The sequence below is a fragment of the Mesoplodon mirus genome (assembly GCF_964341445.2).
Source record: "Mesoplodon mirus genome assembly, chromosome: X".
NCBI lineage: Eukaryota > Metazoa > Chordata > Mammalia > Artiodactyla > Ziphiidae > Mesoplodon > Mesoplodon mirus.
Window position 1 is genome coordinate 113,158,623 of NC_138981.1, and position 288,358 is coordinate 113,446,980.

Below are 288,358 nucleotides of genomic sequence, written 5' to 3' on the forward strand. Positions count from 1 at the left end.
TGTCCCTAGGTGTGAAGTGTGTCTCCTGTAGACAGCATATATACAGGTCTTGTTTTTGTATCCATTCAGCCAGTCTGTGTCTTTTGGTGGGAGCATTTAATCCATTTACAGTTAAGGTAGTTATCAATATGTATGTTCCTATTACCATTTTCTTAATTGTTTTGGGTTTGTTATTGTAGGTCTTTTCCTTCTCTTGTGTTTCTTGTCTAGAGAGGTTCCTTAGCAATATGTTGTAAAGCTGGTTTGGTGGTGCTGAATTCTCTTAGGTTTAGCTTGTGCGTAAAGGTTTTAATTTCTCCATTGAATCTGAATGAGATCCTTGCTGGGTAGACTAATCTTGGTTGTAGGTTTTTCCCTTTCATCCCTTTAAATATGTCCTGCCACTCCCTTCTGGCTTGCAAAGTTTCTACTCAAAGATCAGCTGTTAACCTTCTGAAGATTCCATTTAAAGTTATTTGTTGTTTTCTCCCTCACTGCTTTTAATATTTTTCTTTCTATTTAAGTTTTGATAGTTTGATTAATATGTGTCTTGGTGTCTTTCTCCTTGGATTTATCCTGTATGGGTCCCTCTGTGCTTCTTGGACTTGATTGACTCTTTCCTTTCCCATATTCGGGAGTTTTCATCTCTAATCTCTTCAAATATTTTCTCAGACCCTTTCTTTTTCTCTTCTTCTTCTGGGACCCCTATAATTCGAATGTTGGTGCGTTTAATGTTGTTCCAGAAGTCTCTGAGACTGTCCTCAATTCTTTTCCTTTTTTTTTCTTTATTCTGTTCTGCAGTAGTTATTTCCACTATTTTATCTTCCAGGTCACTTATCTGTTCTTCTGCCTCAGTTATTCTGCTATTGATCCCTTCTAGAGAATTTTAAATTTCATTTATTGTTTCGTTCATCATTGTTTGTTTGCTCTTTAGTTCTTCTACGTCCTTGTTAAACGTTTCTTGTATTTTCTCCATTCCATTTCCAAGATTTTGGATCATCTTTACTATCATTACTCTGAATTCTTTTTCAGGTCAACTGCCTGTTTCCTCTTCATTTGTTTGATTGGTGGGTTTTTACCTTGCTCCTTCATCTGTTGTGTGTTTCTCTGTCTTCTCATTTTGCTTAACTTACTGTGTTCGGGGGTCTCCTTTTTGCAGGCTGCAGGTTCATAGTTCCCATTGTTTTTGGTGTCTGCCCCCAGCGGGTAAGGCTGGTTCAGTGGGTTGTGTAGGCTTCCTCGTGGAGGGGACTGGTGCCTGTGTTCTGATGAATGAGGCTGGATCTTGTCTTTCTGGTGGGCAGGACCACATCTGGTGGTGTGTTTTGGGGTGTCTGTGACCTTATTATGATATTAGGCAACCTCTCTGCTAATGGGTGGGGTTGTGTTCCTGTCTTGCTAGTTGTTTGGCATAGGGTGTCCAGCACTGTAGCTTGCTGGTTGTTGAGTGGAGCTGGGTCTTAGCATTGAGATGGAGATTTCTTGGAGATCTTTTGGCATTTGATATTATGTGGAGCCAGGACGTCTCAGGTGGACCAATGTCCTGACCTCAGCTGTCCCACCTCAGAGGCACAGGCCTGACAGCCAGTCAGAGCACCACGACCCTGTCAGCCACACGGCCAGGTACATGGGGACTTTCTTGCCTTTTGGGGAGTCTGAGGACTTCTGCCAGCATTCAGTAGGTGTTCTGTAGGAGTTGTTCCACATGTAGATGTATTTCTGATGTATTTGTGGGGAGAAAGGTGATCTCCTCATCTTACTCCTCCACCATCTTGAAGGTCTCTCCCCTAGGCTCTTTACTGAAAGTATCTCATTTTATTCTTAGAGCAATCCTGCAAGAGGTTAGGTAATACTCCCATTTCATATATGAGGAAATTGACTTTTTCAGGATGGTACAGCTTATCAGTAACTAACTGAGCAGGTATGAGAAACCAGCTCCCAATGACTCCAAAGCTCTTCTGTTTTCTTTATCCACTTGACCATATAGCCTCTAGAGTCCTAGAGTACAGTTGGATCAGACTTGTGCAACTATGACTGGTCAATTTTAGAATATTTTCATCACCTCAGAAGGATATCCTGTACAATTCAACTATCACCCCCATATCACCCATCCTCCCTCCAGTCCTAAAATGCCACTAATCCACCTTCTGTCTCTATAGATTTGCCGATTATGGACATTTCATATAAATGCAATCATATATTATGGGTCCATTTGTTACTGGCTTCTTTCACTTATCATAAGGTTTTAAAGGTTCATCCATGTTGTAGCCTGCATCAGTACTATGTTCTTCTTTATGGTTGAATAATATTTATATGGATATACTACATTTTATTTATCTACAACTTATAGGGATTTGATGCCACATCTACATAAGAAAATTCTAAAGCTGAAAGAGACATCAGTGGTTCATATGCTCTATTAGCTACCTAAATCATGCAAAACTAATTGAGTATGTCCTACTTTTTTCTACAGGCTTCATGCATCCCCAAACTTGCCTAGTCCCATCTCATAACTGTCTTTGCGAAATCATTTTAATTAATCAGATTCTGCTTAGACCTATATGAAGATTAAGGAGGTACACATAATAAGTCTTTGTCAATTGAAGACAGATAACAGAACAACTGAGCAAAGAGTGAGATTTCAGTAAATCTATCAGATGAACTTATTTCATGCCCCTTTTACTAGTTTGATTTTCACTGAATTGACTGGTTGTTTTACCAACATAGAGATAGTTTAACATATTAGGACATGTCTAAAATGACAGCTGGAAAAACTGTTTCAAAAGCAAAAGTAATTCAGACATTCACTTGACATCATTACTGGTTGTCTGAGTACAATTTACAAAAATGTATGGCGTGGCCAGAAAGTTTGTTTAAAACCTGGTAAAATTATTTTGTGGGGAGATATAGCAACTATGTAAAGATAAAACTGTCAAAGTTTTAGTCATCCAACCAGTTAATATCATTTCATGAAAGTAATAGGACTATTTAATTACATGTTTAACTGAATTGACCAGAAATACTGATATAATGTAACCTAGTTTCAATACCTTTCTTCAGGGTCCAATAGGCTAAATAAACAACTTTATCAGCTTTCCCTTGCCTTCTTAGGTTCTAAAATGGAAAGAGAGGGAAGCCCTTATTTAAGCCATTGTACAAATGTACAGTAGAATCTAACACATTGGTACAAACCCTACAAAGTCTTGGCTAGAATGAAACAAAGAACTCATTAGTATTTATCTCTCTGTCTTTTTTTTTTTTTTAGTATTTATCTTGATTAATCACAAAACATAAGCACTTTCGGAAACCACTTTAAGTGCTTTCCACAAGTGTGCCCAAAATAGTGCACAGAGAGAGAGTAGTACTGGGTACAGTCACCATAGCAGCCCATTGCGAGAAGTTTTTCTTCAGGGTGTGAACTGCAATTTTTTGTTACCTACACCTTCTTGGTACTTGTCACACAAGATGAATGCAGTTAATACACAAGGTAGGGTTTATGCAACCACAATCTAGGAATTCTTCCTCAAATCTCATTTTATATGCAAACCCCCTCTTTGAACTAATGTATAATAGACCCTCAAATCCTATGTTAAGGCGATTCCATCTCATGATAAGAATTATCTTTTGTAATGAAAATACTTTTTCATTTTAGAAGTACTATTGCATAAATTATTCCTGTTTATCCTTACAATTTCTTATTTTAAAGCATTTTACATATAATAAACATTAATAAATGTTTTCTCAAACATCATTTTTACAAATATTAAATTTCCATCACATCAATTTTTCATAAAAAAGGATAAATTGAAATTGTTATTCTTTCCTTTCTCCTGTTTCTTTGCCTTCTCTTCCATGGTGTGCTTTAGCAACCCTTCTGGCCATTTTTGGGCCATTTTTGCTCCCAATCCTCATCCACATTTATGAGCTTAGCATTTCTTCTCTCCCTGAGAGTAATGGCCAAGATTGTGATTCCTTTCCTCCTTCTTCCTATCATATCTCATATTCCTTGTGTACCTTACCTAATCTTTTTCATTGTTGTCTTGGCCTACTACCTCCCAAGGACTTCTCACATGCCATATTCATAAGGGTCCCTGAAACAGGGTCTCTTCCTTTCTACTATGTCCCATTTCCCTTCCCCCAAGACTAATTCAGTCTTGATTGAATGTTATCTTTGTTGACCAAAACTTCTCAATCTTTATCCTGATTCCCTTTTGTGAATTTTTTTCATGTCTTTTTCAACTCTATTTTGCAAAATCTCTTCTCCAGAGGGATGTTGGGTATAAGGAGAGGGAAATATCAAGAATGACTCTGAGGTGTTAGGGCTAAAGTTAATGATGTCATACTGAGGTAGGAAATAGGTACTCAAATGTTTTTTGATTGAGTCAACATATTTGCCTGGAGTTCTGGAGAGAGGCCTAAGCTACTGATAAAAAATTGGAAGGGATGAAGAGAGAAGAGGAGTTGGAACTCAGAGTATATTAAAAGATAATTTGGCGGGGGTGTGGGGCATGGTTACCTGAAAGGTGCTCTCTTCCACTGAGAAAAGTGAAAAAGAGAAAAAAATATTTTCTGATACAGAAATTTTGTAGCCATGGGGATAGAAAATGTGGGAACCTCTGCTATAAAGAAGGAGTTTTGAGGGTAAGGGGTTTGAGGAGACTGAGAAAAGTTTGAAATAGATTTTGAGGGAAAGGGGGAAAGGAGTTGATTAGGCTAGGCCCACAGAGGTTCTCAAACTTCAGCGTGCATCACAACCTATTGGAGGACTTGTTAAAACACCGAATACGGGGCTCCAGCCCCAGAGTTTCAGATTCAGCAGGTCTGGGGCCCATGAATTCACATTTCTAGCAAGTTTCTAGGTAATGCTAATGTTGCTGGTCAAGGAGGCCACATGTTGAGACCCATTGGCTGAGGGATATAGCGAGCAGTTGCCAGAAAATGTAAAAGAGCTCAGCTGAGTTTGAACACCAGTCCATAGGTTTTTGAAATTTTTCTCAATTAGCTTTTAGCAGCCCAGGTGTGGAGAATCAGAGAAGGCAGCTAGTTGGATTGCTGGATGTGTGTTGAGCTGCAAATATGAAATGCGAGCAAATGAAATGAAACGCAAATGAAAAGCAGATTAAATGAAATGCCAGCACCTAGTTGGTACTCAATAAATGGTAGCTGCATTATAAAAAAAGATGAGATAGCAAGTGTTGGCAAGGATGTGGAGAAAGGGAACCCTTGTGCACTGTTGGTGGGGATGTAAATCAGTACAGCCACTATGGAAAACAGTGTGGAGGTTCCTCAACAAATTAAAAACAGAACTACCATATGATCATGCAATCCCACTTCTGGGTATATATCCAAAAGAAATGAAACCAGGATGTCGAAGAGATATCTGCACTCCCATGTTTATTGCAGCATTATTCACAATAGCCAAGACATGGAAACAACCTGAGTGAACATCAATGGATGAATGGATAAAGATGTGATATTATATAATATGAAATATATGATATATAAAATATAATATGATATATATGAATATTATTCAGCCATGAGGAAGAAGGAAATCGTGCCATTTGTGACAAGATGGAAGGATCTTGAGAGCATTATGCTAAGTGAAATAAGTCAGACAGACAAAGACGAATACTGTGTGATCTCACTTACATGTGAGAATCTTCAAAAAGCTGAACTCATAGAAAAAGAGAGTAGAATGGTGGATACCAGGGGCTGGGGGGGTGGAGGAAATGGGGAGATGTTGGTCAAACTGTACTAACTTCCGGTTATAAGATGAATAAGTTCTGGGGATCTAATGCACAGCATTGTGGTTATAGTTAACAATACTGTACTATATACCTGAAAGTTGCTAAGAGAGTAGAGCTTAAATGTTCTCCCCACAAAAAAGGAAAGGTAATTATGTGACATGATGGAGGTGTCAGCTAACACTATGGTGGTAATCATATTGCAATATATATGTGTATCAAATCAACACATTGTACACTTTAACCTTACACAATGCTACATGTCAATTATATCTCAGTAAAGCTGGAAAATTAGATAGATAGATAGATAATTAGCTGTTTCTCTATGCCTATACAATGCCTTTGCTGGACTCTGCTGCCCCTCTGGGACTGGCTTCAAGTGACAGCCTGTTCTTGCCTTTTTTTTTTTTTTTTTACTGAAAGCATACCAGGCAAGCCCTCAACTGTCATTGCAGACAGATGACTTCCCAAATATTGCCATATAAGTCACTGTATTTCAGTTTACCCCACCAACGCATAAAAGTTTCCATATTAAACTAAGCGGGTAACTGTTGCCTTCTGAATGCTCCCCAGTTCCTTATCTGTACCTCTAATGCTAAATAAAGTTTGTTGCCTTGTGGCTTCACTATGTACCTATTTTGTCCTATGTCCTCAAATGCAGGAATTATGTCTTGCCTGTAAACACTGAAGTCCTGTGGTATAGGGGATCTTTGCTGCTTCTAGTCCCACTATTGAGTCAGCTCTCCCTAGATTCACACCAATGGCAGAGGCTATGCCTCAAACCAGACCATATTTGGTCCGCCAATGAAAACACACCACAGAGAGAGTGCTTGTCAGACCACGTGTTTAACTGTTGCCATGTTGTATGCACAGATGCACCTCATGTCTTTCTACATGTCATATGAGGATACGTAACCTTCTCAAATATTGAGAATATGTTATATTCTATATGTTAGCCTGAACCCAGACCACGACAACACCTGCTCCCCAAATCACATTATACAGTGGATATGAGGGACATGCTAATCTTCTCTGCGGTGTCCCAATTTTAATATAGATCCTGCTGGGCTGAGCACAAACTACATGTAAAGCACGGGGGCTGGCTGCTTCCTTTAAATCTGAACACAAAACCACTCCTCCACCCCCTAACAATCCCACTTATAACTCATGTTCAACTCATAAAACCCCTCAAATTTCATGACTAAAGTGAATCTCTTATAAGCAAAATCTTAGCAGTTCAAGGCCCCTCAAACTTCCCTATGTACAGTGTCTATATACTATGTCTCTATGTGTGAGACGGTGTGCTTAAAATAACTGAAGACCTAAGAGCATCTTTGAGGGGCTGCTTTAATGACTTCCAGTTATTAACATGGAAGAAGATGTCCAGGATAACATGGGAATTTTAAAATTTTTTGTGGAGAACAAAGAGGAGCATTCAGTTAATTTCTAAATAGCATGCATATAGTCTTGTGGACACTGTATAGGGGCAGCTGTCACTGAGGTCACACCTGCCACTTAGTGCCTGCAGGGACTGCCCTCTAAATAACCCTGGGTAGGTGGTTATGCCTCTAATTACACCCTGTGAACCAAAGTCCCAGAAATCACACTATGAAAAGCCCCTCCTCAAATTACATCATTCACAAATGCAACAGAAACCATTACAATTTTGTTCTAAGTTAGCCCAATAAGGCCACTTTAACTGAGACAGTTTGAAATTGAGGTCATCTTCTCAGGAATTTGTTAAGAAGTTGCTAAGCGGGATCAGTTTCCCAGAGCTGAAGTGAATTTTGCTGTTGTAACTTGAGTTGAGGCACATAGGACAGCTGGTGGTCTACCAAAAGGAAGGAAAAACATACTCAACAGAATAAAAGCAGCTGTGAGGTTCCCAAACATGGAGTCTACCACATCTGGCACTGGCTGGACTTCCACATTATCTGGAAGTTTTCCAGGCTGCTCTCTTCTGATTTCATGGTCACTGGTGCTGAGCCTCCTGGAAATGGTTTCTCTGATCTTTAGAACCAGTAATTCCCATTCATATACAGGGTAGTTGATTACAGCTGTAAACAGCTTCTTCAAGATATACACACATAGGCACAGTCTCTAGAGATACTCTTACAAAAAGATTGCCAACACTTCCCCGTTGGAGACATCTGTCTCCACTTTGTAGACAAGACAGGTTACTTGGGCTAGGTTGGAGAAGAAGGTAAGCAAATCCATAGCTGCCAGAATGCCTCGGCCACAGCAAAGGTTCTACAATTCTTTGGGAGGCTTGTCAGGTGAAAGGCCAGAATAGATAAATTAAACATGAATTTGTGAATGCTCTTGAAGGGGAGAGGTGGTTAGGAGAGTAGCTACCATTTTGAAAACATGGGATCAGCAAAGTAAATCACCAAAATAGTTACACGGCACTATGTATTTGTATACATCAAATACAAAGAGAGAGAGAGAGATTACACATATATATATGTATATATACACATATATATGTATATACACACAAGTATATATGTATATATATATATATATATATATATAGGCTCTGCCCACGTGGCCAGTTTCATGGAGGAATGTCCCCTCTAACACCCCCAACCCCATATGACCAATATTATCTCCTATATGTTAGCCTGTAGTAGATGGTTCCAGAGAATTCCTGTAACTGCACTTGTAGTGTAGTGCTGTTATAAGGCCAATCCTAGATAAACAATGTAACTCTGAAGAGCAGTGACTGACAGTCATCTTCTCTTGATGGAGGAAGAAAAACATGTTGATGCTAGGTCATGCTTTCCCCTCAGTGTGGACATGAACTTTATGTAATCTGCACAAAATAAGATACTGTTCAGATGAAGATTACTGGGCTCATTTAGGAGTCCCCAGTGTAATCACATTGAAAGAAGGGCTACCATCTTCAGGTCTCTTCTTATTCCTGCACAATCCCTCTATATTTCAAAACTCTTTACAACACCACACAGCACTAACCCACCAGGGACCTATGGTCTTATAATCTGATTCAAAGATTTGGGAGCTAAAGCTAAAGTTGTCTCCAGTTTGATACCCCTTTGACACACCTTCCTGGCCTGCCAGACACAGGCCCATGAACTACGTAAAGTCCACAAATATCCCACCCAGGCTGCTTGGTGGGCTTCTTGTAAACTGCTCTGCACTTTGATCCTTCTCTATTGGGGCAAAAGGAGGGGAAAGGTAAAGTCTATCTAAACTTTTAGGATTGATACAAGTCCCTGTGCTCCATATTGTTTCTCTTGCTGGATGTGGAATATATTTTCTTTTAATCTTCCTCCACAAATATATTTTTGCTAGACCTCCAGTGCATAGAACTGAATTAATTATGATTTTCAGTTCATGATACTTCATCACTAATTCATGAATTTATTTTCATTTATTTATCTATTTATGTATCTACTTATAATTGAACACCAGTAAAACTACCATCCAAACCGGAACTAGAACATTAACAGTAATTTACCTGTGTTCTTCTCTCTTATCCAATCCCTCTATCTGCCTCACCAAAGGTAACCACTCAGGGCCACCACGAGTCCAACCACTAGAGCTTTTATGCAAATTAGAGAAAGATGCCCTTTCCCTAAGCACATTTTTTAGTTAAAATATCATTTATTTATCAAAAATAAAAACATCACTATGTTCAGCACAAATTATATAAATAAAATTATTTCAAATTATTGTATAAAAATTAGAAAATTAGAAGTGATTTGAAGTTTTAGTTATTAGAAAATCAAATTCTTTATAATATAAAAATTTCTCTAAAAACAGCTATATGGGGCTTCCCTGGTGGCGCAGTGGTTGAGAGTCCACCTGCCGATGCAGGGGATGCGGGTTCGTGCCCCGGTCCGGGAGGATCCCACAAGCCGCAGAGCGGCTGGGCCTGTGAGCCATGGCTGCTGAGCCTGCGTGTCCGGAGCCTGTGCTCTGCAACGGGAGAGGCCACAACAGTGAGAGGCCCATGTACCGCGCAAAAAAAAAAAAAAAAAAAAAAAAGCTACATGTCTTGCTTTCGTGAAACTGAATATCATATGAGAATTTGAAAGCTTATTTACTCCAATATCTTGTTTTCAATAGAAGTAGCCAATAGATTTTATAATCTTTCTAATATATTGTATTCCTTAAGTAATTTTAAATAAATTTTAATTTTGAGGTGCTACATTCTTCACTCACTGATGACCAATACTGGAAAATTAAATATATCCAGAGAGCCACAAAAATATTTAAAAGTGTATAGGCCAATCATACTAGGTATTAAAATACAATATAAGAGAGTTAGTTCCTTACACAATGGTCTTCAAGCAACATCACATCCCTTACAATATTGATTGGTCAATTTCAACTATAAATTTTTTACATAATTTCAATAGTTCACAGTCTTCATAATTCATCAAATCACTAGTCATCTGGAACATTGAAAAGGCCATAGTATTAGTATATTATTGTACATACTCATTTTAAAGATGCCATTTTGTATCCAATTTAGAAAAGCATAAATTGATTTTGACATTTACTTTTGGATTATAAATGGGCTGATTCTGGAATTTTTGGCCAGAATGAGGCTTCTTCCTTCTTTTTCTGGTATTTCTTTCATTGGAGAAGTTGGCGTCAGTGTCAAGAGACTCTGTAATTTGTTTGGCATCAAGAATGTAATTTCATAAAACTACCCTGTTGTTTTCTTCAAATAATTTCTTACTTCATTTAATGCTTTCAAGGGAAAAATTCACATAAATTTTATTCCTTTTATCATTTTCATATAACACTAATTTTACTTAAAACACCACATCAAATTATTACCAAGAGCATAAACTTAAGAGTAGATGTTATTTGAAATTATACTCTGGACTTAAATTCTAGAATCTATATCTTGTTTACAAGTTTTAGTTTAGATGTAGAGGTTATTTTAGTTATTAGGTCAAAAAGGTCTTCCAATTATCAAACTTGACTCTCAATTGTAACTTTCAGTAGAAAAACATGTTATTTAAATAAAACATGTTGCTTCCAACTATAGAAAAACTGTTTTCTACAGATACTGATTTTGTTAGAACAAGAGCAATTACCACAATGTGTGGATAATAATTATAATAAATATACAAATGACCTGTCTTTGGAATCAACAATTTTGTAACAAAAGTAAGAAAAAAATTCAAAATAATAAGGTGTTTATTATGCAAGTGACATTTCTTTTATTTATTTATTAATTTTTTTGGATGACTTGAATACTTTTTTTTTTCTACAGCAGGTTCTTATTAGTCATCAATTTTATACACATCAGTGTATACATGTCAATCCCAAACGCCCAGTTCATCACACCACCACCCCCATGCCCCGCCACTTTCCCCACTTGGTGTCCATACGTTAGTTCTCTACATCTGTGTCTCAATTTCTGCCCTGCAAACCAGTTCATCTGTACCATTTTTCTAGGTTCCACATATATGCCTTAATATACAATATTTGTTTTTCTCTTTCTGACTTACTTCACTCTGTATGACAGTCTCTAGATCCATCCAGGTCTCAAAAATTACCCAATTTTTTTCCTTTTTATGGCTGAGTAATATTCCATTGTATATATGTACCACATCTTCTTTTTTTTTTTTAATTTTTATTTATTTATTTATTTATTTATTTTTTATTAGTTTCTGCTTTATAACAAAGTGAATCAGTCATACATATACATCTGTTCCCACATCCCTTCCCTCATGCATCTCCCTCCCTCCCACCCTCCCCATCCCACCCCTCCAGGCGGTCACAAAGCACCGAGCTGATCTCCCTGTGCTCTGCGGCTGCTTCCCACTATCTATCTACCCTACGTTTGGTAGTGTACATATGTCCATGCCTCTCTTTCGCTTTGTCACAGCTTACCCTTCCCCCTCCCCATATCCTCAAGTCCATTCTCAAGTAGGTCTGTGTCTTTATTCCCGTTTTACCCCTAGGTTCTTCATGACATTTTTTTTTTAATTCCGTATATATGTGTTAGCATACGGTATTTGTCTTTCTCTTTCTGACTTACTTCACTCTGTATGACAGACTCTAGGTCTATCCACCTCATTACAAATAGCTCAGTTTCATTTCTTTTCATGGCTGAGTAGTATTCCATTGTATAATATATATGTACCACATCTTCTTTATCCATTCATCTGTCAATGGGCATTTAGGTTCTTCCATGACCTGGCTATTGTAAATAGTGCTGCAATGAACATTGGGGTGCATGTGTCTTTTTGAATTATGGTTTTCTCAGGGTATATGCCCAGTAGTGGGATTGCTGAATCACATGCCAATTCTATTTGTAGTTTTTTAAGGAACCTCCATACTGTTCTCCATAGTGGCTGTACCAATTTACATTCCCACCAACAGTGCAAGAGGGTTACCTTTTCTGCACACCCTCTCTAGCATTTGTTGTTTGTAGATTTTCTGATGATGCCCATTCTAACTGGTGTGAGGTGATACCTCATTGTAGTTTTGATTTGCATTTCTCTAATAATTAGTGATGTTGAGCAGCTTTTCGTGTGCTTCTTGGCCACCTGTATGTCTTCTTTGGAGAAATGTCTATTTAGGTCTTCTGCCCATTTTTTGATTGGGTTGTTTGTTTTTTTAATATTGAGCTGCATGAGCTGTTTATATATTTTGGAGATTAATCCTTTCTCCGTTGATTCCTTTGCAAATATTCTCTCCCATTCTGAGGGTTGTATTTTCGTCTTGTTTATGGTTTCATTTGCTGTGAAAAACCTTTGAAGTTTCATTAGGTCCCATTTGTTTATTTTTGTTTTTATCTCCATTACTCTAGGAGGTGGATCAAAAAAGATCTGGCTGTGATTTATGTCAAAGAGTGTTCTTCCTATGTTTTCGTCTAGGAGTTTTATAGTGCCCGGTCTTACATTTAGGTCTCTAATACATTTCATGTTTATTTTTGTGTATGGTGTTAGGGAGTGTTCTAATTTCATTCTTTTACATGTAGCTGTCCAGTTTTCCCAGCACCACTAATTGAAGAGACTGTCTCTTCTCCATTGTATATCCTTGCCTCCTTTGTCATAGATTAGTTGACCATAGGTGCATGGGTTTACCTCTGGGGTTTCTATCTTGTTCCATTGATCTATGTTTCTGTTATTGTACCAGTACCATATTGTCTTGATTACTGTAGCTTTATAGTATAGCCGGAAGTCAGGGAGTCTGATTCCTCCAGCTCCGTTTTTTCCCCTCAAGACTGCTTTGGCTATTCAGTGCTTTTGTGTCTCCATACAAATTTTAAGATTTTTTGTTCTAGTTCCATAAAAAATGCCATTGGTAATTTGATAGGGATTGCAGTGAATCTGTAGATTGCTTTGGGTAGTACAGTCATTTTCACAATATTGATTCTTCCAATCCAAGAACATGGTATATCTCTCCATCTGTTGGTATCATCTTTAATTTCTTTCATCAGTGTCTTATAGTTTTCTGCATACAGGTCTTTTGTCTCCTTAGGTAGGTTTATTCCTAGGTATTTTAGTCTTTTTGTTGCAGTGCTATATGGGAGTGTTTCCTTAATTTCTCTTTCAGATTTTTCATCATTAGTGTATAGGAATGCAAGAGATTTCTGTGCATTAATTTTGTATCCTGCTACTTTACCAAATTCATTGATTAGCTCTAGTAGTTTTCTAGTGGCATCTTTAGGATTCTCTATGTTTAGTGTCATGTCATCTGCAAACAGTGACAGTTTTACTTCTTCTTTTCCAATTTGTATTCCTTTTATTTCTTTTTCTTCTCTGATTGCTGTGGCTAGGACTTCCAAAGCTATGTTGAATAATAGTGGCAAGATTGGATATCCTTGTCTTGTTCCTGATCTTAGAGGAAATGCTTTCAGTTTTTCACCATTGAGAATGATGTTTGCTGTGGGTTTGTTGTATATGGCCTGTATTACGTTGAGGTAGGTTCCCGCTATGCCCACTTTCTGGAGAGTTTTTATCATAAATTGGTGTTGAATTTTGTCAAAAGTTTTTTCTGCATCTATTGAGATGATCATATGGTTTTTATTCTTCAATTTGTTAATAGTGTGTATCCCATTGATTGATTTGCATATATTGAAGAATCCTTGCATCCCTGGGATAAATCCCAGTTGGTCATGGTGTATGATCCTTTTAATTTTTTGTTGGATCTGTTTGCTAGTATTTTTTTTGAGGATTTTCGCATCTATATTCATGAGTGATATTTGTCTGTAATTTTCTTTTTTTGTAGGATCTTTGTCTGGTTCTGGTATCAGGGTGATGGTGGCCTCGTAGAATGAGTTTGGGAGTGTTCCTTCCTCCACAATTTTTTGTAAGAGTTTGAGAAGAATGGGTGTTAGCTCTTCTCTAAATGTTTGATAGAATTCGTCTGTGAAGCCATCTGGTCCTGGACTTTTGTTTGTTGGAAGATTTTTAATCACAGTTTCAATTTCAGTGCTAGTGATTGGTCTGTTCACATTTTCTATTTCTCCCTGGTTCAGTCTCAGCAGGTTGTGCATTTCTAAGAATTTGTCCATTTCTTCCTGGTTGTCAATTTTATTGGCATACAGTTGCTTGTAGTAGTCTCTTAGGATGCTTTGTATTTATGCGGTGTCAATTGTAACTTCTCCTTGTTCATTACTAATTTTATTGATTTGAGTCCTCTCCCTCTTTTTCTTGATGAGTCTGGCTAATGGTTTATCAATTTTGTTTATCTTCTCAAAGAAACAGCTTTTAGTATTATTGATCTTTCCTATTGTTTTCTTTGTTTCTATTTCATTTATTTCTGCTCTGATATTTATGATTTCTTTCCATCTGCTAACTTTGGGTTTTGTTTGTTCTTCTTTCTCTAGTTCCTTTAGGTGTAAGGTTAGATTGTTTATTTGAGATTATTGTTGTTTCTTGAGGTAGGCTTGTACAGCTATACACTTCCCTCTTATAACTGCTTTTGCTGCATCCCATAGATTTTGGATCATCGTGTTTTCATTGTCATTTGTCTCTAGGTATTTTTTGATTTCCTCTTTGATTTCTTCAGTGGTCTCTTGGTTATTTAGTAACGTATTGTTTAGCCTCCATGTGTTTGTGTTTTTTATGTTTTTGCCGTGTAATTGATTTCTAATCTCATAGCATTGTGGTCAGAAAAGATGCTTGATATGATTTCAATATTCTTAAATTTACTGAGGCTTGATTTGTGACCCAAGATGTGATCTATCCTGGAGAATGTTCCATGCGCACTTGATAAGAAAGTGTAATCTGCTGTTTTTGGATGGAATGTCCTATAAATATCAATTAAATCTCTCTGGTCTATTGTGTCATTTAAAGCTTCTGTTTCCTTATTTATTTTCATTTTGGATGATCTGTCCATTGGTGTAAGTGAGGTGTTAAAGTCCCCCACTATTACTGTATTACTCTCAATTTCCTCTTTTATAGCTGCTAGCAGTTGCCTTATGTATTTAGGTGCTCCTATGTTGTGTGCATATATATTTATAATTGTTATATCTTCTTCTTGGATTGATCCCATGATCATTATGTAGTGTCCTTCCTTTTCTCTTGTAACATTCTTTATTTTAAAGTCTATTTTATCTGATATGAATATTAGTACTCCAGCTTTCTTTTGATTTCCATTTGCATGGATTATCTTTTTCCATCCCCTCACTTTCAGTCTGAATGTGTCCCTAGGTCTGAAGTGGGTCTCTCGTAGACAGCATTTATATGGGTCTTATTTTTGTATCCATTCAGCAAGCCTGTGTCCTTTGGTTGGAGCATTTAATCCATTCATTTTTAGGGTAATTATCCATATGTATGTTCCTATTACCATTTTCTTAATTGTTTTGGGTTTGTTTTTGTAGGTCCTTTTCTCCTCTTGTGTCTCCCACTTAGAGAAGTTCCTTTAGCATTTGTTTTAGAGCTGGGTTGGTTGTGCTGAATTCTCTTAGCTTTTGCTTGTCTGTAAAGCTTTTGATTTCTCCATTGAATCGGCATGAGATCCTTGCCAGGTAGAGTAATCTTGGTTGTAGGTTCTTCCCTTTCATCACATTTAGTATATCATGCCACTCCCTTCTGGCTTGTAGAGTTTCTGCTAAGAAATCAGCTGTTAACCTTATGGGAGTTCACTTGTATATTATTTGTTGTTTTTCCCTTGCTGCTTTTAATAATTGTTCTTTGTCTTTAATTTTTGCCAATTTGATTACTATGTGTCTTGGTGTGTTTCTCCTTGGGTTTATCCTATATGGGACTCTCTGCGCTTCCTGGTCTTGGGTGGCTATTTCCTTTCCTATGTTAGGGAAGTTTTCGACTATAATCTCTTCAAATATTTTCTCTGGTCCTTTCTCTCTCTCTTCTCCTTCTGGGACCCCTATAATGCAAATGTTGTTGCATTTAATATTGTCCCAGAGGTCTCTTAGGCTGTCTTCATTTCTTTTCATTCTTTTTTCTTTATTCTGTTCTGCAGCAGTGAATTCCACCATTCTGTCTTCCAGGTCACTTATCCATTCTTTTGCCTCAGTTATTCTACTATTGATTCCTTCTAGTGTAGTTTTCATTTCAGTTATTGTATTGTTCACCTCTGTTTGTTTGTTCTTTAATTTTTCTAGGTCTTTGTTAAACATTTCTTGCATCTTCTCGATCTTTGCCTCCATTCTTTTTCTGAGGTTGTGGATCATCTTCACTATCATTATTCTGAATTCTTTTTCTGGAAGGTTGCCTATCTCCACTTCATTTAGTTGTTTTTCTGGGGTTTTATCTTGTTCCTTCATCTGGTACATAGCCCTCTGCCTTTTCATCTTGTCTATCTTTCTGTGAATGTGGTTTTTGTTCCACAGGCTGTAGGATTGTTGTTTTTCTCACTTCTGCTGTCTGCCCTCTGGCCACAAGTGACTTTTCTTTAATGTGATCTTCTTATGCAGGACAGAAAGGTAAAAACCTACTTCTGATTAATAGTTCTGAATGCTTTATCCTACATTTTATGTTTATCATTGCTTGGGGTGAGTTGATCAAGAGGCACGAATGCAACAAAATTAGGTGACATGGGCATATGGGCTACCTATTCACATACTTGATTCATAATTTCTGGACCCGCTTGAGCCCAGTCCAAATGTATTACTTTATTGTACAGAAGACTAAATGCCTAGTTGCTATGACTACTCAGACTCATGACATGTTGGATCTGATAACATGTTGAGTCTAGATAATTAGATGCTCAAGTCATAATGCACATCTAGTTTGCAAAGTCTATTGGTATCTTGTTCCCAGTCTCAATTAGGGTCCAGTAGCATATCAGAAATTATTTTTGAACAGAGCATTTCTAGGCTATGGATTGAATGGTGTTGCTCCAGGGCTCTAGAGGCCTGTACTGTTGCTCTCCTACTGAGGCCAAATTAAGTGATGTCCTTCTCTCTTGTTGGTAGGAGGTACAAGATGGAATAATTTGTACTTAAGAAAAATATCCCAGTAGTTCCTAGACAATCCTATAACTTCACCAATATGACTGAACCACAAAACTTTATGGGGTTTATCTCCCATCTTTTGGCATCCAAGTGTCTTAGTCAGTTGTCTAGGGGTATTGCCACTCCAGCTCAGCAAGTCCAATTAATAAGATGTGGATAAGAAGAGCTTCTCAGGAATTTCGAGATACTCAAGGTTCCTACAGACTATATTATGTCAATGAGCATGAGTTAACATAGTGCTGAGGCAAGAGAATGTTTGAAACTGCTATCTTTACCATGTAAATGTAAATTGCTTTCAGTCCTCCCTGCTGATGTACATCAAGATGAAAGCATTCTTACAGATCAATAGCTGTATACTAGAAACTAGCACTGTATACTAGTGCTAGAAACTAGGTTGATATGCTTTCATAAAGATATTATTACATCAAGCACCGCAACTGCAATCAGGTCTTTCATTTAGTTAACTTTATAGCAATCACTGCCATCAGCCATGAACCATCTGGTTTTACAGAGACCATGTGAGAACATTGAGAGAAGGAACCATATCTTTTATTTATTTTTATTTTTTTTAATTTTTAACATCTTTATTGGAGTATAATTGCTTTACAATGGCGTGTTGGTTTCTGCTTTATAACAAAGTGAATCAGCTATACATATACATATATCCCCATATCTCTTCCCTCTTGTCTCTCCCTCCCTCCCACCCTCCCTATCTCACCCCTCTAGGTGGTCACAAAGCACCGAGCTTATCTCCCTGTGCTCTGTGGCTGCTTCCCACTAGCTATCTGTTTTACGTTTGGTAGTGTATATATGTCCATGCCACTCTCTCACTTTGTCCCAGTTTACCCTTCCCCCTCCCTGAATCCTCAAGTCCATTCTCTGGTAGGTCTGCATCTTTATTCCCGTCTTGCCCCTAGGTTCTTCATGAGCTTTTTTTTTTTTTAGATTCCATATATATGTGTTAGCATATGGTATTTGTTTTTCTCTTTCTGACTTCACTCTGTATGACAGTCTCTAGGTCCATCCACCTCACTACAAATAACTCAGTTTCATTCCTTTTATGGCTGAGTAATATTCCATTGTATATATGTGTCACATATTCTTTATCCATTCATCTGTTGATGGACACTTATGTTGCTTCCATGTCGTGGCTATTGTAAATAGAGCAGCAATGAACATTTTGGTACATGACTCTTTTTGAATTATGGTTTTCTCAGGGTATATGCCCTGGTAGTGAGATTGAATCTCAGTGAGATTGAATCTCTGATGGTGACACCAATTTCTGCAGTGCCTCTAGGAATAGAATAGATTTCTGATTTAAATTTCTGGCAGGGGAAGTTTGAGGGTTTCTCACTTGGTTCTTCCTACTATAATGATCCTTAATCCACAGGTCAGAGAAACAATGGGAGGGGTCTTCTAGCATCTAAGAATGTGTATCCCAATTATATACTCAGAGACCAGAGAGAGAGTCATAGTGTAAGTGTATGGACCCATTGGGCCAAAACTCCCTTTCTTAGTTGGATTCTGAGAGCATCCACACTAATCAGATGAACATGATGATAGTTTAGGTCCTCTGTGATCAATGTCAGCTCAAACCCTATATATAACAGTTCTAGAGTCTGAATATCCCCTTTTGCCCAGTGTAAAAGTATGCTGTAAAGTGGCTGAAGGCCTCTTTGGGGAAACATCAAAGGAACATTCACTGTTTATATCTGAAGGTACCCAGCATCATCTTGAATCAATAGGTATATGAACTGACTTAAATGCGGAAACTGTGTGAGGGAGTACGAGCTTCCATTGTGGCATCTGACACCAACGTTGTGGTTACAAACTTTCCATTTTTAAAAATTACAGTCAAATTGAGCAACAGCCTAGTTGGCTCCCCATTTAGGAACACTATGATCTATTTCGATTGCTATAGATTTCTGTATATTCTATATTATTATTTCACTACCTATTATATTAATAATGATTGGTGGCTAAGAGTTATGATCTGGCCTCTGTAATTCCAGAATCTCATTGTCCACATTAATACTGTAGAGCCCATTTCCATGGTAGAATCTCAGACTATCAACTCCAGTCTACAGACAGCAACCATCACTGAGCTCAGAGATACTAGTGTCTCCATCACTAGTGCATCCTCTATTAAAGAAGTGGCCTCTGGCCCTCCTAGGTACAAAGTCAGTTAGTAAATTTTCAAGTCTTACATTGTAAATCCATTCCAACCCCCTGAACATTCCAGGAAAGTTTAGGTATTTCTACTTTGTTACCATAGGCCACTGACATGACCAGGCTTCATAGAGGTATTCACGTAAATATTAGGACCAGCTCCAGATAGCTTTGCCAAAGCATTAAATTTGAATTCGCAAATAAAGTACACTAAAGGAATGTGGCAACTGCCTGCCACTTGTGATATGTGATTCTCTTTCCCTATAAAGGACACTGTTAGGACAATTGCTAGACTTTGTTTTTTGTTTTTGTTTTAATTTTATATTGGAGTATAGTTGATTAACAATGTTGTGTTAGTTTCAGGTGTACAGCAAAGTGACTTTGAATAAGGTTAATATATTAGCTAAAATATTGCATTAATGTTAATTTCTTCATTTTGATAATTTTACTGAAGTTGTATGACAATGTTTTTCATTTTAGGAAATATACATTGAAGTATTTAGGGTTAAAGGGCAAATGATCCTTAACTTACTCTTGAATAGTTCAGAAATAAATAGCATGTATGTATGCATGATGGGGAGAGGAGAGAGATAGGAAGGAAGGAAGAGGAAAAGGAAGGGAGGAAGGAAATGTGGAGCAGGGATAAAGCAAATGTGGGAAAATATTAACATTGGGGAATATGAAGTTTCTTTGTATCATTTTTCAACTTTCTTAAATCTGAAATTATGTCAAAATAAAGGATTTTAAATGTTCCAGTCCATAGGTTAATTCCCCATACAATGAATTCTTTCCCAGACTTACATTCTGCCGCTTACTGATCTTAACCCTTCAATTCACATGTAATACCCTGGTTCCTGCTAGTACATATTCATTAGGTCTTATAATCCTTTTATATTTAGGCTATTTCTTCCTGGACCGGGGATTGCATCAGGTTGAACCACATAAAATCATCCTGACTTGAAGGATAGACTTATTATTATTATTATTATTTTCTTGTGGTACGCGGGCCTCTCACTGTTGTGGCCTCTCCCGTTGCAGAGCACAGGCTCCAGATGTGCAGGCTCAGCGGCTATGGCTCACGGGCCCAGCCGCTCCGTGGCATGTGGGATCTTCCCGGACCGGGGCACGAACGAGTGTCCCCTGCATCAGCAGGTGGACTCTCAACCACTGCGCCACCAGGGAAGCCCCAGGATAGACTTTTAAGGTCCTCCAAATTGAGATCTACACATCAGTGAGGGATTTAAGGAAGCATGTGAACTAAATACAGTACTTGGAGAACTTAGAGATTTCCCTACACTTGCCTACAAGGAGCCCCCTGTTTCAAAGTCATTAGGAATTTCACCCCTGTATTTCTGCACCAGACAGCAACACTATGACATAGGATACTGTTCTATACCAAGAGGAACTAGAAGATCTACAGAATGACCTTGAGTGGGACTGGGGATCATTCTAAGTACTGCTTACCAAGGTAAGCCATCAAGTAGAGACACAAGCTGATTTTCTGTCCCACCCACTTCATCTGACCCTGCAGGAAACTCAAGTACCAGTCCCAGGCCCATTATAAGTCAAGAGGGTTATAATACCTACCACCTTCCACTTCCAGCCCCACATTTTTTAACATATAGTCCTCAATTCCATATATCCACCCTTACCTGAGCTCACTCATATCCCACACATTTACATTTCATCTGAATAATCAGAAACAATAAACCAGAATTTTCACGGTACAATGTTTGTTTCTCACCATCTTTTAGATCAACTGTACAAAAATCCTATAAATAATATGAGTGGGGTGTGGAATATCATGAGTATTCCTCCTATACATGCTCTGAGGCACACTGCAATCTTTCTTCAGTATATCCCATGTACTAAAAATAAGTAAATAAATGGACCTTAATCCACAAAGTGAACATATTTGGAGTATCCTCCCCTTTAATAAAAAGTCAAGTTTGGAGGGGTGTACAGGTACAAACGCATTAGGGTGGGAGGTACAGCAGGGATCTTTAGTATTCAGTATTATCTTTCTGTGTATTATCTGGCATCATTGACATGTTGACCATCCTATCTGGTCCTTTGCCATTTGTCATATGAGACCTGTCATATGAGAACTGACTGCCTGTCTGTCCAAAAAACCCTCTAGATCTAGCAACTGTCACTGTTGCTTCTTTTTCCTCTCTAATATCTGAGAATTATTTTGTTGTTCCAATGATCAACAATGGGAAACTATGGTGCTATCTGAAGCTCAGGACTTTTTAAACACACTATGCTTCCCCAAGTTCTGTGCTATCCCCATGTTCAGGGAAGTCATTCCCATGCACAAAGAACTCACACAGTGTCAAAGGTCTCTTCTGCCAAGATACACTATATGGTCATTTCTTCTCTGCATTCTTGCCAACTCCTCAGCACTCTACCTGGGAAAGTGGGTACATGCTTTCTGTATTAGTTTTCTAGGGCTGCAGTAACAAAGTAACAAAAACTGGCTGGGCAAAACAGCAGAAATTTATTCTCTCATAGTTATGGCGGCTAGAAGTCGAAAATCAAGGTGCCAGCAGTACCACGCTCCCTCCAAAGCCTCTAGGGAAGAATCCTTTCTTACCTCTTCTATCTACTGGTTGTTGCCAGAAATCCTTGGCATTCCTTGGCTTAGAAATGTACTATGTCAATCCTGCCTCCATTTTCACATGGCCTTCTCCCGTGTGCAGCTGTTACTCTGTGTCAGTATTTCCCTCTTCTTATAATGACACCTGCCATATTGGATTTAGAGCCCACTCTAATCCAGTATGACCTCATGCTAACTTGATTACATCTGCAAAGACCCTATTTTAAAATAAGGTCACATTCACAGTTTCTGGGTGGACATGAATTTGGGGGGAGATGCTTTTCAACCTAGTATATTCTGCCCTCTGGTCCCCACAAAATTCATGTCCCTCATATGTACAAAATACATTCATCCCCTTCCAACATCCCCCAAAGTCTTAACCCACTCTGGCATTAACTCTAAATTTAAAATCTCATCTAAATGTCATCAACTTATAAAAATTTCAACTCTCATCACCTAAATCGGGTATGGGTGAGACTCTGGGTATGGTCCGTTCTGTGACAAAATCCCTCTCTGTCCACAGACCTGTGAAACTAGAAAAGAAGTTATCCACTTTCAAAATACAATGGTCGGACACCCACAGGACAGAGAATATTTCAGAATATTCCCATTCTAAAAGGGAGAAAATAGAAGGCATAAAGGGATTACTGATCTAAAGCAAGCTCACAACATAGTAAGTTTCAAGGCTTGAGAGTAATTCTCTGTGACTCAATGCTCTCTCATCTGGGCCCTCTGGGGGTTGTGGCCTTGTCCTCTCTGGCCTTGGCATCCGTGCTCTGCTTCAAAGTCATGTTTCCTTAATTTGTCAGTCCAGGCTAGTATATGGTAATCATAACCACCTCATAGGGTTGTTATGAAAATTAAATGGAATATTGTATTTACTTAGTATAATGCCTATCATATAGGCATTACCCAATACATGGTAACTATTATTTTATTGTACTAATTTATCTCATCCCTTACCCACCCAAAAAAATAAGTAAGGAGATGTGGCTGTCTTTTGGATGCCAGCAGCAACTGTGGCATTGCAATATCTCTAGATGCTCTTCAAACTCTTCTACCACCCTGGCTCACTGTAATCTACTTTGCCCTTACTGAATGGAGACAGATAACCTCCAATGCAACACAGTGAGCCATCCTTTTGTGCAAGGGAAGCCCTGGGAAACATATCTGGGCCTTAGTGCATGTTTATTATGGCAGCCATTTTTTGTTGAAATAGATGTAGGCAGGAATTGCTCACACAACAAAAGGCAATATTAAAATCTTGAAGGAACCATCTTGTCTCATGATTATGATTGTGGTACTCGATTTTTGAGGATCAGCTCTGAAATAAGGATTTTGACTTGGTTCATCCTTTTGGGTATTTAGAGTTCCATGCTAACCCAGATAGAAATTTCCTTGTTTTAATGCTCATCTCAGAATTACATCCACAAACAGAAGACCAAATGACATACTGCTAGAGAGTGGACTAGCACTGAACATCTACTCAATCCTCACTTTTAGCAAAGCCAGACCTGTTTTGGATATCTATCAAACAGGACAGCAGAAAAGTTCTTCTACCAGGTATTCTCTTTATACTTTGCCTGATATTTTGGGCACTCAGAAGGACATACTGACTGTGTAGCCCATAGGCAATGTTTCTGGAAGAAAGCCTAGGTAAATCTCTGGAGTCAGCTTCTTTAAGACACCATGAAGTCATGAATTGAAATGATGTATTTATCCAAGGCTACAAATGATAGCTTAGCCAAAGAAAGAACCCAAGTCATGATTAAGAGGGAAGCTATAGTGGACACTGATATAGCCCCACGATATTCATTCCCCAGTCTTCCAGAAATACGACCTCATCTTCTGCTTGATGATATACTTTGCCCAACTTTCAACCCATTTGATTTGGTTGGAAATGACCTCCACTCTCAGTTCCAGGAGTAGACTTTATTTGGTCAAAGCAAATCAGCATATCCCTGGCCATAGTGATTATCTCATGGATTGGCATGTGACTAAATCTGAACCTATGAGAAGTCATGAGACCTTTACTGATGTTTCTGAGAGGTAGAAGTACTTTCCTTTTCATTGACTTTGGCTTTATGAGAATATGAAACTTGGGGCTGCTTCAGCCATCTTGTTACCAAGAAAGGAGGCAACCTGGAAAAGCCAGCAGGGAGAAAAAGCAATGCCAAGATATTCACAGAAATTGGCCCTAACATTATCACTTGAGCCTCTGTAACAAGCTACAATTGAAGCCATTATTACCCCTAGACTTCATTAGCATGAACCAATAAGTCCCATCCTTTCTTGTTTAAGCCATCTATGTTTGTAGCCAAACAAATCTTGATACAGAAGACAAAAATCAAAGCTAGAAAAATAGTATGAAGTGGCAAGTCTCAGAGTTGAGTAAAACTATAAATGGGAAAGAGCACCCTCAAAAATCAGAGCACAAACCAGGGGCTCCATTAATAGGTCAAGCGTCTGGAAATACAAAATGGAACCTGGTTGCTGTAGGGGGTTGGATGGTGTCCCCCAAAAATATATGTCCATCTCAACCTCAGAATGTGACTTATTTGGAATAAGGGTCTTCGTAGATGTTATGAAAGTAAGGATTTTGACATGAGATCATCCTGGATTAGGGTGGGCCCTAAATCTAATGATAAGTATTATAATAGACAGAAAAGAAGGAGATACAGAGGGAGACACAGGGGAGAAGACCATGTGGATATGGAGGCAGAGATTGGGGTTATGCAGCCACGAGCTAAGGAATGCCTGGAACCACCAGAAGCTCAAAAAGGCAAAGAAGGATTCTCCCATAGAGTCTCTGGAGGGAATGTGGCTTTGCTGTCACTTTGACTTCGGACTTCTAGCCAAACCAGAACTGTGAGAGAGTAAATTTGTGTTTTTCTAAGCCACCAATTTTGTGGTAATTTGTTACAGCATCTCATAATGCAGATGCTATGGAAGACAGATGCAAGATATAAAATGTGTTATGAGGAGAATATCCGTCACTGCTGGAAAAATGCCAAGACTGTGTGAATGAGGCATATTGGAGATAAAAACTAGATTGACCTCTAAGAGGAGTAGGGAAGGCATACAATGATCTCTTGGGTCACCCCATCCTGTTTCTGATCATTTAAAATATGAGACTGCTAAAAGTCTTGGTAAGCTTAGTCACAATTTTGAAAGGGCCATAGTGGTGATATTGTGCCATAGGCTCATGGGTATAGGTCTTCTCTGCCAGGAGTACAGCTGTGTATGATCATCCTTATCATTATACAGTACTTTCCAGATAAGATCATATCTTCCACCAGGTTTGTTTACCAGTTATATAGGATTTGATTGAATCAGGCTCTTGGGTAGAGGTGGCTGGAGTCAGAGTCTTGTTGGGACAAGAACAACCCCCATCACAATGTTAGATTCATTTTATTTTATGGGTAGAAAGCCATAGTAGATCAAGGTTGTGAAACTAGGCAAAGGTAAAGGAACTTGAAGACTTTCTATTTCAAAGGCTCATATAGTCTTTCCCTCTTTTCAGTAAGTTGTTTACTATGCTCTCAAAACAGAGAATTATGGAATGAATTGTTAGTAACTTGTAAATTTTGGAGAGAGGAACTACAGTTTCTCCATTCTGAGTTCTGTCTAATGCAAAAAATATATAGAATATGGTACATTGATAGTCAAAAGGGGATCAGAGAGTATCAGCTTTATTAGTGAACAGGGCAAGTGCTCAATAACCTCCAAAACATATGATTTTCTCGCTAAAGCTAGATTAGAGAATGTAGCTGTATCTTGAGATCAAAACAGCATCTTTCTATTACCTTGCTGAAACTAGATTAGACCTGTCTTTGCAGAGAGTTGTATCGATATGGTAGATCCTGGCTTACAAAGTCATTTCTAAGGACCACAGGTCTGCTTTACACATATAGTTACCAGCAAGAGAACAAACAAAAGTGTGTGTGTGTGTGTGTGTGTGTGTGTGAGAGAGAGAGAGAGAGAGAGAGAGAGAGAGAGAGAGAGAGATGCTGACCAAGTTTCCATATAGAGGGTGGCATGTTATAGGCCCTGCATACATGGGAGCAGGTAACTGCTTACACATTTACCAATCCATGAGTAAGGCAGCTAATTCTGTTTTGGAATTATTAATTAATTCTGTTTGAATTATTGATTAATTAATTCTGTTTTGGAATTATTGTTACTTTACCCATTTGTTGAGTGTGGCTCAACAGATGTCAAGCAATCACCAATCATACTAGTTATTCTTCCTTCATTAGGCAGAACCAAGTAATGAATGGACAGAATAAATGCGGCAGAATCTCCTTCCTCTAAACTATCTTTGAAAGGTAGAAGAGTTGATAGAAGTTCTGTCTTCCATGGCCTGGGGAATGGGGAGGAAGTGTTTTTTTACAGTACCATTGAATGGATTCCAGGAAGTGATAAACATTTCTGATTTACATGGGAGTTTCTCACTGTAGATCCCCTGGGACATTTTGTCATAAGACATCTTGGCTGGGCCTTGGCCAAGGAATTTCACTGGAACATACTAAATCGTTATTTTATCTTTATTAGAATGGGTTTATCATCACCACTTAAAAGCAATATCATAAAGACCTTAAATATTAAATGTTCAAAGATCCATGCTCCATGAAGTTTATCCATGAAGATTAATAGTAATAAGTAGAATGATCAGATATTGTGTAGAGACCACAGTTAAGTGGTCCTTTATCAGAAGTGTAGCACTCCATTTTTCTTTAGAGGGGAAGAGAAGTGCTTGATGAACTGGGGTCAATAAACTGGCAGAAAGCTTTGATGCCTGAAAATACTATATAAATTTGGCAGGAAAACAGACAAAGGGCATCAAATCAGTCACTAAGCTCCATTCACAATGCAGGAAACTTTTTCTTCATCATGTCCAAAATTACTTCCAAATTCTAGGTACAGAGGGTCACATAAGGCAAGACTTGGCAGAAATGTAATAATTGCCAAAATGTGTGCCGTATGCAACTCTTAAGGTAGAACGGGTGTTCCTTCTTGCCAAACAGATATATTCACCTTCCACGTCTTTCATGATCATATAGATATCATACAGATTGACACTAGAAGTGGTCTGGCCCCCACCATAGGAGTGCCTTGGTGATCTTTGCCAAGAACAAAAATTTAATGAAATATTCCTGGACTACCACTGACTCAACACAGCCACTTTCTGAGGTTGCTATCCATGTCAGCTGATCTCTTAACTTCTAGACCACTTCTAGGGAGTCTGGGTCTTTGGGCACCTTTTAAACACATTCAATCTTATCTAAATAAGGAAGGGTGACAGGTGCAAGATGACTTTCCAGAGAAGTTTCTATGTATAAAAATAGTATTTGGGGTGCAGGACTTTTGGAATGAGTCCAGCTTACCCTCTCCCCAGCCAAACAACAATTTAAGTGATGAAAATTATTTAAAAAATAATTCAAAGTCACTGGAAAATTTCCTAAGGGCTACAGAAAATGGAAAAACACTCATTCAAGAATATCTACTAAATCTCAGCAGAACAGTAAGTCTGTGACCTTTGAGCCACAATTCACTCTATTACTCTCTCTCCTCCACCAGCTCATGTTATGGAAGTCTACCCTGGGCATGTGCAGCCAAGAAGTTAGGGGTTCCTTCTCCCCCAGTTTCTAGTTTGGGGATACAGTTTCACCCAGAATGGTGAGGTTGCTGTTGTTTCTCATACCCTCTAGCAACATGTTACAGAAACTCTATTCCAGCCAGGCATGGCATATAGGATGGGTCTCTCTTTAGCTACACATCGTTCACTCATAGGGTGTAAGCTCTACTCTAGGTGTAGGAGGCCAATAATACTGCCCCCAACCACCTGTGCCACAGCTGTCTCATAATGTAGAGATTTCATGCAGGGAGGGGTAAGCTAAGAAGACTAGAAGCTACCACCTTCCTCCAGTGCCCATCTTATAGAGGGGGAGGGTCACCCTGGGTTTGAAATCAAAGTATGTTCTCTAGCCATAATGGAATTAAATTAGAACTCAATAGCAATAAATTATGGGAAATTCACAAATATGTGGAAATTAAACAACATATTAGTAAATAACCAACAGGTCAAAGAAGAATCATGAGAATTTGAAAAGTACTTTCAGAGGAATGAAAATTAAGACACAACATACCAAAATCTTCTCTAACACCATACACAAGAATAAACTCAAAGTGGATTAAAAACCTAAATATAATACCGGATACTATAAAACTCTTAGAGGAAAACATAGGCAGACCATTCTCTGACATAAATCGCAGCAAGATCTTTTTTGATCCACCTCCTAGAGTAATGAAAATAAAAACAAAATAAACAGATGGGACCTAATTAAACTTAAAAGCTTTTGCACAGCAAAGGAAACCATAAACAAAATGAAAAGACAACCCACAGAATGGGAGAAAATATTTGCAAACGAAGCAACTGACAAGGGATTAACCTCCAAAATATGAAAACAGCTAATGCAGCTCAATATCAAAAAAAAAACAAACAACCCAGTCCAAAAATGGGTGGAAGACTTAAATAGACATTTCTCCAAAGAAGACATACAGATGGCCAAGAGGCACATGAAAAGATGCTCAACACCACTAATTATTAGAGAAATGCAAATCAAAACTACAATGAGGTATCACCTCACACTGGTCAGAATGGCCATCATCAAAAAATCTACAAACAATAAATGCTGGAGAGGGTGTGCAGAAAAGGGAACCCTCTTGCACTGTTGGTGGGAATGTAAATTGGTACAGCCACTATGGAGAACAGTATGGAGGTTCCTTAAAAAACTAAAATAGAGCTACCATATGATCCAGCAATCCCACTCCTGGGCATATATCCAGAGAAAAATCATAATTTGAAAAGATACATGTACCCCAATGTTCATTGCAACATTATTTACAATAGCCAGGACATGGAAGCAACCTAAATGTCCATCAACAGAGGAATGGATAAAGAAGATGTGGTACATATATACAATGAACTATTACTCAGCCATTAAAAGAATGAAATAATGGCATTTGCAGTGACATGGATGTACCTAGAGATTGTCATACTGAATGAAGTAAATCAGACAGAGAAAGATAAATATCATACTGTATTGCTTATATGTAGAATCTAAAAAAATGGTACAAACGAACCTATTTACAAACCAGAAATACAGTCACAGATGTAGAAAACAAACTTATGGTTATCAAAGGGGATAAATTGGGAGATTGGGATTGACATATACACACTACTATATATAGAGAATAGATAACTAATAAGAACCTGCTGTACAGCACAGGGAACTCTACTCAATACTCTGTAATGACCTACATGGGAATAGAATCTAAAAAAGAGTGGATATATGTATATGTACAACTGATTCACTTTGCTGTACAGCAGAAACTAACACAACATTGTAAATCAACTATACTCCAATAAAAATTAGTTTTAAAAGACATAGAACAACAACAAAATCTATGGAATGAAGCTAATGCGGTGGTGAGAGGAAAATGTGTAACTTTAAATGCCTGTATTGTAAAAGAAGAAAGGTCTCAAATCAATAATGAAACTTCCAACTTAGAAAACTAGAAAAAGAAGAGTAAACTAAATCCAAAGAAATCAGAAGAATGAATCAATAAACATTAGAGCAGACATAAATGAAATAGAGAGCAGAAAAAAATAGAGAAAATCAACAAAACCAAAAGTTTGATTTAAAAAAAAAATCAACAAAATTGGGACTTCTGTGGTGGCACAGTGGTTAAGAATCCGCCTGCCAGTGCAGGGGACACAGGTTCGATCCCTGGTCCAAGAAGATCCCACATGCTGCGGAGCAACTAAGCCCGTGCACCACAACTACTGAGCCTGTGCTCTAGAGCTGGCGAGCCATAACTACTGAAGCCCACGTGCCTAGAGCCCGTGCTCTGCAACAAGAGAAGCCACTGCAATGAGAAGCCCACACAGCACAACAAAGAGTAGCCCCCGCTTGCCACAACTAGAGAAAGCCCACGAGCAGCAACGAAGACCCAACACAGCCCCCCCAAATTAAAAATACAAAAAATTAATATTAACAAACTAGGACATTTCCTCAACCTAAAAAGGGCATCTACAAAAACCCCACATCTATCAGCATACTTAAAGACTGAAAGAATGAAAGCTTTCCCTGTAAGGTCAGGAGCAAGACCAAAAAATGTCTGGTCTCACTACTGTTCGACATTATATTGGAGATTCTAGCCAGGGAAATTAGGCAAGAAAAAGAGAAAAAATGGCATACAGAATGGAAAGGAAGAAGTAAAACTATCTTTACTTTCGGATGGTATGATCTTGTATGTGTGATTCTGCAATCAAACTTCAGAATAACAGATCCCGTGGTATCTGTAGATTTCCAGAGGCCTCCAATAATCTTCATTTCATGATCCCATGAGGTTTTGCCTTTACATTTCTAAGATGGCTTTCACTACCAGTAGCTTCTTCTCTTGTGCTTAAAAGCCAACAATGGAATAACCAGACAAAGAATTCATATCATGGCCAAACTCATAATATAAAGGTCAGAGCTGAGGAAGTGGTGCTGAAATTAGATGATGAAACTGTTGGGAAAGATAGGCTACAAGGTCAGAAACCGGGAAGATCAGGAATAAATTGGCAAGCAGAGACTGTGAGGCAGGTTAGGGCATGTAGTTCAGGATAGAGTGAAAAAGGTGTAGCTATCAGAGGCCTGGTTTTACATGAAGCCAATTGGCATGGTGGGGGGAAAGGCCTGATGACTTACAGGAGAAAGGCCTGAGCCTTGACCATGTGACCTTTTGCCTGTAGAGATCTAACCTTTCATGAACGTTTACCCAATGTTCTACCAGTCTCTCCTCCTCCTGGCCTAAGAGAATTGCTCCCTTCTACTTAATTCCTTCATGACAATCTGTCCTGGCAAAAGTAGGTATGGAAGTTGGGCATAAATATAGTTCAGGCAGTGCTGGGCTCTCACTGATGCCTAGAGAAGCTCCAGTATCTGAGAAACTGGAGGGGTTAAGCCTGAAGAATGACGTGAAGATTTCTGTTCTCCTACATAGTCCCCCCCTACTTAAAGATTAATGTTTCTATGGATACCACACAAAACCCTACTAAACAATTTGAATATCGGGATGAATAGTATAGGCCCTGGCTCTGAAGGGCCTCATGGTCTAGTGGGAGAGGGAAATTATTCAAAGCAGTTAATGAATCACAAGCTTTGTTAGCCCAGCCAACCTGAATCACATATTGGCTTTCATCAGTATATAACTGAAAGGCATTTCTGAGTTTCAAGCAAAGTAGTAGTCCTCACCTATCTTGGAAAGTGAGAGACCAGAGAAATAAAATTCTCCTCTCCCATTACCAAGGGATTACATTTCATCCACAAATCTGTTTATTCCTCAGCAAAAGTGAGATAATACCCTTACCTCAACCATTACTTCACAGGGTTGTCTTGAAAATTCAATAAGATTATGTATGTAAAGCCTTCCCTACCCACCCCTGCCAACATAAATCCATTTGACTATTCTTGTGCCCCATGCAATGGGACTTCCATTGTAAACAGGGCAAAAAGACATTCCCTAAACATTGAAGAATGTTGAACAAATCTCATGTCTAAGATCCTATGGTTGGGGGACTTCCCTGGTGGTCCAGTGGTTAAGACTCTGCGTTCCCAATGCAGGGGGCCCAGGTTTGATCCCTGGTCAAGGAACTATATCCCACATACCACAACTAAGAGTTTGCATGCTGCAATTAAAAAAGATTTCTCATGCTGCAACTAAGACCTGGTGCAGCTGAATTAAAAAAAAAAGATCCTATGGTTGGGAGGGAAGATAATACTTGTTTAATACACAGTGCTTCCTTTCTACTAGACGAACTCTATGAAACAAACTACAAATTTTAAAAATCCAACTAATAATCGAAGCCAAAGGTTACACCTAATGAACTGAATGCCCTTTAAACAGCAAAGACTAAGTTTGTTTGATGCTCCTATCCTCACTGTAAGATTCTTCCTGTTTTTGGCCTTAAAAATAATAGTGGATGGCATATATTCACTGACAGGCCTACCAAGATCAGGGCTTTAAGAGTGGTATGTCCCCAGTACAGGCAGTAAAGGAGTGACTTTTCTGTAGAGAACTTAAAGAAAACTGACTGAAACTTGATATGCCTTTTATCACCATGACCTACAAATCCTAAATAAAATCAGTGATAAAATACTCCTCCACTCCAAGGTAGTCTCCTCCTATCCCCTCACTCTTGATTCACCACTGTACTCACTATATTCCAGGAACTTCACAAGCATTACCTCATTAATCCTCACAGCAACACTGTGAAGTAATTATCTTCATTTTACAAAGGAGGAACACTGAAGCACAGAAAGGGTAACTCATGCAAGGTCAAAAAGATAGTGAATGGTGTAGGCTTGCTTCAATGTAAAGAAGAGCTTTACAAAAATAGAGCTGAATAATTGGTACTAGAATTTGAGCCAATGTTTATGTGAGTTCATATTCCATATTTTAACTACTACAAAATACTAACATTGTAGAAAAAATGTCTGTCTAAGACTTTGAACAGCTTTCTCTGGCATAGGGACTAGAATTGTCTGGAAAGAATTGTCTGTCAAGAATGTGACAGAAAGAGCACTGGACTTAGAGGCAACCAGGTCAAGACTGGATCCTGACTCTACCACCAACTAGCTGTGTGATCCTGGGCAATTCATTTAACCTCAGTGAGCCTCACTTTCCACACTGGAAACTTGTACCTGCTCCACAGTGAGGATTAAATGACTTGGCATATACGAAAGTGCCTGGCACGTAACAGGCATTCAACAAATGCTAGTTTCCTTCCTTAGCATTAAGGCCAAAGAAAATTACCTAGGGGTATACCCAGAGTCCAAATTTATAATTGGTTGTACTCCTCTGTAAAAAAAAAAGCCCCATTCCTTTTACCTCAATTTCTATCCCACTTGCACCAACCCAGTGGAGTTAACCCTGCCATTCTACATCAGAGTCAGAAACTTCACCTTGAGGAAGTAGATGGTTGTATTAGCATGTCTTGAGCTACAAGTCACAGAAAAGCCAACATAAACCAATTTAAATAATAAAAGAAAATTTTATCTCACTTGACTGGAAATCCAAACACGGTATGGACTCTGGGCATGGTACAATCAGGTCCCCAGTTCTATTTCTCTCTAATTTTCTCAACTCAACCTTCCTCTGTGTGTGTCCACTTTGAGCACAGGCTGGCTTCCTTCACAGTCACAAGGTGACTGCCTAAAGCTACCGGGGAAATACATTTCCTTGTTCATGTTCAATGACAGAGAGAAAAATCTTTCTCCTGATCATAAAATAAAGAGTACTTCCCTTCAAACTGATGGAATCAAAGCCACAACCCTACTCCTGTATCAATAATAGTTGCTAGGTGTATGTCATGCATTTATTAGCTTAACTTTTATTTCTGAGCCAATCACTTGGAAGGAGGTTTGCATTACCTTTATTGACTGAAATAATCAAGACCCATTCCTAGAGCTAAGGACAAGATCACCTTCCCCTGGGTCACTTGGGTTAGTGTGATTGGGGAGTGGATGATGGACATCTGAATAAAATCAGGGGTCTGTTATAAAATCTGAAAAGGGAGAGTGGGTGCTAGGTAGCCATCCAAATATGTCCACTACAATGATGCTATCATATAGATGCAGGTGTTTCTCTCTTCCTCACCCACTACACAGACTCTTCAAAGTCACATACCAAAAGCATCAATACCTAGTTTTCCAAAGAAAATCTAAATATAAGATCAAAAACAATGAATTACAATATTAACCCCAAAGTAGCAGGCTATCTGGAAAAAAAATGGTAGGCTTATTCTTATTCTGTGAATATCTGAATGGGTGCCTAGGCTGAGATGAAAATTCCAAGGAATCCTGATTCAATATAAGTAAGAACTAGGGCTGACTATAAGTGAAATGGCCTGTTTCACAAGTTAGTGAGCTCCATGTTATCAGAAGTATCTAAGAACCTGCTGAATGGCCGCTAGGTGTGGCTACTGTAGAGGATATTTCTTTACCAGGTACGGGGCTAGAAGAAATGACTGCAAAGATTACTTCTAACTCTTTTATGTTATAATTCTATGATGGATCTGTGATTTAGCTCAAAATAAATGTCAAACACCTCTCAGCAAACTAATGAAGGCATATTGTGAGAGACAAGGCCTGTCAATGAGATAGATTAGATTCAGATTTGATGGACAACCAGTCAATGAGATAGACACATCTGTACAATGGATATGGACAGTGAAGATACTATTGATGAATCCCTATCAGTGTCCAACTCAACGAACTAGACAGTTTGTCTTTGGGGAAGGGGAATTTAGAGGATGACTCCTTACCTCACCCTGTTTGTCCTTCGATTTGCTTCTAAATAGAAAGCAAATGAGTATGCCAATCACAAAATTCTCCTGAAGCTTGAGGCACTATGTACTCAAATGATTTTCCTTTCTTTGACATACTATGTGTACATCTTAGATCTTCATCTGCAGGGTTGAATCTACATTGTCAAGTAAATGGGTATGAGTTGCCATCTTAATTTAGCAAAGTAGGGGTTATTTTCTACCATATTTCTTTCTAAACCTATTGCTCAAATAACTTTAGTGATCTTAGTTCCCACTGTTCATTCCACTCATTTGAAGCAGAAGTCTCAGATTAAGGCTAAATTGCACTTATCCTAGGATGGAAGTCTATCTGGAAACATTGGGAGAATGGTTTGAAGTACCTGCTGGGTTCTACCTGTATGGGAGACAAAAGAAAGAACTGACCTTAAGGGTTTAAATCTACCATTGTACTATGTGTTCTACCTATGTACATTCACTTCTCTCTCTTTTCTTGCCTTATTAAGCATTTTTAAATGATTTCTCTTTACCTTCTATCAGTTTGTTAGTTATTATTATTCTTAATGCTACTCAATGCTAGAGTAGTGGTACTCAAAGTATGGTCTACAGTTCTTGAGACTCTTTCAGGGGTCCACAGGGTCAAGACTCTTTTCAAAATAATTCTAAAAAGTCATTTTTCTTTTTCACTGTGTTGACGTTTGCACCGATGGTACAAAACAATAGTGGGCAAAACTACCAATCAGGGCAGTAGCACCAAACTGTACTAGTTAGTCATTGTATTATTCACCACCATGCCCTTGAAGGGGGAAAAAGTTTTCACTTAAGAATGTCCTTGATGAAGCAGTTAATTTTTTAAAATATCAACCCTTGCATGCACATTTTTCTTAATATTCCATGTGACAAAATGGGGAGTGTACATAAAGTATTTCTGATGTATGTTAAAGCAAAATCGTTGACTCGAGAAAAAGAATTTTGCATTTGTTTGAGTTGTAAGTCAAACTAGCCTTGTTTTTCTTTCCTTCCAGTTTTATTGAAATATAATTGACATACAGCACCGTATAAGTTTAAGGTGTGTGGCATAATGATTTGACTTACGTACATCATCAAATGATGACCACAATGAGTTTAGTGAACATCCATCATCTCATATATATACAAAATTAAAGAAATTTTAATACCATTTTCTTTTAATGAGAACTCAGGATTTACTGTCTTAACAACTTTCATATATAACATACGGCAGTGTTAATTATATTTATCATGTTGTACTTTACATCCCTAGTACTCATTTATTTTATTACTGGAAGTTTGTAACTTTTGACTGCCTTTATCCAATTCCCACTTCCTCCACCGCCTGCCATTGGTAACCACAAATCGATCTATTTCTCTATGAGCTTATTTGTTTTTGAAGTATAATTGACCTACAACACTATGTTAGTTCCCATTATACAACACAGTGATTTGATATTTCTGTATATTTCATAATGGACACCACGATAAGTCTAGTTACCATCTGTCACCATACAAATATATGACATAGCTATTGATTATATCCCCCACACTGTACATTTCATACCCATGACTCATTTATTTTGCACCTGGAAGTTTGTACCTCTTAATCTCCCTCACCTATGTCTGTCCCTTCCCTTCTAGCAACCACCTGTTTGTTCTCTGAATCTATAACTCTGTTTCTGTTTTGTTAAGTTTGTTCATTTGGTTTTTAGATTTCCACATATACGTGAAATCACATGGTATTTGTCTTTCTCTGTCTGACTTATTTCACATAGCACAATATCCTCTAGGCTCATCCATGTTGTCACAAATGGCAAGATATCATTATTTTTTTAAAGCTGAGTAATATTCCATTGTATATATATATCACATCTTCTTTATCCATTCATCAATTGATGGGGACTTAGGTTGCTTCCATATCTTTGCTATGGTAAACAATTCTGCAATGAACATAAGGGTGCATATATTTTTTCTAATTAGTGTTTTTGTTTCCTTCAGATAAATACCCAGAAATAGAATTGCTGGATCATATGATAGTTCTATCAATATTTTTAATTTTTTGAGGAATCTCCATACTGTTTCCTATAGTGGCTGCACTAATTTACATTCCCATCAAGAGTGCATGAGGGTTCCTTTTCCTCCACATCCTCACCAACACTGGTTGTTTGTTGTCTTTTTGATAATAGCCATTCTGACAAGTGTGAGGTAATAATTCATTGTGGTTTTGATTTGAATTTCCCTGATGACTAGTGATTTTGAGCATCTTTTCATGTGCCTGTTAGCCATGTATATGTCTTCTTTGGAAAAATGTCTATTCAGATCCTGTGCCCATTTTTTAAATGGGTTGTTTGTTTTCTTGATGTTGAATTATATGAGTTCTATGTATATTTTGGATGTTAACCCCTTATCAGATATATCATTTGCATATATCTCCTCTCAGTCAGTAGGTGGATTTTTCATTTTGTTGATAGTTTCCTTTGCTGTGCAAAACTTTTTAGTTTGATGTAGTCCGATTTATTTATTTCTGTTTTTTCCCTTGCCTGAGGAGATATATACAAAAACTACCGCTAAGATTGATGTCAAAGTGCCTACTGCCTATGTTTTCATCTAGGAGTTTTATGGTTTCAGGTCTTACATTTAAGTCTTTAACCCATTTTAAGTCTATTTTTGATATGGTGTTACAAAGTGGCCAGTTTCATTCCTTTGCATGTAGCTGTCCAGTTTTCCCAACACCATTTATTGAAGAGACTGCCTTTTCCCCACTGTATATTCTTGGCTCCTTTGTCTTAAATTAATTGATATAAGGGTGGGTTTATTCTGGGCTCTCTATTGTGTTCCATTGATCTATTTATCTGTTTTTGTGCCACTACCACACAGTTTTGATTACTGTAGCTTTGTACTATAGTTTAAAATGAGGGAGCATGATACCTCCAGCTTTGTTCTTCTTTCTTCAGTTTGCTGTGTCTACTTGGGCTCTTCTGCAGTTCCATACAAATGTTAGGATTATTTGTCTCAGTTCTGTGAAAAGTGTCATTGGTATTTTGACAGGGGTTGCATTAAGTCTGTGGATTGCTTTGGATAGTATGAACATTTTAAAAATATTAGTTCTTCCAACCCATGAACGTAGTATATCTTTCCATTTCTCTGCATCACCTTCAATTTCTTTCATCAATTTCTTATAGTTTTCAGAGTACAAGTAGTTCACTTCCTAGGTTAAATTTATTTCTAGGTATTTTATTCTTTTTGATGCAATTATAAATGGAATTTTTAAAATGTCTGTTTTTGATAGTTTGTTATTAGTGTATAGAAACACAACAGATTTCTGTATATTTATTTTGTATCCTGCAACTTTACTGCATTCATTTATTAGTTCTAACAGTTTTTTGGTGGAGTCTTTAGAGTTTTCTATATATAGTATCATATCATTTGCCAAGAGTGACAGTTTTAATTCTTCCTTTCCAATTTGGATGCCTTTTATCTCTTTTTATTTTCTGCTTGCTGTGGCTAGGACTTCCAATACCATGTTGAATAAAAGTGGCAAGAGTGGGCATCCTTGTCTTCTTCCTAATCTTAAAGGTAAAATTTTAATCTTTTCACTCTTGAGTATTATGTTAGCTGTGGGTTTTTCATATATGGCCTTAGTTATGTTGAGGTACATTCCCTCTATACCCACTTTGTTGAGAGTTTTTATCATAAATGGATGTTGAATGTTGTCAAGTGCTTTTTCTGCATCTATTGAGATGATCATATTATTTTTATCCTTTATTTTGTTAATGTGGTGTGTCACATCAATTGATTTGCAGATATTAAGCCATCTTTGCATCCCTGGAATAAATCCCATTTGATCATGGCATATGATCCTTTTAATGAATTGTTGAATTCAGTTTGCTAATATTTTTGGAGAATTTTTGCATCTATGTTCATCAGAGTTATTGGCCTGTACTTTTCTCTTTTTGTAGTGCCTTTATCTGGTTTTGCTCTCAGGGTAATGTTGGCCACAGAGAATGAGTTTGGGAGTGTTCCTTTCTCTTCAAATTTCTGTAGTAATTTGATGAGGATAGGTATTAACTTTTCTTTAGATGTTTGGTAGAATTCACCTGTGAGGTCAAGTGATCCTGGACTTTGTTCGCTGAGAGTTCGTTTATTACTGATTCAATTTCACTACTAGAGATTGGTCTATTCAAATTTTCTATTTTTTCTTGATTCAGTCTTGGAAGATTGTATGTGTCTTGAAATTTATCCAGTTATTCTAGGTTGTCCAATTGTTGGTGTATAATTGTTTGTATTATTCTCTTATGATCCTTTGTATGTCTGAGGTGTCAGTTGTAACCTCTCCTCTTTCATTTCTGGTTTCATTTATTTGGGCCCTCTTTTTTTCCTTGATGAGTCTGACCAAAGGTTTATCAATTTTGTTTACCTTTTCAAAGAACCAGTTCTTAGTTTAAATAATACTTTCTATTTTTTAGTCTTTAGTTCCACTCTAGTCTTTATTATTCCTTTCCTTCTATTAACATTGAATTTTGTTTGTTCTTCTTTTTCTAGTTCCTTTAGGTATAAGGTCAGATTCATTATTTGAGATTTTTCTTGTTTCCTGAGGGAGGCCTGTATCACTATAAATTTTCCTCTTAGAAGTGATTTTGCTGCATCCCATAGATTTTGAACAGTTGTCTTTCCATTTTTATTTGTCTCAAGGTATTCTTTTTATTTTTTCTTTGATGTCTTCGTTGACATATTGCTTTCTTAGTAGCATATTGTTTAGCCTCCATGTATTTTTGTTTTTTCCAGTTTTCTTATAGTTGATTTCCAGTTTCATATCTTTGAGGTCAGAAAAGATACCTGATGTGATTTCAATCTTGTTAAATTTATTGAGACTTGTTTTGTAGCCTAACATGTGATCTATATTAGAGAATGTTCCATGTGCACTTGAAAAGAATCTGTATTCTGATACTTTGAGGTGGAATGTTCTACACATATCTATTAAGTCTATCTGATCTAATGTATCTGTTTAGGCTGATGTTTCCTTATTGATTTTCTGTCTGGATGATATATCCATTGATGTAAGTGGGGGTGTTAAAGTCCACTACTGTTATTGCATTATTATCAATATCTCCCTCTATGTCTGTTAACATTTGCTTTATGTATTTAGGTACTCCTATGTTGGGTGAATATTTAAAAGTGTTATATCCTCTTTTTGAATTGATGCTTTTATGTAATGCCCTTCTTTGTCTCTTGTTACTGTCTTGTTTTCAAGTCTATTTTGTCTGATATACGTATTGCTAATCCAGCTTTCTTTTTCTTTCCATTTTCATGGAATATCTTTTTCCATTCCCTCACTTTTAGTCTGTGTCTTTAGATCTGAAGTGAATATCTAGTAGGCAATATGTATATATATCTTGTTTTATTTTTATCCATTCAGCTTTTGATTCAAGCGTTTAGTCCATTTACATTTAAAGTAATTATTGATAGATATGTACTTATTGCCATTTGTTAATTGTTTTCTGGTTGTTTTTGTAGTTCTTCTCTGTTTCTCTTTTTCTTCTCTTATTCTCTTCCCTTGCAATTTGATGATTTTCTTTAGTGTTCTATTTGAATCATTTTCTCTTAATTTTTTTGGTATTTGTTATAGGTTTTTGGTTTGTGGTTACCATGAGGTTCATATATAACAGCTTATGTACATGGCAGTTCACTTTAAGTTGATGGTCACTTAAGTTTGAGCACATTCTAAAAGCACTACATCTAAACTCTTCCTCCCCCATTTTATGTTTCTGACACCATATTTTACATCTTTTTATTTAGTATATTGCATAATTAATAATTTTGTATATAGATGAATTTACAACTTTTGTCTCCTCCTTCATAGTAGCTCTACAGTGGTTGATTCACTATCTTTACAATTTGTTTGTCTTTACCAGTGAGTTTTTTTCTTTCATAATTTTCTTGTTTCTAGGTATAGACTTTTCTTTTCCATTTAAAGAAGTCCCTTTAACATTTCTCATAATGCTGGTTTAGTGGTGATGAACTCTTTTAGCTTTTGCTTGTCTAGGAAACTCTTCATCTCTCTTTCAGTTCTGTAGGAGAATCTTGCCAGTTAGTGTATTCTTGGTTGTAAGTTTTTTCCCTTCAGTAGTTTGAATATATCATGCCAGTCCCTTCTGGTCTGTAAAGCTTCTGCTGAAAAATCAGCTGATAATCTTATGGAAGTTCCCTCATATTTAACTAGTTGTTTTTCTCTTGTTGCTGTTAAGATTCTCTCTTTGTCTTTAAATTTTGACATTTTAATTATAATGTGTCTTGGTGTGGATCTCTTTGGGTTCCTTTCATTTGGGACTCTCTGTGTTTCCTGGACTTGGATTTCTGTTTCCTTCTCCAGGATAGAGAAGTTTACAGCCATTATTTCTTCAAATAGGTTTTGTGTTCCTTTCTCTGTCTCTTCTCCTTCTGGGTACCCTATAATGTGAATGTTAGTACACATGATGTTGTTGCATAGGTCCCTTAAGCTATCCTCCTTTTTTAAATTCTTTTTTTTTCTTTTTGCTGTTTTAATTTAGTGATTTCCATTACCCAGTGATCTGTTTTTCTGCACCCTCTAATCTGCTATTTATTCCCTCTATTGTATTTTTCATTTCAGTTACTGTATTCTTCAGTTCTATTGGTTCTTTTTTATATTTTCTATCTATCTTTTATAAGTTCTCACTGAGTTTATCCATTAATTTTCCAAGATCAGTGAGTATCTTTAGGTCTATTACTTTGAACTCCTTTTCTGGTAAGTTGCATATCTCAATTTTGTTTAGTTCTTTTTCTGAGGTTTTGTCTTTTGTTTGGAAGGTATTGATTTGTCTCCTCATTTTGCCTAACTCTCTGTGGTTATTTCTATGTATTAGGTATATCAGCTATGTCTCCCTAACTCGAAAGAGTGGCCTTATGTAGAAAGTGTCCTGTGGAGCCCAACCTTCCCTGGTCACCAGAGCCAGGGTCTCCAGGAGTATCCCGTGTTGCCTGCATGTGTTCTACTGTGTAGCCAGGCTGTAATTGCTCTGGGCATGCTGGAATGCAAGCTTGGCCCTCCAGGCTGGCTGGCTGTGAGGCCTGGCTGTGACTGCTGCAGGTGCACTGGGGGGTGGGGCTGGACCCTAGCCTGGCTTGCTGTGTGGGTTGGCTACAATTGCTGTAGATGCCCTAGTGGGCAGGGCTGGTCCACAGCATGGTTATCTATGAGGCCTGGCCACAACTGGTGTGGGCATGCTGGTGGGCGGGACTGGTCTCCCAGAGTGAGAGCCACTTTGGAGTGGTGCCAGTGCTAGCTGGGGTCATCCACTGGCTGGGGCAGGCGGGAGCTGCTTTGGAAGAGCCAGTTGGGGTGGGCAGTTTGGGCAGGACTGGTATTCAGGGGAATGCTGGGGCTGGGCACCCAGTGTTAGCTAGATTGATGGAGAGTGACAGAAATGGTCCCCACCATCATCTGGTCAGCTAGAAGGAAGAAGAGTAAAAAAAAAAATGGTGACTGCCAGCACTACCATCCCCAGAGAAAGTTCCACCAGATCCCTGCCCCTCTGGCATATGCCCTAAAGTTAGTCACTTAATCATCTTCTCATATGATCCAGGTGCTTTTTAAGCTGCTGCCTCTGTGCTGGAACTCAGAGCGAGCCCTCAAGAGCTCAGTGTCCCACAGCCCTCTGACTCTCTAGATATAAGCCTCACATATTTTCAAAGCCAGATGTTACAGGGGCTCACCTTCCCAGTGCAGGTCCCCAGGGCTGGGGAGCCTGATGTAGGTGTTGGATCCCTCATTCTTTGGAGGACATCTGCAGCTGTGATATCCCTCCTACTTGTTGGTCACCTCACCAGGGCTGTGGGTTCCGAATAGTCTCCATCTCTTCCCCTCCTAGCCATCTTGATGTGACCTTTTCTTTATATCCTAAGTTGTAGAAATCTGTTCTGCTAGTATTCAGGTCACTCTCAGAGATAGTTGTTCTATATGTAGTTGTATTTTTGGTGTGTCTGTGGAAGGAGGTGAGCTCAGGATCTTCCTACTCTGCCATCTTTATCCAGACCTAGAAGAAGATTTGCTAAATTTCAAATGCAAAGTATCTTCCCCAATCACAATGGAGAAAAACTAGAAATCAATAGAAGAAGGAATACTGAAAAATTCACAAATATGTGAAAATAAAACCACATACTCTTAAACAATCAGTCAAAGAATAAATCACAAGGAAAATTAGAAAATATCTTGAGACAACTGAAAACAAAAATGCAACATACCAGGGCTTCCCTGGTGGCGCAGTGGTTGAGAGTCTGCCTGCCGATGCAGGGGACACGGGTTCGTGCCCTGGTCTGGGAAGATCCCACATGCCGCAGAGCGGCTAGACCTGTGAGCCATGGCCGCTGAGCCTGCGCATCCAGAGCCTGTGCTTCGCAACGGGAGAGGCCACAACAGTGAGAGGCCTGCGTACCGCTCAAAAAAAAAAAAAAAAAAAAAAAGCAACATACCAAAACTTATGAGATGCAGTAAAAGCAGTATTCAGAGGGCAACTTATAATTGTGAATGCCTACATTATAAAAGGAGAAAGATCTGAAATCAATAATCTAATTTTACAACTTAAAAAGCTAGATGAAGAAGATCAAACTAAACCCAAAGCAAACAGAAGGAAGTAAATAATAAACATTAGAGCAAATATAAACAAAATTGAGAATAGAAAAGCAACAGAATCAACATAACCCAGTGGTGGATCTTTGAATATATCCACAGAATTGAGAAACTTTTAGCTACTTTGATGAAGAAAAAGAGAAAAACACAAATAACTAAAGTTTCGAATTAAAGAAGGAACATTACAACCAACCTAACAGAACAAAAAAGGATTATAATAGAATATTATGAACAGCTGCATGTCAACAAATTAGATAACTTAGATGAAGCAGATAAATTCCTAGAAAGATACAAACTACCAAAACTGCTTTTAAAAGAAATTAAAAATCTGAGTATCTCTATAACAAGTGAATAGATTGAACTAATAATATAAAAACTACCCACCAAAAAAGTGTAGGACCAGAAGTGTTCTTTGGTGAATTTTACCAAACATTTAAAGAATTAACACCCATTCTTCTCAAATTATTCCAAAAAAAAATAAAAGAGGAGGAAACACTTCCTAACTCATTCTTATAAGGCCAGCATTTACCCCGATACTAAAGTCAGACATCATAAGAAAACAGTATATCAATATCCTTTACAAATATATATATATATATATATATATATATATATATATATATACAAAAATCCTCAACAAAACACCAGAAACTGAATCCAGTAGCATACTAAAAGAATTATACACCATGACCAAGTAGGATTTAACCAGGAATGCATAGGTAGTTCAACATAATAAATTCAGTCATTGTAATACACTATATTAATAGAATAAGGGGGAAAGCACACATGATTATCTCAATAGATGCAGAAAATTTATTGTCAACCTCCAACACTCTTTTCATGGTAAAAACTCTCCACAGACTAGGAATAGGAGGAAAATTCTCCTACATGGAAAAGGGCAAGTATGAAAAACTCACAGCTAACATCACTCTATGGTAAAAGACTGAAAGCTTTCCCTGTAAGATCAGGAACTAGACAAGTATGATCAATTTTGCCACCTCCATTCACGTTGTACTGGAAGTTCCACAGAGCAGTTAGGCACAAAAAAGAAATAAACGGTATCCAAAGTGGACAGAATGAAATAAATCTATCTCTATACACAGGAGATATGATCTTACAAAAAGAAATTCCTAAATAATCTACAAATACAAATTGAGCTATTAAGCAAAGTAGCAGGGTGCAAATAAACACACAAATATTGGTTGCATATAATGTAGAGTATATGCTAGCCATAAACAATCTGAAAGGGAAGTTAAGAAAATAATTCTATTTATAATAGCATCAAAATAATAAAATACTTAGAAATAAATTTAACCAAGGAGGTGCAAGATTTATACACTGAAAACCACAAGACAGTGCTGAAAGAAATTAACGAAGACCCACATAAATGGAAATATGTGCCATGTTCATTGACTGGAAGACTTAATACTGTTAAGATGGAAATAATACCCCAAATCAATCTGCAGGTTCAATGCAATCCTTATCAATATTCCAAAGCCTTTGTTGCAGAAATGGAAAAGTCAATCCTAAAATTAATATGGAATTGCAAGGGACCCAGAATAGTCAAAACAATCTTGGAAAAGAGCAAAGTTAGAGATTCATACTACCCTGTTTCAAAAATTACTACTACTACTTATTTCCCTTACTTAAAAAAACTTTCTACTGCTACTTACTATAAAGCTACAGTAATCAAAAGTGTATGGTATTGACATAAAGGTAGACATATAAATCAATGGAATATAATTGAGAATCCAAATAAACCCATATATCCATGGTCAACTGGTTTTTAGCAAGGATTTCAAAAGCATTCAATGGAGGAAACAACAAAATGGTGTTGTGACAGGTGGATATCCACATTCAAAAGAATGAAATCTGACCCTTATCTCAAACCATATACAAAAACTAACTCAAAATGGATTAAAGACTTAAATATAGGAGGTAAAAGTATAAAACTCTTAGAAGAAAACATAATGGTAAATATTTGGTTTTGGCAACGGTTTTTAAAATATGACACCAAAAGCACAAGCAACAAAAGCAAAATCAAAGCAGATATTAACAAATTAAATATTTTGTTCATCAAAGGAAACTATCAAGAGAGTAAAAGGCAACCCATGAAATGGGAGAAAATATTTTCATATGATATACCTGATAAAGGTAGTAGTACTTAGAATATTTGAAGAATACTTAAAACTCAACAACAAAAAGACAAACAACCCAATTTAAAAATGAGCAAAATACTTGAATAGACATTTCTCCAAATAAGATACACAAATGGCCAACAAGCACATGAAAATATGCTCAATGTTGTTAGTCATTAGGGAAAAGCAAATCAAAAACTCCATGAGAAATCACTTTGTGCACACTAGGATGGCCGTGTATATACTCAAAATAATTGAAAACAAGTTTTCAAACAAAAACTTATACATGAATGTTCATAGAAGCACTATTCATAATAGTCAAAAAGTAGAAACAACCCAAATTTCTAACAGTGGATGAATGGATAAACAAATGTGGTATATCAATACAATGGAATATTATTCAGCCACAGAAAGGAAGTACTGATACCTGCTACCATATGGATGGACCTTGAAAACGCTGTGCTAAGTGAATGAAGCTTAACACACAAGACAACATATTGTATAATTCCATTTATATGAAATATCCAGAATTGCTAAGTCCATAGAAGTAGAAATCAGATTAATGGTTGCCAGGGGCTGGTGGGAGGGGCAATGGAAAGTAACTGCTTGATGGGTTTCCATTTGGGGTAATAAAAAGGTCTGGGACTAGATAATGGTAATGTCTATGCAACATTCTGAATGTACTTAATGTCACTGACTTGCATGTATTAAAATGGTAAATTTTATGTTACATGTATTTTACTACAATAAAAAGTTAAACAATATTATTTCCACAAAATACACTTATAAGAAATTGAAAAGATAAGGTACAGGCCATAGAAAATATTTGCAAATCGCATATCCAACAAAGCATATTCAGTACCCAGAATATATAAAAAACTCTCTACACTTAATAGTTCAAAATCAAAGAGCCCAACTGAAAAAATGGCGAAGGACTTGAGCAGACACTTTACCAAAGAAGATACAGGATGGCAAATAAGCATATGAAGATATGTCCAACATCATTAACCATAAGAGAAATGCAAGTTTAAAAAAATGAGATACTACTATGCACCTATTAGAATGGCTCAAATGAAAATTACTAATACTAAATGCTGGCAAGGATGCTAATGTTTTAGGGGATGATGAAATTGTTCTATGTCTTGATTGCTGTGATAGCTATATGAATTACCTGTGTTAAAACTCACAGAGCTGTACACCAAAAAAAGTCAATTTTACTGCATGAGAAGTCAAAAATGAATTTAATTAAATTCAAAAAACAAAAAGGAAAAAGAAAGCCTGTGCCTGTAATATTCCATTTCTAGAAATCAGTTTCACTCAAGAAATCAATGAGGACCTGACACAGTCTAAAATATATGCTTCAGCCTTAAACTCAACTAAAAGAAAAGTGGAAGACAAAAGAAGATGGACTGATTTAAGCTAAAGGACAAGAGAAATGTCTTTTTAAAAGGCTGAGATCCTCAAGTCCATTCTCAAGTAGGTCTGTGTCTTCATTCCTGTTTTACCCCTAGGTTCTTCATGACTTTTTTTTTCTTAAATTCCATATATATGTGTTAGCATACAGTATTTGTCTTTCTCTTTCTGACTTACTTCACTCTGTATGACAGACTCTAGGTCTATCCACCTCATTACAAATAGCTCAGTTGCTGTGACAAAGCGAAAGAGAGGCAAGGACATATATACAGTACCAAACGTAAGGCAGATAGATAGTGGGAAGCAGCCGCATAGCACAGGGAGATCAGCTGGGTGCTTTGTGACCGCCTGGAGGGGTGGGATAGGGAGGGTGGGAGGGAGGGAGATGCAAGAGGGAAGGGATGTGGGAACAGATGTATATGTATGACTGATTCACTTTGTTATAAAGCAGAAACTAATAAAAAAAAAGAAAGAAAAAATAAATAAAAGGCTGAGATCTTAGAAGATAGGCTAGATATATATGTGTAGGAAAAATGAGACATTTATAAAGGGAAAAGGATATGCACCCAGGTCTAACTAGTGAGTCCATGTTGAGAAGATACAAATCTTTGTTCTTCAAAGTCATGCTGGCTCTATTTTATCATCTTTACCTGGAAAGGTGAACTGGTTCTGAAGGACTGAGCTAGCTTAAAGAGAAAGCTGGAGGATGACACCTGCAGGGTTGGTATGCAAACACCCTAGTTAAGCCTCAAAGTTTCCTCAAAAATAATTCCTGATCCAGGAAGCCCCATGGCAGCAGAGTCTCTTCTACTAGTGTCTGCAAGCTCTGTGTGCTCAGGCACATCCTTCAATGCAAGATACTCCATAGTATATGGGGTCCTTATGCTCCTTTGCATATAAGTTATATTCTCAATAAATTCTATCATAGCCACAATGTGTGTTGCTAGAACCATAGCAAGTTGCAACTAGAGACTTGCATGACAACCATTAAAGAATTGTGAGACACCACTGAAGAGAAAGGCAGTTGTAGGAAGTGATTTGAGAAAATTTGGACTGAATTGAGGAAAAGACAAGGAGAGTCAGCATCAAATATCTCAGGAATTACTGTGTAAGTTTCAGGATGACAGGGGTTTTGCAGATAAGAAGAAGTAACTCTCTGTATCCTAAAGAAATACACTAGTGAAATTTATGGATTGTGGCTCTAAGGAGAGGCAAAGCAAAGATGAACCATATTAAAGGGGATCCAGCCAAGGGCAGTAATAGAGTTTGGTTCTGACGGGAAAATATCTCCTGAGTGGGACTACGCAATTTAAGGAGATAAAAGTGGACAATATTTCTCTGCACAGTGGATGGTTTTGGAAGAACCATAATTTATGTTCCATATATCTTACTAAGAGAGACCCCACAAGGGAGAACCTAGAAGAGTATGTTAAAAAAATTTCTAAGTCAGAAAGCAAAGAGAAAGTAAAAGAAAGGATCCAGCACACAGAGAAGAAAGGGAGGAAAAACTTAAGGAGTAAATTCAGTTGTTAGAAACTTAGCCGAACCTTTCAGAAAAGACCAGAGAGGGAGATGCAACACTTGAAGCATACTCCACTACTGCAGAGAAACATTCAAAGCCTGGAACCTTCAAAATCTTAGGTAAAAAATAGTACCATAGTTAACATCATCATGGGAAATTTCTCCCATTTGAGTTTTCATTTATCCTCTCCTGGCTTTTATGTTACTGTCAGTCATCCATTTCACTTCTACATATGTTATCCATCCAATTTTACATTGTTATTATTTCATTTAAACCACCAAATATCTTTTAAAGAGTTTAAATAATAAGAAAACAAAAATTCCTGAGTATTTACCCATTAGTTACCTTTTTGGTGCTCTTCATTCCTTTGTACAGGCCCATATTTCCATCTGGTATCATTTCCCCTTCTGCCTGAAGGAAAATTTTTAACATTTCTTATAGTGTCAGTTCTGGGCTGATTTTGATTGATGGATTTTTTCCCTCATTGTGGGTTGAATTTTCTTGCTTCTTTGCACACCTGGTAATATTTGATTGGATGCCAGACATTGTGAATTTTACCTTGTTGGGTGCTGTATATTTTTGTATTCCTATAAATATTTTTGAACCTTGTTCTGGGACACAGTTAAGTTACTGGGGAACAGTTTCATCCTTTTGGGTCTTGCTTTTATGATTTGTTGGGCAGGTTCAGATCAGTGTTTAGTCTAGAGCTAATTTTTCCCCACTGTTGAGGCAAGACCCTTCTAATTACTCTACTCAATGACCTGTGAATTATGAAGTTTTCCAGTCTAACTAGTTGGAAACAGGCACTATCCTGGGCCTGTGTGAGGACCAAGCACTGTTACTTCTAATCCTTTCAAGTGGTTCTCTCCTTGACCTTGGTTATTTTTCAAATATGAATGTGCTGATTGGAACACTACTGAGTACGTGGGAGAGACCCTCTGAAGATCTCCATCATGTTTCTCTCTCACTCTGTCTCTCCAGCTCTGCCATCTCCAGTACTCTGCCCCACCACCTTGGTCTCCCAGGACTCTAAGCTCCATTTCCTCAACTCAGCAAGCCTGCCAGGCTCTGGCTGTGTTCCTCCTCCTGGCACCATGTGGAATCTCTCTCAAGGCGGTGAGTTAGGGCTATCATATGGCTAACCTTACTGTTTCCCATATCTCAAAGATCTCTGTCCCTTGTTGCCTGATACTCAGTGTGATGAAAACCATTGTTTCACATATTTTGTGTGGTCTTTTAGTTGTTTCAAGCAGGAGGGTAAATCTGAATCCCTTTACTCCATTTGGTCAGAATTTGAATTTCCAAGGTTTTAAGCCTTGAGTTCACTCATAAACCATATATTTATTAAGTATCTACTATGTGCCATATTACTAAGGATAGAGCACTGCAGAAACAGACAAAAATCCCTGCCATCATACCTCAAGTAACTTATAATCTGGGAGGAGGAGACAGAGAATGATAATAAACAAGACAAATGAGTAAAATATATAGTGAGTCAGATTGTAATCAGTGCTCAGCAGAAGCAAATAATGGGGGGAAAGTGGTTGTACTTTGGATAGGGTGGTCAGGGAAAGCCTCACTGAGTGAGTGATACTTGAGCAAAGATCTGAAGGAGATGAGAAAGCAAGCCATGAAGATATCTGGGAGAAGAGTGGCCCAGGCAGAAGGAACAGTAAGTGCAAAGGCCCTGAGGTAAGGCCTTGGGAGTTTGAGGAACAGCAATGTGTCCTGTGTTGCTGGAGAGGAGTGAGCAGAGGGAGGAGCAGGGAACCAGATCATGCAGGCCTTGAAGTGGAGAGATGGCTTTGTCTTTCTTTGTCATTAACTCTGAGGGTGATTGAAAGCCATTAGAATGTTTGAGCAGAGGAGTGAATGACATCACTTAAGTTTTAACAGGATCACTTTGGCTACTATGTGGAAATAAACTCTGGGGGCAAGATGAAGGGCAAGAGAGAAGGCATAAAGGGCAGCTAATAGGCTATGGCAATAATGCAGGAAAGGAATGGTGGTGCTTTCCACTAGGGTAGTAGCAGTAGAGGTGGTAAGAAGAGATTGGATTATGGATATCTTTTGAAGTTAGAGCCAATAAGGTTTGCTGATGAAGCTTTTTTGTTTCTAAGATTGTAAGAGAAAGACAGGACTCAAGGATGACTTCAAGGTATAAAGGGCCTGAACAGCTATAAGAATGGAGTTGCTATTATTGAGACAGAGAAGATTAGGAAAAGGAGTTTTAGGGGAGTAGATCAGGAATTCTGACATGTAAGGTCAGAGTTGTCAATTATACATCCAAGTGGAGAGATCTAGTAAGTGGTTGGATATATGAGTGTGGAGTTCCATAGCGAGGTCCTGGTTGAAGATATAAATGTAAGAGTTATCAGCATGAGCATAGTGCTTATAAAAGAGAAGAGGTCCCAAGATTGAGCCCTGTGATACTCCAGTGTTTATGGGTCAGGAAGATAAGGTGAAAATAGCAAAGGTGTTTGAGACAACAGCCAGAGAAGTAGAATGTGGTGTCTTGTAAACCAAATGAAGAGAAAGTTCAAGGAGGAGAAAGTAATAAATTATGTCAAATGCTGCTGATAAGACAAATAAGATGAGAACCGAGAATCAATCATTGGATTTGGCAATGAGGAGGTCATCAATGGCTTTGATAAGTGCAGTTTCAATTGAGGAATACAGGCGAAAGAATAATTAGAATGGATTCATGAGAGAACAGGAGGAGAGGAATTGGAGACACAGAATATAGATAAACTCTTCCAAGGAGCTTTGCTGTAATGAGGAGAGAGAGAGAGGAAGTACTTAGAGGAAGGAAATGGAGAAAGGATTTTAAGGGGGTTGGTTTTGTTATGGTTTTAGGATAGGAGAGCTGTGTGAGTATGGGAAAACTCCAGTAAAGACAGAAAAAATGATGATGTAGGAGCACGAAAAACTGTTGGAGTAATATCCTTAAATCAAGGACAAGGCATTGGTTCTGGTTTACAAAGAGAGAGTCTTTCTAGGAGCAGGGGCAGTGCATCTATAGTAACAGGAAAGAAGGCAAGAGTATAATGGGCACAAATGCCAGTAGGTGGCTAAATATAATTATACGAGCTTACAAAAAATTCTCAGATGAGTGCTTCTATTTCCTCAGTGAAATAGCAAGCAAGACCATCAGCTGAGAGTGAGGGTGAGAAAGGAGATGTTGGAGTTTGTGGAAAGAGGACAAGGTATGAAAAAGTTGTCTAGCAGAGAGAGTGGGAGAGTGAATGGACTAGGGAAATGTATTATAATTGGCAGCAGCAATTAAGGGCCCCCTTAAGGTTCATTGCCCTGAATATAAAGTGAGATAACTCCCCAGGGTTGTGGGTTTTTCTCCAGCCATGTTCATCCAGGTTGCAGGCTACATATAATTAATGTATGGTTCTTAACCTTTTCTGGAAGCAAAAAAATCCACATTGCCCACCATTAATCTTAGTAGGATACCCCCAGTAAGAAGTGGTACTGGGAAAGTGGTTCATGAAGCAGAGAACCTCAAAAAGCCACTGATCTCCTTTCCCAAAGGGGAGAGTTCTATCCCTGGCTGGCCATATATTTAGTGGTTGACAACAAAAAGCTAGAGAAACTTGGGAGGACACAATCTCCCCCAGTTCAGGACTCCATGTGAAGAGATTTATTAATCACTCCTGGCCTTTTTCCTCACTTCTTACTCATTGCTCCCCATCGGAGAAGTGACATAATTAATTGGTAAGCATGGATGAATAACCTGGGCATCTTTGCCTTGGCATTCTCCTCTCTTCTCTTTTGGGATCTGCCTGCCTGCACAGGAGGGTGCTTTCTGGTATGCTTGCTCCACTTTCCCATAGGAAAGTGAGGGGTAGTTTCAATTAAAGGCAAGGAAGGTTGCATTGGTGAGGTCCTCAAACCTAAGCTAGGTTCTCCCATCAGCATATGAGTAGTAAAACTGACTATTTTGATTGACATTTGCCTGACCCTTGGCACTCTCTCTCTCTCTCTCCATTGGTTCTAACCTCAGAGAGAAAGTGCACAGATACGTATTGGTTCCCCCAAACCCAACAGAGATGTTTACATTGTTCAAAGTAAAACTGATTATTTAATGCAATGGGCAGTAGAACCATATATCGCAAAAGTATACAACTATATGATAAAGTAGAAAATTACAAATCTGCCTGAAACACAGTGGGTGCTCATTAAATATGTTGAATGGATTTCGTGGATTTTGTAGATTACAGAGGTAGGGATAGCAGTCCAACTAGACCAAGAACCACTACAAGCCTCAATCTAGCTATGAACAAAAAATCTGGGGGTAAATTTTTACTTCATTGCTAAAAATTTCATTGCAAATAAAGGTTATAAGCATTTTCCCACAACTCCACTTTATAAAACAGGCTGGAGTCTAATAGTAAATTAGCTATACCCTCACAAAGGGTCCTCATAATAATAGTGATGCTGATTTGACACTAATGATAGTCCTAATATGACCTAACATTTACTGAGTGTTTGCTTTATGCCATACAGTTTTTGGTGATTCGTATGCATTATGTCATTTAATTCCCACAACAACTATGTGAGGCAGGTACTATTATCATATCTATTTTAGAGGTGAAGGAACCCAGGCAAAGTTAATTAACTTGACTAAGATCAGACAGCTCATAAGATGGTAGAACAGTAACTCAAACTCAGGAAGTCTGATTCCAGAACTGCCTTCATAACCATTAAATTATACTAGCCAGACATTCACGATGGTGGAAGAGTAAGAAGTGGAGATCATCTTCCTCCCCACAAACGCAGCAGAAATACCTCTACATGTGGAACAACTCCTACAGAACACCAACTGAATGCTGGCAGAAGAACTCAGACTTCCCAAAAGGCAAGGAGCTCCCCATGTAAATGGTCGTGTGGATGACAGGGTCTTGGTGCTCTGGCTGGGTGTCAGGCCTGTGCCTCTGAGGTGGGAGAACCGAGTTCAGGACACTGGTCCACCAGAGACCTCCTGGCTCCACATAATATCAAATGCCGAAAGCTCTCCAAGAGACCTCCATCTCAACGCTAAGACCCAGCTCCACTCAACAACCAGCAAGCTACAGTAATGGACACCCTATGCCAAACAACTAGCAAGACAGGAACACAACCACACCCATGAGCAGAGAGGCTGCCTAAAATCATAATAAGGTCACAGATAGCCCAAAACACACCACCGGACGTGGTCCTGCCCACCAGAAAGACAAGATCCAGCCTCATCCACCAGAACACAGGCACCAGCCCCACCCACCAGGAAGCCTACAGAACCCACTGAAACAACCTTACCCACTGGGGGCAAGCACCAAAAACAATGGGAACTACAAACGTGCAGCCTGCGAAAAGGAGACCACAAACACAGTAAGTTAAGCAAAATGAGAAGACAGAGAAACACACAACAGATGAAGGAGCAAGGTAAAAACCCACAAAACCAAACAAATGAAGAGGAAATAGGCAGTCTACCTAAAAAAGAATTCAGAGAAATGATAGTAGAGATGATCCAATTCTCGGAAATAAAATGGAGAGAACACAAGAAAAGTTTAACAAGGACCTAGAAGAACTAAAGAGCAAACAAACAATGATGAACAACACAATAGATGAAATAAAAAATTCTCTAGAAGGAATCAATAGCAAATTAACTGAGGCAGAAGAATGGATACGTGACCTGGAAGATAAAATAGTGGAAATAACTACTGCAGAACAGAATAAAGAAAATAAATGAAAAGAATTGAGGACAGTCTCAGAGACCTCTGGAATAACATTAAATTCACCAACATTCAAATAATAGGGGTCCCAGAAGAAGAAGAGAAAAAGAAAGGGTCTGAGAAAATATTTGAAGAGATTAGAGTTGAAAACTTCCCTAATATGGGAAAGGAAAGAGTCAATCAAGTCGAGGAAGCACAGAGAGTCCCATACAGGATAAATCAAAGGAGAAACACGCCAAGACACATATTAATCAAACTATCAAAACTTAAATACAAAGAAAAAATATTAAAAGCAGCAAGGAAAAAACAACAAATAACATAAAAGGGAATCCTCATAAGGTTAACAGCTGATCTTTCAGCAGAAACTCTGCAAGACAGAAGGGAGTGGCAGGACATATTTAAAGTGATGAAAGGGAAAAAACCTACAACCAAGATTACTCTACCCAGCAAGGATCTCATTCAGATTCGATGAGAAATTAAAAGCTTGGTGCACAAGCTAAAGCTAAGAGAATTCAGCACCACCAAACCAGCTTTACAACAAATTCGAAAGGAACTTCTCTAGGCAGGAAACACAAGAGAAGGAAAAGACCTACAATAACAAACCCCAAACAATTAAGGAAATGGTAATAGGAACATACATATCAATAACTACCTTAAATGTAAATGGATTAAATACTCCAACAAAAAGACACAGACTGGCTGAATGGATACAAAAACAAGACCCGTATATATGTTGTCTACAAGAGACCTACTTCAGTCCTAGGGACACATACAGACTGAAAGCGAGGGGATGGAAAAAGATATTGCATGCAAATGGAAACCAAACAAAAGCTGGAGGAGCAATTCTCATGTCAGACAAAATAGACTTTAAAATAAAGACTATTACAAGAGACAAAGAAGGACACTACATAATGATCAAATGATCAATCCAATAAGATTTAACAATTGTAAATATTCATGAGCCCAACATAGGAGCACCACAATACATAAGGCAAATGCTAATGGCCATAAAAGGGGAAATCGACAGGAACACAATCATAGTAGGAGACTATAACACCCCACTTTCACCAATGGACAGATCATCTAAAATGAAAATAAATAAGGAAACACAAGTTTTAAATGATACATTAAACAAGGTGGACTTAATTGATATTTAGAAGACATTCCATCCAAAAACAGCAGAATACATTTTTTCTTCTCAAGTGTTCATGGAACATGCTCCAGGATAGATCATATCGTGGGTCACAAGTCAAGCCTTGGTAAAATTAAGAGAATTGAAATTGTATGAAGCATCTTTTCCGACCACAATGCTATGAGCCTAGATGTCAATTACAGGAAAAAATCTGTTAGAAATACAAACACAGGGAGGGTAAACAATACACTACTTAATAACCAAGAGATACCTGAAGAAATCAAAGAGGAAATCAAAAAACACCTAGAAACAAATGACAATGAAAACATGACGACCCAAAACCTATGGGATGCAGCAAACCAGTTCTAAGAGGGAAGTTTATAGCAATACAACCCTACCTCAAGAAGCAAGGAACATCTTAAATAAACAACCTAACCTAACACCTAAAGAAATTAGAGAAAGAAGAACAAACGAACCCCATGTTAGCAGAAGGAAAGAAATCATAAAGGTCAGATCAGAAATAAATGAAAAAGTAATGAAGGAAATGATAGAAAAGATAAATAAAACTAAAAGCTGGATCTTTGAGAAGATAAACAAAATTGATAAACCATTAGCCAGACTCATCAAGAAAAAAAGGGGAAGACTCAAATCAATAGAATTAGAAATGAAAAAGGAGAAGTAACAACTGACACTGCAGAACTACCAAGGATCATGAGAGATTACTACAAGCAACTCTACGCCAATAAAACGGCCAACCTGGAAGAAATGGACAAATTCTTAGAAAAGCACAGCCTTCCGAGACTGAACCAGGAAGAAATAGAAAATATGCACAGACCAATCAGAAGTAATGAAATTGAAACTGTGATTAAAAATCTTCCAACAAACAAAAGCCCAGGACCAGATGGATTCACAGGGGAATTCTTTCAAACATTTAGAGAAGAGCTAACACTTATCCTTCTCAAACTCTTCCAAAATATAGCAGAGGGAGGAACACCCCCAAACTCATTCTACGAGGCCACCATCACCCTGATACCGAAACCAGACAAAGGTGTCACAAAGAAAGAAAACTACAGACCAATGTCACTGATGAACATAGATGCAAAACTCCTCAACAAAATACTAGCAAACAGAATCAAACAGCACATTAAAAGGATCATACACCACGATCAAGTGGGGTTTATCTCAGGAATGTAAGGATTCTTCACTATATGCAAATCAATCAATGTGATACATCATATTAACAAACTGAAGGAGAAAAACCATATTATCTTCTCAATAGATGCAGAAAAAGCTTTTGACAAAATTCAACACCCATTTATGATAAAAACTCTCCAGAAAGTAGGCATAGATGGAACTTACTTCAACATAATAAAGGCCATATACAACAAACCCACAACCAACAGCATCCTCAATGGTGAAAAACTGAAACCATTTCCACTAAGATCAGGAAGAAGATAAGGTTGCCCAGTCAAACCACTATTTTTCAACGTTGTTTTGGAAGTTTTAGCCACAGCAATCAGAGAAGAAAAAGAAATAAAGGGAATTCAAATCGGAAAAGAAGACGTAAAGCTGTCACTGTTTGCAGATGACATGGTACTATACATAGAGAATCCTAAAGATGCTACCAGAAAACTACTAGAGCTAATCAATGAATTTGGTAAGGTAGCAGGATATAAAATTAATGCACAGAAATCTCTGGCATTCCTATACACTAATGATGAGAAATCTGAAAGAGAAATTAAGGAAACACTCCCATTTATAATTGCAACAAAAAGAATAAAATACCTAGGAATTAACCTACCTAAGGAGAAAAAAGACCTGTATGCAGAAAACTATAAGACACTGATGAAAAAAGTTAAAGATGATACAAACAGACGGAGAGATATACCATGTTCTTGGATTGGAAGAATCAACATTGTGAAAATGACTATACTACCCAAAGCTGTCTACAGATTCAATGCAATCCCTATCAAACTACAACTGGCATTTTTCACAGAACTAGAACAAAAAATTTCACAAATTGTATGGAAACACAAAAGACCCCAAATATCCAAAGCAATCTTGAGAAAGAAAAATGGAGCTGGAGCAACCAGGCTCTCTGACTTCATACTATACTGCAAAGCTACAGTAATCAAGACAGTATGGTAGTGGCACCAAAACAGAAATATAGATCACTGGAACAGGATAGAAAGCCCAAAGACAAACCCATGCACATATGGTCACCTTAACTTTGATAAAGGAGGCAAGTATATACAATACAGAAAAGAGATCCTCTTCAATAAGTGGTGCTGGGAAAACTGGACAGCTACATGTAAAAGAATGAAATTAGAACACTCCCTAACACCATACACAAAAATAAACTGAAAATGGATTAAAGACCTAAATGTAAAGCCAGACAGTAAAAAACTCTTTGAGGAAAACATAGGCAGAACACTCTATGACATGAATCATAGCAAGATCCTTTTTGACCCACCTCCTAGCGAAATGGAAATAAAAACAAAAATAAACAAATGGGACCTAACGAAACTTAAAAGCTTTTGCACAGCAAAGGAAACCATAAACAAGACAAAATGACAACCCTCAGAATGGGAGAAAATATGTGCAAATGAACCCACAAAGGATTAATCTCCAAAATTTACAAGTAGCTCATGCAGCTCAATATTAAAAAACAAACAAACAACCCAATCAAAAAATGGGCAGAAGACCTAAATAGACATTTCTCCAAAGAAGATATACAGATTTCCAACAAACACATGAAAGAATGCTCTACATCGTTAATCATTAGAGAAATGCAACTCAAAACTACAATGAGGTATCACCACACAGCAGTGAGAATCAAAAAATCTACAAAGAATAAATGTTGGAGAGGGTGTGGAAAAAAGGGAACCCTCTTGCAATGTTGGTGGGAATGTCAATTGATACAGCCACTATAAGAACAGTGTGGAGGTTCCTTAAAAAACTAAAAATAGAACTACCATATGACCCAGCAATCCTACTACTACTGGGCATATACCCTGAGAAAACCATAATTCAAAAACAGTCATGTACCACAGTGTTCACTGCAGCACTATTTACAATAGCCAGGTCATGGAAGCAACCTAAATGTCCATCAACAGATGAATGGATAAAGAAGATGTGGCACATATATAGAATGGAATATTACTCAGCCATAAAAAGAAACGAAATTGAGCTATCTGTAGTGAGATGGATGGACCTAGATTCTGTCATACAGAGTGAAGTAAGTCAGAAAGAGAAAAACAAATACCATATTCTAACACATATATATGGAATCTAAAAAAAAATGTTTCGAAGAACCTAGGGGCAGGACGGGAATAAAGACACAGACCTACTAGAGAATGGACTTGAGGACACGGGGCGGGGGAAAGGTAAGCTGGGACGAAGTGAGAGAGTAGCATTGACATATATGCACGACCAAATGTAAAATAGATAGCTAGTGGGAAGCAGCCGCATAGCACAGGGAGATCAGCTTGGTGCTTTGTGACCACCTAGAGGGGTGGGATAGGGAGGGTGGGAGGGAGGGAGACACAAAAGGGAAGAGATATGGGAATATATGTATATGTATAGCTGATTCACTTTGTTATAAAGCAGAAACTAACACACCATTGTAAAGCTATTATACTCCAACAAAGATGTTATAAAAATTTTATAATAAAGGAACATCTGACACTGCCACAACAAAAAATTATACTACCCAATAGTCAGAAATTGAACAGTCAATGTACACTTCCTATTTATAGCAAGAGCACCAAAGCACATACAATGGGGAAGTACTAAAATCCATACAAACAAGCCCTTTTTTTTATGGCATTCATAATCTACTCTAAGTAACAAGGGTATACATTCCATGGGTAATGAGACTATGTAAGTATATTTGCTGACACTCACTCTATATTTCCTAGTTGGATAGGCCCAGAAATCAAAATTCTTGAAATGGATTTAAGGGAGACTCTGACCTCTCACCTTTAGTCAATAGAGTGGATCCCAATCTCCCAAATTTATATACACCAGTGACTGGGAGAGCAAATTTTAACCTTACGGTTTTGATCACCTGAAAGTGGGATATATTACACTGTATCTGAGAAAACATATTTATTGAGACAGGAATTCGGCTAATGCTTCTGGGTCCATGGCCAGATGCTCCCAGAAGACAATTTCCTTGTGATCTAGAGCACACAGTGTCTTCTTCACTTTCCACTGCGAATGGAAGCAGGCATACTCTAAGAAGACATACAGATGGCCAAGAGGCACATGAAAAGGTGCTCAACATCACTAATTATTAGAGAAATGCAAATCAAAACTACAGTGAGGTGTCATCTCACACCAGTTAGAATGAGCATCATCAGAAAATCTACAAATAGTAAATCCTGGAGAGGGTGTGGAGAAACGGGAACCCTCTTGCACTGTTGGTGGGAATGTAAATTGATACAGCCACTATGGAGAACAGCATGGAGGCTCCTTAAAAAACTAAAAATAGAACTACCATATGACCCAGCAATCCCACCAGTGGGCATATACCCAGAGAAAACCATAATTCAAAAAGACACATGCACCCCAATGCTCATTGCAGCACTATTTACAATAGCCAGGTCATGGAAGCAACCTAAATGCCCATCGACAGACGAATGGATAAAGAAGATATGGTACATATATACAATGGAATATTACCCATAAAAAGGAACGAAATTGGGTGATTTGTAGAGACGAGGATGCATCTAGAGACTGTCATACAGAGTGAAGTAAGTCAGAAAGAGAGAAACAAGTATCACATATTAACACATATTTGTGGAATCTAGAAAAATGGTACAGAAGAACTGGTTTGCAAGGCAGGAATAGAGACACAGATGTAGAGAACAAACATATGGACACCAAGGGGGGAAAGGGCGGTGGGATGAATTGGGAGATTGGGACTAACATATATACACTAATATGTATAAAATAGATAACTAATGAGAACCTGCTGTATAGCACAGGGAACTCCACTTCTCTGTATGGTAGAAACTAACACAACATGGTAAAACAACTATACCCCAATAAAAAAAATTTTTTAAATAAGTGTCTAGACATTGCACAGGAAGGTGTCATCCACTGTGCTTGTTCTAAATACTCCATTGATAGTAATTTATGGCCACACAGAGAAGGGACAAAATAAGGAAGTGAGATGAGGAGGAAACTAATAATTGCTGCATTCCAGCACTGTGCTAGGTGTTTTCTTTCATGCTCTTTCATTTAATGAAGTAGGTTTGATTTCCAATTTACAGACAAGGAAACTGAGGCTGGGATGTTAATTGATTTGCTCAGGGTCACACAGCCACTGAGTAGCAGAGATGTGAATGAAATCTGCTTTTATGTTTCAAAGCCTGTATGTTCTCAATATTGTCCCTTTCAAGGAGCTGCAACCTCAATAGGTCCAATTCCTTTATTTTAAAAATGCAGAAATTGAGGCCCAGAGCATGAATTACCTTGCCCAAGGTCACGGGTTTCATTAACTTTCCTGTGGCTATACTCTAAGGAAGCAGAGTGAGGAGAACACCGCTAACCCCAGCAGGGCCCTATGCAGCAGGAAATTTTGCTGTCCTCTTCTGAGGGTGCACATCACCCTCCTTGGCCACTAGGGCAGAGTGGAAACAACAGCAGTGTCTGGACGCCCTTTGGAAATAGTTTTTCACAGCATCATGATGAACACTTTCCATGTGTGACTCATAGGCCAGTCTTATTTTCCCATTTTCTGAGGAGAAAAAGACACTGTGTGGCTTGAACCAAATTTTAACTCGAGAGTCCTATTTAAACTGAATTCCAAGCTGTGGGCAGCTCTGAAAGACCAGGGCAGTGAAGCTCTAAGCTGGCCTTCACTCCCAGCTCGGCAGAGACAGGAATGCATATGGAGGAGTGCCCTTTCTCATCTCTCACCCAACTCCGAGTCAAGCGGTTTATTGCAAATGCTTGGTGTGGGCCTTGCTGGACTATTCCTTGGGGTAGTGGAACTCTCTAGAAATAGATGTAGGATAAAGATTTTGTGAATTTAGGCCATGAGATTTTTAGGCTCCTCGTGGGAACCAGACTAGGTCCCAGTGTTGATTAGTATCCATGGCTCCTTATAGGAAATCCTGGATTTAATAGTTATTTAGGGTCCAAGCAGATACCATGGTCCCTATTACCTTTTTAAAAAAAAAATCTTTTAATTTTTATTTTTTGGCTGTGCTGCGTGGCATGCAGGATCTTAGTTCCCAAACCAGGGATTGAACCCATGCCCCCTGCAGTGGAAGTGCAGGGTCCTAACCACTGGACCACCAGGGAAGTCCCCCCATTACTTTTAATAGGAACTAGACATATGGAATTCACAGTCAGTCAGTGACTTGAAATACATTCATTGAGTGCTCCCTCGGTGTCAGGATCTGTGCTAGTAGGCTGGAGTTATATGACAGTGAACATCATAGATGTACCCCTATTCTCGTGGAACTTCCTGGATACCATGTGCAGTCACCAGTAAGACAACTAAGAAGGCCCCTGCTTGGGAGGATGATGGAGATACGATGACTGAAGTCAATGGAGCCCACGCCAGAGAGAAAACATGCTGTGCAGAGAAACTGAGGTCACATCTTGATTTGCTTGATTCAGGCTGGAATGACTGGGGGAAGCAGCGAGTTAGGGGTAGTTCAGAAAGGCCTTCAAAGAGGAAGTAGCTTCGTAGGCCACTCTGGTAGGCAGGCTCTAAGGAGAGACTTGTGAAGAGATGTTAGCAGAAGCCTTGGAAGGACACAACTGTGGAGTCGAGTTCAGCTGCCTGCCCAGTGAGCAGTCTTAGGCTGAAATTCAAGGGTTATGGCTGGGGCTGGCCTAAGAAGAAAGGATGGCGAGTCCCCTAAATTAGAAGTAAGGAACAGCCCACCATCATGGATGGGAGGGGTGGAGCTAGGTGCGTATAACAGAAAATTTATGGTCTGAACCTAATCAATGTGACCTAAGCTAAACTAAGGGAAATCAGGAGTCATACTTGTCACTTGTTTTAATGCATTTCCTCTGTTATACCGTCCCTCTGGCCCAGAGTAGCAAAGATTGTCCTCCCTGTAGCCTCTTGATGCAGACAGAGGCTTGTACTGGAGAGAAAAAGAAAGAGGCCAAAGTCCAAAGCTATGTATGTGATCGTTCGTGGAGCAACTTCTGTGACCTTAGATGGTGGCAAGAGAACCTTATCAGCAGGGTGCCCTAGGTGTAGGCAATCCAGGTACATCCATATCAGGGAGGCAGGCCTCAGCTGTCAGGTCATTGCAATACTACTGATACTGGGTATTACATTGCTTTACTTGCCCCAAGACTGATTTGAACATAGATTATCACAACTGGAGGGGCCGTTATAAAGTATCTACAACAGTGGTTCTTAACCTAATGCTTCTTTTTAATAAGAAAAAACAAATTAACTCCTGCCATTATGCTGAAGTGGAAAACAGGTGATTCAACCCATCTACACGTGTTTAAAAAATAAAAATAAAAAAATAATGTCCTGTGATATAAAAGAGGGAAAAGGGAAAATGATTTATTATAAAGCAATATTTGTTTCTATACATAAAGGCTTGGGCAGAAATACACAAGAAGACAAGCCTGTCCCCAAAAATTTCCAAAACCCCTTCTAGAAGGCAGTACTAGCCCTGTTGAGAACCTCTGCTCTGCACTGGCCTTAGTTCCCCCATGGACAAAGCAGTTCCCAGAGAAACCAAGGATCACATCATGGGGTCTTTCTTCTGCTGGATCATAGCAGCCTTTCAGTGAGCTCCACTTAGAGTTTCCAATCAGAAATGTTCTGGAACTCCAAGGCTAGTACCAGGGAGCTCATGTTCTTTTTCTTTTTTTTATGAGTTTATTTATTTTATTTGTTTATTTTTGGCTGTGTTGGGTCTTCGTTGCTGCACACGGGCTTTCTCTAGTTGCGGCAAGTGGGGGCTACTCTTGGCTGTGCTGCGCGGGCTTCTCATTGCAGTGGCTTCTCTTATTGCGGAGCACGGGCTCTAGGCTCCCGGGCTTCAGTAGTTGTGGCACACGGGCTCAGTAGGTGTGGCTTGCAGGCTCTAGAGTGCAGGCTCAGTAGTTGTGGCACACGCACTTAGTTGCTCCGCACCATGTGGGATCTTCTGGGACCAGGACTCGAACCTGTGTCCCCTTCACTGGCAGGCGGATTCTTAACCACTGTGCCACCAGGGAAGCCATCATGTTCTTTTTCATAACTCTTGCTACCATATAGCTCAGTGATTAAAAGCATGGGGTTTGAAGTTAAAATCTTTGAACTTGGGCAGCCACTCAGCAGTTATATGACCCTGTGCCAGATGCTTTACCCTCTCTGTTTTCTCATATGTAAATTGGAGATAAGCTAGTACCTACCGCATGGGATTGGTAATAAAGTATGAAAGAGGCCTGATACACAGTAAGCCTTGAGAAGTGGTGTTATTGCTATTAATATCTGTGGTGTACCACTAACTGCACCCAGCACTCTGTTAATGCAACTGTCATCACCCCATTGCTACTCTTGCTCCAACCACTACTGCTACAGGGGTCCCCAATGGGGAGCATATCTTCCTTTCAGTAACACTCTCTTAACCAGCCTAACCTGATCTATTCTCAGATGTGTACGATCTTGTGCGAGGCAAGGTATCCTGACTATTCTGGGTTTTGTTCTTTCCTTTGCTGTGCTATAAGGTCTGAAGAATCAGGCCACAGGGCATGTGAGCATTGCCCTCCAGAGTCCCATTAGTGCATTTCTCAATGCTTCCAAGCTAGTGTCACAGGAAGGAGCCCAGGGACCTCACTTCTTTCCTACTTTCAAGTGAGTTCCCGTCAACCCTCACTGTTGGAACAGCCTTTGTCTCCCCTTCTTTGTTCACATTTTTAATACTGTTGTGCTGAGAGCCTTCACTATTTATCCCAGGAGGCCTACGTGTCCTGTGTCCTTATGTAAATAAGACTCCTGACAGCTTACCCTTCTCATCACAGAGTTCCCAAAATAGGAAATTGGATTTGGTCCCCATTGTGACCCTTATCTCAGTAATTTGGATAAACCCTATGGTTCCTTTCAACAATAATGAACCTCTGATTTGGGGCTTAGCCAGTTTGCAAGGCTGCAAGGCTCACTCTCATCAGTCTGGAGTCTCACAACAGTGTGGATGGGAGGTACAGCTCGATACAGGTAGGGGCCTTGGACCTTGGCAAACAACTGACTTCTACAAACAAGTATGCCCCTCACACAGCTGTTAAGACACCTGAACATACACTCGTTCTCCTCTAACCTTTTCTGCCCCTCATGTGAAAACACATTTTCCCAACAACTAATGTAAACAAGGGATCCCGGGAAGTGTTTGTAAGGAATATGTGTGGGGGAGGAATACTGTGCCTAATCCTTTCCAATTTATGCTGAGGTTAGACACCTGCGTGAATTTTATGTCCATCCATATTATTATAGACCCTAAGGCCCAAGGAGATTAAACAACTTTTTTTCATCATGATTTCTCAAGTTTCCTTTTCACAACTCTGAGAATGTCACACTACTAGTAGCCTTCAGGGTATCTGCCAGCTTCCTGCTGGGGGCTACCCTGTGATGTTTCAATCACAGCAAAGCACAGGGATGGGGAGAAGCATGCACGCAGGTACTCATGCATGAGTGCACGCACACACACGTGTGTGCACACACACACACTTGCACAACCCAGCATAAAGCCATAATTCTCGTGTTGTCATTGCATACTCAGAAACAACTTCTCTAAACCCTTAGAAACTCTTAGACGAAAGAAGAAAAGAATCTTAAGCTCACTATTTTATGTTTGAAATACGCAAATCATCATTATTAGAGCCCCTCAAGCATGCAATATCACAAATATTTGAACTGCGCATTCTTGAATATAACTTCCCTATCAACAGAGATATATGAAACTAAAGAGAAATAAGCTGGGACATACTATGCAAGCACGCATGGACACGTGTACACAAACACACACACACACACCCCAAATCATTATCAGAATTTTGTCCCAATGGAATTCATAGTATGAGGATGTCTAAAAAACAGAGGTTTAAGCTTAACGTCAATTGTACTTGAGCGAGTAGGAGGAGAACAAAACTGTGAGGTCAGCATTCCAGTGGGTTTTGTAAAATCAGGAAATCCACAGAATACTGAAGAAGATAATTGCGGCAGATAGAGAAGCTAGCTCTTTTAAATCCACGTAAGCCATAGAACAGCACATGCCACTATCCACACAGCAGTCTCCATATCCAATCACATCAGTCTTCCATACTGTCTCCGTCACTCCCTGGTTTGTCACCCTCCCTGCGACACTGAATCGTGACCACATGATTTGGTCACAACAGCCTCCCTTCCCAGGTCACACTCTGTGGTCAGCTAATTTAATGGTGCCCTCCTTTCAACTTTCTGTTCATGTTTCAGCGAAGCCCATTCCAACTACATATTTGAATTCCTGGCTATGGGAAGTAACAGCCCAGCATGATAGTAAAGAGCTCAGGCTCTGGAGTCAGATAGGACTGGATTTAAAGCCTACTTACTAGCTGTATGATCTTTGGCAAGTTACATAATTTCTCCCAGGCTCAATTTCCATTTTCTGAAAAATGGAGGTCCATAATAGCACTTAGACCACAGGATCATTGTAAAGATAAATGATATCACCCATGTGAAGTGTCTGGCCCCGTGAAGAGTAGGCATTCAGTAACTAGTAGCCACCACCACCATCACCATCATCATTATCACCATCATCATTGCTTCTCCCAGTGTGATGAAACTGTCCAGATGATCCTTACTGTTTAACTCTGAAACATGTCACTTATAAAATCCATGGAAGTAAAGAAGCTTCTTTCTTTCAACCTCTGATTTCAATTTACTTGCTATCATACGTCCCAAGTTTTCCATAATTGTACTAAGATATTCTAGGATTTTTTTTCTGACAGTTACATGCCTGCCCCATGGCTCCAAAGAGTTGTGGTGAGCAAGGTTCCAGCCCTTGGGATACTGCAATGAAAGGTAAGTACTGTCTCCTACTGGGACCACACGCAATGGGAAATTCCTCAAAAGGAGACTGGAGAACTATTAAGAAAGAATAATTCAATGCTGATGACCAAACTATGGCAAATGCATACTATACCCAGGAGTGCAGTGTGAAAGCTACCACCCTAGACCTCAGGAAGACAAATGCTAACAAATGTTAACCAACTTCTCCCTTCTCCCAGCACCCCCCTTCCACACTGAAGAAGAGTAGCACAGCAGTAGAGTCCTCACATTCCAGGACACTATTGGTCCATTGTCTTAGGAGTTCGAGAGTCTGCCTCTCTCTTGGGACCTCCTCTCCAGGCAGCCTCTTGCTTCCACAAGGTTAAACAGGTATCAGCTCTCTTTTCTTTGTCTCTCTCTCTTTCTCTCTCTCTCTCTCTCTCCCTTTCTCAGCTTGATTCCTTTCATCCTCAATTGTTAGATATTTCTACTCTGGTACCAAGAAAATACATGTCAGTCAATGGGAAGCAGATTAAAAGATTAAGGCAACAGAGTAAAAGAGCCAGAACCAGAGTCGGAGCTTAAACCAAACCTTAGCCCAGTAGCCTTTCATCCCATGGAATAAAAGCCCATTTCAGCTTCTCTTGATATAACAGGTGTTGTTGGAGCTCCACCTATGTCCCTCAGTCCTTTCCATGTGCTTGGGCTGAGTTCCAACTGCCAGTATCTGCATGACTGCTTGAGGACTCTTTTCCCAGAACTGTAGATCTCTATGCTGCCTATATGTGCAGCAATCTAAAAAAATGCCAGTGAATTAACACACCGCAGGAGTGCTAAGATGTGGCTCGTAAGTTGGTGTATAAATACTTCAGTTCCCTTGCCTCTTAGGTGGGATAATTCTGAGGTGTATGTGTTGCACCATTTTCCAGAGGTTCCCTACATGATTAAGTATTAGTCCCCAACTGTGGTAGCTGGCTCAATAGCATACTCTTTTTAAAAAAAAAATTATTGAGGTATAGTTGATTTACAATATTCTGTAATAACCTATATAGGAAAAGAATCTGAAAAAGAATGGATATATGTATATGTATAACTGATTCATTTTGTTGTATACCTGAAACTAACACAACATTGTAAATCAATCACATACTCTTTACTGACTGCCTTTATTTTCTTTACAGCTAACCCATTCCCCTACAGGTGTTACTGCAACTCCTGAACAAACCATTTTCATTCAAATCCCTGTCTCAGGGTCTGATTCCTAGAGAACCTAAGCTAAGATTCCATGATTACCCTTGAGTCAGTTGATAAAGAACCATGAGTGAAGCAGAATCTTTCCCAAAGTGTTTTTGTTATTTTGTCTTGCAATAACCTCTGTAATGAACCTTTGGATCTTAAGTCATACCCTAATGAGTACTTATCAGCCAAATGGGATATAGAGAAAGTAACTATAGATCTGATATAGTATAATGTACTTACCCAATTTCCTCTTGAGAATATCAATCTTCTAAATCTAAGAGATGTGGAAAATCATCATTTTACTATGAAGTAGGAATGTTGGGATCAAGGGTCATTTTCACAAATTGGCAAATAAGGGGATGAGAAAAAGCCACTCTTGATCACTAAAAAACATGAACTTTCTCTGAATAATCCAAGTGAATACAGAAATGCTTGCCAAGATTTGTTTGAAAATGTTTTTTGAAAAAATTAAAGATAAATATTTCTGAAACAAGCTGAATACCTTTAAAAAGAAAGTATAAATGGAACAATATGCTAACAGCTTCAACAATAGATGAATGACAAAATCAACAGCAAAAGTAAAAACTGTCATTTTTGAGTACTTAAGTATAGACAGTTTGCTAAATGTTTTATGTATATTATTTCAGTTAATCCTCACAATAATTCTTGGAAGGTATTATTTTTTAATCCCCATTTTACACATGAGGAAAATGAGGCACAGAAAGGTTGAGTAATGCTTCCGGGGTCACACAGCTAATAAATGGTATAGATAGGATCTGAAATCATGTTTTTCTATTCCAAAGCGTTTGCATTTTCTAATTTACCTCTTTGCTTCTCACTCGTATACATTTCTATCGCTGTCTACTGTGTTTCTCTTCATGTGTGTTTATTACTTTCAATAAAGATCAATTGTAAAATGTAGAACTAAATGTGATTTAATGTTTAAACCTTATAATAATTTATAACAACTTTATATAAATAAATTGAGTCCTGAGACAAAATCCTTAAATCATGTGTCTGATCTGGGATTCATAAGTTAGAGTCGTCATATTCATAATGAGTGGGAAAGCACATCATATGCCCAATCAGGTCTGTACATTCCATACACCTGGCTTTTTGACACTATCAAATCTGGCATGGTTTATACTTTTGATGTGGCCACTGAGTTCCAAATTGTCACATTCCTGATTCAGAACCTAGCAGAGAGACTTGCACATAGTAGGCTTTCAATAAATGGATTGAACTGAGTCCTAAGTTTCCTTACTGGTTTCCAGGCCCAAGGCCCTTGCCTAAGTTTGAAACTATAATCAACCCAATCACCAGGATTTCAGGCCATCGCTTTCTCTCCTCTGAAGTCAGCGATGAGAAGCTTCTTCTTTGACCTCCCCCCACCACCTTCCCAGCCCTGGACAATTTTCCAGGTGTTCTCCTGGGTCCTAAAGCTTGATTTCTAGATCCTCAGGTTCCAATGTTCCTGGGCGCTGACAAAAGATCCTAACTATTCCTCAGAAGTGCTCCCTGCCTTCCTGCCTCTTTGTTCACAGTATTCCCTTGGTCTGGAATATCCCCCTCCCCCAGGTCTTGGCTTCTGCCTGGCTCTTGTCTCAGCTTCATGAACCTTGCCTGAACCAGGTACAGATGTAATTCCAGCCCCAGCCTCCAGTCCCTGCTCTCCAAACCAGCTGGGAGTACTTACTTCAGCCTGCTGGGGTCTCCACCCTTGACCTGGCCCCTCAGATCTGGTGCTGGCCACTGTGAACCTAATAAGGAGGCAGAGTACCCTGACAGGTTGCCACCAGTATGTCTGTTTCCGCTGGAGGCCTGGTTTCCAGCATGTGCCTGCAAATATCTAACTTATTTACTCATCCTGCCTTTTGTTTGAGTTCTTTGAACACAGCAGGTTTCCCCAAACGATTTCAGACAGTACAGAAAGAACCCTGCCCTCATCAGTCCATGAGTGAAATGGCAAGTCAGGCCTGTAAATAGGATTCTGACCTTTTCTAAGGCTCAGCTGCCTGTAGAGACATGCAGCCCTGCAGCATGTCCCCCACAGAGATACAGGGCCCGGACAGGAGGTGGGAAGATGAGTATTGACATGGTTTGTGCATCTCTAGATATATGATTCTATTTGAAAGGGCGACTAGACTCTTGGTGAGAGTCCTGTGGACTCCATCAAGGAGAGCAGTGATATGATGTACTGTAACGAGGGTCCCACTGGCTGTTTAGAAAATGCAGTCACTTGGCCTGAAGCGTGGCAGTCCTCAGCATATATTGTCAACACTTTGCACACTTTCTTTTTGTACTGTTTTCAGAAAACTGAGCGTGCTTTATATACACTTCTGAAATATGAAAAAGCCAAGGGCAGAACTTCCCTGGTGGCGCAGTGGTTAAGAATCTGCCTTCTTGGGCTTCCCTGGTGGCACAGTGGTTGAGAGTCTGCCTGCCGATGCAGGGAACACAGGTTCATGCCCAGGTCCGGGAGGATCCCACATGCCGCGGAGCGGCTGGGCCCGTGAGCCATGGCCACTGGGCCTGCGCGTCCGGAGCCTGTGCTCCGCAACGGGAGAGGCCACAACAGTGAGAGGCCCGTGTACCACAAAAAAAAAAAAAAAGAATCTGCCTGCCAGTGCAGGGGACACGGGTTCGAGCCCTGGTCCCAGAAGATCCCACATGCTGGGAACAACTAAGCCCGTGTGCCAGAGCTACTGAGCTTGCGTGCTAGAGCCCGCGAGCCACAACTACTGAGCCCACATGCCACAACTATTGAAGCCCGCGTGCCTAGAGCCCATGCTCCACAACAAGAGAAGCCACTGCAATGAGAAGCCCACACACCCCAACAAAGAGTAGCCCCACTTGCCCGTGTGCAGCAACGAAGACCCAACGCAGCCAAAAATAAATTAATTAATTTTAAAAAATGCCAAGGGCTTCAGTGTTGCCTGAGGTACATTTTCACTCATGGTTGATAAAAGATAAGTCTGAGGGCTTCCCTGGTGGCGCAGTGGTTGAGAGTCCGCCTGCCGATGCAGGGGACACGGGTTCGTGCCCCGGTCTGGGAAGATCCCACATGCCGCGGAGCGGCTAGGCCCGTGAGCCATGGCCGCTGAGCCTGCGCATCCGGAGCCTGTGCTCTGCAACGGGAGAGGCCACGACAGTGAGAGGCCCGCGTACCGCAAAAAAAAAAAAAAAAAAGATAAGTCTGAGACCCCCTTCTTGCTACACTTGCACCTTCAGCAGGAAATGAAAGCTCCAGGTGGTTGGAATCCTAACTCTCCCTGCTAATAGGCCAGCCCGGCCCAGCATAGGGGCTCCTTCCTATTAGTGTGCCCTTGCAGAAGAACATGTTATCACTTGCCTGGATGCTTGTTGTTTTGTAATTGTCTTACCCTGACCACCATCCTCTCCCCTCCTCACCAACTCTTCAGCCCCCTGCAGTCCTCATCATAGTCCATACTTCCACCAGTCCTATTGAAAATTATTATAGCACATACACAGTGGTTGATACTAGCCTATAAAAATATTTCTACAGGTAAAGATGGATAACCTGTTGATTTTGTTTCCAATATATTGGCATTTTTCCCCAATAGAGTTGAATTCCGTTTGTTAATGCTGCATTACTCTATTGATTGGAAATACTAGGGGGGGACATGTTCCCTGAAGCATCTCTTCACAAGTAAAGGGCAACCTATATTGGATTAGTTTATTTAGTAAGGGGGTCAGCTCTGCTCAGACATCAGTACCTCTGAGACAGCCCCTTCCATTTTAAGTTATGGTGTTAAGAAAGTTCAGATCCCTTTGAATAATGAGAGATGTGTGAAATAAGGTTAGTCACAGGATTTCCTGCCACAAAGCTCACAAACAAACTTTCCTCACTTCCTCTTTTTTAAAGTCCAATTTAGGCTCACTGGTCTAGTTGCTTTTGTTTTAGTGGTTACAATCTCCACCCTGTACCAATGGTTAAAAAGTTTGACAGAATCTCAAGTTCTCTCTCTGTCTGTCTCTTTCTCTCTGTCTCTCTGTCTCTCTGTCTCTCTCTCTCTCTCTCACACACACACACACACACACACACACTAGAGGCATTATACTGAAACAACAGACATTCTATCCATCAGAAACTTAGACTCAGAAAACTTAGTTTCTTCTAGTTCCAGTTTTGGCTTGGTCCTCTCTCTTCCTTATAGGCTTTGTTATTGGTCTTCCAATCCACAGAATTTACCATCCTCCCGTCCCAGCCTACCTTTTACTATGATCCTCTTCCTTTGTCCCCAGATGCTTAGGTTTTCAGCCTCCACAGAGCTCCAAGCCCTGAACTTTTCCTAGTTGTCTGCACATTCTCTCTCTCCCTCTCCCCCTCCCCTCCCCCTCCCCCTCTTCCTATCCCCCTCCCTCTCCTCCATGTAACCTCATCCCACCTAACCTCCTCCTAAGACGAATTTTCCTGTACCATCCTCACATAAGGCCCTAAGCGCAGCTAAACTGTGAGCTTCTTGAAAGGGAGGATTAGGTTTTATACACATGTGTACCCCTAGCATTGTATCAGGCCCTCAACGTTTGTTGAAAGAAGTTTTGGAGACAAAACTAATGAATCAGATAGAGGGTTATCCTCCAAGGTAATAATGTTTCAGTTCAATTAAAAGATCTGTCTCCTCAAGGCCATGGAAGATAGAATCTAATCGTGGGGATTTCAGACCCTCAGGCATGCTTCCCCCACTTTGACATATCTCAGGTTCTTAAGATGCCATGTGTAATGGGGCTGGAGATTTCTTTAATTGGAGTTATAAGTTCCCCATTTTCACCAGACTGTCCAGGTTTTCCAGTAGCATTCGTCTCCCCACCTTGTCCACTGAGGACCAGCACAAGTAATTTATAACTCAGCCTCCCTCCAATATAAAGACATTCCAAGCTCTATACTATGTACCAGTGAAGTTTCTCCCAGGTACAGTTCACGTGGCTCACTTTGCACAGATATAAGCCATGCATGGATTCTAATTCAGGATCCATCTCCTGGCATTCCTTTCTAATCCACAGGCTTTTCCTTAGAGTGATGGGATTCAGGTTGGTTCACTTTAAGTCCACCCACCAGTCCAACGTGGAGCTATTATCTTTGGTTCTCATTCTGGTTTCTGGAGGCCTAACGTTCTGTTTTGTTTGAACCCTTTATGGAACCTATTTGCTTTTGGTAGAACCCAATTCTATGTATGCAGTCTATACCTTCATCACCAACACAACTGGCACATTCTGACTACTCTGCTCTACGAATGTTGCTTCTTTTTACCTCCTACTCCAGCTCACGACACAGGTCTTGCTCTCTCCATGAACCTTCCTATGTGTTTTTCTGCCTTAGGAGACTCTGCCTGGCATTATCCACCACCATGCATCTAGGATCCTCTGCTCTGAATCTTCCATTTTCCTTTCTTAATTCTTCAGCCAATCTCTGTCCCCCGACCTACATTCTCCTATCATAGCTTGTCTGCTCTGTTTTCTTTAAATGCCTCAATTAATAAGTTCATAACATACCAACTAAGGGTCAACTTTACCTCTTCCTCCCATCCGTGATCTAGCTAAGGGATTCCTCTACCACCTAACTAAACAGCTTAAAGGCAAGGACCCTGATTTATGCTTCCACATGTCCCACACAGCAATAAGCACAGGGCTTTACACATAGCAAATACTCAATAAAGGTTTGTTGATTTGGTTTTCTTGAATAACATCTTGCATTTAGAGCTCCACAGTGCACACATGTTTTAAAGAAAATTCTGATTTACTTCAGCTTTACTGGGAAAACACTTAAGGCCCCACATTTTTCAATGAAAACAACTATTTTCAACTCTGTGTAGTGGAGGTTGAGGGCTGTTCAAAATCACTTTTGAGGGAAGGCATGTAGCCTCCCAGTTAGCTAACTTAACTGATAGTGGAGGGAAATATTTCTACAGGTTGTGCCACAGTATTACAGAGGGTGCAAGCCATAACCACTGGCATCACATTCTGTTTGAGATTACGTGGAGACTCGGCAGTGCTAACCTAGGAAAGGGCGCCCAATGGGGAGCACCAAATGTCCACCCTGATTTATTCAAACTTTGATTAAATGAAAAGCAAGTGTGCTTTCTTCTCAATGAAAATAATGGATCTGAGCTACCTTAAAGAAAGTATTCCAACTGTGCCACATCCCAGACAGGTAGAATTCTGCCTCCTAACACTTGGAGGAATTTAGTTTCAGTTTCTGAGTACTTTCCTTGAGTCAGTCTCCTGGGGGATGGTATTTCTCCTTAAATAACACAAAACACCTTCACCTTTAAAAGGACTTGGGTTTATTAAATCTGACTTACAATGAGTACTGTGACAGCTGCCAGATGGCAAATATTCAATTGCTGTTGACCCTTCCTAAGTAATCATCATTTCTAAAGGAAAGAGGTGCCTCCCTAGTTTCAAATCTTCTTCTAAACTGCTATAGACTTTTAGTCAGTGCCGCACAATATCTCAATTATAAAACATCTTATGTTGCTCCCCGGCAAAATGAACTGTGTAATTCTCCTCTTTTCAGTAAGGCTTGGACCTAGGACCTTCCCACGTGTCCCAGAGTTGGACACATGGTAGATAATTAATCATTGCTTATGAGTTTCATGTAAAAAAGATTTTTTTTTTACTCCTTACTATGTTCCAAACACTGTGGAAGGCAAAAAGGCTGGGTATATGTTTCACAGGGCAAGTCTTTGGCCCTCGTCTCAGAGTCTAGTGCGTTGGATGAACATGTTAATCAATAGTTACAACTAAAGTTGTTAAATGCCATAACAGGAGTTTATATGAAGTTGAATAGAAGGACTACGTCAGGGTTAGAATATCTCACTGGAGACATTTGTTATGGGCTGCTCCCACGTAATAAGGTAGACAACAGGAGGAAGAGATTTTTCCAATAGAATGAAAAACACAGAAAAGAGAAAGGTCATGAGAGGTTCAAGGAGGAGAAGAGAGCTAGGTCTAGCCAGAGCACAGGGTGTATAAAAAGAAGAGGAAGAAAGGGATGAGGCAGGGCCAGGCTAAGGAATTAGGATTTCATTCTGAAGGTGTTGAGGAGCCATTGATGGGTTTTAAGCAAGTGAGTGTCATGTTCAGATTTACACTTTTTTTCTCTTTTATTTGTTTTTGCGGTACGCGGGCCTCTCACTGTTGTGTCCCCTCCCGTTGCGGAGCACAGGCTCCGGACATGCAGGCTCAGCGGCCATGGCTCACGGGCCCAGTCACTCCGCGGCATGTGGGATCCTCCCGGACTGGGGCACGAACCCAGGTCCCCTGCATAGGCAGGAGGACTCTCAACCACTGCGCCACCAGGGAAGCCCAGATTCACACTTTTAAATAGCCCACTTTAGCAGCAACATACATGTTGCTGTAAACAGAGCAGAAGATCACAAGCAGACCAGTTAGGAGACTATTGCAATAATCCAGATTAAAAACAATGGTGGCTTGGGCTAGGGCCATGGAGATGGGGATAGGAATTTCAATAGTGGATAGATTTGAGAAGCACTATGGAGGTGAAATGAATAGCAGCTCATGACTAGTAGAAGAAAGGGTTTGAAGGAGAAGTCAGACACAAGGGTTATAGACCAGGAACCCTGGTAGATGGAGATAATATTAATCAAGATTAGGTGGGATGTCAAGAGCCTAGAATTTGGAGTCAATTCTGGAATGTTCATCACTTAACAGCTGTGAGGTTTGGGACAAGTCTTTTCACCCTGGAAACTCAGTGTACTCACAATAGAAGCAAAAATAGCTATGACTTACCTCACATATCTATTGTAGGAGTTAATTAAAGTCATGTTTGAAAATATGCTTTATATGATGGAAGGTACCATATACAAATGTTAATTGTTCTTCCGTTGACTTGAAAACTCACATTTCTTGAATCCAACAAAACTAAATCATGACCTTTTCCCTTAGAACCAGTTACCAACACTGTGTCTCTCATAATGAAAGAAAGTGTTGCTTGTTCAGGACAGGTAGGCAGAAGGGATTATTCAAGTCATAATGACAAGTCAATCACCCACACTCTCCAGCACCCCCCCTTCCTTATGCTGCCAAGCAGGAAATGGCTGTCAGGGGTTATTATGCAGGTGACAGTTAACAGCCATACTTTTAACATTCCATCAAACCTAGTGCTTTGGTCTGCTTTTAGTCACATAGGTAAGGACTCTTTGTTTATGTCCTAAAAAAGCAACAGTTGTAACTTGGTGATTTGAGATTTGTTTATGCCAGCTAATCAGCGGATTTGGAACAAGAAAAATGTCCTCAGGCCCAAGGAGGACACAAACACAAATGTTATTTTCTCTGAACTGTCAATTAACAGTCTACATAAATAATAATAAACATGACCTTTCAGTTGGTCATCAGTGATGTCTTGCCATCAAACTCCTATCTTGGAAAGGAGTTGCACCTTCATTCTCTTCCTCTAAATTGTGTTTGTGAGGGAAACTACATCTTGTTTTCACAGGTTGACCAGACATCTTACACAGTTTCTAGGTGAATAAGTAACGTTGGCTTCTGCTTCCAGCTTTGTTACATCTGCTGACCTTCACTGTTCTGAGTTCTCATGGTACTAATTCAGTTGTCAACTCTACACATTTGATTAGACCTCATCTTTTTAAAGTATAGCTTTCAGGTCTCTGTTGGAACATAGGGACCCTTCTGTCTTCATGTATTTCTTGGGCTTATTTCTTATGTTATTTTAATCAGTTTTATTTCTTTCTAGCATCAAAGACATTTTCTAGAGTTTTTATTTTGAGGTGGCATAAATCCAACTCCACTAAAAGTAGCCTTCCAACTGAGAATATATTATATATATACTGGGAATAAGCAACCTTAAATTTTTATTTATATAGTAATAGCTTACATTTCTTGATCACTTAGTATGTCTCAGAAATTCCACTAAGTGCTTTGCACGAACTATCCCATTTAATTATCAAGACAACCCTGTATGGTAGGTACTATTATTACCTTCAAAGATCAGCAAATCAAGGCTCAGAATGATTAGGAAACTTGCCTAAGACCACAACTATAGTTCTAGAACTTTCTATAGTTCTACAAAGTGGCAGAACTATAATTTGAACCCAAGTCTGTCTGATACCAGAACCTGGTTTCTTAACCATTATTGGATGCTGTTAATATAATACCATTTCATGTATTCTTATTACTGCTGGCCTAAAGCCAAATGGGGATGTAAGAGAAGCTTGTCTTACAGTACTGTTCCACTTCTCTCTTCTAGGACCATTCCTACTTCACCCCTATATGTCCCATCCTGTGCCTTTATAGTGTCCTCGTGATCTAAATCTGTCCTTTGGGAATATGAACCTTTGCCTCTACTATCTTCCCATCAAAATATACCAGTCAGGTGTCTTCCTTAAGACGCCTCTCTTTTAATTAAGTGTTAGTGGAAGGGATCTGATAAATTAATTCACACCTGGGTGCTAATGACTGAGAACAATTTATTACTTCTCTCAGAGATATTTGCATGTTAACAATGGATTCTTACCTTAACCCAGAGTAAATAAGAGGAAACCTGAAAATTTCAGGTCAGGGTCTTCTCAGTGCTACCATATAGGTATTTTGTATGTCATAGGTACATAAGGTTGAGCCTGATGCTCATCACAGCTTCACACCTCTGTGAATGAGAAAGCTAATATGATATGTACAATATTTTGTTATTCATTTAAGAGAGAATGCAGAAATTAATAAGTGGAATTGTTACAGGATTTATGTGAAGCTACATTAATAATTGTTACCTGAGTCATCAGTAGAGATGAAACTAGCATTTAGACAGGAAGTGTATAATTAGGAAACTACTGTTGGAATGAGATATTTATGGAACATTCTTTAAGGGTCTTCAAAGTACTATTTGGGAAAATCATACTGTCTCTTCGTCTAGATGATTATTACTAAAATTTCTTTGTATAACTGCATATACAAAAATCTATATAACCCTGAGGAGTTACCATTATATTTGAGTTTTCAAGTAACAGGGATGGAGTCATGCTGTAGATTTATCCATATTCTGTTACCCATGTTCCATTGGGACCTGCAATTGTGAAATAGCTGGCTGAGGTTAGGGTTACAGACTATGTCCATGAAACTGAATGAGACTAACTTAAACAAATGGGAATTGAACCACCAACTTTGACCTCAGTAATTGCATGCTCTAAACAACTGAGATTTGCCAGCATCCGAATAAGATTTAACAAATTCATTCTCTGGAACTGAAAGTTTGACTTTTCTTTAAGAGTACCTAATCTACTCACTCAGCCAAATAGATCCAGTACATATTTAATTTTTAATATATCCACTGCATACTGGTACCATTCACTAAATACAAAAGTTATACTCTCTCCTCAAATATAGAGGTAAAACAACACTAAAGTCATAGGATTAATTTTCAAAAATTATGTAGTAGTTGTGAAAACACTCTAAAGCACAATACATGGTAGATCAATATTATTGTCCTAATTGGAAGAGTCTATCTTCTAGAAACCCAGACTCATATGTATAAAATAACAATCAGATACACATATGGGAATGAAAATGTTAAGAAGAGGAGTAACAGGATCAGATCTATGTTTTAGAAAGATTACTTTGGTGGAAGTGTGGAGAATGGATTGGCAGGGGATAAGGGGCATGGGAGAGTAGGACCAGGGGAGAAAGAGACACTGGCCACAGGGAGACAAGTTATTAGGATACTATTGCAAATAGCTCAGGCAGGAGGTGATGGATTCAGGAGACATTATGGAGAATAGAATTAATACGTTTTGGCGATCAATCAGTGGGTGGGCTGTTGGGGGGAGGTGAGTATGAAGAAGGGGAAAAAATAGTAATTCTTCACATCTAAGAATTCAGAAATACTAAACGGTACATACTGTAAACCATCACTTTTCTTCCTCATGTACTTTAGATAATAGAGAAATTCAGTTGACTCTTCTGTACCTAGTGATGGGGCAATCAAATTCTTTCCTTTCCATTTGTTTTCTGTTCCTTCTGAGAGCAGTATCAAGGAGTCACAAATCTCTCAAATCTGAGTTCTGTTCCCAGGATGTGGTGTATGGGGCAGGGGTACCTTTCATGGGGACCTGGATAAAAGTCCCAGGGAATGGGTTGGTCCCCATGCGGCACTCATTCATCGATGCCAACAGCAGTCTAGCCAAGTGGGGAATCTGATTACTGGCCAAAGAGGACTGCAAAAAGGTTCAAGTTGGAGAAGTACACCGAGTGCCAGGTCCTAGGGTGAGGTAAGGTGGTAAGAGGAAAAATGAGTCACAAGATCAGACATTAGAGCAGACTGAGGAAGGGGTAGGAATCAATGTTAGATAAGCTGGGGTGAATGGTTCAGGACAGAAGCCATGAATTCTGAAAGAATGAGCAAGGCCTGTTTCCATGTAATGTGGGTAGGTTGGTACAGGCAAATACCTGATAGCTGAAGGCACTGAACAGGCCCAGACACCGTATATGGAATCCCTAGTCCAAAGTATCTCTGTGTCAAGAGCTGAAGAGACTTACATTCTTAGAATTATAGCAGAGGTTCCTATTCGTGTTTCATTTTCCTAAGATTTGCAGTAGAAATATATATTCTCGATAGGTAAGAGCACAAGTTCTTTCACCTCCTTGAAATACACGGGACAGATTTCTAATCCAGAAGTCTAAATCCAAGGCTATCTATCTTTCTCATTCTATTAGGTTACTATTTTCAAAGACAAATCCTCTAATTTATAAATACAGACTGCTTCATTAACTGTCGTTAACAGGTAGCAGAGGCTTTGTTACTGACAGCTGCCAGGCAGTGACTTGGAACACAGCCCCTGGTTTTCAAATTTGCTGTAACATGATACAGAGCACATAGCACGTATTTTACTTCAAGAGACATGTCTAATTTTGTTAAACTTTTTGCTCTGGCTGCCATAACCTGTGCATGCTGCTCTAGGCTCTCCAAGTTCACATTAGCCTTGTGGTTGACAAAGAATAAAACAAGGAAGTAGGAAAAGTGCATAAAGAAAATACAGTGAATCTTTCTCCCATTACCCCCAATACAGTTGTAGTTACAAAAGGGATAAAAAGCTTAGGCAAGAAAAAGCTTGTGAAGGAAATCCAAGCTGGGAAGGGCTCAGTAATCACAGCTGTCTCTGATTCTTTCTCTTCTGAGTTTTGACCTTTATTCTGCTGTAAGACTTCTCCCCATCCTCTAACTGGGGCAGTCATTACCACTACCATCCCTGGTTTCCAGCAGTCCTCTAATCGCCTAAGCTCTCCTGGACCAGTTATGGGCAATTCCCTTTGTTCTACCAGAACCAGGTTGGCATTTTTCAGGTGAATTTTTATTAAGACAGAAAGAGGAGACAAAAGCAAGGAGACTCTGATGCCTAGAACTGGACAGGATCCTTTATTCTGTGACAGTGATTCTCAAAGTGGGCTCCCAAGATCAGGGAACTCATTAGAAATGCAGATTCTCAGGCCCCATCCTCAACTTCTGAATCAGACACTCTGGGAGTAAGGCCTAGCCATCTGTCATTTAATGAGCCCTGTAATTCTAGTACAGGTTCAAGTTTGGGAACCACTGTTCCAAGGAAACTGCAACCTAGTCCTAGGTAGCCTTGACCAGTCTCCTTTTTCTTTCCTTGTGCCAACCATGTTTGGTTCTGTTTGCTGACGGCCTGCTTACTAGTGGCTAACTCTACCTTTGGGCCAGTGGACTTCATGCTCTGGGCTAGCACATGCACCAAGTATTACTACCACTAATGATTCCAGAAGCTTCCAGATGTTTTGCATGTTTCTCATGTGCCTTGCACTGTACTAAGTACATTACACTCAGCGTTTCACCTAGTCCTCACAACAGGTCCATAAGGGAAGCATTATTATCTGCATCTTCCAAATGAGGAAATGTAGACTCAGAGAAGGTGACCTGCCCAAGGGATGACAGGTAAAATGAGGCAGGGCCAGGATTCATACCTAGGTGTCTGTGACTCCAAAGTCCATACATACACCCTTGATTCCATACTGCCTCCGCACAGCTACGTGGCTCCTGCACCAGGCATCACCAGCTTTATCATCGCATATCAACTCACTGTCTTGGCTAGCTGACTTCTCTCCTCCCACACTAGCCCTTTCACATATTATCCCAGGACAAGTTACTTAACCTCACTGAGCTTCAGTTCCCTTGTCTGTAAGACGGAGAAATAATCCTTACCTCACAGGGTGGCTTTGAGGACCAAACAGGTCAATGTGTGTCAGAGTGTTGTCAATTGTAATAGAAAGGAAGGGTATTATTAGCTCCATTCTACAGATGAGGAAACGTAAGGTCACTGTGGTTACCTGATTTAGACAAAAACTGTTGGCTTTCTACCAGATATTTGAGGGTGTCCGGAGGCCTCTGCTCCCAAAATATCTCTGCTTGCAACTATAAGTAAAGAGAGAGCTGCATTTAATAAGTATTCTCTGTGAAGCTGAAAATGTTCTCAAGCCAGGGTAACAAAATGGGCAGAACACAGATTCATTTTGACCAAGAGAGGTGAGAATGGCCTAGCACCAGGGCACTGCCTGGGGAAGCACTGGCTTAACCGCTAGCTGTCGAAATGAGCTTTGGGCAGCCAGAGCACACAGGGTCAGGGTGAGGGGAGTGAGGAGAGCACAGAGCCTCTGCTATGAGAAGTAGAATAGCTCAAGGGGTTGGTCAGCTTCGCCATTTTGCTTATGGCCCAATTATCCATGTTACCATTTAGATCCACATTTAGTCCTATCTCTCTTTTAAACAATTTTTAAAAGAAATTTTTAATTTTTATTATTTCTGTTGTTGGCCACACTGCATGGCTCGCAGGATCTCAGTTCCCCGACCAGGAGTTGAACCTGGGCGACAACAGTGAAAGCCTGGAATCCTAACCACTAGGCCACCAGGGAACTCCCCAAACAATTTTTAATTGTATAATATACTTCAGAACAATGCTATCTTTTCATTTGTCCCTTTCACCTTCCTCTGTTTCTCAGCTTTCCAATTTTTTTTCACTTTTCTTTTCATACTTCCTTCCCACAAATAAGGTTAGTTCTCTGTGAACTACACATTCACTCCTAGACTTTCTTCTCTGTTTCTTTTTCATGGTATGCCCAGCACACACACAGTGTTTCAAAAAGGTAGAGGTCACCAAGCCAAGGGAGAACGTTGGTGTATTCTGTGGAATCTAGCAGTGTTATACCAACAAGACTGAAGAAGCCCTCAGCAACACTGGATGGGTCTGTGCTTGAGTTTCATGAGGACTGATGTGACAGAGAAGGTACTATGTACTATTTTCATGGGAGGGACTTTACACAGGGATATTCTTTTAAGCTATTTTTTTTGTTTTTCCTTGTATGCAATGTATTTTCTCTGAAATGTAATATCTTTAAGATATATGGGCATGAAGTAACCCAAAATAAACACTGACTAGAGGGTGGATATTAAAGCAAAAACCCTCTACCTGCTCTCTGTGTGGCAATTCATTCTTCTGCACGTAATTTTTTGAAAAAGATCCATTTCTGCAGGGCAAAGCTTTGCTTAAAATAGGATTATGTGTACTTATCAATGAAAACATTCAAGTATAGTATAAATTACAACCATCTTGAAATACCCACAGGGAATTCATGTACCATTCCCCTACTTACGTCATAATTAAAAGGAAAAGCCACACTTGGCTAAATTTCTGGCCCATCCAGCCCAGAATTTGTACAGGGGGATTCAGACACACGTTGGCAGTAGGAGAGAGGGTGTGGTTGTCCTCATTTATGACAACCTCAAAGGTTAAGGACATTTCACAAGATTCTCTTCATAAGCTATTTTGGTTTTATCTTCTATAAATATAGTCTAAATCCTTCTTGGAATCTCTTTTCAGCTCAACTTGTACTGTTGCTTTAGGTGGTGACTTCCCTAGGTTTTACTGCCCACTGTGTAAAGTCTCACTTCCTTTTGCTTGTCTTGGATTTGACTCTTTTGAGGTTTAAGGTCTGTGCTGAGCTCTAGCCAGTGAGTAGCTTTGATCACTATTTACTCTGTACATATCCTTTATGATGCTTTTTTAATGAGAATAATAGTGGGACCTACGTTATAAGGTTAATAGGTATTGAATGATTCAGTAAACATCAAGTGCTAAGACCTGTGCCAGGCACAGAGTGAGTACTAAATAAGCACTATTAGTGAACTTTGGCCGTTGCCTCTATCTTCCTCCTTTTGGGTTAAAGAATCCTAACACTGAGTCTGTCTCAGTACAGCTCCTTCTCACTCCTTCATTCTTGCTGCCCTTGCTAGCTACCACCTTGAGGTACATTTTGCCTTTCTTAAATTAAAACCCCCAGAATTAAATATTCTGTTCCAGATGTGGCTGTAGAAGGTTTAATTTTTTTTTCAAAAATAGGATAATGTGTTATTCTGGTTCTAGTCTGTTTTCTATTGACGCACAGCATTTTGTTGACCTTTCCAGCCAAAATGGCACAGTCAGCTGAAATTGTTCTAGAAATATCTACAACTCCTGGGTCTCTTTCCAGAGCCATAAGTAACAGATCTTATTATTCATATTGTATAGTTAGGAATTTTTTTCTATAAATGCTTTACCTTGCTGAAGTAATCTATTGTTTCTTTTTCTTACTCCCCCAATTTTGAGAGATTTTCCTGCAATTTATCCTATGTTGGCTTACCACTTCACTACTGAGAAGAGCTTAGTGCCAGCTACAAACACAGAAATACCACTGTGTACACCTTATTTTACACGACTTATAACATTTAAATAAGCCTGGGACCATGGGAATCTTAATGCTGACACTTCTCCATCCAGAGAAGCACCCACTTTTTCCTATCCTCCATTTCATTCTGTAAGTTAGCCCACCTTCCATGGCAAAATGTTTCCCCAAGTCCCACAGGGACTCATTTAACAACAACAAAAATGTCAACAGTATGGAGGCCTGTCAAAAGATTTTTTAAAAGTCTGTGTAGATCCTATCCCCTGGTTTCTCCTTGTCCATACGTTATTTACTCTCTTGAGTGCCAATAGATTAATCAGACATGATTTTCTCTCACAGAAACCCTGCTGCCTTTCTTCTGAAAGGTGATGTTTGACTGTGACTCTAGATTTATTATTTGTCTATAAAACAATGGCTCAGAGATTTCCAGATGTTGCTTTTTAAGAAATTTTTAAAATATAATCATTAAATGTCAGTGCTGGAAAAAACCTTAGAGATGGACTAATTGTCTTCATTTTACAATGAGGACACTGAGGCCCGAAAAGGCTTCTGCCAAACTCATTTTTCATTTATTAATCTTTTAACAATTTGAATAAAAATCTTATTCTGGTTTGTGTTAAAATGTTTGGGCATATGTTTTCTCTGATGTCTCAAATGGAATGTATTTTTCTTACCATGGAATACACAATAGATATAATTTATAGAAACAAAATATTTTCCAGAACTCTAATATTTTTTAAAGAAGCTTGTTATATTTAATTTTGTCATTTCCTTTAGCTCACAAGTTTGCTTTCGATTTCGTTATTCCTATTAAGAATTCTACCCCCAAAACATACCTTCTTTCTTGTTATGGTTAAAATCACTTTGGAAAGCTTATATTTTGTTTACTATGTGCCAGGCACTGTTCTAAGCACATCACATTGATCCTCATTTAAAGTTCAAAGGTAGAAAATATGAATCCACAAGGTTTGAAGACAAGGAGGTGGATACATTTGGGCTGGAGGAGGTATTGACTGGATGAGGGCATCAAGAAGACTTCTGGGGTGTGGGCAGTGTTCTGTTTCTTGATCTGGGTGACAGATATATGAGTGTGTTAATTTTGTGGAATTTCATTGAGCTGTTCAGCACATGATCTGTGCAACTTTCTGTATGTATGGCATACTTCAATAAAAGTTTAAAGGAAAAATAGCACATATTTAAGGTCTTAAGTAAACTCGATTAGATAGGTATTTTTATTACCCACATTTGACAGATGAGGAGACTGAGGTACAGCGAACTAAACACCTTGCTGAAGATCACAGAGCTAGTACGTAAACAAGACTGGGATTTGAACCTCAGTAGTCTGGCTCCACAGTCCATGTTCTTACTTAGCACACTATATAGCACCTTCCCGAATTGATTTTTTTCAATATTATAATGACTTTGTATTTGACCATAACTGCATCTGATTTTATTATAGTAACTTTTGTATTTTCCCTCATCACACATCACCACCTCGTGCTTCAACACACATGCGTGTGTACACATGTATACACAGGAAAATGCTTTAATGACATAATTTCCCTGCTCTTGCCATTTCTTTTTGTGCCTCTCTGTGTCCCTCAGAGATGTCCATGGTGACTTTCCCCATGAAACTGAAGTATATAAACCCCACCCTGAAACTCTAAGAACATTCTCAACGTAGGGGGGAAAAAAGCACCTCCAAAATCCTCACAACGAATCTCTTAAGAGCATAAATCACACTGTACTCTTCCGTTCTAACCTAAACATTTTAGGGGTTCAAACAAATCACAAAAAGAAGAAAACATTTTACACACTCTGGATTCCAACTGACTCTACCCCTGATTGCTATGTAACCTCTGGGCAAGTCAAAATGCTCTCATAAATAAGCAGAAGATTTTCAAAGATTCATGAGGGTTGCTGACAGTAGTGGAGGCTCAGGGGAAGAGGCAAGGGTACAGAGGAAAGGAACTACCACTATTTGTAAAGTGTCAATTCTGTATCAGATACCACATTACAGCGGTGTATGTTCATTATCTCATTTAAGCCTCATCATCACCACTTGAAAGAGGCATTAATAATCCCCGTTTCCTAGATGAGGAAAATGAGGCTCAGACATCAAGTTCGCACAGCCAGTAAGGTCTGTCTGGCTCCAAAGCCCAGGTTTTTTCCATTAAATTGCATTACCTTGCAAAAAGTCGATGCCCCTTTATCTGTTCTAGAGTAAAAATATCAGAGGAAGAGAGAAGAAAATGGTGTGAGTAAATATATCACATATTTTTCTTTTAAAAAGCTCTTACTCTTTATAAACAACACGAAGCTGCTTTCTGAAGGAAGAGTAAGGTGTTTTGAATAACAGTACTGATCAGTTAATTCCACACATCACACTGAATCACACTTTTTCTTTAGTCTCTCTCCTTGGAGAGCACTGAAGAAAAAATTAGTTCAAAAATGTTATAGGTCTTATTAGTTTTAGAACAAAAATTCTCACTATAAATACTGTGCCCAAATAATAGTAACAATTAGAGTAAATTGAAATAAATTCAAACTTATAAATCTATGATCCTGCCCGTGAGGTATTCATGAGTCATGATATTTTTCAATATTCCTCATATAGATAATAAAGCACTCTACCCTGCATTCCTTATAACCAGTAAAAGCATAGTGGTCAAGAGCATGAATTCTGATGTCACACCCCCTGGGTTCAAATTCTGGTTCCACTCCTTAATAACTGTATGACCTCGGCTTGTAGGGTTGTCAAATTTAGCAAATAAACAAGCAGGACAGCCAGTTGAATTTGAATTTCAGAAAATGATACTTTTTAAGTACATGTCTCATGTAGAATTATTCATCTCTTATTAAAATTAAAATTTAACTGGGCATCCTGTACTTTATCTGCCAGCCCACCTTGGATGAGTTACTCAATCTCTCTGTGCCTTAGTTTCATCAACTGTAAAATGGGAATGACATTATGATAGTAGTACCCAGCTCATGGATTCATGCTGAGGATTACGTGGGTGTATATATAATTTGCAACCATGCCTGACACTATATAAATAATAGTAAGCACTATATAAATAATAGCTTTGATTCCTCAATTTACATTAATATGACTTTGGCTTGAGCTTCTTGCTTTAAAAAGGACAATGAAAGAACTACTTTATACCTAATTTACTATGTGCAGAACCAAAGTAGAAGAGTGATATTGAAGTGTATGGTTATGCATTCTCACATTGATTACCTTTTTTTTTTTCTAGTAGGAAACATATTCAACAACCCAGCATTTTACAATCCAGACACAGTTTCTTTTGTCATTGTTCATACAAGTGACCTTTCCATACAGCAATAACCTTTTTATGCTTTGAGAGTCTGGCAAAAAAAGAAGAAAATAATCTCTTTTTAGTATATGTTTCATGAACTAAATCCATCCTTCACAACATAGTAAGCACTCATTTCTCTATATTTGCATAGCAGGAATCTGTATACTGTCAGATGCAAAAGTTACTTTAAAATTTAAGAGCTGGTATATTTCAGTTTCTTTTTTTTTGCGGTACGTGGGCCTCTCACTGTTGTGGCCTCTCCCGCTGCAGAGCACAGGCTCCGGACGCACAGGCCCAGCAGCCATGGCCCACGGGCCCAGCCGCTCCGCGGCATGTGGGATCCTCCCGGACCGGGGCACGAACCCGCATCCCCTGCATCGGCAGGCGGACTCCCAACCACTGCGCCACCAGGGAAGCCCTATTTCAGTTTCTTGTAACACCTGAGGAAAACCCAAACACATAATAAAATGCACTGTACAAAACATTTAAAATATACTCTATTTGTATCTGCTTTCATGATCTCAGATTGTAAATGTCTACCACTATTTTCACAATTTATATGAAAAACATGATTTATCTATGTTAATTTCAAGTTGGCATTTAGCCACTTGAATGCCTACCTTCACATATGGTAAATTATAGGGATGTGTGAAGTTTCATAAAAGGTCAATAGCACAGAAAGAATGGAAGAACCAGAATGGCATGAATGATTCTGAAAAATTGAAGAAGTATTAACTAAGGTTGCTGTGCACTTTCACAGCAGGCAAACATCATGACTTTGCTAGTAATCTGTGCTTTAGATTGCAATAAATTGTTCCTGTTTTTCTTTCTGTTGTAGAAGACACTGACTTGGCCTCATGAAACCAGGCATGCATGTCATCTCCCACCTCATTTTCTTTTGAGTGTAGGAGGGGAAATATAATACAAACTGTTCTGGCGCACAATAATCTGTTTTACAGTTGCAAGCAAGAACACCATCCCAGAAAACCTGGCAACATAGCATTCAGATCTCTTCACATCATTTCTGTCCTTTGCTCCATTCCTTTCTTTACTGTCATTATCATGCATTCAAAAGGCAATCTACGTATGCAGGGACACAGCAGAAATATGTGGTAATACCATCTTATAGACATGAGATTAACAATCATTACTCTGAAGAAAATAGTATACTTTTTGAGATAGATATGATGTCAGTAGGCACAGGCAGCATTTGACTGGACCAAAACATAGAAAAATTATTCAAGAAGTGATTTTCTAAATAGGAGGTGAATGGGTCCAACTTGATTTCTATTTTTTATGCCCTCTATTGACACCTTGCCATGAGGTTACAAAGCATTTCTCTTTGCAATTCTCAGATGTGTATTTGCAATCTGACCTCTTGTTATTTTTAACTGCCTTCTAGACATCTCCACTTAGATGTCATACAGGCACCTCAAACTCAGTGTATCCAAACTAAACTCCTTATCTTTCCCCAAAACCTGGTCCTCCTTCTGTATGCCCTGGCTCAGTTCCAGGCATCAACGTTTACCCATTTCTCTAAGCTAGATGTCTCTGGCATTTTAAACCTCTCCCTCTGGTCCTGTCCACATCCAATCAACTGAATGCTGTTGATTTCATCTCCAAATTACTTCTGGAATCTATCCCCTCCTCTTCATTCTCACAGCCATTAATTAATTAATTAATTAATTAATTTAAAAAATTTAATTGTATCAATGTTTAATTTATTGATTTGTACATCATAATAATATAATACAGAATATGATAAAAACTATTGTTGATCACATGTGCTTCTCTTTTTCTCCCCATAATTCTTATTTTTATTTTTGAATTTCAGAGTTAATTGCTTAAATTACAAAAGATGACTCTTTTATCAACAACTTTGTCCTTAGTTGGAATTACTTTCATACAATTTTTTAACATCTTTATTGGAGTATAATTGCTTTACGATGGTGTGTTAGTTTCTGCTGTATAACAGAGTGAATCAGCTATACGTATACATATATCCCCATATCCCCTCCCTCTTGCGTCTCCCTCCCTCCCACCCTCCCTATCCCCCCCTCTAAGTGGACACAAAGCACCGAGCTGATCTCCCTGTGCTATGCAGCTGCTTCCCAGTAGCTATCTATTTTACATTTGGTAGTGTATATAGGTCCATGCTACTCTCTCACTTCATCCCAGCTAACCCGTCCCCCTCCCCGTGTCCTCAAGTCCATTCGCTATGTCTGCATGTTTATTCCTGTCCTGCCCCAGGTTCATCAGAACCTTTTTTGTTTGTTTGTTTTCAGACTCCATATACATGTGTTAACATATGGTATTTGTTTTTCTCTTTCTGACTTACTTCACTCTGCATGACAGACTCTAGGTCCATCCACTTCACTACAAGTAACTCAATTTCGGTTCTTTTTATGGCTGAGTAATATTCCATTGTATATATGTGCCTCATCTTCTTTATCCGTTCATCTGTTGATGGACACTTAGGTTGCTTCCATGTCCTGGCTATTGTAAATAGTACTGCAATGAACATTCTGGTACATGGCTCTTTTTGAATTATGGTTTTCTCAGGGTATATGCCCAGTAGTGGGATTGCTGGGTCGTATGGTAGTTCTATTTGTAGTTTTTTAAGGAACCTCCATACTGTTCTCCATAGTGGCTGTATCAATTTACATTCCCACAACAGTGCAAGAGGGTTCCCTTTTCTCCACACCCTCTCCAGCATTTATTGTTTCTAGATTTTTTGATGATGGCCATTCTGACCGGTGTGAGGTGATACCTCATTGTAGCTTTGATTGGCATTTCTCTAATGATTAGTGATGTTGAGCATCCTTTCACATGTTTGTTGGCAATCTGTATATCTTCTTTGTAGAAATGTCTATTTAGGTCTTCTGCCCATTTTTGGATTGGGTTCTTTGTGTTTTTTTTGATATTGAGCTGTAAGAGCTGCTTGTATATTTTGGAGATTAATCCTTTGTCAGTTCCTTCGTTTGCAAATATTTTCTCCCATTCTGAGGGTTGTCTTTTCATCTTGCTTATGGTTTCCTTTGCTGTGCAAAAGCTTTTAAGTTTCATTAGGTCCCATGTGTTTATTTTTGTTTTTATTTCCATTTCTCTAGCAGGTAGGTCAAAAAGGATCTTGCTGTGATTTATGTCATAGAGTGTTCTGCCTATGTTTTCCTCTAAGAGTTTGATAGTGTCTGGCCTTACATTTAGGTCTTTAATCCATTTTGAGTTTATTTTTGTGTATAGTGTTAGGAAGTGTTCCAATTTCATTCTTTTACATGTAGCTGTCCAGTTTTCCCAGCACCACTTATTGAAGAAGCTGTCTTTTCTCCATTGTATACCCTTGCCTCCTTTGTCATAGATTAGTTGACCATAGGTGCATGGGTTTATCTTTGGGCTTTCTATCCTGTTCCAGTGATCTATATTTCTGTTTTTGTGCCAGTACCACACTGTCTTGATTACTGTAGCTTTGTAGTATAGTATGAAGTCCGGGAGCCTGATTCCTCCAGCTCTGTTTTTCTTTCTCAAGATTGCTTTGGCTATTCGGGGTCTTTTGTGTTTCCATACAAATTGTGAAATTTTTTGTTCTAGTTCTGTGAAAAATGCCCTTTGTAGTTTGATAGGGATTGCATTGAATCTGTAGATTGCTTTGGGTAGTAGAGTCATTTTCACAATGTTGATTCTTCCAATCCAAGAACATGGTATATCTCTCCATCTGTTTGTATCATCTTTAATTTCTTTCAGTGTCTTATAGTTTTCTGCATACAGGTCTTTTGTCTCCTTAGGTAGGTTTATTCCTAGGTATTTTATTCTATGGCCATTAATCGAGTTCACTTCTTTTCTTGTACTTTTACAATGGCCTCCTAATAGCATCTTAATAGGTCCCTCTGCTTCCAGTCTCTCCCATATCCAATCTATCTTTTATGTATTAAATAGAGAGTTTTTTAAAAAATTACAAATCTGGAGCAAATTCCTCTCTTCCTTAAAACCACTCAGTACTCCTGGGAGCCTACGGGATCAAGTCCAAAGTCTTTAGCATGGCAGGCAAGCCTCACAGTCTGTCCCCCATTCCTCCCTCCAACTTCATTGCTGGGATGCCTCATGTAACAGGCCTCTGCCTTTTAGACCAAACTACCAGCTTGTCCTCAAAGAAAGCTTGTCATTCCTCTAAGTTAGTGGTTTATAACCAAGAGGACACATCATAATCACCTGGGGAGTGTTTTTTTTTTAAATAAAATACAAATGCCCTTTCTTCATCTGAAACCTTCAAAATCAGAATCTGTCCAAATGGAGCACAGGATCTGTATTTTAACCAGGTCATCAGGTGATGGGAATACACACGCCTCGCTTAGGTATTTGCTCATGCTGTTCCTTCTATCTGGAATCCCCTTTCTTCTCCACTCCCTTTTCCCGATTCTCTACCCATTTTTCAAGGTGTAGCTTAAATATCACCTTCTTTGTGAAGCCTTCCAGGATTTACGCAGGTAAAACGAATTGCTCTCTGGTGCCAGTTGCTGTAACATTTTTAAAAATTGTATTGCTATTATCATTATGTATCACTTTGAGTGCTCCTTGTTTTTTTATTTTTTTTAATTTTATACAATTTTTAAAGGTTACTGAGTGATCCTTGTTTTTTTTTTTTATTGTATTTCTTGCAAGAAAGTAAACCCCTTGCATTTCTTTGTATTCCCAGCACTTAAGCACAGTTCCTGGCACTGTGCTCGAGAAATATGTGAAAAAGCAAAGAAGGGAAGAGAAACGAAAGGAAAAAGGGAAAGGTGGTGTGGCCTAGCCTGGCTCTGGGGCCCAAGTAAAAGTATAAAAAAAACGTTCTGCCTTCGATTTCTCAGCAAAAATCCCCTGTTGCAGTCTATAGTTGGACCCTTCTAGTGGGCCTCACGGGGGAACATACTGAATTTTAACTAATCTTAAAATATCTATTTGGCCCAGAAAAAAAAAATGAGTAGAGAGGGAGCTCTGCTTGTCTACAATGTTGAGTTTCTGCCCCAGAAACTTCTGGTAGTCCCTGATAACAGTCCTGCAAGGGCTGCCTGCTATTCTGCAATTCTGTTCATGTTCTCTTGAGTACAGACGTAACAAAACTATGGGGGCTTTTACCACAGGGTGACAGAACCTCAGCAAGCAAGTTGAAGGGTAATTTTACACAACTGCCTTTCTTAGAGGTACTGGCAACAACTTCCTTTTCCTCAGTGTGAGCTGATGGCATAGCCACTTCCTATTCGGTCTCAACTGCCAGTTTGTTTTTCCTGTTTTTAACTGCCACCTTTGACTAGAACTGTTTCTTGAGAAACCTACAAATTAAAGAACAAGTGGTCAATTCAATGCATGTAAAACAGTTAATTGTGAGGGGAAAAGTATCACCCAAATCGGTTGTCTAGCATCATTTCATGGTAACCCACGAATGGTTCTCCTGTGACTAAAAACTACACTCTGGAGAATACAAAGAAGTTACTTGACTTCATTACAAGAAGCCTAGTCTCCCAAAGAATCTCTCCTAAGAAACTCCCCAGTCTCCTCATGTACCCCTATGGTAACACAAAACTCAATTATAGGATGAATGGTACAACAAGCAGTGGTCTGTCATCATTGAGGAGACTGTGAGTGAGTGCCGGCAGGCTTCTGAGGGCCTTCACCTTGGGTCTAAGCCATCTAAAGACCAACAGTGCAACTGTGTGAGAATTAAGGCAGGCAGCAAAACTAGAACCAGGAAGTTATTTCTTATCGTGCTATCTTTCGACTCCTACCTCTCCATGTGAATGAAATTGCTCGGGCCACATCTACCTCTCAGTTCTGTAACCAATTGGTGAAGGCAAGAAGTAATGAGCTCAATTCTTTTCATACTTAAATGCAAATATTGCAAAGTGAGTAAGCGTATATGTAAAGAAATGTTCTAAGCAGGAAACCGCTTAAGCAGCATCTGCTTCCACCCACCTCCTCCATTGCTCTACTCCCCTCAGTAGCGTCAGGAAGTAAAGCTAGCAAGAAAATTCAGCTGTGCTGAGTCTTAAATACTAGGTTTTTGTTATAAATAATACTATGGCAGAGTACTGTGTGAGTCCCCCAAAGGTGCAAGGTGATTCAGGAGAATTAAGCAATTGCACAGGTTTAATGCTCCTTGACCAAGAATTGATTCAATATGTTTTTCTTTGGGATGCTTTGCTGGAACAATAGCGAGGTTACAACATCTGCAAGAACTATTATTTCGTGCTTTCCAATTTGATACCCACAGAGAGTAAAGTAAAGAGGAGAGTTACGGTATCACATATGCTTTTGTAAAAAAAAGAAAACGAAAAGAAAAGAACCCTTGAATGTTATATTTCCAAATATCAATAGAGTCTAGTAGCTTAAATCAAAATATTCCTATCACTGGATGGTGAGGTTCTAGAATTACCCAGATAATTTCCTTTAGTTTCACATATTCAGATAATTGAAAGAAATTCAGATAATTATATCAACTTCTCTTATACTTCAGACATATATGCACTTCATACATTTTAATGTAGTCATGAGTCTCAAAATGTGACAGTCCAAAATGTGAAACCCTACCTTTAAATTTTATAAAGTGGAGTAAGAGGTCAAATTTATCTCGATGAGGTAACATATTTGAAGGCTCCTAGGTAATGCCTGGTACATTAGAACATGCTTTATGATTAAATTTTTTAACACAAATCATTAAATTTTTCTTAAGGTTATTTCCTGTTCAATAGCATTTTTCATAGTAGAATTCACTCTTTGGGGGAAGATAATCTATGGTCTATACAAAGGTGGCATAAAAATACTGCTTTGTTTCCGGTACCCCCTTGATGTGGCCCGATATCTTGTGGGATTGTTTGTTTCTTTGTTTTAGCCCCAGCCACCACATTGAACTAAAATCTTCAGGGAATAAGGATTCTTAAGTCTGTTACCTGGTTATGGGACTTCCCTGGCTGTCCAGTGGTTAAGATTTCGCCTTCCAATGAAGGGGGTCCAGGTTCGATCCCTGGTTGGGGAGCTAAGATCCCACATGCCTCACGGCCAAAAAACCAAAACATAAAACAGAAGCAATATTGTAACAAATTCAGTAAAGACTTTAAAAATGGTCCACATCCATTGGTTCTGTTTTATGTTTTGTTTTTTTGGCCAAGAGATATGTGGGAGATCAGCTTGGTGCTTTGTGTCCACCTAGAGGGGTGGGATAGGGAGGGTGGGAGGGAGACGCAAGAGGGAGGAGATACGGGGATATATGTATATGTATGGCTGATTCACTTTGTTATAAAGCAGAAACTAACACACCACTGTAAAGCAATTATACTCCAATAAAGACGTTAAAAAAATGGTCCACATCAAAAAAAAACTTAAAAAAAAAGAGTCTGTCACCTGGTTAGTAAACCCTAATGCAAAGAGTATAGAGCATGGTGTTTCAAACCTTGGCACCATGGACATTTGGGGCAGGCTAATTCTTTGTTGTGAGGGCAGCCCTGTGCATTGGAGTATGGTTAGCAGCATCTCTGGCCCCTACCCACTACCAGTAGCACCCTTTCCCACCATTCGTGACAACCAACAATGTCTCCAGGAAGCAAATTTGCTCCTGGTTGAGAACCATGGCCCTAATGCATTACCTCACTATTGCCTACATTAAAGTTTGGCCATTTCTGTCTACCTACACTTTAGCTATGAACCCAGTCTATTCAGTAAATATTTATAAACATGGGAAAAGTTAAATATTTAATATTGAGGGTATGACAAATGTCAGGAAACTGAAGCCACAGATTGTAAATTTAAATTAGTAACTTTTATTGGGTTCAAGGGCACAGTCTAACTTGGAATTCACTGACTTTGCTTAATCTGTATATAATCTTGCTTTATTTATATGGTTATTAAGTATTCATACCCACTCAGGTCACATCAATCAAGCAGGTACCAAATCCGATCTGATACACTATGTCACACTCTATGGGGCTACTCAGAACATAAGATGTGTTGTCTCCCCTCAAGCTGTGGGAACACATTGTAATATATTATTAGACTCTAGGCTGACATTTTGGAGTAAAAATATTCAAGTGCCGTTTTTGGGGGGAATAACAAAAGCATACTTGAATTTCTTGTCATTTTGTTTAAATTAAGAAATAGACACGTGAAAAAGCATCAGCAAACTACAAGGAACTCCATATAAAAACTCAAGCGATCTCTATCAATAATAACAACAACAGTTTATTTAATAGCAGGAAACCTAAAGAAAGGTCAGAAAGTTCACTAAGATCTCAAAAGCAGTGTTTTTAAGGAAATTTCTCAATAGTTCAGGTCTCAAAATTTAGCATTCAGTCTTCCATAGGCTTACATAACTCTGGCCCAGAATCATGTCAGGAAAAGTCACTTCTTAGATATGCTTACCTTATTTATTAAAATTACACAAGCTGCTCTTAGGTGGTTGTGAAATTAAAGTAATGGAAAAGAATTTAGGAGACAAAAGAAAGAGAGATGTAACATATAGTAAAGTGAACAATTTAAAGATTCAGGAAGAGCAGTGCCTAGGAGTTAAACCAGGCCATCAATAAAACACTATACCAACTAGCACTATGCCAACCTCAGTGAAGAGTTCAAAGGAAATCCATCCATCCATTCATTCAACAAATATCTATTGAGGGCTTCCTATGTGCCACACACTGTTCTAGGCTCTGAGGATACAGCAATGAACAAAACCGACAAAAATCTTGCCCTCAGAAAGCTGACATTCTATCTTAATAATTCTTATGTAAGAGAAGCAAATGAAATGCGTGAAATAAGAAGAAAGAACTACAATGTGAGTGCTGCTTCCACCAACATGCAACAGGAGGAGTTTGAAGGATGGCTTCGATCCATGAGGAAGAGTCAGTGGGGGTGGGACTCGAGATGAGCCTTAAATGATGGAGCTTGATTCAGACCCTTGCTACTCAAAGTGTGGTCTAAGAATCAGCACTATCCGCACCACCTGGGAAATTGAGAGCAATGCAGAATCTTGGGCCACTCCAAACTTGCTAAGTCAAAATCTGCACTTTAAAAATATTCCAGGGAATTTCTATGGACATTGAAGTTTAGATGGCACTGCAGGTTTCTGGTCAGGCTGGCATTAAGTGTGAACTGGGCTTGTGGGAAATAGAGACTGGATTGTGGCCTATCATCAGTTTAGAAGTGGCGAGGGCCTAGACTTGAGGATGATATCCTTTACCATCTGAATGGATAAAGAAAATGTGGTGTATATACGTGAATTGGAATATTATTTGGCAATAAAAAAGGAAATCCTGCCATCTGTGACAACATGTTTGGACCTTGAGGGCATTATGCTAAGTGAAATAAGGGAGACAGAGAAAGACAAATACTGTATGATCTCACTTATATGAGGAATCTAAAAAAATACCAAACTTACAGAAACAGAGAGCAGATTGCTGGTTGCCAGGGGAGGGTGATGGGGGAAGTAGGTGCAGGTGGTCAAAGGGTTCAAACTTCCAGTTAGAAGATTATTAAGCTCTGGGGATGTAATGTATGGCATGGTGACTTACAGTTAACAATACTATTTTGTATACTACTTGACAGTTGCTAAGACAGCAGATCTTAAAAGTTAGAAGGACCTGGGTTTGAATTCCCAGCCCTACCACTTCTTAATTATGTGATATTTGGCTCAAATGATTTAACCTCACTGAGCCTTTTTCTGCATTTCTGCAAAATGGAAGAAAAGCAATGTGACCTCAGGGGACCCTTGTAAAGATATAATAAGGTAACATATATAGAGCACTTAGCGGTCCCTGGCACAAAGCAAATGGCACCCATTAACAATAACTATACTGATAACAATAATTTGCTATCTTTTGAGACAGATTCAAGAGGAACAAGAGAAACATTTATTGTCTGCCAGAGCCCCAACACTGTGCTGGGTACAGACCTACAACAACCTGCAAGTTAAAGAACTCCATCCTCATTTTAAACTGGCACTTGGATATTACATATTACAACCCCTTGTGGGTTCTCAAAGGTTCCTTCATAATGAGATGACCATAATTGCTATTATTATTATAGCGCTTGTTATTGTTAGGTTATTCTCAAAAGAGCCTGTCTCCCTGCTGGAGTGAAACTTCAAATGGGGTGGAGGCAGGGAGTTGCTAAAACCACTGCTGTGTATGCTGAGTTCAATAATACGCCCAACTAATGACCCAATCTCATTTCCCATGCCTCTATTTCCTCATTAATTTTTCTGCTGATGTACCATCTGTTTTCCAACTTCCCTCTCTCTTACATTGTAGAACTTGTGATGAAGAGAAGCCCCAGTCTGGTCGCCCCCCAAAACCCCCCAACTGACAGACCAAGAGATAGGTAGGGGTAGCTAGCCTCAGTTCTAAGTCACCTGAAGCCTGTCTGGGGGCGGGGAATCCGGAAAGAGGAGAGTGGGCACGGACCCGCCCAGTGGCGCGGCCCGAAGCTGGGGAAAGAGCAGGGGTCCGCCGACTCGGCGGCTCTCTGCGTCCCCGCCCTCGACCAGATCGGGGAGTCAAGAAGGACTTCCAACACCCGCCAAGTTTCAACTCAAGACCTCTGCGAGGCCGCGTGTGCCCGAGCCCTCGCACGCCTGCCTGCAACGTGGCCGCGTCCGGGACGCCCTCGGACCCCAAGGGTCACCCGAACTCTTCCCTTCTCTCTCCAGGCCGAGCCGTGTTCCAGGCCCCCCTGTCCGCGGGTTCTCCTCTCCGTGGGCCGGGAGAGCCTCCCTCCTCTCGGGCTCCAACCACCCCAGCCGAGCCCCTTCCCGGCGCGGAGCCTTAGCTCTCCTGACACCGCCCGGCTGCGGGGCGGGGGCAGGGCCAGCGGCGGAACCGCCCCCAGCCGCCTCCCCGGCCCGGCGAGCAGGCGGGTGGCTGGGGCGCCTCCACCTCCTCTTCCTAAAGCGGCGAGGAGTAGACGAGCGGCATCACTCGAGCCCAGGTCCCGGCCACCGCCACACACGGCGCCCAGCGTTCAGTAGGGGGAGCAGCAGCTGAGGCGGCTGCCACAGCGGCGGGCGGGCGCCAGAAAGGTAGACTGAGTCTCGGGGAGCCGCGCCGCGCACCGCCCACCTCCCGGCCCCGGGCCGCGCGCGCCACCCGCCCCGTAACCCCACTCGTATGTGTCCTTCCAGGCCCCGGTCGAAAAGCCTGGGAGGGCCGCCGACCTACCCCCGGAGGAGGAGCCAGTCGGAGCCCAAGGCGCCACTGCCGCCGAAGCCACGCCGAGCAGCTTTCGCCTTCATGGCCCACTCACCGGTGGCGGTCCAAGTGCCCGGGATGCAGGTGAGGACGCCCGGGCCTCCCCCGCCGTCCACGTGACTGCCCGGGAGCCGGGGGCGCGCTCCGCGCTGGGCACGGGCGACGAGAGGCGGCCCAGGGCTTCCCCGAAGCCGGGCCGGGCGCTCCGGCCAGGTGACCCGGGAAGAGCGTTCTCAGTGTTTCCCGGCGTGTAAGCTAGGTGGTGCACTGCGCCGGCCGGGCGCGGAGGGACTGGGGGCGCGGCGAGGTGGGGATGCTGGGGGGCGAGGGGGGTGCACAAAATGGCCCGGAGCGAGACACCTGCGCCGGCTGAGCGTGGTGCGGTTGGGGGTTAGAGGTGGGAGCACTTAACTTGGGAGAGATGGAGGTGTCTCGGAATTCGTGGGGTAAGACGCAAGTGGTGCTCCCCCCTCACACACACACACACACACACACACACGACACAAGTTGGGGCGGAGCAAGGCAACGGGGTGTCGGTGGCGGCTTTGAATTGGGCTCTTCCTGTGTGCGTAGAGCAAAGAGCGAGGTGACTTCTTTTCCCCTTTTGGTGCTGCTGCTTCAGGGCCAAGTTGTATCTCGCTCCCCCAACCTGGTCCAGCCCATAGGGTGGCGTGAGAAATGCAGGGTCCTAGGTTAGAGTAGCGGAGGTGATGACTCCCCCGCCCCGCCCCCTGCCTTTCCCACAGGAGGTCTGTTGCAATGCGGTTAAAGGAAGCTTTTTGTCCTGAACAAGGGACTACTTGCCTGGGACCCAACTTTTTACTCGACATCTTCCCAGCTCTCCCATTATATTTTCATTTTATTGAAGAAGAAATAAGCTACGGCCACACACTTTTTATGCTGTTATGTTTTTAAATCGGTGCATTTCAAGCTATCTACTAAATGTTATCCAAGTTTACTAACTTTTAAGCCTTCGCATTTTATTTTTTTTCCTTTGCCAGACAGCCTAAACAACCTATTTATGAATAGGTCAGAGACTAGAAACACTTAAGCCTCATTACCTTCTAAAAATGTGAAAGCAAACTTTTTCTGCGTTCAGAAAAAATGTTTAGAGTAGTAAACAGCTTATGTTTCTAGTAGAAATCAAAGTGCTATGGATTGGGGCCTCAGTTTACTAATTAATTAATGGAATTCATTTTTTAAAAAAAGCAGTTGGTCACATTTGATGCATGGTCACACAAAAAAAGGGATTTTTAAAATACTTTCCCCCAAAAGGACTGTTTGTGTCGGACATATATCTAACCTAGGATGCCTGTGTCTCCTAAGCACCAGGCCTTTTAGCTAAATATAGGGCAAGTCTGGGTTGAGTCCCAGGAAGTCGCTGTGTAGTTAATAAAAAAGAAAGGAAGAAAAAGGGAAATGAGAAATATTAGGGCCTTTTTATAGGTTGATCCATTCAAGCTTTACAAAATGCCTCAAACTTCCTTCTTCTCACGCCACCCCCTCCTTCCCTCCCTCTTTCCCCCAGCCACTGCCCCTCACCCCATTCATTCAGTTCTGCCTTTGATTATATCAAGAGAATTAGTAATTTGCATTACCAACTACAGTTTTGCTTTGTCTGATGTGGAAGAAAGTGCGAAATTTTTCCCACCGTGCTCTCCTTTCCGGTCTGTGAAGAGTAGAACGTTACGGTTGTGTAGTTTGTCTCTGAGGGTCTCGGTACTTCTCTCTCCATTGTGTGCACGCGCTGCCTGCGTGCGTGCGTCAGCAGATTGAGTGCCTCCCGTTCATCAAGTTTGTGATTCTGGGGAACTCTGTGTGCTGAGGAGAAAATGGTTTCTGGTCTTTATTTCATTTGTCTTGACTTTATTTGATTTATATGGTTTCTGGTCCTTATTTGATTTGTCTTTATTTGATTTATATGGTGTAGGAACTGCTTGCTGTTCAGTATTTATTATGGCTCCCTGCTTTGTTTCATTATCTGAGTTCCCTATCTCTTGAATTTTAAAATCTTAATTAAGGTGGTTTAGAATGTGAATCACATATTTTGAATGATAAATTCTGCTTTTCACTTTATGTCTGCCCAAAGTTGTGATTACTTTGTCTACCCTGATTTGGGGAGGGCAATCATCTCAATATTAGAAAAGAGGAGAGGAATATTTATTTGTCATTTTCTCTGTCTGAATGCAATGGTAAATGCTTAACTTCTTATTTCCATTTTCTTTGTATATGTGGTTCTTACGCATTTGGTGCAACACAAAAGTTTTCCACTTTTAAAATTGTGGAGTATCCTAAAAATAAATTTGACGGCATGCAGTGTGACTCTTGAGCCTAGACTACTTTGACTATTCTTTTGTTTAAAAATATTGCAGATGAGATGCAGAAATATATCACGAGCTTGTAGAATTCTCCTCGAGTTTTGTGAAAGGGGCAACTTTTAGACCTTTAGACTAGTAAGAAAACGTGAGTTAGCCTTGTGTTCTTGAAATTCTTATATAGTATTTCCACAAATCTGGGTGAAGTGGTCGACCGGCCTATAACTTTTTAACAGTTTATTTTAGGGAATTATGAAGATTGATGGAAAAAATGATTTTTCCAGAAATAAAAACAAATTTACTTTACCCACAGTGTTTTTCTCCCCCTGAGGAGAGACGTGAAGTTGAGCTACCTGTTCTATCACTTAAGACTTCCAGCATTCCTGACTTTCAAACAAAGAAATTTCTGTTGCCACTAGTTTAAAATAGAAAAGAAACTTGGAGTGACGAAAGAAAACCCAGGATTTGGTCCAGTTCAAACCCTTCCTTGTGAATTAGTTATTCAGACTCATATTTTTAATATTTCTTAATATTGTGGTAATGAACTTTTTTGCCATATTACACCAAATGTGGAGGGTATGAATTTTGGGGGTACTTAATTTGTGCTTACTTCTCTAGTATATAACTAATTTTCCATACCAGGAGCTAAACTCTTGAAAAATATTTAAAGCACAACTTAAAAAAAATAAGCCAATAAACCTGTTTCTTTCCACTCAAATATTTACTCTTTAATGGTTTAAAACATGTTTTTTCTTTGAAGTTCTCAGTTGTAAATCATACTTAAGTTTAAGACATTTCCCCTTAGAACCTGCATTAGTATTTATGAAGACAAGTGTTCTAAATTGGGTGTTAAATCTTTCATAAAGTGTGGGTGGGAGAATAAAGTTAAATGTTGAATTAGAGTACTAAGTATTATTATGTTATGCTTTGTGTTATGCCTTTTGTGAAAGAATTTTTTGAACTTCCTGCTAAAGTATTTAAACATTAGTCTTCATGTATCTTTAAATATGATCAGGGTGGTACAGTTTGTAAATGGTTGTTATTTGAAATGTGAGATGGAAATGAAGTTTAAGGATTAATGAACACTTTATTGGAGACTTTTATCTAAGAGTTGGAAAACATTGCCTTGCATTGGTGAACCTAGTTACTGGGTTCTGGGAAGGATACAGAAGTATACTACATGATGTCTGCCCTTAAAGATCTTAAAATGTTGTTGGGGAGATAAATCTAGCACATGAAATATCAAATAATGCAAAATCTGTGATACTTATTCTATAATAGAAGTTGCTGACTGGAAGAGTTGAAGGCTTGCCCCCAAAGGATTTTTAGGATCCATATTGGGGAGGGCATTTCCAAGCAGGGAAATACCCTGAGCAAGTATGTGCGCACACACAGTCTTTGAGTGTGGGATAAAATCACTTGGACTATGATGAAGAATTCCACTAGAGAAATAATAGGGGGTAAGATTGGAAAACTTGACTGGGTCCAGATTATGGTGGTTCTTGAATGCTAGGGAAGGGTTTTGGCCTTCAGACTAGCCACTCAACATTTCTAAGTAAGGGAGGCTCAACAAACAAAGTTGTATATAGGAAGAGAAATCTTAAGATTGGTTGAATGGATGAACTGGAGGATTGAGAGACTTGAGGCAGTTTGATCTACTGAGACTACTTCAACAAGGTATTCATATCTGTACAGATGCAATGGACCTTGCATTGACTGATTGCCTTCCCTATGCCTAGTACTATGAGGTAGAAAATATAATTACCAGACTTGTAATTAGCTAGTTACAGGAGGAAGAATCGAAGCCTTTGTGATGTTGAATATGGGCAACTGGGACAATTATGGTACATCCAAAAGAAATCAGAAAGTCAGGGAGAAGAGCCAGATCCAGTAGAACATTAATGATTTCTGTTCTAGGCTTGTGAAGTTCGAGGTAACAGTGGGATGACAAAATAAAAATGTAGAGCTGTATGTCTATTATCTTGATTGTGGTGATGTTTTCAAAGGTGTGTACATATGTCCAAACCCATCAAATTGTATACATTAAATATGTACAGTTTTTTTGTATCTCAACATGCCTCAGTAAAGCTGTTTTTAAGAATGTCCAGTGAATACTTGAAGATATAGATCTGGAGCTCTGGTCATTCATCAGACATTTACTGAGCATTTACTATATGCCAGTTTCTTTACTTGAAACTGAAGGGTGGGAGCCACCAAGGAGGGAAAGGTCATAATGCCAGAGAGCATGTGGAAGTGAGGGCCCTCGTGAGGCAGGAAGCATAGGTGGAGGGTTGGCTTGTAAGAAAAGGAAGGGTGACTTAAGGTGCATGGGGGGATGAGAAAATGTGTCAGGATCGGGAAGGAGTTAACAGGGGTGGGGGCACTTCTTTATTTACCTCTCATCATGAAACCTAAATTGGAGAAATAATTCAGTTTCGTGTCAGAATCTAGTATGTAGTCTTCTTACCTTCCTTCCACCTCCTGAAAGGACTGATCAGCTTTGCAGTTTGAGGTGGAAAGAGGTAGAGAGCAATGCTTGCACTAATAGATAAAGCCAAACCATTGTCCTCGTTGGTGGGAAGCATATTCAGAGATGCTGAATATGCTAATGATAGTGGCAGAAGACCAGCTGAAACAGAATAATCAAAGACAACTGTGAGCTGGGAGAGTTGGAGGTAGTTGCAGGGTATGGGGTAAGCAGGCTGGGGGCTGAACGGAGAGTAAACAGGAATTGGGCATAGTAGGACATGTGCCTTAAACACTAATGAGGGTCTAAAAATGGCACATGAGGACAAATGTCCATCATGTACCTCCCTTGCTTGACTTATAGAAAATGAGAGAATATAATTTAGCTGGTACCTAGGAACCATTGAACATTGTGATACTGTGTTTTTTTTTATTCTGCCTTTCATTTATTCAGTGACCTTGAGCAAATCATCTACAAAATGGGGAATAATAAAAGCTGCATTTCCTTTGCCTCAATGAGATGCTCTTAGGATGAATTAACTATCATCTGTGGAGTATATTTTGAACTCCTTCATCAAAGGTGTTATGATGTATGTGGGCAGTTCATCCTACAGAACAATGCTAGGCTAATCACATGAAAACACTGTCATTATCCCCTCTCACTCCTGCTTGACAACCCATGTTTTTCTATTGAAATCCAGTCTCCCCACCCCCCGCCCCAAAACACCCACGCACGTACCACCACCACCAGACCCAAAGTCTTCTCTTTTTTTTTTTTTTTTTTTTTTTTTTGCGGTACACGGGCCTCTCACTGTTGTGGCCTCTCCCGTTGCGGAGCACAGGCTCCGGACACGCAGGCTCAGCGGCCATGGCTCACGAGCCCAGCCGCTCCGCGGCATGTGGGATCCTCCCGGTCCGGTCTTGGTCACGAACCCGTGTCCCCTGCATCGACAGGCAGACTCTCAACCACTGCACCACCAGGGAAGCCCAGACCCAAAGTCTTCTGCTCAGCTTTCCAGACTTTCTGTTATCTGGCTCCTCTCTACAGATCTGTACTTAGTTATTTCTACTCCCCAACAAGCAATCCCTTTTGTTCTACCATGCCAGTTGCAATTCAGCAATCACTGACTGGCCAAATCCTACCTGATTTTCAAGATCTCCATCTTGCTTTCCCCATGAACTTTCTCTGAATGTTCCAGGCTACAGAAATCACTCCCATTTCCAAGCACCTGTTATATCCCTTGTCAGTAGCAGACAGTCCAGTCCTTGATTTATATACTGCCTTAGATTTTCCCTAATTATATATGTTATACTTGTCTCCCGAACTAGGTTGTAAATTTCTTGAAGGCAGGGACCATGTATCTTACTTTTCTTTATACTGTTAGGTATGAATTATATGTAAAAGTGTAGGCTAGTGAGTGCAGTACATATAGATTAGACTTTTCTGACTTTTTTCCATTCTGTTTCTGTAACTATATTGTGTAATGCTTGAATTCTTCTAGCTCATGAAGGCTAATTTATGTATGTACAATGTAGACATTTTATACTTACTAAAATGATTTTAATGTATTACATTTAATAGGTCTAACAAAATATACTTGTAACTAATCAGCTGTCCACACACTGAAGCTCTCATTCTCATCTTGCAAGACCTTTGAGAGAAAAAGGAGCCCTCATTGCTTTCCTAGTAACTAGGCCTGATTTCAGACAAATTTATGGCTTTGGGAGAAATAACCTCTTGTTCCTTCCCTTTGTTTCCCCATCCCAAAAAAATACAAACAAATACATAAAAGAAACTTCTTTATTTCTCTGTCCCAGCTGTCACATTAGAAAGAATCTGATACATTTCACTGATACTAAGGTGTTTTTGATTAATTGCTCACTATGTGACCCCTCCCATGGATGTTCACATGTTACAGGAAGTAATGCCTTTTAAAAAGAAATATAATAGTAGAATTTCAAACTGCTTGGTGATAATTTTTGAATGAATTGTATCTTCTGAAAGAGTGGTGGTTTTACTCATTTGTTGCTAAAAAGCAGAGTTAGGAGAACAAAAACTAACACTATTATTAGGTGTGATGCAACAAACTCCTTTTCATTTCTTGTAGTTAAGACCCAAAGAATTTCTACCACAGGTACATATAAAACAATGTCTCTGGGGCTTCCCTGGTGGTGCAGTGGTTGAGAGTCCGCCTGCCGATGCGGGAGACATGGGTTCGTGCCCCGGTCCGGGAAAATCCCACATGCCGCGGAGCGGCTGGGCCCATGAGCCATGGCTACTGAGCCTGTGCGTCCGGAGCCTGTGCTCCGCAATGGGAGAGGCCGCAACAGTGAGAGGCCTGTGTACCGCAAAAACAAACAAACAAACAAAAAAATGTCTCTGGAGGAATGCCATGAGGTAGCTCGTTTTTAAAAGAACAAAAGTCAATAAAATATGCACAGCTAAAATTTTCACTCCATCTTATGTACATTTCTCATTTGGCCATCTGCCACTTTAGACTAAGGTGTTATATGGTAGGGACCACAGAAAGCAAACATTTCAATAAGATATTAACTAATTCCTCTCAACAATCCTATGAAATAGGAAGAGTTCTCCAATAGGAAAATGACTTCAAATTTATATTTAAAAACAGAAGAGCACATTGCTGGCCAACTCTACCCATCATCCTCTTTGTTGTCCCTCCCCCAAATCCCATATATTTCAAGCAAATCTTCTGAAATGCACATTCAGAGAAACTAGGAAACCTAGTGCAGAGCAGATCCCATCCTTCTCCTCTATTCCTGCTTGTCTCTCCCCATTACCTCTCACCAGCATTACTGGGGATAGAGCTATACTCCCCCTCAGCCTTTTCTGGACTTGTACCAGCATACTTCTGACAGCAGCCCGCTGGCCTTTCTTTTCCTTTGTTTATCATACGATCATGGATTCGAATGATCCATGTCCTAAAATATTGGCATTGGTACAACAGCTTTGGATATTCTAGCAAAATATGAACAAAATTGTGGTTCATACTTCCTGGGGACTAGAGTAAACAAAACTATAGACAGCTTAGGTGTAATAGTTAAAAATATTCTAATTATCTTTTTTAAAATGTCCACTCTCCTCCTTTTTGATCAAGTAACTTCAAGAATGTGCTGCTGAGGAAATCCAAGGCATTGTGTTTTTATCTTTTTCTCATGAAAAATGTTTACAGAAAAAAACTTCTCAACCTTTCTTTAAGATCCTTGTAACAGAGATCGTGTGTTCTTAGTGGTATTTTTTCCCCTCTCTCCCTTTCACCTGTTTTATAAAAAAGTGAGGAAAAGAAATCTGTAAAACCCTATCCATTTAAAATGTAAAGGACTGAAAAAAGTAGGGTTCAAATCAACTATCATTGAATTTATCAATTTGTTTATTACGGAACAATAGAGTGTCTAGCTGAAGACTAACAGTTGCTTTGAATCATAGAAATAGCTTCCCAGTATCAACTTAATGAAGTTTTTACTGGATTTGAAATCCATACCATACTAGATATGTTAGGGAATTTCTAAGCACACTAGTGAATTACTCTACCAGATTTCAATAGTGCCTGGTAACACAATCCTAGGAGTGAATTTTTGGCAGGTGGAGTAAAGACTTCAAGGACATTTAGACGCATCCAGATTTTTCTTTGAAAATGCATTTTTGAGTTGCTCTGTTAGTGCCTTTTTATCCCCCTCCCCCGGCTTTCCATTAAGCCATTGGCTTTGGGACATATCATTTTACAGTATGTTGTATTAAGCTAGGATTTAACTGCTTGCTGCAGTATAGTATAAATAACATAGCAGTGGGTGATGGGGAAGGGATGGGCAACATAGATAATCAAGTGGGGCATAGGTTGTTATTAATGCAAGAAAATTTGGGGCAGCTGAGCCAGTATAAACCATAAAGTCATAATTTCTTCCCAGAGCTAGGTTCATCATTATTGTTGCCCCCTAGAGCTGGGAATGTTTCTGGCCTCCCTGGTCTCAATTTCCTGCTGCCTGCCTTAACTTTAAGTAGAAGCATAAAAGAAACCAATCAGCAAAGCATGCACACATGCTACTAAGTATAGGGATAGAAAATAGAACTTTGACCTCTTGTGGTTAAGGAGACTACAGTCAGTGTGTCTAGCAGCCTCAGGGAAAGAAGCATATTTCAAATGTATGCTTTTTAAGTGCTACCGACCCCATGGGAAGAACAGTGAGCAAGCTCATTAATTAGGGTCCTGTTTGCTTCTCTAGTTCTATTTCAAATCCTTTGTTTGAACTTTGCTCTGAGCCTTCCTATGTGCCTGTCAGTTAATGGTAATAGACTTTCCGAAGTTGGACGCTGGTGATCCAGGTTTAATGTTTTTACACACTTAGTCTTCATGAAACAACTAGGTGTGATTTAAGCTAGAAAAATATTAGCAGCAAAGTTTGGAAGACCCACATTGTGTAGGACATAGTGCTTGATACCTATCTTTGAGATACAAAAAGTATAAAGGAGTCCCTGACCTCAAGAAGTTTATACAGAAACTGAAGAGATTAGACATCTACACATTTAGGCATCTAACAATGCAGAGCAATAGTAATGAATCCCAAATGTGATAGAAACTGACATAGTAGCATTCCAAGGAAGATCAGACTAAGGAAGGGAATTATCATTTATAGAATGCCTTTATGCTAGGCACTTGTGCTTTTGCCACTGCACTACCTTGCTTCTAGGCAGGGCATCCCTGAACAGACCCTTAAAGGAGGTGGGAGACAGGCAGGGGAAAAGGCATAAAGGGACACACACAAGGTTCCTTCCATAACAGAGGTGTGAGGTAGGTGCTTGTTGCCGTGAACTACGTTAGGACCAGATTATGAAAGGCCTTGAATGCCAGACTGAGACAGTTATTTTTAACTCAGTCTGCAGCAAGTTGTTGCTGTTGTTGTTGTGTTGTTTTTTTTGTTAATCAAGAAAGTGAACTGATGAAAGCAATGGTTCGTTGTCTGTTTTTGGAAGATTACATTAGGCTTCCAACCTAACAGGCTGGGTTGGAGAGGGAAAGGCTAGATATAATAAGTGGATGTTGTAATAGCCCAGGCTTTAGCTGTTAAGGGTGTGATCTAGGGCAGTGATGGTCAAGCTTGAGCATGTATCAGAACCACCTGGAGGGTTTGTTAAAACACAGACTGCCAGGCCCCATCTCCAGAGTTTCTTTTTTTCTTTTCCTTTTTTTTAAACATCTTTATTATAGTATAATTGCTTCACAATGTTGTGTCAGTTTCTGCTGTATAACAAAGTGAATCAGCTCTATGTATACATATATCCCCATAGCTCCTCCCTCTTGCATCTCCCTCCCACCCCCCCATCCTACCCCCCTAGGTGGTCACAAAGCACCGAGCAGATCTCCCTGTGTTGTGCAGCTGCTTCCCACTAGCTCTCTATTTTACATTTGGTAGTGTATATATGACCATGCCACTCTCTCACTTTGTCCCATCTAACCCTTCCCCCTCCCCGTGTCCTCAAGTCCATTCTCTACGTCTGCATCTTTATTCCTGTCCTGCCTCTAGGTTCATCAGAACCTTTTTTTTTCTTTTAGATTTTATGTATATGTGTTAGCATACGGTATTTGTTTTTCTCTTTCTGACTTACTTCACTCTGTATGACAGACTCTAGGTCCATCCACCTCACTACAAATAACTCAGTTTTGTTTCTTTTTATGGCTGAGTAATATTCCATTGTATATATGTGCCACATCTTCTTTATCCATTCATCTGTCGATGGACATTTAGGTTGCCTCCAGAGTTTCTGATTCAAGTAGGTCTGCAGTGTCCATGAATTTGCATTTCTAATGAGTTCCCAGCTGCTCCGCTTGTCTGGGGACCACTCTGAGCACCATGTAAGGAAGACTTGACAGACCTTGGTGACTAATTGGATATGGGAAGGGCAAAAACATGATGGGAGAGTAAAGACTCAAAGATATTGTCAAGTTTGGGAGAAAATGGGTTTATTTTTAAAACTTGAATTTGAAGCACTGGCCACACAACCAAGCAGAAGCAATTAGTAACAGGTTTGTTCAGGAGTGAAGATGGAGATGGGAGGTCCTACATGGAGGCAGATAGTAGATGAAATTGTGAGAAATCAAAATAACATGATTTTCAATCATCCAAGAAGCTGAACTCAATTTTATATTAAGTTTTGTAGTTTCCAAAATCTCACTGTCACCCACCACTTCTGAGCTCCTTGATCCAGGTAGGTTTGACAGCTCAGTAAATGCTCTTCAAATGCAAACACTTTTATTAAGAACATGAAATCTGTTTATGCTTATACTTGTGAAAATGCAATTTGGCTGAAGTGAAATAAAATGCCAGTTTCCTAAATGCCAGTAAGTGGCACCATTTACCCCAAAGATAGACATTTTAAAGACTTTTTCCAATTTTGATACATCTCATCAATTTTGTTGTACAGAATCCCTTTCCCTCACTCTGTATTACCCCCCGCAAAAAAAAAAAAACCCGGATGTAATAACTCTGAGCTGCTATTATGTCAAAAATACCCATTCAAAGTTATCATATTCCAAAGCTACCTTGTGTTTACATATGGAAATTCTTGGAGGGGGGAGGAAGTTACTTCTGAATCATTAAGGAAATATCAAACCACTTCCTAAATGGCCTTTCTGACTCCAGCTTCTGCTGTCTAAAATATTCTCTATACCTGTCAGATTAATATATTACCATTTGCCAACGGGTACCATGTAGGAAAGCTCAGAGCTCAGTTTAAACAAAGGATTAGAACTGAAAATAAGAGAAGCAAATGAGCCTACTTAATGAGTTTGCCAACACCAAACAATGTGAGCAAACTTGATTCCCCACTTCATTCACCAGCCTTGGACCTAAGTCACTTTTCAATTTCTAAAATGAACACACAGCTAACAAAACCGAAATTATCCTTCAGAATCGAAGATGTGCCACGAGTGAGGATGTTCAAAAACATGTGTAGAAATGTACCTCTAAACACATTTTAGGTGATGCTTAATTACCATTAAAATAAGTTCCTTGAGTGCCTAGGGGACTTTCTCCCCCTTTAGGGAATACAATTTGTTTGGGTGTAAAATTCTGATATGTTTACCTTATACCTCTCACCTCTTTTGGGGTAGCTGTCTCTTTTCCAGGATACTTAACTACTTTTGTGACCCATTTTTCATTATTTTGGACGGTAAATTAAGTTTTCATTGGGGAAAATTGATGGGGGCTGTGTGTATATGCACATGAAATGTATATTGTACATGAAGTATATTTTGTGTTTGAAAACACTTTTGATCTATTCAAGAAAATGAGGCTCAACATTGGCCAGTAGAGTTTTTAGTCAGCTGTACCAAATTTAGACATAACTATTTTAAAAAGTAGACAAGTGCATTGTCAAAATAAAAATGGGTAAAAGATAGCATGGTCACTAAGTTCAAGAAGCAGAAAATGATGATTTGGTAATGTTTAAGAAGGTCTGCATATAAAAGGAATTCAGTAAAATTGATGTAAAAATTATGTACTCAGTAAAAATTATGGTATCCATGGATTTGCTAAATATTTTTATTATATAGTAATATATAGAGTTCTTTACCACCTTTAAAAAGATTTATAAAAATCTTTAAATATGTATTTATAAAAGGTAAATACATATGCATATATGTACTTGTGACTAAATACATAACAGTGTTATCAGGATTTTACACGTTGCGGTTTTATCATCACTAGTTCCTTTTTCTGTCTTTCATATTTAAACTATTACTATTCTTAAAGAAATTGGACTCACAGCAGTCTATTCCATACAAGAAACAGATCATGGAAAACAACTTTTAATGAAATTCAGTACCAGTGTTAAGCTGTTTTAGTGAATTAGAATTGGATTGAACATTACGTAGGATTATATTTATCAAGATTCTCAATTCTCTGCTTAATTTCTCCCATAGAATAGTCTTACAGAGAATCATTGCATCAAAGGAACTGCTTTTGATAGATACAAATCTGTTTACCTATTAGTAAAATCAGAGGCATGTGAGTAGTATACAAATGACTTCTGGTTAACAGAAACTTGTGATCATTGTCTAAGCTCTTATTTTGAAGCTAAAATTGTTATAGGTACTTTACACTAGATTCTAAGGTGATAGGGAATGGAGGGGGTTAGGGCATTGGATTCTGTTTTAGTGGCAAACAAAATCTCATACAGGAGAGCTGCTTTTTTTTCAACTATTTATCTCTTCATGAAAAATGGTGACTGTCACTGAAAGATCTTTTTTTACTCTGTCACAGGCTTCCCAAAGGGCACATAAAATGAAAACGTGGGATTTGACTAGTTAAATAGTGAATCAGGTTTTAACATAGGTGACACCTCCATCGTCATCTTTTCGGACTGTGATTTCTGGTAATAGCAAGTGAAAAAAAAAACTATTACCGCTGTTGCTATGGCTCTTCTATCTGCTGAGGTTCAGGCATCGTTTTGGAGGCTGCAGTGTAAACCGTGCTTTGGGAAGGTAGAATTTCATAATACCAGAGGATTCCTGCTGCTCATGAGCAGACAGAAAATGTAGGTAAGGGAAAAGGTGTTGGACACTGGAAGAAGAGAAAGACAGTATTTCCTAGGAAGGGAAAAAGTAGTCTTTTGCTTTAAAGATTGAGAATTCTCTCTCTATTTTTTAGAATGGGAAATTTCTCTACTTTCTGCAGAGAGGAGAAAAAGCTAACAGAAAAGGAAATTGGGGAGGTAATAGTAATTCATTTCTTTCTTGTTGCTTATGACTTCTGTGATAAAAGTTACATTTACGTAATCGACTTGTTATGGCAAGAAAATGTAAAGAGTCTTTTGTGGTTGGGAGAAAGCTTGTGAAAGATCAGGGGGAAGAGCTGACCTCATAGGGATGGTGATTTCAGCTGCTTTTCTGTTTAAGATGTGCAATTTTGGTGGCGTGTGTACTGCACCAATAAATTGTTTCTAGACACTTGGAGTCATTTTGGGTGGCCTTTTTTTCCCTCTGTAGGCAAAATGAATACTTTTCATTAACAAGGAAAAGTGCCAGATTATCACTGGATTATATTTGACTAATTTGGACTGTTATTTGGGGATGGGGAAGGGGAGGCTAAAGAGAAGAAATCTTTCTTCCAAATGACTGGAATTAATATTGTTACTTTTCCAGTAGGTTCTGGCCTTAAAATTCTCCCTCAGGGAATGATTAAAACAGTTTTTTGGAGCATTTCAAGGCTGTGTAGCATCTCAGACTTACTTTAAAATAAGTTTGCTTAATCACTTTTTAGCACCACTTGATTTATGTCTTGGCTGGGAGAAGAATTCTAGAGAAGTATGTAGTCCAATTACTTTTTTCTAAGAAGACTTATGGATACCAAATACTACATTATTTTATTGTTGGCTTTTAACTTTCCAATAGTTTAAAAGGTATAAATGTCTTCATACTTGGAAAAAGCCAACAACAACATTGTATTTTGCCCAGGGATTGCAGCCCCCTCCCCACTTTCCAGGATAGAGACAGCTTTCTCCCATTGTCCATCCACGTGCCTGGGTTTTTTGGCAGAGTCAATCTGTATAACCCAAAGCAATTTAATTTGATTACTCTTGTGTGTTATTCTTTAATGACAGTGTGTCGTGCAGTCATAGTGTAAGTATGATCCTGATTGAAAGATAAGGCACAGTTTTAGATGATTTTTTAAAAACCCCTTTAACTCAAAAGATGATCCATATATTGTGAAAGAATATTCTTATTTAATATGGCCGAGTGATTCCAGAGTTTGAGAATTTAATTCTTTTTTCCTAGTAGGAGACTAAATTGTCTTCTCCTAATTACTAGAATGAAGAATGTAGTGTATTCTCTTCCTTTATACTGTGAAATAATGCCTGCACACATCTCCTCAAATGTAAAACTGTGAGCTTTGGGGATTCTGCTCAGGAGTCTGGACTAGGCTATTATTTATAAAAGATAAGAGATCATGTATTCATTCCAAGCAAATTTTGAATTGGATGTAATTAATTTTCTACTGAGGCAATTAATGTGTTTAATTACTTTTCTACTATGTGTAATTAATTTTCTACTAAGAGGTAGGAAGGCTATAATGTTTGGCTTATGTTTTGTACGAAAGGAAGTTTCCTTGAAATTTTGGATTTTCCCCTCTCCCTTGTAAATATTTTTGAATGCCTGTATTTTTAAAAAATAATAATGATCACTTTCCTCCAGTAGTGTTTTTGGAGCTTTGTTAATCTAATGCAGCCTTTCTCAATTGCAATTGTCATTCTGCACCACAAAACAGAGACAATGGTATGAGTTAATGTTTTCTCAATTCTCCCAAGAAGGACACAACTAAAACCATTCTAGATGCACTAGAGAGGAGTTTATTTATTACACACAGTAGATTCCTTAGAGCAGCAGTTGGCAAACTATAGCCAAGGGCCAAATCCAGCCTGCAGTCTGTGTGTAGCCTGAAAGCTAAAAAAACAATTTTTTTTTTACATTTTAAAGAGTTGTTAAAAAATAATATGTGACAGAGACCAGAGACTGTACCTGGCCCACAAAGCCTTTAAGACATTTACTACGTGGCCCTTTACAGAAAAAGTTTGCCAAACCCTGTCTTAGGGCATGGAACCTCATTGAAAATTGCTGATCTAAAAAAAGGAAGCATTTTATAGTATTTTCTCTGGGATTAGGTATACAGTAAGATAATAGGAAAGTTTCTCTTTTTGAGGTAACTGACTTGTATATTGGTCCCATTATTGTAATGCTTAATTCAAGGAAAGACTCCAGATCATAGTTAATAGGGAAATACATTTTTATTTGTTTTCTAGACAAAAATTTTAACGGTTGAGTGATATAGAAAGTTGTTGGTAACAAAAATGAATGATAAATTATGTGTATGTATATACAAATGTATTTTAATATTTTTCTTAGTTTCTATAGCAAGAAAATAAAAGTGATTGAATTTTATAGGACTATGAAGGAGGGCATTGATTGCTTTTATCACTATTTTAAATTAAGGGGCTATATCTGTTAGAGAAGGAAAGTGAATAGAGAGTACTAGGTGTCAGATATAATCACATTTGTTCCTTCCTTGTACTGAATAAGTGTCTTCACCCTACAATTAACATCTCAGGTACCTTGTCAGCAGTAAGGAGAATAGTACTTAATCAAAACTGCATTAAAATTATTAGATCATAGCATGTGAAGTAATCAGGCTCTACCAAATGCCACTTAACTACTTGATTTAGTAGGGCAGGTGCCATCAGCCATAAAACATATATTGGTCAATCACAAAATTATCAAGGGAGAAAAAGACAAGCAGGCATTATTTGTAATTTGCTGCTGATTTCCTTTATCTCTATATTTAGTTAATCATGAAGTTCGAGCAGTGATTTTTTTTTTTTTTTTTTGTCTTTGTGGTACATGGGCCTCTCACTGTTGTGGCCTGTCCCGTTGCGGAGCACAGGCTCCGGACGTGCAGGCTCAGTGGCCATGGCTCACGGGCCCAGCCGCTCCGCGGCATGTGGGATCTTCCCGGACCAGGGCACGAACCCATGTCCCCTGCATCGGCAGGCGGACTCTCAACCACTGCGCCATCAGGGAAGCCCCTAGCAGTGTTTTTTTCTTGGGAAATGTCAGACATCACCCCTTCTTTTATCATGCCATTCTGGCCTCTGTCACTAAATACACTTGGAAAGTTGTGTTGACAACGTTCCAAGGCAATGTGCAGAAATAATGAAACTACCTGAAACACAGACTTTAGTTTTTCACTCATCAGCTAAAAGCTTTCAGTGGCTCCCTACTAACCTGATCAGAAATTCCTAGGATGGATGAGACAAGTGAGGCTTCTGAGATGGTCAGGAAAGGCATCACTGGATGGCTGAGCTGGCTTTAAGACTGGGTGGGAAGAAGGGAAAGAAAGGAAGGGAATGAAATTAGGCAAGACAAGAAAAGACAAATGGACTTCTAAGGTTGTGTTTTTCAAAATCTTCTGTGGGTCCTTTTGGGGAGGGCCATAAAGATTTGTTTGGTGAATGGTACTTTATCTCTGGTTAGGGCTGTAAAATGATAGGGTACCAGTCAGCTCAAGTTGTAGATCACAGATCTTTTTGGGTAGCATACTGTTCAAAGCATTCTAATTACTTTGAATTGCTCATCAAGATTATTTTCACTATGGCAATTCAAAAACTAATTAAGGAACTTGGCCATTTGTCTGCATCCTGAGGTTACTTGTTTGTCATTGCCCCCCCACCTCATCCCCAGCTAGAAATCACTCATTATAAAATCAAAACCGCCAAGTATTTTATAAAGATCACTTCCAGTTCTAAAATCTTATGGTCCTTTAAAGTTTCTAAACAGATTGTATAGCATATTTTTTGGAGGAAAAAATCAGATTTTGTACATGTATTCAAACTTGGTACTAGATGTTGATTATCCTTATTGGAGAATTACAGTTTCGTTAAGTTGATTGCAAAGTGAACAGGACCATATATTTCAACTACTAAAATATATTACCTTAACCGTGGTTTTATGGAGAACATGTAAACAGCCTTATGTTTATAATGGTATTTCTTAAAAATTAAAAAAATCAACTCATATTAGTAGGTATCTCATACTTTCAGTAGCACTTTCCCCTTTATTTGAAAATTTATTTTTCTAATATTGTGCTTTGGTGACATGAATAGATTTCAGCGATGTCAGCACAGATCAATGGGGATTAAAAACTGATGAATCTGTACCTTTAGGGATAGGGATTAGAACATTCACAAATGTTATTGACAGTGGGGTATAGGGTAGGATGGAGATGGGTTTGAGAAACTTCAGTTCAGGAAAAGCTGATGAACTCTGAGCAGAGATTAATTTATAATAAAAAGAAGAAGAGTTCTCTAAGCTGAAATTCTTTGGGAAAATGGAAATATGGCAGTATTTAGGACTTTTTTTTTTTCAAATGAACTGGTACTCCCTGTGCAAAGGAAAGGGAATACTGATGATAAAATCCTCATCAGTGAGGATGTTGAAATCCAGCCCCTATTTTGTTAATGTAACAAATTTGTTGATGCGAGCTAATTTCTCATATATGTTGAGTGTATCGTGGTGCGGGGCACAGAACTACCTTATGTTCACTTGTAGTAGTTCTTCTTAGCTTAGGTTTTCAGGTACAACTGTTACACATATACATCCCACTTTACTTCATTTCTGAGTGCATTCCTATTTATTAATGCACTGCTCCAATTCTTTTAAAGAAGTAGATAGGGCATAAAAAATAATAAACATTATTCTTTTAGCCATGCACCCATACAGACACATAAACACACATTGTGATGATATTTTTCACTTTGGGGAAATGAAAAGTGGGAGATGGATTGTTGAAAAATTAGGGAGCATTCTTTTAGAGCATTCTATAATCTCTCTGCTCCATTCTTAGGGTTTGCCAAGATTAAAATTGTTTGCTATTGACACATCATGCCATCAGTATCATTTTTCTTGGGATCAAAGAATGTTAAAGCCAGCAGGACCCAAGAGATAAATTTCCTTAGTCCTAAGATTCCATTGGGTAACTCCTTGCAAATACTATTTGATTAAATTCGTTCAAAGTATAGATTTGATTAAAGAGGGAAATGTTGGAAGGAAATTATACTGCAACCGCTTTCTCATGAAGAATGAAAAGGTAAGTCTATGTAAAATTCTTTTTCAGTGTTAATTTTCTAAAAGAACTCATGGTGTTAATAATTTAGTGCTGTGCTTACAAGTTTCAAACCTATTGATTTTAATTGGAGTTCCACATCGAGAAGGAAGATAGACAGTGAGCAAATCAATTTTGTTTTAATCCAATGCATTTTAATAAGTGTGTTGAAGATTCACCATAACATTATCCATGATAGTTTGATATTTGCTATAAGGGGCCTCTGCCTTACATTCTATCCAAAGGTGTTTATTTCTGAAAGTGCTAGAATGACATCCTTTAATTTTGCCTCCAGTATGGATAGCATAAAATGAGGCTGTCAGTGTCCATCATGTTAAAGTGCCCTGTGTGGGTTTGATTAAATAATGGCCTGTTTTATCATTTATATATTAGCAGAATCTTTGTCTTCCTCTCATTGTATAGCCTTGTCCTCCTTTCCAAATGAGTATTTTATAATTAGAGCTTGTTATCAATCCCAAGCCATATTTATACAATATCCTGTCTAGTCAGTAATAATCCCTTTAACTTTAACCTTAATGTTTATGGTTAAACCCGATCCTTGATTGAATTGTGCATTTCTATATGTGTTCAGCCCAACTAAATGAAAAGAAATGTTCGGCAGAGTGATACATAGACTGTGGCTCTTTGAGGCCTCTAATCTTTGCATTAATGTATGACATCATGCGAGACTCTAGGACGTACAGTAGTCATGTGGCTCTGTTTAATAGTGATTACAGATGTGCTTCCAGAATCAGATTTCCATATGCCACTGAGGTGCGTCCTTGTGTGTATGGTTCCTACCAACTCTCCTTTGAGTATAGCTCCGTATTAGTTCAAGAATTGCTGTTTTGCAACCCAAAGAGCTCCCCGGTAGAAAGGAAAAAACTCCAAGTTGTCACTTTGGAAAGTTTTTATTATGTCAATCACATGTGAGAGTAGGGATTGACTTAGAATCTCATACCTATTTTAATATCCTTCAGTTTATTGAATGTAATCTTCCTTGTAGTGAAAGTCAGAACTCAAATTGCAAATGGAAGGATAACCTCATGCCAAAGATTTCATCTCAGGAGGGCCCCCAGGTAAGCACCCTAAAAACATTCAAGAGCCACAGTATACGAAGTACTGTACTGGGTGCTGTGAGGGTACCTGGTGCTTAGTGAGATAGAGCCCCAACCTCAATGAGCTTACTCATTAGAAAATAGCAATAGAAAAGTCATGGCAATGAAAGAGAATGCAAAAATAATGAAATGCGTGCTGTAATGGGGGCTCAAGCAAAGGGCTATGGGAGGGCAGAGGGTGAAACAATTGATTTTGTTTGGGCGATCAGGTTCCCCTGGGGAATTCGGAAGGTGGTTTTTTTGTTTGTTTGTTTTAATTAGAGATGCGGATTTCCAGAGGAGACGTAGGGTGTTGTTGACTGCGAAAATGGCATGGCCTAAAGGCTCAAACATAAGAAAGTAGAATTGTGCCCCAATGGAACATTGCATTTGTTTGTACGTCTAAGCTACTACTTACTGAAGCATTGGGTTTGAGATATGGTAAGATATCCCTGAAATTTTCCCTTTGGGCCTTTAGTTTTGTTGGATGTTCTAGTTCTGTATATGGGCAAATATAACTGCATTAGTTTCTGCATGCCACTTTACTTTCTGAATGAATTTACAATTAAAAGAAGAGGAAGACGAATATAACCTTAGGTCCTGTATGAGCTGAACTCCTGGCTCCCCTTGACTTCTTTGGAGCAGTCACTCATGTATAATGGGGCATGGCCATTGTGACGGGCCAGAGGTCAGTCTGGATTGTAGTTCCCTCTGCTACTCTTTATCCATCCATCCTTGGCTTCTGAGCCTGCTTCATTATAGTATCAGAGAGTTGGAACTTGAATGCAGCCTACTCTAATTCTGAATTTCTTACTGGAACAATGGGATAGCATATACTTTTCATTTGAGCCATTGTATACCACTGTAGAGTTGGCCATGTGGCCAATGCCAGTTCATCCCTTACCTTAATGATTGCTTCAAAACTAGAGTTGGCAACTGCTAGTGATAGAAGGAGGGGAACAAAGGGATTTGGCTTCTAATGCTTCACTAATTCACAGGGTCAGAACAGTAAGGGACTTAACAGTTCCCTGAGCCCACCTCTCTCCCTCATTATACAGATGGTGAAGCCGACATTTAATTGCTGATTTCGTGTAATTTCCGGGATAAGCAAAATTATGCCAATTTTGCCTGACCTCTCTGCTGTTTACCTCTGTAATACTTATAAGAAACCAGATCTCCTTTTTTCCTTTGGAATGGCTGTGAGGTCAGAGAGAAATGAGCTAAATGATGCAATGGAATCTGCATCCAGCATTTATTGTGATGGTAGCCTTGACTTTTGGTTATTGAAAGAAGAATGTGATTGTTTGCAGGATGTTTCCTTCCCTTTACCTATGGATATAATTAAAGGTTTAAGGGAACTTCAGCTCCCAGAGAGTTAGTCAAAAAGACAAAATTAGTTATTTCCTTTAATTTAAGAGGTCTTAGATCCAAAGATGATTTACCTGGCTGAACAAAATAATCTGACATTTCTACTTGCAATTAAAATAATAGGAATTTAAAGGTCTGGGAAATGGAGCTAATAAAAGTGCTGCCTGTTATGACTTTGTTTCTTGCTTGAGGATTTCTAAGATGGAGGAACCTATGATTAAATTTCTTCTCAGTCTTTCTGTAGTTCAGTTTTCTTGAGAAAAATGTGGCACGTGGTAAAGTGACAATAGAATCAAAGAAATGTTTCATTCTTCTTTACCGGATTGTACATTGGACTGTCTTGCAAACTTATGTAAAGAATTGCATTCTTCACATCCCAGAATGTGTCCTGCTTACTTCATTGTTCTTCTCTGATCTGAGGTTGGGTAAAAAGAAGAATGTAACTTAGGGGGCAGAGGAAGCTCTTCTCTTATCCTCTCTTGAGTAGGAGGAATTAAGATGAAGGAATATTATCAATTTTTCTTTTGTTCTTAAAGATGAAGTAGACTCAAAATTATTAATCAGGTGAAACTCTTCAAACAGCTATGTCAAAATCTTTTGTAATAATTTCAACAGTTATCCTTTACTAAAATATTTGCATTCTAAATATTTTTGCTAATGAGGTGCATTTAAAAACAGGAATAATAGGGCTTCCCTGGTGGTGCAGTGGTTAAGAATCAGCCTGCCAATGCAGGGAACACGGGTTTGAGCCCCGGTCTGGGAAGATCCCACATGCCATGGAGCAACTAAGCCCGTGCACCACAACTACTGAGCCTGTGCTCTAGAGCCCACGAGCTACAACGACTGAAGCCCGCATGCCTAGAGCCCATGCTCTGCAACCAGAGAAGCCACTGCAGTGAGAAGCCCACGCACCACAACAAAGAGTAGCCCCCCTCGCCTCAACTAGAGAGAAAGCCTGCTCACAGCAACGAAGACCCAACACAGGCAAAAATAAATAAATTTTAAAAACCCCAAAAAAACAGGAGTAATAAAGGGAAGATGAAAAAGTACTTATACATTTAATTTTATTTTTGCCTTATGAACACATTTTTCTTGTTGCTGTGCACAGTATTGCTGAAAGTTTAAATTGTTGACTTTATGCTTTGCTATTAAGACCAGGGCTGCCTTGTTGCTGCCTCATCCATCTTTAAACTGCCTTTTAAGTGGGTGAGTAAAGACAAGGACTCAACTGTGAGTTTAGAAAATGCTGTCTGAAGACCACAAGGAAGCCCAGGGTTGTTTTAACTATATCTCTGACTACATTTCATTTATGTCATTATGTACATAAAATCGAATAATTTGACTTCTACTTTATGTTGCAAAAGCAAGTTATAATTACCTTTGAGAGATGTGGGTATTCAATAAAAATAGTTTAACTAAGAACATTTTCTTTATACAAGTATTTTGAGCTCTCACAAATATGGAAATACAAACTCAGACGACTGACCACCTCAAGAGATTTGACTTTAAGCTCAATTCTTCTTGTTTAAATTGAAACACATACAGACATAATTAATTTTGATCTTAGTTCTTATTCTGTTATATGCAAAATGTAGTGAAGCTAAATATTTTACTTCATAAATATAAATCACAGAGGTCTCTTAAGAATTCCATAAAATTTCATCAGATACTTGTAATATGAACCTGAGGTAAGGTAGAGAAATACTCTGCTAACATCACATTCTTCAAAAATTTAGAAAAAATTATGAGGAGTTTGCTTTATCCTTCTCATTATTAAAGTAATCTGAGTATTCACATGGTCATTTGAACAATTCTATGCCTATATAAAACCTAGCACAGAAGTATTATCTTTATTCTTGGATAATTTCATCAGTTTGAGGGTCTTTTTTTCTGAACAGAACTGAAAACCTTAGTGTTAATGGTTACTGAAGTCTACAATAAATCACTGATAAAGCTGGAATTGAAGCTGTTGGCTTCTGGACATTGGGTCCTATGGGAATCGTGGTATAGAATACCGTTGCTACCTTGCCTCCCACACTTTAGAGGCTACCCCAATCCAGTCTAGTTATTGACATGGAAAAAATGGTCCAAGAATAGTAACCTTGTCAGAAAGTCAAGACTGCATACTGTAAGACTCTAATATGAACTGTTTGGTAATTGTGCATATATACAGGGATCAGTCAATTGCATAGTGGTTCAAAAATTATAAGAAATCATATTCAAAGAATAGGAAAGTCCTATTTTAAGTTTTTTCAAATTCTAAGTTTAAATTTTTTTAAAATTCTTTTTTTTTCAATTTCTTTAAATGTAGGGATATTAGTATGTAGACATTAGATAGTTGTGTGATCTGTTCATGATGGAAAATAATTTTGGTTTTATAGCAAAATGGTATAGTTTAGGTTACAAGCTGTAGTGAAAGAAACTTAGACTTAAGAGTCAGGAGACGTGGGCTCAAGTTTGAGCTTTGCCACTCGTTAATTGCCTTATATCACTGAACAATTTGTATCCTCTCTAGACTACAGTTTTTCTCCCTGTAAAAATACATTTTGGATCAATCTAAATTCCTTTTATCCTGCTAAATTCATTCCTTGCTAAATTCCTGTTCATCTCAGAGATTCTATAATTATTTTAATTCCAGGATTTCTGTTTCTCTTTTTAACCTCTCCCTACATCTACCATCATTTTGACATAAATGGCCTTAAATTTCGCAGCTTCTGTTTGGTGGTATTAACCTAGGACACAGCAGGCAAACAATAAATGCTTGTTGCTGATGGTGGTGATAAGGAGTAGCATTAAATGACCATTTCCTTCCAGCTCTAAAAGCCTATGACTGTTATGGTTCTATCCAGAGAGAAGTCAATTGTGCTTAGATCATATATAGCACTTTAAAAAGACAGATAGTGTCCTGTGGTATTGAACGCAAGTAGTGCTAAGGGGTAGATGGCTGTTGATTTTTAATCTTTCCCTTTTTTCTTCCGGCAATATCTTGATTAGGAAGCACGCAACAGACTTTTGAGGCAGTGTTCATAGGGCAATTGAAAAATCTTAACATACCATAATAAAACTAATTGAATTTGAGGCTTATGGAACCACTAGAGAAAGACTTATATTTCTATGCATTCTATATTGTTAAATGACATGTAATAGTACAGACGTGGGAGTAATCTGGAAAAATATTTCCTCTTTAACTTAGGAGAACTAATCTGAGCAACTTAAAGAGGTAGGTAACTGGGTTTATCTCTAGTTTTTACTACATTGTTAAGCTAATGTTTTTAGTTACTCTCTGTGATTGTCAGGGCATCCTGAGTTCATTGCAGATCCCTTCTGGTTGTTACCACTTGAGAGGCTGGAATGAGTAAGAGATATTCCTTTCTAAGCCTTGATAGCATTAGCACATTCTTTGCTCATAATTTCCTGTGTGCCACTCCTCATTAGTGAGTCACTGATAGGCCTATACACAGATGATTCTTTGTAAAGTGCAAAAAATATTTTATAGTCAAGAGCACTCATAGTATGGATTTTACTAAGGTTGGGAGGCAAGTGCAAAACCTAGTTTGAGGTCAGCCTTGCTTACTTTGGTTCTTGGTTTTTGAAGGTTCTTTCATCTGAACTCAACCCTTCTTGGTAAAAACCTCTGAGAAATCTATCTTCTTTTTCCTGAATCTATTATGTTTTCACTTTCAGTTCCAGACTAGAGGGCTTACATAGCTACCTCAGATTCAAAGAAACTAGATTCTTTATCTTTGGTTCTTTCCTACCTTTGGCTTTCCAGGTCTTCATACTGCTAGAACCCCAAGACTAATTCTAATTTGGCCTACAATTTTCTTGTTCCTTCTAATCACCTATTCCTAATGTCCCCTGATGGGGTTCAGGACACACTAACCCCAAAATATAGCACTTTGGCATGTTGAATATTTTAAGTTGAAGGAGTTTGAGAAAGACCTCCCCCACACTGCTGCCACCTTGAAGCAGGTCAGAAAACCCTCATTTGAGAGGTGCTCTCCCTATGCCCAGAGGAAAGGAGCATCCTTATCCCCAAAGACAAGGTGACGCCAAAAAGAATCAGAACAAACAGGCGTTGCTAAGTTTCCCACAGTTTGCTGTATTTAGCTCATACCCTTTGCCCAGTCACTCTTTCCGCGACGTTCCACTCTTCATCAAACTTAGCATAAAAACACACAGGTTTAACCATTTCTTTCAGTCTTCATTTCCTTATGGAGGTTCCAGTGTCATGTAAAACTTTTATTAAATTATATTATTTTCTTCTGTTCATCTGTCTTAGTTTAAGTTTCAAACCTAGGCAGAGACTCTAAGAGGGCTGAGGAAAAATTTTTTTGCCCCTACACCCCCCCTCCACAGTTTGTACCCATTTTCTAGAAGCTAATAGACCTAAACTTTTACTCTTTGTCAATATTGACTATTAACTCAAAATGGTCATCAAATATATCATAACTTATTATATACCCTATTATTACATAGACTGTATTGGGTAAAAATTATTCAAGAATACATACATAAGGAGTATGGGATATGTTGCATGAGTTTGGGTAAATGTTACATTTACAGTTTTATTCGAGGTGTCCTTAGAACAAGTATAGCAGGACTTAATTTTTAAAATATAGGTATGTATATGTAAATACCAAAACCTCTTGGTTTTATTTTAATCTCCAAGATGTCCACTTTTAGTGTGCAGAGTTAGAAGAGAGCCACATGCTTGCCTGGGAAAAATAAGGATAATGAGTTCCCTATAATGAAGGATTCAAATTTCAGATCTGTCTGCTCAGTGGTTCCTAAATGGTGATTTTAAGACTGGTGCCAAAATGACTAGATAAAAAATAGTTTGGAGTACTTTTTTAGACAAATACTGATTCATAGGCCCTAGTCTCAGAGATTCTGAATCAGTAGTTTTGGAATGAGGCCTACGTATCTGCATTTTAAAAGTTATACTGGTGATTCTAATGTGTAGCCAGGACTGGAGAGTACTTAGAAAGCCTTTAAGAGAGTTCTTCCAGCCCTCTAATTTTGTGATTTCAGTATACAAGAAGCCTTCTTCCATCTGCCCCTGACTTTCCTTTTCTTTTCCTTTTTTAAAATTATAGTTGATTTATAATCTTATAATAGTTTCAGGTGTACAACATAGTGATTCAATATTTTTATAGACTATACTTCATTTAAAGTTATTACAAAATAATGGCTATAATTCCCTGAACTATACAATATATCCTTGTTGCTTATACATAGTAGTTTGTACCTCTTAATCCCCTACCCTTATCTTGCCCCTCCCCAGCCCCTCTCACCACTGGTAACCACTAGTTTGTTCTCTATATCTGTGAGTCTATTTCTGTTTTGTTATATATATTTATTTGTTTTATATTTTAGATTTCACATATAAGTGATAACATACACTGTTCATCTTTCTCTGACTTATTTCACTAAGTCCATCCATTTCCACGTCCATCCACGTTGTTGCAAATGGCAAAACTTCATTCTTTTTGATGGTTGCGTAATATTCCATTGAATACATAAACCACATCTTCTTTATCCATTCATCTATTGATGGACACTTGGGTTGTTTCCATATTTGGGCTATTTTAAATAATGCTTCTCTGAACTTTGGGGTACATATATCTTTTTCAATTAATGTTTTCGTTATCTTCAGATATATACCCAGGAGTGGCATTGCTGGATCATATGGTAGTTCTATTTTTAGTTTTTTGAAGAACCTCCCAACTGTTTGCCATAGTGGTTGTACCAATTTACATTCCCACCAACAGTGTACAAGGGTTCCATTTTCTTAACATCCTCACCAACATTGGTTATTTGTGGTCTTTTTGATGATAGCCATACTGACAGGTGTGAGGTAATATCTCATTGTGGTTTTGATTCGCACTTCCCAGATGGTTAGTGGTGTTGAGCATCTTTTCATGCGCCTGTTGGCCATCTGTATGTCTTTGGAAAAATGTATATTCAGGTCCTTTCCCCATTTTTAAATCAGGTTGTTTGTTTTTTTGATATTGAGTTGATGAGCTGTTTATATATTTTGCATATTAACCCCTTATCAGTTATACCATTTACAAATATTTTCTCCCACTCAGTAGATTGCCTGTTCGTTTTATCAGTGGTTTCCTTTGCTGTGCTAAAGCTTTTAAATTTAATTACATCACATTTGTTTATTTTTGCTTTTATTGCCTTTGCCTGATGAGACAGATCTAAAAAAATACTATGACTTATGTCAAAGAGTGATCTGCTATGTTTGTTTTCTTCTGGAAGTTTTATAGTTTCCAGTCTTACATTTAAGTATTTAATCCCTTTCGAGTTTATTTTTGTATGTAGTGTGAGAAAATTTTTCTAATTTCATTCTTTTACATGTAGCTGTCCAATTTTCCAGCACCACTTATTGAAGAGACTATCTTTTCCCCATTGTATATTTTTGTCTCCTTTGTCAAATTGACCATAAATGTGTGGGTTTATTTCTGGGCCCTCTATTCTGTTCCATTGACTTGTGTGTCTGTTTTTATTCCAGTACCATACTGTTTGTTTCTTTTTTTGCGGAACGCAGGCCTCTCACTGTTGTGGCCTCTCCCACTGCGGAGCACAGGCTCCGGACGCGCAGGCTCAGTGGCCATGGCTCACGGGCCCAGCCGCTCCGTGGCACGTGGGATCCTCCCAGACCGGGGCATGAACCCGTGTCCCCTGCATTGGCAGGCAGACTCTCAACCACTGCGCCACCAGGGAAGCCCCATACTGTTTTGATTACTGTAGATTTGTAGTACAGTCTGAAGTCAGGGAGCATGATACTCCAGCATTGCTCTTTTTTCTCAAGATTGTTTTGGCTATTCAGGGTCTTTCGTGGTTCCATATAAATTTTAGGATTATTTGTTCTAGTTCTATATAAAAAGTCATGGATATTTTGCTAGGGATTGCATTAAATCTATAGATTACTTTGGGTAATATAGACATTTTAACAATAGCAATTCTTCCAGTGCATGACACAGGATATCTTTCCATTTCTTTGTATCATCTTCAGTTTCCTTTATCAATGTTTTATAGTTTTCAGAGTATAGGAGTTTCACCTCCTAGGTTAAATTTATTACTAGGTGTTTTATTCTTTTTGATGCAGTTTTAAGTGGTATTGCTTCTTTAATTTCTTATTTTTTGATAGTTCATTAGTAGTTTATAGAAAGCAACAGATTTCCGTATATAATTTTGTATCCTGTAACTTAACTATGTTATTTATTTATTTTTTTGGTGGAGACTTTAGGGTTTTATACAGAAAGTATCATGTCATCTGCAAATATTGTAGTAACAGTTTTTACTTCTTTCCTTCCAATTTAGATGCCTTTTATTTCTTTTTCTTATCTGATTGCTGCGGCTAGGACTTCCAATACTATGTTAGAAGTGGTGAGAGGGACTTCCCTGGTGGTCCAGTGGTAAAGAATCTGCCTTCCAATGCAGGGGATGTGAGTTCGATCCCTGGCTGGGGAACTAAGATCCCAAATACCACAGGGCAATTAAGCCCGTGTGCCACAACTACTGAGCTGGCGCACCTCAACAAGAGAGCCCGTGTGCCTGCACACTACAGAGTCCACGCGCTCTGGAGGCTACACACCACAGTTACAGAGCCCACACGCCACAAATAGAGAGAGAAAACCTGCACGCCACAACTGGAGAGAAGCCTGTGTGGCACAACAAAGACCCCACACAGCCAAAAAAAAAAAAAAAAAAGCAGTAAATAAAATAAATAAATGTTTTTTAAAAACCATATAGCCATGTGACATTAAAAAAAAAGTGGTGAGAGTGGGCATCCTAGTCTTGTTCCTGATTTTGGAGGAAAGATGTTCGGATTTTTACCATTGAGTATGGTTTTACCTGTGGGTTTGTCATAAATGACCTTTATTATGTTGATATGTGTTCCCTCTGTACCAACTTTGATGAGAGTATTTATCATGAATGGATGTTGAACTTTGTCAAAAGCTTTTTCTGCATCTATTGAGATGATCATTTGATTTTTATCCTTACTATTATTAGTGTGATATATTACAGTGATTGATTTGCAAATATTGAACCAATCATGCATCCCTGGAATAAATCCCACTTGATCATGGTGTATGATCATTTTAAGTGTTGTATTTGGTTTGCTAATATTTTGTTGTGGATTTTTGAATCTATATTCATCAACAATATTGGCCTAAAACATTCTTTTCTTATAGTGTTATTGTATGGTTTTGGTATCATAGTAGTGGTGACCTTGCAGAATGAATTTGGGAGTGTTCCATCCTTTTCAATTTTTTGGAATAGTTTAAGAAGGATAGGTGTTAGCTCTTCTTTATATGTTTAGTAGAATTACCCTGTGAAGCCATCCAATCCTGGATTTTTGTTTGCTGGGAGTTTTTCTTATTACAAATTCAGTTGCACTAGTAGTGTTCAGTCTGTAAATTCTCTGTTTCTTCTTAATTCAGCCGTTGCAGGTTGCATGTTTCTAGAAATTGGTACATTTCTTCTAGATATCCACTTTATTGGCATATAACTGTTGGTAGTACTCTCTTATAATTTGTTGTACCTCTGTGGTATCACTTGTAATTTCTCTTCTTTCATTTTGTATTTTGTTTTATTGGGGTCCTCTTTTCCTCTTAGTAGACGTTTATCAGTTTCGTTTATCTTTTCAAAACAGCAAGACTTGGTTTCATTTATTTTTTTCCATTGTTACTTAGGCTCTATTTTATGTATTTCTTCTATGATCTTTTTTTTTTTTTTTTTTGCTGTACGCGGGCCTCTCACTGTTGTGGCCTCTCCCGTTGCGGAGCACAGGCTCCGGATGCACATGGCCCAGCCACTCCGCGGCATGTGGGATCCTCCCAGACCGGGGCATGAACCCGTGTCCCCTGCATTGGCAGGCGGACTCTCAACCACTGCGCCACCAGGGAGGCCCCTATGATCTTTATTATTTCCTTTTTTCTGCTGATGTTCAGGTTTGTTTGTTCTATTTCTATTCCTTTAGATTGTAGGTTAGGCTGTAGGAGATTTTTTTTTTTCTTGAGGAAGGCCTTTGCCACTATAAACTTGCCTCTTAGAACTGCATTTGCTGCTTCCAATAGATTTCTTTAACATCTTTATTGGAGTATAATTGCTTTACAATGGTGTGTTAGTTTCTGCTTTATAACAAAGTGAATTAGCTATACATATACATATATCCCCATTCTCCTTCCTCCTGCATCTCCCTCCCACCCTCCCTATCCCACCCCACTAGGTGGTCACAAAGAACTGAGCTGACCTCCCTGTGCTATGTGGCTGCTTACCACTATCTATCTATTTTACATTTGGCAGTATATATAAGTACATGCCACCCTCTCACTTCAGCCATGCTTACACTTCCCCCTCCGCGTGTCCTCAAGTCCATTCTCTAGGTCTGCATCTTTATTCCTTTCCTGCCCCTAGGTTCTTCAGAACCATTTTGTTTTTAGATTCCATATATATGTGTTAGCATACAGAATTTGTTTTTCTCTTTCTCACTTACTTCACTCAATATGACACACTCTAAGTCCATCCACCTCACTACAAATAACTAAATTTCATTTCTTTTTATGTCTGAGTAATAATCCATTGTATATATGTGCCACATCTTCTTTATCCATTCATCTGTCAGTGGACACTTAGCTTTCTTCCATGTCCTGGCTAGTGTAAATAGAGCTGCAATGAACATTTTGGGACATGACTTTTTTTTTTTTTTTTTTTTTTTTTGCGGTACGCGGGCTCTCACTGTTGTGGCCTCTTCCGTTGCGGAGCACAGGCTCCGGATGCGCAGGCTCCGGACGCGCAGGCTCAGCGGCCATGGCTCACGGGCATAGCCGCTCCGCGGCACGTGGGATCTTCCCGGACCGAGGCACGAACCCGTGTCCCCTGCATCAGCAAGCGGACTCTCAACCACTGCGCCACCAGGGAAGCCCCATGACTCTTTTTGAATTATGGTTTTCTCAGGGTATATGCCTAGTAGTGGGATTGCTGGGTGTATGGTAGTTCTATTTGTAGTTTTCAAGGAACCTCCATACTGTTCTCCATAGTGGCTGTATCAGTGTACACTCCCACCAACAGTGCAAGAGGATTCCCTTTTCTCCACACCTTCTCCAGCATTTATTGTTTGTAAATTTTTTGATGATGGCCATTCTGACCTGTGTGAGATGATATCTCATCGTAGTTTTGATTTGCATGTCTCTAATGATTAATGATGTTGTGCATTCTTTCATGTGTTTTTTGGCAATCTGTATATCTTCTTTGGAGAAATGTCTATTTAGGTCTTCTGCTGATTTTTGGATTGGGTTGTTTGTTTTTTTGATATTGAGCTGCATGAGTTGCTTGTATGTTTTGGAGATTAATCCTTTGTCAGTTGCTTCTTTGCAAATATTTTCTCCCATTCTGAGGGTAGTCTTTTCATCTTGTTTATGGTTCCTTTGCTGTGCAAAAGCTTTTAAGCTTCATTAACTCCCATTTGTTTATTTTTGTTTTTATTTCCATTTCTCTAGGAGGTGGATCAAAAAGGTCTTGCTGTGACTTATGTCACAGAGTTTTCTGCCTATGTTTTCCTCTAAGAGTTTGATGGTGTACAGCCTTACATATAGGTCTTTAATCCATTTTGAGTTTATATTTGTGTATGGTGTTAGGGAGTGTTCTAATTTCATTCTTTTACTTGTAGCTGTCCAGTTTTCCCAGCACCACTTATTGAAGAGGCTGCCTTTTCTCCATTGTATATTCTTGCCTCCTTTATCAAAGATAAGGTGACCATATGTGCGTGGGTTTATCTCTGGGCTTTCTATCCTGTTCCATTGATCTATATTTCTATTTTTGTGACAGTACCATACTGTCTTGATTACTGTAGCTTTGTAGTATAATCTGAAGTCAGGGAGCCTGATTCCTCCAGCTCCATTTTTCTTTCTCAAGATTGCTTTGGCTATTTGGGGTCTTTTGTGTTTCCATACAAATTGTGAAATTTTTTGGTCTAGTTCTGTGAAAAATGCCAGTGGTAGGTTGACAGGGATTGCATTGAATCTGTAGATTGCTTTGGGTAGTAGTCATTTTCACAATTTTGATTCTTCCAGTCCAAGGACATGGTATATCTCTCCATCTGTGTGTATCATCTAATTTCTTTCATCAGTGTCTTATACTTTTCTGCATACAGGTCTTTTGTCTCCTTAGGTAGGTTTATTCCTAGGTATTTTATTCTTTTTGTTGCAGTGCTATATGGGAGTGTTTCCTTAATTTCTCTTTCAGATTTTTCATCATTAGTGTATAGGAATGCAAGAGATTTCTGTTCATTAATTTTGTATTCTGCTACTTTACCAAATTCATTGATTAGCTCTAGTAGTTTTCTGGTAGCATCTTTAGGATTCTCTATGTATAGTAGCATGTCATCTGCAAGCAGTGACAACTCTACTTCTTCTTTTCCGATTTGGATTCCTTTTATTTCTTTTTCTTCTCTGATTGCTGTGGCTAAAATTCCAAAACTATGTTGAATAATAGTGGTGAGAGTGGGCAACTTTGTCTTATTCCTGATCTTAGTGGAAATGGTTTCAGCTTTTCACCATTCAGGATGATGTTTGCTGTGGGTTTGTCATATATGGCCTTTATTATGTTGAAGAAAGTTCCCTCTATGCCTACTTTCTGGAGGTTTTTTTTTTTTAATCATTAATGGGTGTTGAATTTTGTCAGAAGCTTTCTCTGCATCTATTGAGATGATCATATGGTTTTTCTCCTTCAATTTGTTAATATGGTGTATCACATTGATTGATTTGTGTATATTGAAGAATACTTGCATTCCTGGGATAAACCCCACTTGATCATAGTGTATGATCCTTTTAGTGTGCTGTTGGATTCTGTTTTCTAGTATTTTGTTGAGGATTTTTGCATTTATGTTCATCAGTGATATTGGCCAATAGTTTTCTTTCTTTGTGACATCTTTGTCTGGTTTTGGTATCAGGGTGATGGTGGCCTCCTTGAATGAGTTCGGGAGTGTTCCTCCCTCTGCTGTATTGTGGAAGAGTTTGAGAGGGATGGGTGTTTGCTCTTCTCTAAATGTTTGGCAGAATTCACCTGTGAAGCCATCTGGTCCTGGGATTTTGTTTGTTGGAAAATTTTTTATCACAATGTCAATTTCAGTGCTTGTGACTGGTCTGTTTATATTTTCTGTTTCTTCCTCATTCAGTCTCAGAAGGTTGTGATTTTCTAAGAATTTGTCCATTTCTTCCAGGTTGTCCAATTTATAGGCATATAGTTGCTTCTAGTAATCTCTCTTGATCCTTTGTATTTCTGCAGTGTCAGTTGTTACTTCTCCTTTTTCATTTCTAATTCTGTTGATTGGAGTCTTCTCCCTTTTTTCCTTGATGAGTCTGGCTAATGGTTTATCAATTTTGTTCCTCTTCTCACAGAACCAGTTTTTAGTTTTATTGATCTTTGCTATCATTTCCTTCATTTCTTTTTCATTTATTTCTGATCTGATCTTTATGATTTTTTTCCTTCTGCTACCTTTGGGTTTTTTTTGGTTCTCCTTTTTCTAATTCCTTTAGGTATAAGGTAAGGTTGTTTATTTGAGATGTTTCTTGTTTCTTGAGGTAGGATTGTATTACTATAAACTTCCCTCTTAGAACTGCTTTTGATGCATCCCATAGGTTTTGGATCATTGTGTTTGCATGGTCATTTGTTTCTTGTAGTTTTTGATTTCCTCTTTGATTTCTTCAGTGATATCTTGGTTACTTGGTAGTTTATTGTTTATCCTCCATGTGTGTGTATTTTTTACAGAATTTTTCCTGTGATTGATTGTAGTCTCATAGCATTGTGGTCAGAAAAGATACTTGATACGATTTCAATTTTCCTCAATTTACCAAGGCTTGATTTGTTACCCAAGATATGATCTATCCTGGAGAATGTTCCATGAGCCCTTGAGAAGAAAGTATATTTTGTTGTTTTTGGATGGAACGTCCTATAAATATCAGTTAAGTCCATGTTGTTTAGTGTATCATTTAAAGCTTGTGTTTCCTTATTTATTTTCATTTTGGATGATCTGTCCATTGGTGAATGTGGGGTGTTAACATCCCCTACTACGAGTGTGTTACTGTCAACTTCCCCTTTTATGGCTGTTAGCATTTGCCTTACGTATTGAGGTGCTCCTATGTTGGGTGCATAAATATTTACAATTATTAAAACTTCTTCTTGGACTGATCCCTTCATCATTATGTTGTGTTCTTCTTTGTCTCTTGTAGTAGTCTTTATTTTAAAGTCTATTTTGTCTGATATGAGAATTGCTACTCCAGCTTTCGTTTGATTTCCACTTGCATGGAATATCTTTTTCCATCCCCTCACTTTCAGTCTGTATGTGTCCCTAGGTCTGAAGTGGGTCTCTTGTAGACAGCATATATACGGGTCTTGTTTTTGTATCCATTCAGCCAGTCTATATCTTTTGGTTGGAGCATTTAATCCATTTACATTTAAGGTAATTATTGATATGTATGTTCTTATTACCATTTTCTTAATTGTTTTGGGTTTGTTATTGTAGGTCTTTTCCTTCTCTTGTGTTTCTTGCCTAGAGAAATTCCTTTAGCATTTGTTGTAGAGCTGGTTTGGTGGTGCTGAATTCTCTTAGCTTTTGCTTGTCTGTAAAGCTTTTAATTTCTCTGTTGAATCTGAATGAGATCCTTGCTGGTTAGAGTATTCTTGGTTTTCGGTTTTTCCCTTTTATCACTTTATATATGTCCTATCACTACCTTCTGGCTTGCAGAGTTTCTGCTGAAAGATCAGCTGTTAACCTTTTGGGTATTTCCTTGTATGTTGTTCATTGTTTTTCCCTTGCTGCTTTCAATATTTTTTCCTTGTATTTAATTTTTGATAGTTTGATTAATATGTGTCTTGGTGTTTCTCCTTGGATTTTTCCTGTATGGGACTCTCTGCACTTCCTGGACTTGATTAAGTATTTCCTTTCCCATATTAGGGAAGTTTTCAACTCTAATCTCTTCAAATATTTTCTCAGTCCCTTTCTTCTTCTCTTTTTCTTCTGGGACCCCTATAATTCCAATGTTGGTGTGTTTAATGTTGTCCTAGAGGTCTCTGAGCCTGTCCTCAATTCTTTTCATTCTTTTTTCTTTATTCTGCTCTGCAGCAGTTATTTCCACTGTTTTATCTTCCAGATCACTTAGCCGTTCTTCTGCCTCAGTTATTCTGCTGTTGATTCCTTCTAGAGAATTTTTAATTTTATGTATTGTGTTGTTCATCATTGTTTGTTTGCTCTTTAGTTCTTCTAGGTCCTTGTTAAACGTTTCTTGTATTTTCTCCATTCTATTTCCAAGCATTTGGATCATCTTTAGTATCATTACTCTGAATTCTTTTTCAGGTAGGCTGCCTATTTCCTCTTCATTTGTTTGGTCTGGTGGATTTTTACGTTGCTCCTTCATCTACTGTGTGTTTCTCTGTCTTCTCATTTTGCTTAACTTACTGTGTTTGGGGTGTCCTTTTTGCAGGCTGCAGATTCGTAGTTTCCATTCCTTTTGGTGTCTGCCCCCAGTGGCTAAGGTTGTTTCAGTGGCTTGTGTAGGCTTTGTGGTGGAGGGGACTAGTCTCTATATTCTGGTGGATGAATTTGGATCTTGTCTTTCTGGTGGGCAGGACAGTGTCCAGTGGTGTGTTTTGGGGTGTCTGTGACCTTATTATTATTTTAGGCAGCCTCTCTGCTATTGGGTGGGGTTGTGTTCCTCTCTTGCTAGTTGTTTTGCATAGGGTGTCCAGTACTGTAGCTTGCTGGTTGTTGAGTGGAGCTGGGTCTTAGTGTTGAGATGGAGATCTCTGGGAGAACTTTCACTGTTTGATATTATGTGGAGCCGTGACATCTTGGGTGATCCAGTGTTCTGAAGTTGGCTCTCCCACCTCAGAGGGACAGGCCTGACACCCAGCCAGAGCACGAAGACCCTGTCAGCCACATGGCTCAGAAGAAAAGGGAGAAAAAAAGAAAGAGAAAAAGAAAATAAAGTTTTTAAAATAAAAAATAATTATTTAAAATAAAAATTGTAAAAAGTAATTAGAAAAAGAAAAAAACAACCAAGCAAACATAAAAAACAGACAGACATAACCCTAGAACAAATTGTAAAAGCAAAGCTATACAGACAAAATCACACAAGGAAACATACTCATACTCACAGAAAGAGTAAAAGGAAAAAAACATATGTATATATCATTGCTCCCTACATCCACTGCCTCAAATTTGGGTTGATTTGTTGTCTATTCAGGTATTCCACAGATGCAGGGTACATCAAGTTGAATGTGTAGATTTAATTTGATGCTCCTGAGGCTGCTGGGAGAAATTTCCCTTTCTCTTCTTTGTTTGCACAGCTCCTGGGGTTCAGCTTTGGATTGGCTCCACCTCTGCATGTAGGTCACCTGAGGGCATCTCTTCCCTGCCCAGACAGAACGGGGTTAAAGTAGCAGTTGATTAGGATGCTCTGGCTCACTCAGACTGGGGGAAAGATGGGGTACGGCATGTGGGGCGAGCCTGCGGTGGCAGAGGCCAGCATGATGTTGCAACAACCTGAGGCATGCCATGTGTTCCCCGGGGAAGTTGTCCCTGGATCACGGGACCCTGGCAGTGGCAGGCTGCACAGGCTCCCAGGAGGGGAGGTGTGGATAGTGACCTGTGCTTGCACACAGGCTTCTTGGTGGCTGCAGTAGCAGCCTTAGCATTTCATGCCTATCTCTGGGGTCCGTGCTTATAGCCGCAGCTTGTGTCCCTCTCTGGAGCCTGTTGAGGCAGTGCTCTGAATCCCCTCTCCTCACGCACCCCGAAACAATGGTCTCTTGCCTCTTAGGCAGGTCCAGACTTTTTCCCCAACTCCCTCCCAGCTAGGTGTGGTGCACTAGCCCCCTTCAGGCTGTGTTCATGCAGCCAACCCCAGTCCTCTCCCTGGGATCTGACCTCTGAAGAAGCTGGAGCCTCAGGTCCCAAGCCCCACCCATCTTGGTGGTTGAGCAGACAAAGCCTCTCGGGCTGGTGAGTGCTGGTTGGCACTGATCCTCTGTGCTGGAATCTCTCCACTTTGCCCTCTGCACCCCTGTTGCTGTTTTCTCCTCCTTGGCTTTGGAGCTTCCACCCCGCCACCCCCATCTCTGCCAGTAAGGGGCTTCCTGGTGTGTGGAAACTTTTCCTCCTTCACTGCTCCCTCCCAGAGGTGTAGGTCCTGTCCCTATTGTTTTGTCTCTGTTTTTTTCTTTTTTTCTTTTGACCTCCCCAGGTACGTGGGGAGTTTCTTGCCTTTTGGGAAGTCTGAGGTCTTCTGCCAGCGTTCAGTAGGTGTTTTGTAGGAGTTGTTCCACATGTAGATATATTTGTGATGTATTTGTGGGGAGGAAAGTGATCTCCACGTCTTACTCTTCTGCCATCTTGAAGGTCTCCCCTGCTTCCCATAGATTTTTGAAAGTTGTGTTTCCACTTTCATTTGTCTTGAGGTATTTTATCATTTTCTCTTTGATTTCTTCATTGACCCATTGGTCTTTTAGTAGCATATTGTTTAGTCTCCACTTGTTTGTGTTTTCCCCATTTTTCTTTTGTAATTGATTCCTAGTTTCATACCATTGTGGTTGGAAAAAATGCTTAATCTAATTTCTAGTCTCTTAAATTTGTTGAGAAATTTGTTTTGTGGCCTAGCATGTGATCTATCCTGGAGAACGTTTCATGTGCACTTGAAAAGAATGTGTATTTTGCTCTTTTGGGATGGAATGTCATGTAAGTCAATATCTATTAAGTCCAACTTGTCTGTTGTGTCATTTAAGACCATTGTTACCTTATTGATTTTTTGTCTTGGTTGTCTGTCCATTGATGTAAGTGGGGTATTAAAAGTTCCCTACTATCATTGTATTATTGTCAATTTCTCCTTTTAAGTTTGTTAATATTTGCCTTACATATTTACATTCTCCTGTATTGTGTACATACATGTTAATGAATTTAATATCCTCCTCTTGTATTGATCCATTTATCATTATATAATGCCCTTTTTTTGTCTTTTGTTGTAGCCTTTGGTTTAAAGTCTATTTGTCTGATATGAGTATTGCTACCCCTGCTTTCTTGTCATTTCCATTTGGATGAAATATCTTTCTCTATCCTCTCACTTTCAGTCTGTGTGTCTTTAGCTCTGAAGTGAGTGTCTTGTACAGCATATTTATAGGTCTTGTTATTTTATCCAATTAATCACCCTATGTCTTTTGTTTTGTTTTGTTTTGCTTTTATTGGAGTATAGTTGATTTACAATGTTGTGTTAGTTTCTGCTGTACAGTAAAGTGGATCAGTTATACATAAACATAGATCCACTCTTTTTTAGATTCTTTCCCCATATAGGTCTTTAGAGAGTATTGAGAAGAGTTCCCTGTGCTATACAGTAGGTACCCTATGTCTCCTGATTGGAGCATTTAGTCCATTGACATTTAAAGTAAGTATTGATAGCTATCTACTTATTGCCATTTTATTACTTGTTTTCTGGTTGTTTTTGTACTTCTTTGTTCATTTCTTCTTCTCTTTCTTCTCTTGTGGTTTGTAGATTTTCTTAAATGGTATGTGTGTGTTCCTTTCTTTTTCATTTTTTTTTAATCTATCGTGGTTTTTGATTTGTGCTTACCATCGGTTTCCTATATGTTGACCTATAACTATATCTACTTGTTTTAAACTGGTAGTCATTTAAGTTCAACCACATTTTAAAGATCTACATTTTTTACTCCTCTCCCCAACATTGTGTGTTTTTGATGACATATTTTACATCTTCATGTTTGTCTCTAACTTTTGTATCATTGTACTTGATTTTACAATTGTTGTCTTTTTTTTAATTAATAAACTTTATTTTTTTAGAGCAATTGTAGGTTCACAGCAAAATTGAACAGAAAGTACAGAGCGTTCTCCTATACCCCCATGCCCACACGTGCACAGTACCTCCCCCCGTTATCAACATCCTGCCCCAAAGGGGTACATTTGTTAATTGATGAATCTACAGTGATATATCATTAGTACCCAAAGTCCACAGTTTACATTAGGGTTCACCTTTGGTATTGTACATTCTATGGGTTTTAACAAATGTATGACTTGTATCTACCATTGTAGTATCATGTGGAATAGTTCAGCTGCCCTAAAAGTCCTTTGTGCTCCAGCTATTCATCCCTCCCTCCTACCTAACCTCTGGCAAACACTGATTATGATACTGTCTTCACAGCTTGTCTTTTTGCAGAATGCCATATAGTTGGAATCATATAGTATGTAGCTTTTTCAGATTGGCTTCTTTCACTTAATAATGTGCATTTAAGATTCCTCTATGTGTTTTCATGGCTTGATAGTTCATTTTTTGTTGTTGTTGTTAGTTTCTGCTTTATAACAAAGTGAATCAGTTATACATATACATATGTACCCATATCTCTTCCCTCTTGCATCTTCCTCCCTCCCACCCTCCCTATTCCACCCTTCTAGGTGTTCACAAACCATACTAGTTTACTTAAGTGATTGGTCTACATCCTTTACTATATATTTTCCTTTACTAGTGGGATTTTTCCTTTCCTATAAACTCTTACTTCTTGTAGCCTTTTCTTTTCCATTTAAAGAAAACCCTTTAACACTTCATCTAAGGTCAGTTTACTATTGATGAACTCTTTTAGTTTTTGGTTGTCTGAGTAGTGCTTTATCTCTCCTTCAATTCTGAATGATAGCCTTTCTTGGTAGTGTATCCTAGGTTGTAGATTTTTCCCTTTCAGCACTTTAAATATATCATGCTACTCCCTTATGGCCTGCAAAATTTCTGCAGAAAAATCAGCTGATAGCCTTATGGAGGTTCTGTTGTATGTGACTCTTTATTTTTCTCTTGCTCACTTTAGAATTCTCTCTTTATCTTTAACTTTCACCATTTTAAGTCTGATATGTCTTGGTCTGGCTCTCCTGGGGTTCATCTTGTTTAGGACTCTCTGTGTTTCCTGTACCCAGAAATCTATTTCCTTCTTCAGCTTCAGGAATTTTTCATCCATAATTTCATCAAGTACATTTTCTACCCCTCTCTCTCTCTCTCTCCTCCTTCTGGGACCCCTACAGTACAAATGTTAGTATGCTTGATGTTGTCTCATAAGCCCCTTAAACTATCCTCATTTTCCAAAATGTGTTTTTATTTTTGCTCTTTTGATTGCATGATTTACATTCTTTTATCTTCCAGATCACTTAGGCATTCTTCTGTATCACCTAATCTTCTATTAATTCCCTCTAGTGTATTTTTCATTTCAGTTATTGTATTCTTCAGTTCTGACTGGTTTGTTTTTATACTTTCTAGTTACTAGCTAAAATTCTCACTGTGTTCATCTATTCTTTCCCCAAGTTCAGCTAGTATTCTTATTACTAAAGCTTCGAACTCTTTCTCTGGTAAATTAATTATCTCTGTTTCATTAGGACTTTTTTCAGGGTTTTTTTTCTTGTTCTTTCATTTGAAACATATTCTTCTGTCTTCTCATTTTGTTTAACTTTCTCTGTCTCTATGAAGTTAGGTGAGTTACCTATCTGACGCTTCTGTGGGAGCATCCCTATGCAGTCTACGTGTGCCCAGTGGCTATGGTAGGAGAGCCAGATATGACGTGAGCAAGAGTCACATCTTCCCCCAGGGTGTGATGGCAGCTATCAGCTTGGTAGAAGGTGGTGCTGGAGATGGAAGGGCTAGAGCCAGAGCCAGGGCTTCTTCTATGCTCAGTGGCCATCACTGCCTCACTGGAGGCAGAGTTGGTGCCCAAGGTACTGGAGCAGAAGCCCTGAAGGTCAGGTCCGAGCTGGTTCCTTTCCCTCTAAGTGTGTGCACCACCCCCCTGGCAGTGGCACCTCTGCCCTAGTGGAGAGCAGCACTGGAGCAACAGGTACTAGAGGGGACCTGCGGGACAGGCCAGGGTAAGTGCTGGGACAGTCCCAGCAAGTTAGTCCAAACCCCAGGCAATTTTCAATCTGCTGCTTCCTCATGTGCATGCTGGTAATGACTGCCTTCCCCTTGTTCAGAGGCAGGGTTGGGTCTGAGGCAGCTCCATTCTCTCTAAGTGTGAACACTCTCCTTGGCAGCATCAGCCTTTGTGGCAGTGGAGAGCTGCACCGGAGCAAAAGAGACTGTAGTGGGCACCCGGTGCAGGCTGAGGAGAAGGCTGTGGCAGTTGTGGGAAACCAGCCAGAGCTCCAGGTAGTTTTCAGTCTGTTTCCTCCGCCTTGTTCGCTGGGAGTAAGCAAGTGTATGCATGCTCTTCATGAGTGGAGTGTCGATTTCTTACAGCCCTCTGGTAAGTCCCACTGGTTTTCAAACCAGCTAAGGGGACTCATCTTCCCAGAGTCAGGCCCAACATGTGGCTTGAACCCATCACTACCCACGGAGAATCCTTGAGGCTGTGATATCCCCTGCCTCTTGTGTGTCCCCTACTTGGGCACTTGCCCCAACTAGATGCTTTTCCTCCCTTCCTGCCCAACTCTATGCAACTCTTTCTTTATAGCCTTGGTTGTAGAAGAGCCTTTATGTCAGGATCCAGGTTGTTTTCAGCAGGAGTTGCTTCATATGTAAGATATATTTTGATGTGTTCGTGGAAGGAGGTGAGCTCAGCATCCTCCTACTCTGCCATCTTGATCTCCCTCCCATCCTCCCCTGACTTTCCACAGGAGACAAGTAAGATAATCATCCTACATTTTTCCCCTTTGGACTCCTCAGAGTATTTCCATACTAAACGGTTGTTGTTATCTTTGCTGTTTTAGTGGCGATGATACTGTCTAAGACTTAAATTTGTTACAATGTACCTATAGCTGAAGAGTCCAAATCCAAGCTAAGGACAGGTGATGAAGGTCAAGGAATAATGAGAATGTCCTGAGATGGATCTCTGAGGTTTTCATTTTCACAGATGCATTTTTGTGCAACGTGTATAGTCATCTACCATTAGTTGTAAAGCAATGTGACATTAATTTAGCCATTCATCCTTTTTGCTGCTACAGAACATAGAGCTCCTTCCTGGGCTATGGCTTTAAGAAGGCAATGCAAACACAGATATAGCAGTAAACTAATTTTGCAATAGAGATAGAAAGATTTAGAAATTTTAATATTCTTAAGAGACTATTTGATTTGTGTTGAGAGGGAGCTGACTTGATTTTCTTAGAGGCTCTAAAGAAGAGTGAATGTGAATGATTGGGCAAGCCAGCATCTTTATAAAGGTGGTTTCTAAATTGCATTGCTTGGAGTGTTTACCATTTGTTTACTTGACTTTTGCCCTTGCATGAAAAACCAAAAGGAAGTATGTCTTACTTTGTTTAAGAAGCTGGCGACGTGGTGAATGGGGAGTTAGAACTTAGGTATTATCTATCCCAGATTCAGGGAGTCAGGGAGATGAGGTTATACTAATGAAAACTTGTTTTCAAGGTTCCCTCCACTCCGAAAATTGGGGTTTTGCATGAGAAGTTTTAGTCCCAAAATAAAAGATTGGGAAGTGCAAATGTTGTGTAAATGAGAGATCTTTCTCTTTTTCCAACTTGGTATTCCTTGATTGAAAATCTTAAATTATATTTATTGATGAGTTAGGATTCACTTCAGAGCATGTTTAAAATTCAAAATGTGACTTGATTTTTAAATCTTTGATTTACATACTTTCAGGAACCCATTTATTATAGAAATCAAGAACAGCTGTGTTCTCCCTAGGGTTGATTGTTTCAGTCAAATCCTTTTAAAACACGAATTAAGAAGATTAGGATTTAATCTTTGTTTCTTCCAACAACAACAAAAAATCTCATCATAGAGTTAATATACCTCCTAGTCCAGAATGTGTTATCAGAAAGTATATATTCAATACTATCTACTTTTTTTTTTTGCGGTATGCGGGCCTCTCACTGCCGTGGCCTCTCCCATTGCGGAGCACAGGCTCCGGACGTGCAGGCTCAGCAGCCATGGCTCACGGGCCCAGCCGGTCTGCGGCATGTGGGATCTTCCCGGACCGGGGCACGAACCCGTGGCCCCTGCATCGGCAGGCAGACTCTCAACCACTGCGCCACCAGGGAAGCCCTCTACTTTTTAATCAATGGTATATTTATAACTTTTAGATTATTTTGTAGTTACATCAGAAAAATGGAAAGATTTGCTCTTTTTATTTTTCCAAATTCACTGAATTTAGGAAGTTATAGGGTGGTGAACCTATCACTGAGCTATTTGGTGAGTATTTTGCTGCAAGGTACTAGAAAGACAAGAACCATCACCAAAAGTAGGAAGAGGTAACTTGTGGGTTAGCTATTATACTATGTGATACTAATCACAATGTCTTGGTAAGAAATTAAGCACCAAGTAAATCAATAACGATGGTACGCAAGTTTTGGAGAAGGTATTATAACAAAATGTTAGCATTAAAGAAACATCTGCAACCTACGAAGCCTAAACTATTTTTAAAAGCTCATATGGGCAGCTGAAGATGTATTTGTCCCATGTGAATACTAGAGGTGGATGGGTATAGCAAGTAGCTTGCCATATCAAAGAAACTATGGCATACATGGAAAGTGTCTTTTAGAAATAGAAAAAATCCAATCAAGGAGAATGGGGAAGCTTATAAATTTAGCAGGTCATGTGCGAACTGTCATTTAGGCTGGTTGAAAAAAGAAAAATTGGCGAAATTCTTTAAAATCAGTCATAAGTTTTTAAGTTACTCAAAAGCAGGCAGTTTACTGGGTCTATTTGGTGATGATGGTGCAACAAACTTGACAGAAAAATAATAAACTTTAATGATCTATTTGTCTAATAAAAGAAGATATAAGGGAACATGCTATCTCAATAATTTGTCCCCTGAAATTGATGACCAGGTTAAACTGTAATAAATGAACAGATAATCTATGTCCAATTAACAAATTAAATATAGACAGTTCATCAGAATTATATAGCATCCTTCTATATTTTGAAGGAACTCAAAGTAAGGTTTTAGGTCTGGACTAATAAAGCACTTAAGTATAAATTAGATTGACATGTATACACTGCTATATTTAAAATAAAACGCCTTCCCATGAAAAAAAATAAATAAAAATAATAAATAACATGCCATTTTTGTGAGGTTTGGAAATCTTTTTTTCTACTTGATCAGTAGTATATATTCAGCAATATGAGTTTAAGTAAGGTTAAAGGTTATCTTGTGGGAGTAAAATTTGAATTCACAATTGTACACTGTTAGATAAAGGATATTTCTGAATCAGGAAAGGGCAGTGAATTTATAAATCTAAGTCATGCCTATACATCTGTTAACCTAAAGCCTTATGCTTGATTCAGATTTTGTTGTAGCAAAATATTGATTTATTCTGGATTCCTACTGTGAGATGTGTTGTGAAAGTTCAACATATTACCATTTCCTTATGAGTACTTGCAATCATGATAAAAGCATAGAATCTTACTTCAGCCATTGATGAGAACATTACATACAGATAGGATCCCAAGTAAAGAAGAAAAAAAGGACTTGTAGATTCTTGGGTCTTTTGTTCTCTGTGTTGTTTATATGGTGGTTTAGAAGTATAGATACAGTGATTAGGATGTCCAAGTTGGAGAGAGAGGAGAGTTAAAAGGTAATATTTTGCTGGTGGAATGTAACAATTTTAACAACTCACCTACCTATAGCTTAGATTAGGTATTCTCTCATTATCACTACCATTACATTAATGTGCAAATTGTGTATATTCAGCTGCTTTATTCTAAAAAGAGTCTGGCCCTTTGGTGTGCACCAGAGACAACATTTGCTCTAGGAGATTGTGGTAGCAGGATCAGCTAAGCCCACTTAGTGTGGGTGATCCAATAGAATATGGACTAGTTGGCCATTTGGGATACAGTTGTTCTAACAAAGCACATGCGGAGAGTCAAGGGAGTTTGTATGCTTTTTTTTTTTTAAATGTGGTATTGTCTTATGTGATTTATTTTCCTTCATTTAAAAACCTGATGCAAAATGTTTGTGTTCTTTCCTTTCTTTCTCTCCCCGCCCCCCCTTAGAATAATATAGCCGATCCAGAAGAACTGTTCACAAAATTAGAACGCATTGGAAAAGGCTCCTTTGGAGAAGTTTTCAAAGGTATTGATAACCGTACCCAGCAAGTGGTTGCTATTAAAATCATAGACCTCGAGGAAGCCGAAGATGAAATTGAAGACATTCAGCAAGAAATAACTGTTTTGAGTCAGTGTGACAGCTCATATGTAACAAAATACTATGGATCATATTTAAAGGTAATGTGTATGCTGGATTATTTAAGTCATAAGGTATCTTAATTATAAGTATTTCTTTTTTTTAATTGTGTTTTTTGAAAGGCAATGTCTTAAATTAGGATTTGACAGCCTTTGGCCTCCAGACAGAACTCAGCTCCATTTGTAGTGCCAAAATAGACTGTTTTTAGATTTAGCAGCTGTATCCTGAATGCATCCCAGTACTCAGCTGCAACATTTTTCCACACCTGAACTTTTGGGTTGATGGAGGAACAGAAAGGCACCTGAGCCTTGAGACATATCCTTTGCCTGGAAAGAGCTTTCCTGGGCTTTTACACATTATTCTCAATGGTCCAGTCTGTCTCAACCTCAGAATTGATGGCATATGTAAGCATGTCACTATTCCATTGAGTTATGGTGGTTATTTACACATCTCCCTCTCCCTCTAGGTTGTAAGCTTCTTGACAGCAGGGAGTTTAGTTCAACCTGTCTTGGTTTTCACATCACTTAGCACAGAGCATGGCACATCTTAAGTACATGATAAATATTTGTTGAAATGGAGTTAAATAGATTAATATCTGTTCCCCCCCACCAAACAAAAAGTTGGATTTTTAGTTTCCAGGATTATGGAATTAGCAGACACCTGAAGTTCCAGCAGATGGAGTTATTACTGCATCACAGAAAACTCTTTGGTGACTAAAACCCAGAGTTCTTGGGTTCCATATTTATAGAGTCAGGATTTGTGTCTGTTGAAATATAAAACAATAAATAATTAGAAAAATCTAGCTTAGAGTTTAAATTACCTTAAAATTAAAAAAATGTATCCCCATATTGATATTTTTCAAAGGAGGGCAGTATTAGTTAGATCTTTGATTTTTAGGGCTTACAAAGGGGAAGGTATTTTGTTTGTTTGTTTGTCCATCTATCTATAGGCCAAAAGGGTGTGTTTATAACCCATCAGGCTGTTGGCCTGCACAAAAATTGATGCTGTCTTTTTATGTTCTGCTGATCAAATATACCCTAGGATAAACTATATTAGTTAATACTGGTATAGAAATTCATAGATTTTCATGGCTTTTTACAGAGCCTAACCTTTTTTTTTTCTTCGGTCGCGCTGCGCAACTTGCGGGATTGAACCCAGGCCCCCTGCAGGAGAAGCTCAGAGTCCTAACCACTGAACTTCCAGGGACTTCCCCACAGAGCCTAATTTATTCTAATAGTACGTGAATTAGGTGACTGTGGCATTAATGCATAGTAGAATGAATCACTAAATAGCCAAACAGTCACTCTGTGTCACACACGGTACTAGGTTATGGAGATGTAAAAGTGAACAACTCCTGCCGTTAAAGAGCTCACAGTCTCATATTGCACTAAAATAGTGTAGATTTTGTGATTGAATGTGTACAAGGTACAGATGAAGCATAAAGAAGAAAATGGTCACCTCTACCCTTTTTTTCCATGATGGTATGAAGGAAAGGCTTCCAAGAGGCGGTGATACTGCTGGTAGCTCCTATACAATATACTTTTAAGTGTTAGCCATTACTCTATTTTACTGTACACCTAATTACTTGATTCTTTGTGGTTCACTTTGCTTTTATATTCTTCCCTAAAAAGCTTACTTAGTGGGTCAGATTCCTTTTTAGGAATCCTATGGGGGTGGTCATTCAATCTCAGTGGTTTTAAGTCTCCCTTCTAATTTCCATAGCAGGTGTGGTTGTAGGCAGCCCAGGGAATTTGTTGGTGGTGGTGGTGATGTGTCTGTGTGTTTTGCTTATTCTGGTTTACTCTTTCTGGATTGAATCCTTGTAATTCCAGACCCACTCTAGAGCAGATCTGAACACTTGCTATTTTTAGGCACCTGTATCAGATAAGCTAGTTTTGGTGACTGACTTATATTAAAGAAGCCCTATTTAAAATGCGCTATTGTATATTATATTGAAAATGGGTACTGACATGGTATTGAGTTTATTGTTTGCTTACAACCTTTCTTTATTTATATTCAGTACTCGCATGGAAAATGAATTATAACTCTGTTTTTATTATTTATTACTAAGATTTCACATTTAAAAAAATTTTCCTCATAGTATACGTGTACCAGTCACCCAAAAAATACTTAATCTTTTAATAAATCCAACTGATAGTTTGTTTTCTCCAAATCTTGACTGTTGAATGTTCTCAGGCCAGTTAGTGATACAAAACTGTTATCCAAGATGTCTTCTTACAGAATTAAACTGCATTATTTTTATCTCGTTTACCCGTCATTAATTAAAATACATGATGAGAAAGCCTACTTTGAAGAACATGTTACTTCATGATAAAATTGTAGAAATTCACAGATGGCTGCTGTTGATTACATTTGTATCTAGATTATTTGTACATACACATATTATCTCTATATGGATATACATATATATACACAGAGAAAAAGAAATATGATTTTATAATTCTTTAATACCATTTATTTAAATTACTTTCGTAAATTGACCACTTGTTTATTTTCCATTTATATTAAACCATAGTGTGACTTTACAGGCTTAAATTTTTTTAAACTAAAATCACATCAAATATAACAGGGTTCTGTTTAGTTCAGTCAGTGAAATCAAGGCTACATCCTCTAAGTACCATCGGACAACTCCATCATCAGTCGACTTATGTTCTTGTTGTGGCCCATCCTTCCATTTCAGATGATACGGGAGATTTTGTGAGTCAAGTTAGTTGAGTAAAGTAGGATACAGGTTCTTCTCAGGTCGTCCTAACACAGGACATAACCAAGGCCCTCACTGTTAGCTGGAGGAAAATTTATTGCACTTGAGAGAAAATTATATGCTCTCTGAAACTGTATGTAGTTGTAGTACTTTCCTTGAGACATGCAGAAATGTACTAGGTATTCATTTTGACTGAGCTCACTGTATAACTTCGTTTTTAAAAACAAGAGTAAAAACCAGACAGACACATCAGTATGACCACAATATTTTCCTTTAATTTTACTTCACTGCAGATTTTCTTGACAGACAAAGTTAGTCTTTATGACGAGTGCTAAAATAAGCAAACCCTTCCCTTCTGATCTCATAACATTGGAAGAATCTTTTATAATCTTTAAATATTTTTCTAGTTCGATGTAAATCTTAAAATGAAGCTCACTCAGGCATTGAATAGAATTTGAATCATGCCTTTATTTGCTGCTGAAAATTGCTTTTAGATTTCTGTTTATGTTAAGGAAATATGCCCCCCTCCACATACCACAACAACTGATATTTATTTTTAAAAAAAAGAATTGAATGATTGAAGTAAAATGTTCCAGAATAGAGTCTGTACAGTTTTGTTTCCTTCTCATTATTTTTCCTGAGACTTTTGTGTGTGCTTACTTCCAATGTATGGTGAATGTTTCTGGAATATTTCTGGAATATTCTTTAATTTTTAAAAATCATAGTTTTCTTATAAAACTTGAAGGAAATTGGAGAGGGAAATATTTCCTCCTTGTACAGTGGGGGTTTTTTTCTCAAAATAAGAATAGCTTTAAACTTCCTATAATACACCTCTAAGAAGCCCCATATTAGATTCAATTCAGCAGATATTTATTTTTTGGTCACCTACTCTGTGCACTCCTTTCATTCTGCATATTTGCCCTGGTCGGTCTCATCTACTTCATTCTGACAATTTCTAAGTTCATGTCTCTGGTTTCAGCCTCTCTCCTTAGCCCCAGATAGGTATATCTAACTTGTCTCATATCTCCCACTTATCTGTGGGTAGGTACATCAAGTGCAATAACCCAAAAAGTGGGGAGTAGCATTTAAAGTGGGTCTTGAGTATGATTTTGATAGGGTTTGGGATGTGAGGGTGGAGTATAGACAAGGCATTCTAGACTGGAAGAAAACGATTCCAAGGTGGTAAAGTATCTGGCAAGATGATCTCTACTATTCCTTGCAGTTATATAAGATTTCACATTCTGTTTCTTTTTTTATTGTGGTATAATATATATCACAAAAGTTACCATTTTAACCATTTTAACCATTTTAAATGTACAGTTCTGTGGCATTTCATACACTCATGTGATTTTACAACCATCACTAGCATTCATCTCCAGAACTTTTTCATCTTCCTCAACTGAAACTCTGTACCCATTAAACTATAACTCCCCATTCTCTACTCACCGTAGTCCTTGGTAACCACCATTCTACTTTCTGTCTCTATGAGTTTCCCTACCGTAGACTCCTCATATAAGTGGAATCATACAACATTTGCCCTTTGGTGACTGGCTTATTTTATTTACACATGCTGGTTTATGTGGTCAGTGTTATGATTGGCTATCTGCTTCATAGACCAACCTACTTAATTCAACATGTACTTGATCTATGTTCAATAATTATCTCATAAATATATATAATGAGTAGTTTAGATGTTTTTTTAAACGTTTTTTCTATGAGCAAATGAATTCCAAGTTCCACAGTAGCATTTCTCCCCCCTTTAGCCAAGTGTCTGCTTTAGTGGCAAATTCAAAGGCCCCATGGGGTGATGGAGTTGATACTCCAGACACCAGTGATTTGTTAAAACGAGGCTCCAACTTCTCCTCAGTAAACAGTATAACTCTGAAGTACTTAACTCTTTTTTAAAATTTTTATTGGAGTATAGTTGATTTATAATGTTATGTTAGTTTCAGGTGTACAGCAAAATGAATCAGTTATACATATACATACATCCACTCTTTTTAAGATTCTTTTCCCATATAGGCCATTACAGAGTATTGAGTAGAGTTTCCTGTGCTATACAGTAGGTCCTTATTAGTAATCTATTTTATAGTATAGTCGTGTGTGTATGTCAATCCCAATCTCCCAATTTATCCCTCCTCCCCCCTTACCCCCTGATAACCATAAGTTTGTTTTCTACATTTGTAACTATTTCTTGAAGTACTTACTCTTTAGGTGTTCTGAATTTTGGAACAGAGAGCCATTTCCTAACCCCTAACTGACCACCCACGTTGATGCAGGGCTTTATTTTATTTATTTATTTATTTATTTTTGGCTGTGTTGGGTCTTCGTTACTGCATGTGGGCTTTCTCTAGTTGCGGCGAGCGGGGGCTACTCTTCGTTGCGGTGCGCAGGCTTCTCATTGCGGTGGCTTTTCTTGTTGCGGAGCACGGGCTCTAGGCGCATGGGCTTCAGTAGTTGTGACACGTGGGCTCAGTAGTTGTGGCTCGCGAGCTCTAGAGCACAGGCTCAGTAGTTGTAGCGCGTGGGCTTAGTTGCTCCGCGGCATGTGGAATCTTCCCAGACCAGGGCTCGAACCCGTGTCCCCTGCATTGGCAGGCGGATTATTAACCCCTGCACCACCAGGCAAGTCCCTGATGCAGGGCTTTAAATTGAACTCCTCCAACCCATTGTTAAAACATTTGGATCATTTTATAATTGGAGAAGTGACATTTTTCCTTCAGGGACTTCCTATACTTAAATGTGCCAGATATATGATTATGGTTTAGAGGTTTAGAGTCACTTGGCTCTTTTGGATTTGTAAACCAGTATGTAGATATCAACTTAGCCTTTTAAATTATTTAAGAACAAACCAAACATACATATTTGCATTCTCCAACACAAACATCTCTTACCAGAAATCAAAGATAGAAATTGTAGTCCCCCAAAAGAATACAAACACAGGGTCTAGGTTTTTGGGTTTGGTTTGGTTTGTGATTGGTGTTTTCATTAAGACCTGCTGCAGACAAGGAACGAGTAAGAGCCTGTGTGGGTTAAGCTTGAGTAGGGAGGAACCCCACCAGCTCGCCATTCCTGCCTGTGCCCACTTGGGCCTCGCTTCAGTTCCCCTGCCTGCCTCGCAGTCTTCTGAATGTCTGGACCTATAACCATCCTCCAGCGAGGTTTGTCTGCAGAAGTGACAATCAGAAGGAAGCAGCCAGAAAAGCTATGAGGCAGCTCTGGTTCCCTGCCTGTTTCAGAAGAGTCCTAGTTCCACTGAATAGCTCGCTTGCAAAGAGGAAGCCTTCTTTTCGGATCGGGAATTTGCTTAGTCATAAGTTTAATGACTTTTTAAGCTTTCTATGAATACATTTTGGTAAGTTTCCGTTTTGAATCAGTACCAAAAAAAGGACACACATTGTTTTTAACTTGGAAAACAGGTGCTTTCATTCATGCAGAACTGCAAAACAGATAAACATGTTTTATAAGATCTTTTTATTTTTCTTTGAATGTCAGGTGAATGGGAAGCATTCGGAATTCATGAGGTAGAATGTAGTACTTAGGAAAAAAACGTGACAAAAGATAAACTTCTCAGCCTGTACGGCATTGTGAGAAACACTTTTTTCTTCTGTAGAAAAAAATATGAAGACTCATCAGGTTCACAGTTCTCATGTTCTGAGTCCTAATTTCTATACATGAAAACAAGTTACATGAACCACTCCTGGAACTCTTCTCCTCTCCCGCTGTTATGGGGATTTATTTCCTCTCCTGCCTACTGTATACACCACTCTTTCTCTTCTCAGTTCAAGCTGGCCTGCTGTGACAGGAGAGAGTTGATGTTAAGATGGGCGGGGGACATTGTTCCTTTCTTTCTCTTATACATCCTACATAATGTCAGCATCTTAATTTAACTGAGCCTTCACTCCCCGGACCCTTACCCTACACCACAACCCATTCCCCCCCACTACAGTGTCCCCTAAACACTCATCATCATGTTATTGGAGTCCATTCTCTGCCATAATAAAGCCCCAGTCTCATGGAGACACTTGGAAATTTTGAATGGAACTCCTGAGTACTTCCCAGGGATTTTAGAGTTTGAGGACTACTGGCAACAGCTTGAGAATCTTCATTCCACAGCTGGGACTGTAAAGGTGAGAAATGTGTTCCTGGCATCCCAAACTGAAGCACGACGCTGAATATATTTTCCCCTAGAAACATTGTTATGGTATAAATGGTAGTGTCTCTGGTATCCTTTTTGCTATACTATGGATACCTTTGTGTTAAATTGTCTTTTTGGAGGACACTGCTCCAGGAACCTAGGCATTATCTTTATGGGAAAATGCTTGCTTTCCAAATTCCAAACATCTTACTTAAAAATGGACTTTTGGAACACAATCCATTCACAATTTGGCTATTGGCCAGTTTAGCAAAACCAACCATTCCGCTTCCAGTCAATTCTGTGGTCCTACAATAATTCAGAGAATACCACTTATGAAATGGTACGGAGAGAGAGATGTCTCCCGTATTTCAAACTATAGCTGAAAGAAAAATGATTTAATGATTTATTCCAAATTTTATCTGATGTAGCTGAATGGTGTGTGTGTGTGTGTGTGTGTGTGTGTTCACCTGTTTTGTAATTCAAATACACGTGTTCCCCCTATGAGCTCCATTTCCTCTTGTACAACTTCCAGTGAAGTTAATTCTACATGAGTTAATCATAATGCTTTTTAAGCTACACGCTCCCTTTCTCTTATCCATTTACCTCGGGGGAGAGGGGGGTCAATGTTCTTTCTAGGTTCCATATGTGTACGAAAAATCCCCGTTAATCCTGGTTGGTAAAAGTTGTAAAGTACATTAAAACAAAAGCCAAAAGCTAAAATAAGGCACAATACCCAGTGTCCTCAAACTCTAAAATCACATCGGAAGTACCCAGAAGCCCCATTCAAAATTTCTACAAGTCTCTATTTACCTCCTCATTCTTTAATGTAACTATCTTTCCCTTTCAGTATTGTTATTCAAAATAATTTAAAGCGATGTTTTTTTTCTGGGTTTTATAAAAGTTGCTAACAGTTAAACAATAAGGAACAATAATGTGTTATTTATTTAGCTATATCATATGCTAAATAGGTTTCAGGGAGGGCCAAGACTCAGAACTTGACTTTCATTTGTAATAGTCTATGGAAAAATATATTATGAGTTCCAAACAACTGATTTTAAACCTGTCTTTTAGAACCAGTACATTAGTATGTCAGATTTAACATTTATGCTAGTATGTTACTTGGCTCAGGTTTATAATTATTAAACTATTGCATGGCTTTTACAGGGTTCAAAATTATGGATAATAATGGAATACCTGGGTGGCGGTTCAGCACTGGATCTTGTAAGTATTTTTAAATAATTACACACATATATCCATACTTGCACTTTTTTCTTTTAATTGGAGTAAGCAATGGTTTTTGGACAAGCTAAGCGGTTGTTTAGTTAATATGTTCACTCTGTCTTCAGGACTACTACTCTTATATAGATTCAGCTATATTGCAGGGTTCTTCACATTGCTGGCATTCTTAAAGTATGTAAGAAATGCAAACAGCTTAATAAAATAAAATTCCCCCCAAATTAGGAATGAGTGTGTGACAGTTGCTGTCAGTTTAGAGTTTTACTTTACATGCTTATCCCTGAGAAGACTCAATGTTCTTAGATTTTTAAAAAATATATCATTCAGATAACTGTCTCTAAAATTGGCTCTTGGGTTCTGACCAAGAAGGCCTACAGACCCAGCTCTCTGCAGAGTTCTCTCTGTCCCTCTATAGGTCATTTGGAAATGTGATGGCATCTTTGTCACAATGACTTGGAAGTGCCACAGCCTTTTTAGTGGGCAGGGACCAGGCTGCTAAAATCCTGCAGTATGCGGAAAAAGTTCTAACCAATGAAGATATGTTCATGCATGAAATGTTTTTGAGAAACACTGGTTGTTTTCCCCAAGTGGTGTGATTCTGTCAGTGTTGTTCCCAGCCTTTTAAATCTTTATTAATATGACATTGTATTTAAAATGCAATATGAATGACTAGAGACAAGTTTGTGTAGTAGAATAACCACGGGCTGGCCTGTGGGAGTTTGAGGTTCTAGCGCTGGCTCTATTTATAACTAGATCTGTGACTGTGAACCAGACACATAAATTCCTTGGACTTGGATGTCCTATAAAACAAAGAATTTGCTCTAAGCTCCTCTTCCATGTTTAATATAATATGACTTTTATATAATATGCTTCTGCCTTTGAAATTATAGAGTCTGCTGTTTCTAAAAGTAATTTTAATTCTTATTTTTTAAAGTGGAGATGAGTTTTTCTGACTGAAAGTAATCAAATATTTTTCAAAGACTTTCATCCTGACTGCCAGTGACTCCAAAGTTTCAAATAATCCTGTGAAAAGAAATGACCATAAGCGATTTTCTTCCCTTTAAACAGAACCATACTTAAACCATTCTAAAGAAATGGTAATTAAACTTGATGGAGAGCCTCATCTTCTAGGAATTCATCTCAGTTTAATCAGTTGCTGAGTTAGGTCATCCTTCCTTGTGTCTAATGTAATTCTTATATCCTAAAGCTCGAGTTCATTTTTTTCTTTCTCTCTCCTCTCTAGTGAGAGAACGTAACTGGTGTTTCTTTGGATAATAATCCTTCATGCATATGGAGTCGGGTCTCATTCTCCTCTTGCTGTTAAATGATCTGAGCTCTATTTCTCTTGTCACATGGTTTGATTACACAATAGTTTTTTGATTAGCTCCACCAGAAGCCTCACAATTGCTCCACGAGCCTCCTTCCACTTCTTAAATATTAAGAACCCTTTCCAAATTTATCACAGTTAACTGGCCCCCAAAAGTGCTTACCATGTCACTTCCCTGTTTTGTAGACATTGGCAAAGCTAGTGCACTGCTTTCATCCGGATTTCTGATAGCAATGTGAAGCACTGGACACTGGCCCAGCCCTAACTAATACAATCTGTATCCCCAGTAGTAGTTTGGTCAGTTTTATGAAATCTCTGAATGAAATGATTGTGAGATCATAATCTCATTCTGCCATTCTGATCTCCACGTAAATACAACAAATACCTATTAGCATAAATTCAATGAACTTAAAATATTCTTAAAATCAAGAGACCTAGATCCTAGTCCTGGTTCTGCCATTGACTAGCTGGCTAATACTGGGCAAGCCATTTAACCTGTGCCTCAAATGTTCCATGAAGAAATTAGATGAGTAATCTCTCGAACTCTGTTTTTCTAGCCCTAACACTTAATGATATTGTGATTTAATTATAAACCTCATTTGACTGGACTTTGTAGGCAGAGCCAGTGATGAGAAAATGTGCTATTTCTTCTTCACATATAGTCCTGTACGAATGAATGCTATCATTTGGGGGAATCTAAGAAAGGATCAGGCTTAGAGGAGGGCACTGCTACCAGGGACAAGAGAAATCAGGAGGGATGCTGGGTAGAGAGTGTTCATCCTTAAACTGGTGCCTGACTAATGGAACATGATTATGACCAGTATTGATGTCAACATTATATAGTGTATACCTCAAGATGCCCTCCCATTCTAACAAAAATAATTAGTTGTATGTGAACAGACTTTGAGCATACTATACATTATTTTATTGAATTGATTATACCTTCTTTCCAAATAGAATTGCAGTGACTTACAACAAAAACACATATAATAGTAAGGTTAAGAGAATAAAACATGAGCACCACGGGAAAAAGTTGGAAACAATATGCTAACTGTAAGAGAAAGCATAACAAAACATGGTGCATTAGAGACTGGCTGGAAGTCAAAAGAGTATGGGGAACACCCCCAAGCCCACAAGTAGATAGTCTCTGAAAGGGAAAATGTCCCTCTCTTGAATATCCTCAGTTGACAACAGAGGCAAATCGCACAAGGCCAGTACACTGCCCCGGGGGCAGAAGTGTTAGCTATTAGAGACATGATATGGTCTTCAGTCTTTAGAGAGAAGCTCAGTTGTGAGCTCCAGGGACAGTCGACCAAGATCTTGCCTCATCTCTCCCAAGGTTGCATTGGAAATTTTTTAAAAAGCAATCTGTGTTCCATCTACTTTACCTTCCTTCTCTTTCCAACTCCCTTATTCCTCCTTTTCTGATCATTATCATCACGGCTAAGGAAACATTTTAACCACAAGGTTTGGGACAGTTTTCTGTCTGATAGTGAACAAGAAAAACGCAGCTCTACCACCACCCCATTCCCATTTCCCTGCCACCCAGGCGCCCCTGCCATCCCCCTCCAGTACCCAGTTAAGTGAGATTTTACTTTTACTGAATTTTAAACTGGACCTAAGTATACCAGATAAGCGAATGGGTCTGTAGGACCACTTTTCTGTTTGTTTTTACTTAAATATATTTTTAAAATTCTGTGTTATCCAGGGCACTTTTAGAAATCCTTCAGAATGATAGCTAGTACCTTTTATATGGACCTTGCCCAATTTCCTAAGTGACTGAGGGTATACCTCCTCTGGCCCTGTCAACATTTTATGATCAGTGATACTAAGTACTAATCTTAAGTAGTATGACATTTATCTTTAACTTATTTGGTAGCACCTCAGAATTGCATTGCCAGCAATCAATAAAATAATATGCCATTTTCACCTTTTAGCTGACTTTAACCACGGCTGTTTAAATAGAAACTTTTGGGGTGGAAGTTGATATATTTGAAAGTAAACAGATAATGTTACCTAGGAAAGGCACCTATTGAACTATGAACCTCCCTGGAGTATACTATATGTCCAGAGCATAGTTAATATTAAATGGTGAGACCGAAGTGTGGTTTCTATTTTAAGCTGTTAAATTTCAACATGAAAGTGCCCTTTATTCAGAATAAATATGGCATTCATGAAAGATGAAATACAGAAGGTGCCAAAGAGCTGTGAATCCCTCCCAGTGTGAGGCAGAGTGGGCAATATTTGATTTTCACCACCTCTTCCCTCCTTCCAGCAAACAGAACTCTACCTCAGCTCTGACTTTAGATTCCCACCCTTTCCTGTAATAATATTGTACAGTCCACTGTTTGTGCTTTATGAGGTACCAGAATTTTAAAATAACCATTTATTTTAAGGAGAGATTTTCAGATATTCCATTACAAATTCTCCTGAAACCTAATCATTGCTTTCCTTGTATTGCAGTTAAAACTACTGGCTTTAGTACAGGGAAATGTGTTACATTTATTTGAAAAACCGTATCCCTCCATAATTTGATATTTTTTTACAATGAAAGTCTGAATAGTTTAATTATTATATTCCTAGCTAAAATTTAAATCTGAGTCTCAAAAAAGGGTCTATGCTTTACAATGTTTTTGAAATACACAAATGCTAAGAACTGTGCTACAGCTGACATATATGATCAAATTTGGTTGCTGCAAAAATCTTATGGACCGTCTGATCTAAAAATCAGTTCGGTGTAAATATTTAAGAAGTTTTAAACAGCAAATACCAAAATTTAAGTAGCTGATTTCTTTTTTCCTATCTGAGAAAAAGAACGCTAGTTCTGTCATTATTTAAGCATGTTTCTTAGATCTTTGATGTAAATATTTAAGAACCTTAGTATTTGGAGCTAGTATATAGGTTGTACTATCTTTCAAGATTAAATCTAATCATTAAAAAACCCTTTCTGCCCTTTGACTTAACTTTCCTCACCTTTTAAAATTTTCTCATTTGTTTAAATATTGGTTTAATAAACAGAACTGCTTCATATATCTAAGCGATTCTCTTATTTCAAAGAGAATGTCAAGTTCGAACTTCATTGTTCCAAACTTTTACATGTATATGTATGTATGTGTTTTTCCCCCTAAGCTGAGAGCTGGTCCATTTGATGAGTTCCAGATCGCTACCATGCTAAAGGAAATTTTGAAAGGTCTGGACTACCTGCATTCAGAAAAGAAAATTCACCGAGACATAAAAGGTATACAGAAGTCTAATGTGAACCTGAGAAAAACAGATGCATTCTGAGGAAGCTGAGGGTTTTTTCATCTCTTTTTCCCTCCTAGCTGCCAATGTCTTGCTCTCAGAACAAGGAGACGTGAAACTTGCTGACTTTGGAGTTGCTGGCCAACTGACAGATACACAAATTAAAAGAAATACCTTTGTGGGAACACCATTTTGGATGGCTCCTGAAGTTATCCAGCAGTCAGCTTATGACTCAAAAGTAAAGTGTTACCTGTACAAACTATTTTGCTTTTAATATTGTTTTATATAGAGTACTATCCTATTTAATAAACTGCCTTAATACTCCTTCCTTTTAAAGTATTCCTAAAGCTAGAGTCATGTCAGATGTTGCTGGTAAATCATACGTTCCCTTGATGCTGGTAATATTTGGACCTTCTTCCCTTCAGTGGCCTTTCATCCTACTTGGAATACAATCCAAAGTTCTTACTATCACATATGTGGCTCTCTACAGTCTGGCCCTTGTCTACCTCTGGCTCATCTCCTATCACTCTCCTCTATTTTCTTTTTTTTGATCTCTCTTCACTTCCACTTTTTTTAAATTAATTTTTATTGGCCCTCTATTTTCTGTCTGCTTCAGCCACAGTGGCCTCATTGCTGGTCTGTGAACACAGCAAGTCCCCTCTAACCTCAGGACCTTTGCACTTGCCTCTCCCTCTATCTGGAATAGCCTTTCTCCCAATTAGGTCTCTGCTTAAACATTACCTACACAGAACAGTCTTCCCTGGCTATCCTGTGTAAATTTGCAGCCCTTTTACCTTATTCATTATTCCCTTATCCTGATTTACTATTTTCTTCACAGAACTTAGCACCATCTGACATCCTACTATTTATTTATTTAGTTATCTGTCTCTTCTACTAGAACATAAGCCCCTTGAGAGCAGGGATTTTGTCTGGTTTGGTCACTACCTGAGTCCTCAGTGTCTAGAATACAGTAGCTGGCACAAAGTAGGGGATTTGATCATTTTTTAAAATAAATGAATTATATTAATAAAAATTTATTAACATCACATTTCTTGAGACACTTTCATATTGTATGACCGTTAGACTCCACATGTTGTTTTGTGGCAGTATGTTGGAATGGAATTTCAAGGTAATTTTTCTTTCCTCCTTACCTTAGGCTGACATTTGGTCACTGGGAATTACTGCTATTGAACTGGCCAAAGGAGAGCCACCTAACTCCGATATGCATCCTATGAGAGTTCTGTTTCTTATTCCAAAAAACAATCCTCCAACTCTTGTCGGAGACTTTACTAAATCCTTTAAGGAGTTTATTGATGCTTGCCTGAACAAAGATCCATCATTTGTGAGTATATATGCTATGACTGCTATTTTCTATGATCAGCTCTACATAGAGCCAGTGTGGTTTGTTCAACAGTGAGGAATACATTGCCTGTGAAAACTGTCTAAGATCCATCCAGGAACGTGATTCTTCCCTCTATGTTGCTAATTTTGTTTAGTTGTTGACAAGATCTGTAGTTCCTTCTCTCCTTCCCCTGCATCTTTTTCTCTTTTTTCTGTGGTCCCTAGCTTCTTTATTCTGTTGATCATTTCCTATTTCAGGGGGAAATAAAGTTCATTTTCTAGGATGTCATTATGAAAGTATATGTATAACTATTCACAATGATTTTTATTCAACTGTGTTTTCATGAAAGTTGTTTGCGTTTCACTATTTTTTATTTAATGTTCAGAAATTCCAACATGAAGTTGTATACGTTTCCTGAAGTCTAATGAGCTCCATTCATTTACTTGGCAAAGTTGATTACAGTTGTTTTACTGTTTTTAAAATAAAGCTGCCCGATGACTTCGAGAAACTAGAAATATACAAGAACTGAATTTGATGTGACAATTTTTAAGTTGCTAATGAATATTCTCATATTAATAAAATACTAGGGGGGAAAATATCCCCCACAGCACCTGGTGTTTGTATTTAGATGCAATATGAATTAATGTGTGATGAAGAAGGGGGTCATATGATATGTGCAGATAATAACAAAGTTACAGCCTTGCTAGTTTTCATCCTTTTTTCCAATTTACAGTAAATATAATAAAAGTATTTTAAAGCACTATTTTGAAACGTTTTTAAATTTTTACTTAATTATCAAAGTGCTGCCATGTGTTTCTGCTTTTAAGAAAGCCCTGCTGCCTGTTGCTAGTAGGTAGGCCACCTTTTGCCCATTGGGCTTTAGCAAATTGGTACCAAAGTAGTGAATTTAATTTGGTTGCCTTGAGCCACTTCAAACATAGAATTAGCTATTGTCCTATGGCATTTTAGTTGTCCTCACACCTGCAGACATACTTTTACACCTTTCAGCTTAATAACTGAAGTGATTTCTTGTCACTCCTTGCAATCGAAAGAGCCTAGAAATATTCATGCATCCTTTCTTTTTTGTTCCTTAGCGTCCTACAGCTAAAGAACTTCTGAAACATAAATTCATTGTAAAAAATTCAAAGAAGACTTCTTATCTGACTGAACTGATAGATCGATTTAAGAGATGGAAGGCAGAAGGGCACAGTGATGACGACTCTGATTCTGAGGGCTCTGATTCGTATGTACCAATTATTTAATTTTTATGTAGATAGCCCATTTTAAATTGCATATATTTTAACTGTGATCCAATATGCTTTCTCTAGCATACAATATAAACCTTATTCTAAAGTCTGACTTTAGAAACTGTGAAAATCTTTTAAAATCACAGTCTGTGAAGTACAATGAATTTGGAAACACGTTTTTTTCTTAGAAGCGAATTGCTTTAGTTTTAAATGGTCTCGGTCTAACCCCTAGTGGATACTTGAGTATATTACAAAATTTTGGAACAAGATTCGATTTAAGGTGTTTTACTGGTTTGCCCAAAGTGATAAGGAGCAACGTCTTCTCTCACTTTGATGGCAACCTGCAAAATCCCTCTGGAGAACTAACGTTTCCCACCTCTTGGCCATATACCAAACCGTGATCAGACCGGGACGTTGAAATATTCATTTATATCTCATTTGTACCCCCTAAAAAGTTGCACTGTTTTTTAACTGCAGCATTTATACTAGCATTTTAGCCTCTAAGTCCATAATTTAATTTACTCCTTCGCTAGCTGAATTGACACAAAGGCAACACCAAATTTCTTTAGATACTACTTGCATTTATGAGAAATTGCCCAACTTTTAAAAGGTCTAAAAAATACCAGGATAGTTGTTTTTACTCTGTTCTAATGGTTGTTGGCCTTAGCTGCCCATGAGAGTCACCCATGGAGCCTTTCAAAAATGTAAATCAACTATACTCCAACATATAATAAAAATTTTTAAAAATCACAAGCCACACTACAGGAGATCCTGATCTAGTCAGTGGGAAGGAGTTGGGGCAGGGCTTTATATATAGTAAGAGACCTTCATGTGCGATTCTGGTACACACTTAGAGTTGAGAACCATTGCTACTCTTCAGTAAAAAGTGGTGTCTATCTGAAACTGAGATCAAATGATTTTTTATACATCGGGACAATTCTCCGTTCGGAGTCTGGCTGCATTGATTAGGTATTTTCACCAAGCTGTATCATTTAGGAACTTATAGAAGTATCTTTGGCAATCTCTTTAGGGAATCCACCAGCAGGGAAAATAATACTCATCCTGAATGGAGCTTTACCACCGTGCGAAAGAAGCCTGATCCAAAGAAACTGCAGAATGGGGCAGTATGTATATGGAGATGATCACTTCCTCTTGGTAGACTTTTTCGAACTATATAGTGAGAGTATAATGGCCAAAAATTGTTAGAATTTAATACCCCTAAACGCTCATCTACCTCACTGTGTCCATAGTAGGTTTCATTTGCCATTCGTTTTGAGCTAATTAAGAAAAGGTCATAGAAGTCATTTAAGTGGCCATTGGTATGTTTTAAAATGCATTTTACCTAGAGATATCTAAACCCAGTGGAATCATGTATATCAGTTGCAATCCTCTAAGTTAGAGAACTTTTGGATGATGGATGGGAATTAGTGACGGGAAGAAAGCATGGAAACTTACCCTGTATTGGGTCTTTTGGGAGGAGGATTCCAATGAATGCACATGAATGATTATTTTAATGTCATGTGTATAATCTATAATATTTGTTCAAAGGAGCAAGATCTTGTACAAACCCTGAGCTGTTTGTCTATGATAATCACACCTGCATTTGCTGAAGTAAGTACAGATTCATTAGCTTTGGATATCTATTTTAAGAAGTATAGTGATTTTAAATGTTATAGCTATTGATCTTTCTCAGCTTAAACAGCAGGATGAGAATAATGCTAGCAGGAATCAGGCCATCGAAGAACTGGAGAAAAGTATTGCTGTGGCTGAAGCTGCCTGTCCGGGCATCACAGATAAAATGGTGAAGAAATTAATTGAAAAATTTCAAAAGTAAGCATGAAATGTCATTTTTAAAACACTATTTTGACATTTTCTGTTGGATGTTCATTTATGATGCGATAATATAATTACCTACTTGATTCAGTCATTCCGTTTATTCCTAACAAAGTCAATTCTTAATAGTCATATGCTTGAAAACTGTTTTGTTTGTTGCCCACCTTAAACATTAGCTTTTGGAATTATTATCTTCGGGCATTACAAGGTAGTTTTCCACTGAACGAAATGACCTGTTTTGTTTTTTTTTTTTTTTTTCCTCCCTGTTAGTAGGAGTACAGACAAAAGGTCAGGGGACATATTCTTATTTGGACCCTTGTAAATGCCATTGAGGAATGCTTTCATTCTTGCTACTACTCTTATCACACTGCTGTTCACATTGTTTCAGTGCTGAAGTTCATTAAGTTTAACCCCCATAAGAAAAGTTAAGGATTTTCGGTAGGGAAACTCAAATGAAGACTCTAAAAGGTTCTTATGTTTGATTTCAGTTTCTATACTGCCTGTTGAACTGTTGCTTTCACTTTGTTCACATTCAATAAAGTTCTTACATTTAATTTTTAAATTCCCTTTTAAAACAAGACTTTTGTACGCATATACAAACACAACTACTTAGCTCAAGCAAGTTATAAAAAGCACTACTAATCTTAGCCTTAATCCCATTATATTGCTTCTCAGTGCATCTTTATATTCCTTTGTATTTGTGATGCCGCTGGGATCAAGTTGGAACAAACCATACAGCCTGTAAAACACATAATCTCCTAGATCTTTCTGGCTGATAAAGCCTATTTATACTCATCAGCTAAAGCCCCTCTTAAAATCCCTTAGTTTTTAGTGGAAACCTCCCCTCTTTTCCAATTTGCAAACAAATCAATTGGAAGTTGTAAAATCAGACCCAGAAGGGATTTTTGAACCACTTTATATTTTAACGTTTACATGATGAGACGCAATACAATTTTTGTTTGCTGAATCAATTCTTTCATTGCAGAGTTCATACGGATGTAAAATAGACACATGCATAGTTGTATATCAATTTAAGTTTTTCTTAATTTTATAGGTGTTCAGCAGATGAATCCCCCTAAGAAACTTCTTGTTAGTGGCTTCTATTTCATATGGACCCAGAGAAACCCACCAAAGCTACTTCAAGCTTAACACTGCTTAACTCATGAGCTCCACGTGCCTTTTGGATCTTTGTGGCGTTGAAGATTTGGAAGAAGCTATTCAACTATTTTGTGATGGTGTTTATCATTTTATATTTTAAAGAGATTATTTTGTAAGGAATAACTTTTAATACTATAGTTTTACCTGTATTCTAGTAAATGTTGAGATACAGTTTTGCTTTTAGGTATCATTATTACTTAAGTTACTAGGATGAATACCTTTCATGTTTTGATCTTTAGTTAACTGTACACTTATGAAACATACAGGTCTTTCAAAGTCATCCTAAATATTCAACTTTTGTAATCATCAAGCCTCAAAAAGCTTTTTTTTTTTTTAAACACAAGCATATTCTAAAAATGACTACTGCTGGGGAGGTGGAAACAAGTCACACGTTCTTAAAGCAGAAGGTTTATTTTTGGGGTTTTTTTTTTTTGTTTTTTTTGTTTTTTTGGCTGTGTTGGATCTTCGTTTCTGTGCGAGGGCTTTCTGTAGTTGTGGCAAGCGGGGGCCACTCTTCATCACGGTGCGCGGGCCTCTCACTATCGCGGCCTCTCTTGTTGCGGAGCACAGGCTCCAGACGTGCAGGCTCAGTAGTTGTGGCTCACGGGCCTAGTTGCTCCACGGTATGTGGGATCTTCCCAGACCAGGGCTCGAACCCGTGTCCCCTGTATTAGCAGGCAGATTCTCAACCACTGCGCCACCAGGGAAGCCCAAAGCAGAAGTTTTTAATAAGCTCTTAGAAATGAAACCTGGAAAACTATTGACTCTTCTCCCAAGTGGGTATGATATTCCAGGCAGCTCAATGATGATCACATTTGAGAGCCCTGCGTTTGAAACATTTAGAGGCAACATGTAGCAACAGAGGTACCTCTTGGTGTGCAGTATTTACTTTCTCTTATAGAAGAGACAATTGACCCTTATTTAACATGGTTGGAAAGTTAAAGCAGTACTAATTAGCCAAGGATGGATTTTTGGTAATACCGGAAGAATTAGTCAGGATTCATTTTTAAAATCAACTCAAATCACATACTATATGCTTGGATTTGGGGAGCTTAAAAGAAGCTGATTATCATGTGATTATAAATACCTGAGCAACAGGTATGAATATAATTTACACCAGCATATTTTTGTCATGGTCATAAAATGTCCTATAAACTATTTATACTTTTTTTTTCCTCATAACTATCCAATACATAAACATCATTTGTTCATTTTTGAAAGGGTATTTAAATAAGCATTTTCTAGTTCATATGAAAATAACCATAGTACAGGATGATTTCTGTCCGTACAAAGGTAAGTTAGACTGTACAGTTAATTTTCAGTTATATTTATGGTACTGTTACATGGGTAATACCTTTTTCTTTTAAGCCCAGTATATATATTATGCCTGCCTAAGTTCTGAAGTGGGGCTATATTTCAGTAGTTGTAGAATTATTGATATTAATTAGTTTTGATAGTTAATGTTTTATTGTTTGGATCTGAACAATTTGGTTTTTGCACAAAAGTCATTTTAATAAACGTAAATAATTGCCAAATATTAGAAGAAAGATTTTCTTCAAGTGAAGAATACAGTTTTTAGTCAAAGCGGCCATTACCTCTTCCTTTTTTGTAATAATACAGACACTTGAATAAGTTGTTTTTGTGTCATATGCCAAGAAAATTTTTTCATTGGTGCCTATACTGTAATAATTACTTTTAACACATTGTATTTTGAAGTAATAGTTCAGTTAAAATTTTCACCTGCTATGTAACTGAAACTCAATTACAGTTTATAATTTGTAGAGGTCTGGTAATAATTTTGCAGCTCATATCATGTATCAAATGAATATTTTTGTAAAAATAAAAGCAACAAATTTTTTAATGGATTATTTGAAACTTTACAGCACAGCTGCACCATGGATAGAAAATTGTATTGCTTATTCATTATAGTTATTAGTCCTGTAAACTGTTTCTGGGTAAGCATACTTCAGTATTTTGCGGGTGGGGGGGTAAAAATAAATATTTAAATTTCCTGGTCCTCAATGTTTGTTTTCTTGAGGTGGGGGTATGGTGTGGTATTTTAATTGTTTCAAATCATTTCTTCTGTCCCCTTTCATTTATTGTTGGAACTTTAACAACAGTGTTTCCACTGGAAACTAGAAGGTATTCTTCACATTTTATTAAACATTGATTATAGCTCCAGTGAATATGTCCTGATTTCTGCCTCCTGTCCTGACAGAATTATTAATAGAGTCCTCTTTCACTCAAAAATGTCCTTCCTAGGTTACACAATAAACTTTATGGTCACCCTAGTTATAGTTTTATTAGGAAATTTTATACAGATTTGAATGCTGTATTTCTCTGGGGGAAACAAATTTCACAAAGATTTCTAGAAACTGAGATGAGAAATAGCATATAATCCTAAAAGAATTTGAGTTTTTGCTAGAGAAAAGGTCAGAGATGAACTTAATATAGCTTTGAGTATCTATAGGATTAATATATAGCTGATTGGGTTTCAATATATTCTTATTATTGAATAGCTATTCTAGACTTGTGAGTTACCGGATTCGATTCCAGGAGCAGGAAGGAAAGTGCTAGCATGTTGGAAAGAGGTAGAGTGAGGTATATTCAAAGGGATTTTTGTGGTGTAAGGACTAGGAGAGTTAAAAAACTATTCCATCCATCTTTTCTCCATTCAGTCATATATAAAAATAGCTTGCTTACATAATTGCATCATTTCTTTGAAGTCACTACCTAACATTATCTTGTAAATATGTTTTACTTACCATTAAAATCAATAAAGAAAATAAAGTTCTCAAATAGAATGCTATACCTTCCAAGGGAAATAATAGAGAAATTTTGAATGGGTCAAGAATAGAATTTTGAAAAAAAAAAAAAAGAATAGAATTTTGGTTCATTAACTCAGCCTGGAGTACTATCCTTTTTTTTTTCAGCTACCCCATTTCTACCACTTCTCCATCCCTGACTATACATTTTTACCTGCTTCCCTCCTTTTCCTTGTTCTCTAAATGTCCCTTCCCTTAATTATAGGCCAGAGCCAATCACTTCTGAAATTGACTGAAACAAAATGAAGTTCATACTTACAACTTAATTTTCAAATAAATGGGTTTCCATCACTGTTTATTAAAATGCTATTCATCTCATTTCCTTGCCTACATGCACACAACAAGATATGGCAAAAAAAATGCTTGCAGGAGAGATTACATAAACAGACCAACATGTTAACTTTTATCTTTCACTACATATTACAGCTAGTTAAGAATAGAGAATAAGTCAAACATCATATTATCCCCATCAGGCAGATGTCTGGCTTTAGAAATTGATCAATTCCTGAATTTCCGAGGTTTAGAATTCTGCCAAGTCCTAGATTAATTATAAACTTGTGTTCTGTTGAGAGAATCTATGTTCCTTCTTGTTCCTGAAATATAGGAGAGCCATGCTCCCCCTAACATATGTTATAAAAATTGAAGTCTTTAACATAAAACAGGGCCATTTTTACTGGGTCCCACATGAATAATGAGGACTGAAACCTTTAGTTGTTTAAGAACAAAATGACCAACACACTCACAGTCTACTAAATCGCTAAATGATATCAGAACCCAATTCTGTAGGTCAATCCATACTGTCACTGTTCTTCAGTGTTGAAGAGCCTGACCTTCGTTTATAATGTCTCTTTGGGGAAATGTATAATGGAGATGACAAATACCCACCTCACTCTGCTACGGGGCTGGTGAGGAAAGGGCATGTTCCAGAATGATTCAGAGGGAATAGAAGAGTGAGGCTTGAGGAACGGGGCAGAGCTGGATCTTTCATAAGCTAAGTGCCTAATCCTAGAAGAGTCCCTTAATACCGATGAATAGTAACAAAGAAAGTGGTTTTTGCAGAAGGTTCCTTATGTTTCACCTAAGTTAGTAACATGGAATTGGCCTGGAAATGTTCATAGGGTTCACATTTTAAGCTAAAAAGTAATTACATGGTTTTCACAAAGTCCTATCTTCAGCACTTGATGTATTGAAAGAGACATCTTCATCTTCTTCATCTAGCTGTAGACTACCAGAAGACAAGCGGATTCTGGCCATGGGTGAACTTATTCCTTTGTCATACAAAGAGTAGTAGTCTGGTTTAAGAATCTCTGATTCAGAATCACTGGATTCACTAGCTACACACCCTTCTGCTGCTCCCTGATCCACTAAAACTGTTGGAAACTCCTGCTCTGCAAACACATATGTAAACAGGTCAGCTTTACGACTCAGAGCAGGACAAGGCCCTAAAGGTCTAAATTCTGATCCAAAAGGAAAACGGATAGTTTTCATGTCTGATTGGCTCTGGGACCGTTTAGGGGATGGCTCTTGAATGTTATATGCAAATGCATCTTCTAAATTTGGATCTTCCTCTTCTAGATCTACATTGAGGTTGTCCCTGCCAGTAGTTTGGGCCATAGCTTCTTGGCGTTCTTGAAAGTCTTGCTGAAAGCTCTTCATTCTGAGGTTCCTTGGGCCTCTTTTGGCTGGCTTCATTGCGGTAGGCTGTAGACAGCTGTCTGGCCTTTCCCTTTCCTCTGCCATGATTGGAGACTGTCTGGGCACCTGGGGTGGTCTGTCCACATAAAAGAAGACTTGGGGAAGCATAATATCAACCTGCTGACCAGTACAAGGAATATAGGGCACATCTGTGTAAGTTAGCTGCCTTGCTGGACTCATTTTGCTTGTAAGGCCAGAAGATGTGCTCGTGTGATTGTCAGCAAACTTACAGCTTGTTTGGAAGGAGCTTAGAGGACTCCTTTCCTCAAAGTAGTCAGGATCGGGGTCGGTGGTAAAGACAGGGTCTGTATAAATAAAAGGGAACGAGGAACTGCTCTGGGACTGATGTAATGATGTGGGCTCTGACTCTGGTTTGGAATGCTCCAGCTCGGCTGCAAAGGTCACCTCCACTGCAGAGTTTCTCCTCCTGCTGTCCAGCACAGGCTCAGAGGCGTGCACTCCATTCACATTTCGGTAGTACCCACTGCCATAGGCTAGTCTCAAATCTTCCACCTTGAGAGAAAGAACATGTTGGTGAAAGAAGGAAAAAGCCATTTGGTTGGGGTGGGGACAGGGATCTAAATCAGCCTTGAATTTTGCAAAGGTAGTTTTTCACAAAGTCCTTTCAACCCATGTTCTATGCCAGGGTTGATAAATAGAAACATAAAAGCTAATAACTTGTACCACATCCCAATTTATGTGCTGAAAAATACACGACACTTTCCTTTCTCAACACCATCACACTCCCAGCCTCCGCATTCTCTATCTACTTGAGCCAGCATCGTACTTCAAGCAGTATGGTTGAGTAGCTGTATTCATGAGCTAGGAGTTCTGCCTTTTGGTCCTGGCTCTGCCTTTATTTGCTGTGTGACCTTAGGCAAGTCTCCTAACCTCCCTGTTCCAGCCTCCTCCCTATTTTCTGTAAAATGGTGGGGAGGAGGGCTGTAAATGGCATGAGACGGTCAATCGTTAGATGGTACCTTCCAGAATTATACCTCTGTGATGCCTTTCAGATAAAAATTGCCTCTGACTTGAATGAAGACAGAGTTTATGAGACCTCTAATAAATTTTTTTCAAGGGAGAGCAAAAGAAAAATAACATTGTTCATACTATAAAACTCAAATGAAGCCATCATCTCACAGTTCCAGGAGAATAGCACTTTGTTCTTAAATTAACAAAATTACATAGCAAAAGTACTTTAAAACCTTGACCCAAAGGACTTCCCTGGTGGCACAGGGGTTAAGAATCCGCCTGCCAATGCAGGAGACACGGGTTCAAGCCCTGGTCTGGGGAGATTCCCACATGCCGCAGAGCAGCTAAGCCCGTGTGCCACAACTACTGAGCCTGTGCTCTGGAGCCCATGAGCCACAACTACTGAGCCTGCGTGCCACAACTACTGAAGCCCGCGCTCCTAGAGCCTGTGCTCTGCAACAAGAGGAGCCACCGCCATGAGAAGCCCGTGCACCACAACGAAGAGTAGCCCCCGCTCGCCGCAACTAGAGAAAGCCCGTGCGCAGCAACAAAGACCCAACGCAGCCATAAATAAATAAATTTACTTATTAAAAAAAAACTTAACCCAAGACCTTATAGCTTCCTCTAAGCCTTAAGATTTTCATAGGTGAAAAAGCAGCTTTTAGTTTAAAAAATACAAAGCCATAGAAATTCGTTTGGATCTGCATTTTGCAAGATGTTAGCAATACAGGTTGCAATTTAAAGATGTGCCAGATCTTTCCAGTCTATAAGGCACACACACCAGTTTACCCAATGGTCTTCTATTGGCTGGAGACTGAGTTGACAGACTTCCCCAGGAGGCTAACCTAACTTGACCAGAGTAACCTTTTTACATACTGGGAGATTCTGGCAGAATCAATTCCTGGAAACATTTGAAATGGGGATGCATTACATTTATCTAAAGAAGAAGGAATTTTCCAAAACCTTACTTGTTTTGACACATCAGAGAGGAGGTCTGGTGAGGACCTGTACTGTCGTTCATGGTACTGAGATGGGTAATGTTTCCTGAAATCCCCAAACAGAGAAGGAATTTAAATAGTCTTCATGTGAGTACAGGATCCCTATAAATCTCTAAATTCAACTTAAAAATCAATGTGACAAGTGGGAAGCAGCCAGATAACACAGGGAGAGCAGCTCGGTGCTTTGTGACCACCTAGAGGGGTGGGATAGGGAGGGTGGGAGGGAGGGAGACGCAAAAGGGAAGAGATATGGGGACATATGTATATGTATAGCTGATTCACTTTGTTATAAAGCAGAAACTAACACACCATTGTAAAGAAATTATACTCCAATAAAGATGTTAAAAAAGAAAAAATCAATGTGACAAAGAGAAACAAAACCATGTACCTTTCAAATGGCAAGCTCTTCAACCTCCCCTTTTTCCCATATTCCAAAAGTTGCCTTTGGGTTCTTCCGCTATTATAAAAAACAAGATAAACAATTTTATGTACATTCTTTGTAACCCAGTAGGCTAACTAAAAGCCAAAAGTGTCATTTATTGTTGAAATCGAAAGATTCTGGATGAATGACATATGTCGTGAATCTCTGACCATCACATTAATAATATACCCATTTATCCGAGGATCTGGCAGAGCAACCTCAACTATTCAGAACCCAGAAATTTTTTTAAAGTTTCTGAACAGCGCTCTATAACAGTTACAAATTCTGGCCTTGAAAACTAATATACTTTCCTTTAAAGGCCTTTCCCCCTCCTCCAAACTTACACATAGTTTCTAATGAGGCTATTTGTCTGGTTTCCCAATCCATGACAGGAGAAAAACAGCTAACTAAACAGTAGAAGAAGGTTGCTCCAGTCAGACATACACTAGCAAAGAAAGCCAGCTGATTGCTGGGAGAAACACAAGAGCCAAAAAAGAAATCACTAACATAATAAAATCCAAAAAGTCTGGGCCATTTATCACTGTGGTGCAGGGTCTGACATGCCTCCCCCGCCCTGAGGCTGCCCCTGCACTACAGCTGCCGGCAGAGGATAATAAGTGATGTTTATAATAGGTCATTAAGAAAAGGGAAAAATATCCTCAGTATCATCTGTTTAAAAAGGCAGGGATTTGTAGAATACATTTTGGAAAGAGTCCATAAAAATATGTACATTGTAAAAATCTCACTTTTTACTGGGGCAGGCTTCTACTACTTGAAAAATCCTTCACAGGAAGCATTGGATTTGAATTTTTTATCTTAGCTAAGAGTTTGAAAGCGTCTTCCAAAGAACTCCTAGACTGGTGGGATCAAGTAAAAACAAGTTCTTATTTTGACCTCGCTTCCTTTCCTCCAAGGTGTTAACGTGTAGTAAGGAGCCTCCACTACAATATTGTTCCACCTCTCAAATCCCTTAGCCCCTCCAGTGCTTTCTCATCCTTTTGGTGGTGGTTAGGATGTTGTTGAGCTGTCCTTCCTATGGCTAGCATGTAAGTTGCACGTAAGGAAAACAGTAGGTTCATTGACTACGTTTTCTCAAACAGCATATGCCCCCTTATCCTTGCAGAAATTCTGATCTAACCCCTTAAGTGGGGTGTACACCTGCCCCTACCTCCCTGTTAGGAAATATTGACTTAATGAGTCACACAGAGAATGAGCAGTAAAGGGTATCATCCTTTATGTGATTGAAATCGATTCTTTATTGCTTCTAGAATTCAAGCTGCTCCTACTGCCTTCCATGTTATTGAAAAGAAGTTGTGTGTTTAGTTTGCCTGTGTGCAATATTTAATTACCTGTAGCGGAAACTGGAACCCTTGCTGCAGAGTAGGGTTTTGGGCTTTGATTTGGGCTCTTCAGAAAGTCTGAAGAAAGCATGGTACTCCACACAAGTCTTCCAGAAAGCCTTGCAGGCATCTCGGCTGGCCATGGTGAACTCCAAGGTATCCTTGCACAACACCTGTATAAACCAATTTCCATCAAGCAAAACATCCTTCAAGAATATCAAAGACCTTCACATCCCAACGCCTTCTAAACTATTGGTCCAGGGGCCCATCCAGCTTCTGATTTTCCACTTGGCTCCCTTTCAGCTTCACACCTACTGAAACCAAATGATTGGCAAACTTCCAAGGAACAGACAGGGCCACTGCTCAAAAACAGAACCTTCTCTAAGAAGCAAATCTTGCTCTGCACACCCTCCTCACCTCACACGCTTTTTTACCCCCTCTTCTCTGCCAGGAACATATTTATGAAGTTGTAAACTAGGTTAAAATGAACATCAAAGGACATCCTTTCAAAGTGACAAGAAGTTATAAATGACCAACAGGAAAAAGGGAGGGAGGAGGAGATCTTTCTTACAAATGGTAGGCTTTATAGGATGATTGTATATACATGAGTCTTTCTAACACACCAGCTAGAAACATTCTCCCTCTTTATGCTGCCTTGTTCTATGATGCTCTGTGTTGCTCATTTAGCGTATTCTAATTGGCTGTAGGGGAGCTTAGTCTTCCAGACCTAAAGTGCAAGGTTGCCCCATCTCCTGACTCACTATATACCCCCATTTGCCCATGCACGTGTGCAGTCCACTTTGCTGCTCCCCTTTTCTCATTCCTCTCCAGGTCTCTGGATGCAGCCCTGGGATTCGTCACAAGCTTCACACTGGCTTCAGTCTTCTGAACTGCTCAAATGAACACTTTTATCTAAGGCTAAGGTTCAGAGAATCAAGCCCAAACTACTGAATTATCTGAAGGTCATAAATGTAGTTGATACATATTTTTAATTTCCTTTATAGTCATAAAAAATTCTTTCTAGCCCCTTTGTCCCACCCTGTACAATGCAGTCTTGCCCAATAGTAGCTTCTTTTGCTTAATATATACCCACTCCCCACATCCTGCTTTGGGAAGGAGTAGGTGTTCAATTATTTGGCATGTAGTAGGTGTTCAATTACTTTTGCTTAAGGAAAGAAGATGAAAACACTTTATAAAAGGAAGCAAATAACGTTGAATTAATATGTCCACAGTCTTAGATCTGGGCTCTTTCATTTGACTTACCAAATCCCTGAAAAATGGTTTCTAAGGAGACTTATCTTTCATCCCAGCCACCCCATTTTCCTATTACTTTATTCATTTTGAACTGCCAATAGGATTTCTTAGTGTTTTGCCTTTAGTAAAAATATGACTAAAGCTCTGGTTTATTTATGTAGAAGCAAAAGAGGGAGAATATTATTGGTCAGGGCCAGGCAGCTTTCATCACTCACAATCAAACCATTTGCAGAAACAACCAAGAAATCTCAAGTGAGTAGAAAGTAAAAGAATTTATTCAAAAGCTACTTACCAAGGTGTTGGCATGAAGTTTGATGAGAAAATGTTTTCTCTTAAAACTCAACTTGCGGATTTTAGCCCAGTTGAAAGTATTGATCTTTGTATTTCCCTATGATGAAACACATGACAGATTTCAGGATGAATGTCAGCACAAGCTGGTTTGTAAGACAATGCAAACCTGTTGGAAAATGCACTTCATGAACAGGACTATCCTTGATCTATCTCTTGCACAGACTGATCCAGTTGTACTAGATAGAAGCTATGGCCAAAGAAGGCATTCCAGGTGGGACACAAGCCTGCTCTGAAATGCAAGTAAGAAGGGGCATGCCTGGGAAAAGTTTCTAACCAGGATAGGGGATCACAGTAGAAAAAGATTGCAGGTATCCGGGTATACCCCAGTTTTCGAAAGTTCACTTTAGCCACTTCGCTTTTACTTCGCTTTTACGAAAAACCCACATTATTACAAGTTTTCGCTAACTGAAAGAAATCCAAAGAGTATTTTTGCTTTTACTCCAAAAAAGGAGAAAATAAAAATCAGCATTTGTTTTGCAGTGAGCTGTTATAGAGGCAGCACACACCCTGAGCAGTGAGAATGGCACCTCTTAAGCTCCTTCCCCAGGAACTACACTCTGCTCGGCAGCTCAGCATCAAGCCACCATAGCTTTGAACTGTACATCGGTACTTATCTCGATTTATTTTGTGCACCCATTAGCAAGATGTGTCCTCAGGTAATGCTTCTTCACTTTACACTCTTTCAGCTAGGAAAGGTTTCATAGGAATGCTCTACTTTCAAATAGCAGGGGAAACCTGAACTGCAATAGTTCCTCTAATCTCACCCTCTTCCCATGTTTCCAAATTCAACTGCTTTAAAAAAAAATCCCATTTATTCTGCCACCTCATTTACTCAAACCCCTTCAATAGCTCTGCACCACCTACATCAACTCTAAACTATTTTGGCTTGATTTTCTTGCCCCAACTATATTGGCTATAACTTTGATCCCACTGCTCCCAGAAAACACCTTTCCATCCAACTCTGTACCTTCCCTCCCATAGGTCTCCTCATTCTCCATACCCAGAATGACTAGCGCCTCCTCTAGGATATTCCATAGCATTGCCATAGCCTACACCCATTTCTAACTCCTCTGAACTCCTTTAGCTCTCCTGGACTACTCAAACAGTTTAACTTTCTTGTTTGTTTGTTTGTTTGTTCACATAGTCCAAAACTCAAAGGGGGTACAAAAATAAATATATTGAGAAGTCTCACGCCCACCACTGTCACTCCTACCTCTGTCCCCATCTAACCACTGTCTACAGGTAACCACATTATTTTGTTGGGTATACTACTTCTGCAACTAAAGTAAATGTGATAGATTATCTTTTGATTACTCATTGTCTGATATTGATCGTTATTTCTCTGGTCTTTCAAAACAAATTGTGACTATTGTAATGACAGGAGCCATGTGTCATGCTTAATGTTAGTTTCTTGATTATGTCATCCTTTATCCTTCTCAGGACCTTTGCCTGTGTGCCCTTTCCCTGGAACACCCTCCTTCATCAGCCAACCCTATGCCGTTGGTCTGGATAACTTCCTCAGGTCTTGCTTAAATGTTAAGTCCCTTTCACATGTGTTACCTTAGTATCCTGTGATTCTTCTAGCACAAAGCACATCACATTTGTTTATAATTACTTGTTTAATTGTCTGTCTTCCTCCTATTAGAATTTAAGTTCCTATTAGAATTTAAGTCAGGGTCATACCTGTTTACCTCTACAGCTCTAGTACCTGGCACAGAGTGGATGTACAATAAATATACTGATAGAAGGATGAATGGATTGCTGCCCAACTATAAATATACTCAAACTCATTGAACTGTACCATTAAAACAGATGACTTTTATGTTATGCAAATTATAGCTCAATAAAGTTGTTTTTTTTTAAAGAAAGAATAGTACAATGAAGAACAGATAGAGGGTACTCAATACATAAATACACTTTGACTGGATTTCAGGTAGGACAAAATAGATCATCTATATTGTTCCCAACTGTCCACAGAAGTATTCACAATGAAAGCGATCACAAGTAACATGACGGTCTTGCTCTCATACCCTTCCCATTTTCTGAGGGTTGCAATAGGAAATAGCAAGAATCAGGGTTAGCAAGAATAGATACATGAAAGCAATCTTGAGAAAGAAAAATGGAGCTAGAGGAAGCAGGCTCCTGGACTTCAGACTATACTACAAAGGTACAGTAATCAAGACAGTATGGTACTGGCACAAAAACAGAAATATAGATCAATGGAACAGGATAGAAAGCCTAGAGATAAACCGACACACTTATGGTCACCTTATCTTTGATAAAGGAGGCAAGAATGTACAATGGAGAAAAGACAGTCTCTTCAATAAGTGGTGCTGGGAAAACTGGACAGCCACATGTAAAAGAATGAAATTAGAACACTCCCTAACACCATACACAAAAATAAACTCAACATGGATTAAAGACCTAAATGTAAGGCCAGACACCATCAAACTCTTAGAGGAAAACATGGGCAGAACACTCTATGACATAAGTCACAGCAAGATCCTTTTTGACCCACCTCCTAGAGAAATGGAAATAAAAACAAAAATAAATAAGTGGGACCGAATAAAACTTCAAAGCTTTTGCACAGCAAAGGAAACCATAAACAAGATGAAAAGACAACCCTCAGAATGGGAGAAAATATTTGCAAATGAAGGAACTGACAAAGGATTAATCTCCAAAATTTACAAGCAGCTCATGCAGCTCAATATCAAAAGAACAAACAACCCAATCCAAAAATGGGCAGAAGACATAAATAGACATTCCTCCAAAGAAGATATACAGACTGCCAACAAACACATAAAAGAACACTCAACATCATTAATCATTAGAGAAATGCAAATCAAAACTACAATGAGATATCATCTCACACCAGTCAGAATGGCCATCATCAAGAAATCTAGAAACAATAAATGCTGGAGAGGGTGTGGAGAAAAAGGAACCCTCTTACACTGTTGGTAGGAGTGTAAATTGATACAGCCACTATGGAGAACAGTATGGAAGTTCCTTAAAAAACTAAGAATAGAACTACCATATGACCCAGCAATCCCACTACTGGGCATATACCCTGAGAAAACCAAAATTTAAATAGAGCCATGTACCAAAATGTTCATTGCAGCACTATTTACAATAGCCAGGACATGAAAGCAACCTAAGTGTCCATCTATAGATGAATGGATAAAGAAGATGTGGCACATATATACAATGGAATATTACTCAGCCATTAAAAGAAACAAAATTGAGTTATTTGTAGTGAAGTGGATGGACCTAGAGTCTGTCATACAGAGTGAAGTAAGTCAGAAAGAGAAAAACAAATACCGTATGCTGACACATATATATGGAATCTAAAAAAAAAAAAAAAAGAATGGTTCTGAAGAACCTAGGGGCAGGACAGGAATAAAGACGCAGACGGAGAGAATGGACTTGAGGATACGGGGAGGGGGAAGGGTAAGCTGGGACGAAGTGAGAGAGTGGCATGGACATATATACACTACCAAATGTCAAATAGATAGCTAGTGGGAAGCAGCCGCATAGCACAGGGAGATCACCTCGGTGCTTTGTGACCACCTAGAGGGGTGGGATAGGGAGGGTGGGAGGGAGACTCAAGAGGGAGGAGATATGGGGATATATGTATATGTATAGCTGATTCACTTTGTTATAAAGCAGAAATTAACACACCATCGTAAAGCAATTATACTCCAATAAAGATGTTAAAAAAGATTAATAAAAAAAGAATAGATACATGTATATGTATAACTGAATCACTTTGCTGTATACCTGAAACTAACACAACATTGTTGATGAACTATACTCCAATATAAAGTTAAAAATAAGTTATTACAAGATAATGGCTATATTTCCCTGAGCTGTATAATATATCTTTGTTGCTTATTGAAAAAAAATAATAAAAATAACAAAGAATCAGTGTTTGAGTGGACTGGGTAAAAATTCCCTCCTGGGTGAACAGGTGTGCCTGTGATCTATTGGGTCTTTTGTCCATCGGTGTGGCTCTCATGTTGTAAAGTTTATAACCAAATAAATTAGAAGGTTAAGATTCTTGTTGCCAAGTCTGTACCTGATCTGCTTTGTGACTTATTTCAGTGCTCTAATTCGGTCCTGGGGGTCAGTGGGTCTGAAGCCACCCCTTTCTTTGTCACAGGTGATTCATTCCAAAACCTGTCTAGGTATCTGCCTATCATTCTGAAGCTTCTTGAACCTTAACTTGGATCTAAATTCATTGAATATTCACAGATATAAGAAGTCCAAATAGACTGAAAAACTGTTGAAAAATATGTTCTGGCCACATTGCAAGGAGTGAGAATTAATGGTGATGGAGAGAGCCCTCTCTGGAAAACAGAGTCCTGGGAAAAGGATGAGTCAGTAAACAGCAACCATTGCTTTCAGGGTTGGGCGCTAATTCCCTACTGGCTGGCACTGGGTACCTCCAACAAAACTGCTAACTGAATGAGAACAACCCTTCAGGTTGCTTCTGGTGGATTTGGACAGGCTGAATCACAGCCTAAGCTTTTAGGATGCCAAAAACCTATATTCTTATTTAAGGTCTAAAAGTTCCAAAGAGCCTCTTGACTTCATCTCTTCACCATGCTGGCCTGATCTAATGTGTGAGCTCCTGAGAATCAAAACAGTCGGTTCCAGACTGTAAATGGAAGCAAAGCACATCAAGGGGAGGAGACTTACCCTAAACTATTCCAAGCACTGCCTCCTTTTCTTGCTGGTGGTAAGACTGAGGGGTGGGGTCACCTTGAGAATGGACATTCAAGTTTGAGCCAAAATAACACCCAAAGCTGAAGACTTTAAAGGAAAAGAGCTGTTACCCGTAACACCAGTACGCCCATGTGAGCAACAGCCAGTTGGATCTGCATCCCTTCACCATCACTGGCGGGGTGCGGCCTGATGCCGTACATGTCCAGCTTCCTCGCTATGTCCAGTAGCAGAATGTCAGATTCAGCTGGGCTCCTGCCACTGCAAGGGGAAAGAATTTATGAGCCTAATAAATGCAGCAAGAATGACGCCTAAAAAAAAAAAGAATGACACCTCTACCCTGAGAGCTCGAAGAGGAACTCAGTGTTTTCTTGAGCCTGAAGTTTCTCTGACTTACAGCTTACTTCTAAGAGTCTGTCCTCAGCTTCAGTCTTCCCTGCCAGTAGAACAGGTGGAAGCAGATGCCAGGGAAGGTACTTACATGTGCTTCTGATGGAAGTGCACAATCTTGCTCTCTAAATCATCTTGGTTCGGTAAGTACCGGGTTTGTGCCAAATATTTCCTATCTGTTTCTTCATGAAAGTCTCCCAGTTCTGCTGCATGACAGTAAAGTGACATTTTTTACATTACCATTGATGAGTTAAGCAATGGAGCACCCAGAAGACCCTCTGACTTCCCCCAAACAGCCCTTTCTTTGCAGCCAGGGCAGCCCTAGACCTCCTGAATATATGTGTATTTGTTTCAGGATATGGGTGGTGGGGAAGGAACTAACTGGTTCTTCTTCAAATAAGAAGCAGTGGGTTGCTATGAAGTCACAGACACAGTGCAGGTCTTAAAGGCTCCCGGATCATAGATGAATATTTTGTTATTTTCTTCTCCCACATTCTGTTTATGATCTCTTCTACTTCTGATCAGTCCCTGTTATGAGTTGAACTGTGACCTCCCTCTCAAATTCATATATTGAAGTCCTAACCCCCAGTACCTCAGAATGTGACTGTGTTTAGAGACAAGGCCTATAAAGGAGTGATTATTTTAAAAATGAGACAGTAGAGTGGGCCCTAATCCAATTTGATTGGTGTCCTTATAAGAAGAGGAAATTTGGACACCAGGCACCAGGAATGCAGGTACACAGAGGAAAGACTAGGTGAGGACTCATCAGGAAGGCAGCCATCTGCAAGCCAATGAGGGAGACCTCAGAAGAAACCAAACCTGCTGACACTTCAATCTTGGATATCTAGCCTCCAGAAGTGTGAGAAAACAAATTTCTGTCCTTTAAGTCACCTAGTCTGTTGTATTTTGTTATGGTAGCCCTAGCAAACTAATTCAGCCCTCTAACCTCACTCTGCCTTGATCAGGCATTATTAAGAAAGGTGAATACAAATGCCAACTCCAATGCAAGACAGTCACAGCCATTCATCACTCTGTACATTGGGAATCTAGTAAAACGCTGCTATATGGAATCCCCAGTCGGTGAATAATTCTGGAAATAATTCTCACTTTTCCAAATCACTGGAAGTTTATCCCTGCTCATAATCTATTCTAGATGTATCCAATTTATTGTTATAAACACCTATTATAGCACTGTGCCTACAAAGGCAATTGAGGTATATAGGATTATCTGCCCCTACCGTAAACGGCTTGGAAGTGTTTTGATTTTTGAATTCTTGTGTGTTCTTTATAATTTTTATGCCTTTTCCCTCTCTGTCAGATTAATAGGAATCACTTCCTGGTCATTGACTTCCCCTGAAGAAGTCTCTACTTGGTTCCAAATTGTGACTTCTAATCTACCATAAAATGGGCACCCAAAACAATTTTTACAATTAAAATTCACATTTTAATATGAAAAAAGGGAATTCAGATATCCAAACCTGTTAGCATTTTATGAATTATAAGAGTAAATAGACTCTGCATGGAATCATGTGGTGCTCTCCTATTGAGTAAAATTCATGGACATGGGGGCATCAATTTTGAGTACTAGAAAGTTATTTTCTCTTTTGTCTTGGTTTTCTATTGTGTTTTAGACAGATGGCATGCTCATTTTTAGATAAGTGAAGTGTATTTGTATATTTCAAAACCACATTAGAATGAAAATCTTTATATAACAAGCTTTTTTAATAAGACCAAATCAGTGGCTCTTTTATCTATTTATTTTTTGCCCAAATTGATAAATGTACAAATCTCATTAAAACTTAATCAGGCCCACCCATATGGTTTCACTAGTTAATACTATCAAATATTCAGATAAGGTACAAATACCAATTTTTCACAAACTCTTCCAGAAAATAGAGTAAGGAACACTTACCAACTCGTTCATGAGGCCAGTATTACTTTGATACCAAAATAAGACACAGACATCACAAGAAAACTACAGATTAATATCTCTCATGAATACAGAGGCAAAAATCCTCAACAATATACTAGTCAACTGAATCCAGCAACATATAAAAAAGAATTATACATCATGACCAAGTGGGATTTATCCCAGGAGTGCAAGATCAGTTCAACACGTGAAGGTTAATTAATGTAATATGCTATGTTAATAGAATAAAGGACCAAAAAATACATTATCATATCAATAGATGCAGAAAAAAACATTGGGCAAAATCCAACACCAATTCATGGTAAAAACATTCAACAAACAAAAAATTGAAGGGGGCTTCCCTGGTGGTGCAGTGGTTGAGAGTCTGCCTGCCGATGCAGGGGACATGGGTTCGTGCCCCGGTCCGGGAAGATCCCACATGCCGCGGAGCAGCTGGACCCATGAGCCATGGCCGCTGAGCCTGCGCGTCTGGAGCCTGTGCTCCGCAACGGGAGAGGCCACAACAGGGAGAGGCCCACGTACCGACAGCAAAAAAAAAAAAAAAAAATTTGAAAGGAACTTCTTCAACCTGATAAAGTTGGAAAACCTACAGCTAACATCATAATAATACTAAATGGTGAGAAACTGAGTGCTTTCCCCTAAGACCAGGGACAAGACAGGGATGTCTGCTCTTGCCACTTCTATCCAACATTCTACTGGTGATTCTAGTCAGTGCAATCAGACACCATGGTCCTGTGTGTAGAAAATCCTAAGGCATCCAAAAAAGCTACTAGAAGTAATAGATAGTCAGCAAGGTAGCAAGATAGAAGGTCAATATACAAAGTTATTGGATTTGCATGTACTAGCAATGCATAATCGAATAAGAAAACTAGAAAAACAATTCCATTCACAATAGCATATAAAAAATAAAAGACCGATAAATTTAACAAAAGATATGTAAAACTTGTGTTCTGAAAAGTACAAAACATTGCTGAAATTTTTAAAAGATCTATGTAAATGGAGAGATTTCATATTCATGGATTAGAAGACTCAATATTGTTAAGATGGTAATTCTGCCAAAATTGACCTATAGATTCAATGCAATCCCCACCAAACTTGGGGGTAGAAGTTGACAAAAGATCTTAAAATTAACATGGAAATGCACAGGATGCAAAACAACCAAAACAATTTTGAAAAAGAACAAAGTTGGAGAATATACACCTCTATTTCAAAGCTGAATACAAAGCTAGAGTAAACAAAATAGTGTGATAATAGCGTAAGCACATATAGATCAATGGAACATAGTTGAGAATCTAGAAATAAGCCCTTACATTTATGATAAGTTGGTTTTTGATAAAGATCGCAAGACAATTCAATGCGGGAAATAATTGTCTTTTCAACAAATAGGAGAAAGGGACATCCACACGCAAAAAAAAAAAGAAAAGAAAATGAAGTTGAATTCCTACCTCACAACCATACACCATACAAACATACAAAAAAATTCAAAATGGATCATAGGCCTAAACCTAAGAGGTAAACCTAAAACAGTTGTTCTAGAAGAAAACTTAGGAGAAAAACTTTGGACCTTAGGTTAGGCAAAAAGTTCTTAGATACAACACCAAAAGCATAGTTGACTAAAACATATTGAGAAAGTGGAATTCCATCAAAATTAAAAACTGTCACACTCCAAAAGACAGCATTAAGAAAATTAAAAGTCAGGGGGAAGAAGGGATAAATTGGAAGTATGGGATTAACAGACATATACTACTATATATAAAATAGATAAACAGAAAGGACCTATTGTATAGCACAGGGAACTATATTCAATATATTGTAATAACTTCTAATGGAAAAGAATCTGAAAAAGTATGTATATGTATATCTATGTATCTATCTATATATCTATATGTAGATATATATATCTATATATATGAATCACTTGCTGTACACCTGAACCTAACACAACATTGTAAATCAACTATACTTCAATTTTAAAAAAAGAACACACACACACACACAAACAAAGAAAATGAAAAGTCAAGCCACAGATTGGAAGAAATTTCACAAATTATATATCTCATAAAGGATTTTTAATAAGAATATATAAAACTCTCTTAAAATTCGATAAGACAACCCATTTTAAAATTGGCAAAAATTTGAGTAGGCATTTTACCAAAGAAAACATAGGAATGGTTAATAAACACATGAGAAGGTGTCATTAGTCATTAGGAAAATGCTAATTATAATTGCAATGAGATTCATTGCACTAGAATGACCATAATCACAAAGATAAACAATACTAAATTTTAGTGAAGATGTGGAGAAATTGGAAACCTCATACATTTCTGGTTTTATTGTAACAATTTGGAGAACAGTTTGGCAGTTTCTTAAAATGTTAAACACAAATTTACCTTAAGACGAAACAATTACATTCCTAGAAATCTACCAAAGAGAGATGAAAACATGTGTCCACACAAAGACTTGTGCATGAATATTCATAACATTATTCGTAATAGCTAAACTGGAAACAATCCAAATGTCCCTGGCCAAGTAAATAGATAAATAAAATGTGGTATACCCATAAAATGGAATACTACTCAGCAATAGAAAGGAACAAACTGCTGTGATTCATGTTAGAACATGCATGAATTTCAAAAACATTGTGTTGAGTGAAAAAAGCCAGATAAAAAAGACCACATATTTTATCATTCCTATTACATGAATTGTCCAGAAAAGGCAAATCTATAGCAACAGAAATTAAATTAGTGGTTGAGTGACTGCAAATGGGCATGAGAGAGCTCTTTTGGCATGATGGAAATGTTTGAAAACTGGGTTGTGGTAATGGTTGCACAACTCTGTAAATTTACTAAAAACCATTGAGTTACAGACTTAAAATGAGTGAATTTTATGGTATGCACATTATACCACAATAGAGCTGTTTTAAAAAATAAATTAAACACACACACCCCAATCTTTCTGTTTATTAAGCACAAGTATTAAGCACAAGACCTTACGTTGACCCTAAGGAAAACATAGCAACACATAAGACCATGCTTCTTTTTCTCTCCATGCAGGACTATGACAATCTAGGAAGAGACCTATGGCATACAAATGAGTAAATATCATTAGTGATAGAAGGCAGCACGTGGTGTGAGCACCTTCACTGTTACCACACTGGTCCCAACTACCATCATCTCTCTCTCTCCTGCTGTTGTCTGTTATCTGATCTCCCCACTTCCACCATCCCTCATAAGGTCTATTTTCTCTCATTTTTAAAAATTGAATAAATTTGACATATAACATTGCAGCAATTTAAGGTGTACAGTGTGTTACTTTGATACATTTATAGATTGCAATATGATTGCCATTGTAGCAATATTTATCACATTACATAATTATAGTACAATATTATTGTCTATATTTATTATACTGTACATTAGACCACTATGGCTTATTTACTACTTGCTACAAATTTCTGTTTTCACCACAGCAGCCAACATGATGTAGTTAAAACCTAATTCAGATCATTTCACTCCTCTGTTTCAAATGCTACAGTGGCTTCCCATCACATTTAGAGTAATGTCCTAGGTCTTTAATATGCTTTTAAGGCCCTCCATGATTACTGTCTCCCTCTCTCCCTCAGTTCCAGACATCCACAAAGCCTGCTTAATGTTTCTTGAATACTCCTGGCATGCTCCTACCTCAGGCCCTTTGCACTGGATGTTCTCTGCCTGGAACTCCCTTACACCAGATTTCTGCTTAGCTTGGTCTTTTACCTCTTTCAAGTTTTGTTTAACTATCACCTTCACAGTGAAGCCTACCCTGACCACCTTATTTAAAAATTCAGTACCCACCCCCCGAATTTCCCTCTCTCCCTTCCATACTTTATTTTCTCCAGTGCACTTATCACCTTCAAACTTACATTATATATTTCCTTATTTTGGTCTGATTGTCCTCCACTGCCAAAATGTGAGCTCCACGAGAGCAAGGATCTTTTTATTTCACTGCTATGTTCCCAGTACCTGGCATGTGGTAGGTACTTAATAAAATTTGCTGAATGAATGACAAAGAAGAGTTATTGTACTAAGGGCATTCATAAAAGGGAGGCTTCATTTGGAATTGTACAAACTGTATTTGGGAGGAAGAGTCTGGCTAGAGCCAGAGGGGTGTGTAAGAGAGATTGAAGCAGGTGAGGTCAGAATGTGGAGGTTCTTGAACGCCTAGAACATACACATTAGATGAATAAATAAATGAGCAAACGAATGAACAGCCTGGCTGTGTTCTGCACGCTGTCTTAGCAACCAGTGAAATAATCTGACCTGGATGGATTGTGAAGAGCTGAGTCCTTGAAACTTTAGCTTTTTTTCTATGGAAAGAGCTTCTATCGACAAACAAAATATCCTCTAGAAAAGCTGAAGTGTTCTGTGCTATGCCTGAAATGGCCACTAGGGAATGCTCAAATCCATAATGTTGAACTATTAAGAATGAAATTGGGCTCCCCCATCAGAGGCTGTCTGGGGACCCCCAATCCTCTGACTGCTGCCTTAAACAGGCAGCTAACGGAGGAGGATAAGTCTTCCAATATTGTTTTCTCCACCTGCCTTACCCCATCTCCCGACCCCACCCCAAGAACAATACTGGACATATAGTTAGTGTCCTTGGCATTCAAGGCCCTTCAAAATGATGCTTAGTTTTTTGCCACCTCTCCTAAACAGACCCTATGCTCGAGTTGTACTTGAGCTGCATCCTCTGTATATACTTCTTCTTGTACCATCACCCTTTTTTCTTTTCTGTTTTCTCTGCTTATCATTACATATCCAATTTCTATGCATCACTTTCAGGACCAGCGGCAAAAGCTATCTCATCCATAAGCCTTCCCTGATAACTACTGCTCTCACTGCCTTCCTGAGATCCTGGGCTCTCATCCTGTCTCGCTTATGAGTCACTTGGTAAACATTGATTCAGATACTGTCTCTATCCAAGCCCTTCATTCTGGAGTTCCCAGTGAAATCAGAAATCTACCATTTCTGGACTGTCAGGAAGGCAATGGATAGAGGTCAAAAATGAACTTATGAAACAAAAAAATGAAGTTATGATCCTTCAGGAACTGTAAGGAACAGCCTATTCTTGGACGGCCTCTCTAGAAGAGAGAGGAAGTCCAGCCAGCCCTAGAAGAAGAGATACTATTTCCAGCTGCCTCAATCCTGCCCTCGGGGATACAGGAGCAGCCTGACGTGCCCAGCTTCACCCCCTCCCAGGCAAGGCCCCACTGTTCCCCGGGCCTCTTTTCCCTGCCTACATTACTCAGCCTAGTCCAACGACTTGGCTGCTAGGATATGGGGAACTCTAATAGACGCCTGGGGCCTTTTTCCCTTTTAGTCTCTCTCCACCTGCTGTACTCTGTGCTTTGTTCTCTGGAATCATGATAAAGAGCAACATGGGAATCACATTAAATGTGACAATGTGCCGCAGAAAGCACGTACCAGAAATGGATCCTGGGGCAAGCAGAGGGAGTGGGGGCCTGCCTAGCAAAGTCCATGCCCAGATTAGTCCAGACCAGCTCCTGGAGAGCAAGCCCGGGGCAGTGGGAGGCCAAGGTTAGACCGAGGTAGAAGAAAATCAGCATTTACTTTTAATCTACATAACTGCTCTGTGAGAAGGCATTCTTGTCACTCTTTTAAAGACTAGGGAACTCAGGCAAAGACAGATGAGGGGACTTCACCCAAGGCTACAAGAGTTAGAACGTACAAACAGGATTTGAATCCAAATCTCAATGACTACAGTAACCAGCCTCTTTCTACTGGGCCATGCCATTTCTATATACCTCATCCAGGCTTTCTCTCCTCTACAGAGAAGTGCTAACATGATGATAGGGATGTTGAGGGTGCTTTAGCCTCTTTGCTTGGTTCTCTAGCTGGCTGATAGGCCCCGAAGCCGACATTTGCTACTTACATTGTAAGATGTGAGATATCATCAATGCTGTACAGTTGTCACTGCATGGAAGCCTTCCCAGAGCCAAATCCTTCTTTATTTGAAGAGTAAAAAGATACCTGCAAAGAAGTGGGGGGAAATCTCTTGAGGAAGAAACAGGAACAAGAAAGAAGCATTTCCCTTCTCCCAGATCCAAGATGTTTCAAAAAAGACACGGTGCCCCCAGTCAGGGAGATGCCTTCTCGGGGTGGTGAGTAATGCATAGGCTTTGCTTCTACCCCTAACCAGCACTAGACCACAACTCGGCTGACCCAGCACTTCAGCAGGCCTCACAGCCATTAGGAACCACCCCAGCCAAATCCTCCCGCCAACTTGAGGGAGTTGGCCAACCATCCTCTGGTGATTTCTGCCACGTAGCAAAGCCACATACCCAGCCAGAGAGAAAGGGAGATTCAGCAAGAATAAGCCTACTCAGGAGGCCAGTACCGCTCTGTTTACAAAATGCTATCAATTACTCACTATCGTAACAACTTAGAAGGCTGGCATCATCACCGCATGTTCCAATTACAGAAAGGCAGAGGTTAGGCGATTTGGGCAGAGTCATATCACCCCAAGACAGTGAAACTGTGGCAAGACGTCAGGTCTGCCTGTCAATTCTAGGCTGCCTCCTATCCAAAAGACTGTGCTTCAGAAATCAAGATTCTGCCCCTTCACCTGGACCACCGTCTCCGTATCACCAGAGCCCAGCCTAACCCTTTGCACAGAGCAGGTATGGGATTACTGTGTATTGAATAGAATGAAGCCAGACCACCCGTTTTCCTACCGATAAGCAGGGACCCATAAAGTACACATTGGTATCCAGAACTTTGCAAAACAGACGGCATTTGTCCCACACTTTTAAGCCCTTATCAGAGGCAATCAACTTTTGAAAAGATGTGTATAATTAAGATTCTACTGCCGACTATGTTCCTTCTTGGTTCAAAATTGGTTCCAATGTTTTATTTTAGATATTAGAACATTTACTATCTACTGTGGGCATTTCCCTATATAAGATGTAATTTTCTGAGTAAAGTTCTATCTAGATTTTTTTAAACCAATTAAGACTTGACGGCAATGTGGTGAAACAGAATTAATTGCACGTGATAGGTGAAAATCAGACTGGGAAAAAACAGGTAAATTAGTAGGTGATTATTCAACTTACAAAGCCATTCATTATAATCCTTCAAATTGTGATCTCTCTTAATGGATTAGAAATGATTCAATTAGAAAAGTTATATTTGCACACCACTCTGAGAAACTCACGGAGTGGCCCCAAACGAGGCATCCTTGTAAAATCAACTACAGTTAAGTATTCTCAAATGGACCAATGGGGAAAAAATAAAGGAAGTCTAGCCCTTGCCATTACCTGCTTTCAAATATAGATGTAAATGAGAATAATCAACCTCAATTGCTAAAGGGGACGTGAATTTCATTTTATTCCTAGCAAGAAAGAAAATAACCTTCTTGTCATTTGACACATTCCTTGCTGTTAAGAAGGCAGCTGCCTGCTGCAAATACCAAATCCTTCCTCTGAACAGCTGATGAATCATTTATCATCACATTGATTTTCTCATTCTTTTTTTTTTTCCCAGAGAAAGTTTATCTCCATCAAAATTGGTTACAATTTGAGACTCGACTGAAATGAGTTAGCAAAGGCAAACTGATAGAGATACCAAGACATCAAGTTTTCTGGGAAAAGGGCCTACAACTCACAAATTTGGAGAAGGTTGGGAGAGAGAGAGAGAGACTGACTTTTTAAAAGTGACTTCTACAAAGACCCCTCAGAAAAGAACCCCCCGCCTTTACAAAAAGGGTGAAGAAAAATTGGCCATGAACCATGATGGGGAATATTTCAGGTAGAATAACTGCCAACACGCTGTGACCTGGATCAAGTCACTCTAGTTCCCAGGACCAGTTTCTGCATCTGTAAACCAAAAGGTCTGGACTAGATTATCTCTTACATCCTTTCTATGTGTAGGAGTCTGGAGTCTAAAGTCTAGAAAGCAGAGTAAGGTTTGGGGGAGTGTTATGTTGACAAAGTATTTTTGAAGAAGTAGGTTTACATTGTCATTTTAAAGGGCATTTTTATAAATATAAAAATACTTTAAAATGTTTTTTACTTTTTAGCTTTTTAATTTTTGTAGGTATAAAAGTATTTTACTTATATAAATTATTAATCATTTGTAACTATTAATAATTATAATAAAATATCAATAATGTATAATTATGCAAAATAATTTATTAAATTATTTTTTATATTTTTTACTTTTCTACTCTCAAAAAGGTTTTATAAGTGTATGTCATCATCACTTTCTACCTATGGGATATATACAAACACACACACACACACACACATGTGCACACAACCGTTTTCAGTATGCAGGGAACTTAGTTGTCAAGCTGCCCTCTGATTAGAACACAGATGCAATGAAGGCAAACACTTTAACTGTTGTAGCAGTTAATGGCTTAACCCCCAAGTGGGCACCCAGGCTGGTTACCACTTTTAGAACACCACCCTTCCTTCTCCCTGAAGTCCCTATCCTTTGGAAGATTAACACTGGGGACCAGCCAGGTCCTCCTTGTCACCAACTTCTTACCATCTCCCAGAGAGTGACTGAGAGCCAAGCCTTCCAAAGAAGGCTAGAAGCCCATTCCCTGATAAATGGAGGATAATGATTAAGTAACATCATGCATCATGCAAGTACTATACCTTGTAAGCTCTTCTCGCAGATGTCCAGGGTCCACTGGGAAAAATTTCACCATAAATTTGAAAACAACCTCCTTAGGATCTTAAAACACAATATCTCCATAAGTTTTATTTAAATGTCCATCACAACAATTACAGGTCTTCTCTCTCTCTCTCTCTCTCTCTCTCTCTCTCTCTCTCTCACACACACACACACACACACACACACACACGCACTCCCCTCTCCTCTTCCCTCCTCTCCCCATCACTCTCTCGCACAGACTTTTCATTTAAATTTCAATTTTTCACATTTGCGAGATGTTGCTATTTTTGAATTGTGCCTCTATGTGGATAACAGTTGGGAAAGTTCTCCTGCCCCTCTTCCTCCCTTCTCTTTCTTTGAGTTTCTTTTTGTAAAGATGTGCCTCGTTTGGGGCCTACTGTGTTCTCTCTTAAGAAGTGTTCCATTTAGAAAAACATACCACTTGCTACTTGGGATTCTGCATTCCTGGCTGAGAGAAGGGCCCAGCTATAGAGGCAGATGAATATCAGCTGGCTCAAGGATTCCTAAAGGGAACTAGAAGTAGTAGGGACTGAGGTCTCTGTGTATCTTAAAATCTACATGAAGAAAACATATCTACTTGCCTTCACTCCTACTTGCATTTGAAAATAAGAAACTCTCTGTATCAAAAGCAAATACACACATGCAGCATTAGCACCATTCATTCAGTAAATATTTGTTGAGTGCCTATTGTATGCTAAGCATTGTACTAGAGGCTCCTGGAAATAAAAATACAGTTAAGCACTCAAAGGTTGGTAGAAGAGGCAGACACCTAGACAGACAATCACAGAACCACAAAGTGTTATAAGCCCCGAGTACTGGGTAAGCACAAGAGGGAGAAAAGAGTTTGGAGGAGGTCAAGGAAGGCTTCCTGGAAGAGCTGACATCTGAGTAGGGCTGCCAGATTTAGCAGATAAAAATATAGGACTCCCAGTTAAATTTGAATTTCAGATATACAATGATTGCCTGGGACATACTTATACAAAGAAATTAGTCTCTGTTGATCTGAAATTCTAATTTAGTTGGGCAACTTCTATTTTATCTGAGAAGCCTACACCTGAAGTTAGTTTTGTTCACATTAGGTGAGGTAGGAGTATGAAGTGGTCAGAGGCAGAGGTAAAGGCTCAAAAGGCAGGCAGAGTCTGGTGCTTTGAGGATCATGTTAAAGAGTTTGGACTGGGCTTCCCTGGTGGCGCAGTGGTTGAGAGGCCACCTGCCGATGCAGGGGACACGGGTTCGTGCCCCGGTCCGGGAAGATCCCACATGCCACAGAGCGGCTGGGCCCGTGAGCCGTGGCCACTGAGCCTGCGCGTCCGGAGCCTGTGCTCCGCAACGGGAGAGGCCACAACAGTGAGAGGCCCGCGTACGGCAAAAAAAAAAAAAAAAAAAAAAAAAAAAAAGAGTTCGGACTTTATTCTAAGGACAATAGGAAGTCATGGAAGCATTTTAAGCAGGAGACTGATGTGGTCAGGTTTGTATTTGCAATAGTTCCCTTTGGGAGTAGTGTACATGATGGACTGAGGGGAGTCAGTTGGGAAGCTATTGGGATTATGTGACAGATTATCAATACGTGGTGGGAAAAGACAGAATTGTGGGAGACACCAACACGAAGAGAGCAGGAGGGGGAAGTGACACGAAACAGCCTTTCCCAAAGTGTGGACTGAAATCCACCTGCAGCGGAAGCACCTATGGAATTTTTTTAAAATGCAGGTTGCTGGCCCCCAACTCGGGGATAAGGCCCAGGAATATGCATTTTAACAAGAACGGCCCCCTCCTCCCGGCCCGTGATCCTAATACACACTGAAATTTGAGAACCACCACACTAGATTGTGACATATAGGGTTCGGGGGAAAATTTCATGCATAGTAAGCACTCAAATATGACCTGAAATGGATGGACAATGTCTGTGACGGGATTAAACTGAAACACCTCCTGGAAGAAGGTGCATGGCATTGCTGCTTGACATCAAGGATGCTCGAAGATTTGCAGGTCTAGAGTCAGAGATGTATTCCTAGAGCCAATTCACAGAGTGCTGTCATTACCAGGGTTCTCGAAATTTACTCAAAGATCCAGCAGCCTGATTTTCCTCATCTCAGGCAAAGTTAAAATGATTTTTTTAATTGTTAAATTTACTGGATGGATGAAGGATTAAAATAATACATCAAAGCCCTTTTCTCTGCTTATATTAAGGCGAGGAACAGTGTGGTATTGTTGAAATGTTTTCAAGTTGTAACTGGGAATTCTATTCCTTAAGTGATTTTCCATACTTACTTTTTACTTGCTTTGTAATGGACTTCAGAAGTTCCAACCAGACCTGTAATAACATTAATGAAAGAATTGGTAGAACATGGCACTGAGTATAGCTTTTTGTTTCTTTGGGTTTTTTTGGTAACAGATTAAAATCAACATGAAACAAACAAATATCAAGACTCTTTAGACTTCTAAAGATAGTAAGAAACAGCAATGTCAAAGAAATGCTGTGCTTCCACCACACTCAATCCGTCCCCTTCTATTTTCCCAATGACAGTGCACATTGTTGATCTATAAACTCTTTGCTGTTGACATTTGAGTCAGTGCTCCCCTGCCTCAGGAGAATGACAGAGGTGTCATATACAAGGCTGATTAGTTGCCACAAAGACTAATGAAGGCACTTGGCTCCACATTTGAATCCTACAGCCCCCAAATGCCAGCTTAATAGTCATAATGAGCCTTTCTGGGAAGGAGCCAGATAACAGATCCGCCAAGGCAGGACACAGCGGGCAGAACACCGGGAATGTTAGGATGTGAGAGAGGGGCAAGGAGCGTTCCCGAATACTACTGGTGAGGTTAGGAGTCTTCAGTTTGGAGGTTGAGGTCCAGCCTCTGGAAAGTCAGAATAAAGCACAGAGACCTCTTCACACAGTGGCAAAAGAGGAGCAGAGGGTGGAAGAGTTTGTGCTTGGCAAACTGAGGTGACTTTTAATAGACAAGGAGGGGAAATAGTTATTAAATCCACTCATTTTGCAAGGGTTTAAATGGTTTTTCCTTTTGCAGTTGGGGGTTTGAGCCCTGCATATCTAGCTGCAAGCTGCATTTAGAAGCAATTCTAGACACAAAGAACCCTATAATGAAACCAACTTACATTATTTCCAGAATGGCTACAGAATTCTAATCCAAAATATTCCTTTTCAGCAAGGTTTAGATGGCTGCAACTCAGGTTAAACAGCGCCTTCCCGGATGACTTTTGCTAAACAAAACAAAGAGACCATAGCACAGTTTGCGATCCTAAGCTGATATGGTTGCTGCAGTGTGGAGTAAAGGGTAGAAGCAACTAGACTCTCTTCCGTTTCCTTTAAGCACTGTTTTCAGGCCCTGTATCCTCCCAAGTTTTGTTGAGTTTTACACATAAATACATGCATCTATCTGTAGATTGTTTTAGTGGTACCTCTTAAAAAGCCTCAGATTAATGACAAACCCTCTTGGAAAAAGACAGCCTTGCACTTCACTACGTGTGGCTAGATCTGCAAATCTACCCTTTCAGTGGAATTCTTTCATCAATTCATCCCACAGGCAATTTGAAAGATTTTCCCCAAATTGACAGATAGTTTAATCAAGATGCAAATCTGACCTGCTTAAAATCCTTCAGTGGCTCCCTTCAGGATAAAGTCTCTACTCCTTAGCAGGAAGGCTGGGCCCTTTCCCTCATGTGGCCCTGCCTGCCCCTCCAGCCTCATCTCTTTCCCTTCCCCCTTCCTTTCTAATAATCGCAGCCTGCTCATGTTTCCCCACACGTCAAGTAAATTCATGTCTCCATGCCTCTGCTCATGTCATTCCTTCTACACAGAACGCCCTTCCCACCTTTCTTTGCTTTGGCTTCCTCCTACTCAGCTCAGATGCCACTCCCCGGGAGAGCTTTGGAGCCAAGGGCAACCTCTGCGCTCCCAAACACTCTTGCTTACCTCAGACACGGCACTTCCCACACGGGATGTCTATCTTCCCCGTTAGACTGAATTCCTTCATAGCAGGGGCCTTGCTTTAATTGTCTTGTTGCTCACCAGGTCTAACTCAGAGCCTGGCACATACTAGGGGTCTTGAATGTTGGTTGATCCAACATGAAATTGACCAACTTCCTCCTCCGAGCTCTGTGAGGAGATTTCATTCTACAGCTTTTCCCACCATAACTGCATCTAGCATACTCCTTTCACATAAGGCCACACATAAATTTTTTTTCATAAAGCCCGCATACACTGGGAGCACAAAACAGTCCCTTTCTCAGGCTTCTCTGAGAATAGGAGCTGTAAAGAGCTCTCTGTGAAAATCTCTATGAGCTGAGTGGGGCTGCAGCTGATCTTCAGCCAGCATTGCTGAAGTCGAGGGTTGCAGTTGCAGGGAGGATGGTGATGGGAAAATTGGGCCCTGGCTGATAGGCACAAAGACACGCTGCTGAAAACCCCTAGTTAAAGCCAAGTCACACGGTGCCTCTGGTGCTGCAAAGGAAGCTGGGTGCAGGGAAATGTAGTTGGAAATCACCGACGCATAGAATTAATGCCAACCTTGAGAGGTCAGAGAGTCCAGCCGCCCTCCTCCCACACCCCACCCTCTCCCTCAAGGCAGTCCCACACGGAACAGAACCCACATCTGGGATTTAATAGCTTCCAGGAAGGCGACCTCCCCCATCCCCTTCCCCCAACGACCCCAAATGCTCCCCTCTCCCTTGAACTTCTCTCCACTTAGTTTTGTAGTCCAAAGCTCCACCAACTGAGATTCATGAGGGTTAACCAGGGTCCTATTTTTAAATGCAAATAGGATGCAGAGGGTGAAAGCTACTGCATCCTTAGCGCCTGGAGAGAGAGCTGAGGGAAAGGGGGTTTGATTTTATGTGGGAGGTCACATTGGAGCTGTGATCCAGGAAAAAGGGGTCAGACCATGGTGGGGTTCGTGGGCTTGAAGGGCATTAGGGGGCAGTGGGGGAGGGGGTGTCTGGGAGGGAGGAGGGAGGGGGCGCTTCTGCCTATGTGGCAACCTTGCCTAGGGCAAGTCCTGACACAGACCATTCCAGACAGATGAAATCGCTCCGATTTTCAAAGTCCTCCAGACAAGGAGCTGTTACGGGATTTTTATTATGAATTAAAAAAAATTCTAAAGAGAGAGAGAGATGACAGCAATACTTTTTCCAACACCAAAGAAACATTTCAGTCATGAGGACCAAATTCCGTCATAGACTCCAGTTTCTTTGCAAACAATTTAAGAAACTCAAGATTTTCCTTTTTCCTCCTCATTTTTTCTTTCTTTTTTTTTTTTTTTTTTTTTACCATTGGGGTGCTTAATCATCGCCATCAATGCTGCCACATTCCATGTGCTCGTATATTTAAATGTTTCTGCAGTCACAAAGAATATATAGCCATTCCTGTAAGGTTTCCAATCCAGGCTGCCTTTTTGCTCCCTTCTGTAAGATCTCATACCATGTTTATAAGAATAATCCCCTGATTCGTCCACCCCTGTACATCTTGCCAACTGGCTCTAGAAGCCTTTGGCATTTGTGCATTAGGAGGTCAGGAGCTCATGTGGCTCAAGCTCTCTACCCACATCTCCGGGAGAGGCATTTCCCTTCAACCCTCCGTAGTGTACGTTGAAATTGGCCAGCCTAGTGGAATGTGTTGCACAATAGGTAAGGTCTTGGTTCTGTCTTAACATGCAGCCTTTAATTTTTTTCAACCAATTCCTCAACTTTTATGTTATGATTATTTTTCTTATAGTATCTCTATATACAACTTCCCTATTCTCTTTTCGGGACTTCTGATTCTCTTTTCCATTGCTTGTTCTTGTTTAAGCTGACACTTTTCAACATTCTAATCAAGCTCCTTAGTGGATCTAAATTATTTATCACCGGTCCTCCCACTCAAGGAATTGGAACTCCAATCCTGAACCCTGTCTTATATTCATCTCCCTTGGATTACAGTAGAGCAGTGTTTGCCTTTAAAAAAGTCACACTCACACATATAATTTAAAACTTTTCAGAACTTGTATTTATAATCTTCAGCTTACACACTCGGTCTTAACCATTGGACACTGATTTCTTGGGGCTCCAAACTCATCTTCTCATGGAAACAATAAATATTCAAGGTGACTGTTTCCAAAAAACAGCCCACCAAATCTTCTATGCACATAGGGCTGTCATATAACAGTTTATTAAAACAAGCCTGTATTGTAATCCTGCTCTACCCACTTACTAACTGGATGAATTGGGGCAAATGTTTTAGCTCACAGATTGATCTCCCTTTTCCAGGTACCTGAAGACAGAAACCATGTGTCTGAGTACCTGGCATTATATACAGTGATTGGAAAAGAGTGGACATTCCATAAATGTTTACTGAATAAATAGATGAATGGATCCAAACATTTAACTTGATTCATGTGCATTAGCAGGACAGTCCTCTCAAGAGGAAGAAATTAGTTACTATGTGACCTAGGGCAAATTACTGGACCGTTCTGAGCCTCGGTTTACTCATCTGTAAAATGGGAGATAATAATAGTATTATGTTACAGAGTCGTTGTGTGGATTAATCAAGATAATTCACATCAAGGCCTTAGTACTATGCCTGGCACATCACAAGACATAAGTAATACACACATATATTTATAGATACATAGAGAGAAGAGTCTGGAAGAATACATACCAAACTGTTAACAGCATTATTCCTGGAGAGGGGTTTAGATTAAAGGGAACCTTACCTTTTTAGTTTGTACATATCTGGATTCTTTTTTTAAATGAGCAGGGACAGTAGAAACTCTCTTAATAAACTTTAACTCAACAACGCACAGAGAATGCTTTCCATTCCCCCTTTAAAACATTGACAGATGCCTAAGTCATGATGAAAGCTCATGGCTAGTAAGCTAATATGACTTTGCACTTGTACATCCATCGACTGAGTCTCAGGCTTGATAATAATTATTTTCTTGAACATATTTTAACAATTCTACTTATTATTGTAATTATACAATTTAATTATATTGTATGTATATCACAAGAATCATGATCACTAATAACAAGAGTAGTTTCTATGAAAACTAAATTTAAAAAAATTAATAAGGGGGGAATCCCCCAAAATATGCTGTCCAATTAGTTTTGGGTAGGACAGCAGTAAAATATTGGGGGATAAAATCTGGAAGGATTCTGTACTCAAGTTTTTCCACATTAAATGAACAAATACTGGAAATCATAGATGATGCATTATGGGTATGAGTCAGAGAAGAAAAATGGAAACACCGGTCAGAAGTCCTTACTCAAAAAGCCCTTGACCCTGCATCAAAAGCTTGGCATATGAATATAAATGTATACGTTTTATGTCGAAGTAAGAAGTTTAAGGTGTTTGTGTGTAAATGTACATATTTATATGATTTTCTGCTTTGGCAAATTTTATCAATTAACTGATCAACAATCACCTTTGATCACATTAGATAACAGAGATTCTAATGCATCCACATAATGACTGTGTACTTCAAAACAATGTAGGCTACAGAATTAAGGTTTCAGAAAAGGATAAGCTGGAACAACAGCATATTATTAACAGTAGCATGATAGGCCATTTTAATTTTTCCTTATATTTGTTATATTTTCCAGAGAAACACAATGCACATTATAAAATTTAAAAGCATAGTGCCATGCAAAGAGTCTTATAGATGCTTCTCTTGTTTCCAGTGCTGATTTCCCACATTCAAAATATTTCTCATGCTCCCCTCAGGAAATTGTTTTTGAAGTCACAGATAATAATCACCCATTCTCCTGATTTTATGGTTATGCCTCATTTTTTAATCCCAAAATATGACTATAAACTCCGGTGATGACAACAAAATAGCAGAGAGAGAGAGAGAGAAACCTGTCTCTTCCTGTTTTATAAAGCCATCTGTCCTATCAGGTTAGGGCCCCACCCTTATGACCTCATTCAACCTTAATTACTTCCTAAAAGTCCTATCTCCAAATACAGTCAGATTAATCACATGGGGAGTGGGGTTAGAGGTTCAACATATGAATCTGGGTGGGGGGGGATATAATTCAGTCCATAGCAGTGACCCAACTTGATAGCCCACTTTAGTTACCATACTTGCTCTTTATGATTTTTGACTCTTGCCAAACATGAAATCCACTCTCAAATAATGAAGATTTGTGAGTCATTTTGGAAGCAATGTGCCCAGTTACAGAAGGCCAAAAAGGAGTTCCAAAATGTGCTGAGTACCTGCAATACATAGGAGAAGGCAGCTAATCACGGTGGCTAAGAATGTGGGCTCTGAAGCCAGACACAGCTGGCTCTAGTTCTGACCTGTCTACCTGCTAGAGGGGTAATCTTGGGCAGACTATTTAATCTCCCTGAACCTTCGCTTCTTCAGTTGCAAAATAAGACTGTCAGACACAGAAGGGCCACATATTATATGATTCTATTTATATGAAATGTCCAGAACAGGCAAATCCATAGAGACAGAAAACAGATTGGTGGTGGTCAGAGACTGCAGGGAGAGGGGAATAGGGAGTGACTATTAAATAGTATAGGGTTTCTTCTGGGGAGGATGCAAATATTCTGGAATTAGTTGTGATGGTTGTTCAACAATGAATATACTAAAAAACACTGAATTGTACACTTTAAAAGGATGAATCTTCTGGCATGTGAATGGCATCTCCATTTTAAAGAAGGGTCATAGTGAGCATCTAATGAGACTATTCTTGTCAAGTACTTTACACAGTATCTGGTCCAAAGGAAGAGCTCAAGAAATGTTGACTGTTTAGAGGGCGACTACATAATTTATCATCCAAGTTGGGACGGTTTTGAGAGTTGACAGGGCACTAGTAATTATTATATTGTCACAACAGGTGTAAATCAGGACTGTCCTGGACAAACTCTGCTGTATGGTCACCTAGTTATTTGCATTTGGACCACTCCAGGGGGTCTGTTTGGACAAGGGTAGCATTTATTTGAATATTCAAAATCTGGAATATTAAGAATCAGAGACATGACTAGCAGTTTCCCCTCATAGAAACCGGTGTCTGATGATCATTCCTCCAGTACCAAGTGAATGAGGTGCCTTTCAGTCATGTTAACCCTGGTTCCGTATTTTTATAGGTAAGGCTCAACCGTAACAACCACACAAAAAACCAGAAACAGAGAACTGCCTCACCAGTCTTAACCTTCTCCCTAATAAACATTTTAAAAGTCGATCCCTCTCTTTTAACATGTTTCCTCTCCATTCTTTATTCTCTTTTTTCAGTTCTTTTTGTTTTCCTGTTGTAATTTTCCCCTGCGTGAACTCCAGGCTTACTTTTGATGCGTTTGCCCTTTTCCTCCTGTATATGCCTTTCCTCTTTTGTGACACTTTCTACCACCCCTTCAATTCACCACACAATACTGAGTGCCTGTTCTGTGCCAGGTACTTTCCTGAACTGCAGAGATACTGAGGTGAACAAGACCCAGGCATTACCACCAAGGAACACATAGGCTGTCAGGAAAGGCAGACGCATCAACAGGTGATCACAGTGGTCGTGGCTAAGTGTGCTTTTAAGCTTGTATGCAGGGGGTAATGTGATATCATACCCAAAGGGCACCTAACCCAGAAACGTGGATGAGGGTATAGCACAATGGATTCTTTTTTTAAAATTAATTAATTAATTAATTTTGGGGAGGGCTACATTTGGTCTTCGTTGCCACTCAGGGGTTACTCTTTGATGCGGTGCATGGGCTTCTCATCACTGTGGCTTCTCTTGTTGCAGAGCACGGGCTCCAGGTGTGTGGGCTTCAGTAGTTGTGGCACGCAGGCTCAGTAGTTGTGGCTCGCGAGCTCTAGAGCGCAGGCTCAGTAGTTGTGGCGCACGGGATTAGTTGCTCCACGGCATGTGGGATCTCCCCGGACCAGGGCTCGAACCCATGTCCCCTGCATTGGCAGGCGGATTCTTAACCACTGAACCACCAGGGAAGTCTCTGCATAATGGATTCTTAACAGAGGGAACACCTAATCCAAGATAGGATGCAAGAGTTGGAGTTAGCCAGGTGAAGAGGAGGAAAAGAGAAGGGTGTCAGAGGCAGAAGAGATTAGAAAACAGGGTGTGAACAACTCGATTGTAAGCAGCGTGGTGTTGCTAAAGGAACGAGGGAGATACAGGGACACTGAGCAGGAGCCTCACCAAGACGGGCAGAAATCTTGTAGAAAGTGTAGACCAAGATGCAGAAATCTTGTTCTGCATCTTGGTCTACACTCCCTCACCTCCATCCAGCTCTCTGTTTATAAGCAGCAATAGGCACACACTTCATTTACAGAGTTTGGACCCTTCCGAAGGAAGGTAAGTCTTTCTCCATTCCTGTTGTCTGCAGGCTACATCCAGAAACCTCAGAACCCTTTAAGTGTTAAACCCTGGGACTGCTCCTTTTAAAGGGCTGTTTCACTTTTCATTAAAAATGCAAATATCCTGGGGCTTCCCTGGTGGCAGAGGGGTTAAGACTCCGCCTGCCAATGCAGGGGACAAGGGTTCGATCCCTAGTCCGGGAAGATCCTACGTGCTGCGGAGCAACTAAGCCCATGTGCCACAACTACGAACCCGCGTGCCAGAACTGCTGAATCCCGTGTGCCTAGAGCCCGTGCTCCACAACAAGAGAAGCCACTGCAATGAGAAGCCTGTGCACCGCAATGAAGAACAGCCCCCACTCACTGCAACTAGAGAAAGCCCACGCGCAGCAATGAAGACCCAACGCAGCCAAAAATAAATAAATTTAAAAAAATTTTTTAATGCAAATATCCTGACATTGCAACAAACAACAGCAAAAATCCAACACATATCTTACTTATCTACCAATATAGTCAGATGCAACCAGTTTTCTAAAAATGAAGTTGAACATACTTTCAAAATTTACACTGTGTAAACCACCCAGGGAACTAGGAAACAGAGCTCCTTTGGGGCAGGACAGAAGAAATTACTGGCCAAGCTATAACCCTCCTGGGGGTTCAACTCCTGGCAAAAAGAGAACTGCTGGGAGTGGTGAGAGGCTAATTACCAGGTAGCTGCAGTTCATCCTAAAATGGAGCCCTCTCTGCAGGCAGTCTAGTCTTTCAGCATCTGGTAGAGAGCAAGGTGCAGTTAGACACATCAAAGAACAAAGAATAAGTAGGAAGTCAAGGGAGACCCTTTCCCCAGAGCCCAGAGGACTCAGCAATAAACCCTGGAGGGAAGAACAGTTTAAATGGGTACTTAAGACTTCCTGGTGGTGGTAAGCAGAGAGAACAAGCCTTGTAGTTGCTTGTGCACGTGTGAAATTCACACCAAATTACAACTGGTTTTTATTTTATTTCTGAAAACATAAAGCAGTTCAAAGTACTGCCTGTGTGATTGATGGAAGGCTTAACGTTGCTTAAGATTAACAGCTCAGAAAGATTTCCGGCCCACGTGGCTGTCCTAGGGGGGTCCTGAAGGATCAACCTGAGCAGCTGACTGACCACTCGCCTCTTTTTTTTCTATTGAAGTAGAGTTGATTTACAATGTTGTGTTAATTTCTGCTGTACAGCAAAGTGATTCAGTTATACCTGTATACCACCCTCTTTACCTGCAGCCATGTTGATACTGATTAAACTAAGTTCAGAAGGGAACTCGGGAGTCAGAGAGCTCGTCTAGGCCCTGATAGATGATACTTCCTAGCAGACACCCTTTTCAAGCTCTAAGAGAATGATGTATTACTGCCTGAGGCCTTAGGTTGATTTGGCAATGATCTGGACATGTTCCATCTGATTCATACACTTTGCTGGAGTGTGTCTAAGAGACTATCCTTGCTCAGAATTGCTCTTCATACTAAGGAAAGAAAAAAGAAAACAAAACAAAACAAAACAAGATTACCACCCTAATAGCAATCTTGCCCCCACTACTGGGACATTGAAATTACCATGCCTACATTGGAAAAGCTGTTCAAAAGTGACAGTGTAATAATGGAATTCTCAAGGCAGTGCTCCCAAGTCCTGTCAAAATTACTAGCTACTCGGGTAATTAAAACAATTATAATTGTTTGTTTCCACTTCATGCTTTAGCACTAAAACCACGTGCTGTGTGTGATGCACAACCAGCTTCCAAATGGTAGTCGGACTTTTCTTTTAAACTTCAGGTTGATAAGACATTCTGTGCATATCTATCAATCTGAGACATTCAGGACACAACAGAGATCGTTCAATGTCATGTAATCTGGGCCCTTCATTTTACAAGTGGGGAGATTTAGATCCAGACAAAGGAAGAGACTTGTCCAAGATCTTCCAGCAGGTTAATAGCAGATCTGGGATTGGAACCCAGGTCTTCTGGCCTCCAGTAATGGGCTCATTTTATTACACTGGGCTGTCCTTAAATATAAAGGGAAAACTAATATCTGGGTGTATGAAGGACAAGAAAGAGATAAACACTGAAACTTGTTCCTTTGATTCACTCTTTCCTTTCATGTTCACTGTTTTTTTCCTTTACCATCTTTTCTCAACTTTGGACTGTACTGTTAACTCACTTTTCTCTCCTTCTGCTTATTACTCCAATGTTTCTCCTTCTTTAGCCTCCCTTTCCTTGATTGTTCTACATTCCTGACTCTTCTTTCTAGAATCAGTTTTACTCCGTTTATAAAGTGTTCACTATGTTGCCCAGCAAGGCTGTGAGCAGGTTGGAGGCCACTCTGTTCTGACAGGTTGTGCATTTCACAGAAAATCTATAAAGAAGCCATTAAACAATAATTCCTTTTAGAACGTCTACTTAATAAGAGGCCATGAAACCCAATGTATCAGGGTTACTATGGAGAATCCGTGTTGGCTGAACAAAAAATCTTTTAAAAAAATATTTCAGAAACTATTCCAAGTTAAATGGAGTCAAGAGACACATGTGGAGTTTAGGGTTCCATAAGAAAGTAGTATTTCAATGTATAAAATATACACCAGAATGTTAAAATCTGGATGATGGGATTATACTTGCATTTTATTTTCTTCTTTGTGCTTACCAGAATATTCTAATGAATTTATGTTCTGTCATATATGGAAGCTGGATTTGAAACTTGAAAAAAAATCAGAAAGAGAAAGACAAATACCATGTGATATCACTTATATGTGGAATCTAAAATATGACACAAATGAACCTATCTATGAAACAGAAACTGAATCACGGACATAGAGAACAGAATGGTGGTTGCCAAGGAGGAGGGGGTTGGGGGAGGGATGGAGTGGGAGTTTGGGGTTAGCAGACGCAAACTATTATATATAGAATGGATAAACAACAAGGTCCTACTGTATAGCACAGAGAAGTATATTCAATATCCTATGATAAACCATAATGGAAAAGAATATATAAAAAAAGAATGTATATATATATGTATTACTGAATCACTTTGCTGTACAGCAGTAATTAACACAACATTTTTTTTTTTTTTTTTTTTTTTTCCGTACGCGGGCCTCTCACTGTTGTGGCCTCTCCCGTTGCGGAGCACAGGCTCCGGACGCGCAGGCTCAGCGGCCATGGCTCACGGGCCCAGCCGCTCCGCGGCATATGGGATCCTCCCAGAACGGGGCACGAACCCGCATCCCCTGCATCGGCAGGCGGACTCTCAACCACTGCGCCACCAGGGAGGCCCAACACAACATTTTAAATCAACTATACTTCAGTTTAAAACAAAAGAATCTTAGCATCAAATTTTGAAAAAAAAAGAAAATTGAAAAATAAATGAACCTCTAAAGGACTTCTGAGTAGCAAAATAAGTGGTCATGTGAGCCATCACTCAGGCTAATCTGCCTGTCATGAAGTGTCTCATCCCCCCACCCTTTCAACACCCCTACGTTAGCCAGGTATGCATGCTTGTCAACACCTGTGGACTAGGTTAAGGGACCAGCTCTGCCTCCCAGCAAGAAGCCTATAAGGGCTTCCTGCCTGAGTCTCAACTTGGCTTCTTGCCAAGCTCCACTCTTGCAGAAGTCACTTAGGACCTGTGATTTCATTCCTCTTTCCCTATGCAGACATCTGCCTTAGTTCTTGACCCTTGTTCACTTAGTCTGTTTACTTGGGTCCCTGCTGTTTGGTTCTGGATTGGACCTACAATGCCCATGGGCTAGGCTCCACTCAGCTCTGCTCTCCCCTTGACTGGTCTCCACCTCTGTTGTGCACACCATAGGGATTTCATGAAGATTGTGGTTTAGCAATATAACTTAACTCCTGGGCCTGCTTGCAGCCTTTTATCCCTTTCCTCCCAGCTACCCTGGCATACAGTCATGCAAGTCCTGAGTGCTAACTCCCTCCTGTGGGCCTTGGGGCGACTTAGGCTCTACAACCCAAAGCCTAAGAGTTGCATACTCCTCTCAGTCTGGCTTAGTCTGGGCTGATACCAGGTTTGCAGAACACTGCCATCCTCCCTCCACAAGGCTACTTCAATATGGTGGATCTATGGTTAGGGTGTGTAACTCAAAACAGTTGTCTGGGATTCTCTAGCTGTACTCAGGGACAAGCACAGCCAAGCCCAGAAAAATGTTAATTCATACATTTTATTAAATACTGTACATCTAAAATTCTAATGAACAAGAAAGAAAGGCATGGTATTCTTTCATTGAAATGAGAGAATTCAATCTTTCATTGCTTCAGCAGATAGTTATTGAGCATCTACTATGTTTCTGGTTAACTATACTACAGACCATACTACAGACTGTCACTGATGTCACTGAATTAAGAGAACCTACTGTGTCCTTTTGGGTGCATAACCCCCTCCACTTTGAGCCCCAAAGAAGGACCTAGCTTTTTTGGCTTCATGCAATTCTCAGATGCCCTATACCTTATCTTCCTAACCCTGTCCACGTCTCTGAACCGTTTCCATTGTTCAGCTGTCCCCTGAAAGCTCCCCAACAGCTCTTGCAGGTCCTCCTTACACCAGGTCAGTTTTTCCCTGAAATAGCCAATCCTGTTGTCTGCATCACCACTCCCAACACACACAAGAGCTAACTGCTTAAGATGTAAAATGCCGAGATAACTCCAACACAGTGGTTCTTGAAAAACAAACATTAAAGAGATTATAGTGGTCGAGTGCATCGGCTCTTAACCCAGAGTGGCCCATTCAAATCCTGTTTCTACCACTTACTACTCCGTGACTTTGGGCAAGCTACTTCACCTCTCTGCCCAGTTTGCTCATCTGTCAAACATGGATACTTCACTGAGGATTTCAGTGAGTTAATATATGTAAAATTTAAATTAGTACCTAGTAAATGATAAACATTCTTTTGATATATATTAGCTAGTATCATTACTATTTAGGATGGAAAGGAATTGAGTAGTAATTGTGGGCTAGTGGGCAACGGGGCTGATATTTGGGGGGCAGGTGCCATTTTGAGTGGAGCCTCTATTTTGACTGCTTATGCAGCAGCCATTTTTTTGTTTCTTTTGTATTTTTAACAACTTTATTGGAGTATAATTGCTTTACAATGGTGTGTTAGTTTCTGCTTTATAACAAAGTGAATCAGCTATACATATACATATATCCCAAAATGCCCTCCCTCTTGCGTCTCCCTCCCGCCCTCCCTATCCCACCCCTCTAGGTGGTCACAAAGCACCAAGCTGATCTCCCTGTGCTATGTGGCTGCTTCCCACTAGCTATCTATTTTACGTTTGGTGGTGTATATATGTCCATGCCACTCTCTCACTTTGTCCCAGCTTACCCTTCCCCCTCCCCATATCCTCAAGTCCATTCTCTAGTAGGTCTGTGTCTTTATTCCTGTCCTGCCCCTAGGTTCTTCAGAACCATTCTTTTCTTTTTTTTTAGATTCCATATATATGTGTTAGCATACGGTATTTGTTTTTCTCTTCCTGACCTACTTCAATCTGTATGACAGACTCTAGGTCCATCCACTTCACTGCACATAACTCAATTTTGTTTCTTTTTATGGCTGAGTAATATTCCATTGTATGTATGTGACACATCTTCTTTATCCATTCATCTGTCGATGGACATTTAGGTTGCCTCCATGTCTGGCTATTGTAAATAGAGCTGCAATGAACATTGCGGTACATGACTCTTTTTGAATTATGGTTTTCTCAGGGTATATGCCCAGTAGTGGGATTGCTGGGTCGTATGGTAGTTCTATTTTTAGTTTTAGTTTAGTTTTGTTTTGTTTTCTCTTTGCAGTATGTGGGCCTCTCACTGTTGTGGCCTCTCCTCTTTTTCTTGATGAGTCTGGCTAGTGGTTTATCCATTTTGTTTATCTTCTCGATGAACCAGCTTTTAATTTTATTGATCTTTGCTATCATTTCCTTCGTTTCTTTTTCATCTATTTCTGATCTGATCTTTATGACTTCTTTCCTTCTGCTAACTTTGGAGGTTTTTTGTTCTTCTTTCTCTAATTGCATTAGGTGTAAGGTTAACTTATTTATTTGAGATGTTTCTTGTTTCTTGAGGTAGGATTGTATTGCTATAAACTTCCCTCTTAGAACTGCTTTTTCTGCATCCCATAGGATTTTGGTCATCGTGTTTTCGTTGTCATTTGTTTCTAGGTATTTTTTTATTTCTTCTTTCATTTCTTCATGGATCTCTTGGTTATTAAGTAGTGTATTGTTTAGCCTCCTGTGTTTGTATTTTTTACAATTTTTTTCCTGTAATTGATATTTAGTCTCATAGTGTTGTGGTCAGAAAAGTTACTTGATACGATTTCAGTTTTCTTAAATTTACCAAGGCCTGATTTGTGACCCAAGATATGAGCTATCCTGGAGAACGTTCCATGAGCACTTGAGAAGAAAGTGTATTCTGTTGTTTTTGGATGGAATATCCTATAAATATCAATTAAGTCCATCTTGTTTAGTGTATCGTTTAAAGCTTGTGTTTCCTTATTTATTTTCATTTTGTATGATCAGTCCATTGGTGAAAGTGGGGTGTTAAAGTCTCCTACTATGAGTGTGTTACTGTCGACTTCCCCTTTTATGGCTGTTAGCATTTGCCTTATGTATTGAGGTGCTCCTATGTTGGGTGCATAAATATTTACAATTGCAATATCTTCTTCTTGGATTGATCCCTTGATCATTATGTAGTGTCCTTCTTTGTCTCTTGTAATAGTCTTTATTTTAGAGTCTATTTTGTCTGATATGAGAATTGCTACTCCAGCTTTCTTTCGATTTCCATTTGCATGGAATATCTTTTTCCATCCCCTCACTTTCAGTCTGCATGTGTCCCTAGGTCTGAAGTGGGTCTCTTGTAAACAGCATATATATGGGTCTTGTCTTTGTATCCATTTGGCCAGTCTATGTCTTTTGATGGGAGCATTTAATCCATTTACATTTAAAGTAATTATCAATATGTATATTCCTATTACCATTTTCTTAATTGTTTTGGGTTTGTTATTGTAGGTCTTTTTCTTCTCTTTTGTTTCCTGCCTAGAGAAGTTCCTTTAGCATTTGTTGTGAAGCTGGTTTGGTGGTGCTGAATTCTCTTACCTTTTGCTTGTCTGTAAAGCTTTTAATTTCTCTGTCGAATCTGAATGACATCCTTGCTGGGTAGAGTAATCTTTGTTGTAGGTTTTTCCCTTTCATCACTTTAAATATGTCTTGCCACTACCTTCTGGCTCACAGAGTTTGTGCTGAAACATCAGCTGTTAACCTTATGAGGATTCCCTTTTATGTTATTTGTTGTTTTTCCCTTGCTGCTTTTATTTTTTGTTCTTTGTATTTAATTTTTGATAGTTTGATTAATATGTGTCTTGGTATGTTTCTCCTGGGATTTATCCTGTATGGAACTCTCTGCACTTACTGGATGTTATTGACTATTTCCTTTCCCATATTAGGGAAGTTTTCAAGTACAATCTCTTCAAATATTTTCTCAGTCCATTTCTTTTTCTATTCTTCGTCTGGGACCCCTTTATTTCAAATGCTGGTGCATTTAAAATTGACCAAGAGGTCTCTAAGACTGTCCTCAGTTCTTTTCATTCTTTTTTCTTTATTCTGCTCTGCAGTAGTTATTTCCACTGTTTTATCTTCCAGGTCACTTATCCATTCTTCTGCCTCAGTTATTCTGCTATTAATTCCTTCTGGCGAACTTTTAATTTTATTTATTGTGTTATTATCATTGTTTGTTTGCTCTTTAGTTCTTCTAGGTCCTTGTTAAACGTTTCTTGTATTTTCTCCATTCTATTTCCAGGATTTTGAATCATCTTTATTATCACCACTCTGAATTATTTTTCAGGTAGGCTGCCTATTTCCTCTTCATTTCTGAGGTCTGGTGGGTTTTTACCTTGCTCCTTCATCTGCTGTGTGTTTCTCTGTCTTCTCATTTTTCTTAACTTACTGTGTTTGGGGTCTCCTTTTTGCAGGCTGCACGTTTGTAGTTCCCATTGTTTTTGGTGTCTGCCCCCAGTGGCTAAGGTTGGTTCAGTGGGTTGTGTAGGCTTCCTGGTGGAGGGGACTAGTGTCTGTGTTCTGGTGGATGAGGCTGGATCTTGTCTTTCTGGTGAGCAGGACCACATCCAGTGGTGTGTTTCAGGGTGTCTGTGACCTTATTATGATTTTAGGCAGCCTCTCTGCTCATGGGTGGGTTTGTGTCCCTGTCTTGCTAGTTGTTTGGCATAGGGTGTCCAGCACTGTAGCTTGCTGCTTGTTGAGTGGAGCTGGGTCTTAGCATTGAGATGGAGATCTCTGGGAGAGCTTTCACCGTTTGTTATTATGTGGAGCCGGGAGGTCTCTGGTGGACCAATGTCCTGATCTTAGCTCTCCCACCTGAGAGGCACAGGCTTGACACCTGGCTGGAGCACCAAAACCCTGTCAGCCACAAGGCTTAGAAGAAAAGGGAGAAAGAAAGAAAGAAAGAAAGAGAACAAATAAAATAAAATAAAGTTATTAAAAAATTAAAAAATTGTTAAAAATAAAACAAAATTAAAACATAATAAAAAAAGACAGAACCCTAAGACAAATGGTAAAAGCAAAGCTATACAGACAAAATATATATATCTATATATAAAAAAAGAAAAAAGAGAGCAACCAAATCAATAAACAAATCTACCTATGATAATAAAGTCTAAATACTAAACTAAGATAAGCATAAAACCAGAAACAAATTAGATGCAGAAAGCAAGCCCCAATTCCACAGTTGCTCCGAAAGTCCACCGCCTCAATTTTGGGTGATTCATTGTCTATTCAGGTATTCCACAGATGCAGAGTGCATCAAGTTGATTGTGGAGATTTAATCCACTTCTCCTAAGCCTGCTGGGAGAGATTTCCCTTTCTCTTGTTTGTTCGCACAGCTCCTGGGGTTCAGCTTTGAATGGGCCCCACCTCTGCATGTAGGTCACCTGAGGGCATCTGTTCCCGTCCAGACAGGATGGGGTTAAAGGAGCAGCTGATTAGGGGGCTCTGGCTTAGTCAGTCCTGGGGGAGGGAGGGGTACAGAATACGGGGCAAGCCTGCGGTGGCAGAGGCCAGTGTGACGTTGCACCAGCCTGAGGCGCACCTGCATTCTCCTAGGGAAGCTGTCCCTGAATCATGGGACCCTGGAATGGCGGGCTGCACAGGCTCCCGGGAGGGGAGGTGTGGATAGTGAGCTGGGCTTGCACACAGGCTTCTTGGTGGCTGCAGCAGCAGCCTTAGCGTCTCATGCCCGTCTCTGGGGTCTGCACTGATAGCCGCGGCTCGTGACCATCTCTGGGGCTCGTTTAGGTGGTGCTCTGAATCCCCTCTCCTTGTGCATCCTGAAACAATTGTCTCTTGCCTCTTTGGCAGCTCCAGCTTTTTCCCGGACTCCCTCCCAGCTAGCTGTGGCGCACTAGACCCCTTCAGGCTGTGTTCACGCCGCCAACCCCAGTCCTCTCCCTGGGATCCGACCTCCGAAGCCTGAGCCTCAGCTCCCAGCCCCCGCCTGCCCCGGTGGGTGAGCAGACAAGCCTCTTGGGCTGGTGAGTGCAGGTCGGCACCGATCCTCTGTGCGGGAATCTCTCCGCTCTGCCTTCCGCACCCCTGTTGCTGTGCTCTCCTCTGCGGCTCCGAAGCTTACCCCCTCTGCCACCCGCGGTCTCCGCCCGCGAAGGGGCTTCCTAGTGTGTGGAAACCTTTCCTCCTTCACAGCTCCCTGCCACTGGTGCAGGTCCTGTCCCTATACTTTTGTCTCTGTTTTTTCTTTTTTCTTTTGCCCTACCCAGGTACGTGGGGAGTTTCTTGCCTTTTGGGAAGTCTGAGGTCTTCTGCCAGCGTTCAGTAGGTGTTCTGTAGGAGTTGTTCCACATGTAGATGTATTTCTGATGTATTTGTGGGGAGGAAGGTGATGTCCACATCTTACTCTTCTGCCATCTTGAAGGTCTCCAGCAGCCACTTTTAAGTGAAGTTTCTTTCACTGTTTTGTTTTTGAACCTTTTCCCTCATTCAGAAATATGCTCATTGAAAATCAGGGCAAAAAAGAAACAAAAAGCAAGAAGAAGAAATAAAGTGTTTGTAATCCCATCCATCAAGAAATGGACAGTATTAAGACCTTAGTGTAAAGCTTTATTCAGGTACAGAAATATTGAGATAATTCTCAATGCACAAACACACTTTTGGGTGACCAATTTTTAAAAAAACTTTGTATTATATTATGAAAATTATCATTTGTTACTGTATAGGAAACTATCTTATGGAACACGTGAATTTTTTTCTCCTTTGAGGTATTGCAAACAACACTAAGACAGACATCTCAGCACACAAAGATGTACATCCATCTTTGCACACAACCTTAATCATATTCTTAGGATAAGTTTTTCCAGAAATTGAATCCCTCAGCTTATTTAAGTTGTATTGCTAGCTGTTTGTCTCATTTTTGTTTAAGATTTTAAATTAAATTCTAAGATGTTTAATTTTGTGTAAAATTGGAATTAAATACTGAAAGACAAACAAATATTGTGGAAAAGATTCATGACAGTGATGGGCCTTGCTTGGTAAAGCAGTGAAAGGAGTTTCCTACTGGGTATGAGAAGTCTCATACTGGGTATGAGAATTCCTGGGTACGAGGCAGCAGTCTATAGGGGAAAGAGTTGGGACTCTGCAGTCAATACATCTACTTCTAAATCCTGGCTCAAGTACTTGCAGTTGTATGACCATGGGCTCATAGTTAAACTTGCTGAACCTTAATTTCTTCATATGAAAAATTCCTTTTATGACTTGGCCCATGCTTATCTTTCCCATCTCATGGCTGTCGCTCACGTTGCTCGTAGTACTCTCTGCCCTCAGTTTTAAGATCCAATCAGATTGAGTGTCTCCACTGGCCTTTCCCGATGATTCTACCTTTGCCTGGACCAACCTTCAACTCTGCTCCCTTCTATTCCCCCAACACATCTATATAATTAGTACTGGTCATTCGGGCTCAGGTTAGATATCTTCTCCCTCTATGCAGGAGCACAGGCTCTAGGATCATGGGCTTCAGTAGTTGTGGCACGTGGGCTCAGTAGTTGTGGCTCATGGGCTCTAGAGCGCAGGCTCAGTAGTTGTGGTGCACAGGCTTAGTTGCTCCGCGGCATGTGGGATCTTCCCACACCAGGGCTCGAACGTGCGTCCCCTGCATTGGCAGGCAGGTTCTTAACCACTGTGTCACCAGGGAAACCTGTCTGACTATCCCCGCAACAAACACACTTCAGTCTGGGTTAGGTGCCCCTCTCCTGTTGTGCCATTAAAAAACTCTTTGCCGCTGAGTTTGTATAGATCGTGCTGTAGTGTACCTGGTTTTTTACATTCTGATTCTTCCACTAAACTATGCAGTCTTTGAGGCCAGGTACTATTTCTTATTTTTCTCTGCATCCTCATTAGCCAACACAGTGTATGGAAGCAATGAGGGCTCATAAGAAGTTGTTAAATGAGTGATGAATGAATGAAGCAGGATAGTAATACCTATTTAACACACTTATTAACTAATGATTGTATGAAATAATGTAAGTGGAAATTTCTGGAACATAGGCCAGGAAATGGTATCTCATAGCGTTAAAGGCAATTGACAGTAACTTTGTGGCAGATCTCGTGAAATCAATTGAAATATTCTGAGTACGAAATTCTGGAGAACCTTTGTCTTTGTTTAAGTCTGTTGAAAGGTGAATTTCGTCATCATAGAAAGAATCTCAGAGGACAAGAGACCTCTTGTTTAAGACAGCTAAGCCCAGCGATTAGTGGTGAGGCGCCATGCCTAAGTGCTTTCAGGGCCTGGGGTCAGCTAACCCAGACAGACCCCCCACCCTCCACCCTAGCTCCACACCTTGGACCCAGAAGAGAAGGAGGAAGTGGGTAAGGAGAAAGACAGGGAATAAAGAAAAGGAGGCTGGAGTAAGATTCTGTGGGGGGTAATAATTGTAGCTTTTGCATAGCAGCTGTGTTTAGAACAGGCAAGCTATACATCAGAGAGTTCCACAGCCCCCAGGAAGAGAAGTGCCCCCCTGAACGCCTCTCACTTTGCATGCTTCCTGAGCTCTGCGGCCTTCAGCAGATCTTCCCTGTGGTGCCTTGCCCTGGCATTTCATTGGCCAATTCCTTCCTACCTCCTGTGGTGTCAAGGATCTGTTCAGGGTGAATCTCTCAGCAGTAGAACTGGTCTAACCAAATGTTTTTCCAGTTCTGACAGTCTGGCACACAACTGCTTAGTGGCACCCAGTATCACAAAGGCCAGCGTCGCTCCCTGCTGCTGGGATAACATGCTCCAGGCCCTTTTAGGAAATTGCTGGGTCAGTCCTGCCACCTCCTGGGTGGTTCTGCCCCTCAGGCCAAGCCCTTTTGACCCCAAGATACTGGACTCAGCTCAGCCAGTTTGAAGAATTTCTGTCTCTAAGTTGCAAGTGACAACTTCACTGTCTTAACCCATAAGCTAAGGCTAAGCTCTTATTAGTGTAATATATTTGTATTTGTGACTGGTCAAATAAGGATGCAAATACAGAGTAAATGACATTTAATAGAAAGAGAGAAACTCCTGTAGAATCCAGAGGAATCTTGCCCTCGGGCAAGTTTCACTCTGAGAGAAGCTCTGCAGAGAGCTCTTGCTACAGGGTAGGGAGCCTCAGCTGGTCCTCCCCAGCACCCAGGCAGCAGGCGGGACCCTGCACTGTTCTGAAATGTGAAGGGGTGGCAAGGCCCCAACTAACTGAAACCCTTCACAGAGGTTCCCACGAGTGCAGACTTGAACAAACGCCCAACCGCCACCCACCCAGCTCCAAAGACAGTTCCCCAATCCCCACCTCCAGCACCTCGAATGTTCTTGGCTTCAGGCTCCCTCTTCCTGTCAGCTGTGGGCTTGGGAAGAGAAGGGGCAGGAGAGGGGTGGAGTGGGAAGGCTTGAGTCCAGGCCTCTCCTCTGAGCTCAAGCATCAGGAGAGCAGCCTGACAGCCAGGTGACCGCAGATACGATATGGGAGCCCTAGAGGGTTATGACAGGCAGCACCTAAACCACATTTGGCCCACAGTTCCACCTGGCCCCTCGCCAGACAAAGCACAAGCACTTTCTTTCTTTTTCAGTTCAATTTATTCTCTGAATCAACAAACCTTAGGCTATGAGGGGCAAAGCAAATTCAGGAGTTTAAACAAAGGCATTCATCAGGCAGCTGGGGCCCCCTGCAATGAAAAATAAATCCCTGGCAAAGAAATGGTCAACATTGGCTAGCCTGGGACATTATGACTCCAGGATGATTTTCTCTGATGTGGTTTAGAAGCTCCTTTGCTTGGAGTATTGTATTTTGTACAGGCAAAGGGGTGGGGATGAGCTGATATGGTCAGCCTGTTGGTCAGTCTGTCATCAAACAGTGATTGAGCAACTAGTGTGTGGCAGGCTGCTTGGAACTAGAGGATACGTTATCATGTCCTGGAAAATGAGGACGCTTTACAACACATTACAGCAATCCCACTCGAGTCACAAGCACACCACCAAACCAATGACTAGCCAGGGTTTTTTATTTTTTTCTGAAGTGTGAATTTATTCCATAAATGTATGCTTTATATTTAAGTTATATTTCACAATACAAACATAATGCTTTTAAATGCATAGTTTCAAACAATTCTTTTTTTAAACTTGTTAAAAATTGAAGTATAGTTGATTTACTATATTGTGTTAGTTTCAGGTGTACAGCAAAGTGATTCAGTTATACATATACCTATATATGTATATTCTTTTTCAGATTCTTTTCCATTATAGGTTATTACAAGATATTGAATATAGTTCCCTGTGCTTTACAGTAGGTCCTTATTGTTTATCTATTTCATATATAGTAGTGTGTATATGTTAATCCCAAGCTCCTAATTTATCTCTCCCCCCTCCTTTCTCCTTTGGTAACCATAAGTTTGTTTTCTGTGTCTGTGAGTTTGTTTCTGTTCAGCCAGCGTTTTGAAACTAGACAGACTGGGGCTTGAACCCCAGCTCACTCATTAACTTAAATAGCAATGTGACCTTGGATAAGTCAACCTCTCTGCACCTTGGTTTACATGCCAGTAAAATAAAGATAAAAATAACGTTCTAGGCCCCATCAGCTTGGAATATTGCTGCTTGGACATAAGTATCAGGATGTGTATCCACCACCTAAATTTGGAGCCAAATTCCACAAGGCATCAATGTAGCAAATACCTTTATAGCACTTGCTAGCACTGTTCTAAGTGTTTTACATATATTAATTCATTTAATCTTTGTCACAATCTTATAGAATGGGTACTAATATTATTTCCATTTTATAGATGAGAAAGCCCAAGGCACAGACAGGTAATGGAACTACCCTAGATAGTGACACTCATTTGATTTGTGTGAACATTACATGAAGTAGTGCAGCAAAATTCACCTAGAACACAAGCTGTTGACAAATACTATCTATGATTAGTAGTCAGTAGTATTGCTGTTATCATTATTATTAACTGTGTTAGTGTTGCTATGAGTAGTTACCACAGAGTAATTAAAATGTAGTTAAACACACTGGCCTAGAGGCCAAGATGGCCGAGTAGAAAGACCCTGAGCTCACCTCCTCTCATGGGCACACCAAAATTACAACTATTTATAGAATAACTATCAATGAAAAAGACTGGAACCTATCAGAAAAGATATTCTATAACTAAAGATATAAAGAAGGAACCATAATGAAACAGGTAGGAGGGGTGGAGTCACAGCATAGTCAAGACAAATACCCCTAGGTGGGTGACCCACAAACAAGGGAATAATTACAATTGCAGAGGATCTCCCCAAGGATCCAAGGGTCTAAGCCCCACATTGGGCTGCCCAGCCTGGGGTTCCTGTGCCAGGAAGACAAGCCCCCAGAACATTTGGCTTTGAAGGCCAGCAGGGCTTACTTTCAGGGGACCCAGGGGCTGTGGGAAATAGAGACTCCACTCTTAAAGGGCACGGACAAAATCTCACATGCTCTGGGACCCAGGGCAGAAGCAGTAATGTGAAAGGAGCCTGGGTCAGACCCACTTGCTGATCTTGGAGAGCCTCCCAGAGAGGAAGGAGGCAACTGGAGCTCACCCTGGGGACATAGACACTGGCAGCACCCATTTCTGGGAGGTCCTTCTACCACGTGGAGACTGGTGCAGGCAAATGCCATTTTGGAATCCTACCTCTGGCTCGTTAGCCTCAGGACCCAGCCCCTCCCACCTCCACCAACCTGTAAACACCAGTACTACTGGGATGCCTCAGGCCAAACATCTAGCTGGGAGGACACACAGCTCCACCCACCAGCAAGCAAGCTGAGACCACAGCCACCCCTGAACATGGCCCTATCCACCAGAGGGCCCAGGACTCAGCCTCACACACCATTGCACAGGCACTAGACCTGGGACCCTCTGGGCCCTGCAGCCAGAGACCCCAGGACCCAGATCTACCCACCACTGGGCAGGCACCAGCCCCAGGATCTTTGGCTCTGCCCAACAGCAAGCCTGTTCTAGCCTTGGGACCAGCCTCACCCACCAGCAGCAGGCTGACTCCAGCCCCAGGACAACCACAGACTGCCAACACAGCCCACCTACCAACAGACCAGCACTAGCCCAAGGACCAGATGAGCCCAGACCCCACCTACCAGCAGGCCAACACCAGCTCTGAGACCCCTGGGTCCTGCAGCCAGACCCCTGGACTCAGCTCTGCCTACCAATGGGCCAGCACTAGCCCCAGGACTTGGCTTCACCCTGTGGTTGTCAAGCACCAGCCCTGGGATCTCCTGGACCCTGACTCCAGTGAGCCAGCACAAGCCTTGGTGCCCCAGGTATTCCACAGACAGCCACCTTGTGACCCAGCCCCACCAACCAGCAGCCAGTAGTCTCCACACAAGGAAAAACCTGGCAACCAACCAGACTTAGGGCCAGCCACACCGACCAGACCACACATTGTGGTCAACCTGCTACAACAGAAGGACCCACACAGCCACATGGGGGCACCCCTAGAGCATATAGCTGGTGACTAGAGGGGAGTGCACTGCTCGGACACATAGGACATCTCCTACAAAAGGTCACTTCTCCAAGATCAGGAAACATAACCAACCTATCAGGTACATAGAAATAAAGAGCAAGTTAGGCAAAATGAGGCAACAGAGGAACATATCCCAAATGAAGGAACAAGACAAAACCCCAGAAGAAGAACTAAGTGAAGTGGCAATAGGAAATCTACCCAAGAAAGAGTTCAAGGTAATGATTGTAAAGATGATCAAAGAACTCAGGAGAAAAATGGATGAACATCAAGAAGTTAGGAGTTTTCAATAAAGAGTTAGAAAATGTTAAGAACAACCAAATAGAGATGAATAATATGATAACTGAAATAAAAAATACACTGGAACGAATCAATAGTAGACTAGATGACACAGAGGAATGGATCAGTGAGCTGGAAGACAGAGTAGTGGAAGTCACTGAAGCTGAAAAGAAAAAAGAATGAAGAGAAATGAGGACAGTTTAAGAGACCTCTAAAACAACATCAAGTGTACTAACATTTGCATTATAGGGATCCCAGAAGGATAAGAGAGAGAGAAAGAGGCATAGAACATATTTGAAGAAATATTAGCTGAAAACTTCCCTAACCTTGGAAAGGAAACAGGTGTCCAAGACCAGAAAGCACAGAGAGTCCCAAACATAGTCAATCCAAAGAGGCCCACACCAAGATATAGTGTATGCAGATGACATGATACTATACATAGAAAATCCTAAAGATGCCACCAAAAAACTACTAGAGCTCATCAATGAATTTGGTAAAGTTGCATTTCTATACATTAACAATGAAGTATTAGAAAGAGAAATTAAGGAAACAATTCCATTTATGATTGCACCAAAACAACAAACTTACCTAAGGAGGTAAAAGACCTATTCTTAGAAAACTATAAGACACTGATGAAAGAAATCGGAGACCACACAAACAGATGGAAATATATACCATGTTCTTGGATTGGAAGAATTAATATTGTTAAAATGACCATACTACCCAAGGCAACCTACAGATACAATGCAATACCTATCAAAATACTAATAGCATTTTTCACAGAACTAGAACAAATAATTTTAAAATTTGTATGGAAACAAAAAAAACCCAAATAGCCAAAACAATCTTGAGAAAGAAGAACAGAGCTGGAAGTATCATGCTCCCTGACTTCAGACTACACTACAAAGCTACAGTAATCAAAACAGTATGCAACTGGCACAAAAACAGACATATAGATCAATGGGACAGAATAGAGAGCCCAGAAATAAACCCACAAACTTTTGGTCAATTAATCTATGGCAAAGGAGGCAAGAATATACAATGGAGAAAAAACAGTCTCTTCAATAAGTGGTGCTGGGAAAACTGAACAGCTACATGTAAAAGAATGAAGTTAGAATATTCTCTAAGACCATATACAAAATAAACTCAAAATGGATTAAAGATCTGAATGTAAGATTGGAAACCATAAAACTCCTAGAAGAAAACATAGGCAGAACAGTCTTTGACATAAATAGTAGCAATATTTTTTTTGGATCTATCTCCTAAGGCAAAGGAAACAAAATAAAAAATAAACAAGTGGGACCTAATTAAACTTAAAAGCTTTTGCACAGCAAAGGAAACCATGGACAAAATGAAAAGTCAGCCTACTGAATGGGGGAAAATATTTGCAAATGATTTGACCAGTAAGGGGTTAATATCCAAAATATATGAGCAGCTCATACAACTCACTATCAATCCAACAAACAACCCAATTAAAAAATGAGCAGAGGACCTGAATAGACATTTTTCCAAAGAAGACATAAAGATGGCCAACAGGCATGTGAAAAGATGCTCAACATTGCTAATCATCAGGGAAATGCTAATCAAAACAACAATGAGATATACTGACAGAGAAAGACAAATATCATATGACATCACTTATATGTGGAATGTAAAGAAATGATGCAAATGAACTTATTTATAAAACAGAAACAGACTTACAGACATAGAAAACAAGCTTATGGTTACCAAAGGGGATAGCAGGGGTGAGGCGGGGGAGAGACATAAATTAGGAGTTTGGGATTAACATATACACACTACTATATATAAAATAGGTAAACAACAAGGATCTACTTATAGCACAGGAAACTATAGTCAATATCTTATAATAACCTATAATGGAAAAGAATCTGAAAAAGAATATGTGTGTGTGTGTATGTGTGTGTGCGTGTGTGTGTAACTGAATCACTTTGCTGTACACTTGAAACTAACACAACATTGTAAGTCAACTATACTTCAGTAAAAAATATTTTAAAAAACAATGATATATCACCTCACACCTGTCAGAATGGCTGTCACCAAAAAGAACACAAATAAACATGGACGAGGATGTAGAGAAAAGGGAACCCTTGGACACTGTTGGTGGGAATGTAAATTGGTGCAGCCGCTATGAAAAACACTATGGAGTTTTCTCAAAAAACTAAAAATAAAACTACCACATGATCCAGCAATTCCACTCCTGGTTATACATCCAAAGAAAACAAAAATACTACTTTGAAAAGATACATGCACCCCAATGTTCATAGGAGCATTATTTACAATAGCCAAGACATGGAAGCAACCTAAGTGTCCATTAACAGATGAATGGATAAAGAAGATGTGATATATATATATATATATATATATGGATGGACCTGGAGGGTATTATGCTTAGTGAAATAAGTCAGATGGAGAAAGACAAATACTATATGATATCACTTATATGTGGAGTCTAAAAAAGAAAACTAACTAGTGAATATAACAAAAGAGGTACAGACTCACAGATATAGAGAACAAACTAGTGGTTTTCAGTGGGGAGAGGGAAAAGGTGAGGGGCAAGACTGGGGTAGGGGATTAAGAGGTATAACCTACTATGTATAAAATAAATAAGCTACAAGGATATATTGTACAGCACAGGGAATATAGCCAATATTTTAAAATAACTACAAATGGAGTATAATCTATAAAAATTGTGAATCACTATGTTGTACACCTGAAACTAATATAATATTGTAAATCAACTATGCCTCAACTTAAAAGAAAAGTATACCTCAATTTTTTTTAAGTATCAAGTTAAAAAAAATTTAAATTAAATGTCGTTAAAGATAAAGAGTTTGGCTGTTTCCATCTGCTTCCTTAAAGGAAGCCCACCATTATTTTAGGTAACTCTAGACAGTTATTATGGACCCTCTCAGGATTAATGACTCCAGGGGGGAAGAGCAAATCCCCTGGGGCTGCTGACTAAGCAAAGGGCAAGCCGCTCAGAAAAGCAGGATGAATTAACCCCAGGAAGCCCCAGAGGAAGAGCAAATGAGGGGAAACACAGCTCTGTTTTGCTTGGAGGTGGGCTGCAACATCAAGTGTTATCAAAAGAAACTTCAAATTGAGGGCGAAAGACTGTTCTCTGTTGGTTTGCAAAGTATAGAAATAAAGAGGTGTCTAAGCAAGGGAGAGGGGAATTAACATGCTTTGAGCACATTCTTTGCATCAGGAACCTTACTTCTGGTATTTCATTCATCTTTACAATGATTTCATGAGGTAGGTGCTATGATTATTGCAATTTTAGTGATAAGCGCACAGGCTCAGAGAGGTGAAGTGACTCACATAATGTTCCACACCTTAAGATCGTTAGAGCTGGCAAGATATGGAAAGAACCTAAACGGCCATTAACAGATGAATGGATAAAGAAGATGTGGTATATATAGACAACGGAATATTACCCAGCCATAAAAAGAATGAAATAATGCCATTTGCAGCAACATGGATGGACCTAGAGATTATCATACTAAGCGAAGTAAGTCAAAGACAAATACCATATGAAATTACCTACATGTGGAATCTAAAATATGACACAAATGACCATATGTACAAAACAGAAACAGACTCACAGACATAGAAAACAGACTTGTGGTTGCCAAGCGGGAGGTGAGGTTGGGGAGGGGTGGATTGGGAGTTTGTGATTAGTGGATGCAAACTATTATATATAGGATGGATAAACAACAAGGTCCTACAGTATAGTACAGGGAACTATATTCAATATCCTGTGATAAACCATAATAGAAAAGAATATGAAAAAGAATGTATATATGTATAACTGAATCATTTTGCTGTATGGCAGAAATTAACACAACATTGTAAATCAGCTATATTTCAATAAAATAAACTTTAAAAAGTTTTTTAGAGCAGAGACTAGAACTCAGGTCTGCCCAAATCCAGATATATTTCTCTTCCCATACTCCCATCAATAAATCCAAAACAAAACTCCTCGCCCACCCTAAACTTGCTCCTTTTATTCTGTTTCTCTGTCTTGGTGAATGGAGGCCACCATCCACACCATTACTTAAGCCAGAAATTTGGATGTCATCTAGACTCCTCAACTCACCTCCTGTATCCAGGCTGACATCAAATGCTTCTAGAAATTCTACCTCATTAACATCTTTTGTATCCATCCTTTCTGTCTGTCTTCACCATTCTCTATTGGGCTGGAATATTGATGTTTGGGCATATGTGTCAGGATAGAGGCTGGCTATCTAAAATTGGAGCCACTGAACTTGAAACTATTATTCCTATTCTACCTGGCATCTCCAGCACTTAGAATGTATATTTCATTAAATATTGGATGAGTAAATGAATGCATAAATTAATGAGTTAACAGATGCTAATATCCCCATTTTGAGCTTCTTAAACTCTTTAGTAATTCTCTATCACCTTCAGGATAAAGCCCAAACTTCATATATATACCACTTGACCCAAATGATATAACTGCTGACCACATCTGCTTCAGCTTGAATTCAAGCTACTCTCCATCTTCCTTTCAACACTCCATTCTTCACTCACACTGACCTTTTTTTTTCCATGAAAGGGCCATGTTCTCTTTTGCACATTGGCCTTCAACCTTTCCCTTGTGTAACCACCATACAACCCTCTTCCCCCTAGCTTCCACTTTTCACCTCCTTAGCTCCTACTCAGCAACTTAAATGTTATATTATTTGGAAAGTTTTTCCTGACACCCCAAGTCCAAGTTTTTAGCATTGATAGAACTAAATCCAAGATAGGTTAAGTGACTTGCCCAAGGCCACACAGCTTGGAAGTAGCAGAGTCAAATTTTTGTCCTGCTTTATCAGACTCCAAATATACATTATATCCTTTATATCACTCCTCACAACTCAGGGAGATAATAGGTTAAGTGACTGACCCAGGATCACACACCTAAAATGGTGCAGTTTTTGTAGCCCCAAATCCAGGTACATTTTGCTACATCAGAGCAATTCCATTTCACTGGTGTTAGAAGAGTTTTCTTTATGAAGGGGAGGGGTATCTATTTCGCTATTGACAAAACTACAAAAGATTCCTCATCATTATAAATTGAAAAACCAGCTCCTGGACAAATATCCCAAGGGTAAATACCACTACCAATAAAAAAATCACTAAGCAGTTCTTGGCTTTCTTATTCAGCTTGAATAGTGCTCAGTCCTGGCAATGCTTCCCCTCTGCCTCTTTCAGAAAATGAGGCCTGGTGGCCTTTATGATGGGCTCCCAAGGGAATGGGGTAAGCTGACTCACTATATTCTCTCACTGGGTAAGCCACTAGGTACCCACTGTGCTGGTCAATACAGTCACTTAGCAATCAGGTAAATGTAAGTCTTGAGATGTTTCAAACCCCTTATTTTGACCTTAGCTTCCAAAAATCATCAAACTAAAATGTGCTTTTGGGGGCTTCCCTGGTGGCGCAGTGGTAGAGAGTCCGCCTGCCGATGCAGGGGACAAGGGTTCGTGCCCCAGTCCAGGAAGATCCCACGTGCCGCGGAGCGGCTGGGCCCGTGAGCCATGGCCGCTGAGCCTGCGTGTCCGGAGCCTGTGCTCCGCAACGGGAGAGGCCACAACAGTGAGAGGCCCAGGTACCGCAAAAAAACAAAAAAAAAATGTGCTTTTGGGAATTCACAAACAACAGCTGCTCTTCCCTTTCACTATGCTTCTACAAAGATAGAACTGCAGCAGGCAGAAGGCATATCAGACAGAACTGTGTCAAGTATGGTGATGGGATTATTGTTTTGAAAACTCTCCATCTAAACCTCAGAGAAGCAAACAGTTCAGGCTTAAAAGGAGGTCACCCTCCAAGGATGCTCATTATTACTACTGGTATCTGTGGCTATTGGAAGGTTCCTTGTAAAGCTAGAAACCTGACCTTCTCTATTCTTTCTGAGTGCTCAAAAGCCTTAGCTTTGGTCTTATCTTCCCTTTTTCTATCCAGAAAAGTCCCGGTCCCCATGTTGAAGAGGCAAAACTAAAACACTAAAATCTTCAATTTTTTTTTTTTTTTTTGGCCATGCCACGCAGCTTGTGGGATCTTAGTTCCCCAACTAGGGATCAAATCCATGTCCCCTGCAGTGGAAGCATGGGGTCCTAACCACTGGACCGCCAGGGAATTTTCAATTATCTTTAAAATCATTACCATATTCCATTTCTCCTCCTGCTTACCCACTCCCATCATCATTCTGGAGAGTCCTACCAAGTGCAACACTAGAGATGCTGTTGATATTTAACAGTGATCAATTTCATCAAATAAATTGACTTGAAAAGTAAGATGAGGTTATTACCAAATACATTTTCTTCATTGGATTAAACTTTAGTGGGCACATTCCAGCAATTCTGGAGTCCCATATCTATCCTGCATCCCCAAAGACTCTTGGAAATTCAGAAAGGGAAAGTTTGACTAATATTCTCAGAGAGTTCATATATAAATATCAGCACTCCGTATCTCAGATTACAGATATGCAAAGAAGCTTCAAAAAACCAGGATATTTCAGGGGTCAGACGCTCTTCTCAGAAGGCATTAATAAATTAAAGACATGTCAATCACAAAGGGAGTTTGTCAACCATGCAATGAGAGGAAAAGGAATCACTGAAGCCCAAGTTGGCAGCTCCCAGCCAGCACTGCCCAGGTGAGAGTGTTCCCTTGCTCAAGAACTTTACTTACCCATATGGTAGAGTCGACCGTGCCCGGAACAGGGCCTGGAACATACTAGGATCTCAATAATAATTTGTTAATGAAATGACTAAATGAATGAATAAGTGACTAAAAGGTGTCAGTGACAGGGCCTTTGTAGAGACGGATGCATTATCAGGCTATCCAGTACTAGGATCATAAATCTAACTCCTTTAAATCTGACTCTTCTGCCCTTTGACATATTATGTAACTGATGAGAGAACCCTAGTGTTCCCAGTCCCACTGTAAATGGTAACACTGGCCTCCTGACTTTAAAATATCAGTTTCTGACTTCAGATTTGTGGAGTGCTGACAAATCAGGCTTCTGAGTCTGTAGTCCTGAGCCAGATCTTGGACACCAGCAAACTCACTAAGATAATGCTACTGGGGGTGGAATAAAGAGTTCTGGATGTCAATTAGCCTAATCCAGGTGACGTTATTCTAACTGATCAGCGTCATTTTCATATTTCTACTACGGTACTTTCTGTAAAAACAACACTAATGCCCAAGATGCCATTATTTCCCCCTATGCAACCAATTATTTTCTTAAATCTTATCTTGAAGAACAATTGTCCCTGGGACTGATCCATGCCTCTTGAGACTTCTACTAATTGGTTCATAACAGTCATTGAAGCCTTTCTGTATGCCAAATTCTATGCCCTTTGAGGGCCACAGAAACTAATGTGCAGTGGCAATATTACAGGACTAGGCAGCTACTGACAGATGAGTCTTCGGATACAATTGTACATGGGGTCGTGGGAAGAGTCCTGGATTGGAAGTCCCAGCTCCGCATTCATCTTTTCCCTACTTTCACTCACAGGGTGGAATGGAGGATCAAATGAACTAATGGATGTGAAATTGCTTTTTAAATTTTAGTGTTATCCATTGGCGACCCTCTACTACTACTATCATTATCATCATCATCATCATCATCATTTTCATTATCATTATCATCATCACGATTATCAGTCTACTACTGTTAAGGAGAGAAGATACAGTTAGATGGCTGTATGCTAACTTAAGGTTCCATTTCCCTCAAGACTAAGCTGCCCATGGGACCACAGTTAGTGCTAATGCCACTCTCGGTAATGCCACGATTGCTACTTACAGAGCAGCCCTCCACAGAGCAAACGGGATCAGATGCTGTGACACCCAAATTGCTGGGTATCAAATCTCTCCCATTATCTTCCCAAGGAACACGGTGTGTTGCAGCTGGAAGGAGACCGTCTGACTTAAAGCCAAATCATGCTGGCTTCAAGTTGCTAGAATCAGCTCCTCGGAAGGTGAATTTTGTGAAGCTAGGGTACTGTGCCTCCCACCAACCCCCCCCATTTAATTGGATCTGCATTTGAGCTGTACATTCAGAAAGCTCTTCTGTCACTTTCTGTCAAAGATTGCTCTTTGAGTAGCTTGAAATATCTATTAAAAATTTAGCCTAAAGCAGTGTCTTTTGAATCCCCAGCTCACTAATTCAGGTACTGGAGCACTGCGAGCGTACACCACCAGCCTGCAAATGGATAAACTACTCAAAAGACATTTTCCACCCCTTAAATACAGTTCCAAGAAAGAATAGGAAATGCCTCATACCTCTAATGGAAGCTATTTGCTACAAAACCAAATCATCAGGTCCGTGGAGCTAGAAATGCCTTTTGCAAATAAAAGTGAAAGGAAGAGACAGCAAAACAGCAGCTGAAACCATGCAGTCATCACCCACAAAGCACATGATTCAAATAAAAATGAAATACTTATTTGAAAAATGGGTTAGCTACACACCCAACAGCAGTTGTCAGTTTATGTATAAAAGAAAACAGCCAGCATTTTGTATGAATTTCAAAGGAAATGAACTATTTGTTCCTTGTTAGTAGCTAATGTAAATATCAGAGCAAATAGCAAATGCTATTTTTTGATTCCAATAAAATTGTAGAACATTTCCAAATGCTCCTACGTAAGTCTTGACATCAAAATGTACATCTCTTAAGATACTAAAAGATGAGCCCCAAATTATGTGCTTAATACATTTGTTCTTTCTTGAAGAGATGAGGTATAATTGTATCAATCATCTTGTAGCTAGGAATTATATGAAGAACCCTGAACCATAAGTACTAAATCAAACTAAATAGTCTCTTATCCTATTTTTCTCTCTTATACTTGTCATTACTTCCTGAAGTCCTCATTACAACTGCATAATTCTACCCACCGCCCTCCACCCTCCGAAACCCCATAGGTTTTCTTCAGAAAAGGAGGGTAGCTTTCCCCTTCTCCTTTCCCTCAGAACCACAGTTTTCTCTCCACAAATATTCATGGGATGAGACTCACAGACAAATTATTTCAATGAGCAATAATACCTTTTTGGGTAGGACAACTAAGTTATTCCTGCTTTGTCTTCTTACATATATTTAGCGTATCTTTAAGATTTGCTGTTGTTATCCCTTGAGAAAAGAGAACCTGTTCTAGAAGAAAGGTTAGTGGGAAAGCATGAGCTACATTGTGACATTAAATACAGATTTCTTTTTCCAAAGCTAAAACCTACAGTCCTCCTTTGTTCGGTCCTAAAGAAGACATAATATCTCCAGCTAATGGGCTGTCCACAAATGACCATTATTGAATGAATAATAAAAGAATAATAGCAACGTGATTTCCACTTACATCAACCACAAAAATCTTCTGGGAATCATCCAAAAACTGCACTTTTAAATGTAGCATCCTCGGAGAGGCCGTTGGGCTGCGAGCAGGCTCAGAGTGCCGTGAGTGCTGTGACAGGAAGGGGGCTTTCTCAAGGAATTTCACTCTTAGCTGGAGGCAGTGTGCTCGGGTCCCCCCACCCCCATCCAGGCACACCACCCCCCCAGCAGGGCACACTTCTGTTTGCTTGAATTGATGCACACTCAAGGGCATGTGTGCTGCCGTGTCCTGGTGATCAATAGCATCTGGGCTACCTCCTATTTGGTCAACGTCAAATCCAACTGGACTCACTCTAGCCCTCTTAAACTCGGTTCCTTTCTTCAAAGAAAAAGAAGAAGAAAGAAAACAATTGCAACCCCTGGGGATTTTCTTTATTTCACAGGAGCACGATTTGAAAACCCTAGATGAAGCTTTGATAAACTGAGAATAGCCATTCTCAAAAGTAAAAGGATTAGAGTTAGTCTCATATTGTACTAGAAATTTCATGGCTGAACTAGGAAACTTTATGTATAATAATTGTAATTGTTTTGAATGTACGTGATTTAAAAATGAACATTATATAAAAAGGAATATATGGAAAAGCTCAATTCCACTTCTGTCCCCTCTATTCTGTGCCCCCATACATCCCTATCAGTAACAAATTTTATTAGTTTTTTGTTGTTGTTATTTAGCCTTCAGTGTTTCTTTATGCAAATACTGTACAAGAAAATACGAATGTATTTCTCATACATATGTAGCATGCTGTTAAACTGTTTTGTGCCTTCCTTTTCTTACTTCATATATCATGGTTGATTTCTCTTTAGCTGTGCATGGAGAGCTTCCTGATTTTTTTACAGCTGCATAATTTTTCACGGTGTAGGTGAAATACAGTTGACTGAAATAATCCCCTATTTGTGGACATGGGTTGTTTCCAACTCTTTGCTTTTATAAACAATTTTGAAATGAATATCCTCATATATATGTCATTTTATATGTATGTCATTTTATCTGTAGGATAGATTTCCAGAGGTGGAAATGCTGGACAAGGGTAATGTACTGGTAATTTTTATAGCGACTTCTATTCCCTTCCATAAATGTTGTTATTATTTGATTTGTGTCCCCCCAAATTCAAGTGTTTAAGTCTTAACCCCCAGTTACTCAGAATGTGACTCTATTTGGAGATAGGGTTTATAAAGAGGTAATTAAGTTGAAATGAGGTCATTAGGGTGGGCCCTAATCCAGTATGACTAGTGTCCTTATAAGTAGAGGACATTAAGACATAGACATGTACAGAAGGAAGACCATGTGAAGACACAGGGAAGAGAAGATGGCCACTTACAAGCCAAGGAGAGAGGTCTCAGAAGGAACCAACCCTTCCAGCACCTTGATCTCAGACTTGTAGCCTCCAGAATTGTGAGAAAATAAATTCAAATAAATTTCTGTTCTTATAAGCCACCTAGTGTCTGGTACTTTGTAATGGCACACCTACCAACCTAATACAAGTGTTGTACCAATTTGCAGTCCTACTCACAATGTATGAGCGTTCCTATTTTCCCCAGGCTCACCAACAGAGTACGGTGTCAAACTTTTTGATTTTAGACAAATTGATAAGTGAGAAAAAGAATCTCAGTGTAGTTTTAAATTTGAATTTTTCATATTATAAGAGAAGTTGAGTATCTTTTCAGATGTTTCAGGGTATCCTTTTTTTCTTATAAACTATCCTTCCATGTAGTTCCACACACTTTTTGAAAAAAAAATTGGTTATTGTCCCTTTTCCTCAAACTCTAGAAACTCTTTAAAAACTAGGAAAATTAGCCCTTTGTGATATGAATTACAAATATTTTCCCCATTTATCCTTTGTCTTTGCTTATGGTGTATGTGTTATTTGCCATGATAAATTATTTATTTTGGTGAAGTGAAATTTGTCAATCAGTTTTTAAATGGCCTCTGGATTTGTGTCATAATTAGAAAGGCCTGCTTCACTTCAAGGTTTACCATTAGTACTTTTATGGCTTCATTTTTGAAAATTTAAATCTTTGATCTATTTAGATTTTATCTTGATATATGGTGTGAAGTATGGATCAAATTTAATCTTTTTCCAAATAGCTACCCAGTTGTCCTGATGTCATTGATTAGAAAGTTCATTTTTATCCCCATCGATTTGAGAAGATGCCTTTATCATATATTAAATTGCCATATGCATTTGGGCCTGTTTTGGGATTTTTGTTTCCTTCCATGTACTAGTTTCACATCGTTTTAAGTTTTGAGGCTCTAGAGTATGTTTTAATATCCAATAAGGCTGCTCTACTCCACATTGCTCTATATTTACAGAGTTTTCCCTGCTATTCTTGTTTACTTAGTTTTCTGTATAAGCTTGTACGGTTTCAGGAAAAGAATCAGGTATATTTATAAAGATGTGTTAACAATTATAAATTTATTTATGGAAAACATATCTTTCTGATGGTGAGTCTTCTTATTCATGGGGCATGTATGTCAATTTGTTCAGGTCTACTTTTATGTCCTCTTCTACAAGGTTGTATTTAATATAAATTTCCAAACATACACAAAACCAAAGAGTTTAGTACAATAAACTCCCATACATTCATAATCCAGATTAAAAACTGTTATGAGATGAACTGTCTTCCTCCCAAATTCATATATTGAAGCCCTAACCCTCAGTACCTCAGAATGTGACTGTATTTGGAGATAGGGCCTTTAAAGAAATAAGTAAGTTCAAATGAGGTCTTTAGGATGGGCCCTAATCCAATCTGACTGGTGTTCTTATAAGAAAAGAAAATTTTTACACACGAGAGAGAGGAGGGATGCACACACACAGAGGAAAGTTCATGAGAGGGCACAGTGAGAGGGCAGGCATCTGCAAGCCTAGGAGAGAGGCCTCAGAAGAAACCAAACCTGCCAACACCTCGATCCTGGATTTCTAGCCTCCAGAATGGTGAGAAATAAATTTCTGTTGTTTATGCCATTTAGTCTGTGGTAATTTTTTTTAATTTATTAATTAATTTATTTATTTTTGGCTGCGTTGGGTCTTCGTTGCTGCACGTGGGCTTTCTCTAGCTGCAGTGAGCAGGCGCTACTCTTCGTTGCAGTGCGTGGGTTTCTCATTATGGTGGCTTCTCTTGTTGCAGAGCACGGGCTTTAGGCGTGCAGGCTTCAGTAGTTGTGGCATGTGGGCTCAGTAGTTGTGGCTCGCGGGCTCTAGAGCGCAGGCTCAGTAGTTGTGGTGCACGGGCTTAGTTGTTCTGCAGCATGCGGGATCTTCCCGGACCAGGGTGCAAACCCATGTCCCCTGCATTGGCAGGTGGATTCTTAACCACTGCGCCACCAGGGAAGTCCCATACTATTTTTAAACTTTCTTTCTTCACTGATCTGTACAACATGGACATTTTTCCATATTAGTACATTAGATCTATCTAGTTTTTTTTAATGCACTATTATATATTTTCTCAGTTCCTATATTAATAGACATTTGGGTTGTTTTCCCTTATGAACAATACTGCAATAAACATCCTTGTACATAAATCTTTGCACATTTGTGGTGACGTCTCTATAGGATAAATTTCTAGCACTTGAAATGGTGGATCACTGGGTCTGAAAATTTATCTTTTTTTTTTTTTTTTTTTTTTTTTGCAGTACGCGGGCCTCTCACTGCTGTGGCCTCTCCCGTTGCAGAGCACAGGCTCAGTGGCCACGGCTCATGGGCCCAGCCACTCCACGGCATGTGGGATCCTCCCAGACCGGGGTACGAACCCGTGTCCCCTGCATCAGCAGGCGGACTCTCAACCACTGCGCCACCAGGGAAGCCCTGAAAATTTATCTTTTAATAGATACTATCAAGTTGCCCTTTGAAAATGTTATACCAATTTTCACTTTCAGCAAGGGTGTGCTAGCTAATAATACATCCAATGAAACATTAAATAATAGTGCCAATAGTGGGCATCATTTCCTTTCTCCTGACATTAACAGGAATGCTTCCAGGGTTTCCCCATTAAGTAAAACTCTGGCTTTTGAAGGAGACATTTTCAAAAGTACATTTAAACCTGATTGGGTAAGAATGCCCAAACAACACTCTTTATCTATATTGAACCAACTTATCCTATGTCACTAAATAAATAGGCTGGTAAAATTAGACCAATGAAATGCTGTTATCTGATGGACAAGAGAGCATACCTTTGCTAATATTTTGACAGCTCACAGCACAGTCTCCACAACAACTCCAAGTGGAGAGTCAGCTGCAAGGCTGGTGGGAAAAGCTGTAGCTCTGGTGACCAAAGAATCTATTTAAAATCTTACCAGCAATGTTACCTGAGACATGTCACTTCAGCTCCCTGTGCCTCAGTTTCCTAACTTATAAAATAAGGTGACAATTCTAATTCATAGAGTTGTTGTGAGAAAGAAAAGATCTAGATATATGAAATCATAAAATTCAGTGCCCGGCACACAGTAGGCACAAAATAAACATTTGCTGAATGGGTGAGTATCAAGGAAATAAATATAAATAATTCACTGTTTGCTGAAGTTTAAAATGGTAAACGAAGAATGAGTTCTCTCTTTTCCTCTCTCTTTTTCCACCTAGACTTCAGTCCTTCAGTTATTACTGGCAAAATGTTACTAATTGACTGTGATCCAAAACAGGAAACTGTCTTAAAGGAAATTTTCATATTCTACTTTAAAGTAAAAATCCAAAGTTGGGCTCACCCCTGGAAAAATTAGCCTGGCCAGTCTGTCTTCACTTTAGTCCCTCCACACATAAGGAGGTGGAGAGGGAACTCTGAGCAGGAGGCCAGAATAGGAGCAAAAGGAGATTGGGCGATGGATCCCAGGGTTGGTGAGCTAGGATGTAAATGGAAGAGTATACTAGATTGCTTTTACCCTTACCATTTAAAAATAAACCTAAATCAAAAATCAAAATGAAAAGCACCACATCACTGTTTTTTCCTAAGATCCAAAGGGTGAACTGTGATATGACTTTAAGGGTAAGAGTTAAGAATTCTGACCAAAATTAGGACATTTCCTGGCATTTCATCATTAGTATCTTATTTCTTTGTGGTTAAAGACTGTTCCTTTTCAAAAGTTCCTTATTTTTTCCAGCTTTATTGAGATATAATTGACATAAAACTTTGTGTAAGTTTAACGTGTGCATGTGATGATTTGATACATTTATACATTGTAAAATGTTTACCTCAGTAGGGTTAGTTATCACCTCCATTACCTCATGTAATTACCATTTCTTTTTTGTGTTGAGAACATTTAAGATCTACTCTCTTAGCAACTTTCAATCATATAATACAGTATTGTTAACTATAGTCACCATGCTATACTTTAGATCCCCAGGACTTATTCATGTTATAAGTGGAAGTTTGTACACTTTGGCCGACATCTCCCCATTCCCACCACCCCAGCCAGTTACAACCACCATTCTACTTTGTTTCTGTGAGTTCGGGTTTTATAGATGCTACATATAAATGATATCATACAGTATTTGTCTTTCTCTGTCTGACTTATTTCACTTAACTTAATGCCCTCAAGGTCCATCCATATTGTTGCAAATGGCAGGATTTCCTTCTTTCTCGTGGCTCAATAATATTCCCTTGTGTATATATGCTTGATTTTCTTTATCCATTTATCTGTAGACTGACACTAAGGTGGTTTCTATATCTTGGTTATTATGAATAACATGGCAACGAACATGAGAGTGCAATATCTCTTTGAAGACTTGATTTCATTTCTTTTGGATATGTACCCAGAAGTGAGATTACTGGATCATATGGTAGTTCTATTTTTAATATTTTGAGGAATCTTCACACTGTTCTCCATAGTGGCTGCACCAGTTTACATTTCCACCAATAGTACACCAGGGTTCCCCTTTCTCCACATCCTTGCCAAAATTTATCTGTCTTTTTATAATAGCCATTCTAACAGGTGTGAGGTAACATCTCATTGTGGTTTTGATATGCATTTCCCTGATGACTAGTGATATTGAACATCTTTTCATGTACCTGTTGGCCATTTGTGTATCTTCTTTGGAAATGTGTCTACTCAGTTCCTCTGCTCATTTTTTTTTTTTTTAAGAAGATGTTGGGGGTAGGAGTTTATTTATTTATTTATTTATTTTTGCTGTGTTGGGTCTTCGTTTCTGTGCGAGGGCTTTCTCTAGTTGTGGCAAGCAGGGGCCGCTCTTCATCGCAGTGTGCGGGCCGCTCACTATCGTGGCCTCTCTTGTTGCGGAGCACAGGCTCCAGACGCACAGGCTCAGTAGTTGTGGCTCATGGGCCTAGTTGCTCCGCAGCATGTGGGATCTTCCCAGACCAGGGCTCGAACCCGTGTCCCCTGCATTAGCAGGCAGATTCTCAACCACTGTGCCACCAGGGAAGCCCCCCTCTGTTCATTTTTTAATCAGATTTTTTGTGTGTTTGTTTTTGCTATTGAGTTTTATGAGTTTCTTCTGTTTTGGATATTAACTCCTTATCAGATATATGATTTGCAAATATTTTCTTACATTCCATAGGCTGCCTTTTCATTTTTTAAATTATTTCTTTTGCTGTGCAGAAGATTTTTAGTTTGATTTAGTCCCACTTATTTACTTTGGCTTTTGTTGCTTGTGCTTTCAGTGTCATAGCCCCCAGAATCATTGCCAAGACCACTGTCAAGGGGCTTTTCCTCTATGTTTTCTTCTAGAAGTTTTATAGCTTTAGATCTTATGTTTAATTCTTTAAATCCATTTCAAGTTAATGTTTTGTGAGTGGTGTGAAATAGGGTCCATTTTATTCTTCTGCATGTGATTATCCAGTTTTCCCTATACCAATTATTGAAGAGATTATCCTTTCGCCATTGAGTATTATTGACTCCCTTGTCAATATTAGTTCACTGTATAAGCAAGGGGTTATTTCTGGGTTCTTGATTCTGTTCCATTGGTCTTTGTGTCTATTTTTATGCCAGTACCACACTGTTTTGATTACTATACGTTTGTAATAACATAGTTTGAAATCAAGAAGCGTGATGCCTCTCGCTTTGTCCTTTTCCGGATTACTTTGGTTCTTCAGGGTCTTTTGTAGTTCCATACAAATTTTAGTATTTTTTCTTGATTTCAGTGGAAAATGCCATTGGAATTTTGATAGGCATTGCATTGAATCTATAGATAGCTTTCAGTAGTATGGACATTTTAACAATATTAATTCTTCTAATACATGAACATTAGATATATTTCCTTTTATTTGTGTCCTCTTCAATTTCTTGAAATTGAACAATCTCATGCAAAATGATTCAGTATTTTTGCAGATTATATTATATTATAAATTGTTACAAGGTAATAGCTAAAAATTCCCTGTTTTCTACAATGTATCCTTGTTGTTTATCTATTTTATTCATAGTAGTTTGTATCTGTTAATCCCTTACCCCTAGTTTGTTCCTCTCCCCTTTGGTAACCACTAGTTTGTTCTCTATATCTGTGATTCTGTTTATGTTTTGCATATACATTATTTTTTAGGTTCCACATATAAGTGTTATTATACAGTATTTGTCTGACTTATTTCACTAAGCATGATATTCTCTAGGTTCATCCACATTGCTGCAAATGGCAGAATTTCATTCTTTTTATGGCTGAGTAATATTCCATTGTATATATATACTGCATCTTCTTTATATATTCATCTGTTGATGGGCACATAGTAATCTCTAATGGTTTTTCTAATTTCTGTGGTATCAGTTGTAATATTTCCTTTTCATTTCTGATTTTATTTGTTTGAGTCTTCTCTCTTTAAATTTAGTCAGTTTTTGTTGTCTTCAAATTTAAAAACAGCTCTTGGGCTTCCCTGGTGGCGCAGTGGTTGAGAGTCCGCCTGGCGATGCAGGGGACACGGGTTCGTGCCCCGGTCCGGGAAGATCCCACATGCCACGGAGCGGCTGGGCCCGTGAGCCATGGTCGCTGAGCCTGTGCGTCTGGAGCCTGTGCTCCACAACGTGAGAGGCCCGCGTACAGCAAAAAAAAAATAAAATAAAATAAAATAAAAAATAAAAAATAAAAAATAAAAACAGCTCTTAGTTTCATTGATCTTTTCTATATTTTTTTTTTTGGTCTCTATTTCATTTATTTCTGCTCTGATCTTTATTTCCTTTCTTCTACTAAATTTGGGCTTAGTTAACTCTTCTTTTTCTAGTTCTTTGAGGTGTAAAGTTAGGTTATTTATTTGAGATCTTTCTTTTTCTTAATGTAAGTACCTATTGCTAAAGATTCCCTCTTATAAGTGCTTTTGCAGCATCCTATAAGTTTTGGTATGTAATGTTTCCATTTTTGTTTCTTTTCAAGATATTTTTAAATGTTCCTTTTGATTTCCTCCTTGACCCATTGGTTGCTCAGGAGTGTGTTGTTTAATTTCCACATGTTTGTGTGAATTTTCCAGTTTTCCTTCTGTTATTGATTCCTAGTTTCATACCTTTGTGGTCAGAAAAGTTACTTGGTATGACTTCAGTCTTCTTAAATTGGCTAAGAATTATTTTGTGATGTGATCTTTCCTAGAGAATATTCCATGTGGAACTTGAGAAGAATATATATTCTGCTGCTGTTGAATAGAATGTCCTATATACGTCTGTTAGGCCCATTTGCTCTAAAGTATAATTCAAGTCCAGCATTTCCTTCTTTTATGTCTGGGTGATCTATCTATTATTGAAAGTGGGATTATTGAAGTCCCCTACTATTATTGTACTGTTGTCTATTTCTCCATTCAGATCAGTTAGTGTTTGCTTAATATATTGGATTAGCCAAAAATTTCGTTTGGGTTTTTCCATAAGATGTTACAGAAAAAGCTCATCCCAGACTGCCCTCAGCCCACATGCCAGCCAGCTCCGTTATGGTGACCCACAGCCCCAGCATTGTGGACTGAATGGCTGGCTCGAGATGTGATGAAGGAGATGGGAGGCCATCACATCATGGGCGTCTCTGTGCTCAAGTGGGGCTATAAATTCTTTGCTGACCTGCTGGATTACATCAAAGCACCGAACAGAAATAGTGATAGATCTATTCCTATGACTATAGATTTTATCAGACTGAAAATCTACTGTAATGACCAGTCAACAGGTGACATAAAAGTAATTGGTGGAGATAACCTCTCAACTTTAACTGGAAAGAATTTCTTGATTGTTGAAGATACAATTGACACTGACAAAACAATGCAAACCTTGCTTTCCTTGGTCAAGTAGCATAATCCAAAGATGGTCAAGGTTGCAAGCTTGCTGGTGAAAAGGACCCCTCGAAGTGTTGGTTATAGACCAGACTTTGTTGGATTTGAAATTCCAGACAAGATTGTTATAGGATATGCCCTTGACTATAATGAATACTTCATGGATTTGAATCATGTTTGTGTCATTAGTGAAACTAGAAAGGCAAAATACAAAGGCTAAGATGAGAGTTCAAGTTGAGTTTGGAAACATCTGGAGTCCCATTGAAGTCACCAGTAAAATTATCAAATGTTCTAGTTCTGTGGCCAGCTGTTTAGTAGAGCTTATTGCATGTATCTTCGAAGAATTGTATCTGTTTTGTATTTTAGAAAGGTTAGGTGCTGCATTCCTGAACTCTTTATTTGCACTGTGAGTCTATAGACTATCAGTTCCCTTTGGGTGGATTGTTGTTTCACTTGTGAATGAAAAATCTCTTAAACCACACCAGTATTGAATGAAAATATTGAAATTGTATCTGTAAGAAACATTTAAAGAGTTAAATATGTTAGTTTTTTAACTGAGATTTTAATTTTTATATAGTCAGGAAAGAACAGAAGTGATTGAATACTGTTAATTATACCACTGTGTGTTTAGAAAAGAAGCAGTTTCATATCAGTGACAGCATTTAGAGGTCATCATGTTGTATAAACCGTATGTCCTGCAATTATTTTAGTAGGCTTCAGTAGTATTAACTGTATTTTCCCGCTTGTTCAGATTATTTCTGGTGAACCTTTGTCAGCAGTTCCTTTTAAATACAGGTCAGTAAGTTCCAAAAACCTACCACTTTTTGAATTCTTCAATGTAAAAAACCCTTAAAAATAAAGGCTGTCTCTTTAAAAGAAAAAAAAAAGGTTACAGAAAAACCAGAAAGAACTTTTTGGCCAACGAAATATTTAGGTGCTCTGAGGTTGAGTGCATATCTTTTTTTTTTTTTTTTTTTTTTTTTTTTTTTTTGCGGTACGCGGGCCTCTCACTGTTGTGGCCTCTCCCATTGCAGAGCGCAGGCTCAGCGGCCATGGCTCACGGGCCTAGCCGCTCTGCGGCATGTGGGATCTTCCTGGACCGGGGCACAAACCCATGTCCCCCGCATCAGAAGGCGGACTCTCAACCACTGCACCACCAGGGAAGCCTGAGTGCATATCTATTTATGACTGTTAGGTCCTCCTGATGAATTGACCCCTTTGTAATTATAGAGTGAACTTCTTTGTCTCTTGTTATAAATTTTTTCTTAAAGCCTATTTTGTCTGATATAAATATAGCTATCCCTGTTCTCCTTTCGTTTCCATTTGCATGGAATATCTTTCTCCAATCCCTTTGCTTTGAGTCTATATGTGTCCTTATAGCTGAAGTGAGTCTTCTATAGGGAGCATATTGTTGGTTCTTGTTTTTTTTTTATCCATTCAGCCACTCTATGTCTTTCGAGTGAAGAATTTAGCCCATTTACATTTAGAGTAATTTTTGATAGGTAAGGACTCACTAATGACATCTTATTAATTGCTTTCTAGTTGTTTTGTATTTTTCTTATTCAGGAGTCCCTTATAAAAGTGCCAATAGTCTTGAAAGTTAATCAACTTTTTACAATGGATTTAATAGAATGTCAGAGCCTAAAGGACCTTTCTTAGGTGTATTGACTTATTCTTTTTCTGTGTCTCCCATGAAAATAGATTTTTATGATCATATAAAAATAAATGTTCATTTTTTAAAGTTTAGCAACATAAAAACACAAAGAAGGAATTAGAGCCACCTGAAATTATTCAACAAACCTGAGATATTCCCCATCAACATCTTGGTAACTATCTTCAAAAATTATAGTAGTAGTCCTGGTACCATAATTTGCCAACTGGATGATTTTTCTAGGTTGTTATCTAAGCCTGTTTCCTCACCTATAAAATAGGGATAATACCCCCTGGGTAGCAAACCTTGTCAATGTGTCTGTGCTTTGCCCAGATCCCCTCAAATACCTTTTACTATTTTTGTGTGCCCATCTTCCCAGCATCTATGTATTTTGCTTTTAAAGGCCAGCACTTGTGAATGTTTTTACGAAGCCTGTCCCTGGGAGACTGGAGCCACTTTTCCTAAAAGTGCAGACAAATCAGAAAATTCTGTGAAATTTAAATCTCTCCAGGGCAGCCATTAACCAATGGCTGATGCAGAAGTATAAAAGCTCAGCTCTGATGTATAATTTACATGTTAGAGCCTCCCTGAAGGATAAAACTAAGGTTGGGACTTAGCCCAAAATTGTACCTTTTTTTGCTTCTTCTCCTTCTGTATCCTACTTGCCCCACTCTTTCCAGTTCTTCCAGGAGTAATTACTTAATAAACCACGTGCACATGAAACTATCTCAGTGTCTGCTTGTGGCGAACCAGCTTAAGACACTCAGGTTGCTTACTTCACAAGTTGTTGTCAAGATAACCCAAGAAAGTGAAAGTGACAACTTTTGCTAGGTAAAGGGCCCTCCCATGACCATCTTTCTACTTTCCTTTTCAAGAATGAGCTCTATATAAGACTGACACTCAGGATCCATGCAGAACCGCCTCTCTAGAAATGAGTCTTTGCCCCTGTTTAGAGTGGAAGAAACTGCCGCTCTTTCTAGTCCAATCTTTCTTTCCAGGTATGTTAATCCCAAGAATACTAATAATTACAACTACTATATGTAGAGCTCTTACCATATTCAAAAAGTTTTAATGTTATCACATTTTATCCTCAAAACAGCCCCCTGAAGCAGGAATTCTTACTATCATCCCCATATTACAGATGAGAAAATGGAGGTCCAGAAAAAATAAGTATCAACAAATGTCAGTGCTGGAGTTTTAACTCAGGTCACATATTCATGACTTCAGTGTCCAACTCTTGACCACTACACATATTGCCTCCCACTTTTTGCCTACCTCTCACTTAGGGAACTCAATAATCCTGGTTTTCCTCCCCATACGAGCATCAGGATTTCACCACTTAAAACATGCCTCCATTATATCCTAACATTCACCCCTGAGCGAGTCTCTGAATTTCTGTAGTATACATCTTTGATCTTCACTTTGGGAAGATCTATATAAAACCGTTTATTTTGACAGGATTGTTCTGAGACTTCTGGGAAAATGAGCTTTTGTGGAGTGTTCATTATGAGCTAGGCACTTTGTTAATCAATTAGCTAATCAGCTCATTTAATTTCCACATAAACCTATGATGTGGGCACTATTTTTATCAGAAAAGGAAGGAAGATCATTTTGTAGGTGAAAAAATTGAGGATCAAAGAGGTCTTACCCAAAGATCACCCTAGCAGTAGCTGGCAAACATGGAACTTGGGGCCTATTGACTCCGAAGTTTTAATTTGTTCTTTTTCCATCAGGCTGCCTGTTAACTTTATTTGTCCAAATCTCAAATTTGACTTGTTGGCTACAGAGCCAAATGTGTTGTGTCTGTTCTTAGTGATGCACTGTTACTGAAGAGGGTGTTTGGTGAATATTCTTGTTTAACCAGGTGCTCAGTCTGATTTTTGCAAGCTCTGTCATATGCCCAGTTTTTAGGAAGTGAGAAAGAAGTGATGAGGCCAAAGGCACTCCGTCTGGTGCCTTTTTTGCTCTTGGCATAGCCAGTCTCCCATTACACACCTAACTGGTCTAAGAGAATAGCAAGAGGGGTAAGAAGACGGGTGGGTGAGAAGGGAGGACATAAGTCTTCTCCCACGTGTGAGCTCAGCTTCCTGCAGGGTTTTAGTTACGTAAGAGGCACTAAGATTTTCTTGGGTGCCTATTATGTGCCAGGCTTCTTCTTATGCTATTGCTCCATCATTCATTCAAAAACCTATGTTGAGCCCTGTTAATGTAAGGCATTATTTATTTTAGACATTGGAGATATAGCAGTGAACATAACAGGCAAAATACCTGCTGCTCTAGAGCTTGCATTCAAGTGGAAACCAAAGAGAAACTTGCTTTTCTTCCCACAGCTCCAGCTGCAGCTCCACCCCGGGCATATTTGCTTTTATTTATTCAATACATCAGGGTTCCAAGTGAGAATTCATTTGAAAAAAAAGGACCCTGCTGCCTAGAAGAAAATGAAGTTTGAGAAAGACCATGCTAAACAAATCAGATAATTAGATCTAAAGTATATCTGTAATTTAAACACAGTCCTTTGGGTTAAAAAAAAAACTTTTGTTGGAAACTAAATAGATGCTTTTTTCAGAGAACATCATTCTCAGTATAAATCAGTTCTGAGTAAAGGCTTCTGGCTTAGAGAGCAAGAAAGAGATTTGAACTCTTTTGTTGTCAAAACTGCAACAAAACCCCAAATAAATTAAAATATTGTATTTTAAAATTATCAAGTGAGGGTTAATGACAGCAACATTGCTCTCTCATTTCATTTTCATTGGAACTGCATAAAGTAGATGCTATGATTATCTCATTTCTCAGATAAAGAGACTAAAGCTCAGAGAGATTGAGTTCCTTGCTGCTGTTTCTGTGCTTCATCCACACAATCCGTATGTGGAAGAGCTGGGATTTGAATCTAAGTCTGTTTAACTCCAAAGTCCAGACATTTTTTACTTGAGCAGATACTGTCTTTTAGAAGTGAACATGCTTGTGTTTCTGCTCCCTACACCCATACTAATGAAAGACAGTGTTCATGGAATTTAAGAGGAAAAAAATGTCATGAAGAACCTAGGGGTAAGACAGGAATAAAGACACAGACCTACTAGAGAATGGACTTGAGGATATGGGGAGGGGGAAGGGTAAGCTGGGACAAAGTGAGAGAGTGGCATGGACATATATACACTACCAAAGGTAAAATAGATAGCTAGTGGGAAGCAGCCACATAGCACAGGGAGATCACCTCGGTGCTTTGTGACCACCTAGAGGGGTGGGATGGGGAGGGTGGGAGGGAGACGCAAGAAGGAGGAGTTATGGGGACATATGTATATGTATAACTGATTCACTTTGTTATACAGCAGAAACTAACACACCATTGTAAAGCAATTATACTCCAATAAAGATGTAAAAAAAAAAAAGAGAGAGACTTCACTAATGCTTTTCGGCTAAGAAAGAGGAAGAGCAGTGAGGATCCCACAGCATGTGTCTCAGCTGAGCTTCCTGGGGGTCATCTGACCCAAGGTCCCTGGGCTTCACCATGCCAGCATGGGCCTGCATTTGAAGGAAGGCAGTCTTGCCTCCTGTCAGATTCCAGGGATTGAATTTCATACAGCTACAAAGGAAGCAGCCATTTATTAGATCCTTTCCACTCCTTGAAAATGTCCTGTGATCCCTGTGAAGACAATCCAGGTTCAAGGAGGTGCAATGAAACTCTTTAAGAGAAGGGCCACTGGGGGCACATTGTGCTGCTGAGAAAAGCCAATCAAGCCATAGAGAGAGAGCTGACAGTGTGCCAAGATTTCAGCTTAGAAGCATGAAGCGTAGAACATTCTTCCTTATTTGCCCCTCAACTCTGGCTTCCTCAAATACCAGTCTCAGAGCCAGTGTAGCTGGCTGAAACATCCAGCAAGTCATGGATGCCCTCAATTGTCAAAACACAGCCAGGTCTTTGAGAGCAGATACAGTGAAATCCACCAGATGGTGATGTTTCCAAACAAGGTGATGTGGAGCATGACTCGGAGCTGCCTGGGAGGTCTGGAATGTTCGCTGATGCTGGACTAAAAGAAAGCTTCACATGTTGCTCAAAAGTCAAAGGGCATCTCTAAAAGCCTTGAAGATGATGGGTCTATGCAGAAAGGAAAAAACAACTTGGGACAGGCTGCTTGGGGCCAGGAATCATTTGTTCTCTAAACAAGGAGCCCTTTAGCCTCCTGGGGACTAAACGTACCCTCCCTGAGGGCCCCAAGTACTTGATGTCTTGGGGAGAGGGATACATGACTAAAAATCAGAGCTGATGTCAGACATTTCAGCAAGAAAGCAAGTTCCAACGTCGGTCCTAAGATCAGCCCAGAAGAGGCCCCATGTCCCACATGATCTATATCAGTGGTTGGCAAACTTTCAGAAAGGGCAGGCCACAGCTTTATTTAGCCCCTCTAATTTAAGGTTGTGCATGCCAGGAATACATTTGAGCATTTGAGGTCTCTTGACTCAACTCTTCACATATGTACAGCAAATATGATTTCTTAAGTGTTCAAAGGCCTTCTTTTAAAATTCAGCTGCAAAAGCAATTTGGCCACTTTTGTGTGATTCCTTGCCTTGACTTTTCCTTGCAGAATATCTTCATGGATGCTTTAATCTACCTTGACAAAATGTAGCCTCCAGCAGTCACCTCCCCGCCACCTCCCCCCACCCCCGCCCCAGGGTTGTGTCCCTCTGTCTTGCAATTTCCCAGGGGATTAGAGGATTTGTTTCCATAGGGCAAGCCACTGGAATTCTCTTTTCCCTGGTCCTCAAGGTCCTTCTCTCTTAATTGTGAAGCACATGCAGTCCTTCCCTGTAGGTGGCCTCAATTCCTACCAGGAATGTGGACTAGCAGGCTGAGCACCCTAGACCTATCAGAGACCAGCCAAGCATCCTGGCTTCTCTCAGCCTCCTCCTCTTTCTCTTAGCTCTCTTCCCCAGGCTAATTTACTCATTCTCCATGCTGCAGTGGAGGTGTCTTGCCTGAATACCTGGACTAGAAGAGCTTTCTCTCTTAAAGCATGCTAATCAGCCCCTTTGTAGCACTAATCGTAACTCTAAATTGAAAATTACTTAAGTTTTTAATGCCTACCCTCTGTACTAGACTGTAAGATCCATGAAGGTGTGGAAGTATCAATTTTATTCACCATTATATCTCTAATGGGTGATAAAGTCAAGCATTATAGCGTTCACTTATAGTAAGCCCTTCCTTAAATGTGTCAGACATTGCTCTATGTGCTTACGTGTGTGCTCTGTGTATATTAATTCATTTAATCCTCACAACAATCCTATAAGTTGTGCACTATTATCATCACTGTTTGAGAGGTGAGGAAATGAAAGTGTGGAGAGGTTAAATAGCTTGCCTAAGGTCACAAAGCTAGGAAGTAATAGGGCTGGGATTTAAACTCAAGTAATAGGGCTTCGGAGTCCGTGTTCTTAACCATCACACTCTAGTGCCTCTCCCTGAGACTAATACATGAATGGAAATGAGTGAAATGAAATAATCCACCTCTAACATATTCTCCAGTTATGATCAAAAGTAGTGCTTTTCTTGGACCTCAGAAATAATCTTTTGTGTTTAAAACTGGAAGCCAGATGAAAGTAAGCACACAAGTATTGGCAATCTTGGTTTAGAGGGGTCCATCCAAGAATTGTCCTTTGCCTGGCTAACAAGAGAATACCTTGGACTCAACTCATTTCATATCACACATTGAAAAACACATTCTTAAAACTCAAACAGGGATTTAGGAGGATCTTATCTTTAGGACAAGGCAGAGAAGGCTGAATAATACTGTATTATTGGGATTAGGTTTAGTTATGAGCAATAGTAAATCCCCAAATAAGAGAAGTTTATTTCTCTTTCATGTTTAATAAGTCCTGAGATCATCAGTTCAGGATGGGGGCATGGTGTTTCTTAGTGACAGGGACTGTGAATGGAGATGTAAGTCAGGGAGCAAGAAATAAAGGACTGGAGTTCATGGCAGAGAAACTCCACTACACTGTTGGTGGGAATGTAAATTCGTGCTGCCATTATGGAAAAGAGTCTGGAGATTCCTTAAAAAATGAAAAATAGAGTTATCATATGATCCAGCAATCCCACTCCTGGGCATATATCTGAAAAAGGTGAAAAACTTTAATTCAAAAAGATACATGCACCCTAATGTTCATAGCAGCACTATTCACAATAATCAAGACATGGAAGCAACCTAAGTGTCCACCAACAGATGAATGGATAAAGAAGATGTGCCATATATATATAATGGAATATTACTCAGCCATAAAAAAGAAAGACATATTGCCATTTGCAGCAACACGGATGGATCCAAAGTGAAGTAAGTCAGGCAGAGAAGGAAAAGTATTGTATGATATCACTTATATGTGGAATCTAAAAAAGAATAATACATATCAACTCAATTACAAAACAGAAACAGACTCACAGACACAGAAGACAAACTTATGGTTACCAAAGGGGAAAGGGGAGGGAGAGGGATAAATTAGAAGTATGAGATTAACATATACACACTACTATATGTAAAACAGATAACCAACAAGAACCTACTGTATAGCACAGGGAACTATATTCAACATCTTGTAATAACCTAAAATGGAAACGAATCTGAAGCTGTACAGCTGAAACTAACACAATATTGTAAATCAACTATAGTTAAATTTTTTTAAAAAAGAAGAGAGGTTGGGGGTGGGGCGCAGAGGGGAGATGATGCTGAATTTGAAGCACCTCTGGGATATCTAGATGAAGATGTGTATCAGAAAGTAAGATATAATGTCAGAGGACTGGACTATAGATACCGATTTGAGAGTCTTCATCACAGAAACAATAATGAAAGCCCTTGGAGGGATACTATTTCAGAATCTGAAAGTATAAAGAGAGAAGAGAATAGGCCAATATCATGAGGTTTTCCAAATAAGAGTTTCAAGGAGGAGAAGGAAAATCAATAATGTCAGCTGTTGTAGAAAGCTCAAAGAGGATGAAAGCTAAGAAAGGAACATCAGAGACAACCAGCTGAAACTGCCCTGAGCAGTCTTGGGTGGTGAAGAGCTGTGGGAAGTGTTGAGAAGGTGCGGGTATGCAGGCAAAGCAAGGCAAGGAAGAAGGGAAAAGACCCCGATTTCAGGGTACCTAGTGTGGGCGAACGGTGAGGAAGTTTGGGTCCAGGTTGTAAACCATGCATTAAGGTTTTGATGTGTGAGTGAGGGTGGGCAACAAGGTATGCTCACTTTTACGAAAAACATGGAATTTCAGAATTGGAAGTGCCTTTCGAAACTTCATCTAATCCTCAGCTGAGCAGTAATAAGAACAAAATTTATGCCCACAAAGCAAAACCTAACCACTTCTGTCCTCGGCTGTTACTAACCAAGGCACCAGCCTTTCCTTGGCGCTATAGGAACCCATGTGAGCAAGACTACAAAACACTCTTCAATCCCATTTAATAAAACAGGGAATTTTTCCAAAGATTCAAAGTCTGACACCAGGGAATTAATTATCAGTCTTCTTTACAGAGATAAAGTATCACCTGTGGAGACACCTATAGAGAGAAATATTTTAATTACTATTTGGGTACCAGAAAACAACATCTGGAATCCCAAAGCAGAGAGAATTTTTGGAAGTCACTGGGCCTTGAAAACTAGAAAGTGGGCCTAGTCTATTGACTTACCACAAGGCTTACTCTGACCAGTCATTAGATATTAGGGATGCAATCAAGGATGGGGATCTCTGTGAGTTTCCAGAAAGCACCCTTAGCTAGTTCATAGTAGAGGACCTAGAGAGCTTTATTCTTTACATATGTTCCTTTCTGAGAAGTTACAAAGGGAAGAATCAGGCTCCAAGGCCCAGTAGACCCTGATAGAAGGCTATGCATTTACAGGAGGAAATAAAGGCCACATACAAGGAAAGAGCAATGTAATTTTTAAAAAATTAAATAGTGTTCCACTCAGCTGATTTTTTAAAATTTAGAAGAAGAAACAAAAATTCTATTCAATAAATTCAAAAACAAAAAGCATACCTTAGGTGACCCAAAACAGAAACTCTGTACCATAAGCAATAACTCTCCATTTCCACCTCACCTCAGCTCCTAGTAATCTCTCCTCTACTTCCCAGCTCTGTGCATTTGCCCATCCTAGATATTTCATATAAATGGCATCATGTGACATGTGGCCTTTTATGTCTGCCTTCTTTGGCTTAGCATAATGTTTTCAGGTTCAGATGAGTGGACAGAATTGAAATTCGGCATGGGAGTAGGGGATCACAGAGTGAGGGACAGGACATGCAAGGCCCTAAGGGAGATTAAAGCAGAGAGATAGAGACAGAAATGTTACAAAGTGAACAGAGACAGAGAAAGAGGAGACTGGAAGGAATGTCCTTCTTGGAGTTGTGACAGGGTATAAGTCTATGGAGAGGGTGGCTAAAGATAAAATGCAAGTCCCAGACTTAGCAAAGACATATCAGAGTCATGACTTGACCTCTGAAATGCTCACAAGCTCTGCAACAATTCAGGAACCATCCTTTCTTCACTGGGAACATATCTCTGCATTTATTTTCAAATCGAAGGTTTATTTTTAAATAAAGGTGCAGGGCTTCCCTGGTGGCGCAGTGGTTGAGAGTCTGCCTGCCAATGCAGGGGACACGGGTTTGAGCCCTGGTCTGGGAAGATCCCACATGCCGCAGAGCAACTAGGCTCGTGAGCCACAACTACTGAGCCTGCGCGTCTGGAGCCTGTGCTCCACAACAAGAGAGGCCGTGATAGTGAGAGGCCCGCGCACTGCGACGAAGAGTGGTCCCCACTTGCCACAACTAGGGGAAGCCCTCGCACAGAAACGAAGACCCAACACAGCAAAAATAAATAAATTAATTAATAAACTCCTACTGCCAACATCTAAAAAATAAAAAATAAAAAATAAAGGTGCATTTAACCATGGAATTCTGAAGGTTTTATATAGTTACAAAGGAATGGCTTAAGTTATAGAAGTCTCCATTAGAATCTTAAAGGAGTCGATTTTCTAGCTTTAATATTTTTTTTTCCCTTGGCTGCATTGGGTCTTCATTGCTGTGCGCGGGCTTTCTCTAGTTGAGGCGAGTGGGGGCTACTCTTCATTGTGGTGCACGGGCTTCTCATTGCAGTGTCTTCTCTTGTTGCAGAGCACAGGCTCTAGGTGCACAGGCTTCAGTAGTTGCAGCACGTGGGCCCTAGAGCACATGGGCTTCAGTAGTTGCAGAGTGTGGGCTCAGTAGCTGTGGCGCATGGGCTTAGTTGCTCCGTGGCATGTGGGATCTTCCCGGACCAGGGATCGAACCCGTGTCCCCTGCATTGGCAGGTGGATTCTTAACCACTGCGCCACCAGGGAAGTCCTCTAGCTTTAATCTTAAACTAATTATTCCTGAAACGTTTGCTTCCTGAAAGAACAATGAGATACCACTACACACCTTTAGAGTGGATAAAATCCAAAGCACTGGTAACACCCAATGCTAATAAGAATGTGGAGCAACAGAAACTCTCATTCATTGCTGGTGGGAATGCAAAATGGTACAGCCACTTTGGAAGACAGTTTGCAGTTTCTTATAAAACTAGACACACTCTTACCATATGATCCAGCAATCACACTCCTTGGTATTTACCCCAGTGAATTGAAAAATTACATCCAGACCAAAACCTGCACATGAATGTTTATGGCAGTTTCATTTATAACTGCCAAAACTTGGAAGTAATTAAGATGTCCTTTGATAGGTAAATGGATTAGCCAATTGTGGTACATCCAAATAATAGAATATTATTCATTCTAAGAAGTAATGACTTAGCAAACTAAAAACATTGAGGAACCTTAAACACATATTGCTAAGTGAAAGAAGCCAAATCTGAAAAGGCTACATACTGTGTGATTCCAACTAAATTACAGTCTGGAAAAGGAAAAACTATGGAGACAGTAAAAAGATCAGCAGTTGCCAAGGGTTCTGGGGGAGGTAAGGATGAATAGCTGAAGCACAGGGTATTTATAGGGCAGTGAAAAATCATTCCACATGATACCTTAATGGTAGATAAATGACATTATCCATTTGTCAAAACTCATAGAACCGTACAACACAGAGTGGACCCTAATGTAAACTATGGACTTTGGTTAATAATAATGTATTGATATTGGCTTATCAACTGTAACATGTATCACACTAATGCAAGATGTTAGTAATAAGGGAAAGTGTGTGCAGGGTGGTGAGTAGGGGAGTGGACAGGGTGGGTATATGGGAACTCTCTGTACTTTCTGCTCAATTTTTCTGTAAACATAAAACTGCTTTGAAGATAAAGTCTGTTGATGAAAAATGAAAGGCAAATAAAAAGGCCATGCACCCTCCAAAAAAAGTTTATGTCCTCTTTACATATTTTGTGGTTGTTGCTATTTATTATCTCTATAAAAATACCACCTCGACTAAAAATCTGGATTTGATTTGTAACAAACCACCCACATTAAGACATCAATTTTGATTTCCAGTTCAAACTTTGGGAATTATGGACCAAGCTATCTTAAATATCTCCAAGAGCAAAGATCATCTAGAATCCATGGAATGACACCAAGATTTTCACCACTCTTTGTAGCTTGTCAGTTCTTCTGTCACATAGCCAGAGGTTTCGGCCTGAGTGGAGTATTTACAGTAACCCCTCTTGTGAGGGTTTATTCTCGACTGGAAGCTTGTCCCTGGAGTAGTGGTATTCTTCTATACTTGCTAACTGTATTTGTTTTCAAGGGCTGCCCTAACAAACTATCACAAACTGGGTGGCTTAAAACAATAGAAATTGATTCTTTCTTAGTTCCAGAGGCTAGAAGTCTAAAAATCAAAGTGTCAGCAGGGCCATACTCCTTCTGAGACTCTGGGTAGAGTCCTACCTTGACTCTTCCTAGCTTCTGGTGGTAGCCACCAATCCTGGGTGTTCCTTGGCTTAAATCTGCATCACACAACCTCTGCCTCTGTCATCACATGGCATGTCCCTATGTATCTCTCTGGGTCTCTTCTCCTCTTATGAGGACACCAGTCATATTGGATTAATGGCCCTACTCCACTATGACCTCATCTTAACTTGATTCCATCTACAATAACTACTACTACAACTCTATTTCCAAATAAGTTCCCGTTCTGAGGTCCTGGGAGTTAGGACTTTAACATATTTTGGGGGGGACACAAATCAAGCAACAATACTAACAGAATAATTAGGTCAAGTTGTGGGCACGGTTTGACTTTTAACCTGAAGCAAAGCATTCTCAGAAATGACATCTTCTACTGAGAACAGCCTTGGGATTCTACATAGACCAAAAGTCCAACTCTTACTACCATGTACAGTCATGCTTCCTCGGACATCAGGTAGAACATTCATTCAGGGACTCTTTACCTATAGGCTAATAGCTCTAAAGAGGCTTTTTTTTTTAAATCAGCCTCACTGGGCAGGACTGTGTAGCTCTTTGAAGCCATCAAACCTGACAGTTCACACCACATAGGTAGCATCACCCAAAACCAGGCCTCGATCTGAATTATTCACAGCCTCAGTTCTGAACTTTCTGCCCTAGACTTTCCTCCCCACTTATATCTTATTCTTTCAGCTTCTGATCTCATGATTCCTCTTACTGATGATGGTTATACTTGTTCTTTGGACTTGATGTTTAGCACCATTTCTCTGGCTCTGACCAATATCTTTCTTCCTGGACCCCAGTTTGAACTTACCAAAGACCGTGTTGTAGTCAGGCATGGTGGGCAAATACTCTATAATGTCCACCCATATGCAGCACAGTCATCTGAAGTTAGTGCTCCCATTGAACCATATGAATCAGAGCCAAACATCAAGCCATGACCTCTAAGGTTCTAGGCCATCCCTTGTGCTGCCATGAAAAATTGGACCTTCTTTGACCCAGACAGAACCATCCTTTTTCCACTGGGAACATATTTCTGCATTTATTTTCAAAACTGAAAGTACATTTTTAAAAAAAGTACATTTGAAGGTTTTACACAGATTTGATGGAAAGTCTTAGGAACTTAGAACTCTTCTTCAGGTTCTTAATGGTGTCAGTCTTCTGCCCTCATATCTTGCCAGGAACAACCCTAGGAAATGTCCCCAATAACCTCTTAAGTACTGCATTCAATCACTTGTTTTCAGCCCTCACACTGCTTGACTTCATAATGCTATTTGACACTATTGACCCCTCCCCATGTCTCAAAAATCAGCTCTCTCTTGACTTAAGAGATAGAACCTCTGCTATTTTCTCCAACTTCACAGTCTCCTTTGCGCTCTCTCTGGCTTCAACCATCCTTTAATCATTGGTCATTCTCCAGGCTCTCTCCTTGGCTTTTTGCTGTCATGCTATACCTTCTGTGGGTGATCCCATTTCCTGTCAAGTCTTCAGTTATATGTTAATGATTTCCAAATCTGTATCTCCAGCCTCGACTTCTTTTCTGAGCTCCAGACCTGTGTATCCAATGACTGGGCACCTCAAGTTCAACGTGTCCAAACAAATCTCATTGCTTATATTGCCTACCTCAGTGAAAGTACCATCATCCTAGATTTGTTACCCCATTTCACCCCTCACCTCTAATCTACATGTTCTCTTTCTCTTAAACGACCCTGTCTCTTTGTACTCACTAGCTTTACCCTAGTTGGAGGCTTTACTACACTTTGGACCATTTTAATAGCCTTTTGCCTAGTTTGTCTCTCACTTCATACCGTTCTCCACCTGGCATTCAGAGTGAAAATGTCACAGCATGAAAGTCTTCAGTCACTTTCCATTGCCTACAGGATAAAGTTCGGTTTCCTTAGTAAGCCATTCAAGGGGTGGCCTTTCGCACTTTGAACCTCATCTTTTGCTTGCTACGCCTCCTCCCCAAAGCTTCAGTCATATCAAACTATTTCTAGATCCCAATGTGTATTATTGTTTTATGCCTTTACTTCTTTTTCTCTCTGCCTGGAAGGCTTCCCCTTCTCCACCCCCGACTACTTAGAAAAGGCTCAGGGCCAGACTTCCTTTCTGAATACGAGGTAAGAAAAGTGGACCTCTGTAAGAGCTCATCCTTGCGGACATCCCAGCAGACACTCTGTTGGGCAGTTGGTCCCTTTTTCATCTGGGCCCTGAGAGAGAGAGAGCTGTGGCATGGTGACCCTGGATCCCTGCCAGAAGCTGCAGGGCAAAGACAACTTCTGTGGTGGACTCTTCCGGATGTGTGTCAGTTCTGAGTGAGGCTTTGAGGCAGCCAGGTTCTCAGGTTGGATCTCCTCTTGGCAGGCAGACAGCTTCTCCATGCCCTAGGTGCCAGCATTGCAAAGGTTTCTGCTGAGGGGTTCCAGTTTTCCACAGTTACACAGATAGCTAGACCTACCCTTGTCTTTGGCCTGACTCAAAACAGATGGGTGAATGGGACTGTTCCCAGCCCCACTGGCTCCTGGGGTACATTGTGGCTGGCCCACAGTATCCGTCATGCAAGAGGCCTCTTTCTCGAAATAACTTATAGGATGATCTCTCTCTCTCTCCTCAGCATTTATTCAATCAACCAATATTTATTGACCAAGAACTATACACCAAGCACTCTACTTAATACTGAGGACACAGCAATATACAAAAAACAGGCAAAGAAAATCAGTGCCTTTTTTGAGCTTACAGTGTAATGTGGGAGACAGACATTAAATACAAAGACATGTAAATATTTCCTTAGTAGCCTTTGTGAAGGAAACCGTGCAATGAAGGAAAAGTGCAGGGTTCTATGAAAGAACTGAGTCTTTGTCAGCCTGATTTGTTGGAGAAATGAAATCCCTCAAGTGAGTACAAAGCAATTGCTTTTCTCTTGAAGTTTTAAGTTTTTCTTCTCCATTTGTATGAGTTTCTTATACGTTAAATCTATTAATCCCTTGTCTACTATATTTGTTGCAATTGTTTTCCATGTTAAAAAATTCTAATTAAATCTAAAAACTCTGACACATTTGAGTATTACAGGCTAGTTATGTAGGTGTCCCCTATTTGAATTTGTCTCATGTTTTCTCATGACTAGGTCCAGGTTATGCATTTTTGGCACAGTTGTCATAGAAGTGATGCTTTCGACTTTTCATTGCATCCTATCAGGGGCACGTGATTTCAATGTATTCTGTTACTGATGGTGTTCACTTCCATCACTTGGTTAAGGTTTTCCACTATGAAATTACTCCTTTTCCCCTTGTATTATTATTTTGTGGACTCCTTTCTCACCCTGCATGGACTCCAACACCCCACACCAGGCTGCTCATCCATGCATGCCTTCATAACCCAGGAATGGACAACCTTCTCACCCCGTTCAGGCTCTGACAACCCATGCCTGGCCACTCCCATGTGTGGATGCCCTCCTCACCCTCTCTGGGCTCTGACACCCCTTGCCAAGCCTTTCCTCCACACGGATGCCCTCTCTTACCCTGCTCTGGTTCTGATGCTGAGTATTCCCCCTTCATGGAGGCCACTGTCATTCACTTGGGTTCCAACATCCTATGGCAGGTGCTCACCTCGCAGATGGACACCCTCCATTTGGGCTCAGATGTCCCATTCTGGGTCCTCCCCCTGCATGGACACCTGCCCATGCCGCTTAGATTTTGAAACTTCACCTGCTTGGAGTCTGACTCCGAAAAAATGCTGGGGCTCTGCAGGGATGCCCTTCTGACAGTGACCTGGCTCTGACTTCTCACTCCAAGCTGCCTTTCCATGCACCTTGCTCCATCCCTCTTAATGGCATGGGGACTGAACTGCTCAGACAGAGAAGAAAAAGGAACAAAAGAGGAAGAAGTAGAGCTCTACCCACTCTGCTACATCCAGAGTCTAAAGCCACGGTCAACTCTCATTGAGATTATCTGGATTATTTCAAAAAGCTCCACCTTTTTAAAGGGTGCATTTAAATGCCATCTCTTTATGAAGCATTTTCTTTTCTAAAAAAGAATTATTTTATTGAAGTATAGTTGATTTACAATGTTGTGTTAATTTCTGCTGTACAGCAAACTGATTCAGCTATACACACACACACACACACACACACACACACACACATATATTCTTTTCCATTACGATTTATCACAGGATATTGAATATAGTTCCCTGTGCTATACAGTAGGACCTTGTTGTTTATCCATTCTATATATATTAGCTTGCATCTGCTAATCCCAAACTCCCAATCCATCCATCCCCTCTCCCCTCCCCCTTGGCAACCACCATTCTGTTCTCTATGTCCGTGATTCAGTTTCTGTTTCATAGATATGTTCATTTGTGTCATATTTTAGATTCCACATATAAGTGATATCATATGGTATTTGTCTTTCTCTTCTGACTTACTTCACTTAGTATGATAATCTCTAGTTGCATCCATGTTGCTGCAAATGACATTATTTCATTTTTTATGGCTGAGTAGTATTCCATTATATATATGTACCACATCTTCTTTACCCATTCATCTGTCGATGGACATTTAGGTTGTTTCCATGTCTTGGCTATTGTAAATAGTGCTGCTATGAACATAGGGGTGCGTGTATCTTTTTGAATTATAGTTTTGTCTGGATATATGCCCAGGAGTGGGATTGTTGGATCATATGGCAACTCTATTTTTAGTTTTCTGAGGAACCTCCATACTGTTTTCCATAGTCGATGCACTATTTACATTCCCACCAACAGTGTAGGAAGGTTCCCTTTTCTCTACTCCCTCTCCAGCACTTGTTATTTGTAAATTTTTAAATGATGGCCATTCTGACCAGTGTGAGGTGGTACTTCATTGTAGTTCTGCTTTGCATTATGAAGCATTTTCTTATCAATTCATCCAACTATTAGTGATCTTTCCCCTTATTCAGAAACCTCAAGACTCCCGTGACATATTCATTTATTCAACAAAGGTTTACTGTGTGCCAACTCTGGCACCAGGTGCCGAGCAGGATGCTGAAGATAGTGTGGCAAGTGAGCCCCCAGCCCTGATGGAGCTTACAGTGTAGTTAGAAATACAGGCAAATGAACAGAGAATAATAAAGTGTGCCAAATGCTCAAGTGAGAGAAATGCATAGTCTGTAGGTCATTAAGGGGTGGTGGAGAAATGAGGATGAAGAGATAGGTGAGGCCAGCTCGTGTAGGGCCTTTATAGCAATTCATTCACCATACACTGGTGTAGAATTTACTGAGTGCCAGCCATGGTTCTGCACACTGGGAATACAGTTATACAAAACAGATAAAACTCTGCCCTCATGTAGTGTATATTCTAGTGGGAGGAGACAGCTGATGAACAAACTAAACAATGGTTTTAAGTACTATGGAGAAAAATAAAACAAGGAAGGGGATAGGAAGTGTCAGTGGAGGCAGGGAACTTAGCAGAGGGGGCAGTAACCATTTTAGGGTGAGCGCAGAAGACCTCACTGATAATAGTTTACTTCCTCAATTGGTGTAAATGCAGGAATGAGCCATGCCTACATAAAATGTGGGCATTTCAACCAGAGGGAAGAGCAGGCATAAAGGCCCCAAGGCAGAAGTGAGGAAGAACGAAGCTACCTTCTAGAACAGAGGAAGGAGGGGCGGTGGGAAATCGGGTCAGATGCTAATAGGGAGCCAGCACCCTTAAGGCCTTGCAGGTCAACATAAATCTTTCAATTGTATCCTATTCTGCGTAGAATAGAAAGTCATTGTAGAGTTTTGAGAAGAGTGGCAAGGTCTGGCTTATGTCTTAGGAGAATCAGAACAGCTGCTGGGTTGAGACTAGACCATGGAAGTGGAAAGCAAGTGTGGAGTCAGGGGAACTGGTTAGGAGTCTACTGAGAGGCGACGGTAGCTTTCTGCTCTGGTGATAATAGAGAAAGTGGTTTGGAGAAAGAGCCAGTAGGATTACTGAATGATTTTATGGGGGATCAGGTGCTCGATAGGGCAAGAGAGGATTCAGAGATATCTCCAAGTCATATAAGGGATTGAAACAAGAAAGTGATATGTGCTTTACATTTTAAAAATATCCCTCTAGCCATTGGGTGGAAGATGGAATGGGGGGTGGGGAGGTCAATTTTGAATGTAGAGAGGGCAGTTAAGGGGCTATTCCAGTAGTCAAGGTGAGAGATGAGCCTGTTCTGGACTGGACTGGTGGCAAGGGAGATGAAGAAAAGCTGATGGGTATAGAATACACGATGGAAGTAAAACTGACAGGACTAGGTGATGGGCTGGGTGTGAGAGGGAAAGAGAAGAATCAAGAATGACCCAGGTTTTCATCTTCAACAACTGGGTAGTGCCAATAACTGAGATGGGAAATCTTGGAAGAGAAATAGGTTGATGTGGAAGGGGGAAATCTAGAATTCTGTTAGATATACAAGTGGAGATGCTAAGTAGGCAACTGGATATACATTTTTGAAGCTCAGAAGAGAGAGCTCCATCTCAGAAATGTCTCAATCTGAGACACCCCTCCATCCCTAATCACAATGTTCCATCCCTTTACCTGTCTCCTAATCAACATGCTCTTTGGTTTCATCAGGACCTCAATTCCCATCCTCCATCCTCATTCTCCAAGTCTGGCAGCCACCTTCTAGCTTCATTATTTTTCTCTTTGGCTCAAACTCAGTGCTCTGCTTTGTCAAACATTCCAGTTGAATTTGCTCTATTTTGTAACTTCTGTCATATCCGTCTTGCTAATCCTCAATCCTGGACAAATACAGTCATGTTTCTTTTTTTTTCTGTTCCTAGTCCCTCTTATGGGTTCATAACCTGAGATCCAAAGATGGGCTTCATGAATCCTCTGACTTGTAAATATATATATATATATACACATACATATATATATATATATATATATATATATATATATATGCATTTATTTGAATAGACCATGCATTGTACTTACATTTCCAGAAGGATTCAGGACCTTAAGAAATTTTGAGAACTTTTACATTAAATGATGCTGGCAAATATTAAAAACAAGCAACAATAATTAGTCCCATTGTAAATTCATGTTATGGGAGCTCAGCTAGTTCCTTAATGTCACTTAGTGATACCTTTTACTGTTATTAAAAGTTCAGGGATTGGGGAAATATGAGGGGAAAAAGACTCACAAAATTATATTTGGGGTTGATTCTTTCACTTACAGATGCTTCTTAAGGCATAGTGGATATTCATCTAGGCAGAGCAGAACAGAAAGAACATGGAATTAGGAGTCCCAAGGTCTAGCTCCATCTCTGCCTAAAACTAGTAGTGTGTCTTTAGGTAAGTCACCTAACTGTTTCTAAGCCTTAGTTTCCTCATCTGTAAATAGAGGTGATAGTATCTCCCGAAGTTTTTAAGGGTCAAAAATTGTAACAAACATTATGTGAAAGTGTTTTGTACATACCTAAACTACAGACCCCATGTTGCTAAGGAGAAACGGCTGAATTCTCAAAAGTGTGGCATTTCTTTTCCTGAGACAAATTGAGAAAAAGGGTCAACAGGGCAAAGTCCTGAAAGCAATACGAAGTGGACAGAGAATTCATAATTACCAATTGATTCAACATGTTTTGCTGTAAACATACTCCTGGAAATATTTTGAAAATCTTCAGCTGTTAATCTCCAGGCACTGAGCTGGGCCAAACAGGGAGGGGCCTTGGGTGGAATGATGAAATCCAGGATGTGTCTTTTTGGCCCCCCTCACCCATCCCCAGCCCCACACTCCACGCCTGTACCCAGTGTCTCCTGCTGGCAAAGTCAGAAAGTATCTCACCCTGCAGCAATGTGGGAGCATGGAACAGCCTGAGGGCAGAGAGGGGCTGAAAGAAGGCAAGCAATCCTTCCTGCCAATTCCCCCTCCCTTGGTCTCTTGCCAAAAAGAAGTCATGTCTCCACCTGGCTCTCTCTCCCTCCCTGTCAATTTTCTTTCTACCAGGGAGCTTTGCAGTTTCTTAAGGAACTCTTGAAGACCTATAATTTTTCCAGACTCCAGTGAAAGAATTTTTCATGGTGTCATTCTAGGCACTGCGACCAGCAGTGTGTAGAAGCAATGCCTCCTCAGCACATTAAAAAAATCCAGCTCAATATTTGCTTTCCAGTCTTCCTGCTCTGAAGATCAGCCTTGGTGACAGAAAAGAGAGCTACAAGCCTTGAACGTTCTAGTCAAACATTCTCTTCCCAGAATCATGAGTCACCAGGGTGGTTGGCTTAGCTAATAAATAAATATTGAAGCACTGGCTTCTTGTTGAATCCTTGTAGTTAATAATTCTTCAAAAATAGGTAATCCTCAGTAGTGTCACATAGCAAATATACTTGAGATCATGGTATAGTGCAGTGGTGCTCTATGTAGGGTGAGCACTGGAATCTGCTGAGGGAGGGGATTATTGGAATCAACTAGGACCCAACTCCAGGGAGTATGATTCATTTGCTCAGAGGGTAAGTGATGGGTGGGGTGGGCAGGGCATTAGTATAGTCTTAAAACTCTCCAGGTGAAACAGTCTAGCAATTCCTTAAATGATTAAGTATAGAGTTGCCATATGACCAGTGATTCCACTCTCAGGCATATACCCAAGAGTAGTGAAAACATATATCCACACAAACACTTGTACATGAATGGTTTATAGCAGCACTATTCATAAAAGCCAAAAGGTGAAAACAACCCAATGCCAATCAATGGTTGAAGAGATAAACAAAATGTGGTATATCCATAAAATGGAATATTATTCAGCCATAAAAAAGGAATGGAGGACGAATATATGCTACAATCTGGATGAAACTTGAAAACATTATGCTAAGTGACAGAAGGCAATCACAAATGTCCAAATATTATATGATTCCATTCATATGAAAGTCCAGCACAGGGAAACCTATAAAGACAGCAGGTAGATTAGTGGCTGCTTAGGGCTGGGGGTGGAGGATGGAGGGATAGCAGGGTGATAGCTAATGAGTATGGGGTTTCTTTTTGAGGTAATGAAGATGTTCTAAAATTGACTGTGGTCAGGTTTGCACGTATATGTGAATATATTAAAGTCATTGAAATGAGTGAATTGTACGGTGTGAATTATATCTCAGTAAAGTTGTTTAAAAGAGAGAGACAGAAAATAAAACACTCTCCGGGTGATTTTAATGTGCAGCTGAGGTTGAGAACCACTGGTGTAGTTGAAGGAGCATGCAATTGAAGTTAGACAGACCGGAACAAAATGACTGTGTCATTAGGTGACCCAGCTGTGGTTCTCTGAGCTTCATTTTCCTCATCTGGAGAATGAGGATAATAATTTCTGTCTCATAGGCTTGGAAGGAGGATTTAGTGTGGAAAACAAATGAAAGTATGTATGTGTAGCATCTGACACTTAGCAAGCCAGCACTCTATTAAAGGAAGCTATTGCCATCATTGGTTTTCTTTTCTGCCTGAAGGCTCAGAAGGACAGCATTAGAAATATCAGTTCTCACTGCACAAGCTGGGGGAAGGCAAACTGAAGAGTGGAGGGGACCAAGCCAAATACATTATTTGAATGTAGACTCAATAAATGTCCTCTGTGCTGCTAATAATTTTTTTGGCCCTGTCACAAAACCCACGTTCTTCCCATGAGTAAGACTGCAGTGTCATTGCTCATGGAGGAGATGGGTTGCTTCTTTTTTGCCTTTAGAGTTGATGGAAGACCAACACAGGCCCACAGTGGGATCTACTGACTTTCATAATATATTTGCTGTCAAATCTACCACTGTAGGGAATTCCCTGGCTGTCCAGTGGTTAGGACTCTACGCTTCCACTGCAGGGGGCCCAGGTTTGATCCCTGGTCTGGAAACTGAGATCCTACAAGCCACATGGCACAGTCAAAAAAAAAAAATCTAACACTGTAATATGTCTTTCAGATCCCCTCACTTATATCCATTTCCACTGTCATTACCTTAGGCCTCTAACACCTCTCGCCTAATGACTGCAACATTCTCCTTAACCGTCTCTAACCCTTTCCCCTCCTACTTCTTCTCCATACCTCAGTTCCAGCCATCTTGGTGAAGCACCCTTCTGATGGAATTTTTTATTTAAAGACCTTTCAATGGCTTCAAGCCTTTCAAGAGTTGCTGCTATATGACAGTTCTGTTAATAGCATCATCGTCCATGCAGTTGAGTTCAGTTCAACAATCTTTATTGATGGTCTGCTTTGTGATAGGTTGTGAAATAACTAGTAAACAAGACACAGTCCTTTCCCTATCAGAGTTTACCTTCTTGAAAAGGGAGGCAAACAAGCAATTTCGATGTATGTGTAGGAGATAGGCAAAGAAGAAGAGGCAAGGGGTTTCAGAGGGAAGAAAGAGAGTGAGCAAGGGCATGAGAGTATAAGCAAGAAACTACAAAGCCACAGGATATTAAACGGAAAGGTGTGAGGACAGAGTGGGGGAAATAAGGATGGACAAATAAGCTGGGGCCAGGTTACCCTAAGAAGTTTGGACTCAGTCTGATAGTGATAAGGAGCCCTTGGGGAGCTTTAGGCTAAGGGGAGATACAGGATTATATTTGCATTTGTAAAAGATCACTCCGGCTGCTTTGTAAAGGAAAGATTATAGTGGGTCAGGATTGGAGGCAGGGGAAGCTATATGGAAGCTAGATTATTTATGACTGTCCAATTACCCAAGCTAGAAACTACTTAGTTTCTATTCCCCCTCTTCATCATAACCAATAATCACATCAAGTCCTGTCAGTTCTACCGCCAAAATTGACTTAATCACTCAGCATTTATTGAATCCTTCTATGCATCAAACGCTGGGCTTGATGACAAAGGATCCATTTCTCTCCTAAGAGAAGCTGATTGTCTTTGGGGGGGAGGCAGATATGTAAATGGATAAATGTGAAATAATGTGATAAGTACTCACTGGGCACTGTCAAGGCAGGAAGAGGAAGAGAGAAACAAATGAATGTCTCTGCCTGAGGGCAATGAGACAGAAATCAGGGATCCAAGGAGATGAGGTATGAGTTACGTCCTGAAAGATGAGTAGAATTCTCTAGAGGGAGGAGATTTGGGGAGAGTGTACTGCACATGATGGGAATAGCTCCTGCAAAGGCATGGAAATGTGAATGAACAGGGCTTGTTTGGGAACCAGCAAGAAGTTTGGGGTCATGGGGACTGGAGATTAGGTTATGAAAGGAGGCATAGAAAAAGATGAGGTTGGAGAGGTAGGCCAAGTTGGAATGTGAACTCCCTTGTTTAGGGCAGTGGATCCTGGAGAGTCATGAGAGAATTTTAAGCTGAAGAATGTGATATGAGCAGATTTGTGACTCGAGTCCCTATCTTAGGCCATATTAATTTATCACCATCTCTTCATTTTTTGAAAAGATCCTGATTTTGCCCTATTAGGGCACTTGTTCTTTCTTGTTTATATGATTGCAGTGGTCTAACAGGTCTCCCTGCCCCAGAATCCCCTTCCAATTTATCCTCCACATTGGCATCTTTCTAAAACACCTATCCATTCCTGCCATTGTCCTGCTGCAGCCTGCCAGTGGCTCCCCATCGCTGCCAGGAAAAATCTTTAAATGCCCAGTACGGCACGCAAGACCCTTGTAATCCAGCCTGTGCTGCTTTCCAGCCTCATCTGTCATCCCTCCTTCCCATCCTTTTTCCAGCCTGCCCCTTTTGCTATCCTTGTTAACTAGAGGACTCCCAAGACCACCAGGCACATTTGGGGCTCCACATCTCTTCTCATTCTCCTCCCACAAAGGCTATCTGAAATGCCCTTACTGCAAACGTCTCCTTAGCTTTCAAGAACCAACTCGTAAGGCAAGTTCTTTCGACCTTCCCTTGACCCCCTACAGGGAGAACAAACCCCACTTCCAGGTACTTTCACTCTAAGCATCTTTGCCGTAAGCATTTTTTGCCATTTAACTAATTTGCTGTAAGGCAATTTTGCCCTGAAAAATTAAAAACACTGGTTGACAGTTTTTGGTTTGACAGTTTGGTTCACACTAGTTGAAATGCATTTCCTCCAATTAGTGATGTCATTGATGGCTTTATGGAGCTGACAGATGATGGATGATAATTTGCACTGAGTTATTTCTTATTTTGAAACACACTGTATTGGAGGAGAAAGAGGCCAAGGGCCTCAAAGGCGCAGACTTGAACCTGAGTTTCCCATAGAACTTTGGAATGTCTATCAAGGGACACATGACAACATGCCAAGAACACACAACAGTGTAGAGGCTTTCACAACACAATACAGAGCTCTGTTTTGTTTTGGTTTTGTTTTTAATATTTATTTATTCATTTGGCTGCGCCAGGTCTTAGCTGTGGCACACAGGATCTTCGTTGCAGCATGAGGGATCTTTAGTTGCAGCATGCGAACTCTTAGTTGCAGCATGTGGGATCCAGTTCCCTGACCAAGGATCGAACCCAGGCCCCCAGAATTGGGAGTGCGGAGTCTTAGCCACTGGACCACCAGGGAAGTCCCCAGAGCTCTGTTATGGATATGCATCCTAGCATTTGAAAATTGATACCTCTCTTAATGAAGGAAGACATTTTAGCAAAAAAGAAAAAGTTCAATGCCAAACGAGGAGAGGAATCACCAAGTTAAAAAAAAAGGAAAAAATACTATGAACAGAAGACTTGGAAGACAAGTACTTAACATACAACCCACAAAATAAAATCAGTTATTTTTGTAGTATTGCCATGAATCTACACACATTTAAAATGCTTTCTTGTATTTTGTATTTTGCAATAGTCTTTTTAATTTTGTTATTCATTTTTCATGCTTTATTATGTTGTCTTTAATGTCCCTCTTTTATTTTTCATTATTTTATCTTTTAGGGCAAAATTGCCTACAGCCAATTAGTTATGTGGTGAAAATGTGGTCCTTTTAATTTTGTTATTTATTTTTCATGTTTCATTATGTCCTTCTCAATGTCCCTCTTTTATTTTTTGTTATTTTATCTTTTATGGCAAAATTATCTTATGGCCAATTAGTTATGCAGCAAAAATGTTTGTGGCAAAAATGCTTATGGCAAAGATGCTTATGATGAAAATACTGGATACACAAATCCTTTCCCTTCTCTGGGCTCCCTGGCATCTGGTACATTCTGATATTAGAGCATACAGCATATTGCCTCATAATTATTGCTCGCAGGGCTGTCTCCCAGGCTGGCATGTAAGCGCCACCAGAGGATAAGGTCATATCACATTCCTCTTGTAAACTCAGCTCATAGCACAGTGCCTGGCATATACATAGAAGCTCAGTTAAATGAAGTTAAATAAAGGTGTTGATTTTCTTGTCCCTTTTTTGTCTGGAATAGTTATCTTCCCCACCAAGCAACTATTTACTGTCAAATGGATATCACTATTTTCTGGGTCGGATTTCCATTCCTAGGTCACTGAAAATATTCTTTTTAGCCAGCTGGAGAGCCAAAGGCCTGCAGCTCAGACTTCTCTTGGGTTAGAGAACAAGGGCTTCGATTGCCATGCCATAGTGGTCAGAAGACTCAAGCATCCACCAGACTCAGCTTGTAACCAAGCAGCATGATAAAGCCTTGCATTTGCCATTTAAATGTCCACACCCCCCATTTACTTCTATATATTTTGGGGCCTGAGCAAAGGGCCAAAACACTTGTAGAGATATCTTGGGGGCATGGCATAATGTCTATGCTTTGGTTGGGATTTTTCTAAGGGTAACCATGCAAATGTTCAAAAAAGGGACTGCAGGAAACCAGAGAAAACGATGTCCACTTGTATAAGGGATTCCTGAGGCTCCCTCCTAAACAATGAACCCCCAAACTGGGATTTACTGAAGGGTCAGAACCCCAGAGATCCTTACATTTCTTTTTTTTTTTTTTTTTTTTTTGTGGTATGCCGGCCTCTCCCGTTGCGGAGCACAGGCTCCGGATGCGCAGGCTCAGCAGCCATGGCTCACGGGCCCAGCCGCTCCACGGCATGTGGGATCTTCCCGGACTGGGGCACGAACCCGTGTCCCCTGCGTCGGCAGACAGACTTTCAACCACTGCGCCACCAAGGAAGCCCCACATTTCTTAATTATAGACTTCACACCTGTCCACTTTCAAGGTCCAAGAAAAAGTTCAGATGGGCTTAAGCCCCTCGCTCCCTCACATCCCTCTTCCAAACTTTAAAGCTTACAGCAGCTGGTAGGAGCTTCAAACTACTAAGTCCAGGGCATTCTCTGAGGCTTACAGCATGAGTAAAAGTATCTTGAGCCTCAGGAGCCAATTCCTGGAGGACTTTCTGGGGCATCTGGGAGTCTCTGGTTACACGGCAGACTGCACAGATCATTGATATTGAAGCACATACATGGGACTAACATCTGGGGGATAACCTGACATTGGTTTAAGGCCAACCTGAAAATGTCTCCAACTACTGGTGTCAAAGGATTTGGAGACTGAATATTGGTGTTGGGGGAACCAGAGTAAAAAATCTTTACTTCCATTAGTTTTATTACTCATAAAACTATCTTATGGATAAAAGAAGGGAGGGGCAGGGTAGGAGTTTGGTTACATGGGGTACAAGTTAATTGGTAGGTACGATGAAGGAATGGGGACAAGGATTAAAGGAAAGGCCAAGGAGATGACTGTAGGGGTGTAGGTGGGGAATCGCCTGAGATTTTGCAGAGAGAACAGGAATTATTGCCTCATTAAGGGGAAATATTTGAGAGGTTGGGGGACCCAATATGAACATTTCTCTGACTTGTCTAAGATGAGGCTGGGACAGGTCTGGGTCAGCTTCGAAATCTACTGGAGAGGAAATCCAGGCATGAGCAGCAAATACTCTTTCTTGACTGTATTCTCCTCCCTAGACTCTGGGGGAATTTAATCTTAGACTCAAGGCCCTTCCGTCCATATTTACAGTATGCCTGTATGGACCATCTCTTTATGGTATACATTTCTCTTGAAAGTGAGTTTAGTAACAATTACTTCTCTCATAAACAAAAACAGAAAGCAAAACAAAGGAGCAAAAAAAAAAATCAGCTTAGTGCTGCAGAGGATGCAGGAAGGTGGAAGAAGAAAATGCATTTCCCATACTACCTGCTATAAATGAAAATGACCAGCAGGAAATGGCAGGGTTAGAGTTTTCTAAAGAGTGAACACCCATCTGCCATACTGGTCTGTGATTGTAATTTCATAAAATACTTATTGAGCACCTATAACACACTAGAGGTAAGAAGTGACTTAGGCAAGGCCCTACCTTCAAGGAGCTCACAGTCTATGGGAGAAAACTTATGAATGGGTCCTGTACAATGACAGGACCATTGAGTTTGTGAATGGGGCAGCCTGGGCCATAGAGAGTAATGCCTAAGCACTGAAGTAGGTCTGTTTGCTGACAAAGGATGTGTCTGGGATCAACTGCACTTCTGGTCCTCCATTCAAACGCTAAGTTTAGGTAGAAAAAGGGTGCAGCTGAGCTCTGCAATGGATTCAGGATACAGCTGCTAAATCTAACTATAGTTCTTTTGGCACTGCTAACTGGGCTGGATTCTGCCTGGTGGCCAAAGACTGCCAAATCCTGATTTAAGACATTGACTTTCCAAAGAAAAATAGCTATAATGAAAATAGCTTATGTCTTACATAAAGTCTTAGCAATATAACAAACACATTACCTTTAAATAGGACCCATAGTATTTTGTTACATACGAACTGTCACACTGACTCAAAACAGTTATTTCTTGCTGTGTGTCTTTTGTGTTGTTTCCATGAGCTTGTAATTTTAACAGCACATATTTGACACTACCCAATGATGAATTTTAAGTAAATGTTTAATGAGAATTTTAAGACTTGTCCCAAAGTACCCTCCTCAACATTTTAATCATTTGACTTTGCCTTTATGATCTTAAGTCACAACTTTCCTGAGCTTTGGTTTCAACAACAAACTGGGCACAATAAAGTCCAAAACACCAGATAGCTGTAAGGTTCAAATGAGATAAATATATGTGAAAGCAGGACCCTCTCTGAAAAACTGTCTCTGTTTTAAATCTGAATGAGAAGTCTTACAGCCTTGGATATTGACCCACACAAGCGGCTATGTCCTGGAGGATGAATCTTCTCCCCAGATGAGAACATGAAAAGGGCAGAAAAGGTGAAGATATAAAGGTGACCTGGCTGTAACAGAGTACCCTACTGATATGGCTCATCAGGCATTTACCCTACTCCATCCTCTCTCTCTGTTATTCACTTGGTTAAAAATGTTGACCTTGCTGGATGAGGGATGCTATTCCTTCAGTAGAAAAAAAGGGGGAGGGCTCTGAAGTCATGAGAGCATTCCTTGTAGAAAAGGGCTTTTGGACTTGAAGGACAGCATCTAGTATGGCATATATGGGGTGTTTAGAGCCCAACTAAAGACTGATAATCGATGGTAATAAACAACAAAATATCTTCTGTATGTTATGACACAGGTATATAAATCTGCCCATTTTTACAATTTAAAAAATCCAGTTCATAATATATTTGGACAGACAGAACTGTCCAACTTCAAAGAAAACATTGAGATTAAAACATCTATTCAGTTCAACAATTTAAAAACACTAGGTTAAGCAGTGAATCAAAGTGATTGGCAAAACCTTTCACTGGATAAAACAAAGTGATAATTGTGTTGAATTTTCTTAATTCATTATTTCAGAATTTAATTATATTGCTAAATATCATCTGAAAAGTCCTACACATGGACAATTCCCAGCCAACAGATTTGTAGCTGGGCCACTTTCTCCATTTGGGACAAGTCATATACGTTATACTTTTTTACCCATTATTTCTAATTTATTTATAAGTTATTCAATTGATTAAATATTACATTTTAGGCTATATCTCAGTTTTTCCCCATATATGCCAGAATGGTGACTAAGGACACAAGTGAACGTTTAACTTGTTTAAACATGTACTGCAATACACATTATCATTTTGATAAAAAGTAATGACTTTTGAGTTATGAGATTTACAAGTTAGCAAATAACAAGTAGTAATACACCAAATAATTCAAGAAAACAACCTCAGTAATACAGATGTCTATTTTATTAAAAAAGTTACAAACAGGTGGACTGCAGAGTCGTCTTACAAAATGACAAGAACGAAATCTATTGGAAAAATTTTACTTTTACAAATCTTTATAGGTCATTGTTCAATGTTTGTACTTGTTATTCGAGATTTTTTACCTTTCATTGATAAAGTTACAGTACATTAGATCCATGATAATAGGTTACATGATTTTATTTGCAGAGCCCTACTGCAGTGATTTGAACAACTCCTAAACAGACGCCATAGTAAAGACGAGACACATATTGCATTTAATATTAATTTATTATCCTAATAAGCAACTTGACATGCAATTTATTGAGGAAGCTAAAATAACTTTTGGTCCCTTTTCTTAAAATGTGCTGGAGAAACCACCTTTAAATCACTTTCCCCTGATTCCTATGATCCTAAGTGAATTCAAGTTAAACTTGCTGCTGAGGTCAGTGACAGAGAGAGCGAGAGAGAGCAAGAGAATGAGAACTATCCATAGGAAAGAAACACTGTATTAAAAAAAATCCATCTGCAGAAAATTTAAATCATTATGAATTATTTGATTCCTTTAGAATTTCACAAAGCTAATAAAGATGAACCACAATCACCTAACCTACTTTGTTTTTGTTTTTTTTGCAGTAGGCGGGCCTCTCACTGCTGTGGCCTCTCCCGTTGCGGAGCACAGGCTCCGGACGCGCAGGCTCAGTGGCCATGGCTCACGGGCCCAGCCGCTCCGCGGCATGTGGGATCTTCCCGGACCGGGGCACGAACCTGTGTCCCCTGCACCGGCAGGCGGACTCTCAACCACTGCGCCACCAGGAAAGCCCTCACCTAACCTACTTTGAACTGAGTGTTTGGTTTTAAGTTTGGTGTTAAAAGTGCAAACTTAAATTAGGTATTCATTTCAAGCAGTTTATAAATAAGAAACAAAGTTTCAATTGCCTCCACCCTTACAATCTCACCATAAAATTCAAAATCTAAAATCAAGAGTTCACTTTGAGGGAATTTGATCAGGAATCAAATGCAACACGATTTTAAAAAAGGAAATCAAAGTTTAATTAATTTCTACGCAATAATGAATGGTCATGATGACCAATAAATCACATGAATGTAGATAACATTTTATTTGAACATCACACACAATATAAATTTAAAATTGCCACACCCTTCCAAAAACCATCACTGCATATATTAGAGCTTTCCTTGACAAAGTTATTGAGCTATTATTATAGATCAAAAGTACAGTTTTGGTTTTTTTGGTTTTCTTTTATTTAGAAGCATGTTCAAATGACTAAAGCTGGGCTCCTAAAATCGAGAACTTTGGTGCAGTAGGTGAGCTGCTGTTTTTAACTTCTGCAAATTAAAAGCACACAACTAAAACCAAAAAAAAAACCCAACAACAAAATACTGTCAAACTTACAAAATTTTTAAATCATTGCTAGAAAAAGCGCTCGTCATGATGTTAAAACTGAACCACAAGATTACTCTTTATAAGTTTTATTTCTGCTTCTATACCTGTGTTACTGTTAAAATGTTCAAGTATTCAGACAAAATGTGCTGATTAGGTAAACAACATGGAAGGCAATGGCTATTAGAAGCACATTTGCGAAAAAACAAAAACAAAAACAAAACGCCCAGAGACTTGGCGCTATCCTCCCTCCTGTTACACAGATTTTTGTCTCTACTACAAACATGCTTCTTGAGAAATAACTAAAAAGCAATTGTGATAGTGCAAGAAAACTTTAACAAATATTGCTTTAAACTATTACTCAGAAAGACAAATATTGAGAACTAGAAACTGTATATGACTTTATTTGAATTTAATTTTACATGTGCAGAAGTCTACTAGATGTCAATTACAAGCCTGACAGGCAAAGCTGAGCTATCTCTGTTTAGGTATACAATTAATTTACCATGGATACAATATCCCTCTTCAAAGGCATTGCTAAGTAGGTCATAACTAAATTTAGAACTTCACAGAAAGGAAAATGTTACTGCTGCAATTTGATGCTGTAAATGAGATTAACACATGTGAAAACCTAATGGAATCAAATGCTTAACTCTTCAGCTAAATGCTCTACAGTCAATTTCAAATATCAATTGTAACTTTCAGAACATTTTAATTACAAAAACACATCACAAACAGCAGTTGAAGAAAAGGGATAATCCATCCATACAGGTAAAATGTGATCTTTAGTTTCTTTTTACAACACTGCCACACGTAAACAAAGGCTCAAAGTATTAACCAACCATTTAAAGGAGAAAGATTTTACAAATAGAATGAAGCAGTGGTGCGAGGTAATATACAGAAGTAACCATTTGTTTAAGGCTCAATTTTTTCTCCATTATAACTTTCTTTTAAAAGGCATTGAGTAGGTAATACTGAGTTTGAGTATTTAATAAATACAAGTTGAGAAACAGATTGAAGAAATCAATTAAAATATTAAAAATTAATTCTTGCATATTAGCCATCAATAAGAACTTAGAAAGCTACAAAAGAACTGATTGATAAAGAACAGATTTTAAACATATGGTAAACGTGCTAAGCATTCCTGTTTAAGGTCAATGGATCTTGAAGGCCAAAGACCTTATGCACTTAGTTAGATGTATGGCAACATGCTGTAATAGAGACAGGTTTACCAAGGCTCAGTTCTGCAACCCAGGTTGTAAAGTTCTCCAAAGCAGCATCTGTGCAAATTTCCTCTGAGTTTTATCTGCAATTAAGATTAAAATGTCATTAAAATGTAGAAATATAGATTACAGTTTAAAATGAAAACACTGACAACAGACCTCTATACACATGCAAGTGGTACCAGAATCGTAAAGTGGAATTTCACTGTGTTCCCCATAAATTTAAGCAAAAATAATTTTCTGTGGTCCAAAAGAATCATTAAATTTTAGCAACACTATAATGATGCATTGGATGTAATACACTGTACCTTTTATTTTAAAAAATATTATATTTTATAAAGTATACAATATTAAAAATGTTATTACGTGTTTAAAAGATCTTACAGTGTAAAAGTGGCAAATGTCACTTCTACTTTGAATTTGATCTCTTCATGTTTTTAATGGGAAATAGTATTAGAATTAAATGTATACTGATTATGAACTAACTTGACAATATGCAAAACTTCAAAAGTTAGGGTTTTTTTTGAGATTTTAAAATAAGAAAATGTAATTCAATCAAAGCCTAGCTATCAAGCATCTACTAGGTACCCCGACTTGGGTTAGATGCTAGGTGACAGCAGTAGCTCAAATTTCCCACTCTGGTCTGCCCTCTTCAGTACATCCTCCCAACCATAAAAGCTTCTCCTATGACTGAGATTTCTCAGTCTCTGTTCTTAGAATTGGTAGACTTCCGCCCTCCTAATTAATACCAGGAGGAAAAAAATCTATCATTCAGACACAATGTCTTTTAAATATACTGGATCACCAAAGTGCTTCTAGGGGAATGGAATTACATTTTTTAGTGTAAAAGATTAAAATTGTTAAATAAAGTCAGAAACAAAGAGTGGAATAGCAACTATGAAACAATGCCAAGTGAAACCAACTTAAGATCATCTTAGGGCTCTACCAATGTTTATACATGCAAAATTTTAATTTCATTTGACAGCTACACATCTATTAGTGTTCAAAGAGCCTGAGAGAACTCTTTATTAGCAGCTATATCATAAAAATGATTAGTTTTAAAGAACGTCTCTCATTATTATTGAAATTCTGCCACCTAAACACATTAGGAAAAACAGAACAAAAGTTTGCCTCTTTAGAAATTATTAAAGAAAAATTTTTCTTCCAATTAAAATTAAGACTTTCTTTGCATTAACGCAAGTTGTTAATTAGGACACTGGTTATTTAAGCTTGGGCAAGTCCAGTTTCCTCATCATTAAAATAAGGATAAAAATTCTTTCCTGACAGGGTTGTGGTAAACATCACATAAGGTACTATGTGAAAGCACCTTACATGTCAAATGTCAGGTAACTTTTTCATTTCTCAACTATGTTATAAATTTCTAGAAGACCAGGATTATGCCTTTGATATCCAAATTAAAGACCTTTATATTTTTATTTTTTAGCCTCATTTCAATTTTTATACCTATTTGAACACAACAGTATTTCATTATATATTCAGTTCATTGTGAGGACTCTTTTTCATATCAGACTTTCATCAATTAACATGAATAGTAAGTTGACTATAAATTTTAACCCACATTTTTCAAAATAAACAATTATAAAGAGTTTAGGATTTCCAAATATGAATATGTCTCTTAAATAGGGAAGACTTGGATGATTTAATAGTTCAGGAATTCTCTGAAATCAAATTGAGGAAGTAGTAATTATTTCTAGCCAAAATAAACATTAAGAATACATACCAGCTTATTAACCATAATCTATATGAAATAAAACGTGATAAAAATGCATTATTTCCCACCCTCTAAAAACCTGGTCAATACTTGGTCTATCCACCTTCCACAGGATGACAATACTCCAGTGAAATCAAGAGACATAGATAAATCCCGGGTCAGATTCAACAGTATTAATATGACGCATGCCATTAAACAAAGTATTAATACCAACTACTTTTCAAGAGAGTAATAAATTTTAATTCTCTGCAGTAATAAATTCTGAGGCAAAAGCTTGCATTAGGCCAAAAGTACAGTCTCTCTCAGATTAGAAGTTCACTGAATGCAAAATGTAAATGTTACTGCTCCACACTGTGAAAGCAAAATTTTCAGTGTACTAACAACTCCTATTCATTTAAAAAAACATTCCAGAAGTTTTAAAGGCAGCTGGTCAAAGTCATACTTTTTAACTCCCAGGATATCACATCCAGATACACTGCAAAAGTATAACATGCTACTTGTGAGACAGAACACAAGTGATCCTTGGCCTTACTCTCAAGTTTCCAGCAAGACACCCAACAAATCTGAACTCTGGAAGCTTCTGCTCAAATTCTTGCTTAACTGGTTTCACTTTTCCACTTTTTTCTAATTAGATTTTGTTAGGAAAGAATAAAAAAAAAATCCCAAACAACAGTCCAAACCTTTTGCTCAGGAAATTATGAAATAGGGTCTCCCAAGTGGGGTAAATTGGTACATGAGAGTACCAAACGCAGAACTGAAAGAACAAAGATCATTATTTATGTCAGCGTGAAGAAAAAGGGAGACTCTTGATTCAAGACTAGCACATCATTTCACGTGGCAGCAGAATGCCTGGGATATTAACAAAGGCTCCTAAAAGGCTTAGCAGTTTATGAATGCCTTTCTAGCTTAGCTGGATTTAGCATTTCTAAATACAATGGTATTTACTAGCATTCTTTTTAGCAAATATAAATGTGCAACCATAATCAATTTTAACTTTTTCCAGCTTTATACATATGATATTCTGGGGACTTAACCAAAGGAACTTTTTAAAAAATAAATTTCGTTTCACATTTTTGACTCAGCATTTTCATATCCAAGTTAAATATTAATTATATTAGCAAAGCACTAGGCTAGAATTCTGTTGATAGAGTTTATGTTTTTTGTCAAATATCTTGCTTGTTTCTCCACTGTAATTTGAATAACACTCATGAAGCTTATTAGGGGGTGGAGTGAGAGAACTAGGATCATTAAAAGTGCACATCTGTCACCCATTAAACATAGAGAGCAGAAGCTGAATCTATGGCATAGAATCCTCAAATGGAAGGTGAACCGTGCTTTAAGGAGAACATGCACACTAAAAGTTTACGGTAAACCCAGGGTAAAAAGGAAAAGCTATTTTTCTTATGTCCTAGACCTAAAATCTCTAAGTTTAAATTCATATGATGAATTCAATTCTGAGACCTCAAACAGTATGGTCATGCCCACTGATATAAGCGGCAGTGTGAGTCCAATAATCTGATCCTAGCTGCTAGCTTTGAATTAACCCAGGTAGGGCACTGCTTCCCTCAACTCTAAATTGCTTTTTCTGAACCCCATACTCCTAAGACTGTGGCTAATCAAAGGAATTTGGGAGTATGTTTTTAGTAGGATAAGTTTTTCCAACAGCTGACAGGATTTAAGTTTTTCTTGGTGATATTATCTTCTGGATTTTAGAATTCCACTGAGAAGTACTCCCACGAGGAGAATCTTTCCTGAAGTATGGCTAGAATACTTCCTCAGTGGCAATTCTCCAACTCCATGATGCAATTTTTGTTAATTCTACTGATGGCTGCTCATTCTAAGCTAGAGAGGTAACAGAGTAAAAGTGAATGGCTCAAATGCATTTTATTCTGCAATAAAAGCCTAATCTTGAGGTTAAAAGGAAACAGTTAAAGTGGGAAGAGATATACAAAGAGTCATTCTAATCACAGACACCTCCACACCCAGAGCAGGTCTAACTAGACACCTATCCACCCTGAACAGTCCCAAACCATGAACCTTGTGGGGGACAGTGAAGGTCTGGGAGAATTAGTGGGCAGAAAGGACAAGGCAACTCTATTCTTCCCTTTTCCCCCAGGTCCATTGCAGATCTATATGGTACACACTACCCCAAGGAATGCTTTCTCCTTCACTCAGGGCCACTGTGTCACAGGCTCCATTCTGGCTCACTATGTGAACTGGATGACAAACGAGCATTTAAAGTAAGCTATTTTCTCCAAAGTGATAAGCAAGATAGGGCAGGGGGGAAAAAAGGAAGTATCTATCTAAAGTGTAACTTCAACAATAGAATTCCACCCCAGTGTTTTACTGACATGATTAATATTTAACTTGGATATGAAAATGCCAGCATTTTAAAGTACAAAATGTGATTTAATTTTCATGATTTCCCCCTCACATCTGCTAAATCCCCAGCATATCATATCTAATTAAAAGCTGGAAAAAAGATTAGAAACAATTCTGATTCCACATATTTATTTATTTTTTAAAAAACCTGAAAATGCTAATCAATTCCATTGTGTTTAGAAATAGTAAGGCCAGCTAGACTAAAATGACACTCATAGATGGTTCAGCCTTTCAGGAGCCTTTGTTAACATCCCGGGCATTCTGCCGCCATGTGAAATGATGTACTAGTCTTGAATCAAGAATCTCCCTTTTTCTTCGGGCTGACATATATAATGAACTGAGGCTGACATAAATAATGATCTTTGTTCTTTCAGTTTGATTCCCGGTGTTTGGTACCCTTATGCACCACTTACTCTCATTGAGAGAACCCGTCCATAATACACAGAGAAAAACAGGATAAAATCCTGCAGGAGACCTTCAAGCTGTAGTAAAGAACACCTTCTTTTATTCCTGTTTTTTAAAACAATAATAATAATAATTTCTGTCAATACTGGACTGAGATACAGGCATCCTTGAAAAAATAATCTTTAAAAAATTCTATTTGCCAAAAGAGTATTTAGCAAATGATCACATTTAAGGAATAACTTTACTGTACTTCCCTAACAGAATATTTTTAGGATATTATTTTCTTTCTTTCTGGAATTCCCTGTTTGGAAATCACCTCTGCCCCTCCCCCCATCCACTCAAATCCTACCCATTCTTCAAGGCCTGACTCAAACGCTACTGCTCCCCAGTTCCTCTAAATCAGTGGTTCTTAACCAGGGGCAATTTTGCCCCCTAGGAGACACCTGGCGATGTCTGGAAATATTACTGTTCGTCACAACAGAGGGGCGGGGGGAATGCTCTCGGCATCTAGTAGGTAGAGGCTAGGGATGCTGCTAAACATTCTGCAATGCACAGGACGGTCGCTACAGCAAAGGGTCCTGAATGTTGAGAACCTGCTCTAACTGAACGTGGTCTCTCCTTTCCCTGAAACCCCACAGCACTGTGATTTACTTCTTTTATAGTACTATGAGATTATTAACAAAACACTCATCATTCTCAACGACAGTATCTCACAACAGCCAAATGTCAACTATTTACACCAATACAGGGGAACGATGATACAGTTAATAAAACCAAGACAGAGCTGCGACACTGACCTGGGTTTCTATTATACTTCTGCTGCACAGTAAATGAAGTCCTTCAAAGCAGTTAGTGGCAGGCTCCTCAGGTCAGTAAGGAAACCAGCCACGAAAGCAGTGCATAAGGAATCTGGCATTGCTTCCAGACTTACAGTAAGATTACTGCCAGTGGGAGGGTGAAAGGTGAGGAAACAATCCTGGGAGCCATGCAGACAAACAGGTGTTGGGCAACAGACTGGTGACTCAAATTGAAGGGTGGTAAGAAATAAATGTGAGGAATTATCAGCAGTAATGCTTAGAACATTAATATAGTTTCCCTTTCAATTAAGAGAAACCAACCTACAACAATCACAGTTCTTCTGACTCACTTGAGTCTTACTATCTCTAATTTGGACAAGGTACTCTTATAAATATTAAGGACAAACATTTCCAAAATCACCTTTATTTGTCAAAGTTTGATCTTCAATCTAAATCTGGGACTGACAGACTTCAGAGCTCTATGAGTCAAGCTACAGGACTCAGAATCCATCACCTATTTTTTCAAATAAATAGTAAGCAAGCACAACCACAAACTTTATGGACCTCCAATTACAGATACCTGTGCACATCAGTTCAATTTTATTTGACAGGAAAAAAACCCACTGCATACAGTGTGCTTTGTTCTAAAAGATCTTGGTCAGGGGACTCCCTATAACATTTTCAGAAATCCAGCTGATTAGATATTTTATTTCAAGACTCACAGCTTCAACTGTGTATTCTGCTTATAAAAACCAAACAAAAACTACCCAGGCAACTTAACCCATTATTATAAAAATGAGCAATTATTGTTATTAATATTTTCTGAGTTAACAAAAAATATAAACATAGTTTCCTTGAGATATTAAAAAGTCTACTTAATCATTCTTGTAGATAACCAAACAGATTAAAAGTTAACTTAGATCACAAAAGCTGCAAAATGAAATAAACTCAGAAATAACTCAGAATAAGAAATCTTTAAAAATAGCTTTAGACATTACTTATTTGCCAGTTTGACTAAGACAGTGGCCCTCTACATGTGAGACCAATTTTATTCAGTTTCCTTCCTATAGCTGTCTACATTAATGACAGAAAAAAACTTGGAACATTTTGCAGGAGCTGGTTAATTTTTTATAAAGATGATAAAACTAAAATGCATACACTTATGCCATTTGCCTGGTTAAAAGTGTCAGATAGAGAAGTAGAGCATAATGGTAAAGACGCGACACCACACAGAACTTGCTCAAACTTGAAGCTGGCTTACAATTTAAGAAGAGACATTGTGGTATCAAGAACCCTGGACTCAATCACCTACATAGGCCTGTTCCTGCCTCAAAAAACTATATTGTAAGTGTGATGCTATCAACAAAACATATGCTGGGCTACAGTCTGCACAGTGACACTATATGATAACAGATGGAGCTAGGTATAAGACAATAAATGTGTTTTCATCTCATTCTGGTATGCTCAAAAACTGATGAGTGAAAGCATTTTGAATAAAGCACTGTTGTCATCCTTCATTTTCAAAGATGACACCAGCTGACAGAAGATCTTGTCTGAAAAGATAAATTAGGGACTGTTAGTCTTTCCTCCAGGGAGCACATATAAAGCCAGACCTTTGATTAGGAATCATCTCTGCGATCTGAAATGACTGTTGCCATTTGCAACACTGCCTCTTAGACTTGAGGTCAGTCTTGGCTCAAAACAATCAATTCCATTCCTGATATTGTCAGGCTAGTCTGGCATTTTCTGTGGTTTCTCAGTCATCCAGGATATTTGTTGTCTTATCTTATAATCTAAGTATTATTGTCTTAGTGAGACTATCTGCCCAATTACAACCTAGATTAAAAGATCATGACATGAATAAAATAATCTCATTTTAAATGCTCAGTAAGTTTTATATAACCTTACTTTTCCAAAAACACATTCATTAAAAAAACCATTATTAAGTTATTTAGCCCAATGAAAGGTTTGAAGATTTTACTATTGTTCTTATTAACTCCATTATTTATTAAACTGAATACATTATTTTCCTAGGCTTGGGACTGTCCGTTCTAAACACATCACAGATGATTTCACCAGATTCTCATCTGGACCATATATTCATAATGAAGTCAAGGTACATTGTGGCACTATAATTTATTATTATCAGAGGTCACTTAAGTCCCTCCAGTGCAAGGTACAGATGAACTTGATTAAATAATCATCCTGTAAATCTAGCACTTGGGTGATTAGTAAATTGATGATTTCAATTACAGCAGCTCTCCAGCCCAGAAAAGAAAAGCATAGAAAACACAAAACTAATCATCTTCTCAAATTATTACTGGATGCTCTCCCATGCATTTTGGATGCTACATCACCAAAACAGGGAAAAGGTGTATTATCCTTTAACTTACCCCACCCCAAAGGAATGTTACCAGAGGGAGAAGAACAGTAAGTCGCTTTAAAAAACAAATCTTGGTGATGGGAATACAGGCAATTTCTTACCTTCATTTTACTAATCTGTATTTTTTTCGATTTTCTACATTGAACGTTGACTATTTTGTGCTAAGGGAAATATTATTTTAAAAATAAAGAAATTTAAGGTAGCACAATGTGTATTATTAGTATTACCCAGCTTTTTGTTCCACTTGACCAAAAACATAAGGTTCCATCAACAACTAACCTGCTCGGTATGGCCATGACTGAGGTTATCTTTTTTTTACTGGACAACGCAAGTTGTACAACACTGATCTTGCTTCTCGGGCAGGGAAGAATAGTTCATTTGCCTGACGATCTCGGCAAAAAGTTCATCCACCATTGATTTACTTTTTGCTGATGTCTCCATGAAAGGACAGCCCCATTCTTGAGCCAGAGCTCTGCCTTCTGAAGACATAACCTCTCTTTCTGGTTCCAGATCCACTTTATTTCCTACTAGGATCAGTGGGACTTTTTCATATCTCTTCACTCTGACAATCTGATCTCTCATTGGCTTGATATCCTATGTAAACAGTCACAAAGAGAAAGGAAAAAAATTATGCTATTTGCATAACCATAAAAGAAATATTGCAATATTGCAAGAAGTCATCCTTCAGTAAGTAGAGAAAGCTGAATCCAAAATAAAACCACACACCCAAATAGAGAAAATGTCATTTTCTCCATTGAAGTAGGAACTAGATAACTTCCACAGACCCTACCTGCTGGATTTCTGTCAAGAATATAAAATGTAGGTTGCACACTAACTTTAGGACTCATTTAATCACTTCTTTCCCTCAGTCGATACAGATTTAAAAAGCAAATTCCCAAATATGATGAATCCATTTGTACAAAAGGGTGTCTGGCCATGTCCTTAAACCTGCCGGCTTGTCATCACTCCTGATAACACCTGTTATCCTAGCACAGGATGGCAGCATCTATGCATTCCTAGCCATTTAGCAAGAGCGCTTGAGAGAAAGTGTTTTAGGTGGGAACAAAAACACTGCTTTGTGTCTAGAAGACCAAAGTTAAAAACAGATTCACACACTTCAGTGTTTCATTTTAAATGTAACGGTATGCCTTTATGCTCAAAATACACTTCAATGTTAGAAATTACTGTACACTAGTGAGCAGCTCCTGGGAGGGACAATGCAGGGGGGAGTCTAGGCGGGAAGAAGTCAAACTTTCCTTTGCCTATGTTCGGGTTTACAACTTGAATTTTCTCCCACGTGTATTACTTTTTGTAAGTAATTACAATTAATTACAAAAGGTAAGAGCCTCAACAATTCTCTAGGAGGGTGAACTTTGGGGGGGGGCGGGTAGTACTGATTTAAGACATGTTATAGATTTAATACTAACATTAGTTTTTTGGATTTTTTTGTAACTTAAAAGATTTGACTTAAATATAACACGTGTTTAATTTGAATAGTTACAGGGCACAGTATTCACTTGCAGGATGAAGGAAAAACAAGGGATTGAAAATTTACAAAAACATACGGTTATTTGACATTTGTAACAATTTTGTTTGATCACATATCAATTCAGTCTTCTAGGTTAAGCTTCTTTTCCCTGTGTCCTTATGGAAACACAAGTTCAGCTGAGAATCCAAATTTATGGCATTTGGGCTTAAAAGAGTTTAAGTCTCCATTGAAATAATGGCAGTTTTTCACTCTCTATTTATGTGTATAAAAGAAGTAGCTATAATGGATATCTTATGAAAGACCCTTCAAAAGACTGCCAGCCTCAAGAGAGTCAGCTAATAGAATAACAAATGTCCCAAGGATCCTTTAGAAAGAAAACGCCTGTCAAATAGCACCTTTAGCACATTGGTACTTTCTGGTGAAAAATGCTTTTATAATAGTAATGCTTTGGAATTTAAGCCTACATAAAATGAACTTTAGTTTGGTCACAGTAACTCTGTTTCATTTACCCACAACTTATTATTTTTAAAAGAAAAAAAACCCCTGAAGTTGCTATATCTGGTTACTGGAAAAGCTCACTATAGTACTTTAAGTTAAAATGCTAAGAAAAGTGGAATTAGCACATTGGCTTGGCTAAAGCACTTAATGTCTCTTATGTAAGCAACATTAGTGCATACCTTTAAATGCAGAAAAAATATCCATTTCCTAAAGCAATGGAGGTCAATATAACGGGTCAATATGAGGTTATTTATTTTCAAGGAATAAATAGCAACATTTATTGCATCTCTTAAAATAATGTTAAACCTCCAGTCTGTCTTCCAGTGAAGGACACGACAGATATTCCGAAGAAATTGGACCACCTCCAGTTCGGCCACCGGCCGGGAGTTAGAAATCTGCACTTGTTCAGTGTTCCCAGTTCCACATATTTTCTATAAATATTGTCAATGTTATCAGAAACGATTTGGATGAACTGCAACAAAGGAGAGTCATTCTAGATTTTTGTTCATTAATTCTAGGTACTAGTCTTTTCAATTAGTAACTTCCCTTCACACGCCCCAAGTAAGTAAAATGCCTAGAAGGCAGGTCTTGAGTTCTTCGTCTTGCAGCCCTAAGATTTATAAATCTGGCTGAGAGACTTGGCTGAGAACAGAGAGGGGGAGGGGGGAAACAGACGCGGAGGAGTTATCTGTGCAACAGATAATCGACTCCAAATAATTTTCCTTCTGAAGTGCTCTATTTGCCCAAGATTATCTTTTAAATGTTGTTTTGAGTACATTAACCAAGACTTGTTGACTTGAACAAGCAACTTCAGAAGGCTATATAGTCCAGGCTAAATATACACAAGCTGACATTTCTTTTTCACTTCTCTTTCACTTAAAAATAACTTTAAAACATTTGTTGACGGTTGAGACTTTAGTCCTCTCTACAGAAACAACTCGATACTTTTTCGTGCCAGGAGTAACCTCAAAAATGCGCCATGTCTAACTTTCAAAAGCAAAACACAGTCATTTACGCACGGTGCAAGCAAACCAGAAGTAAATGTAGATTACCACACCCCCTTCTAACAAATTACAAGACTTGGTTTGGTTACCTGAAAAGACTGTTGATTAACCAGACTATAAACCAGGATGAAACCTTGGCCGTTTTTGATGTACAGATCTCTCATGGAGGCAAACTGCTCAGTTCCTGCGGTGTCCAGAATTTCCAGCACGGAGGGGGAAGAGTCCACTTCGATCTCTTTGCGGTAGAAATCTTCAATGGTGGGGTCATATTTCTCAATGAAAGTCCCAGTGACAAACTGCACAGTCAGGGCAGATTTGCCAACCCCTCCGCTCCCTAACACCACTACCTTGTATTCCCTCATGAGTCCCACCTTCCCCAACTCCTACCAGAGGGAGGGAAAAATTACACCCCGCTCGCTGCGGCGCGGCTCTGGGAGGCGGAAGGTGGGCGGAAATCTGCGAACCCGGGAGGAGAGTGCAGAGAAGCCGAGGGCCCAACGAGGGAAGAAGAGGAAGTTAAAGGAGGGGGAGGGGAAAGAGCGAAGTGTCGGGGTGGGTGGGGATGGGATGGTAATGCCCTTCCTATAGGAACTGAAGCCCAGGCAGGGGGCGTGGGGAGAGGGCGAGCCCGGAGCAGCCCGGAGTGGGGGGGAGGCGAGGCGCGCCCCCCGGAGGGAAGGGGTGGGCGCCGCAGGACCGACGGGGGCTCCCGCTGGAAGGCGGGCGTCGAAGGAGCCTGCGGCCGGGGGCTGCCCCGTACCCCTCCCCCGCCCTTCACACAAAGGGGCCCAGGGACCCCGCTTCCTGCTCTCGCCGCCGAGCCGGCCCGGGCCTGTGTGCTCCGTTCCAGTCTCTGCTGCCCGGACGGGTCTCTGGGCCGCGGCTCCCGCGGGCGTCGTCCGGCCTGTGATGGGGCGGGGAGAGGGCGACCGTTACCCGCCGGACCCCCGCCCGCCCCAGCCGGGCGGCCCGGCCGGCCGCTTCCCCTCACCCGCCCCCGGCTCCCACCCGGACCCGGCAACCGCCGCCAACACCGCCGCCGCTTACCCTGCTGTCCGCAATCGCCCGGCCTCCCGGGAGGCTCTGTCACGCCAAGGCCATGGCCATCGGCCGGCTCCTTGGTCTCACCGCCGCCCCTGCGCTGCGGCTCGCAGAGGGAAAAGGGGCGGGGGCTGTCCGGCGGCGGCGACCGTTGGGACTCCAGGCGAACCCACCTCTTTTATTTCTCACCCCCCACCCCCCCACACCGCACACACCCGGAAGGGTTTCCCTGACACACTGGTTGAGGTGCCCCAGTTCCCCGAGACGGGACGGGATCACTTCCGGTGGGGAAAGTCCCACCTCTCCGGGGCGAGCCGGGTGGCGCTGGGGCCGCGCCCTGCTGGGCGAGACGGCCAGGGGACGGTTTCGGGTCCGGGCTACGGCCTTGGCAAAGGGCCTCTCCCAGAACCTCCGGCGTCCTCCCTTTTCCCGCCCGGCTGCCCGCAGCTGCTGTTCCTGCTGCTGATGCTGCGGACAGTCCCACCCCGACCTCGCGGAAGCCTCTCCGCGTCTCAGCTGCCCGCAGCCCGGCCTAAGGACTCGATCCACGCTTGGCGGATCTAACGACCCGGAGAACGCCAAACATCTCCGAACTAGAAGCGGAAGGGAAAATAAGACAGCCAAGAAAGTTGATTCTCTTTGCTGGTATTCCTTCCACTTGACATTTTTCGAAGAAACGCGTGCAAACTAGCCTTCGACTTCGCTAATGGTTCTGATTTCCTCTGTGGTGTGTTTTATTTAGCCGTGCCTGACAAATAATTAAACACACACACGGTACTTTTATCATCTGGCAAATCTGCTTTGTCTCCATCAGCAAATGCCAAAGTCATTCCTTTCTTTCTTATCACCAGGGTCGAAAAACAACAGGATTAGAAGTAGACTTTACGGTACTGTAACTCAGCTTTGAACCATTTTTTATTCCAACCTTTACGCAGCAGGGAAGCCTTGACTGGAAGTTGTTTAGGCCAGCAGACTAACTTCTTTTAATCTTTTCATTATCTGCAGGCACAGCAATTTGCATGGCTGGCTCTTCCAAGTTAAAGTTTGTTTTAACGGCCATCCTTCATAGTCTTTGAAATTCAGAAGCAAAGGACTCGGGTTAAACACACTAAGTTTCTATTTTTAGATAAAATTGGTACTTCTTACATATCTTTCCCTCTGCTAACTTTCTATTTGTAAACTTTGTGTCAGATCCACAGAGCCCCAGGGTCCCAGAAGCCTAGGTTATATTTTAGGCATGTCACTCCCTTTTTGATTCAGGCATGCACCCAGAAACCTGAGTCAGTGGCCAGTCGAGTTAAATTGACCCCAAATCCCCTTATTTGTAAGCCCTAATGGCTGAACTGTATACATAGGGATTTATTACCAAACCCAAATTGTTAGACATTAGACAACAGGCAAATTACAGTAGTGTGAAGTCCCACTGTGTCTCTCCCTGAGTACTCCCCAATGTCACTTACAGTATCCAAAGGAGAGTTTAGCTCAATTTCTCCTCAGCCTAGGGTTGGTGTCATCTGTCCCGCGAAGTCCCCGGCTCTGGCTCCAGCTGGCCTGAGTCCCACCTGATATCTGAGGCACTGCCCTCTGCTGGAAGAGGTTTGGTCTATGAATTATGAGTCTCCTTGTAGGTCACTGCTCCTTCCACCCGTGCTGTTGCCTGATTTGGAGTTCTGCTGCCCACCTCCCTGGCTAGCTGTCTCCAGACTGTCTGGGGGAATCCACAGCCCTGCACCAGCCCTGCTTGTAACTGAGTCTGGAAATTCCTCTTCTGATCCAGCAATCAGTGCTGAGCAATTGTAGCAGGTCTCTGCTGTTACTAAACTGGCAAAACAGGGTGCCCTTTTTGTTGAGGTGGTCCCACCTGTTGGCAACTCTAATATGAATGTGTTGGCCAAAGTATTTTGGAGAGAATTCTTCGTTTCTCCCTGCAGGGAAACATACTCCTACCCTCGGTACAGAGTCCGATTGGGTCACTCTCATCGACTACAGGGTAGACAAATGTCACACAGTCTGAAGATCCTTCTAAACTTTCTTAGGAAGGGTATTCATTACAGCAGCGTCTAGGAAAGTAAACAATTGGAAGTAACTTAAACGTCCTTCAATAGATGATTTAAAAAATAATGTGTACATACACACACACACAACATTCACAAAATAAGATACCGTGCAGCTATGAAAAAGAGAAAAGTAGATTTTTAAGTGCTGATGTGAAAAGATGGCCAAGATATATGGTAAGGATAAAAAAAAAGCAATATACTGAACAAATATATAGTTGCTCCCATTTATGTAAAATATGTGGGAGTGTGTGCAATGTATAGTTATATAGCCATTATAATCTGAAACACAGCCATTAATTATCAGTGAGGGGTATTATGAAAGGACTTTCATTTCTCCATATCATTTTAATTTTAAAACAGTGATCAGATATTATTGAGAAAAAAGGGAATAAATATAATTGTATAATATTTTAAATGAGAAAAAAATTCGTTGATCCTCCCCTCCTGAGGGAAAAAGAAAAACACCAATATCCTGACTGTCTAGGGGTCAGTGGACAGATCTCCCAATTTAAATTCCCTCCTGCTGCTCATTCTCTCCTCCCCAAACATCTCTATACTTAGAAAAGTATTTTCACATACATTACCTCATTAGACTCCAGTTGTTTGCCAGTTCACTCTTATTAGGCAATGACAATATAAAGACCAATTAGAAGAGCACAGCCTGGTAGTTGAGAGCCAAGGGCCCTGAATTGAGGGGCACAGGCATTTCAAACGGCAGCTTCCCCGCTTCCTAGCTGTGGGACCTCAAGCAAGTGATTTCACCTGAGCCTCGAACGTCTCACCTAGAAAATGGAGCTAATCATTTAATGTCAGACTATAATGAATTATATGTAAAATGCTTAGCACAGCCCCTTACTCATTATGAACCTTCAATAAATGCTAGCTATTGGGTTTTTATTTTAAAAATTTAATAAAGTGTTTTTCTAAAAAAAAATTCAGTGAACATGGAGAAGGAAACAAAACTTTTAAAGCCCAAGTATCTCCAAATGGCACAAATATAATAACTCAGTTACTCTTTCCAAAGGTATTTATTGTTAAAGGCTTTCTTGTTTCCTTTCGGGGAAAAAATGTTTATATGCTAGTACATCTATCAATCCATCTTCTATATGTGTTTTTTAAATGACTACAAAAGTAATCTTACTATACACACCATTCAGCACCTTGCCTTTTTCACTTACTATATCTTGGTGATTTTTCCACTTCAGAACATATAGATCTACTTCATTTTTTTAAATGGCTGAACCATGAATTAGTTAACCAGTTTTCTACTAAAGGACACTGGTTGATTCTAGTTCTTTGCACTGAACACCTTGCACATGTTCTTTGCCAGTTAAACCTTAGGGTGAATTTCCAGTAGCTCAATAATTGAAACAAGGGGTACTTACATTAAAATTCTTCTTGTAAATATTACCAAATTGTCCTTCAAAAAGATCACAGTAATTCACATTTCCTATGAACATAGTATGACCACCACAGAAACATGTTTCTTTATAACGTCACCCTAGGCATTACTAAGTGTAGTATTTTATAACTATTGTTACTTGCTTGAGGGTATTTTCAGGACTAACGAATGCAGGCTAGCGTTATGGAAGGAATTTGGGCGTCAAAGTCAGACAGTCCTAACATTGCCCTTTGCCAGTTAGATCTCGATTCCCTTACTTGTAAAGTTGGGCATAATAGCAGTGTCTAACTCATAAGGCTCCTTTGAAGAATAAATGAGTCAATCCATTCAACGCACTTAGCCTTCCAAACACTAACTGCTCAATAAATGTAACTGCGCAAATAACAACTTGCCACTCTCAAGGCTCAAAGTTGGGGGGGGTCACTTCTCCCAAGAGTGTGCCCTTGAGATGTAGAATTTTTGCTTTAATTCTGTATCAACCTCCACTCCAAAATAACTATTGCTGGGGCAATCATTTTTAAGAACACAGCTGATTTCTACCATAATGTGAAGAAAACTTAGGGTATAAACTATATGCAGTATCTGTAAGTTACAGGTACATAATCTCATTTTATGCACTTAGCTTGGCACAAGTTTAAAGTGCTAAACAGTTTGCTTCAGGCACTAGTTGTTCACTTCTCTTATTCCTCCCTTCTAGTTTATACCTACTTCCGTTATGATCCCTGGAGCCATTAACTGTTCTGGATAATTCCACCTTCCAGGTGAGCCCTCTCACCTTCCAGGTCCTGGAAGAAAAAAACACAAACACCCAGGCCATGTTCTATCCATGTCCCAGGCTCTTGCCTTCTCTTTGCTTAAAGTTGCCTTTGAGTTAGCAGAAAGCTAAGTCTGTAGTGTCCTCGGTCTTTGCCTACGGAAATCTCCAGCAGAGCATCGCCTCTTCTTATTTCAGTGTTTTCGGGAGGCCCCTTGATATCAGATCGTCCTGGGTTCTTTCCAGCCTCTAAGTTTCCAATCTTCTTTTTCAAATCATGCCTCCAGCTACACCAGCTGTTAGTTCTGCATGTCAGTGCCCTCCAGATCCACAGAAGCAATTTTATACCTTTATTATCTTTTTCTCATTATAAAAAATGTTTTTTGAAAAAAACTTTCAAAAAACATTTTGAAAAAAGTTTTTTAAGGGTCATCCCACTACCAAAAGAAAAAAATCACCATTATATTTTAATACCATTCACAAATTTCTTTCTCTTAGAATGAAAGAATATTTTTTAAACTAAGAATGGGGTCGTATAATTTTGCAAGCTGCTTCTTTTACTTACTGAAACTTCATGTTTGTGTAAAGTATTAAAAATACTCATGTAGTCCTCATAGCCTGAGTACATCTTTTCCCCTATAGCTTTGGCTTTCGTATGACCCCAATTAGTATTTAATCACATTTAACCTTGCCCACCTGGAATCCTTCATCCACCCAATGAGATTTCACCAGAAGGGCTGCTTACCACAGAGGCCGCTACCTGAGCCCAGCCAGGCAAACACTCCTCTGGAGACACAAAACTTTCTTTTCCAGATATGACGGCAGAGAGAGTTAGTTCCTTGGAACTCAGGGGCCTACTAAATAGGTATGTACCTAAAACTGATCTGAACTCCTTAATAACTTTTCCTCTCCATTTCATTTTTAATTTCAAAGGTAGTAGTTAGGAAAGCCTTTTGTTAATTTATTAAGTACCAAATAGATGTAAGGAATGAGTTTTAAAAATAACCATAATCTTTTTATTGTTTATATCTGCATGTTTACTGAAAATGTTAATCTGTTGTATAACCATACCCTTCATTTCTGTGCATCTGAATCACCTGGGGGTGTTGTTAAACTACAGATGGCTCCGTCTCAGCCCCAGAGTTTCTGATGCTGGGGTGGGGAAAATAATTTGCACTTCTAAATTCCCAGATGCCGCTGCTGCTGCTGGCCCAGGGACCACACTTTAAGCACCACTGTTCTAAAAAGTGGTAGGACTTTGTACTTGGACCTTCCCTGCTCAATATTCATTAATCTATCCACTCATTCATTCATTCATTCACTCACTCAACACACATTGGTTGAATTCCTACTTTACACCAAGCACTTTGCTAGATAGTGGGGATAGAAAGATGGATAAGACACAGTACCCTAAAGAGTTCATGGCCCTTTGAGGAACACAGACGATGCAATCAATATTTATATTATAGTGTGGCAAGTGCCATGATAGAGATATGGCCAGCGTGCTCCTGAAGGGCATCAGGGAAGGATTTTTGGATGCAGTGATTGGGCTGTAGGCATGGACGCCAGAGGGGTTAGTAGGGGCCAGACCCAGCTAAAGAAAAGCCTTATGTGGTTAGCCGAGGGGTTTGACTTTTGCCCTGGAGGCCGTAGGAAGTCATGGAAGGTGGTTTTTTTTGTTGTTGTTGTTTTGTTTTGTTTGCCATCCGCGGGCCTCTCACTGTTGTGGCCTCTCCCGTTGCGGGGCACAGGCTCCGGACGCGCAGGCCCAGCAGCCATGGTTCATGGGCCCAGCCGCTGGATCCTCCCGGCTGGGGCACGAACCCGCGTCCCCTGCATCAGCAGGCGAACTCCCAACCACTGCGCCACCAGCGAAGCCCCGGAAGGTGGTTTTTGAAAGGTCGAGCAGTGCTGCACTGAGCAAAAGTAGAGGATTCAGAACCCAGGCCTAAGTTCAAAAATTGGCTTTGCTGCTAGTACGACCTGGGGTAAGTTACCTAATCTTCTTTGGGTCTCCCTTTCCTCATGTGGAAAGGAAAAAATAGTATTTACCTTATTTAGGTGTTGTGAAGATTAAGGAATAAAAAGTACCTAAATGCCTGGCATGTGCTAATGAATGATGATTTAATGAATGGTGATTATGATCAGGTTTGACCTTTAGAAAGCTAAAGACATGGAAGACATACCTCTCAGATAACTACAATTCATTTGAGACTACCAGGCTAGTTCAAACATCAAGGCCATGTTTGTCATAGTGGCAAGTTGGATGATTTAATGGTATAATAATAATGATCTATTGATTACAGACCATATTCCAGGCATTGTGCAAAGTGATTCACACACCTTTAATTCTTGTAATAGCTTTAAGAGTTAATTGTTATTATTATTATTCCCAATTTTACAATGAATGGACTAAAGCTCAGAGAAGTTAAGTAATTTGTACAAAGTCACACAGTTTGTCAGTGACAGAGCTTGAATTCAAACTCAGGTCAGTCTGACCCCAGAGCCTACACTGTATTAACCACCTTGTTTCAGAGCAAGCAGTTCTGTTTCTTTGGCATATAGAGTAGTGAATGAGTGGTAAAACAGTGTTAAAAATTTCGGAGTTATCTTTCTGTTTCTCTAAACTTGAGCAAGGCTGACTGTTCCTACTGATTTCCTATCCCCTCTGAGAACATGCCTCCATGACCTGCCAGGGGCCACTTAACTTGGGTCTGTGGCACTTCCTGTTGATGCCGAGGTTGTCACAATTACGTTCCACAATGCCCTGGAGACTTTGCAACAGGGAACCTCCTTCTCTTGCCCCTGGGACCATATTCAATTCCATGCGAGGAGGCAGGGAGTAAGCTTAATTATTTTTCATACTGTTATTACAAATAGCAGTTCTTGTTTATTGGGCACTTGCTATGCATCAGGAACTTCATAGAACACTTCAATCCTCACCTCAACCCACAGCAAGTACTACTATCCCTAGTTTAAAGAGGAGGCAACTGAGGCTCAGGGAGGTTGAGTAACTTATCTAAGATCACACAGCTAGCAGATGCAGATTCAAGCAGAGAACTGGTACCTTCATTTTTACAAACCTTACATTTTTCATTTCTTGCCTTGCCTCTGTAGCTAAAACACTTCCAAACACAAATGTAATCCTCTTGAATGCTTCTACTGCCTACATGACTTAGTTACCAGACAATAGTTCAAACCCTGTTTTTAATGATGTGTATGCAAATAATGCCTGTTGCCTCAAAATTATTGCATACCATAAGAAGTCATTTTTGGGCTATTATCAAAAAGAAAAAAAAAAGAAGTAACAAGTGCTAGTGAGGGTGCGGAGAAAAGGAACCCCTGGTACACTTTTGGTGTGAATATAAATTGGTACGCCTATATGGGAAACAATATGGAGGTTCCTCAAGAAATTAAAAACAGAATTACCATCTGATCTGGCAATCCCACTTCTGGGTATATATTCAAAGGAAATGGAATCACTATCTGAAAGAGATATCTATACCCCCATGTTTGCTGCAGCATTATTTACAATAGCCAAGACATGGAAACAATCTAAGTGTCTCTTGTTGACAGGTGAATGGATAAACAAAATGTGATATATATATATATATATATACACACACACAAACACACATATATTTTATTTTATACAATATATATAAGTATATATTATATAATATAAAATATATATACTATTATATATAATATATACTATATTATCATACTATATATAATATACTATGTATTATATATTATATATATTATATAGTATGTATATTATATATTATATATATTATATATATGTATGTATAAAGTAAAATGCTTCTCAACCATAAAAATGAAGGAAATCCTGACATTTGTGGCAGCATTATGCTAGGTGAAAAAAGTCAAACAGAGAAAGACAAATATGGTATGATCTCACCTATATGTGGAATCTAAAAAAAAACCAAACTCACAGAAACTGAGTAAATTGGTGGTTGCCAGGGGCAAGGGTGTGAGGGAAATGGGTGAAGGTGGTCAGAGGGTTCAAACTTCCAGTTATAAGATGAGTAAGTTCTGGGGATGGAATGCACAGCCTGGTGACTGTAGTTAACAATATTGTATTGTGTATTTGAAAGTTGCTAAGAGAGTAAGTCTTAAAAGTTCTCACCACACACACACACACAAATGACATAACTGAGGTGAAGGATGTGTTAACTAACCTTATCATGGTCATCATTTCACAACATATACATACATGGAATCGTCCCATTGCACACTTTAAATTTACACAGTGTTCTATGTTAATTATGTCTCAATAAAGCTGGGGGAAAAAAGTCATTTTCCCCTCCCCCATTTACTAATTAATTCTTTTTTGCAAATGGTAGTTTATAATAGTTACATACAGGGCTAAATTTTGGCTGTTTAGTATAAACCCTCAATGTGAAATTGAGGATTCTTAAATAGTTGAAAAGTATGGTTATGAAAACTGTGAATTCCAGTCCCACCTGTTTCAACTTCTAAAGGGAATTTATCCTAAGTGTTCACAGCTTCCAGCTTCCAGAAAGTGAAATTCTGACCTCCTTGGGCCTTCATGTGCTCTCAGGAATTCCCCCAGCAGGTAACCAAAATTGAGAATAGAAAGAAATTGCCTTCACGTTGAATTCCTAGTCATTTAAAAGGACTGGTGTCTGAACGCTTTAAAAGGCTGATATATAAATATGAGAAATGATGTTTAGATAGATATTATTTGCCAAAAGAGATTTTTGTTATTGCTGAACTCATGGCACTGTATAAATCCTGTTAATTGTTTTTTTTTAGAGCAGCTAGTTGAATATGCAGAGTTCCAGCACTAGGTGTCAGCAAAACATTAAATAGAAACTCCCATTTTTTTTCTTTATTTTTCTAAGTTTTCATAACAATAAAAATAAAATACATTTCCTGGATTTTAGAAAAGACGACACAGCACACTTCCTTGCCGCTGTGACATCAGTGGAAGAGAGGCACCAGAGGGAATCACCATGGATCAAGAAATTGTAAGTCTTAATTTGACTTTCAACTTTGAATGGCCTGGTATTCAATTTTGTGTCACCTGGAAAGCTGAGGGATTAAAGTTTTGAGGTGAGGGTGAACTAGTTCCTAAAATTCTAAATAATGAATTCTTTCGCACAGAGAAATCTAATTTTCAAGTTGACCACAGCACTGGTGCCCAATTAACTCAATGAATGCTTTTCCCATGTGAATAAGATGAATAAAATTAATATAATGGTTCACTTTGATGAGCCTCGGGAGTTGTCCCATCCTATGTCTGGTCTGGTGTATAGAGAGATTTGAGAAACATTTGTGTGACAGTTCTTTCCTAAAGTTTGTAATAACCTAGGTAGTGTATGTCTGTAATCCTTCCTTCACACTTCCACAGTGTCATGAAGCAAGTGTGTTTGAAGCAAGTCTGACAACATCTTTCTGCTGATTTCAGCAACTCCCTATCAAGATAAACTGCAAATTCATATGCATAGAATATAAGGTCACCTATAATTTTGTCCCTGCTTACCTTCTGCACCTACTGAGATGATCATATAGTTTTTATTCTTCAATTTGTTAATATGGTGTATCACACTGACTGATTTGCAGGTATTGAAAAGTCCTTGCATCCCTGGGATAAATCCCACTGGATCATTGTGTATGATTCTTTTAATGTGCTGTTGGATTCAGTTTGCTAGTATTTTGTTGAAGATTTTTGCATCTATGCTCATCAGTGATATTGGCCTGTAATTTTCTTTTTGTGTGTGTGGCATCTTTGGTTTTGGTATCAGGTTCGAAAGTATTCCTTCCTTTGCAATTTCCTGGAATAGTTTCAGAAGGATAGGCATTAACTCTTCTCTAAATGTTTGGTAGAATTCACCTGTGAAGCCATCTGGTCCTGAACTTCTGTTTGTTGGGAGTTTTTAAATCACTGATTCAACTTCAGTACTAGTAATTTGTCTGTTCATATTTTCTATTTCTTCCTGGCTCGGTCTTGGGAGATTGTACCTTTCTAAGAATTGTCCATTTCTTCTAGGTTGTCCGTTTTATTGGCATAGAGTTGCTCGTACCTGCTTACCTTCCAAGTACATCCCCCACCTTCACATCCTTTATGTTCTAGTGCAACTAAACTCATCACGGTTTTAGTAAATTTGCACCCAGTCTCAGGGCTTTAAATACCATCTTTTATACTGCAGACTCCTAAATTTCCATATGCAGTCCAGACCACTCCCCTCAGCTCTAGATTCACTCTTACTCTATAGCTGTACTTGTATGTATTCAGACATCTCAGATTTAACATGTCCAACACTGAACGTTGACAACCACCTCTCCTCGAAAAACAAAACAAAACAAAACAAAACAAACCTCAGTAAATGGCAATTTCAGCTTACAGCTGTTCAGGCCAAACCCTAGTGGTGGTCCCTGAGTCTTCTGTTTCTCTCCTGCCATATCCAATCCATGTGGAGATACTAAAGGAATTACCTTCATAATATATCCAAAATTTGACCACTTCTGTTACCAAACCAAATTTGAGTCCACTCGTCTGAGTGCAGTAAAGCCAATCTACTGACACCAGGTTGTGGTGAAGGGAAGTGCAGCATTTATTGCAGGGCACCAAGCAAGGAGTCCAGGCAGTTAGGGCTTAAAAGACCCAAACTCCCCGATAGGTTTCAGCAAAGCATTTTTAAAGGCCAGGTGAGGGAAGGGAGTCCCAGTGTTTGTGATCAGCTCGTGCACAATTCTCTGATTGGGTGATGGTGAGGTGACAGGGCAGTGTCACAAGGGTTAACATTATCAATCCTTAGGCGTCAGTAGGTCTGGGGGCTATGCGGTCAGGGTCATCATGTAGTTAATTTCTTCCATTTGGTGGGGGTTTAGCATCTGCAAAACAACTCAGGAAATGTGCATCAGATACTGTTATCAAGGTACTGTAGAGAGGAGCTGAAGCAGAGGATATGGGGAAGGGGTCTGTCCCCGGAAGACCCCACAGGGTCCTGCTTGGTGATACTTCTTACCACCTCTACTGCAATGAATCTGGTCCAAACTACCATTTCCACTTTCCTGGGTTATTGCTCTAGTCTCCTAACTGCTCTTGCTGCTGCCGTACTTACCCCCCACTCAGTGTCTTTTCAACACAGGAACCAGAGTGATCGTGTTATAGCCATAAAACCCTCCAGTGGTTTCCCACTTCACTCAGAGTGAAGTCAACATCCTTAGAATTGTCTAGAAGGCCCTGCATGATCTGGCTGTTCCAAAATGTTAGGTACACTCTGACACCAGCCTCTGTACTTGCTGTGCCATCTGTCTGGAATTCTTTCCCCAGAGACACACAGCTCCCTTCCTCTCCTTGGGTCTTTTACTCAAAAGCTGCTTCTGCAATGAGGCTACTCTATATAAAATTGTAAAACCCCCCCCAATACAATACCTTCAATCCCTCTTATCTGCTTCATTTTTTTGTTTTCAATAACACTTATTCTCTTCTAGCTAGGCATTTTGTTTAGTATATTTCCCCTGTTAGAATGTAAGTTCAACGAGGACAGGGATTTTACTCAGTTTTGTTCACTGCATATTCCAGTGCCTAGAACAGTGCCTGCAACATAGTGTTAAACAGTGATGAATTGATTAAACTGTTTATACTATTATGCATATATGATATTTCTTTCCCATGTACCTCTGTTTATGATATTACTTCTGCCTAGAAGTCTTTTCCCTCTCTTCATTTTTTCCCCTATGGATTTGTTATCAGCATTCTTTTTAAAAAATATCTTTATTGAGATATAGTTTGCATACTATATAGTTCATCCATTTAAATTGTACAGTTCAATGGTATTTACTATAGTCACAGAGTTGTGCAACCATCACCACAGTTTTTAGAACATTTTCATCCCCTCAAAAAGAAACTTTTTAGCTACTGCCCACCCTGTACCCCCAATCCCTCTAAGCAACCACTAATCTACATCTCCATAGGTTTGCCTGTTCTGGGCATTCTGTATAAATAGAATCATTTAATATGTGGTCTTTTGTAACTGACTTCTCTCCCTTAGCATCATGGACAGGCTCATCCATGTACTAGCATGGATCAGTATTTCTTTTCTTTTCATGGCCGAATAATATTCTATGGTATTGATACACCACATTTTGTTTATCCATTCATCAGTTAATGGATATTTGGATTGTTTCCACCTTTTCACTATTATGAATAATGCTACTATAAACATACAAGTTTTTGTGTGGGCATATATGTTTTCATTTCTCTTGGGTATATACATAGGAGTAGAATTGCTGTGCCATATGGTCATTCTAGGTAACTATTTAAGAAACTGACAGACTGTTTTCCAAAATGGCTGCACCATTTTACATTTCCACCAGCAGTGTATAAGAGTTCCAGTTTCTCCTCATCCTCCCCAACATTTGTCATTGTCTAACTTTTTGATTCAAGCCATACTAGTAGGTATGCCATGGTATCTTTTATCATTTTGATTTGCCCTTCCTTGATGATTAATGACGTTGACTTCCTTCCTTCCTTCCTTCCTTCCTTCCTTCCTTCCTCCCTTCCTCCCTCCCTCCCTCCCTCCCTCCCTCCCTTCCTTCCTTCCTCCCTCCCTCCCTTTTCTTTCTTTCATTCTAATTTATTTTTTATTGAGGTAACATTGGTTTAAAACACTATATAAGTTTCATGTATACATTATATTTCTACATCTATACACTACAGTGTGCTTACCACCA

The 288,358-nt window shown here is 39.4% G+C and overlaps 3 protein-coding genes and 1 pseudogene across 7 annotated transcripts; 2 read left to right on the top strand and 2 right to left on the bottom strand.

The window, feature by feature from the left end:
* The first annotated feature begins 96,697 nt into the window (after window positions 1-96,697).
* STK26 (serine/threonine kinase 26) lies at window positions 96,698-162,676 on the top strand. Its single transcript, XM_082610623.1, has 12 exons — window positions 96,698-97,186; window positions 97,289-97,439; window positions 142,269-142,499; window positions 150,483-150,539; window positions 155,011-155,119; window positions 155,205-155,362; window positions 156,281-156,466; window positions 157,561-157,709; window positions 158,744-158,837; window positions 159,262-159,324; window positions 159,407-159,543; window positions 160,601-162,676. Exons 2-12 carry the CDS (start codon window positions 97,398-97,400, stop codon window positions 160,623-160,625), a joined length of 1,251 nt encoding a protein of 416 aa, XP_082466749.1. The 5' UTR covers window positions 96,698-97,186; window positions 97,289-97,397; the 3' UTR covers window positions 160,626-162,676.
* A 2,008-nt stretch (window positions 162,677-164,684) lies between these two features.
* On the bottom strand, window positions 164,685-222,355 carry FRMD7 (FERM domain containing 7; the record flags this gene model as incomplete). Of its 2 annotated transcripts, none has more annotated exons than XM_082610512.1 (12): window positions 164,685-165,737; window positions 167,165-167,240; window positions 167,583-167,651; window positions 168,965-169,128; window positions 170,502-170,597; window positions 175,396-175,543; window positions 175,764-175,878; window positions 183,534-183,631; window positions 186,262-186,295; window positions 188,570-188,612; window positions 189,420-189,524; window positions 222,299-222,355. In XM_082610512.1, the coding sequence occupies 12 exons, from the start codon at window positions 222,353-222,355 to the stop codon at window positions 164,685-164,687; spliced, it is 2,058 nt and encodes a 685-aa protein (XP_082466638.1). The 2 variants fall into 2 exon arrangements, with proteins under 2 accessions (XP_082466638.1, XP_082466637.1); XM_082610511.1 differs by having other exon boundaries at window positions 186,262-186,340.
* A 4,788-nt stretch (window positions 222,356-227,143) lies between these two features.
* LOC309796289 (hypoxanthine-guanine phosphoribosyltransferase-like) lies at window positions 227,144-231,912 on the top strand (annotated as a pseudogene). Its single transcript has 2 exons — window positions 227,144-227,171; window positions 231,192-231,912. The product of its transcript is annotated as a hypoxanthine-guanine phosphoribosyltransferase-like (transcript).
* Window positions 231,913-262,085: 30,173 nt separating this feature from the next.
* RAP2C (RAP2C, member of RAS oncogene family) lies at window positions 262,086-276,963 on the bottom strand. 3 transcript variants are annotated; one of them, XM_082608960.1, is made up of 4 exons: window positions 276,876-276,963; window positions 274,464-275,278; window positions 271,663-271,977; window positions 262,086-263,767 (listed from the first exon to the last, which is right to left on the bottom strand). In XM_082608960.1, the coding sequence occupies exons 2-3, from the start codon at window positions 274,734-274,736 to the stop codon at window positions 271,699-271,701; spliced, it is 552 nt and encodes a 183-aa protein (XP_082465086.1). In that variant the 5' UTR covers window positions 274,737-275,278; window positions 276,876-276,963; the 3' UTR covers window positions 262,086-263,767; window positions 271,663-271,698. The 3 variants fall into 3 exon arrangements, with proteins under 3 accessions (XP_082465086.1, XP_082465085.1, XP_082465087.1); XM_082608959.1 differs by lacking the exon at window positions 276,876-276,963 and adding an exon at window positions 275,422-275,590; XM_082608961.1 differs by lacking the exons at window positions 262,086-263,767; window positions 276,876-276,963 and adding an exon at window positions 275,422-275,593.
* Window positions 276,964-288,358: the final 11,395 nt, after the last annotated feature.

Excerpts from the sequence above, each read along its gene's own strand:
- STK26 (XM_082610623.1), top strand. The coding sequence starts at position 97,398 with ATGGCCCACTCACCGGTGGCGGTCCAAGTGCCCGGGATGCAG. Across the intron at positions 155,363-156,280 it reads AGTCAGCTTATGACTCAAAA|GCTGACATTTGGTCACTGGG; the intron begins GTAAAGTGTTAC and ends TCCTTACCTTAG. Across the intron at positions 158,838-159,261 it reads AGAAACTGCAGAATGGGGCA|GAGCAAGATCTTGTACAAAC; the intron begins GTATGTATATGG and ends ATTTGTTCAAAG.
- RAP2C (XM_082608960.1), bottom strand. The coding sequence starts at position 274,736 with ATGAGGGAATACAAGGTAGTGGTGTTAGGGAGCGGAGGGGTTGGCAAA. Across the intron at positions 271,978-274,463 it reads TTAATCAACAGTCTTTTCAG|GATATCAAGCCAATGAGAGA; the intron begins GTAACCAAACCA and ends CTGTTTACATAG.